Genomic DNA, 288,358 nt, shown 5'->3' on the forward strand with positions numbered 1-288,358 from the left:
CCATTAAATTACAAACTGAGATGAAAGCTAGGAAGCCTAGGCTTCCCAAAGAAGTGCCATTTGGGAGGACCAAAGAGAGGAGAAAGCGAGGTGACCATTACTAAACACTTCCAGGCACAGGGAACTGCACAGCCCTGGCCCCTCCTGGCCCCTCCATGCTCATCTTCCAGGAACCCCACACTCCATCACCCTGAGCGCATCCTGTGCTTTCCCACATTCCCATCCACATTGTTCCTCCTTTTCCTGGGCCTCTTGGGTCCAATCCCAGTGGTGCCTCCTCTGTGAAGTCCTCAGCTCACCAGGCACTCGGACCCTCCAAGTTCTGTGTCCCCGCAAGACTGTATTCATCTCCCCTCTGGCGTGTATCATTTCTCAAAGGGTTCGTGCATTTAGTGTTCCCGCTAAATTACAAGCTCCTTGAGTCCAGAGACTATTTTTTGTCTGTTTTGTTTTCATCCGGCACGTGGCAGGCCCTCCATGAGCGGGGATGTTTACAACAAAAGATTAATCCAGGTTTCTCAGCCTCGGTGCTATTGGCAGTTGGAGCTGACATTTCTGTGCCGCGAGGAATGTCCTGTTCGTAGTAGGATGTTTAGCACCATCTCCTGTTCTGCCTGTTAGATGCCAGTAACATCCTCCCTCCAAGTCGTGACCACCCAAACTGTCCCCAAGCACTGCCCAGTGTCCTCTGGGGGTAAAAATCGCTCCCAGCTGAGAACCACTAGATTTATCCAATCCACGCTCTTACTTTTTTTCCAGACAGGGAAACCAAGAAACAGAGGTTATCTGTCAGCCAGGCTTTTTCTCCTTAGGGACTTCTAGTTGACAAGTAAACAATCAGAAGTGAAAGTAAAGCAAGAAGGAAAGGAAACAGGCCTCCAAAATCACACAGCCTTTCTTATCTTAAGTCTTCTGCCAACATCAACTATTTAACCACGGAGCTGATTCTCATCTTGTAAACAAGAAGGAAAGCGGTTTGCAAGATAAGACTCTCCCTCCCAGGTACTGAGAAAGGCCTGGCCCCTCTCCAGGCCCCGGGACAGCTGGTAACTCTGAATGTCCCCATGGAACACGGAGGCAGCCTCAGAAGCCTCAGCGGGTGCTGCAAGTTACAGGCTGAGGAAGGGGTGAGTGAGGAAAGCAAACCAACAGGAACAGTCTGAGGAATGAAGTGGTGAGGCTTCCTTACATGAGAATTTTCCAAGGAGAAGAGCCTAGTTTAATGGTTAAGAGTGTAGACATGGGGCCAACTTACATAGATATGGATTCTGGCTCTGCCGCCTACTGGAAGTGTAAGGCTGGCTACATTATGCAGCCTCGCTGAACCTCAGTTCCCTCATCTGTAAAGTGGGCATCATTAGAGCACCTCTATGTGTCGGTTGTGTAGAGTCCTTAACACAGTGAGGACCAAGTACAAGGCAAGCAAGCACAAGTATGTATCACTCGCTGTTACTAGACACACACACACACCAGCTCAAGATCTGAAAGATTTTAAATATTTTAAGAACGAGAAGAAGGCAGCGTGAGAGGCTGGACTTGGGTGACAGAAGAGGGGAAGCCCAGATCTGCCACGTTACCCAGGTCCAGTTTTGGTTTCCCCGTTGAGGAAAAGGAGACCATGAAATTGCCCCTGCTTGCTTGTCAAAGCCATAATGAGAGTCAGATTAGAACAACGTCTTCCTAACATTTTGGCCTGGGACCCACGATAAGAAATATATTCTACAACAGGATTTAGAACACACACACACAATTGAAACAAGTATTGCACAATGCTTGCCCTTCTGTGTGTCATGTGCTCTGATAAGTTCTCTTCTATTTGATTTAATTTTTTGCAGCCCGCTAGAGTGACCTTATGATCCACTCATGAGTCATGATCTTCCACTAGAAAAAAAAAACCCACTGGATTTTAGAATAAATAAGAGAGTGGTTGGCAAAACTATAGAGTGATATTCAAGTATGAGCTTGCATATTACCATTATGAGCAGTGTTCCCCTTAGACACCACTGCTTAACAAGAACCCAAAAACTTAGTGGTTTCAATCAATACTTTATTATTGGGCTTCCTAGGTGGTGCAGTGGTTAAGAATCCGCCTGCCAATGCAAGGGACACGGGTTCAATCCCTGCTCCAGGAAGATCCCACATGCTGCAGAGCAACTAAGCCCGTGTGCCACAACTATTGAGCCTGTGAGCCACAACTATTGAGCCCATGTGCTACAACTACTGAAGCCCATGCGCCTAGAGCCCGTGCTCTGCAACAAGAAAAGCCATGGCAACGAGGAGCCTGCGCACCACAACGAAGAGTAGCCCCTAATCACCGCAACAAAAAGAAAGCCCACGCACAGCAAAAAAAGACCCAACACAGCCAATAAAATAAATAAATAAATAAATAAATATTAAAAAATACTTTATTATTAACTGTCACAGCTGGGAAGAGTCACTGAGTTCAGCTGGGTGATTCTCTCTTGGTTCAGCTGGGACGGTAGTCATCTGAAAGCTCAGCTGGGCTGGGCATCCAAGGTGGCAAACTTAGAGGGCTGCAAGTCCATGCTGGAGGTCAACTGGAGAGCCTACACATAGCTCCCCATGCAACTTGGACTTCTCACAATATGGCAACTGGGTTCAAAGAGAAAGTACACCAAGAGTAAACATCCCCAAAAGCCAGAAGCAAAAGCACCAGGCCATGAACGGCTAAGCCTGGAAGTGACACAGTATCACTTCTGCCTTAATCTACTGGTCAAAGCAATGCCAGCATCACCCCAGATTGGGCAGGGTAGCCAGTCTGTGCTGCAGAAGAGCTTGTGGATTGGGAGATGTGGCTGCAGGCATCTTTGGAAATACAATCTGTTACAACTGGTGATAAGCTTTTCTCAACTCCAGCTCACGTTGTGGCAGTGGGTGGATCACTTCACCTGCCCTGGTCTCGGTTTCCTCATCAGTAGCACAAGAGAACTGATGAAACGTATTCAAAGACCTTCCGACTCTACAGTCCCGCGTTCAGGATAAAGTTGGGGACACATCCATGCCCTCTAACATGGTATGCATTTGGCATAAGCTAAAATCACGTGAGGGGTGATTTTTTTTTTTTTTTAATAAGAAACAAAGGCTTTATTCTCATGGGCTCCCAACTTGGTTTCACCACCAGCCAGAAAGGAGGTTGGAAATGAATGGGCTTGGGAAAACAAGCATGGTAAGACTCAGCTTGATTCTTGCTTTGTATTTGCTAAGCCCTGAAATTTTCCAATTAGTTTATTTATTTATTATTTATTTATTTATTGGCTGCACTGGGTCTTCATTGCTGTGCGCAGGCTTTCTCCAGCTGCAGAGAGCGGGGGCTACTCTTCGTTGTGGTGCGCGGGCTTCTCATTGTGGTGGCTTCTCTTGGTGCAGAGAACAGGCCCTAGGTGCACAGGCTTCAGTAGTTGTGGCACGCGGGGCTTAGTAGTTGTGGCTCTCAGACTCTAGAGCACAGGGTCAGTAGTTGTGGCACATGGGCTTAGTTGCTCCGCAGCATGTGGGATCTTCCTGGACCAGGGCTCAAACCCATGTTCCCTGCATTGGCAGGTGGATTCTTAAACACTGTGCCACCAGGGAAATCCCCCAATTAGTTTTAAAATCAGAAAAGACACCTCTTTTTCCTCCTGCTAGCAGAGTCATACTGAGAAGATCCTAGTGGGCTGTCCTTGCTTTTCACTCCTCAGACCCAACAAGACATGAACAGGATTCTCTGAAGCACCCATTTGGCCAAAACCAAACAGTCACACAATGAATATTCGCAGCAAGCAGGGTACTTTATTCTATTACCCATCCTGCACAAGCCACACAGGAAAGAAGCAAAAACTGATAGGATTTTATGAAGCATCATTTTGTCAGGCTTAGGGAAGGTGGAAAAGAAATGCAGTGGCAACAACTACAAAAAGACCATATCTGCCAGACTTCAAGATCAATTCCAAATATAAACTGAAAGGACTGGTTCTCACAGGGAATCGTATTTCTCGTCCACTGTATAAAGAAGCTATAGACACAAAGTATTTGAATCTGTTCCCCTTCTCCTTGGATACAATCACTAATCTCTCTTCCTTGCCTTCTTTCTTTCTTTTCTGGGGAATGCAGCCCACTCACCTGGCACATAAAATACTCACATTATGACACCCAGGCTTTAGAGATTTACATGAGAATCGGCAAACTTTATTTTAGCCCAATATAGAGAGTGTGCAATGCATGGAGGGAACTCTGGGCTTATTCCCCAGATAAGTCATTTATTTCTTTCCTCAAAGAAAAATCCAATATCCTGAGATCAGATGCATATTGAAGCTTTGGTGGAAAAGAACCAGACGGGGCTGGATTAACATGTTCCCGTCAGCCTCTCCCCTCAGAGTGATCTGGGAAGCGGAGGGAGCCTCAGTAGAGGAAGGTCCCATGCCTGGCAGGGCAGTGCCTCTGACCTGGTCATTTGCCACCCTCAGGAACGGGCAAGCATCCCTCCTCATCTGAGCAATTCTAGAAGCACTTTCTGATTTACCAGCTCATGAGAGATGTGTGTGTTTTCTCTCTGTGCTTCAAGCAAGCAAAAGACAGCAAGTCTCGCCTTTACGCCTGTGCTGGAGCTTCCTCCCCACCCACGGGTCCTGCGTTGTCCTCCATGCCCAGCTAGTCCACCTGGGCCAGGTGGTTGCTGGCTCTGTGCCCCACATATGGTGTGTCCTCTGACCAAGACACCCTCCCCTGCCCCATTCCTACCTAGAAGCACCTACGCATCATTGGGTCTTCAGAACTTACTGTTTGGAACTGGCCCCAGGAAGTGGCACTACCCTCCACCCTAGATTCTTGCAACAGAAACCCAGGAGTCTTTCTTGGTACCTCCCTCTCCCTCAACCATACACCCCTTCCATCCCCAAGTCCCTGTCCATTCCACTTCTGAAATTGGTCTTAAAACTCCACCCCTCTTCTTCCCCAGGGCACCACCATCTCCCACCTGGACCACCTGCCCACACCAACATGCTCTTCTGCAGTCCGTTCCACCTGGGGTGACCAGAGTCACATCTGTAAACAAAATCAGGTCACGTCACGTCCCTGCTTAATCCCTCCAATGGTGCCCACAATGCTTCCAATAATATCCTACGTCCTGTAAAATCCCCACGTGATGGGGCTCACCGCTTCCTTCAAACCCACCACACCCCTCTCCCCCTTACTCACTGCTCCAATGCTGGCTATCCTCCAGATCCAAGAATACGCCAGACTCTTTCCTGCTTCAGGATCCCACATACCCTGTTGGCTCTGCTGGGGGCCTCGTCCTGCTCCTCCTCACTCGCCAGGACCCCAGGCTCCGCTAGCTCTGCCTCTGATCTCAGGACAAGCATCACCTCCTCGGCATCCCTACTTGACTTGTCCTCCAAATAAAACTATGCCTTCCCATTATTCTCTACCCCAATACCTGAGTTCTCCTTGAAAACATCTATCACAGTTTATAACCATATATTTATTTGTTCATTTGCTTGTTTCATACCTCTGTCCCCACTAGAGGGAAAGCCCCAGGAGGGCAAGGACCCTGTCTGTTTGGTTCACTATGGTACACCCAGAACCTAGGCCAGCACTTGGCACAGGGTAGGCTCTTGATCAGTATGGGTGCATGAACAAACTCAAGGATGCTTTCCCACGGAGCCCATCACTGGTGGGCAAGGAGTGGCTCTCAGGCTGGGGCCCTTGGTAAGGCACGTGCACCCCATATCAGCGGAAAGTACTGAGGTCCAGCGGTCAGAGGCAACACGGGAGATGCCCTCCAAGGTAAAATGAGAAGTATTGTGTTGGGTACCTCTGCCACAAAGAGAAAAACACAGTGCCTGAGGCCTCTGATACTCCAAACCCAGGAATACTGCTCTGGCCCATATATCAGGTGACACCGACAGCTGCCATCTTCAGTGGGGACCAGACTGCAGAACGAGCAACACTGCCACTCGGGCCATACGACCCGGAAGATCTTATGGTATTAGAATTATTGGTGGCAGGGGGTGGGGGTGGGTTCTGAGGAGTCTCTGGCAAGCCCCAGCGAGAGAATCACAATTCAGGGGGCCCCTGGGGGTCTGTAGCAAGGCCACGCCACCTGCAACAGATAACTAGATGCCTTTGGAAAAATAAATCCTTCTGTGCCGCTGGACCCTGATAGATTTGGAACACTCCAGCCATAGCTTAAGAAGAAGTGACCAGGTGTCCGGAACTGCCCATCATGTGCTGGCTCTGTCGGACCCACCAAGACGTAAGGTTGGGGATGCCCTGCATCTGTCCATCCTAAAATAGAAGCGGTGCCTCTGGGGTGGATTATGAGCAGGACCAGAGGGTACAAGCAAGCTGCACAAGCAGGTGGCCCGGGACCCTGTCATACACCAGGGCTATACCTGCCCCTTCCTCAAGGCACACCTGTGGCTGTATGAGGGACCCCTCACAAATCCTCCCAAAGGTCAGAGTTTCAAGTACAGCACCTGGCCGTTGACTTTGTACTGAAGGAGAAGTGGTATGGATTAGAGTACATACGGACTCATGGGCAGTGCTGAATGGCCTGGCTGGCTGGACCTGAGCTTGTAAAGAGGCAAACTTAAGATGGGAGACACGCGGTTTGGGGTGGAGGCAAGCAGATGGATAGATGGGGGTGGCCAAGGTGTGAAGGCCCCATCACCAGCCACCCCCGTGTGGAGTAACCCCATCGGGGGAGAGAGAGGCTGCCCACGGGCTCCCCACGGGCTCCCCTGGGGTCCCTGCCATGCTCTCTTTCTCAATTATAACAGTAAATGGTGCAAGAGCCTCAGCCTAAGAGAGTCATGGTGACCAGGGTCCCATCCATCATGCCATTAGGTAAACCCTGAGCCCATCAGAGGTTCCAGCCGAGGGGAGAGGAATCTGAGGCCGGGGCCAGGGTGGGGGACCCCCACCATGACCATGAGCTGCGCCTGGAGACTGGCTGTGGTTCATCCACTAACCTGCACTTCTAAGTCCCCCAGGAAGACGGTGACTAGAATCTTGAAGGAGCTGCTCTCCCAGGGTATAGAAAGGAGGGGACTACAAGGGTGGCCCAGGCTGAACGTGGCGATGCACCCCCCAGATCCTCCTAAACAAAGGATGTGTGACCTCCAGCTGTCACCCCTTCAGGGGGTGCCCTTGCCCTGCTACAGAGACCAGCCTCACCCAAGAACATGCCCTTCCCCGAGCAGCCCACAGCCAGCGATGGACAGGGACAGGAGTGTGAAGGCCCCCCCTTGGGCACAGAGATGGAGGGCCAGCTGGGGTGCTGTCATCCTGCACCCCCACTGGACTTCTTCCTCTGCCCGGTCCTGCCTCCCCTGCCCTCCACAGGCATTTATCCCTAATCAACACCCTGCCCATCAACCTCCAGCTCAGTGTCTGCTTCCTGAGGGGCTACCCTGCACAGAGCGGGGAGGAAGGACCCTACTTGAGTGGCTGCACTTTCAGTTTTAAATATCAGGATGCTGTCTTAGTCCATTCAGGCTGCTATGCCCAAAACACCACAGACTGAGTGGCTTAAACACATTTATTTCTCGCAGTTCTGGAGACTGGGATGTCCAAGGTCAAGGTGTCAGCAGATTCAGTGTCTTCAGGGGGCCTGCTTCCTGGTTCATAGATGGCAGTCTTCTTGCTCTGTCCTTACATGACAGGGACGGTGGGGAGTGCTCTGGGGTCTTTTCTATGAAGGCACTAATCACATTTACCTCCCAGAGACCCCACTTGCCACCATCACATCGGGGATGAGGGCTTCAATGTATGGGTTTGGGGGGACACAAATGTTCAGTCTATCGCAGGTGTCGTGTTAAGTTGCCTTTCTCAGAGGGATCCACTGCTGAAAATTAGAAAGTTATGAAAGCCGTTGCATTGCACAGCACTTCCTCCTAAATGCAGCAGTCCCAAAGAGAGCTGAGAAGAAGCAAGAAGAAGATGAAAAACATGGAGAAAAAAAGATGGAGAGGAGGAGGAAGACTTCTGGGTCCCTCAGCCCAGCATGAGGTCCTGGTGATGCTCTGTTTCCTCCCTGCCCTTCCTCCCACCTTGTCTCTCTCTCTCTCACAAACACACACACACACACACACACACACACACACACTTTTTCTTTTTCTTTTTCTTTTTCTTTTTGGCTGTACCAAGTGGTTTGCGGGATCTTAGTTCCCCTACCAGGAATCAAACCTGTGAGCCCTGCAGTGGAAGCATGGAGTCTTAACCACTGGACCGCCAGGGAAGTCCCCCCCACACACACTTTCTGCATTCCACTTGTCTCTCCACTAGACTGGAGCCCCTCGAGGGCAGGGACAGTGCCCATTTCTCTGCATAGCACAGGTACGGGCAGGGCAGAGCACATGGCATTTGCTCAGTACATGTTTGTTGAGTGATGTGTAAGGGCCCTTAGCTGGTTCATGCACAAGTATCACTTAGGTCGTAGGTCCACCTGTATTTCTATAGCTGTAGCTGCAGAATAAGTCTTGTAGTCAGGCAAAATGATTTCTCCTACTTTATTTTTTGTTTTCTAAGCTACTGCTGATAGTCTCGTGCTTTTGCCTTTTCATATAAATTTTAGAATAATCTTGCCTGTATCTACAAAATTCTTGCTGGAATTTCCATAGGAGTTGTGTTAACCAACTAGATAACCAACAAGGAGCTACTTTATGGCGCAGGGAGCTATACTCAAGATTTTGTAATAACTTATAAGGGAAAAGAATCTGAAAAAAGAATAGATATGTAACTGAATCACTTTGCTGTACACTTGAAACTAACACTACATTGTAAATAAACTATACTTCAATAAAAATATTTTTAGATAATGTAATATTTCCATTTTAAACATATTTGTGAAAAAAGTAAATTGGTTTCAATAAAAATGTTCAATAGTCGTAGAGGAAGTGCACAGATAGGACAAAAATTGTGATGTGCGACACAGCTCGAGAAACTCTATGTTATATCACGTAACGCTCACACTAACCCTGCCAGGCGGGTTTACCTGACGAAACTGAGGCTCAGAGAGAAGAAGCAAGTCATCTAAGATCACACAGGGGACAAGAGTCAGTGAGGGACTGCACACCCAAGCCTGCCTGCCCGCTCAACCCCTGCAGCTGCATCTGCTCCCTGGGCCGTGTAAGGAAAACGACGGGCGGACCACGTGAAAGGGATGGACCAGGAAGGTTAGGAGAAAGCAGATATGAAGAGAAGATGTTATTATTGCTGGTATTAGTTGGCTTGGGCCTCATCTTTATGGCACTAACTCCTTAAAAACTCAGGAGTTGGCCAGTGAGGCCAGCTGTAGGTAAAGACTCTGAAAGAAGGCCTTCACACGCAGTTGCAGAATCCAGAGGGTCTTTACCAGTGTGTCTGCTGCACTGAAGCCCTTCTAGACACTCACACTCGCTCCTCTCCCCATTGGCCATCCCGGTTAACTTTTACGCCAACGGCCTCATCAGATCTAATAAAAATCTCTCCCTCCAACTAGACGATTCATGACATCACTCCCCTCCGGGGAAGCTGGCAAGACGACCTTCCATTTGAGCAAGGAGGAGGATTCAGCTTTATGGTCTGGCCCCTGCTAATGTGTGTTTAGAGACAGCAGGGCGATCAATATTGAGGAGAGGATGCTGATTTGACTCACCGGAGTTGAGGTAAGGACGCTGCCTCCCCATCCATTTTTATAAATCACTTTAAAGGCCTATCGATCTTTCCCTGGGCACCAAGGGGCGCGAACCCCTGGGGCTGCAGCCTGTCAGGTTCCTTAACCCTGTCTGATGTCCCTGCTGCCAGCAGGCACCATCAGCTCGTCACCTGCCCTGGGACCGCAGCTCGCTGAGCCTGGGGCTGGGACGCCCCCTCCCGGGCCCGAAGCCTGGCTGAACCAATTCACAAGAGTTGCATGCAAAGCACTTGGGAGAAAGGAAGTGCCTTCACCCCTACACACACACACACACACGCGTGCGTGCATTCACGCATACACGCACACTTACACACACCCTCTCAGACACACATGCAGAGACCCGTGTAAACCTGGCTACCGAGCTAAAGCAAAGGCATGAAGTTTCTAGGCACACACTAGGCTGGTAACCATTCCTTAATACCAAGACAAAAGGGCCATTCATGTCTCTCCAAATGTATTCATTTCGACCTAGTTCCCCACCTTGGAAAGGTGGGAGAAGGCGGCTTGATGGAGTTTGCTCTGGGCCACCCCAATTGCAGGGACAATTCTCATGTGGGTTACCCCCACCCCTGCCCAGAGATGTCACCAGCCCACCTAACGGTTCTCAGCCAAAATGCTACCAAGTACAGGTGCACCACAGAGATAGCTCTGGAGATGTCCCAAGTCGTTATGGAAGATAATAGCTCACAAGAGTATTGAGCAGAGTTCATCCCCAGAGTAGCGCCACTACCAAGCATTCAAACCCCAACCTGCTTTCTTGAGTTGGGAATTGCTCACCTCTGTGGCCTGACACATCTCTATCACGGCCACCCTCAGTGGTTCTTCATCATTTCAGTGTAGATTGTAGCATCAGTGGGGTTGGGGTCTGCACAGGACGGTGAGGGATGGGGTCCAGCCAGCACCTGGGGTGCAGGTGCAGGTGCTGGGAGGTTTGTACCACAGTGAGGGGGCCCCTATGGAGCCTCCATCATCCTCAGTGGTGGCCGATCTTGGGTGGCCTCTGAGAGGTCCTCTGCTGGCCCTGCCAGGGCCCAGTGGACACTTCTCAGGGGTCAGGGCCAAGGTCTCTCCAGGGAAGGGGAAGCAGAAGGTGGACAGTAGAGAGGGGCAGGGACTTGCTCTGCCCTTGCACTGATTTTGAGGATGTCTCCATCCTTATCTTAACCACAACCAGCCCCATCGTTTATTATGTAACTAAAACCAAAACTTCCAACAGGGATAGAATTAGATACAGCCACTTCCATAGGAAAGGGAGCAGGGGAGTGAAGGGAGGGGGGCTCTTGCCCGATGCCCCTCCATTCCCCAGCCCCTTGGCCCTCACTGCTCTTCCTGCTCCCTTCTCGGCCCCTCCAGGCACCCTCTCTAATGTGACAAACGGGATGGTGTTCCCAAGGCACCAAGAGACCATGTAGCCTTTCGCTTTAAAAGCTCAGTCTCCACCACTAAGAGGGAAAATCCAGACCTTTTTAACGATCATCTTTCAAGATCCTTTGGAGTCTGGACCTGTGGGACATCGCTGCAGACCCACACACTTCCCAAGACACCCTTCCCAAATACAGCATCCCTCAGGACCCCTGCGGGTGCCTTTTCCCACTTCCTTGCCTTCCTTCACATTCCTGAATCATCACCCCAACTTCAGGTAGAGAAACCAGGGTCCAAAGAGACTGCCTGCGGTCACACACTTGTAAATGACCCAAGCCAAAGCCCACGCCGTTTCTCCCCAGGGAAAGGGGAGGACATTTAAACCTCGATGCATGTTCTCTTGCAGCTGTGATGGAGCAGAGGCAGCATCGGCCCAAGGGTCACAGGCAGCTCCTGTCCATCCCTAACTTCCCCCTGTTCCCATTGGGTAAGCTTTAACGGGTCACTGAACCTCTCTGGGCTCTTAATCTGCAAAGTGGAGCTCAAAACACGACCTGGGATGACTGGAAAGATTACCGTGGGGGACAAACGTCACTCCCCAGGCCCCCTGTTAAATGTGTAGTGACCACCAATAGCAGCATCCCAGTCAGCCAGATGTCACTGCTTCGGAGGTACGAAGGCAGGGTGTAGGAGGCTTGATCTGAGCCACCCTAGGTGTCAGGAGAGCCCTGGGACATCCTTGAGCCTCCACACCATCAGATTAGAAAACGTACGTGCATGCCTGCTGGAAACCAGGAGATCTCTGATCAATGCCTGGGCTGGGAGGATGAGCAGGAAGGAGGAGGCTGGAAAAGAGCTGAGGAACACCACTGCAGAGAAGTGCTGATTTGGAGAAACTCTTGCTTGTAAGAGAATCTACCTATACCTTGCTGTGTGACGCTGGGTGAGTTCCTGAACTTTTCCGAACCTCCATTCCTACAGCTATAAAATCAGAACTAGCCTCTTAGATCTTTCCAGGCATTAAAAGTCCACGAAGCATCCCCTCTGCTCCCCAACTCTGCGCCGTGAGACACCCTGGGGAATGTCATTGCTCCCATCTTCAACGTGGGCAAAGTAAGACTCCATGACCCACATTGTTTGCAAGTTGCAGAATGAGGGAGGGGCCGGGCCAGGAGCAGAACCCGCTCCATCTGCCTCCAGGGCGGTGCCCGGCCACAGCCCCAGGGAGACGTGCCCTCCCTCCGTGTGGGCACTGGCCTGAACCGGCTGGCCAGTCCCCCAAGCCTCCCATGCTGGTGGGAGGGCCGCCAGTCACAGCCCGTGTGTCCTCCACTGTGGCGGCCCGTGCCAAGCAGCCCTGCCCAGACCGCACGAGGAGCTGGCCGCGGCCTGCCAGCCTGTTTCTCATTTACAGCGAACCCCGGCTGCAGCCCAGACATTCCAGAGGGGACATCCAGACGCCAATCCTGCCCAGGGCTTGGGAAACCGGGCTGCAGGCAGCCCCGTGGTCAGAAAGCATCACAATGTTTTTCCCTTCCCTGTCGGCATTTTTTAAATTTGCTTAACCCCTCGAGGAGTCTGGTCCCCTCTTCGGGGGCCCTGACCTTGGCATTCAAGGGCCTCATGGCCGAGAATGAAAGGGATCAGGCAGACCAGGCTGGGCTCCTCCTGTGTCCTGGGTTCTCCCTCCTCTGCATCTGCGCTCAGGCTGGTCTCCACCTCCTGAGACAGCCTCACTTCCAGCGGGAAGTGCAGAATCTTCCTGGGAGAGGAGGGCCTGGAACCATACAATTGGCATTTAATTACACGTCAGCTGCTGGCTGAAGAGAGGTCCCCTCCCCGCCCTCCCCCCTCCCCACCCCCCACCCCGCGCCCTGGAGAAGGTGCAGGTGGAATGGCTCTAGCTGTCCCTGGAAGAGGCCTACACTTCACACAGCCTTGAGTGAGTTAATTACAGATTGCCTCCTAACGACGGGAGTAGCGCTCCTGAATTCCACCAAAGCGACAAATCGCCATCAACACAGAGCCGCTGCCCGTGCTGCTGGCCGGCCGGGCATCCGAGCGAGAGGTTCCTCCTTCTCCTGCCGCCTCCTCCGCCTCATGCCTGGCTCCTGCATTATCCCTGATTGGCTTGTTAGTCAAAATAAATTCTTTCTCCTGTCAGGGCTGCCGTGTCAGCCCCAAAGAAAGGGCTTTTTCTTTTTTCCCTTATCTTTCTAAAGTCTGATTTATAAACCCCTGCTAAGGGGAACAGGCGCTTTAAAAAAGAAAAGAAAAAGTTCCCACAGTGTAGTGGATCCTTAAAAATTCAAAGGCAGAATTATCATAGGATCCAGTGACGCCACTTCCGGGTATGCACCCAGAAGAACCGAAAGCAGGGACAGTAGTAGATACTTGTGCATGTGTGTTCACAGCAGCGTTCGTCACACTAGCCAACAGGCAGACGCAACCCGTGTCCTTTGACAGACGAGCGGTCTATCCATACAATGGAATATTATTCGGCCTTAAAAAGGAGGGAAATTCTGGACATGCTACAGCATGGATGAAACTTGAAGATATCGTGCTAAGTGAAATTAAAAAGCCACAAAGAAACAAATACTGTAGGATTCCACTTATATGAGGTACCTAGAGTAGTCAAATTCGTAGAGACAGAAAGGAGACAGTAAGTACCAGGGGCTGGGGGGGACGCGGTGAGGGGATTCACTCACTCAGGGCCCAAGCTCATCTCTGACGCATCCTGTGGTTGGCGGGGTGGGGTGGGTGCGGGTCCAGTGCTCCGATTGGCCAGGCCTGGGTCCTGTGCCCGCCCTCGGAGCTGGGGGTGGGGTCGGCCTCGGTCAAACCCAATGGCCCAGAGGTAGTTAAGGGGAAGGGCCGCTGGGCTGATGAGAGCACATCCACATCCCTGGACCAGTTTCGGTGCATCCCCTGTGCGCTCTGCATGTGGGGAGGGGGTAGAGACTGAAGGGACCCGGTGGGGGTGTGGGCATCACCCATGGCCCGGCCTCCTGACCCCCGGCCCCTTCGGTTCTCCCCGCTGCCTCGCCCACGGGGCAGTCTCGGGGAGGGAGGGTGTGTCCTCCTTTATTTGCTGAGTGTTTTCCTGTCCTGCAGAGAGTGCAGCTGTGGTGCCAGGGCAGATTCCACCTCTGCTTCTCGAGGGCGCATGTCCCTGTGCCAGTCCGCCCTTCACTCTCCTTACTGGTTTCTCCATGTGGATCACGTGAGGTCTGAGCCATCCTGGCCCCGTGTCTGCACATAGAGATGCTCTGACCTGTGGAGATGCTGGTTTCTCCAGAATCAGAGTGACCTGTGACCCATCAACTTGGAGATGAGTATCCGGAACCCCGGGGAATTGTTTGGGTTTCTTAACCATTTTTTTTATTGTGGTAAAATACACATAACATAAAATGTACCATCTTAACCATTTTTTAATTATTTTTTTGAAGCATAGTTGATTCACAAAGTTGTGTTAGTTTCAGGTGTACAGCAAAGTGATTCAGTTGTGCATACATATGTATAAATACATACACATCAATTTGGTACAGAAACTGATGCCCAGAATGAATCCCTGCCAGCTTCCACCCACTGGTGTCCCCTCTCCCTGTATCAGAGTGTGCGAGCTGCTATAACAGATGACCTCAGAAGCTCAGTGGCTTGACACAGGGAAGGTTTATTTTTGACTCACGTCCAGTCCACTGCAAGAAAGTAGGGCTGGCCTGGCTCCAAACAGCTATCTGTGTTCCACCCATCAAGCGAACCCATCACCTCCTCCTGCTGCCCTGGGCCTCAGAGTGCCTGCTGGGGTCTGTGTCTGACCCCAGTGAACAAGGAGAAGACACACCTGCCCACCCCAGAGGAGACAGTCACATCTGCTCGTCCACCACTAGTGAGGGCCTGGCCCAGAAAGGAGGACCATCTGTCCTACCCACCCCTCTCTGGTCTTTCTACGCTTGCCCTGCCCCCTAGGCTGAAGCCATTTGTCCTCACAGCTGGACCTCATCTTTGCCTCTTCCCTACTCACCTCCCCACCCTCCCCAACTCACCTATAGTTTCAAAGTGACATTCTGGAGGACCTTTGCCCTCCCTAAAGCTCTGGCATGATTTGACCTCTAGCCCTCAGCACTGCAGGGCTGGTACCACCTGCCCTACTCACTTTTCAGAAGGTTTGAGGGTGGAAGGAGAGAGAGCTGGGTAAGGTCCAGGAGAAGGATGGACAGTTGCACAATAGTGCCTGTAGCACCTGGGATGCCTGCTGTTGCCCTGCTGGCCTCTGTGTCTGCCTCCCCCTCCTCCTCCCCCTCCTCCTCCCTCTCCTCCTCCTTGGCCTCCTCCCCCTCAGCCTCCTCCTCTACCTTCTCCCTCCATCACTGCCCAGTCAGGACCCTCAAATGGGGACCCAAAAAGGCACTTACGCAATGTGTGGCTAATCCAGCTCATTTTACAGATGGGCAGTGAGTGAGTTACAGGGATGGGCCCAAACTCGGGCTCCCTTTGCTGCCCTGGGCTTCTCTGCTGGACCAGCTCCCAAGCCCTGGTCCAGGAGAGGAGGCACAGACAGGAAAGGACCTGCATTTACGGATCACCTGCTGAGCACCCAAGCCTGTGGAAGTTGCATTTTGCATCATTTTACTTAATCAGTTTCCAATTCAATGTGGCAGGTAATATGGCAGGTCCCTCTGCAGAAAGGAGACATTTCAGTTCAAAGAGGTGAAGGGGGCAGTCGGCCAGCCATGAGGACCAGGGACAGAGCCAGAGGGAGCCCAGAGCCGCTGTCACTCACCCCCGTCCCTGCCGTGGATCCCGGAGCATCAACGCCCCTGGACGCCAGCTCTGGAGAGCATGTGAGCCGGGGTCCTGCAGAGAAAAACAGGGGCAGGGAGCATGCAAGCCCGTCACACAAAGGCTCAGCATCCGAGAGGGAAAGGAGAGAAAAAAGAGCACGCAACGCGACTAGAGTGAAGGCACTGTGAAAGACGCGCTGAGAAGAAAGCCCGCTAATACCACTAGTTAAAAAACGCATTTCACTGTAAACTTGAATCCATCTCCTAAAGGTCAAGCCCATTGGCTGGAGCCGCCACCTCATTACTTCCACACCTCCACGTGTTACTAACACGGACTCAGTGGCATCAGAAGTTCCACAATAATTCCCTTCCCAAAGCACACCAGCGCAACATTCCTGTTTGAAACTTAAGGAGAATTCTACGATGGCTGTAATGCATTCTATAAAAGGCCAATGATCGGAGGCAAGGCCTTGGCTTCTGCTACCCTCCCCCCACCCCCCAGGGCTGAGGCTCTGGTGCCAGGACGAAGCCTGCGGACCATGGCCACGTGTGATCAGCGGTGGGAGGAACACAGGACCGACTGGAACTGTGGGATTCTGCTCACGCTCTGACGCCTCTTGTCTGCCTCCTGAGCTCCATCCTCCCCTCTGTGACCACCCAGGTGGTGTCTGGGGACCCCTCCCCCACCAGCAAGTGGGCATGTGCCCCAGCTCTGGCGCCAACCCCCAAACCACCTCAGTAAGAGCAGGAAGGGCTCCTGCCTTGGGAAGACAGAGCCTGAAAAATGAAGGCTGCTCTTTGTCTAAAACTGACCTTCTTCCCCCAGGACTGGGGTGTCCATCACAGCTGTTTTTTTCATTTCTCCTGGAGGCTGTGATGGAAGGCGACATAATTGAATCCATTGCCCCTCTGGGTTTGTGGAGGCCTCCTTCATCGCTCACCCTGACCATCATGCTGACTGGCAAGCGGCCTTCTTGCCTGCAGTCCCTCCCCTCCCATCCAAGTCAGGTCAGGGTGACAGAGAGCCTTCTAAAATCCAGATCTGACCAGGTAACAAACACCCCCACACCTGATCAGCCAAGGTCCTTAGCCAACAACCGAACACCCCAAAAATGCTGGCCCATACAGACCTTTTCTGCCTCTAACCTCACTCCTCCAAGGCTTCTCACCCTCCCTGCTCTGGTCAGACCGAGTGACTCATGGTCCCTTCCTTATACCTCAGGGCCTTTGCAGGTGCTATCTTGTGGAACTCCCCTTCCTCCTTCTCTGCCTGACTCCTGCTCCATCCTGCAGGCAGACTCTCCCCCAAGAAGCCTCTGCTGATCTCCCACCCCTCCCTAGGCTGGCTCTGTGCCCACTGCCCCATGCAACCTCCGTAGTGACCTCTGCAGTGACCTCTGCATTAGCATCACCTGGTTCTGAGCCCATCTCTCCCACCAGCCTGGCAGGGCCTCAGGGCCAGGACTGGACCTGAGTCATCTCTGTGTTGCCAGCATCTGGCACAGCCCTGGCGCATAGTAGGTGCCCAAGAAAAATGTGTCAAATAAATGAAATGTGCTGAACTGTACACACCCACCCTCTGGGTGGTTCAAGGCCAATGGGGGAGTGATTCGTCAGCTTGGCCAGGAGCAGCTGTTTCCCAGAATTCACTCCCTGAAGGCTTCCAGGAGGAGGAGCCATGGACACATCTTCATGTGACACTTGGTGATGCAGCAGAACAGCGCAGGCACTCAGCAGCCCACACACATTGTCTGGCCTCCTTGTGGGGCAGCGAGTGGGTCTGCACCGGCTCCGATCACTGCAAGATCCTTCAGCTGTCCGGCTCCTGGGCTGTGTCTGCTTCATGGCGAAGGGCACCTGCTTCTCCAGGCAGGACACCTTGGAGAACATCCCCAGGGTTGGAGGCAGATAAGTGGGCATTGGTCCCCTCCCATCCCAGTGCCTTCTACATGGCTGGGATCCCATCTCACTCCTGACCACCCCCCTTCCCACGTCATTGCCCTCTTCCCTTCCCAGCTACCTGCTGAGCAGCCTGGAAGCTCCAGCATCAGAAGTGAAGCCAACAGATGCACAGAGACTACTTACCCAGCCTCCAAACTCGTGTGAGCTCAAGTCCCTGCAGCAGGGGCCTTCATACGTACTTTCACACGCCTTCCACTGGTTCTGCCTCTCTGCCCCAACCCCAGCTGATACAGGAGACAGGCCCCCAACCAGCTCAACAACTAGATTCAAATGAACAAACGCTTGGACGCCAGGAATGCCGAAGCACTGTGGACCAGGGGTAAGAGGGAATGTGACCAAGAGGAGTGACTCTAAGATCAGCCCTGAAGGGCAGCAGCAACCAATGGAGGAGGTGAAGGTTCCCCCAGGCTGAGGGAGGACCGGTTGTCCCACCAGGCCCCATTGGAACCAGGCCTCCACCCAAGAGTCCCCATCTCCCATTCCCAGGTCTGAGGGGGGTTGCCATCCCAGACCTGGCTGTTTGGGCTTCACTTGAGCCCATGGTGCCCATTGTTGGAGAATGAAGGTCAATCACAAGATAAAAATGCTCTGAGCCAAACATTAACCTGGAGAGTTAGGGGCTGGCATTTTTTATTGAGAAGAGGGAGGGGTCCTGGATGGTACGTGGAGGTGGAGTTTGGCCAAATCTGAGAGCGGAGCAGAGCTCTGTCTTGTTTGTAGGAGAGCGCGGGGAGATAGAAAGTCCACGGCGTTCCTCCCACCCAGCAGGGCTGTCCAGGAACAGTGATGTGGCCACAGCTGCATGAGGATCTGTGATGTTATGAACAGTTTTTAGTGGCCTGGGAAGTGCCCCTGGGCCTCCTAGCAGGCCTGAAAGCAGCTGAGAGACCCTTAGGAAGGCAAGGAACATGCCAGGAACTGCATGGAATCAGGAGGTCTCAGAGGTGTCAGTGTAGACAGGTGATGACCACAGGTGGACCATGCATGTTGCCTTCCATGAACCTCTTGGGATGTAGACTCAACCCTAGGGGGAGGTTCACCCTAAATGAACTGGGTTACATTTCTGTCATTTGGAATTAAGTCTGGTCATGAAACCTTCAAGGAGGTCCCTGACACACCCCCAGGTAGTGGCCTGAGATTTGCACAGAGACAGACCTCCAAGTTCCTATTTTAAAACGACCCCCATGCACTAATCAGCATTAGAAATGTAGCCACCTCCAGAAGCGCCAACAGCCTTGGGGGAAGGATTGCCAGCAGCAGCAGTGGAAAAAGCCAGGGTGAGATTTAAAACTAACCAGCAAAACCAATTGGAAACAGCAAGGGAACTCGCTGTGAATGTTGGTTTCAAGTGCACCTCATCCATAATTACTCGTTACAAAAGTCACGATTCTCCTGCCAAAATAAGACCTTCCTTCACTGATGAAGCCCTGTTCACACCACTCCTTCTTTGCTCTGCAAAAAGAAATTTCACTCAAAAAAGAAATTAGAAAAATAATTGATGTAATAACCATAACCTTGAAAATACTTCTGCTAGAATTTAAGAGCAGAAGGGAAAGGAGGCCCAAAATAAAGGCATCACACTGAAAATTGAAAACCTAAATTAGCTCTAACCACCGGCTGCACCCACTTCTCCGCCAACTCTCTGAAGGTGAACAGGAGTGATCCTTGCTCCATGACTCAAGCAGCAGGACCAAATGCTGCTTCAGAAAGCCCAGTCCTCAGACCTCAGCTGCCACAGTTGGAGACAAAGGGCTAGCTGGTCCTGCCTCCCATTTTTACAGATGGGGAAGCTGAGGTGGAAGCTCAAAGCATCTCTGTACAATTCTCCATACTCCCTTTTTGCTGCCTCAGTGGTGATGAAGGCTCAGGCTGAGGTGATTCTGCATCAGCCTGAGTTTCAGAGTATTCATGAAAAACAGTGCCTTTCCACTGAGCAGTGTTGGACAAGTAACAAGAGCCAAAGTTAAGCCTTTGTTGTATTTAAGCCACTGCATGTGGGGGCTATTTGTTACTGCAGCATAATCTATCTTATCCTGACTGATGCACACTTTTGTGGTGATGACACTGATTTGTTGCTCTGTTTTTTCTCAGTAAGGTTCACCATGGCAGGATTCACGTTTGATTCTGGCTATCATAACACTTAATGCCTAGCACATAGTAGGGCTCAGAAGACTTTTATTGAATAAATGAATGAATGAACAAAGACTCAATGGATAAGCAACAAGGACCTACTGTATAGCACAGGGAACTGTACTCAACATTTTACAATAACCTATAAGGGAAAAGAATCTGAAAAAGAATGTGTGTGTGTGTGTATAACTGAATCATTTTGCCATACACCTGAAAATAATATGACATTGTAAATCAACTATACATCATTTAAAAAAAAAAAAAAAAAGACTCCATGGAGAATGAGTCAAAAAAACAAGATATTGTAAACTGACATTTTCTGAATCAGGGAGACAAATCTGTCACGTGTGCAAATAATGATGGTCCACGCTGTAGGGACATACAAACGTGGCACACAGGCTCTTAATTCTAACCAAAAACCCACCTAAGTAATGATTGGCTATTGCCTTCTAAAGGGAAGGCAAAGAGATCCAGAGTGCTTGAGGAAATCGCCCAAGGTCGCGCTGGCATCTGAGCACCCAGCCCGACTCCAGAGCCAGGGCTGGTCCCCTGACTGCCCAGTCACTCATCCTCCAGGGCAGGAGTCCCACGGCAAAGCCCCAGCCCTAGTTGTTCACCTGTCCCTCTCTGTCAGACCCACACAGGCAAAAGCTCAGAGATGAAGTGAGCAAACACATGTCAAATGTCAGTCTTGTGTCAGCCTTCAGATGCCTTTTTTGAGAAAATGAAACCTGCAGAAGTCAAGGAGTCTCTGGGTCAGGAAGAGCACGGAACTTGCTCTCAAGGGTCCTGCATCCTCCCCTGCCCCTGCCTCCATTTCACCTATTGGAACAGCAGACACTCTGGACAAAGTCAGCCCTAGGACCCATTCCAGCTCTAAAGTTCTCCAGTTCCTGTGAATATACTCTGACTGATGCAGGAAAAAAAAGTCAAACCCTTTTAAGAAAATCACTAAAGCCCTAAAATTACGTGGAAGCCTTTTGAGATCCCTGAAAGAAAGGCATTTGCTAAATCCCCTCTATTATTTCCAAAGGATATTTTCTATTATTATTATTTACCAAAGGAATTTCTGGACAGAGTTTAAGTGCCCCAGAGCCTACAAAATAATCATCTCTTCGAAACATAACAGAAGGATCTGAATATTCTTGGCTGATGACTTTTTCTTTGAAACATGTTCTCCACTGAACAAAGGATTTTCTTTCTTTTTTTCCCAATTTGTCTAAGTTTAAATGAAACACACATACACATATACACACACATAGCTCACTATGATTACCAAGCAAGAAAATTTTTTACATCAGCAAATAGCCTAAGAACACATTCCTAATAGTGCTGATTCTCATTTCAAACATGGTCAGTGTCACTCACAATCCTTGTTATCAGGAACAAGACTAAAAGTGGTATCTATTATTTAGAACTGTGAACCAGGTTCTGTATTAAGACCTTACTGCACTAGTTCATTTAAACCCCTGCATAACCAATAAAATGGTGTTTAGTCTATGCTGGCCAGAGATCACGCAGCTGATAGGAGCTGGAATTGGGATCTGAACTTGGGTCAACACAGACTCTCAAGTCCTTGCTTTTAACCATCATACCATGTCCTCTCCCAGGCAGTTTCATTCAACCCTTACCCACCCGCCTCCAAAAGGCAAGTTTCAGAGCCCCGTTGTACAAATAGGAAAACTGAGGGCAAGCTGGACAGAGTTATTGGCGGAAGGACACACAGAGAGAGTGTCAGTGGGAGAAGCCGGGATTCTATTTAGTCCATCAAACCGGAAAGCCCTTTGCCTGCTTCCACACTACTTCCGGGGGATGCAAGCATCAAGGCTCATGCTCCCCTGGCTTGGTCCTAGCTTGTGGTCCAATGTGCTGCTCGTGCTAACTCCCCAAATTTCCAAGTCTTAAGTGAATGAAAGAACAGAAGATTCCTTGTGGTGCCAGTGAGCATGTGTGGCCAAAGGACAGATTCAATCTCCAGAGCCAGGGTGGTAAGCTCTGCATTTGGTGGGCATCTCAGCGATGCCTCCTCTTGTCCAGGGACCAGGGCCCAGGCAGTCATTCCACTGCGGGCAGCTGTTTGCAAAGGTTAATAACTCAGCCCATAAAAATGTGCAGTGAGTTGCAACTTGGCAGCGGCTCCCTCAGACGGGGAGAGAAGCTAGCGTTTGCAAAATATGGTTCAAATAATCTCATCTCCCCCGCCCCCTTTTTTTTCTTCTTTAGTTTTAAGAGTGTAAGAAACATAGGAGTTTTGTGGTTTCGCACTGGTCTTTTTATGGTTCGAAAGACTCCAAAACATAGTTGATTAAAAAAATGCCTCTGCATAATACTGGCCATTGTGCAGGCATTTTCAAGGAAGCATGCCATCCAGAGCTGGGACTTTGGGGACTTGGATGCTCTTCGTTGGTTTAAAGAAAAGGTTTTGTTCTCAAACAAAAGAGACATCGTAACTCAACAACTGTTTGTATCTTGACCTCTGCACCCAAATCCCAAATCTGCTCACAAAAAGCAACTTGATACAAGGGAATAAACACAGTCCTTGGATCCAGCCAGGAAAACCTAACACCTGGCTCTGCCTCTTCTTGGCTCTAGGATTTTGGGAATCTTAGGAATCTCAGAGGCTCCCCAAGTTCCTCATCCCTATAACAGGCACAGTAAGTTCTACCTATAGGGTTGTTGAGACACTTGACAGAGATAATATATGTTAAGCATAGCATCACTCATTTCTTCCGAAAGTAATTTTTGAGTGCCTATGAAATGTCAGGCTTTATTCTCAATACTGGAAAATCAACGGGGAGCAAGGCAGACCCCATCCTTGCCCTGGTAAGTGCACATTCTTGTTGGGAAGACACCATATATGGGCAAAGACAAATAAGATCATATTTGACAACAGAGTCTTGAAGAGCAGGGTAATGGAAGAGAGAATGACTAGGGAAGGGGGTGGGCTGCCTTAGCAAGAGTCATCAGTGAGGAGTTGGCACTCAAGCTGAGGCTGAACGATATTCAGGAGGTAGCCATGGAAAGATGGCTGGCACAAAGGGTCTGCAAGTGCAAAGGCCCTGGGGCAGAGTAAGAAGGTCAAACTAGACCATGTGTGCTATCAGGGAAGAAGGAGGTGAGGCTGCAGGAGAATGTAGGGGCCAGATCAGAGGTTTCCTTGAAGACCATGATAAGGGGTTGTATTGGAATTTGTTCTAGGTTCAATGGGAAGCCATTGGTGGGTTTTAAGCAGTGGAATTACAGGATTAATTTGTGTTCGGACTCTGCTAGAAGGAATCAGGATAATGGCAAGATAAGTTGGGAAACAAGGAAACCAGTTAAGAGAATTTCTCCATCTAGCAGAAGATGGTGGACCATCACAGCAACAATGGGGTTGGAGAAAAGCATATGGATTTGGGGATACAGCTGGGAGGTGAGGCCATGGACCAGATGGCACCCAGAGAAGAGAAGAGAGCCCGGGGGCACCTGACCTTCAGAAGCTGGGTAAAGGAGTGTGGGAACAGTGACCAGGGAGGTGGGAAGAAATCAGGTGGGTGCAGTATCCTGGAAGTATTGCAAAGAAAGAATCTGGGGAAGGAAGGAGTGGTCAGCTGAGCCAAGCGAGCAAGAGGAGGACAGAGACCTGCCTATTGGACTTGGCCAGGTGGAGGTCACGTTGCTGACCTTGACACATACCCTTTCTGTGAGGGAAATAAGAAAGCAGAGCCTGCAAATGCAGGCAGCTGTCTTAATAAGTTCAAAACATACAATGTATTCTTTAAATACCTCCTTTAGGAATGGAAATAGAGCACCTCATACCTTCCATTGTCAGAGAACTTTAAAGTTTAGAAGCAGATTTACATCCATTGTCTTATTTCTGGTGACTCACATGGCTTATTTCATGATAATAAAAATATCCATAATAATAACTCTTGATCCTCAGATGTCCAGTCAATATGGTAGACTGAGTGGACCCTGAAAGACTGTCCACCCCACTCACCCTCAGTCCAAACCAATAAAACTGTTAGATATCAAGTAACAACAAATTATTTCAATACAAAGGCAATTTCAAAAGCAAGGAAAGGAAAATCACCAGGAGCTCAAAATGAAGATAAAACTCAAACCAGAGCAGTTGATAAAAGCTGAAGACCAACAACTCACAGGGTATCGGAACTGGATTATAGGAGCTGGAGTCTAGGGGAAGAAAGGAAACGTCAGGCTTAAGTGAGGCAGAGTATGTGTCTGACCCCCTTCCTAAAGCCAGGAACCACGAAGCATGGCCCACCCTTGAAACTCCAAGTTAAACATTATTATAAAATTCATCCAGAGCTGATAAAACCCACAGGATCCTAGCAGAGAGGTACCTGTGAAACCACCAGAAGGGGTACCTCTAAAACTCCAGAGAACACAGCTCCTATGAAAAGCTGCCCCATTGAAGATGAGCTCACAATAAAAATTACAATCCACAGAAGCAAAAAATCTACGCTGAGGTCTAGTACAATCAAAAGATATAGCAAAATAGAGAAAGTCACCCCAAGAACTAGAAATAAAAAGTTGAAACTTTAAAATATGTATGTGTAAAATCTTCAAAGAGAGATAGGAAGACATACAAACAAAAACAAGATTGCATGGAAAAGTAAAGGCACCTCTGAAAAGAACTAAATGGAGATGCTAAAAATGAAAACTACAATGAAATAAAAAAGTTCAATACACAGGTTAAGTAGAAAAATAGATACTTTGAAGCAAACATATTGAACTCTGAAATAGATATTTGGAAGTCACACAGAATGCAGAAGAAAAAGAGATAAATGGATAATATGAAAGCGTAATTTGAGATCTGCATGGCAGAGAGAGAAGCTCCAATCTATTAAGATGAACTACTTTCGTAGGTCAAAAATAGCTGACTACCAACAATGTCGTAGAGTTCTATCTACCATGCCTAATATAAGTGGTGGAGAGGAAAATAAGAAAGAATACAGAACGGAGAGACAACGTTGGAAGAGCTGAGAGCTGGCAGTTTTTCAGAACTGAAAAAACATGAGGCTTCATATTGACTCAGAGCCTATAGATAAAGTATGGTGGACCTATCAAACATCAAAGACAAAGAGAAAAGCTGAAAAGACACCAGAGAGAGAAGACAGGAAGAATTGAATAATAGCAGGCCTCTTGTCATCACTCTTCAGGTTTAAAGCTTATAGGAGGGAGACCTCCCTGGTGGTGCAGTGGTTAAGAATCCACCTGCCAATGCAGGGGACTTGGGTTCGAGCCCTGGTCTGGGAAGATCCTACATGCCGAGGAGCAACTAAGCCCGTGCGTCACAGCTACTGAGCCTGTGCTCTAGAGCCTGTGCTCTGCAACAAGAGAAGCCACCACAAATGAGAAGCCCACGCACCACAATGAAGAATAGCCCCCGCTCACCGGAACTACAGAAAACCCGCATGCAGTGAGGAAGACCCAGCACAGCCAAAAAATAAATTAATTAATAAATTTAAAGGAATAAAAGACTTACAGGAGGTACTATCAGCCCCCTGTTCTAGAGTGAGAACTGCAAAGGACATTTTCAGATGTACAAAGATGTATCACCCACAGACTCTTACTAAATTACGGTACCAGGGGGTGGAATGAAAAGATCCCTGACTTGGTGTTTGAAGTTCCACACAAGCTATTCACTTCAACAGACATTAACAAGCACCTATTATTCCAGGTCTTGAGCTGCATCGTAGGCATGGAAAGGGGAGGTGCTCATGACGTAGTGGGTAATCGGGTCCAGCTCCCTGATTAAGCAGATATTGAGCACAAGAGCCTGTACCAGTTGCTGGGACACAGCCACGGAGAAATAACAGCTCACCTAAAATATATGCAGGTTAAGGCTGAATCCCCCGGCATCCATTGATCCACCCCTGCAACTATTCAGAATACTTCTTGAGCACCTGCTCTGTGCTGTTCTAGATCATTCTGATCTAGGCTCTGAGGATATATCTGAGAACAAAAAATACAAGAACCCTGCCCTGCAAAGTGTGCATTGTGGCGAGGGGAGGACAGAGGTGGACAAAGCCATCCACGGGGGCAGCACGTCAGAACCATCAGAAGCACTTCGGGGCCCAGCCTTCCATATTTGCATCTATATCCATAGAAAGTTCTCTGGGAGCTGGTCCCAAAGCAGTGTGGAAACACTCAAGGACAGAAAAGGACGCTGGCCTGGAAGGGAGGAGTTTGGAGTACCCCTCCAAGAGGTGGAGACCAGCCTCTGAGCCAATATCAAATGTGGTCAGTCCTGCAAGCCTCCACCGAGTTCTGAGGGGGTCTGCACAGTCCTGCGAGGGAGAGAGACTCGTGCAGAAATCCCCGATGTGATAGCACAGCAAACTATATTCAGTACCTTTCAAAAAACTATCATGGAAAAGAATCAGTAAAAAAAAAGGAATATAGATATACACATATATATGTATAACCGAATCACTTTGCGGTACACCTGAAACTAACACAATACTGTAAATCAACTCTACTTCAATAGAAATAAAGAAGAAAGAAAGAAAGAGAGAAAGAAAGAAAGAAAGAAAGAAAGAGAGAAAGAGAGAAAGAGAGAAAGAGAGAAAGAGAGAAAGAGAGAAAGAGAGAAAGAGAGAAAGAAAGAAAGAAAGAGAAAGAAAGAAAGAAAAAGAAAGAAAGAGAAAGAAAGAGAGAGAGAGAGAGAAAGAGAGAGAGAGAGAGAGAGAAAGAAAGAAAGAAAGAAAGAAAGAAAGAAAGAAAGAAAGAAAGAAAGAAAGAAAGAAAGAAAGAAAGAAAGAAAAAGAAAGGGAAAGGAAAGGAAAGGAAAGGAAAGGAAAGGAAAGGAAAGGAAAGGAAAGGAAAGAAGGAAGGAAGGAAGGAAGGAGGGAAGGAAGAAAGAGAAAAAGAGAAAAAGAAAAATCCCTGATATGTTCCCAACCAAAAGGGAAGAAAAGAGAGACCTGGGATCCTGCCACACACGGGGTGCTCTACCGCTGAGCCCTCCACACAGACCACAGCGAGGGGCGGCTAATAGCAGGTTGTAGCTGATGCGCTCAACTAGCCACTTGGCTTGAAAAATAAATCAACAGCTTTTGTTGCCAGAAAATTCACAGTGGCCACACCCCCTTTGAGGTTCTAGGGCCGCACTTGCTTGAGGCTTCCCGTCCTCGGGAAACAGCATGTTTGCATCTTCAGAGGGAGGGCCCTCCAGAAGCCTGGGTTAAACCTGCTGCAGTTGGCTGGCGTGTGGCTTTGGAGTCCCCAGCCGGCCTTTGCCGTCCCAGGGGTCCCTGAACCTGGGCTCAGGTGGGGGTGGCAGGGAGATCACACTGGTGGAATTGGCAAAATCTCGCGGTGTCACTCTGCTGCATCCCTCCTCTCCCTAAACCTTGGTTTCCTTATCTACAAAATAAAGACGATACTCACTCACCCCGCCCCCAGGTTATGGTGACTTTTTTAAATGAGATGCATAGGTAAAGCTCAGAACTCAGCACATGTTTGCTGACTTATTAATACCTTCTTACTGCAGCTTCACTGGGTTCTTACCAGGAGCTGGGCACGGGCACAGCCGTCTTCAAGCATCACGCCATTTAATGGCTTAACTGGATGGGTGGGCATTCTTATTAGTCCCGTCTCAGAAACGCTGAGGCTCGGAGAGATTAACTGTGGGCACGTGTTAGAAACAGGGCTTAAACCCAAGCGCTGAGTGTGTGCGGGCCTCTGGCCGACGCAGGTTGCAGGAAGCGGCCCTGGGCACGCCTGGGGGCCCGGTATTGCTCTTACCCTTGACCTTGCCTCCTCTCTTTTTTGCTTCAGCAGCCTGGGCCTCTTGCCTGGGCTGTCCCCGAATGCTTCCCATTCCCAAGCACACCAGAAGCGTGGGCTCCGAGACAGTGGGACCCCAAATCCGATGCGCCCAGGCCTGTCAAGGAAGAAGCATGCGCATGTATTAAGCAGAGTGGGAATGGATTTTTATGATTCCACCAAATGTCTGATAGTGGGAACATCGCCCACGACAAGTATGTATCAGCTCAAGAGAGAAGCAGAGAGCACTTCAGGACACCTTGTGCTCGCGGCCTGGCGACGGCAGCTTCCGGGTGGATGACAAAGCCGCCCCAAGGCCTCCCTCCCTCTCCTCGTCCTTCATGAGTCCCCCTTCTACAGATGAGGAAACTGAGGCTCAGAGAGGTGCCGTGACCTGGGGCCCACGTTAATAAGCAGGGAAGACCGGACTTGGCCCAGACACAGGCTCCAGGCTCAGGCCTCTCCCCCCGTCCACCCTCACTGTCCCCAAGAGGCCTAAGCCAGGAACCAGGCGACGCACAGGTGGGGGAATTGATCCCAAGCGGTGGGGCAGGGGGCAGACCTGCTTGAATTGGGCTCCCTGGCGCTGCGGCTGCTCTGCCCCCCGCAGGTTGGGTGATCTTGCAGCAGGCATCGGCCCCGGCAGCCCTCAGTGCCCACGTCCGTAAAGGGGCCCAGGAGCTCCTGGGGGGTTAAGAGGGGCCGTGGCATTGACTCTGCCCTGTAGCATGCAGGCAAGCTTGGACTGCAGTTTGTGTCTGCAGAGCACGCACCCCTGGCCAGGAGCTATGTGAAGCCCTCCGCAAACACGAGCTCATCTTCTTTGCCTTTATGGTGAGGATTGCTCTCACCCACACAGCAGCAAACCAGTTCCGGAAGATCTCCAGGGGAGCAGAGCCACCTCCTGAGGACAAACTATTTCCTTGAAATTGTATGTCACTTGTTGGTGAGATTCGCCACGTTCAACCTCACCAGCTTCCAAACATAAGTTGAGTGTCTTCTGCTGGCACGCTCACATGCTAGGATGTCCAGCAAAATGTGAAACGCCAACCAGAAAGCAGGCTCATTGGAAGAGATGCTACCTCTCCCTCGGCCTCTTTACCCCCAGGGTTTGAGTAGGCCTGAGGCATAGTAGATGCTCAATATATATTTCTTGACTGGACAGATGAACATAATAATAATAACGGACATTCGTATGAAACATTATAGGGCACACGCCAAAGCACATTTGCCAGCCATTGTTCCATCTTGATGACAGGCGGTTGTTATGGTCCCACTTTGCAGATGAAGAAATGAAGGCTGAGAGAGGGGAGAATAGGAATCTCCTCACTTAAAGGCAAATCAAACCCTCTTGGCTTATTGCATTCCTTTTCATTCATCAAGGCTTAGGTTACATGTCACCTCCTCCAGGAAGTCTTCCCAATCTTCCCCACAATTCATCTTTTCCTCTCCTATCTCCCAGAGTCCTTCACCACACCTCTATTATTTTTCGTTCACACCCAGGAGATATTGGGATTGGCTGTGTACATGCCTGTCTTCTCCTAATGTTTTACATTTCACAGCCCCAGAGCTAATGCAATTCCCAACACACAGTATGTCCTCAATCAATGTGTATTGACTGAAATATGTCCTCAGTAATTCACTTGTGGCTAACATGTCAGAGCTGGAAAAGACGTTAAAGATCCTCTATCATTTCCTCATTTACTAGTCTTGCCTCATTTAATAGTTATCCAAAGAACCAGCAGCAAATGTGTCTCCTGGGTCCTAACTCAGAACTCTCTCCAACCACCAGACCCCAACTAACACCTACATCTACCCTCTTGTGCCAATTCCAGTGGATTGGCAATGGTTGCCCCCGGCTGAAATGGAAAAGGTGCCATGATCGGTTAGTAATGTCTGCCACTGATATAGGATGGGAGTGTGGTAGAGGGTTGTCAGCTGACCACGGCATCTGTTCCAGCTAGTCGTATGAGTTAGAACTACTGTTGATTGATAGCTTCTGCGACCAGGATGCAATTCAAAGGTGACCCATCCTGTTGTCAGATTTTCCCTGCCCAGCCCATCTCTCCTGTTCTGCCTCCGTTTCTCTCCAGTTGGTTTGGGATGTTCCTCGAGGGCAAAGATTGTGTCTGATTAATTCCAGCACTCCCACTGCCTGCATTAATACAGGGTCCTCTGTGAGTGTGGGGAGAAAAATAATTAAATTAAACTTGGTTCGACAATGATGGGTCCATAAGGTAAGTGGGTGGACATGCAAATGGACAGTGGAATCTCAGATAACACTCCCCCAAATGTCCTGTCTGCATCAGCCTCACCAAGATGGGAACAGGAGAGAGCCTGGCTCCCTGGGATTCCTGGATGCAGGATTCTCACCAGCATCCTAGAATGCACACATGAGCTCACATTTCAGGGGTGTGGAAAACGCACGCTCATCCTTCCAGCTGTGGGTTGGCACATTAGCAGAATATCCACAAAATATAGGTTTGGGGAAATCATCCTATAAAGCAAAATGAACCATTTTCCAAAATAGAAAATTGCCCAATCATTAGTGTTTTTTTTTTTTAACCATTCAAATATCCATGGACTTTATTCCCAACAGCCCTGTTCCTGCTGTGTTATAGAGGGAGGAAAATGTGGATTTATTTGCATTTTATAATATTCCATTCTCTGTATGAGGCTCACATGCCAACTATGTGTGAAGAGACATAAATATTCCAGTTCAGTTATAAACGCATGGAGCTTTGGAATTCTGAACCTCCTGATTTCCATTGTTTACAAATTCTTTCTCTGTGCTGTGATTTGTTCAAGGTACTTAATAAGCAGACAGGTCTGTAAAAAGACAGAAGGCACATTGTTTTTCATTAAAGATGACCCTAGATCTCAATCCTTCAAGCATAGATTCTGCTTTTGCCTTTCCCGCAAGAATGGAAACCTTAAGATTTTTAGAAGCAGGAAAGAGAAAAATGAGGGGCATAAATTATAAACAAACAACCCTAGCAGAATGAAATATTTTTTAATTAAGTCTAAGTTACAGTTCCAGAAGGTGCCTCTCGCAGCTCCATTCCTGCACATATCTGAGAACCACAGAAAGGGTGGTATCTCACCCTGGGACACAGACCTCATGTTAGTTGAATGGGATGCTTGTAAGGGTATAGTTGGATGCTGCTGGGTACCCATCTCCAGGCACTGGTTTCACATCCTCTTGTGATCAGCCTTATCTCATTCGGGGAGATTCCTGTTTCTGTATTCCCTGTGAGTGTCCTCGATCAAGCATTCATTCCTTACTCCAAATCGTGAACAAAGCATCTATTTGGGACAAAACACTGGGCGGGGTTCTGAGGACCCAGAAACAGATGATATCAATTCTTTCTCTCCCAACACCTACAGCCAAGAGCACAGTCCCCCAGATCCACTGAGTGTAATGCAAGGGGCCCAGTACCACTCTGGAGTTGCCTGTGGGAGCTAGTGGGGAGTATGATATTGTGATTTCTAACAAGATATATGTATTTGGTCTTCCGCCCTGCTTCTGGCATAGATGTCTTAAAACCCTTTGTATTTCATAAGTGATAAGAGAAATAAAGGTGTCTTGGTATTCATAACAAACTCCTTTCAACTTCACCTGAGTTTATGGGAATGAGGTAACTTTTGGAAAGCACCAAAGGATGGTTGCCAGGGGAACCAATCATGTGATTGGAGGGCAGGAATTTTTGGTTCTGCCCCTCTGACCTCCAGGGATGGGGAAGGGGTCGGAGGTTGGTGAACCCTTGGAGATTTGAGAAGAGTGACAGGCTTGAAGAGGGCATGGAAGCTCCACGCCCCCTTCCCCCATACCTTGCCCTACGCATGTCTTCCATCTGACTGTTCCTGAGCTATATCCTTTTCTAATAAAGTGGTACTCTAGTAAGTAAAATGTTTCTCTAGCTCTGTGACCTGCCCTAGCAAATTAATTGAACCGGGGGCGGAGAGGGGGACTGTCACTGAAATTTCCAATGCATAGTCAGTCAGCAGCACAGGTGACAACCTGGACTTGTGACTGGTGTCTGAAGTGGGGGGCAGTCTTGTAGGACAGAGCCTTTAACCTGTAGGATCTGACGCTGTCTCCAGGTGGATATCATCAGAACAGAGTTGGATAGTAGGACACCCAGCTGGTGTCTGAGAACTGCTTGATGTGGAGGGAAAATCCACACATAGTAATTGGTGATCAGAATCGTAGGGGGTATAGAGGCCCGGGTGACATACATTCAAGGAGTCATCCTCTTTCTCAGAAGCCTTCAGAGATTTCTTTGTATACCTGATTGTGATATATTTTTTACTTCATAGATTCAGTGACTACCGCATGGCAGGCACCTGCTGGTTGCTCTTTGGATGCTCCTCATTTAATCACTTAGACTCAGGGGACTGAGGCTCAAAAACAAGAGTAAATTCTCAAGACCAGGTGGCCGATCAGGATCCAACCCAGAACTTCTGTCTACAGACTCAGGGATGGTCTCTTCCCAGAAACACATTCTGCCTTCAGAGATGAATCCTGGGCATCTTTAAATGCCTAGCTGACTCCCAGACTTCAGATGAATGAACATTCTCCAGAGTGTGTGTATGGGAGAGGATGTGGGCACCAGCTGAGTGATCTAGTCACTTTACGTTATAAAAGAGGAAACGTGGCCCAGAGAGGGGGTTGACCTACCTGAAGTCACACAGCACTGGGCCAAGCCTAGCGTCCAGGTCTCCCAACTCAGTGCTGTGTACAAGGTCCAGCACCACCTGCATGTCTCCCGTCCCTCCCCCATCCTTCAGTGACACATGGATACCAAGTCAAAAACCATCTCAATGGAGTCGCTGTAAATATTTTCCACTTGGTTTGCAGGTTAGCAAGATTCCTTTTCTGCCTCGCAGTTTTAGACAATTTACGCTTCCATTCTCAAAACAGATTTCTATCCTAATAAAGGCTTTTATTACTATTATCCACCTGTCATTACAAGGCATTAGACAATTACAGAGCGCAGACTGGCTCTCCCACCACGAACCTTCCCATCCACTCTTGGCAGGGGGAGGGGCGGACATAAACCGAGCATTTTATTAAAAAATAGAGATGAATCTTTCATTTTTTTAAGCACTGCCAAGACTGTTACCTACGCTTTTGAAAACTTTGTTGTGAAAAGTCACTGGCGTGAGTGAGAGGGGGATAAAAAAGAAGTGTGGGCTAGAAACCATCTCTAGCCCCGTTTTGATTGCCAGACGATTGACAAAATAATTTGTACCCGTCGATGCTCATGAAGGGAATTTTTACAATGGATTTGCCAAGCAGATTTTTAATTTTAATCAGTAATGAAAAAATGACAACCCGGATCACAACAAGACATCAGTTGCCGAGCGGGCTTTGCAGTCTCTGTCAGGCAGCCTCCATCAGGGACCCGCACCTCGGTGAACATCAATCACTGGTTTCAAACTCCTGTACATCTTCGGGATTTAATTAGACATTTAAGTTCTTTACCCGCAATTTGCAAAACTGTCACTTACCAGAAGTGCAGGATGCTAAAAAATGTTCCGAGTGAGTCCCGGGCGCTTGTTTATCTGCCTCCCCGACGGGGGGTGGGATGCAGGGGGCTGGGAATTAACCTTCGGACACCCACTTTGCACCCTTGCTCAGCCCCAGCCTCTGACCCACAGCTACAGATATTTTCAAAAAGCAAAAAATTAAAGGTTGATGAGTGTGGTAAAAAGGAGCCCCCAACTCTGTCTTGGAAAGACAGGGAGAGGAGGAATCGATGTGATGGAGTGTGGGCTTATTCTGAGACCTTCTCCGGCGTGATGACTGGCCATGGTATGGAAGACAGAAGGGCTTCAGAAGCAGGTTGATATCCTGGCTCCATCCCGTACCACTGTGTGACCTTGAACCAATCGCTTGGCTTCTCTGAGGCTTTGTTGCCTATAAACCTAGAAACAGATAAGTAAAAAGAATAAATAACCACCCCTTGTTACTGAATTGCAACGATTTATACAGAATTCCTGTAGAGCGCTTTAATAGAGGCTGATTTCACCTTGCTTAACCGGCCCCTTTAAGCTCGAGCAGAGAACCAGGAAATGTTCCACCCATCTGAGGAGGGATATAGACAGACACTCATGGTTCACGAGAGCAAAAGACAGATCAGCATGGCAACCTATCCCAGCAGGAAGAAGGCTCCTGCTCACCAGCTCAGCACAGTGATCGCTTGTCCTGGGATCAGTGGCCAGCAGCTGTGACATGCACGATGTATAGTATATTTACCGTCTGGGGCTTTCATGTTCACCTTCAAAAGCCCCTAAAAGCTGTGTTTGCTTTGAAATCTTTGGGGCTTGGGGGTTTTCATTCTGTTTGGCTTTCTGGTCTAGATGTCACAGAAGTATGTATTCTCAGTTTAATTTTTCATTGATGAGAGGCTGGGTTGGAGGATGAGGCGCCCAAGCTTTGCCCAGGCTCTTTGGGCTGCACCGCTCAGGAAATAAACAGGGCCTCTCCTTTAAGAGAACCTTGGCTTAGCAAGGCGCATTATTGAAATGAACATAAAAGGTGGATTGTGAAAAACCTATTACTCACAGATAAGAAATGCACCCCAGGCAAAGCTAAGGAGCATAAACTTCTTTTCTAGCTGAAGTTTCTTTCAAGTGATGGTTCCTCCCCACCCCCAAGAGTGGTGGCACCAGGGAATTACCGGGCCTGGAAGGGATGTTCTTACCTTGCACTGCAGTCTACAGTACGATGGACAAGCACAAGTATTAAACCAATTCACTAGTCAAAATGACACCATGGGTTTTGCAGTTTCACCCCTGCCAAAATTACCTGTCCTCACCTGGCTGAATCCCCACTGCTTTCCTGTGGGAGACGGGCGAGCCACTGTCTCATTACCCAATAACCGTCCTCACGTTCCTGTCTTCCAAGTGACCATGAGGCCCTTTCCCAGAAAAACACAGCCTGTCCAGTCTGTGCTGCAGACTCACAGAACCCAAATCTCAGGACACAAGAGCCAGCAGGCGCTGAGACTTTTCAAGTCCAGGCTGGGGCTCTGAGGCCAAGGCTCTCAACCTTGTTCAGGAGCCAACTTCTGCTGTGTGATGGTGGCAAGCCATATACCCTCTCTGGGCCTCAGCTTCCTCAGCTTCCCGAGGTGGTCCTCTGATTTATGAAGCCATGACCATGAGTGGAAAAATGTGAATCTAGGAAAAGAACAAACACAAGTTTTAGGATCAGCAGACCTAGGTTTCGATCTCAACCCCGGCACAAGTTTCTGCCTCTGTGTATGTGTAGATGTGTGTGTTCCTGTTTTTGTGCATCTACCGAGCCTGGTCCATCACAGGCTCTCAACAAATATTGACTGACTGAAAGAATGAATGTGGTCCTCCCCTCTGCTGCCAGCAAGTGCATCTTCCTCCAGTTAACTCCTGCTCCATTTTAAAGGAAACCCTGGGACCTGGCTTCCTACCCGGATGCTGAACAGAGCCTGGGCATCCCTCCTTCCAGACTCCTCCCTCCGACCAGAGTCACAACCTGCAACCAGGACCACAGCCTAGATGCAGAACAGCTGGTCCCAGCTCAGCAAACTCCGGTTCAGGGTCTGCACCCACAAAAGGTGCCCATGGACAGCATGACCCTGGGTGACCTCCCTGGCACTGTGGGAACAATGGCTGGGTAGAGTGATGCCAGCCCTCTGTGGGCCGGGACGGGCCAGGGCAGCAGGTTCACGCACTTGAGATGTGTGTGAGCGCCCTTCATAATAGGGCTTTGTCCTGGCCCCAGTGAGCCAGCGTCTGCAGAGCTCTGGGAGGGCAAAGGCATCAGCCCACGTACACAATGCCACCTTTCAGCTCTGGGAGGTCCGGTCCAGAGCCTGGAAACACAAAGGCATCCAGGGAGGAGCAAGACAGGTCCTGGGAGGCCACCTGCCAATGCCTCTCCCTGGGTCTGGAGGAGTACCAGGAAGTCAGCACTTATTCCCTGGCCATTTGCAAAGAGGGATGTGATATGGAGTTTGAGGAAAGGGGAGGAAATCTGTCTCCATTCAGCACTTACTGTATACCAGACCCTGTGCCAGGCACTTTAGATTCCTTATCTCACTTCTGGGAGGGTACATTATCATACCCATTATACAGATGGGTAGACTGAGGATCTGAGTAGTAAAGTGACCTGCCCATAATCCCCAAGATCCCAGGTGTCTCCGCCTCCAAGGCCTGTGCTCTTGCCCCTCTTCCTCGTAGAATCTCCCCCCCAAAACACCCACCTACCTCTCACCCCTGGTGGAACAGATCCAGCTGGGTGGAATGGCATTTGGGTCCTTGAGCGCCCCTACTCCATCCCCTGTGGCTTCAACCTCGCTCAGCCTCTTGTTCCACCTGGGTCATTTGGAGCATGGGGAACTGGCTACAGAATCTTCTTTCACTGGCCACCTGCCAGCTGCCCTGAACACTTTCTCTTCTCCCAGGATGGGGCAGGAAAGGCACCAGAGCCTGGCCTCTCCCCAAGTTTCTGTGGCTCACCCTTCACCAGTTGGGCTGTGGTTCCCAGGGCAGACACTCAGGGCTTTCCCCAGACCAACTGAGGACCGGACTGGACTCCCCTCCAGAGAGAGCTGTGGTTCACCACCACTCCTCTCCCACGGGCCAATCCTCAGCGTTCACAGAGGGAATAGTAGAGGCTGAGAATATCTGCCCAAGACCATCGAGGCTGTAATCAGGGACAGGAACGTGAACTCTGGAAAACTGGTCCAATATTCAAGTTCACCATCCACAGCAGGCATTTCTCCATGTCCACGTGCACTTGGCAGGGCGTCCAAAATGCGATTTATCTTTTGTAAAAGTCTGAGGACTGAAACTAGAGATTCTTTACCGACAGAAGGCAGCAGAAGGCACGGTAGGAGAGCAGCAGGATAAGAGTGGGGTTGTGACCTGAGTGTTAGAAGCAGAAAGACCTGGGCTCGAGTGACAGCTCCACCACTTCCAAGCTGTGTGACCTGGGTGAGTTCCTTAACCTCTCTGAGCTTTTGTTCCGTCACCTGTATTTTGGGCAAAGCATCAGGCCCACCTCATAAATGTGTTGTGGGCATTATGAGAATGCTTTTGGCAAATGACAAATACCCGATGAAGGTTTTCTGCAAATATTACTTCTGACTATCTCCATCCTCCTCACAGTTCAAGGCTCAGCTGTGTCTCTTATTGTCCGGGGAACGTAGACAAGTTGGTTAACCCCTCTTGGTCTCAGTTTCTTCATCTATAAAATGAGATGAAACTCTCTACTATGGAAGGATCCAGTGAGATAACATACATTAATGTTTTGTGTGACACCCAAAGGGAACAAGTACCAGCAAACCATACCACCTGCCCTCAGGTGCGTGTGTGCTTGTTTGCTTCACTTCACAGGTCAGCTCCGTATGGTAACCACAGCCACCTCTGACCGTGAGCTGTGCCCCCGCCCCGGGCATTAGTGGCGTGGGAGCAGGCTCACACTAGCTCACAGGAGTTGCTGGTGCCCATCTCTTCCCAGTTCAGTGCCCAGAGGTGTCCTTCGGGAGCTTAGAATTTCCCGGAAGTATTTTCACCACGGAAATTAGTTGATGTTCCAAATCAGCAATTTTTCCTCCAGAGAGCTGGTTGTTACACGTTGACAGCGCACCAGTGATTAGAGCCTTCATTTCGTTTCCTCCCACAACCGCGAGATCCGTGTGAAACCCAGAAGAGCCCAGGAACCAACCTGCTGGGTGCACAGGAGACTTAGATCATGGCTGAAACACTGGTTTTCACGTAATACACCCTGACCAAGAGAAGTGGGGCGTGAAGTTCGAGCCTCATTTAGTCTAACCCAAGAGCATTTATTGAATGCCTGTTGTGTACCTAGAATAGGCTTCAAAGGGTCCCTGAAGCTCTGGAGCAGAACCATGGTGAGTCACTGCAATAGAAGTCTTTTTCCAACACATGTGCTCACACACACACATGCACACACACATGCTTACACACGCATGCATACATACGCATGACATGAATGGGGAGAATTTTCTCCGTTTCAAATTCTTCCTCTCCTAGATTTCTCTTAACCTTCCTCGCCTAAATTTCTCTTAACCTTTTGACTTTTTGTGCTAGCATAAGATATCACCTAACAAAGCTTCAAACTATATTTAGTGTATTTAGTCATTTTAGGCTTAAAATGCCAACAATGTTTCACGACATCCCACAGAGCGCATCACGACCCTTTCTTTTTTTAACTTGACAACCTCAGGAGTTTCCAAACTGCTGTCAAAAAAAATTTGTTTGTTCTGAGGATAAGTAGGAGTTTACATAGCCATTCACCAATTCAAGTTCATTCATTAATTCAGGACACACCACTGAGTCCTACTATGTGCTGGGTACACGCGGGCACAGGGCACACAGAGCAGACGAGGTAGCCAAGAGCAGGCATTGTTTCTCCACGAAGACCCCCCAGGCCCACGGGCCCCAAGAGGAGGACAGCTGATGAGACAGCCCTCGTCCTACATCCGCCTGGGCCCTGCCCGTGGGGCCAGCACAGCCTCGGGTGCTGGGCGGAGGGGCAGCAGGCCATCGGCCGAGCCCTGTGACAAGCCTTAGCTGCTCTGTGCTACCAAAACCACAAGAACAAGCCTCACGTGAGAGCATCAGTCAGGAGGTGACCAGGGAAGGCCCAAAGCTACTAAGGCCTGGCCGGTTAGAGACCACAACCGAGGAGATCAGTGAGGAGCTGCCTCGTGTGTTTCCAAATCTCCTCTAACCTGTGCGCGCCTGTCTGCCTGCTGTGGGCTGCTTGAGAGCTCAGCCTGCATCCCTGCCGCAGCCCAGCGCCTGCCCCAGGGGCGTGCTCAACAAACACTGTTTATAGCCCGTGTTACAGCAGAACTTCAAGGTGGGGTCTGATGTGCCTGAGCCCTCGGGGCTCTGCCTTTCCCAGCTCAGAACCCCTGCCGGCCCCGCTGTGTGAGAATCGGTCCCTCCGCCCAGGGCCCAGACCTGAGTCAGAATCCATGGGAACTAACCAGTGATTCCTGAGCAGCAGCTGTGTGCAGGCACGTTCCAGGCGCCCACTGTCCCCTGGGAGGCCTGGGGCGATCCCGCACACCCTGTGCGTGCCGCCGTGAGCGGGGGCCCAGGCCAGCCACGGGCTCCACACCCGCAATCCTGTCCAGCTCCCGTCTGGACCCTGCGTTGCACTAACCTCCATCACTCACGGGATGTGAGGAGGATGACACAAGGCCTGAGAAGGGGCACTTCCTGCAAGCAGGCACTGTGCCAGGCCCCAGATGCTCACTCTCCTGTGTAGTCCTCACCAACCAGCCCTGGAGGGAAGGGCTCTTGTGCCCATTTGGCAGATGAGGACCCTGAGTGAGGCACAGCGAGGAAGTCAGGCAGCTCATTGGTGGCTGAGCCAGCTTCCCTCAGACTCTGACCTGCCCTTGCAGCCTCTCAGAGGACTTCCTCCCTGTGTGGGGGGCTGTCAGGAGGTGGGGGGCTGTCAGGAGGTAGCCGGCTCTGCCCTGAGAGAGCCCTGGTGGAGCCTCCCCCACACTGGCCCATCATCCCCACCTCCTGGCAGAGCCGGGCCTCCTGGGGCCTGGGAAGTTGACCGAGGGTCAGGAAGTGGTGGAAGGAGGGTTCCCACCATGCGCAGAGCCAGGTGAGGGAGGTTGGAGGTCAAGGGGCCCTTGTCAGCAAGTCAGATCCACGTTGGGGAAAAGTCACCCGGATGCAGAGCCCGGAACCTGCTGGGAGAGGGCAAGCGACAAAGACAGCTTTTATCTGACCTCCCGGCCAGCTAAGGGCCACAGTTGTTTGAGTCTGAGGATGAGAACTAAATGCCTGCCACTCACACCCAAAGGTGAAGGGAGCCTCCTGCACCCTGGCCTCGCTGAGGGAGAGTGCGCCTTCGAGCCTGAACCAAACCCAGCTCTGGCCATCTGTGAGCTGTGTGACCCATGGAACATCAGGCAACCTCTCTGAGCTTCAAATACCTCCCTCGAAGAATGGAGACAGAAAATTCTCAAGACTTGTGTGTAATTTCAAAGCATGTTCTCCCACAGTGCCTGGCGCTTAGTAGGAAAAGCAAATCCTCTTTTCTCCAGGAAGAAGCTAGAGCGTTCAGCCAGTTTTCCTCCTCCCAGTCCTGGCCCTTTGCATCTTCACTGGGCCAGGTCCCCCAGCTAATCTGGCTGAGCTGAGTCCATGGGGAGGAGGCTGCAATGGTAGCCTTCATCATGGTTTCCCAGGGACCCCGGGGACCCCATCATCCCAGGCCCTGAGCTTGACCTTGGCCTCTGTGAGGGAAGGGAGGAAGCACAGGCCTCCATCCCACACCTCATCTGGAGCCCTTACATACCTTGCCACGTAAACCTGCCACCCAACTCTCCAAAGACACTGTTGTTCCCATTCTACAGATGAGGAAACTGAGGCTCAGGTACTGGACTCACTCAGTCAAGGTCACAGCTGTGGATGCGCCAGGACTCAGCTGAAACCCAACACCCAGCCATGCACCCTGGACCCACGTGGGGCCCAACCTCACAGCAAGTTCATCGCACAGACCCCAGCTCTGGAAATGGGAAAAGCTCCTCGGCTAGAAACAGGCAAGAGTGCCCCACACTGTGCCAATCACCCAGTGGAACATATGCATTTCAAGGATGGAGCAGTTGTATGCTCTTTTTTACCCAAACTTAATATTTTGCATGTTCCTCTCTCAAACATCACAAGCTTTCCCGTCACCATGTTGCGTAAGCCCCAGAGATATTTTCTCTCTTCTGTTGTACCCCACACAGCGGCTGTCTTCTGAGAAAAGAAATCGACCAAGGGACAAAATCTTGTAAATATTCCAGCCATTCAATTATCCAGCATAATTACCCGGCAAAGAGCAACATTTGGGCCTCAATTCACTAGCAGATAACTAACTGCATTAGGCAATCCGTCGACATGCAGTTAGCAGGGTTTGCAATGTGCACGAGCTCAGGGGGCCATCGCAGGCTTCCAGGCATCCCCAGGGACCGGGATGGACATGGCACAATGACACCTGCCCCAGGAGAGGTGCCTGGAGGAGGGTCATTTGGAAAAATGAAGGTGAGCTCCTAAAATTGGGGAATTCTCCTCCTCCCCTCCATGCAATCTGCCTTCACATAGGCCCAGTGACTTAGTCTGCTCAGGCTGCTATAACAAAACAGACAGGGTGACCTACCTCACAAACATTTATTTCTCATTGTTCTGGAAGCAGGGAAGTCCAAGATCAAGGTGCTGGCCGATTCAGTTCCTGCTGGGACTCTCTTCCTCTAGACGCCTCCTCACGGTGACCTTTTGTAGCAGGAGAGAGAGTGCTCAGTGTCTCTTCCTCATCTTATAAGGGTACCAGCCCTATGGAATTAAGGCCCCACCCTTCTGACCTCACTCAATCTTGATCACCTCCTCGCAGGCCCCATGTCCAAATACAGCCACCCTGGGAATTAGGGCTGCCATATGTGAATTTGGGTGAGCGGGAGGACACAAACATTCAGTCCATAACACCCAGGGTCAACATTTCTCCCCTAAGCTATTACAGCAGCCTACTGCCTGGCCTCCCTGCCTCTGCCCTCCACCCAGCAGCCAGTGAGATCTTCCTAAAATCCAAATCCTACCCTGTCCCTTCTCTGATTCAATGTTGCCCTGTCACCTTCAGGGGACACTCCCCCATGGCACAGAAGGTTTTCATGATCTACAATCCCCACTTGTCCCTCTAGCCTCTGGTTTTGACATACCCGAGTACCCATCCACCCACTCATTCACCTCCCTGCATGTGCACACATGCGCACACACATACAGGCACACACACAGGCACACACACAGGCACACACACAGGCACATACACACAGGCACACACACACAGGCACACACACGCGCACACACACACACACACACACACATGCACACACACAGGCACAGCGCCATTTTCTCTTCCTGGGCTGCTTGTATGTACCCATCTCTACTCTTCCATCTGTTGAATGAAGATCTACTGACACTTCAAGTCCAAGGTCAAGAATTGCATCTTCCTAGAGGTGTCCTACATCTCTGCCTCCACCTCCAGGCTGGATCCCATACCATGTTGTGCCAGCATCACACAGAAGCTGCTTCTTTACAAAGACCCGTGTTCCAAAGAGTAACCATTATTATTATTTCTAATTTTGCTAATCTAATGGGCAAAATATCAGGCATTGTTTTATTTTGCTTGTCTCACCTGTGAGGTCGGCCATTTCTCCACGTGCTTGCCAATTACATACCATCCTGTTAGAATTATCTATTTAAATTGTTTACTGCTGGATTCTGCTAGTTTTCTTGTTAATTTTCAGGAGCTCATTACACAAGCCAGGGGCATAAGATATCCACTTCTGCTTTATTTATAGTGGCCAAAATAAAGACACTTAATGAGGGAGTCCTTTAAACATTGACAGTGCACACTTCAATAGAATATTAGGCAGCCGTCAAAAATGATAAAATACAGAGTCTGCACCCTGAACAAATGCTCACTGTATGATGAGAGGCCAAAGGGGCAGCGTACAAAATTGCTTTAATATTCTGATTACAACTTTGCAAAATGTATTGTGTTGGGTCCCAGAGCTAAAAGGTTGAGCAAGACAGCCCAGTGCACAAATACACAAACAGCCTGCTTTAATGCAGTGTCAGAATATTTTGGGACAGAGGAACACAGAAGGAACTGGAAGCTCAAAGTAGAGGCCTAAGGAAGGCTCCCAGAGGGCAGGAAGGAAGGCTTCCTGTCTGAGTCCCAAGGGGCTGAATTATCACTGATGTTGCAGGTGTCTGTGAGACCTGGAGCTCCAATCACCTGATGCTTGAATATCACGAATTAGTCCTCCATTTGCGGGCTGAGTCTACTCCTTACCGCCTATAAATGCAGAACTAAGGCAGCTTTATGTGCAGGATCCCACATTCCTCCAGCAACCCTCCAAAGTGGACGTTCTTATGGCTCATTTTACAGCAGTGGGAAGTGCAGGTGGAAGAGGTTAGATCTCTTGGGTTGGGTCCCAGCAGCTTCAAAGCCGCAACAGAAAAGCACCAGATCCCACGCTCATCCTCCTGTGCACACATTTCTCAAATCTCCTGCACCAGAATCCCTTGGAATGACTCTTAAAAATAAAGATTCTAGGACCCATGCCACAGGACTGAGTTGGAATCTCTAGGGGTTTGGTCAGAGAATCTGGGTTTTTTTCAACACACCTCCTAGATGACGTGTATAGACATTGGAGTTTGGGAACCACAGGATGACAAGCTGCTGGCTGAGTTATTCTAGGAAATACCTGCACCTGCCTGGTTTGAAGGACCCCACGCCCGTGGCCTCACCCTCCACATCTGTGGTCACCATTGCTGATGCTTTGCCTACCCTTCTGGACAAGATGCACTCGAGGCACCTCTAAGACCAGCCCACGCCCTCAGCTCACTCCTCTCCCGAGAACACTTTCCCCTCCGGTTCCTGCCCATTGTCCTGTTTGCAGCTCCTGTGCAACCTGCTTTCCCTTCTCAATTTTTTTGACATTGGCAGCAACGAGGCATCTTTTGTACCCAATGAATTATGTCCATCATCACTAAAAAAATCCACTTAGCCCCGTCAAGACTGGCACGTGATGAAAGGCCTGCATCTCACACCCACGTGAGCAACCGAAGCCGAACACTGGCAGGGGGCCGAGGAGGAGAGGCTGGCATCAGATGCCGGAGACTGGACCCAGGACTTGACCTCATCAGCCAAGGTTGAGGTAACAACCCAGAGTCACGTAAACCCAGGTTCGAGTCCTCTCTGCCCTCTGCAAGCCCTCTGACTTTGACCACCTCCTTCACCTCTGTGGGTCTCAGTGTCCTCAACTGCTCAATGGGCATAGTAACACGGCCTCGCAGGGCTGCTGTGAGGGCTATTTGACCTGATGTACAGAGTGGAAAACAAGACACACATACTGCTTCTCAACATGCCAGTTAGATGCAAGGATTTATTTCACACTCCAGAGTAGATTTTCTTTGTTCTTAGAGGAAGAGGGAAAGCTGCAAAGAAGGTGAAAAAAGAAAGAAACGGCATTTACAAATAATGCTCATTCTTTCCATGTGTATCAAAGGGTGGTCAAATACTAAGAGAAAGGAGAGGAGGGCAGGAGAGGACAGGGCATTTCCCACTCGCCTCCCATCTCACTACGCTCTACGGCTGACTCATTTATGGTGACTGGCAAGGTCATGTCCGTCTGGCCCATTCCTCCCGGTCCAGTTCAGCCCCAGCCCCCTAGCTATTCTCCCAGTGAGCAATCGCCTTACTGTTCCCTCTGCCTGATGTTCTTCCCACAAAGAGCCACGTGCTCACTCCCCCCACCACCTCCAGGCTCTGCTCAAAGCCAACCTCATCAGCCCAGCCCTTCTAGACGAACCCTGCCCCACCACACAGTCTCCACCCACCCACAGGCACAGGTCACCGTCTGACAGGTAGCACCCTGACTCATCTATGGCTGTATCTGCTCCTGCTCCCTGATCACCAGGACTTTGCCTATTCACACTACCAACAACGTGAATACAGCCTGAACACTCAACAAACGCTCGATCAATACTGCTTAATTCATTAATCAATTACTCTGGCCTTGTCTCATTGAATCCACACATCCAGCCTGACAGGTGGGTGTCATTGTACCCATTTTGTAGATAACAAAAAAGAGACTCAACTGGCCAGGACCTCACAGCCAGCCAATGATGGTACAAGTGCTGGGAATTCAAAGTCAGATTTGTCTGGATCCCAGGCGCAAACCTTAACATCTCACCTGTTGGCCTCGAAGGGGAAGGGCCAAACAGTTGAGCTGGGTGGCTGAGGACCAATCACAAAACTGAAGCAGCCCCTGTGCAGCCTCACGAAAGACCCATGCGACCTTGCGATCTGGCTGTGAACCACAGCGAGGGAGCCTTTGGCTTCATGCCTCTCTCCCTAAAGCACGAGCTCCCTTCCCAGGGCTGTAGGGTGCGAGAGACCAGGACGTTGCATCTCCAGGATGAGCTAGGTGATACTGTTTGGGTACAACTGGCACGTGGAGAAGGAAGGACTCAAATGAGACGGAAACCTCATTACTCCCATGAGGGTCCGGGGGAGGGGCAGGTGAGAGCCTTCACTGAGTTGAGGCTTGTGCCAGCCCTTCCCTTCCACCCTCTTCTCACCCTTACAATTTCCTTGCCCGGCTGAGGTCATCAAGGCCGTGTAGACTGTGCCTGCACACCTCCAGGGGGCGCCATCCATATGGATTAGGATGTAGAGGCTCCCCTTGTAGTTACACAGCATGATAACCCTGGGCATCATCCCATCTTAGAGCTATGAAGACAGAGGCTTGGAGACCGGACCTGCCTTCTCCAAGGTCCCCAGTTGATGAACCAGGATCCAAACCCAAAGGCATCAGGTCCCAAAGCCCACACTGAGCCCAGACACCACCACCTCCTACACTCCCATGTTCCTGCACATTATCCCATTTAGTCTTTGCCATGACCCAGGAAGAGAGGTATTACCGATGAGCTAACTCCTCCATCGGCCCAAATCAAAGGGCCGTGAAAGGGACAGCCTCCAATGTGACTTTCAGTCTAATAAACCCACAATCTTCCCTTACAATCAGAATAGTCTTAAAGAATAGGGAAGGCTTGCTGCAGGAAGGGTCACGCTTGAACCCTGGACAAATTGGCCATAGCCGATGAGACACACCAGGAAAGGAAAATGGGAGAAAAACCTGGAGTCAGTGAAGGAGCACCCACCACCACCCCTCCTCCCTTCTCAGCCCAGCCCTGAGTGGGCAAACCCACCGGAGTTTGTTTGGCATGTCCCGCAGCTGGTAAGTGGTGACACCAGGATCAGAATCAGAAACCCAAACCTCACTGCCTATCAATGTTATTCTGTTTACGCTCACAGTGACCCAGACACCAATTCTTACTTGTGTTTTCCAGAAGTGGCCACAGTACCTCTCAGTGCCTTGCCTCTGCCCCATCGAGAGCTGCTCCTGGTGGCCTTGGTGAGTGTCCAACAGCAGAGACAGCCAACGTGGAGCCGCATGGCTTCTGAAGCTCGGTCACAGACGGCAAAGCAGCTTCCTCCTGCCTTACAGGACCCTCACTCCTGGAACCCAGCCGCCGTGCCATGCGGGAGCTCAAGGGCCACAGGAAGGCCACGTGTGGATGTCCTGACCCACAGCCCCTCTGAGATCCCAGCCAACAGCCCACGGCACCCACCAGACACATGCACGAGGATGACTTCAAATGCACCCAGTGCAGCCTGTGCCTGACTACAACCCCCTGAGCGATGCTAAGCAAGGACCGCCCAGCTGAGCCCAGTCACCCCCAGAAGCAGGAGAGATAATAATAATAAATGAATGTTGGTTTCTTCCACCATGTGGGCTGGTCTGCTGCACAGCCACGGGAAACCAGAACCTCGCCTTGTGAGTGAGTTATGAGCTCCCAGGCGTGACGTGACACAGCCAGAGGGGAAAGTCAAATCTTCACACTGCACGTCTGACCCTCTGCTGCTTCCGGGATCAGGTGGAAGGAGGCAGAGGCCACTGCTTCACACCTTCCTCATCCCATTGCCTGGGTTCCTTTCAGCTTATTAAACCTCAAAGTCTTCTTTGACTTGGGGAAATAAAGGAGGGATATTTGCTGGCATCGCTTCTGCCTAGTTAGATACACACAATATAATCATGTTTCGTAACGACTACTCACATAAAAATTATGTGTTCTTTACAAAGGACCTCGCTCCCTTTTTCTCTCTCCCCAATCCACCCAAACCAGAAGAACGATGAAAAGTACAGCCTCCGAGCTGATAGTCAATCTGTCAGATTTGCAGTGTTTCATTATAAGCATAATCGCAATAAATAAAAGATAAGGCTTAGTGTGGCAAGTTCATCGTTGAAAGGGGCAAACTCTCCAGCACTTCTGCCTGTGATAATTGCCAAACCATGTGGCTGAAGTGGGGAAAATAAACCCTGGAGGAAGGAGGTGGTTAAATGCCCCCACCAGTGGGCGATGCCGGGAGTCAGAGCCCACCAGAGCCAGTGCGACCGCCCAGGCTGAGTCTGAACTAACTCCTTCCCACACACTTTCTGGTGTCTTCTCAAACTTCTCCAAGGCAACAGATTTTCACTTCCTTTTAAGATTACTTCTTGCTCAGGGAAAGAAAGAAGATGGCATAGACAGAGTTCTGACATGCCAGGTACTGTGCTGGCCATGCACGTAGTATCTCCAAGCTTTGTAACCACCCTGGGAGGTGGGTATTATTACCGATGGCAGGAGCGTGGGCTGCAGAATGGAGACAGAATCAGGTCCAGATCCCCTTTCTGACTCTCGGTAGTTATGCAAACTTGATGCTCGATAAAGGAGTGCTTGTTTTGTTTTGTTTTGTTTTGTTTTGTTTCGTTGTTTGGTTTTGGCCACATTGCACAGCATGCAGAACTTCCCTGACCAGGGATGGAACTTGCACCCCCTGCACTGGAAGCACGGAGTCTTAACCACTGCACTGCCAGGGAAGTCCTAAAGAAGTGCTCATTGGATGAAAAATCTAAAAGGCTTGCCCTCATTCTCTCCCTCACCCTCATCCCTCTTACCATCACACGTCCCCACGTATAAATGCACATAAAAGGTGTAATCCTACTTACAGACTGAGTTGATAGTTCCCATAGCGTAGCCAAGGCAGGTGGCCGCTTCTAAGCCATGGACCCTCACACACCACTGTCCACAAGCCTGATGCCTCAGTCTGTCTTCCCCAGACTGGGGGGACCTGCAGGAGAGGGTCTGACTTCCAGGCCCAGGTCTCACCATCCCAGCAGACCATGGGACCCAGGACGTGGAGCAGGTGAGGGTGGTGTCATAGCAACCTGAAGGTCCCCAGAAGAACTGGGTATTGGGAGGAGTCATAGAAGATTCCAGCAGGTGACCAGCAGTAGCCAGAATGTTGTGCACTTCCTGTCACCCCAGCCAGCTCTTGGAGAGAATGGAGGGTCCGATGGCCATAGCCCTGCTCTCACTAAGAGCACCCGACATTTATGAGACTGGCTGCCCCCCCATTCCTTTCTAATGACATTACTAATTCCTGTATACCAGTGACACACTGCAACTCACACACTCCATCTGCACCTTAACTCAAACAAAGTCACGTCACAGTGCTTACCGCTCAGGGCCCCCCAGCTCCAACTAATTTGTAGGAGCACAGTTATTACCAGAGGCCATTGACTTAGAGGGTCTGAGCCCACCTTGAGGAAGGTTTTATCCAGGACCCTTCTAATGCAAATACTACAAAGGCACTCAGTAAGTATCTGTTGAAAAAAATGAATGAAAGAGGCACAATCATATATTTTATATCATTTAATAAGAATGCTGCTCATTATTGCCTCTGCTCTTCGGTTTCTTAGACTATAAAATAAGGAGAATATTACCTACCTAATAGCATTACAAGATTAAGAGAGGTAATATATGTACAGGGTCTATGCATCTTCAACAATCAATCTATGTTCAGTTAAGTTCAGCAAATATTTAATCACCAGCATCATTGTTATTAGTGATCATTTATTTAGCATCTGCTGAATGCTGGAGGCTTTCTAGGCTTTCTAATCCTCATAATAATACTTCAAGGTAGATAGTAGGATCGCCTTTATTATGCAATATTTATGAGAGCTGAGGAAGTAAAAAGGTTAGCACAGAGTAATAACATGACTTCCACTCTGGGAGTATGGCAGACCAAGGCTTCCAAGGCACCCTCTCATGTCAAAAAAAAAAAAAAAGACTATCCTGATAAACATTCGCTTTCGACATATTACTAGGCTGGTAAGGCATGTGGAAGTCTCCAAATCCCCCATCCCGTTCCTCCCCAAAATATGAGCTAGAGCTGAATCTGGGACAAGCTAGCAGTGCACAGAAAGCAGGAGTTTGCTTGCCTTGAGGGTGAGCACCAATAACCACATTCCCATTGGGATCGTGACCCTACAGCCAAGAGCAAGGCAGAGTAGCCGAGCCTGGGAATCTTGCAGATCTGGGAGGCTTAAAGGTGGTAACCATGTCTCCAGGTCTTCGGTGGTCCTGACTCACAGCAGAACCAGATAGAAATCTCTGGAGGAAAGCATCCCCGAGTAAGGTTCACAAGTGTCCCAGAGATTAGGGCTAAGCAAAGGACCTTACATTGAAAGGTCACAGAAACTGAAAGAGGCAAGTATCCATGAATGGCAGTGAGAATAATCTTTAAATGCCCAAAGATTGCAGATGTTGAATAGTCTGATATACAATATATAACAACGTCTGAAGGTATAAAGAAAGAAAGGTTGGAATCACAAACAGTCAACAAAAGATTATCAGCAATGACCAAACAGTTTTGAAAAATAATTGGAACTTCTAAAAATAAAAATTTTAATTAATTTTGAAAATAACTCATGGTGGTTGGTTATACACAACTAAAAATAAAATTTGTGAACCAAACAATCTGATTGAATTACCAAAATGCTGTACCAAGAGACAAGAAGCTAGAAAATATAAATGAAAATGTAAAAGTTATTAAGAACAGAATGAGAAGCTCTAACAGAGATGTAATTAAGTCCCAGAGGACAGTGCAGAGATATTAGATGAGAGATCATATTTGAAGGTAATAGCTGAGAACTTTCTAGAACAGACGGGAGGTGGGAATCCAAGATTCAGGAATCACAATATGTTCCAAGTAAGATTAAATGTCTTAAACCCTCTCCAACATCCTATAGTGAATCTTTAAAATACCAAAACCAAAAATAATATTTTAAAAGCAGCCACAAAAAGAAGAGAGAATCTTCAAAGGAATGATAATAAGGCTGAGACCAAACTTTTCAACTGCAACAGTGGCAGCCAAAAGTCATGGAATAGAGCCTTGCACGTGTGGAGATGCATTTATTGCAGATCTGGAACTGTGTGCTTCACAGGACTGGGTACCCAGAAGCAGCAAATGTGAAACAAAGTTACATTCAGGGGTTGGTGGTAAACCAGCAGACCTTCCCTAAGGAAGGAAAGAAAATGATCAAAAAAAGGACAGTGTGTGATGCAAGAAGAAATAGTGATCTAAGAAGCTGGTAAACATGTATGAAAACTAACAAAGCAATGTGTGTCTAAAATAACTATAGTCTTATTCAGAATGTTACAGAAAATAGTAGAAGTAAGATATTAGACAGCAGTAACATATAAGTCAAGAGAGTGGTGATTTGATTCTGGGTATTCTAAAGGCCTTTCATTATTTAAAGGACTTGAAGATACTGTTTAATTTAGTATGTTGTCAAGTTAAATATGCATAGTAACGTGACCAGGACAATCAGAAAAACAATAGGGAAAAAACAGATTTCAAAGCAATAGAGGGAGAGTAAAAATGAAATAAGGTAAAAGAGCAAATGAATAATTTTTAAAGACAGTCAAAAAGCAAAAATGAAGACAAGAGAATCATAGAAAAAGTGGAAAAAGAGAAATCACAAACTAAGACAACAGAAACAATAAAAATAAATCAATAATCTAAATAAACATAAGTGGGCTGAACTAACCGATTAAAGACAAGATTGTCCAAAACACTTTTCAAAACACGAGAAACATCCAGGTATAACCACCACCTGGTTTAAGAAGTAAACTATTATCAGCAAAATTGAAGAATCTATGTACCACTTCCTAATCTTAACTCCAGCTCTCTCCTCCCAGAAGAAAAGAAAATAGCTAATTCAGTAACAATTATAACCATCCATTCCCATATATTTTACCACAAATGTATGTATCACTACACGCACACACACACATTTTTTTTTCTGCACATCACATTTTTACTCAATATCATATTCAAGAGGTTTGTCCATTTTCATAGATGTAACTTTAGTTCATTAATGTTTACTGCTGTGTTATTTTTTGTAAGACTGTGCCACAATTGATTTATCCACTCTCCTGTCGCTTGGCGTTGCTATTATAAAAACTGCTTATTTTGCAAAAGTTTGTCTTTAAGGTAAATATTCCTAGGTGTGGAATTTCTGGGTCATGGAATGCAAATATCTTCAATTCCCCTAGATATTAACAAATTGAAAGTAGTTACACCAGATTGCCACGTTTTTGGCAATGGCATACTAGGTAATTAGGACCAACCTTCCCACTGCAAAATCTGGAAAATATGGATAAACTTTTAAATTAAAAATTAAATGCTGGAAGGCATTGGAGAGTTTTCAAGACAATGAAGAATTATAACCAAGATCCAAGAGAAGAAGGAAACTCAAGGAGACAATCTTAGCAGTTGGACATTTTCCCCCTAAAGGTGCTCACTGATCCTGGAAGAGGCAGAAAGGCTGAAATTTTGACAAATTCATAGAACTAGAGGGACAAAAAGTTCAGAGACCATTAATAAGAGAGGTTTATGAAACCACCACCACCAAAAGTAGTATCCATTTTTTTTCTATGATTCTTTCTTTTTTTCTTTCTTACCTCTTGTGGAGGAATTGATTGGGTTTTGTTTTTTAGCTGACTCTAAAAGGATACACTCTAGGAGTAAGGGCAAACCAGAAATAAGCTGTCCTTCCAAGGGACTGAAGCCCGGTTTAAAACTTCTCCATCACTAATTAGATTAAGGAGATCTGGCATTGCTAGATCTCCTAGCTAGCCTGTGTCAGAATAAAATATTAAACCTAGTCCCCAATTTATCTCTACAATGTTTCCAGTACTCAATCAAAACCAGGAATACATGGAAACAAAATAATATGTCTGAAGACAGAGAGACACAACATACTATGGAAACTTCCCACAGGACCCCCAGATAATGGAGGCATCAGACCCAGACTTTAAAAACAGCTAGCTTATTACGTTCAAGGAAATGAAAGAAAAATTGACAATTACATCAGAGAACCAGAAACTATAACAATGAATCAAATATAAATTCTAGGACTAAAAAACAAAATAACTGAAATTTAAAATTCAATGGGTAGGTTTAAAGCAAACAAGATACAGCTGATCAAATAATTCATAAACTGAAAGATACCTCAGAAGAAAATATCTAGAATGATGCATGTAGAGAGTGAGGATAGGGGGCAAGTATAAGAGAAGTATGAGATACTGCAAAAAGGTCTAAGATATACATAGCTGGAGTCCAAGAAGAACAGGACAAAGAGTGAGACAGAAAAAATATCTAAAGAAATAAAGATATAAAAGTGATCAATTATATTTAGAAAGATTCAAGAAGCATTATGAACCACCAAGCAAAATAAATACAAAGGGGATCACACCATGCACATTATACCAATGCTATTGAGAACCAAGGAGAAAATCTTAAAATTGGGGTAGGGGGAGGTGGCGCCGGCAAGAGGCGTTACATTCCAAAGAACAAGAATAGCACTGACATCTGACCTCCCAACACAAACAACAGAACCTGAAGACAATAGGACACTATCTACAAAGTATTAGAAACAAAATTTGTCAACCTAGAATTCCCCAGCAAAAATATCCTTCAATAATAAAGATGAAATAAAGACATTTTCAGATTGGGAGAAATATATTTTCAGGCTGAGAAAATTCACACCAGCAATCCCACACAAAACGAAATACTGAAAGGTATTCCTCAGAGAGACACTTAGAAATGTAGGAAGGAATGAAAAGATGACAGAAAGTGAACATGTAGGTCAATGTAAAATGAATATCAACTCTATAAAAATAATAATAATGACTTGTAGGGTGTGGAATAGATAGATAAATCCAATACATGAAAATTATAACATGTAAGTAGGAGTAGATGAAGATGAACACTTTAAGGCTCTTGGATTATCCAAGAAGTGGGGCAGGTACTGATTTATAATAGACTGTTAAAAAAAATTAGAGATGCTTGTTGTGGGTGGGAGGGATAAATTGGGAGATTGGGATTCACATAACTAATAAGAACCTACTGTGTAGCACAGGGAACTCTACTCAATATACCGCAATGATCTATACGGGAAAAGAACCTAAAAAAGAGTGGATATACATATACATATAACTGACTCACTTTGCTGTACAGCAGAAACTAACACAACATTTTAAATCAACTATATTCCAATCAAAATTAATTTAAAAAAGAAAACAAAAAGAAAATAATAAATATAAAAACTGATTAATAAAATGTAAAATAAACATATAATAAAGATCTATAATCAAAAAAAAAAAAGATGCCTATTTTGACCTCTGTGCAGCAGTTCTCAAAATGTGGTTCACAGACCCCTAGGAGTCCCAGAGGGGATGGCAAGGTCAAAACTACTTTCATGGCAACACTAAGGCTTATTTGATTCTTTTTATTCTGTCGACATCTTCACTGATGGTGCAAAATTACAGCAAATAAAACTGCAAATGCTAGGGCATTAGCACAAACCACAGCCATGGCAAGAAAGCACACTACTAGTCATTGCCATCTTCACTGCCATGCACTTGCAGAAGAAAAACAAAAGGATCCCATTTCATTTGACTATCATTGATGCAACAGTAAAAAAAAAAGTATTAATTTTTATTAAATTGTGACCCTTGACTACACATTTTTAATACTCCTTGTGACAAAATGGGACACGGGCATAAAGCAGAATTCCTGCATCCTATGTCAAGGAAAGGCACTTGAGCATTAAGTCACAAGGTAAGCTAATCACTTTTTAATCCAACACCATTTTTACTGGAAAGAACAACTGATAGACAAACTATGGTTATTCCAACTTGTATATTGGGTGGGCATCCTCTCAAAAATTAACAAAGTGACTGTGCCACTTTAAAGAAAACAACTTACAGTATATGTTACCAGTGATACAATTTGAGTTTTCAAAGAAAAATTAGAATTTTGGAAAACTTGTACTGGCCACCTAGAGCTTAATGGCTCCCCTATACTTAAAGGTTTTCTGACAAGTTCAATGATGATATAAACAAATGTAATTTTTTGATCTTATATAATCAAATGTGTCAACATTTGGAAGATCTACATAACCCAATGAAGTAATATTTTCCAAATGACCAATGCATAGTGTTATGTTTGGAAATTATGCATAAGTGAAAGATCTATTCAAATTGCAAGAGAGACTAATGGATTTAAATAAACAGAATAGGAAAAGTTCATTGATATGGTTTCAGATTCCAAATTATAAATAATATTTAAGAAACTTCCACTTGTTAAGTTTTGGTGTAGGCTCAAAGAAGAATATCTACAATACTCTGAAAAAGCTGTTAAGATACTCTTTTTCTCCAACCACATATCTGAAAGAAGGTAGTTTTTTTTTATGTATTTCACCTAAAGCAACATATTACAACAAATTGAATGCAGAAGCAGATATGAGGTTATAGTTGTCTTCTATTAAACTACACATTTTTTAAAATTGCCAAAATAGAAGGCAATCCCATCTCCTCAATTTTTTGTTTCAGAAAAGATAGTTATTTTTCATAAAAATATGTTGTTTCTATTAGCTGGTAATAATTATTATAGCTTCTAATAAATATTTTTAATTTTTCTTAATTTTAAATTATAATACAATAAAATATCAATAGGTACACAAAATCATTTTGGAGTTCTCAACAATTTTTAAGAGTGACAAGGAGTCTTAAGACCAAACACTTTGAGAATGATTATTCTAGGGTAATCATTAAAAGAATAGCAAGAGAATGTATAACTACTATTAAGAGAAGTTGGGGGAAATAATAACAATAATAAAAGACTCAGTAAATCCAAAAGAAGGCAAGAAAGGAGAAACAATGACATAGATCAGAAGATCTATATTTATATGTCATTACATTAAGTGTAAATGGACAAAGACTCTCAGACAGAATATGAGAAAAATGTGATCCAATCATATGCTATTTAGAAGATACACACTTAATATATCAAGATACAGAAAGGTTAAAAGTAAAAGAATAGAAAGATATCTCAACACAAACACTAACCAAGAGAAGACTGGTATAACTACATTAGCATCAGACAATGTAAACTTCAGGGAAGAGACGTGACTAAATATAAAGAGGGGAATTTATAAAATGCAAGGTCAAGTTTATCAGAAAGATTACAATAATTCTAAAGGTGCATGCACCTAAGAACACAGCCTCAGAATATACCAAGTGAAAATGGACAAAACTAAAAGGAGGCATAGACAAAAGCACTATCACAGGGAACTCTCAGTAACTGATAAAACAAATGGGCCAAAAACGTTAGCAAAGATTTAGAAGTTTTGGATAATATAAGGAACCAATTTGACTCCATTGACAGTTATAGAACATGGCACCCAACAACTGTGGAGCGCACCCTTTAAATGCTGACCAGAAGTGACCACATGCTGAGCCACAAAGCAAGTTTCAACACATTCGAAAGGACTAAAATCCCACTGAGCACCTTCTCTGACCAGAGTGGAATTCAGCGAGGCATCAGAAGCAAAATGAGAATCTTTTTGGAAATTAAGAATTCCGGGGAATTAAGAGAAACACGTCCAAGGAATATACTGGGTCAAACAAACAAACAAAAAATCACAACAAAATTTAGAAGATATTTTAACTGAATAATAACTACACTATATGATGCTCAGAAGCCGTGCTGACGGGGAAATTGGTGTAACCGTAAGTGTGTACACTGGAGAAGAAGAAATGCCGAAAGGCAGGGTTCCAAACTTCCATCTCAAGAACTGGGAGAGAAAAATAGCAGGTAAAGCCCAAAGAAAATGACAGGAGTGCCTGCTGAAGGCCCTGGAGTCTACCCTCTCCTGGAGTCTGCGGGATTCTGATCTGGGGAGGCTGTGATGGGCTGCAGGCGGGGAGGCAGGTTGGCAGCCCGGGAAGCTAGCTCCCCCAACAGCAGCTCCAGCCACCTCCTAGTTATCATCTTCCCCGGGCAGATATTTTTGCTAATCTAGTACCTATTGTTTTAATTCACATTTCCCTAATGACTAAGAAAGCTGTGCATCTCTTCATCTGTTTGGAGCCTCACACGGTTTCTCTTCTGCACATCATCAGTTCTGATCTTTTGCCCAATTTTCTATTCATTTTTCTTATTTTGATGTGTAGAAGTTCTTCCTATATTCTGGACACAGATCCTTTGTGTGTTATGTGTATTGCAAATATCTTCTTCTAGTTTGTAGCCTGCCTTTGCACTAGGGTACCTTTCATTGAGTAGAAGATTTTAATTTTAAGGTAGTCAGATATATCAATACTTCCTTTGGTTTTTATTTTGTGTTTGTTTCGAAAGTTCTTTTCTGTACCCCCAAAGTCAGGAAGATATTCTATTCTATTTTCTTCTAAATGTATTAAAGTTTCTCTTTTCCCTTATAGGTCATAACCCCCCTGAAAGTTATTCTGGGGGTCACATGAGGCTGATTCCATTTTTGTAGCAGGTGAAATTGAGGTTCAGACGGGTGACCAGGCTTCTCAGCCTGTAAAACGGCAGAGCCTGGAATCAAACCCACATCTGCCTGGTGCAAACCACATGGTCTTTTCCTGCAACACATCGCGTCCATCCAGAGGCTTCTAACCTGATCTGTGCTAGGCTCCTGGCCCTGTGGACACAGACATCAGTTGGACCGGGGCCTACCTTGGAGGAGCTCGGTCTGCTGGGGCCCAGGTACTCACTCTCACAGGGAGTTCTTGGGTTATGCATTCCTGAAATGCTGGACCAATTCAAGGCCAAGAAGGGAGGCTGGGGAAAGCCTGCCCCAAAGCCAAGACAGCACAAAAAAAAGTGCCTGCTTCCTAGTTACCAAGCGACACTCAGAAAGCTGAAGTAACCAACCCAAAATTATCCCTGGAGGAAAGTAGCAGAAGTGAGCATAGAAGTCAGGCTGTGGAAGTAAGTCTAGCCTCTCTTGCTCTTTCAGCACTGCCATGCACAGAGAAAGGAAACAGCAGGGAGACGGGGCAGCAGCTGCGGGCAGCCCACCCACCTCAGCTGCCTGGCACCCGTCCCCAGCCCGGGGCCTCTGCAGCAGGAGCTTCCGGGTTCCACGGTGCCCTGCAGCCATGTCGGGGTTCTCACGTTTCCCAGCAATGCCCAGCCTCACCAGCTGCAGCCAGGTGTTCCCAGCAGCCCACCCCAACACGCGCGCGCACACACACACACAGAGCCCTGATACCTTGTGCCAGAGCCACACTCCTCCAGCCCTAAACCCCAAGCTCAAATTTCTGAGTCTTCACCCAGCAGTTCCCCCTTCTGTCCAGCTGTCCAAGCTGTTCCGTGGCCAGTGCTGGGTGACCCCAGAGGCAGACCAGGCATGTGCCTAGGGCCACAGAGACACACACACAAAGTTCAAGTTCAGGGGGCTTATCAGAAGTTTGCAATCAGAAAACCTAAACAGAAGTCATTTTAAATCTCACCAAACATGTAAGGTCTGGGTCAATATGAAAAAAATGCACTGTGAACTTGAATCACATGGCGCTCTGGGAAGGATTATCTCTTTTCAGCTTGGATCTTCTAAAGGGCTGAATTTTGCCCTGATGGTGGCTCAGGCCACGAGGATTTTTTCCAACTTGATTCTGAATTGTTGCCTTTCTTTTTTTCCCTGACCCTTCCTTTCTGTACTTTCCTTCCTCTCTCTCCTTCTCTCTCTCATCGCTTTCACTCTGAACTACACATAATCACTTCCAACCCTAAAGCACTTCACCTATGGCGAAAAGCACTTCAGTTTCAAAGTGATTAGAGGCTGAAGATGCGTCGTTTAAAATTTAAATTAAACCAATTTAAATTACAGGAGCACTTCATGGGTTTTAAGTAAATAATTATTTTTTACACCGATCAGAGAGGTTGGGCCAAACCAGGTACTAAACAGGAGTGAGGTAAATGGTGATAGCTGACATGCAGGGGAGCCAGTCTCCTGGGCTGAACTGCCCCGGCTAAGCCCTGTTCGAGGAGTCTGTGGCAGCCACCCCACATTCTGGGAGAGGACAGACCCTGGCTCACAGCAGTGCTCCTTCTGATCCCAGAAACCAGTCAGGACCCTGGGCCAGTCAAGGTCCCTCAGAGAGTAAGACTTCAAACATCTACTGGGGGCTTCCAGTACAATGGGGAGAGGCCTCAGCCATGGGAAAAAGGAGGTTTCCCTTTGTTCTCGTGGTCCCTGCCCAGGCCCTACATTCCCATGCTATTCCCGTGTGTCCCAGCAGAGGGGAGTTAGACCTCAGGGTCACCAAAATGCAAAGAGGACCTCACGTTTATCGCGCACATTTTGTGTCCTGGACTCAAGAATGAGTCAGCAAAGTCCCCACCCTCTAAAAGCTTAGCTCAGCAGAAGTATAAAAATATCAATTACAGAAGAAGACTGTGAGTAATACAGAAAACTGTCTGAGGTACTAAAATAGAACAAAGATGAGACTGATTAACATCTGGGATCCTCTGGGTTGGCCTCACAGAGAAAGGGCTTTGTAAGCAGGGGTTTGCAGGGTGAATAGGAGTTTTCAGGTGGACAGAAATATTCAAAAAACCATGACATCGTGTTCTTGTTACAGAAGGAAGAAGGGTAGGATGAGATACTCAAGTTCTCTTCTCTTACCACATTGGAAACTGAGTCTTAAAGCTTTGACGTTACTGTCTGAGATGACACAGCTAGAAAGTTGAAAGCTCGAATTCAGGTCTGACACCAGCTTTCCAAACACTTTTCTTTCCTCCTTTGTTGATATCGGAAGCCAGAGGTTGGTGTTTCAAAACTTTTCTTCTCCTTCTCCTTCCCCTTCTCCTTCCTCTTCCTCACTTTTGGCCAAACTGCAGCCTAAGCTCAAGACCATGAAACTAACCTGCCCCACCGCTCTGCCTCCTACCACCTCACATCCGTGCCCAGCTCATGGGACAGGGAGCTGGTTGTTGGGCCTGGAAGGCAGCTGGAACAGAGAGCAAAAGAAAATAGTTCATGGTCTGCGTGGCCAAGGGAGACAGGCAGCCCAGCCACGTCCAGAAGAGCCAGAAGGCCAAGCCCAGCTCAGACATTTCAAAAACAAACCTTCGTCCAGGTTTCCATCTCCTCAGGCGGGCCCCACCCTCCAGGAGGAAGGTAACTAACTTCAAGCCGCCCAGGTTCCTTTCTTTTGGAATCTTTGTTTTGTCCTCTTCCCTTTTCTCTAATTAGATTTCGGAGATCAGAACCATCTAGGCAGCTTCCTGTGCTCAACCTGGTTGGATGCTGTGGTGTTTATGTAAAAATATTCCCAAAGAGGGATAGTGGTGGAGGGGCAGGCCTGGAGGGAGGCATCTAAATAAGAATTAGCCCTGGGGCTGGGGGTGGAGATGGAGGGTGGTTATTCTTCATGGATGCCGAGTTTCTGTTGGGGATGATGAAGTTTTGGGTAGAGATAGTGGTGAGAATTACACGACAGTGTGAATGTATTTAAGGTTCCTGAATCCTATGCTTAGGAATGGTTAAAATGATAAATGCTACCTTGTGGATATTTTTCCATAATAATAATTGGCCCTGTGACGTCTTGTGAATGGGTGAGAAGTTTAAAAGTCTTCAGTGACAATGACTTCATCAGCAGTGCAGAGGGGGAAGCACTCCTGTGCTGTTGGAAGGTTATTGATTGATTGGTACCGTTGGAAGGTTATTGATTGACTGGTCCGTTGGGGAAGGGAAGCCACCAGCTGTCCGGACAGTCAGGGTGCGGCTGTGAAGCAGAGTGTCTGTGAAACACCTTCATGCTCTGGGGACACGCACTTAACCTGAAGGTCAGTGGAGCCATTTCTCTTCTTTCAAGGAGCAAACCGCTCTCTCTGTCCACTGGGAAGGACCTCAGTTCCTGGGCCCTTCCTTCGAGCCGTGTCCCTGCCTGCAGAGTGAAGTGGGAGGTGGAGGAAGCCCGGCTTTGTCGTGGTGTGCAGGGCAGTGGGAGAGGGCTTGGCAGATGACAGCTCCCCTTCCGGGCCCAGCACCATGATGGCATGACCTTGCAGGGGTCACCTAGTACCCCTGAATCACACTCAGCATCCTCATCTTTTGAATGTGAATAGAACTCTTGAACAGACTGAGTCCACACTTGTGTGCCCGCCTGGCACATAGTAGGTGTTAGACAAGGGCTGCTTCTCCCCTGCTCTCTCTCCAAAGAGGAGCCTTGTGCCCAACAGAGCCACATCTCATTCTTGGGGACCAAGAGAGAGCGCCGCAGAGGTGCACGGCTGGCAGGAGTCACAGGCAGCGTTCCAAAGCCTCGTTCTTGCCATTCGATGATCTGTGTGATTCCTAGTCCAGGGTGGGGTGCGATGAGAGGGGAGGGAGACACGAAATCAGGAACAAAACCACTGCTATTGGGCCTGGACTTCTGATAGCAAAGGGCTGGCACAGCTATTTGGAGGAAGAGAGGACTTGGCTAAAGTTTCAGGAACGTGGAGGCCCCTGAAAGCTCAGCCCTAAAATCGGAGTGAGACAGGGAAGGTCAACCAGCAGGCCGGCTGGCTCCCTTCCTACTGTCCCTTCTCCCCTGCAGAGGAGGAGCTGCAGGCCCAGAAGGGCTGTCTGTCCTCCCCAGTTCAGGATGTGCTAGAGGAGGGGGTCACATTGCCAGAAAGACCTCCTGCCTAACCCCCCCCAAAACAAGCCAGCTCTTTCTCAGCCAAGACCACTTCCCTCGCTTAAAGGACAGGGGACAGGGACCATGTTGGAAGTCCACCCAGAAGCCTTCTCATACAGTGTCACCCACTGCCTCTCTGCACAGCAGAGCCAATGGGGAGCCTTTGGGAGAGTCCCAGGAGAGGCTACCCCTGCAAAGTGTTTCTCAAGGTCATTTGGCCTAGGAGTCTTTTTACCCACAGGTTCTCAAGTTCTAGAGAACTATTTTGGAAAATAGGTTCTTAAACTAGAGCTTAATCTGGCATAAATTTTCCTAAATCCTTCCTATAGATGTGAGCAGCCTTGACAACTAAAGTTCTTGGAGCCTTTGTTTTGACATCTGTAAAATGGGTATTGTATACATACAGCATCCACAGAGACAACTGGTGCAGGAAAAATAGGAAAATATTTCACAGAATACACAGGCGAGGGTCGCCTGCAGCTGCCTTGCTCTTACTTATTTATTCACACATTCAACAAACATTTACTACCTGACAGAGTGAGAGAGGTGTAATTGCCCCTTTTTGCCATTGCTGTTAGGTTTGGGATGCAGACTCTGAGGTAGGGGTGGAGCTGAATTTGCCTGGTGTCCCACAGCTATAAATTCCAGTGCCAGGATCAGAATCCTGGTTCATCCGAGCCCAAATGCAAATGTTCTCCATCACACCAGCCAGCCCGGGCTCCTGCAGCCAGCTGTGCAGGTGCCGCAAGGAATACAGCAAAGGAGAAGTCAAAGGTCCTTCTCCAAGGAGGCCACAGCTCCAAGGAGACATGGAAGTCACCATGGGAGCCTGGGAAGGACCAAGCCAATTGGACAGGCAGGTTTGGAAGGCCCAGGAGAGAAGGGGAGGGCTCCTTCGGAGGGAGAGATGTGAGTAAAAAAGGTTGATCAAAGAGGAGGACCACTCAAGGAGGTAGAGGGAGACAGGGCTGGAGGCTCCAGCCAGGCCCACACAAGCTAGGAGCAAGGGATGGAGCCTGATGCTGTGGGGCCTTTGGGGAGCTTTGGGGATTTCTGATTTGGGGCGTCAGATTATGTAGGGGTGTGGAAAGACTTATCCGAAAACTATGTGGAGAATCATCATTTGTAGCCGGTAGGAATCTAAAATGGTGCAACCACTTTGGAAAACAGTCTGGCAGTTCCTCAAATGTTTACACAAAGACTTTCCATATGACCCAACAATTCCTTTCCTAGGTATATACCCGAAAGAAATAAAAACATATCCACAAAAGCACGTACACAAATTTCAGGGCAGTATTATTCATAACAGCCAAAAAACGGAAACAACTCAAATGTCCATTCACTGATCAATGAACAAAATGTGGTCTCTCCATGGGGTAGGGGGTGAAGGGGAAGCTGGGATCAAGTGAGAGAGTAACATTGACGTATACACACTACCAAATGCAAAATAGATAGCTAGTGAGAAGCTGCTGCATAACACAGGGAGATCCACTCGATGGTGGGTGATGACGTAGAGGGGTGGGATAGGGAGGGTGGGAGGGAGTCATGGGAGGGAGCGGATATGGGGATATATGTATAAATACAGCTGATTCACTTTGGTGTACAGCAGAAACTGGCACAAGAGTGTAAAGCAATTATATTCCAATAAAGAGCTTAAAAAAAAATGTGGTCTCTCCCTACAATAGAATACTATTCAGCCATACAAAGGTATGAAGTACTTACACATGCTACAACATGGATGAACTTTGAAAACATTACACTGGTGAAAGAAACCAGTCACAATAGACCACATATATGATCCCATTCATGTGAAAATGGCCAGAATAGAGAGATCGATCAAGACAGAAAGTAAATTAGTGGTTGGTGGGTTAGGAGAATAGGAGAATGGGAAAGAGGAATAGCTAACCGGTTTCTTTTAGAGATGGTGAAAATGCTCTAAAATTGACTGGGGTGATGGTTGTACATACCTGTGAATATACCAAAAGCCATTAAATTGTAAACCTTAAATGGATGAATTGTGTGGTATGTGAATTATATCTCAGTAAAACAGTATAAAAAAAATTTATGGGGCCAGCAAATCGTTTCTATGTTAGCTGAGTTAAACCTGACCTCTGCGTTTACAAGTTTGTTTCCCATTTTACAGGTGAGAAAAAAAGACGGTTCAGAGAGGTCAAGAGACTTGTCCAAAGTCAGAGCAAGTGAATGGTCACTCCAGAGTCCAGCCCATCCTCCAAAGTCCAAACTCTTCCCAGGACAGTCATTTGAATCCCTTGCGGCTACTTCCCCACTTGCAGAAGGCCAAGGTCAACAGTGCTTCACCACATTCCCCAAATACACTCAGTCGCTCAGTCTACCTGGAAGCGCGCTCCTCACCACCCTTCAGGAGACGGGCTGGGGTGGGCTTTGATTCTAGTCCAACTCTTTATCTTCAAAGGCAATTTCCACTCCAAACATGTATGGCAAAATATAGAGCGAGCCTTCTCTCACTGGGGCCTGCGTTTGAAGCTGTTTTCCCAGCGTGCGGATATTCGATAGTCTGATCCCTCTGAGGGCACATTAAGATCTCCTGGCTGCTGGGGCACTGCCCTGGACCCCACCCACCCACAACTCATAAAGTGCCCCAGCCAAGTTCAAGTGGGGGCACTTCCATGAGCTTCTAAGATGCCACGCCCACAGTGTGTTCCAGCTCTGACTCTGTCCACTGTGTGCGGTGGACCTAAGGTCAGGTCCCAGCCAAGGTGTCCTCTCCATGGTAGGCACTCATCACCCATGAGATAGAGTCTGGGGCAGCTGGTGGACACCCAGCTCCACCGTTCACCAGGGGTGTCCTCGCAAGCAAATCCCCTCACCCTGCTAAGCTCATTCCTTCAACGGGAAAATGGGGACAACGATAGTAGCTTCGGGATTTACAAGATCATTTCAGGATTTTATACGATCGTTTTGTGAAGGGCTTAGAGCTTAGGCTGGCCCACTGTAAGGACTCAAGAAATGTTAGCTATGATCATTTCCCACTCCTCCTCCTCCTCCTTCCTTCCTTCCTTTTCATTATTAAACACAGAATTCTGCAAACAAAAATAGCCACACTTTTACTACATGCCCAGCCATTCGCATCAGGGTCCCTACTCCTCAGAGGACCCTGCAGCATAGGCCTCAGTAGCACCTTCATTAGAGAGAGGAAACAAGCTCAGAAAGAGGCAGTCATTTGCCCATGGTCACACAGCTCATCATGGGTCAGCAGAGTCAGAAGTCCAAGTTCATTCACTATGGCCCCTGCTGTCCACTTCTTCCTCAAGGGCGACTGCAATAGGCCTGACCTAGAAATAGCCATGGTGCACGAAGGATCGATCGTTCTTCTGAGCCTTGGACCATATTTAAGTTGTGAATTGTTGACGAAGGTTTGGGGGACGCGAAAATCAGAGCCGTCAGCACATTCCTGCGGTGGGAGAAGTCAGCCCCCGCAGATGACACAGTGACCGTGGCCCCACCCTGCACCCCACCCACCCCACCTCACCACGGTGGCCAGGCCAGGCCAGGCGGAGCCAGGCCAGTGTCTCAGAGGCCCCTGGCGGGAGCAGCCAGACCCAGAAGATTCTTAAGGAGGGGTGGCCAGGGTCCAAGGAATTGACCAAGGACTCCACCCCAGGCTCCACTCATCCAAGATCGCATTTTTGAGGACTGGTCAGGACAAGGTTGGGGAAGCAGTGCCAGTTCTCCTTGGGCTTTCGGAATGCAATGGAAAGAAAGCTCTCAGGCCCTGGAGGGCAGGGGTGGGACCTCTCATTTATGGAGAAAATTCCCAGCACCAAGCCTGGCCGTGAGCTCTACAGGTGTGTTGTTCAGGCAGGGAGCCAGCCCGTCCTTCCACCAGGGCCAAGCCCTGAGGACGAGGGCTCCAATGGGGACAGCAGAACATCCCGGAACAGAGAAACAATCACGCGATCTGGACCGACCTTGCTTTGGACTTGGCTCACAGGAGCACTGAGGCAACCTGACCTTGAGACTCAGTCCCCTCCTCAGTAGGAAGGGGTCAGTGATGATCACCTACCACCCACCCCTCCCCGGGCTTGTTGTGAAGACAGGAGACCGTCGCCGAGCCTCTACCCTACACTCACCCAGTCAATTAACACCTGGTCTAAGAACTACCTTCTCTGCCCAGCTCACTTGCCCCTCCTTCTAAAATTCCCTCATTCAAAAGTTACTTACACTTTCATTTTCGACCTTTCCTGAAATGCCCGTGTCCGGTGTGACGTCCACTTCCCCTAGATCTCACTCACTTACTCATTTACTCTTTCACTCAAAGGACATATTAATTACTCAAAGGTTTAAGGCAATAGCATCTCTTTGCCTGGAATTTCCTTATGAATGAGTGAATTTCCAGCTAAGGGAAAATTAGAACTGTGGTTTTTCCTACATGTATCTCAGCTATGAAACAGTAGTGCACCAAAGTGGGTGAATTTTGAACTCATAAATTCTGGCTTTCAGGGGCATGATTGTAAAACCTTCTGCTACGATTATGCCTCTTGACCCAGTGGCCCTGGTTTTCCTCCTTCTCTTCCCAAGCAGGAATCCACGTAAGAAATTTGCTTGAACTGGAAACAGACTTCAGAATTTCCCTTTCACAGGTACCACCTTTATGAAGACACATACAGGGCTGTTGCTCTTGAAAAGAAGTGTTTCCCTAAAGCAACTTAATGGCTGCAATAAATGTGAGCAAACACAATGCTCGTATCTTAAAAAAAAATTTAATCATCATAATAATCCCATTCACCACCTGTATCTGAGTCAGCACGCCCAATTTTGAAGTCAGAATGCTGTGGCCTGAAGGCCCAAGCATCCAATTCTATAAATACAGACAGAAGCTGCGAAGTCAAAAGGCCAGACCATCCCAATCTGTCACCCTTTCCACATTGATAAATTATGTACACCCCTTGGATAGATACGCCCCGAGGTCTGAGGTCCTGTCTGAGAGAGGAGTCAGATCCCCAACCTGGGGCCCCACTCCCCCTGCCATCCGCTCCCCCCACCCGCTCAGCTGCCCCTCCCTCCCTCCACACTGTCTCCTTTGGGCAGACCAGGTGTGCTCTGTGATAGATTGCCTATTGGGCCCCTCCATCCTGGAGGCGGCCAAACCCGGGTGGCGGGAAGCAACCTCCAGGTCTTTTTGATGGATGGCAGGCATGTCAAAACTGGAAAGGAGCCTGTCTCGGGGGGACATGCATTTTATTTGAGTTGCAGGGGCCTCTTCCCAGCTTCTTTCCTGACCACACCCTGTGCCCCCACCTCTCATTCCTTTTTATCCCTCCTGAGGGCCCTGAATGCATTGGGTGCGGGTCTGAGAACCACATTTTAGCCAAAGAGCAAGAAAAAGGAACCAAGTTTCCTCCCATTTTTAGAAGACTTTTCTCTGTGATCTTAAGACGAAATCAGAAGGGTGCCGTGTCTCCAACCAGCTCCTTAGAATTCAGAAAGACGGTTGCAAGTCATTTAAAAGGCAACGCAGCATCTTTAATAAATTTAATCCACGTCTGATTACAGAGTAAGAAAGCTTTCTTTCTCTCTCTCTTTTTCATCTTCCAGGGCTGGAATATTGCAATAACTGTTCCATCTGATTTTTAAAAAAATAAGATTTGCTAAAGGTCAATGTATCTCCTGGCCACATATGCAGCAACATTCAAATTTCCCTGGCCCAAGAATAAAAAGATTCTATCATTAAAAATAAAAGCATAAGGACATCTCTCAAGCCCATGGGGGATTTTAGAAAGAGGAGACATTTCGTTATCAAGGCGCAATCACGAGATTTTTAAGCAGTATCTCTAATCTGCTTCCCCCCTCCTGCCCCCCGCAACCCATCCACCCCCTACTCCCCTCACATCCCCCCTCCTTCTTTTCACATCAAGGTCTTTTTATCTTCCAATTTTGCATCTAAAGATGAGGTGAATACCATTAGCTCAATTCAACCTCAAGTGTAGTCAGATGGGCCTGTGATTTCTGAAAAGCACTCGCTAAGGTCACATTAAAATGTATAAGAGCATTTCGATTCCTGAGAAGGGGGCTTATTATCCACCCGTGGTGTAAAAGAGGAATGTCAGTGGCCACAGTCTTGGGTGAAAACAAAAGAGATACTAGGATTTCAGTCTTTTGTCAGCAAGCTTCTCTCCTTTCTTTGCACAGCTCTCCCGCCAGCCCTGCAGATAGCTCTGCAGACTGCAAACTTAGGCCTCTTGCAAAAAAAAAAAAAAAAAGAAAGAAAAGAAAAAGAAAAAGAAAAACAAGTTTAACTGGCTCCCCTTGCCAATTTTTGTTTTAACCCTTCCAGTTAGAATCAGCTATGTCACTCGCTTTCAAATTATAAATGTGTATTTCCTTGAGAGAGAGAATTTGGTGTGGCCTGTTCTTGTGGCTTTTTTTTTTTTTTTAAGTCTGTCCTTTCAGTAGACAGGAGTCAGCATGCAGTTAGAAAAGCATAGGGTTTGGAATGAGACAGACCAGGGTAAGAAGCTTAGTTTTGCCACTCACGAGCCATGTGACCCTGGGTACCTGCTCATTCACTTATTCGAAAGATCATCTACTATAGGCCGGACGTGGTTCTGGGTTCCAGGGACACACAGATGGGCCAGACAGGGGTGAGAGTTTGCATTCTCACCTGCGCAGGGCTTCTGTGCACAGGTAAAGCAACAAGGCAGGTGCAGAGGAGCACTTTTGAGGAAATACACAGAATGCTTTAAAAGAGGGATCTTGAAGAAGGCCAACTTTAGGTATGGTAATTGAGGAAGGCCCTTCTGGGAAAATGGAATTCAAGGTGAGACCCAGGAGTTGAACTTATGCCAGCAATTCAAAGGGCATCCCAGGCACTGTGTACAGGAAGAAAAAGAATTTGCATCGCGGGCATCTGTTATTTTGCCCATCAAGCACCTACTCCTCCTCCTTCCCATCAGCTGTGCCCTGACCTCATCCAGCAAAGAAAAGGGTACATGACCCAAGACAGGCCTTCAGACCCTCCCCTTGGGGGTGCCTGTCAAACAAAGGCACATAAGAGGAGACAAGGGCAGCTGGTTCATCCCCTTAGTGGTGCTCTAATGAGAAGGTTGTTTGGTTCTGCCTCTCACATCCCTAAAATTTGTCTAGTTCCTTATTGTTCCCAATGTTGATTCTTCATCTTTCCTTTAGAATCTGTGAACCAGTCAGCCTTCCAATAAATGCTCTTTTTGCTCAAGTTAGTCAGAGTTCAATATATGATATGAAAGCAAAAACCCATAACCAACATAGAAATCAACAGCAGAGAATGAATCTTCAGGTAAAAGAACTTCAGGAAAAGGTAGGGTATATTGACGTGGCTATCTGGCCAAGAGGATTCTGATTTATGTTGAGAGTGGGCACTTAATAGCCAACAGCACATAGAGGTGAGATAGCTAATTAAGTTGTCAGCTTCAGGACTTTCAAAGTGAAGCCAGGAGAGTGATAGTCTGACATGAAACACACTGGATTATAATTGGAAGTGTCAGTCTTAATTCATGGCTTTCAATATATATGGATAGTTCTATATATAACTATAGATCTGAATGTGGGTTTGTATGTGTCCGCTGCAAGGACCTAAGAGCAGTGACACCCAGTAGCAATGAGCACACTTAGCACCTAGATCTTGGTCTCTAAATACCATTCTTCACTCAAAGGAACAAGAGCTCCTTAGAGAATTGCATGATTCCAGGGGTGGGACAGGGATAGTACAGGATGTACCTGGAACATCTTATGCCTGAAAGTGAGGAAGTGCTCAAGAAATGAGGGGAAATGGTAAGAACAGAGACCAACTTGAGGAGGCACACACTGACCAGATTTGAGAATTTTTTTAAAAAATTACTCAAATTTATTCTGATGTAATTTACATACATTAAAATGCACCTATTTTAAATTATATTTCAATGAATTTTGACAAATACATAAGTATATACAAGTATGTGGCCACTACTTTAATCAAGATACAAAACATACCCATCACCCCCAAAATTCTCTCAGGCCCTTTCTTACCTCATCACCGCCCCCAGAGGCAACCACTGATCTGATTTTTGTCACTATAGATTTATTTTGCTTTCTCTAGAACTTCATATAAATGGAATCATACAGTATGTATTTTTTGGTGTCTGCATTCTTTGGTTAACATAATGTATTTGAAATTTATCCATATTGCTGTGTATACCAGGCTTTTGTTCATTCTTAGTGTTGTTAGTTTTCTAATTTAGGAAAACTACAACTGGTTTATTCAATCATTTTTGATGGACATTTATATTGTCTCTAGTTTCTAGATATTATGAACAAAGCTTGTTTGAATATTCATATATATGCTTTTGTGAATATATGTACTCATTTTTCTAAGGTAATACCTATGAATGGAATTCCTGGGTTCTATGATAAGATGATATTTAACTTTAATATGTGTTTGCACTGCTTTCTGAAATGATTGTACAATTTTACATTCCCACCAGCAATGTTTGAGGGTCCCAGTTGTTCCATATCTTCACTGATATTTGTTATGTTTAGCCTTTTTTATTTTAGCCATTCTAGTATATATATATATATATATATAGTAGCATCTCATTGTGGTTTTAATTTGAATTTCCTAATGGCTTTTGGTGTTAAGCATCTTTTCATTACCTTATTGGCCATGCATATAGCTTTTTTGTATAGTACTTGTTCAAATTTTTGCACATATTTATTGAGTTGTTTATCTTACTATTGAGTTGTTAGAATCTTTATAGATACTAGTTCTTTGCCAAATATAAATATTGCAAATATTTTCTGTCAGTAGTAATATGCTTTCCACTTCCTTAATGGTGTCTTTGAAGAGCAGAAATTTTTAATCTTGTTGAAGTCCATTTTATAAATTTTACTTTATGGTCTGTGCTCTTTGTGTTCTAAGTACCTATTGCAGACTCCCAGGTCACAAATACATGTCTAATGGTTTCTTCAGAAGTTTATAATTCAAGTCTTTGTGCAAAAGCATATAAGCAAATTGGAGTTCACTATTATAAATGTTGTGAGAGGGAGTCAAGCTTTATTTTTTCCATGTGGATATTCAGTTGTTCCAGAATAGTCTGCTAAAAAGATTATCATCTCTCAATGAAATTACCTTTGCCCCTTTGTTAAAAAACAATCATACATGTATGATTGCACTCCATTTCCTAATATTTTTTATTTTTTTATTTTTTTATTATTTATTCATTTATTTATTTATTTGGTTGTACCAGGTCTTAGTTGCAGCAGGCATGCTCCTTAGTTGCAGCTCTCCAGCTCCTTAGTTCTGGCACATGAACTCTTAGTTGTGGCATGCATGTGGGATCTAGTTCCTTGACCAGGGATCGAACATAGGCCCCCTGCATTGAGAGTGTGGAGTCTTAACCACTGCACCACCAGGGAAGTCCCTGATTGCATTCCGTTAATCTATATGTTTACTCATACAGACTTGAATATTACAGTTTTGTATTATAAATGTTGAAATTAGGTTGTATAGGCCCCCCAAATTCATTCTCCTTTTTGAAAATATTTTGTTTATACTAGGTCTTTTGTATTTCCATATAAACTTTATAATGTCTATCAATTTCTCCCAGAAATATACTGATATATTGATTGAAATTACATTAAATCTACTAATTCTTTGAGTAGAAATGATATTGTGTTTTTTGTCCCTGGTTCCTGGCACAGAGCTCCTAAAATTCTTGGAATTTCCTGAGTGATAGGAGTGTCTTTTATTTTTCATAATATTCCCCTTTTGATCACTCCAAAATTTATACTAATGAGGTAACTTGTGGTGGACCAGGATGGGCTGGTCTAAGTGATTAGAGGGTTGAAATTTTTAGCCCCACTCACTGACTTCCAACATTTGGTAATGGAAGGAGGGGAGAACTGCCAATTAAGCTCTATAAAAACTATTCAACCAATCAATTCGGAGAGTTTCCAGGCTGGTGAGCACATCAGTGTGTTAATTGGGTTGTGCACATGGAAAGGGCATGGAAGCTCCATACACTTCCCCCATATTTTGCCCTATGCATCTCTTCCATTTGACTTTTCCTGCATTGTATCCTTATAATAAACCAGTAAATATAAGTAGTGTTTTCCTGAGTTCTGTGAGCCATTCTTGCAAATTATCAAACCTGAGGAAGGGTGATGGAAAGACCCAGATTTGCAGGTGGCTGGGCTGAAATGTGGGTAGCCTGGGTACCCTTTTGTAGCTGGCATCTGCAGTGCAGGCAGTCTTATGGGATGAACCTTTAACTTGTGGGGTCTGTACTAACTCCAGGAGTTGGTGTCATAATTGAGTTGAAGTGTTGGATACCCAGCTGGTGTCAGAGAATTGGAAAATTGCTGTGGAAAACCCAAATACATTTAATGTCAGAAGTGTTGAGGAAAGAAATCTTTCAAGTATCTTAACTACATTATGTCTTACAACATATCGTTCCATCATTTAGTATATCTGTTCATATATTTTGGTTTTTCTTTATTTCCTCCAGAAATGTTTTGTAGTTTTTGGTATCACTTTTGTTAAATTTATTCCTAAATATTTTGTTTCCACGTATTCTTTTTTATTTATTTTTTGATTTTCATTAATGTATAGTTGATTTACAGCATTATATTAGTTTCAGGCATACAACATAGTGATTCGGTATTTTTGCAGATTACACTCCATTAAAAATTATTACAGGTTAGTGGCTATAATTTCCTATGCTATACAATATATCCTTGTTGCTTATCTATTTTATACATAAGTTTGTCTTTTGATCCAGTACCCTCAGTTTGCCCTTCCACCCTTGCCTCCTCCTTTTGATAACCACAGCTTGTTTTCTATATCTTTGATTCAGTTTGCATATACATTCATTTGTATTATTTTTTAGGTTCCACATATAAATAATATCATATGGTATTTGTCTTTCTCTGACTTATTTCACTAAGCATAATATTCTCTAGGATCATCCATGTTGCTGCAAATGGCAGAATTTCATTCATTTTTATGGCTGAGTAATATTGCATTGTATATATACCACATCTTTATCCATTCATCTATTGATGGGCACTTGGATTGCTTCCATATTTTGCTAGTATGTAGAAATAGAGTAGTCTTTTTATGTATTGATCTTGTATCCAAAAACTTTGCAAAATTACTCACCTTGTAGCATTTTTGCAGATTCCTTATGATTTTCTATGCACATAACTATGTCATCTGTAAATAAATATGGCTTTATTTCTTTATTTCTGATCTCTATACCTTTTATTTTTCTTCCTTTATTGCATTGGCTAGGACCTCTAGGCAGTGAAAAGAAGTGGTGAGAATCCTTGTCCTTGCGTTTTCTGGTGTTAGCTGTATGTTTTTCACAGATGCATTTTATCATGTTGCAGAAACTTCCTTCTATTTCTACTTTTCTGATAGTTTTTGTAATCTTCGCATGACAAATATTGTCAAATGATTTTTATGCACCTACTGAGATATCCACACAATTTTACAACTTTTTACTGGTAAGACTGTGATTTACACTTATTGTTTTTCAAATGTCAAACCAAACGCCTATTAACAGTATCCTGTTAAGATAGATAGTTCTGGATTTGATTTGATAATATGTTGTTGAGGACTTTTCCCTCAATATTCATGAGGTAAATTAGTCTGTAATTTTCTTATATTGTCTTCGTATCATGGCATCACAACATCAGTTAAGATATGTTACCTTTTCCTCTATTTCTGAAAAAGTTAACATAATATTGATATTGTTATTTCTTCATTAGATGTTTGGTAGAATTCACCAGTTATACCATCTGGGCATAAAGTTCCACTGGGGGAAGGTCTTCAACTATTCATTAAATTTTAATAGATATAACATTATCAATATTTTCTATTGTTTCTTCTATCAGTGTTAAGTTGTGTCTTTCAAGGAATTTGTCCACCCTATGTTATTGCAATTATTGGAATAAATATTTTCATGAAGTTCCTTAGTATCCCTTAATGTCTGCAGAATCTGTAGTGCTATCCCCCATTTTATATTGATACTGCATTGGTAAATACTTATAGATGACCTTTTTTGATCAGTCAATCCAGAAATCTATCAGACTATCAAAATGTTTCAAAAAATAAATTTGGGTTTTGTTGATTTCTTCAATTTTTTTCTATTTGCTATTTCATTGTTTGCTGTTCTTAATTTTTATTTTCTTCTTTCTACATTTTTTGGATTTTAATTGCTCTTTTTCTAATTTCTTAAGATGGAAGCTTAGATCATTTATGTTAAATCTTTCCTCTTTTCTAATACAAGCATTTTAAAATTTTTTCCCTCTTAAAAACATGAACATCACAAATTTTGCTGTTTGTTTTTATTTTATTTCCATGCAAAAAATATTGTCTAATATTTCCTTTGATCTTTCTTTGATCCATAGGTTATTTAATAGTGTGTTATTTCATTTCCAAATATTTGAAGATTTTCCAAACATATTTTTATAATTGTGTTCTCATTTAGTGTCATTGTGGTCAAAGAATATACTCTATTGATTGCAATCTTTTTAGATTTATTGATACTTATTTTATGGTACAGCATATGTGCTAGCCTAATGAGTGATTCACTTTAAAAAGGGTGTTTTTTATTTTCTCCACTTGTGTGGAGTAGTCTATAGATGTCAATTAGGTCAAGTAGGTTGACGGTGTGGTTCAAGTCTTTTTCTTGCTTACTGATTTATTTTCTGTTCTATTAATTACTGAGAGAAGAGTGTTCAAAGTCTTCAACTAAAAGTTTTAGATTTGTCTATTTCTCATTTGAAGTCTGTCCATTTCTTTATTCATGTACTTGGAAGTTCTGTCATAAGATCAGTACACATTTAGAACTGTCATGTCAACCTGATGAATTGGCCATTTATTATTAGTAAATGTCCTCCCTTCTTGTCGTTGGTAATATCCATTTTTTTTTTGAAAATATTTATTTTGACTTTTAATTTTATGTATAGATTGTTTTTATCATAACCTTTTTCTTTTAAGCTCTTTATTGGAATATAATTGCTTTACACTCTTGTACCACCTTTTGAGGTACACCAAAGTGAATCAGCTGTATTTATATATATATATATCCCCATTCCCCCCCCCCCCCGTGACTCCCTCCCACCCTCCCTGTCCTGGCCTTCTAAGGCATCACCTATTATTGAGTTGATCTCCCTTTGTTGTACAGCAACTTCCCACTAGCTATCTATTTTACAGTTAGTTGGTAGTGTATCTATGTCTATGCTACTCTCTTACTTCGTCCCAGCTTCCCCTTCACCCCCCGCCCCCCCAACCCCGTGTCCTCCAGTCCATTCTCTGCATCTGCATCCTTATTCTTGCCCTGTCACTGGGTTCATCAGTACCATTTTTTTTTTTTTTTTTTTTTTTTTAGATTCCGTATATATGAGTTAGCATACAATATTTATTTTTCTCTTTCTGGCTTACTTCACACTGTATGACAGACTCTAGGTCTATCCACCTCATTACACATAGCTCCATTTCATTCCTTTCTATTGCTGAGTAATATTCCATTGTATATATGTATCAAATCTTCTTTATCCATTCATCTGTTGATGGGCATTTAGGTTGCTTCCATGTCCTGGCTATTGTAAATAGTGCTGCAATAAACATTATGGTACATGTTTCTTTTTGGATTATGCTTTTCTCTGGGTATATGCCCAGTAGTGGGATTACTGGATCATATGGTAGTTCTATTTGTAGTTTTCTAAGGAATCTCCAGACTGTTTTCCATAGTGGCTGTACCAACTTACATTCCCACCAATAGTGCAGGAGAGTCCCCTTTTCTCCACACCCTCTCCAACATTTATTACTTCTAGATTTTTTGATGATGGCCATTCTGACCAGTGTGAGGTGATACCTCATTGTGGCTTTGACTTGCATTTCTCTAATGATTAGTGATGTTGAGCATCTTTTCATGTGTTTGTTAGCCATCTGTATGTCTTCTTTGGAGAAATGTCTATTTAGGTCTTCTGCCCATTTGTGGATTGGGTTATTTGTTTTTTTGATATTAAGCTGCATGAGCTGCTTGTATATTTTGGAGATTAATCCTTTGTCCATTGCTTCATTGGCAAATATTTTCTCCCATTCTGAGGGTTGTCTTCTTGTCTGATTTATGGTTTCTTTTGCTGTGCAAAAGCTTTTAAGTTTTATTAGGTCCCATTTGTTTATTCTTGATTTTATTTCCATGATTCTAGGAGGTGGGTCAAAAAGGATCTCTCTTTGATGTATGTCATAGAGTGTTCTGCCTATGCTTTCCTCTAAGAGTTTTATAGTGTCTGGCCTTACATATAGGTCTTTAATCCATTTTGAGTTTATTTTTGTGTATGGTGTTCGGAAGTGTTCTAATTTCATTCTTTGACATGTAGCTGTCCAATTTTCCCAGCACCACTTATTGAAGAGGCTGTCTTTTTTCCATCGCATATTCTTGCCTCCTTTGTCAAAGATAAGGTGCCCATATGTGCTTGGGTTTACCTCTGGATTCTCTATTCTGTTCCATTGATCTTCCTTTCTATTTTTGTGCCAGTACCGTACTGTCTTGATCACTGTGGCCTTGTAGTATACTTTGAAGTCAGGAAGCCTAATTCCACCAACTCTGTCTTTCCTTCTCAAGATTGCTTTGGCTATTTGGGGTCATTTGCATTTCCATACAAATCATAAGATTTCTTGTTCTAGTTCTGTGGAAAATGCCATTGGTAATTTGATAGGGATTGTGTTGAATCTGTAAATTGCTTTGGGTAAGATAGTCATTTTCACAATGTTGATTCTTCCAATCCAAGAACATGGTATGTCTCTCCATCTGTTTGTATCATCTTTGATTTCTTTCATCAGTTTCTTATACTCTTCTGCATACAGGTCTTTTGCCTCCTTAGGCAGGTTTATTCCTAGGTATAATATCCCTTTTATTGAAGTCTACTTTAATATTGATATAGCTCCTCCAACTTTCTTGGTACTAGTCTTTGCATTGTAACACCTTTTACATCCTTTGACTTTTTGCCTATATATTTTTTTTTTATATTTGAAGTGCATTTTTTGTACACAGCATATACTCAGATGCTGTTTTTTAATCCACTATAAAATATCTACCTACTAATTGGAGTGTTTAGTCCATTTATGACTCACATAATTAATGATGTGGTTGGATTTGAAATTGCTATTTCTTTCATGCTTTTCCCATCTATTCTTTGTTCTTTTTCCCCATTTTCTTTGGGGTTAATTAAGTATTTTTAGTATTCAATTTCATCATCTCAATAGCCTTATTATCTATACCTCTTTGATTTATTTTTATTGTTTTCTCTAGAGTTTTACAAATGCTTATTTACCCTATCACAGTCTACCTTCAGGTAGTATCACATAACTTTACATGTAATGTAAGAACATTACAACAGTATGCTTCCATTTTCCTCCCCATATCCTTTGTGCTATTGTTGCCATACATTTTACTTATGTATATGGTACAAATAGTATGGTATATTGTTATTTTTATTTAAACAGTCAATTATCTTTCCTTAAAAATATAAATAAGAAAAATGGCTTTCTATATATCTATATATTGGACATTTCTGACACTCTTATAGATCTGCATTTTCATATAGATATTTTTCTTCAGACTGAAAATTTTGGTTTGACATTTAGTGTAGTCAGTACAGGTCTGCCGGTGACAAATTTTCTCAGCTTTTGTCTGCCTGAAAATGTCTTTTTTTCACCTTCACTTTTGAAGGGTACTTGAGCTGGGTATAAAATTCTAAGTGGCTAGGGTTTTGTGGGGTTTATTTTTTCCTTTCACCACTAAAGAAGTCATTATAGCATCATCTAGCTTGTATTTTTTTCTGAGAGAAGCCAGGGATCATTTTTTAATTTCTGATTTCCTATATGTAATATGTCTTTCTCCTTTGGAGGATTTTAGGATTTTTTCTCTTTGTCATTGGTTTTGAGAAATTCAATTATAAAATGTCATGGTGCAGTTTTTTTAGTTTCTTGGAGTTCATTGAGATTCATAGATGTGTGGTTTCATAATTTTTCACCAAATATGGGGATATCCTGACCATTATTTCCACAATATTTTTTTTCTGCCCCACTGCCTCCCTCCTCTCTTTTGGGTACTCTAGTTTACATATATATTAGACCACGTGCTATTGTGCATGGGTCACTGAGACTGTTCATTTTTCAGCCCTTTACTTTCTGTTTTTCATTTTGGATAGTTTACATGACTATGTCTTCAATCTTTCTTTTGTGGTTTCTAATATATTTTCAAGCTGATATGATGGATTTTTAAAAATTCACAGGTTGTACTTTGCAGCTCTAGAAGACCCATGTGCTTCTTTTTTTATAGTTTCTATTTTTCATTATATTCACATTTCCTTTAAATTCTTAAGAGCTGTTATCTAGTCCTTGCCTGTTAATTCTACTACTTCTGTCAATTTTTAGTTTGTCTCTGTTGATTTTTTTTCTCCAGATTATGGACCACATTTTTCTTGCTTTTGCACGTGTCTAGTAGTTTTTTACTTGATGCTAGACATTTTGGCTATTACATTGTAGAATGGTTGGATTTGTTTTGGTTTTTTTTTTGTTTTGTTTTGGGGTTTTTTTTGTTGTGTTTTTTTGTTTTGTTTTGTTTTGTTTTGGTATGTTTGGTTTGGTTTTGTTTTTGCTTGGTTTGGGTTTTTTGTTTGTTTTCATCAAGAAGTGTTGAGTTTTATTCTGACAGGCAGTTAACTTACTTGCAGATCAGCATTACACTTTTGAAGCTTGTTAGAAAGCCTTGTTAGAGTGAGTCTAGAGTTGATTTTATGCTATGACCCATATAACCCCATTCTTAAGGTATGGCTTTTCTGGAATCTCAACTGAATTCCCCTTACTGAACAAGGTCCCTCCACTCTGGCTGGTTGAAATGTGAATGATTCACAACTCTGTGTGAGTTCTGACAGTTTTTGCCTTACCTCTCCACGGTAACTTTTTCTCTCCCATGATTTTTTTGCTCAGCCTCACAGAGTCTCGCCTTGTGTATATGTAGATTAATGTTCAGTCAAAGACCCATGAGACCCCTGAAGACTTCTAAGATTGCTCTCTATGCAGCTACCTTCTTTCTGGTACTCTGTTCCACAAATTCTAATTCTCAGTCTTCCTTAAACTCTGATTTTTGTGGCCTCACCTCACCAACTCTGCTTTTCTCCACCTGAGCTCCCTTTTCCAGCATCGGGTTCATAAAATTCCTCCAGGAAGAAAGTTTGGGTAAAAATAGAGCTTGTATTGTTTGTTTCACTTCTTCTAATGATCACAGGCCTGCCCTGCCTGTTGTCAAATATCTGAAAATGTTGTTTCATATGCTTTGTCTAGTGTTCTAGTTGTTTAACATGGACGATTAGTCCAGTGTCAATTATTCCTTCATGGAAAGACCATATAAGTGACAGCTGAGAATCCATCAAATAATGATACTAACAGATTATATCCACCAAATAAAATAGAATTCATGAGTCTCTGCTGTGAATTTTTTTTTAATGGGGAGAAAAGAAAGCTTTTCTTTAAAATAGCATATCAACTAATAAATGTGCAAAGAATGATAAAATTAGAAAATCACCATTTGGCAGCCATGATAGTAATACTTAATTCAGCCAAGAAACACCAGTAAGTGATAAAATCTGTAGTAAATATCTGATGAAGCATAGAATATTTACATGGTTTCCAGGTACTTCCCCCTCCCCCATCCCGAAATATTTACTAATTACAAAAGAAGAGGAAGGAAATTTACAGTGCAGAAAGTTGACAGTTAACAGCAGTGATAAGTTTACAAAATCAGTAATGAGACACATCAAATCATATACCACCTGGCACTATGTGTTGCAGACTGCTGGGTAGAGGACAGAGGCAGGGAAGTCAGGTAAGAGGCTATTGCAATTGTCTAGGGGAAAATGTTGAAGCTAGATGTTATAGACTGAATTTTTGTGCCCCCCCCCCACCCAAATTCACATGTTGAAGTCCCAAACTTTGTATAGGGAGATAGAAAGTGATACAAGTTAAATGAGGTCATAAAGGTGATGCCTTAATTCAATATTGCTGGTGTCCTCATAAGAAAAGGAAGAAACACCAGAGCTCTTTCTCTCTATCTTGTGAGGACACAGTGAGGAAGTAAGCATTTGAAAGCCAGGAAGAGAGATCTCATCAGGAACCAAATTGGCTAGAAACATATTCCTGGACTTCTAGACTTAGAAGTCTACAGTATTTTGTTATAGAAACCCAGGTAAACTAATACAGTATGAAAACAGATGAACAGAGCATCACTTATATGACATTCCTGACAAAGATGCATATCCTGAATCTAATCATCAGGAAATATCAGACAGATCCAAATTGGTAAACATTTTACAAAATAATTGGTCTATAGACTTCTAAAATCTCAAGGTCACGAAAGTCAAGGGAACATTGAGAAACTGTCCCAGTCTTTAGAAAATTAAAGAGACATGACAACTAAGTAGAACACATGATCATGGATGCTTTTGCTATATAGGACATTATTCAGAAAGTCAGAAATTGGAATGAGGTAATTTTCTGATTCTGATAGTTATACTTTTGTTATGTACAAACATATTTTTTCTTTAGGAAATACACATTAAAATTTTCATCAGAGGGCTTCCCTGGTGGCACAGTGGTTAAGAATCCACCTGTCAACACAGGAGACACAGATTCAAGCCCTGGTCCAGGAAGATCCCACATGCCATGGAGCTACTAAGCCCACGCACCACAACTACTGAGCCTGCACTCTAGAGCCCACAAGCCACAACTACTGAGCCCACATGCCACAACTACTGAAGCCTACATGCCTAGAGCCCATGCTCCACAACAAGAGAAGCCACCTCAATGAGAAGCCTGCACACCACAATGAGGAGTAGCCCCCGCTCGCCGCAACTAGAGAAAGCCCATGCGCAGCAAGGAAGACCCAATGCAGCCAATTAATTAATTAATTAATTAATTTTAAAAATTCATCAGTGATGGAACATAGTGTTAGCAACATATTTTCAAATGGTTCTTTGTACTATCTTGCAAACTTACAGCAGTAAGTTTGAAATTCTTTCAAAATTAAAAGATAAAAATAAGTAGCATATCCCTGGGAGAATTTTAATCATCAAATATCAGATAGATGCTGATAAAAATTGGAGAGCACCATGGATTTAGATAAACTTATTTAGATAATGGATCCAATTTCATTGACTCTTGCTACATCTGGCCCCCTTTCAGAAGACTATTTAGGGAAGCGGTATTTTTTTCCATTTCTTCTGTTAGATTGATCAAGTTTTCTATTTCTTTTATTTTCTGCTACTGATTCAGAAGTTATGCATTCTATCATTCTGGTATTTACTCTTAAATTTTAATATAGTTTATTTTGCACCCCATTCCTTTCTTCTGGAATATTCTTTTTCTTTTTTCTCATGACGCCTCAACCAAACCCAAACAGAGCAATAAAAGGTGAGGCCCTGACAGAAGACACCTGGACACAGATCCTGGCCCAGCCCTTGATGCCTACCAGTGTGTGACCTTGGACGTGGTTCTTGACCCCTCTCTGCCTCAGTTTCCTCATTTGGCTTAGAACAGTGCCTCGTGTCTAGGAAGTTCTCCATGTGTTAGTTTATCTGGAATTGCATTTTTATATATGCAAAGTGGATTTTGTATGTCAAAAACTACACTTTTAGCAAAATGAACTACATACAACAGAACATAAAATGTGAGAGTACACAGCAACAACTAAGGGTATTATTCTAAGGCAGCGTTATCCAATAGAAATGTAGTATGAGTCGCATACCTAATTTTAAATTTCTTAATAGCCTCCTTTAAAAATGTAAAGAGAAACAGGAGAAATAAATTTAATTTAGTTTTTAATAAGTTTAATGAACATCCATCATCTCATATAGATACAAGATTAAAGAAATAGAAAAAACGATTTTCCTTATGATGAGAATGCTTAGAATTTACTTTCTTAACAAATTTCACATATAACATCTAGCAGTGTTAATTGTATTTATCATGTTGTACATTACATCACTAGTACTGTCTTATCTTACAACTGGAAGTTTGTACCTTTTGACCACCTTCATCCAATTCCCCCTCCTCCCAACCCCTTGTTTCTGGTCACCACAAATCTGATGTCTTTTTCTGCATTTGTTCATTTGTTTTGGAAGGATAATTGACCTACAACACTATGTTAGTTCTTATTAAACAACATAGTGATTTGATATTTCTATACATTTCAAAATGATCAGCACAATAAGTCTAGTTATGATATGTCACCATACAAAGATATTACATAGTTACTGACTATATTCCCTACACTGTACATTTCATATCCATGACTCATTTATTTTGCACCTGAAAGTTTTTACCTCTTAATCTCCCTCACCTATTTCTTTCTTCCTCCCTAGCCCCCTCTCCTCTGGCAACTGTTTGTTTGTTCTCTGTATCTATAATTCTGGGGGGTTTTGTTATAATTGTTCACCTATTTTGTTTAGATTCCACATAGAAGTGAAATCATACAGTATTTGTATTTCTCTGTCTGACTTCTTTCATTTAACATAATACCCTCTAGGTCCATCCATGTTGTTGCAAATAGCAAGATTTTATTTCTTTTATGGATAAATAATATTCCATTGTATGTGTATACCACATCTTCTTTATCCATTCACCTATTGATGGGTGCTTCAGTTGCTTCCATATCTTGGCAATTGTAAATAATGCTGCAATGAACATAGAGGCATATATATCTTCTCTAATTAGTGTTTTCATTTTCTTCAGATAAATACCCAGGAGCAGAATTATTGGATCACATGGTAGTTCTTTTTTAATTTTTTGAGGAATCTCCATACTGTTTTCCATATTGGCTGCACAAATTTACATTCCCACCAACAGTGCACAAGGGTTCCTTCTTCTACACATTCTCCCCAACACTTGTTATTTGTGGTCTTTTTAATAAAAAACCATCCTGACAGGTGTGAGGTGATATTTCACTTTGGTTTTCATTTGCATTTCCCTGATAATTAGTGACATTGAGCATCTTTTCATGTGCCTGTTGGCCACATGCATATCTTCTCTGGAAAAAAATATCTATTCAGGTCCTCTGCCCATTTTTCAATTCTATGAGGTTTTTTATGTTGAATTGTACAAGTTCTTTGTGTATTTTGGATATTAACCCCTTATTGGATATATAGTTTGCAAATATCTTCTCCCATTCAGTAGATGGCCTTTTCCTTTTTTAAAAAAATTTTATTGGAGTATAGTTGATTTACAATGTTGTGTTAGTTTCAAGTGTACAGCAAAGTGAGTCAGTTACTCATATACATATATCCTCTCCTTTTTTAAGATTCTTTTTCCATATAGTGGCCTTTTCATTTTGTTGATAGTTTCCTTCACTGTCCAAAAGCTTTTTAGTTTGATGTAGTCCCATTTGTTTATTTTTGCTTTTGTTTCCCTTGCCTGAGGAGACATATCCCCAAAAAGTGTTACTAAGACGCATGTCAAAGAGCATACTGCCTATGTTTTCTTCTAGAAGTTTTATGGCTTAGGTCTCACATTTAAGTCTTTAATCCATTTTTGTGCGTGGTGTGAGAGAGTAGTCCAGTTTGATTCTTTTGCATGTAACCTCCCAGTTCTCCCAACACCATTTTTTTAAGCTCTTTATTGGAATATAATTGCTCTACACTGTTGTGAGAGTTGTTGCTGTACAACATAGCAACACCATTTATTGAAGAGGCTGTACTTTCTCCATTGTATGTTCTTGCCTTCTTATTTTTGTCTTAAGTAATTCATTTAATAATCATATTAGAGAGCATCTGCATGTAGTTTCTATTCTATGTTCTGGTTTATCCAAAAACATCTTTGTCATCCTTGCCCCTAAGGTATAACTTGGTTGGATACAGAATTATAGGTTCACAATTATTTTGTTTCAACTTCAAAGACACTATTCCATTAATTTCTGGCATGTGTTGTTGTTTGTGACAATTTGGCTAATCTGATTGGTGTTCTGTTGAAAATAATCTATGTTTTATTCTCTGGAGGCCTTTAGGACCTTCTCTGTCTTTGGTATTCTGCAGTTTCATTATAAAGTCTCTAAGTGTGGAGCTCAATGTGTCTTTTGCAGTCTTTCACCTCCATCTCTCTTTCTTGACATTTGATGGAGCTTCATTTTCTATCTTCCATGAATCTTAAGTTTTCTTCTATATTTTTTAATTTACTATTTATTTACTTATTTATTTGGGGGGCTGTGTTGGGTCTTTGTTGCGGCACACAGCTTTTCTCTAGTTGTGGTGAGTGGGGGCTACTCTTTTTAGCGGTGGGAAGGCTTCTCATTGTGGTGGTTTCTCTTGTTGCAGCGCACAGGCCCTAGAGTGTGCAGGCCTCAGTAGTTGTGGCACTTGGGCTCAGCAGTTGTGGCACAGGGGCTCTAGAGTGCAGGCTCAGTAGTTGTGGCGCACAGGCTTAGTTGCTCTGCAGCATGTGATATCTTCCCGACCCAGGGCTCGAACCTGTGTCCCCTGCATTAGCAGGCGGATTCTTAACCACTGGGCCACCAGGGAAGTCCCTATATTTTCTATTTTAATGATTTTCACCCTATTAGATTTATGTTGAAGCTTCTCATTCTATATTCCACATCTCTTTATTTCTCTCACAATTGCTATTTCTTTCATATTTTCCACCTCTACAATATTTTCGATGCTATGAGTCATATGCTGAAGTGCTGCATTATGTCCTCAAATTTTCTTAAGTTCTCTTTTACATTTTCCGTGCATTTAACAATTTTTAGCTCTAATGCCATGGGCTAGATTCTGAAAGATTTAATCAGTTCAATCTTCTAACTCAGTTGTTCTTTTCTCAGCTGTGTCTGGTTGATCATTTATCCATCTACTGAGAAGTTTTGGGTTTAATTCCAATAAATATTTTTATTTTTCACCCAGATGCAGGGAGTTGTGCCAACAGTGATCCTCATTTGAAAGCAAGTTACTATCATACAGTTTTTACAAGGACTTTATTTTATTTTTTCCCTTCATTCCTGGTCTCAAATACCATTCCATTCCCATGAATAGTCATTCTGCAATATATAATACAGGGATCACCCAAAAGATCATGGACAAATAGCCTGCGGCAGAGACTCACTAGATGCTTTTTAACCTCATTTCCACACCTTGATCATCTAATTGATGACTGTTCTTTCTTCACCTCCACTCTCTACCAGAAGCAACTAAATGCCAGTCTCTCATTATTCAGACAGAAGCATTATCCATCTCAGACCTATGTCTAGAAGTCAAGTGTTTCATAGCCATCAGTTATTATGAGAACTTCTCTTGGGTTGACCAAGAAGGGAGTTGGCTATGGCCCCTGACAAAAAGTAGAAAGGAAAAAGATCCAAGGGTGACTGTGATGGATTTGCAAGAAATTCGGTTGCCCTGTAACTAATCCCCCTCCCTAAGAGCACATCAGATTTCTTTGGGGAAACCAGCTCTTCCACCATATGTGTTCTCTGAGAGAAATTCAAGAACAAGCCTCCCTCTCTGGGACCTAAGGACCAGACTCTAGCTCTCACTGCCCTACTCAGCCAATCAGAGCCTGTCTTCCAGGATCTGAATCAAATCATCACATCAGAGTGACATGAATAGAGAAGAGGGGTTTCATTGTAGCTGCAGCACCTTAAAGGGGGTGACAGTGGCCTCTTGTCCAGGCTGCTTCGATTGTAACAATGCATCTGTTCTTTCTGCTTCCTCTGCTTTGCCCTGAGTTGTCTTGGTTTCCACCTATTACCAAGGTTGGTCATAGGATTTCCCAACCATTTCAGGAGCTCCTCCATCCCTCAACACACAAACACCCCAAAGTATCCTTTCGCCAAAGCTCGCTTTGCTTAGGACAACGAAGTAAGTTTCTATTTCTTGCAAGAAAGACCTCAGATTACTACAGAGAACCAACTCTTTGTCCTCCAGAAGACCCAATCTTAGAGAGCCAAAATTAGGTGAAAACCCAAAAGGATAAAATCCAAAAGGATAAAGTCCAGGAATGGGAATTGGAGCCCAGGATCAGCTGCTGAGTGAGATCAGACCCCAAGTAGGAGGAACCCACAGCCCCACCAGGCATTTTGCAGAGGTGAGCTCATGGCTTCCCACTGGAGTAGATATTCAGATCCCTATTTTTCAGAAAAGGGAACTAGACTTCATAGACTTAGGTGATATGCCAAGAGCTAGGAAAGCTAGAACCTGAACCAAAATCCCTATAAGATGTTCTTATGCCCATTTTGACAGCTGAAGGGCCCATATTTCTAGATGAAAGGTAACAGATTTATTAAGCAACAGCCAAGTACCACATGCTGCCCTTGGGCCAGTGCTTCTCATGCGTTATGTCCTTTAATTCAAATAACTCAAGCTCTTTTTTTCTGTCTTGCCAATCACTATGATGTCATTATATTTCAAATCTACTGTTTAAATATGGGAATACACAATACCAGAGGGTGCCCAGAGTAAGCGCAAATGGTTCTGTGCTATTAGGAAACCATCCTCTGAAGGAATGCATGTTGTTGAGTCCATGCATCATATCTTAGGGGCCAGCAGTATAACTTCCATATAGAATACAATATATATCAAAAGACAAGTCATAAAAATACGTGAACTTGAAGCTGAAAGAGATTGTATTCAGACTCAGCATTATAGGCAGCGATTGTTTAAAAACGCAGACCAACAAAAGAACATTTCAGGGAGGAGTGTGCTATCCCCGACATTGTTTGGAATTGTCAGAGCATAGTGATAATTAAAAGCCAACTACAGTTTGAGCTGGTTTTATTTGTTTGTTGAAATTCCCTGCAGACAATGCATCCCCTTCTTGCCTGCCCCCTCAAGCCCTGCCCTTGGTACATCATTTCCATTTTACAGATAAAGTAGGCCTTGGAGAGGCTCAGCATGTAAAGTCAAGTGCAGAGGGAAGGCAGAATCCAAAGTCAAGGGTGTAGGGATGCCAAGCTAGCCTTCTTTCCACTCTGCCTGGCTGCGGCAGGCCTGAAGGTGCAAAAGCAGAGATTTCTTCCTTCCGGTGCAAGATAAACACTCTGCCTCTTCCCGCCCCCCCCCCCCCCCCCTCCTTGCTGCCTTTGAGAGAGGTGCTCAGTGGAATCCTCCCAAGAACGCACACTCTCCCTGGAAGGGGGACAGGCCTCAGGAACACAGCTGCCCAAGGCCTAGGTTCGAGCCCCAGGCTCACCTCGGCGTCATTTCGTGGGTCCCCTGCAGGTGCTCCTGCGCGCACCCTGTCTCTCAGGTTGTGCCACGAGGCCCCAGGTGGGAGACCGCGTAGTCAGGGGCGACCCTGCGAAGGTTGGAGGGACCGCCCCGTCTCTACCCTGAGCGTCCGCATCTGCATCCCGCATCTGCACCCTGCGTCTTGAAGGATTCTTGTGCCTGCCATCCGGAGGGAGAAAGCCGGACCCGGGGCGCCAGGCCAAGAAAAGCTTCGACGCCGGAGCCTCCCGGGAGCCAAGCGGCACCATGTGTCTGAGCATTATCATTTACACTGAGGAAGCGGGTATTTAGAAAACAGGGCTGGTCCCAAGCACGCCATCTGTGGCCAAGCTTTCCCGGCCCACAGCACCATATTGTGCAAGGCGCTGGCGGAAGGAAACAGCGGCCGTGGCGCGCAGTGTTTGTTTGGTTTGGGGCTTTTGTTGTTTTTTGTTTTTTGTTTTTCTAACAAATTCAAATGTGGCTTCCTCACTTCGCAAAGCAGGCTGAATGGCCCCACAAGTCAGAGTCGCTGGAAGGAGAGAAGGACTGAGGCGGCGTGGGATTGTACCCAGGCTCCCGGAGGTAAAGACGCCGCCCGCCCAGCGTGCAGGGAGGGCTTGGTCTCTGTCGGGCTCTTGGCCAAGGGCGGTATGTACGTGTGTAGATATAACATATTTTATGTGTACATCTAATTTCTTTAATCTGCGCAACAGCCTTAAGTGCTGGATACTGTTACTTACTGCATTATGTGGACATGGAAAGGAGAGCCCAGAGAGGTTGTGTGACTGGCCCGTGGCCACACAGCTAGAGAAGGTGGAGCCCAAGCCAGGAGCCAGGTTTCATCCGCCTCCACCCTGGCCATCTCTAGGGCCCTTCTATCCTTAAGATAGAGCTCATTTCCAGGCCTTTCTGGCAGCATCCATACCTCACTGGGTCTCTCTTTCATGTGGCTCTGCTGTATTTTGCTCAGGGCGCTGATCAAATATGAAATTATCTTCCTTATGCATTTGCTGTCTTCTGTTGCCCTCATCAGACCATCCATTCCTTGCAGGCCAGGCTGTAGTCTTCATCGCCGTATTCCCCGTAATGGGGGTGCACAGCAGGCCACCCCATTACTCCAAGCATCGCTTTCTTCTCTAAACTTACCATAATACCCACCTCACACCTGGGCTTCCTTGTCTATAAAATCGAATACCTGCCTTCAGGTTGGGAGGATTCATGGTAGGCTGAGCAGTGCAAGGGTGGGACCCCGCCTTGGAGGTCACACAACCCCCGCATGTCCACTCTCCTGCCACTTTTCATCCTGCATTCAAGTACTCTGTGTACCTGGGTGTCCCCCACCCCAGGTAGGGCAGAGCTGTGTCTAACTTCTTTGCTGCTCATCACATAATAGATGCTCAAGAAACCACCACTGAATAATGACTAAAGAGCCCTCATTCCCTCTTCCTTCCCTCAGCTTCAGTTTCCCCATCGGTACCATGGCCCACTGGTCTGTAAAGCTCTGTCCAGCTCTGACACCCTTTGGTCCAACTCCTACAGCACTGGGAGACCCCTGGGCAAAGGTGATGAGGAAGCTGTTCACTGTTAAATAATGCAGGCCCTGAGGTGCCGCCACCCCCTGCCCCCCACCTCGCCCACACTTGCCAGGCAGCCACCCCCGGGAGGAGCCAGCCCATGAAGGCACAGTTATCTCACCACTGCTAAGTGGCTGCAGGAGCAATTGGTTTTGGAGAGTGGCAGGCAGGCTCTGCTTCTGGAGCACATGGTAAAATTTGGTGCAATTAGCAGCGAGGGAACACACATTACTACTATTATTATGTTTTCTTGGCACTCTGGCCCTGTTGCAGGCTGTCTCCTTTCTTTAATTTTTTTTTAAGGAAGGAAAAAAATGCTCTTTGGGAACTGAAGCAAAATAAAATGCCAAGAATTAAAAATGCAAATTCATCCAAGATGTTTTCTGCCCAAGACGGCAATGGCCACATGGCTCGATAACATTTTAAATGTTAAAAAATGGGTAATTTTCAGTAAAAATCAAATTTGCCAGAGCCCGAGTTTAAACGAATCCCATATAGCACTCGGGCACCTGGCCAATATTCATGAACAACGAGTCCCTTCAGAAGGTTATGTACTATTAAAATGAGGAGGAAACACAAACTTCACATATGCACCGCTGGTCCTCGGGAATTGGAGAGTACGGGTGGCTGGGTGTGGGTCCAGGTCAGCCTTGGTGATTTCTCTCCCTGCTCTTGGTGGCCCCATCTGCAAAATGGACAGAAGTAAAATCCAACTTTGGGCTTTTATTAAGAATAGTAAGACTGGGACTTCCCTGGTGGTCCAGTGGGTAAGACTCCAAGCTCCCAATGCCCAGCTTCGATCCCTGGTCGGGTAATTAGATCTCACATGCATGCCACAACTAAAAAGCTCACACACCACAACTAAGAGTGCACATGCTGCAACTAAAGATCCTGCATGCAGCAACAAAGATCCTACATGCTTCAACTAAGACCCAGTGCAGCCTAAATAAATAAATTTTTCTTTTAAAAAAAAAAGAAGAGTAAGACTGTTGTAAAACCCCAAACAATGTTTTCTTAATAAACGTTGAACAAATACCTCGCTAAGCAGAAGCTTCTTAAGGACAGGAATGAAATCTGAGTTGTACTTTTGCCCAGCCTCAATGACCATACCATCCAGCCAGGGGTCTGGCTCCTAATAGATGGTCTGTAAGTGCATTGAGAGAGGTGGGCCCAGCACCCAGCCCTGTGGTTCAAAGAGCCCCCATCTAGCCAGAGGGGTCAGGGCTCAAGACAAAAACAAACACCTCCCCCATCATCTTCCTCCTGTATTTTGTGGTTCAGTTAGTTTCACCCACTGGGCAGGACATGATTGGGACCACTGGTCTTCCTGCTGGGCATGCTTGGGCTCAAATGCCCCTCCATCTCTTACTGTCCTTGGGACCTCAGGTAAGGCAGTAAAGCTCCCCTGGCCTCAGTATCCCCAACTGTAAAATTGGAACCCCACCTGCCAGCACTGATGTGAGGATGACTCACAAAGCTTTGAACCCCTGTGTGGCCCATGGTAAGGCAGGAGGCTGTTTTAGTCTCAGTATTAATGTCCTTCCTCAAAGAAGCTGCTGCCCTAGTGCCCTTGGTCTAAGAGAAATCTTGCATCTGACCAAGATGCTCTCCCTTAGACAGTGAGGTAGGCGGGGGACCAGAACCCCTGTGCTTGGTCCTGGTCAGGACCCAGCTGGAGACGTGACAGGTGCCTCTCCACTTGCCTCAGTTATTTTTCCCCGAAAGTCAGGTATGCCCCCTTCTCTACCCATCATGTCAATTTGTCCAGAGCCAAAACCGGCTCTAACCTTGGCCTTCAAGGTCCTATGAGTTGTGCCCACCACCACCCTCCCCCTCCCATGACCCCCGACCTCATCTCCCCCCTTCCTCTCCACCCCAGCCCTCTGCCCCTTTTCCAGCATGCCAGCCACCCCCCTCCCATCAGTCCTTCGCTTTACATCCTTTGCCAGAACCCTCTCCCTCAGTTATCCCAGAGCTCACCTGTCACTGCTTCCAGGTCACCTCCTGCAAGAGGCTTCCCCCGCCTGCCTGGGTGAGACCACAGCTCCACCTGCTCATATCACCTGTCAACAGCCACCCATCATCATACAACATCTGTCGGGGGTCCAGTTCCTTCCTCTCCCACGGCAGCATGTGCTGCACGAGGGCAGGGTCATGGTCACCTAAGTTTCTTTGAAGACCGAGGGTCTTGGGGGAAAACGGAAGTGATGTGCACCAAGATGGGAGCTGGAGCCCTCCGGGGGCAAGGGACCCCACCTCATCTCACATTCCGGGAAATGCAGGCACAGAGAGGGGAGGGGACCTGCGAGGCCACTCAGTGAGTCAAGTCAGAGTCTGCTTCCTCGTCTTCAGTTAATGCATCAGACACACAAGGATGCAGGATTCGTGGGACAGCTTTTTGCCTCTAATCACCCCTTTAAAATGCATTCAATGGGAAAAGCTCTTCTCCTGCCCCTGGATGACTGAAGACTCACAACTTTGCTGGTCACTCAGGCGATACATGTGCTGTTGTCGCTTTAAATCACAAAACGCTGTGTCCCTTTGGCAATTAAAAGTGCCTTGTCGTTATCAAAACTCAGACATGATTGAAAGTTAAATCTGGCCTCCTCCCTGGGCCTGCTTCCCCCGCGGCTTCTCTCTCCCCTCTCACCCATGTCCCCTCCCCCCCCCCACCCCCCCCGCGCCACCACGTTCAGGTTCCTGCTTCCGACCCCTCCCTCCAGGACCTGGATCTTTGGCACACGAGAGGGTTGCAGGAGAAAAAGAAATAGAGTGTAAAATTCTTACCTGCTCAGCACTGTCCTTCATAAGCTGGCTTCTCACTCTCTCAGCCTGGGACACATGCAAAGCCAGCTCTTGCCACTTCTTCCTGCAGAGGCCACTCCCTGGAGGGCCCCTGGCCAGCCCACTGCATCCCTCTGCTGCTGGTCACTTCCCTTCCCGGGTCCCGGGAATCCTGGGTGCACCAACGTCTCCCTGCTGAGTCTGCTTTGGATGCTCTGGTCACTCTCTTGGGCAGCCCCCGGCCACTCAAGGCTCGCCCCTCATTGTGCGTGGCCCCCACTGGGTCCGTGGGACACACCAGTGTGTCCTCGACTCTGGTCTCTGGGAGGGCCGGCTGATGTCACTGTAGCCGCCGAGCCTGGCTCCTCCCAGAGCCACCTGACAAGGTTTCCTTGCCTCAGACAGGAGCCAGACCTTCTTAGTGAAGGTCTCTCCCCAACAAGATGGTAGGCTTCACCATCTGGCTGGTTCGCTGGTTGGTAGATTGGTTGGTTGGCTGGCTGGTTGGTTTTCTTTGAATCACCATCATTGAGCAGAGCGCCATGTACATAGTAAGCCTACAATAAATATCTGGTGAGATCTCTCCCTGTTATCTCACTTGACTCTTACAATATCTCAGCGCTCTCAGCACAGGAGGAAGGAATAACTTCGAAGTTACAGATGTGCAGGCAGTGAATCCAGCCAGAACAACCTGGGGTCAAAACCAGGAAGTCCGAAGCAGAGCCAGGCCCCGTGGCCGTCTGACTGTCAAAGGGCTCCTACGGCTGACGAATGAGCAGAAACCCATCATGGCACAGTTAAGAAAAAAAATGAGGGAAAATAGCATGTTTGTTTCTTATTACTAGTCGTGCGGCCTTTGGGTTTTCTTAGTCTGTATTTTTGGTCCACTGGTTTTGCATAAGCACATTAGCCTCACACCACTTTGCAAATCCAGTTAGCTGGCCGTCTGTCCTGTGTCCTCACCACACACTGCTACTGCTGCAGCCTGAGTGCCAATGAGTGAATCTACCTATCCATTGATTACCTCCTGCCACCGGGAGCTCCCTACCACCGCTGCCAGCTGGAAGCGTGCCCCTCAGCACCAGCTTTCCACTCACGTGAAGTCAGTGAGCCTCACAGGCGCTGAGCACTGTGTTCCGTTGGGCTGCAACGTGGAGGTAGTGAGCGTTCCCAGCTGAGACCCTGCAGGAAGGGACACCAGCTCCCCTCCCCCAGGGGACCCCACTGGCTTCGGTGAACTCCTGTCCCTGCTCCTCCACCAACTACTTGGATGGCCTTGAGCAGGTGACCGACTCACACCATCTTCACGGGAATAGTGAGAGAGCCTCCACGGCAGCTCGTAGAGAGGATGCCAGGGAACAGTGTGGCCTTGTGGCACTGATAACAGCCATCACTTTCTAGGGCTGATCAAGTACCAGATGCTTCTCTAAGGACCGTCCACTCCTTCTCTTGCATGGTCCTTGCCCCCTTCTTACGGGGACGGCTCTAATGCCACCATACCTGCCTTTCAGAGGAGGAAACTGAGACACACAGTAACTTGCCCGGGATTTCACAGCTGGCAAGTGAAGGATCAGGCTGGTGCTGAGGTTCAGGTTCACGGCCACTGCGCTGCAGGCCCAGAAAAGAGAGACCCTGTGCACAGCCACTGTCGTTCCTCTGAAGTATGGGCCCTGCAGACATAGTAGCTGCCGGTCACGCTCTGCTATTCTGAGTGGGAGTATGATGATGATGTTCGGCTCTCTCCCAGTGAGGGATGAGCGTCTTTCTCTGGCACGCTGCCTTGTAAGCTGAGCTTACAAAATCAACCTTAAGAACACTGTTTCCCGAAGTGGAAACGATCAACAAAGACCTCCAGTGATGCGCGGCCTCGCCCCGGCCCTGCCAAGCCCAGCCACCCAGCTCGCGCGTGCACACACTCGCTGCTGCAACTTGCCTTCCAGCTTCCCTCCCCTCTACCCCATTAGAGGATCGGAGACTAATCCTGCACCCTTTCCTCCCAGTACGCAGGCTCCCGGTGCCAGGGCTGCTCCAGGAGGGGAGAATTCACTCACTCGAGCAGGTTCCAAGATAAACAGAAAGCTCCCGCCTATCCACAGTGAAAATGAGACATGCTTTCTCCTTTGCATCGTCTGTGTGTGTGTGTGTGTGTGTGCGCGCGCGCGTGTGTGTGTGTGTGAGGAGAGAGAGAGAGTGTGGGCACGTGGGTGTGTGTACGAATGCAAGTGTGTCTGTGTGTGAGAGTGGGAGTGTGGCTCAGTGTGCATTATTTGTGTGTGTGTGTGTGTGTGTGTGTGTGTGTATGGTGTGTGAGTGTGTACGTGAGAATGTGAGTAGCGGGGTGGGGTGTGGTGAACCCCGCCTGGAACATCGTGGCTAGGAATCAGGAGCCCAGGTGTAAACCCGGACACCCTGAAGAAATTCTTCTTTGAGTGAAAATTCCTGGGGAAATTCCCTCGCCTCCTCTCACTTCTTCCCATCCATCCCCAAACCCCTTGGGGCCAAAAATCCTGAGCCCCTCCCAGCTTCTTTGTGCTAAAGAGGTAGAATTCAGATGGGCAGAGATGCAGGAGAATAAATTTCTGCATGAGGATAAAGACAGTGCCCTAGGCCCACCAGCTGAACTGGTCTAGCAAACCCTTTGAGGTCAGTCACATCACTCAGTGTCAGAACCAGAAGGAGACCACACAGTCAAGCTGCCCCATTTTACAGATGAGGACACTGAGAGAGAGAGGAAAAGGAAAACCCAACCCAGACTGGGGGCCTGCTGAGGGCCTTGACACCTGCTGTCCTCCTGAATCCTGTGACCGTCCTTTAGGACAAGAGTCCACTGTGCAAAGGAGGAAACCTAGGCTCCGAAAGTGACGTTACTTGCCTTTAAGGTCATAGAGCCAAGAGGTGGCAAATGCGAAGCCAGGTCCTCTGAAGGCAGGCCTAGGAGGCCTGGCCAGGGGAAGAGAGAGCCTGCTGACACCCAGGCCACTGCTGTTCTCACCCAGCTTCCAGCAGCACAAGATTTGGTTTTCCCTTCCATTGGTGGCACAGTGGGATGTTCTAACTGGGGCTTGGGGGTGGTGGGGAGAGGGAATGGTTTTGGTTTGGTGGCTTTTACTGTTGGTTGACTATCCGTTCGGATACACCCTGGGCACTGAAACCTGCCTGAAAGTCTATCTTTGTCCCATCTCCCTCCAAAGCCCATTGGCTGAATGTCCTGGTCAGTTGAAGCTGAGTGGCTGCCGTGTGTGGGGAGGCAGGTTCCCAGTGCAGCTTTGGGCCCAGCTTCCAGGGACCCCGCCTCCCTGGCTGCTTCTCCAGTTCCTATTCCTGGTAAAATCCCCTCCAGGAGGTGCCTGTGCATGGAGCTTGGGGTCCTTCGAAGAACAAGGGACCACCATAGAGGAGTGGGCTGACTGAGAGGTGCAGACCCTTCTCTGGGATGGTCCCTGGTCCACATCCTCCCTCTGAGGCCCTATGATGCTCGGGCCTCCCCATCTCTCTCAGTCCTGTCTCTCCTTCCTTGTCCCTTTTCCTCTATCTTAGCAGCTTGCTCACTCTCTCTCGCTCTCTCTTTTTCTGTCTCTGTTCTTGCTCTCTGTCTTCCCTCTTCCCTAGGTTTCTCTCTGCCTCTGTCTCTGGCTTCATCTCCATCTGACTCCATCTTTACCTCTCTGGGCCTCTCTTCCCTGTGATGATTCTCTCATTCGCTCCTTTCTTGGTTTCTATCACCATGAGACGGGCTCAAGTTCAAATCCAGGCTCTACCCCTTCCTAGCTATTTGATTGAAGGTAAATCATTTTACCCCTGAGGGCCTCAGTGTCCTAATCTGTAAAATGGAGACAGTAACATCACTGTCTCTGGATTCTTAGGAGGGTTTGAGAGGTAACAGAGGTAAAATACGAGGGAAACAGGATGCAGTTAGGACAGGGTGGGGCGAGGACAGCTGCTGAGGGGGACCTGGGTTGAAATGAGACAGAGCCTTCCCTTGGTTCAGAGCCCCGCACGCTGCCCTCCCATCTTTGGCTGTTTCTCTGATCTCCTCTGGCTTCTCTCTCACTGCCTGTGTCTTCACTCCAGGAGGGGCTCTGTAAATGCCAGCCTGTGCCCCCTGCTCCTTGTCCCTGTCCCCAAAGCAGAGCAATGCCTGGAGTCCATTCAGCATAAAGCTAAGCCAGTGGAGATTTCTAGAAATAACTCCATTGCCCCATGGAAGGAAATGCTTCTTTATAGCTATAAAGTTGGGGAAATTAAAGAAGACACAGTTAGCACCCAGCCTAAGAAAGGGAGCAGGGGGTGTGCAGGCTCCCGTGTTGCTGGTGGGACAAAAGAGCAGAGGCGATGTTTTTATATCCTACTGTGTGCCTTGTGCTGGCACTTATTAGTAAGTGAACAGGATGGTGACAACAAATGAATATCATAATAATATTTTGATAAGGGAGTATCAAAATTAGATTTTTCAATACTTATAAAAATAAATATTATTAAAAGTTTTTTCAATCGTTATTAAAAACATCTTGTGTTATATTTACTGTGTCAGTAACTGCCCTAAGCACAAAATGGTTAAGTAATTCTCCCAGACACACACAGCTAGCAAGGAGCAGAGCTGGGATTCAAGCACATAAAACTATAATATGTAGAATATATAAAATATGTAAAGCATATATCTAATGTTACATATTAACGTATATCATATAACATATATAAGAACACACAGAGCATATATCTAATAATTGAAGTCTTATATACAATATATAATTTGCATATAATTTATAAACATATATACATTTATATGTGAAAGCAATTTTAAATGTATAATTTATAACTATATATAAGATGTATAAAGCATACAAAAATTTGCAAAGGAGAACATTATAACAGTGTTAACTGGCTGGAAATGCCATCTTGGAAAGTAGTGAGCTCCCCATCGTGGGAAGTGTGCAGACAGAGGCTAAAGGGCTGCCCGTTGGAGCTGCTTGGAACAGGAGATTCGTCTGGGGGAGGGAGGTGTGGAGACTGTGTGCTCAGTGACCTGTGATCCTCAGCCTTGGCAGTTAGCCTGCTGGGGTGGGCTGGGGAGTTGCCCGACTTGAGCACCCCCTTGAAAAATGGGTGGGTCTGAGCCCAGGGCAGGCAGAAGAGCAGAGGATGTGTCAAGAGCATCTAGTGCTGCCAGCCTGGCCTTTTAGCTCTAAGGCAGGGGTTTCAGGCTACCTGGGGACCTGCCCAGTGTGGGGACGCTCAGCCTTGATGCAGCACCCACCCTGCGGAGGAGGAAGCGGCTGACTAGGACACTGGATGGGAGCCTCTGCCTCAAGAGCAACCCCACGCCAAGCTCCCTGCTCAACACGCCAGCACCAAGGGACGAGTTCCTCCCCTTGGGATCTGCAGAACACAGTGGGGGAACTGGAGTCATGGAAATGAAACTGACACCAGCAAAGGGCAGGCTCTGCTCAGTACCAGGGCTTGTGGGAAAAGATGCTGGCAATTGCTGCTTCCTCATTCTCTACGTGCCCCCGGGGAGTCAGAGTCAGAAAGACCTGGTTCTAAATCCCAGCCCTGCACGCATTGGTCTGAGTAAGCCCCTTGCACTGTCTGAGCCCTACTCTTCTCCTCTATAAAATAGGATAACACTAAGCCCTCGCAGGGTCGTTGCGAACGTTCAAGGAAATGCCAATTAGAAAGTGGCCCGACACTGCGGGTGCCCAACAGATGTGAGCTTCCTTCCCTGGTTCCTGTGTGGGCCCGTGAAGAGGTGTGAGATGCCTGAATATGACGGCCCCAAATAGACTAGAATCAGATGTGGTTCCGATTCTTGGCCAGCCTCCGTCTGCCTCATACAGTCGAGTCACTTCGATCAAGGCCCTTCCCCTCTCTGGGCTTCACTTCCCCTCTGCAGCTTAGATCTCAGGGCTTTCCACAGGCCGCCCCGTCCGAAGAAGCCTATGGTGGAAGAAGAAATCTTTGGAATCAGCGCTTATCAAGCAGCACAGGGGAGCTGACTCCCAGCGATAGCTGAGACCCACTGCACGAGATGATGCCCTGAAGAATGACCTTTTTGTTTTATCCTGAGAGCAATCCTGAGAGGCAGGGGGACATGGGGCTTATCCCATTAAAGATGGGGAAGCAGAGGCCCAGGGAGGCTGCAACACTCCAGGTGGTCGGGACGCCCCTTCTCTTGGCTCCCAGCTCAGTGCGTTCCCCAACCCCCTTCTTCTTTTCCCCGGAAAGATAAAACAACATCATCATCATAAGGCCATGACTCAGACACCTCTCTCATCCCCAGTCTCAGGGCAGAGTCCAGCCATCTCTCGAATTCATCAGCTCAGCTTCGCAGCCCCAACCCAGAAGTCCTGTGGCCACAGCCCTCACTCCACTCCGGGTGTTTCTTAGAGTGACAGAGGAAGACAGAGCTCCTGTAACATCAGAGTCCTCCCTCCCTTGCCCGCAGTCAGAAATAAAAGTCCTTACTCATTTTTGTAAGACAGAGCCAAGGCTGGGAGTCACAGCTGGATGAGGGGGTAGGGAGCAGATTGTTTTTTCGGGTAGGGGAGGGTACAAAAGATGTGAGCACTGTGAAACTACCCTCTGTCTCCTCCCAAAGCAGTTCCTTATTTGGGGAGCTTCTGACTGTGATCATGGTTCCATTTACATAAGAAGTTCTTGGGAGGGAAAAAGGACTTGTCGCGTTTCTCCCACAAGAGTGTGTTCACACCAAGAACAAGGGAGATGCCAACAGTGGCCTTTGCCGTCACCGCAAGTGTCAGCTGAGTTGAAGAATTTCTTCCTCTAGGCATATTCCTCCCCCCCACCCTGGCCGCCTCCCTCTGAACTGACTTCCCTCTGAGGAAAGTGGATCTCACTGTCACCAGCGCAGCCTCCCCGCCCGTCCTCCACGCACTGCACTCCAGTTAAAATCATGTCCTGTCTCTGCTACAGGTTTACGAGGCCCTGTTTCAAGGATGACAGTCTCCTCTCCGGGTGAGAACAGGAGAGCCGGGGCCAACTGTTACAAAACAGGCTTCTTGGAAGGAAGCCGGCGGGGGTGGGGAGGGAGACCCACAGTCAAACTAGGACAGCATTTCCCAAGAGGAGCCAAGCAAGACTCCACATGATTTCAATCAGGGAAGGACACCCGGCTGTTAGCCACTCCACCTCCCAACCAGAGCCAGACACATCCAGATGTCTGCATAACATCCTGTCTCCCCCAGGTGCCTGCCTCTTCCCACTGCTGGCCTTGCCTTGCCCCTGTGGGGCACACCTGAAATGTGCTCCAGCCCTCACTGCTCTCCGAAGCCAGTTGTAACTGCTCAAAGCACTCACACAGGGATGTAGTTTACAGGGTAGTTAATAGCTCTTACAGTGGTGCCCGTGAAGTGATGAAACAACAAAGGCCCCGAGCTGCTCCTGGGCTGCCGCTCCCGGGGGGACATTTCAGGGTGTTACACAGGAAGTGGCATGGCGGCCCTGTTTGTACTCAGTGGGGGATACGTTTCCAGACGGAACTCCCAGCAGGAAATGAAATAAATGCCCCTCCCAGTCAAGGGAGGGTTGAGAAGCCACAGCCACCAGCACAGCAGGAGGAAAGCCTCCAGGCCTAGGGTCCAGGGCCTTTGGCTCCAAGAGGCAGGGAGCTACAGCAGCACCCAGCCCCCCCACCCCCAGACTCCATGCTGAGATACTGCTGTGTGCAAGGGGGCAGGTGATGCAAAGTTGAGGTCCAAGGGCAGACCCAGGCCTTTGACTCAAGGCCAGAGCCACAGAGCTGATCCTGATGGGCCCAGAGCAATTTCCCCAGCCCCTCACGTTAGCGGGTCTCAAGGAAGACAGGTGGGAGCCCCCCGCAGAGTCCCCTCAACCCCTTTAGAGCCTGTCAGAACCTCAGGAAGTTCTCATTCTGGACTGTGGGTTTGGTTATGGTCCACCCACCTTTGGGACATTCTTGCTAAACCCATGGATTGAGAACCCACCCAGTTTTATTGTCCAGATGCATAGGCCCCTCAGAGAATTCCAGCTGAATGGCCTCCACGGTGCATCTTGGCATCCATTGTTCTATTTGAACACTCAGACAGTGCTGCTCAGAGAAGGTCCTCCTGCTGGAAGGAAGGTGGGCTGCATCCTTTCTCTGCCTCACTGTCTGCCCTCGGTGGGCCCCATCCCATCTGTGGACCACACTGTCGGTGCCTGGTCCAGAGCGGCTGGGCCAGTGATGTCTGAGGCTCCTTTCTAATGGAAAACCTCTAGGACTCTGCCCTCTGAATTCAGCTTCAGGAGGAAACGGTTTTAAACCTCAGACTCAGAGTGAAACCCAGGGACAAGGCAAGTTCAGGGAAAGATGGATTATCTCCAAGCAAAGGCACAGCCCAAAACTCCTAGGAAGCCTCTCTCATTTTCCACCTCAAGCCTTAAACTCTAGAAGGAGCATCTATTTTCTGCTTTCTCGTCATTTCCTGTCCCCTCCCTTGTCTGTTCCTTCCTCCCCCCACCCTTCCTCCATGAAAGCATCCTCTGCAGGGTCCTGGTAGTGCTCCCTCCCCTCCAAAATGAGCAGGAGCTCAAAGGTTGTAGGAGGATGTCAACAGGGGTCAGATGGAGCCCGGAGCTTTTAGACCAGAGCCCTTGACCTGGGGGCTGCGGACGGCTTCAGAAGGCACAAAAGCCCCCTTGTGTGATTGCGCCCAAATGCATCTTCCTGGAGGGCTTGAGTCAAGTTCTGAAAGTGTTCTGTGACCCAGAAAAGCCTCAAAATCAAAGCAGAAAAAAAGGAGGCGGAGAAAATTGGGACTGTTTGTTCATCCATTACTTGGCCAGTCATTCGGTACTACCTCTGGAGGGCCTGCTGAGTGCTGGGCTCCATGCTGGGTGTTGGACTACAGTGGAAAGTAAAAATCATCTTTGTAGGACTTCCCTGGTGGTTCAGGGATTAAGACTTCGCCTTCTAATGCAGGGGGTGTGGGTTCGATCCCTGGTGGGGGAGCTGAGATCCCACGTCCCTCTAAAACAGAAGCAATATTGTAACAAATTCAATAAAGACAAAAAAAAATCTTTGTGGTGCTCACAGTCCCCTATGGGGGCGAGTATTCATAAAAGTATACAGCTGAATCACTTTGGTGTCCCTCAAAAACTGGCACAAGAGTGTAAAGCAATTATATTTCAATAAAGAGCTAAAAAAAAAGTACACAAATAAGTGTAAAATGGCAACTCTGCCAGGAAGAGGTCCACAAAGGAGCCCAGGAAGTGGTGAGCAGCCTTCTATGATGGAGGTAGAGATTCAGGAACTTGAAGACAGAGCTGATGCCAAATCTGAAAGAGGCTAGAGTAGCCAGTTCAGAGCCTGGCCTTCAGAGGGCTTGGTATAAGGAGAGAGAGGGCAGAGAACCAGCTGGCAGGCCACAGCAAGTAACCCTATAGGGACAGGGATGAGTGGTTCCATTTGACAGATGGGAACACTGAGGCATGGAGAGCTAGGCAACTGGAAAAGGTCATGTGGGGTCCTCTTGCCACCTCACAGGAGCCCCTAACTTCCAGGCACCCCACAGTAGGGCCTGGGGAAAGCCCCAGCCATCTAAATAAGAAACTTGTCACCCACCCTCAAAACCTCTTCCTCCAGCCGATTGTTGGGTCTGCAAGCTCCTTGGAGGCGGGGTTTGCCCAGCAGAGTGTCAGGTGCACAATAGGCCACAGAAAGTTGCCTGGATGAAAAATTCATTTTCAGAAGGAGGATGTCTATGGTCCCATCAATGACACCCAAGCCCCCCCCCCCGCAACCTGAGGGCTGGAGGTGACACAGAAGACAAGGGAGCAGGTTCTGTATCTCAAACCAAACCCAGCCCCCAAACCACTGGATGGAAAATCAATATGGAGCCAGACAAATTAATAGTCAAAGGGTGGAGGTTGACACCCATAGCCAAGTTCATGCAGCTGTTTTCAGTGGACGGACCCTGGAAGCACTGCTTTTTTCATTCAGAAAATATGGCCCCCATCACTTGCTGGAGAGTAACTACCCATTAGAACCACAAAATGCCAATGCTCTGCTCTCTCCTCATGAAACAAGCAAACTTTTATGATTTGGAGGGAGGAATAAATTGCTCTAAGTATGACATGTACAAACAGCTGTGCTCTGCCAGGACGCCTGAAGAACCCATAATCAGTAAACACCTCGAGGGTATTAGGATGCACTCCAAGGAAAGGCCTTCTCCAAGAGACTAAAGCCCAGCGACCTGTGACCTGGAAATCTTCCTCTCCATCCTGACCCCTTCCTAGCCCATCCCCCAGCCAACAAAGCCAGGTATTCAGAGTGGATATTCTCTCCATCTCTCCCACCTCCACCCCCTCCCACGTCACCAGGTCTCTCCCAGTTGCAGCAGCACCCTTCCAGGCCTCCCTTCCTGTAGGCTCACCCCTCCGCTCCAGCCTCCCCCCAGCTACTACACATGCAAATCCAACTGCAACGCTCCCAGCTCAAAGCCCACCAGTGCCTCCAAGATCAAGGCCACAGTATTTCACCCAGGACTGGACTTATTGCAGCAACCTCCCACCTGCTCTCAGCTCACCAGCCTCTCATCTGAACTTCGGATAATTTACTGCTTCCCGGGCAGCTCCACTGGACAGTCCACAAGTGCCTCAAACACAGTATGGCCAAGACCAAATTTGTCAGCCCAGCCCACCCACCCCAAATTGCCCTCTTCACGTGGTTCAGTAAACAGCCCCACCCTCCAGCCAGACAGGACCACCTCCAAGTGGGCAGTCTGGGACCTGCATTCTTATCCCCTGACCTCATACCCCACACTCACCCTCTCTCCATCAGCCTGCAGCCCAGCTCCCATCGTTTCCCCCATCCCCACAACCTCTCACATGACTTTCCTGCCCGCAACTGACCCGCTTCTTCCTCAAGGCAATGCCAACTGCTGTTAGAAATAAAAACCACCATTTCAGAGGCCTAACATGATGGATCCTTATTTCTCACGTAGCTAAGGGACCAGGGCCAGTGCCTCTGGTTACAGCAGCTGCTTTTTCTGCAGGTCATGACTCAGGGACCCACATTCCTTCCTTTCTGTGTCTCTGCCAGCCCCCAGGACTCAGAAGCCTCTGCTTGGAGACAGTGGAAGAGTTCTCTATGGAAGAGCTTAAAAGCCAGCTTTATCTCCAGCATCCCTGCCCCTGACTGTTTGGGAGCCAGTCACCTGGCTACACCTGGATGCAGGGGCTTCTGGGAAATGTAGTTCTTCCATGAACAGCCTTGCCTAAGCCCTAACACCACAGGGTGGGAGAGGGAGGGTGAGTTTCTTGGTGGTCCTTGGCCATCCTACCACCCCCATGCAGAGTGGGGCCAGTTCAGCGTCCTTGGGAGGCTTAAGAGGTTCTCTGGACAGTGCGGCTCACCTCCTCAGCCTCAGCCCCACCCCCACATTTGCCCTGTATCCCCAGGAGGCTGAAAGCCTTGAAGGTCTCTGAACTTACCGCCCTCTCCTCTCCACACCTTGGCACACGGAGCTCCCTCTGAGGACACCAAGATAGACAAGCCAGTTGACCATGGAAAGTGACGATGAACCTTCAGACAGCAGCCGGGGAGGGGTGCAGGGTGGGGTGGTGGGGATGCATCCCCTCTGAGCAGATTGTAGACCTGGAGGGAGCTGGATTCCAGGGCATAGCCCGCGATGCTTTGTCAGACTCCTGGCAGGGCCAGGCTGTGGGCAGGATGTTAACACACTTGGCTTTGTTGGGACCTCGCAGTGAGCCTGGAGGAGGGTCCAGTCATCTCCTTCCATTTGCTAATAAGGACGTCGAAGCTCTGGAGGGCAGGGGGCTTCTGCAGTGACGCACACATTTGCTGGGTGACTCCAATGTGCTAGGCAGTGAGGACACAGGACTCCCAGGCAGGGTGCCCTCACCCAGCACTGCCACCTCAGGGCTCAGTATGGAGCCCAGATCCCAGGCCCTCTCATCAAAAACAGCCCTTCTGGCCTCTGTTGCAGGGCTTCCAGGCTGATGAAGGTCCACCCTCCCTGACTAACTGCCACCAGTTCCAGAAGGGCGGGCTACAGGTGTATCCCCTCCCTGGTCCCTGAAATTCTACAGACTCGAACAGCATCCTGGGGCCAGAGTGAGGAGAAACCACACACAGGAGGGACTCTTGGTGGGGTGGGGGTTAAACTCTACCTGAACGCTTTTAACCTGAGGAGAGAGAGAGACAGGAAAGGTGTTCTAGATGGAAGAATCAGGATGACAGGATCTCGGAGAGCACGCAGGATGCAGGAGGCCAAGTGACAGAGCAAAGAAGCCCAGGGAGCCTGGGGAGGCTGGAGCCCAGGGCAGGAGGCTGGGCCTGGGGGCATCAGCAGCCCTGGATCAGGAAGGGACTCAGGTGAGGCTGGCCAGCGTCCCACCTTCGCAGACCGGCAACATGGCTTTGTCCAGAGCAGCAACACGGTCACCACCAAGTTTGTGGAGCAGAACAGGCTGGAGAGCAGCTGCCCCCAGAGTGCCTGGCCCTCCTGGCGCCCATCAATCCCCAAGCCCCTCCCCCTCAGGAAGCGAGCCTGGGCTTTCTTGGAACAATCCCAAATCAATAATACATCTTAATCAAATAGTAACAAATCTTTAATTGAAACCAATCATGGAATTGCATTCTCCTCCCTTCCAAAGAGCTGTGCTTTTGATTAGGCATACAGAAGACGGCATAATTTCCCACCCAGGGACTCGGGGTCCTGCCCAGACCCCCCTTTCTCTGCTTCACAGCTGAGGAAGATAAGCCCGGTTGGGGGGATTGTGGACTCCCAGATAGGCTGTGGTCTTGGTCTGGCTGTGGTGTGTGGTCCCAGAGGGAGGAATATGTTGGGGGACACTCCTCAAATGGGGAGAGGCTCCCTAATGAGGCCTGGCTGGGGTGACCACCACGAGGTGGGAGCTGTCCCTACCTGGGTTCCATGCGAGCCCAGGGTTGGGTGTTGCTCTGTAGCCCTGGGGTGAGTGCATATCACAGGGCCTGGAGGTGCTGGGGTGCTTCCCTGGAGGAGTCTGCAAGCAGCTGGGAGGTGGAGAGCTGGGGACCTGGTGGATTGTCAGTAAGTGGACCTGGCCTCTGTATCTCAAGTCCACTGTCCAATCAGGGTGCTGTCATTGCTCCCTCCCACCCCAGCCTGGAGCATCTCATACAAGTGATGCAGCTCAGCATCTTTCCATGAGATGTGAGTGGGTTGGACCTGAGTCATCTACTCTTTTACTAGAGACCTTTGTGACCAAGCATGCCTTTGGCTCTGGCTCTGGCAATGTGACTCATTCCCTAGAGACCTGAGCCCTTGCCTAGCCGCAGTCCTGGGATCACCGTCCTCATCTCTATGGGGAACCTCCTGGGGCCCGATGTTGTATATGTAACAACTTTGTGCCACTTCATGGAAATGGGTCTCCCCAGGACAGGATTCTGTTAGACATCCTGCTCACCTATGTCCCCCTCGGGGCCTCTGATTCTTGCAGGTGGGGCTCAGGTGGGGGCCTCTGACAGTCAGGGGCCCCACCTGAGCCTGTAGAGTAAACAGAGTTAGTTAGCACTGTTTCTACACAACCCCTCCCCAAACCCTCCTTTGCTTTCCTGGGGAAGACTCCCCAGCTCCATACGGTACTGTAGGACAACTAGTCATGGGTCCTGTCCCCCACCCATCAAAGGGGCCAGGCTGACAGGGTACCCCACCCCTAGCCACTGCAGTTTGTTCAAGGACAGATATATGAGCCAGATGAGGCCAATCACTGGCTTCTGCCAGGATTGCTAAGCTTGGAGGATGTTGCCTGGGTAAGCACCATCTTACCTGCTACATGATGTCAAGAAGTGGCCAGCAGGACCGTGAGATGCTGAGAGGGTGGGGAACAGTGTTGCTTGAAACCCTGGATCCAGCTGCACCTGAAGGTTCAAATGGGATATCTCAGTTTCTGGGCACAATAAATTCGCTTTTTGTTCAAACCCATTAGAGTTGGGTTTTGTCACTGTCATCGAAGGACTTCTACCTAATATTCATGGAGGGACTTCTAACCTGATCCTGATGAAAATGTCACAAAGCTGTGTACACAAACAAACGCTGGACTGAAAACCACCCAACATCACGACCCTCACAGTGAACTCCAGTGTCACTGGTTCCCAATCCCACTACGGATGAAGACCCCTTTACAAGAAGCAAGAAAAGAGAAAATCTAATACCTTCATCATAGAGATGAGGCCACAGAGACTCAGAGAAGTGAGGGGACTTGTCTAAGGCCACCCAGCAAGAGAAAGTATCACAGCAGGGAGTCAAACTCAGATCTGGGTCCAGAGAGCTCAGGCTTTTCTGGCTTTCCCAGGCTGTCCCCATAGAATGGTATTTGCTGAAATGGCATTTTAGTGTTGGGTCTCTGAGCAACTCTTCTTACTTTTGATTTTAATCTGGAGGACGCTATAAATGGGAATGCCTTGTTTTGTCCTCTTTGCTTTGGCAGCTAGGAAGCTCAGAGCCAAACTTCTAGCAACATAAATGATGCATGCCAGCATCTCATAGACTGGCACTTCTCTTTCTCCTTATCTTCCTGCCCTGGTTTCCTCCCTTACTAATTCTTTCCTCTTGTGCCATTTGTTGCACACCTCTAGGTTCAAGATATAAATACCTGAATAATGATGTAGCACATATGGCAGGACTGGGATCGAGCCTCCCTTCTGGACCCCCACTCCGGCGCTCCTCAGCATCTCCGAACATCCCTTGCCCTCAAAAAGCTTACGATTGTGGAGGTCTTCTGGCCAAAACCTGGAGAACTTTCAAAGGTCTCACCATCCTCATTTTATTTATCCCAAACTTTGGAAATTTCTCTGAAAACCTGATTAAACATTTTGCCGATACACAGCACACAAAAAGCAAAACCTCCCCAGCCATTCATTCTGCCATTTATTCCAGGAAAACAAGAAGAGTTGAAGGGAAAGAACAGAAGTGCATTTCATTACCATAAGAAGACACCAAGAATGGAATATGATTCACGGAGGTCACTGAGTTCTGACAGGCACATTTTGCTAAACAATTACCTGTTTTGTGCATAGTCGTAAACTACGGCATCTTCCATAAAATGTCCAAATGTTACCAAGGGTGGAATTGGACCTCGGGGCCCTATTTCCTGCCACATTACAAGGCGGTAATTAACTCAGCTCAGAGGTCCTGGTCCTCCCTCAGCACCTTGAGGTTCTGCCTTTTCTCACTCCTTTCAAGACAGCTCAGTAGCTCACAGACTCAGAGCCTCAGGACCTTCTGCAAAACGCTCCCCATCTTCCCAAGCATCACACCTCCAGGCAGCCTGATGCACCTTAATTAACCTCCACCTGGGGTCACCCACACAGCAAAGAGGTGCTTGGAGGTGCCATCAAAAAAACTCACACTGAGATTCCCAAAGAAATCCTGTTCTCGTGGCAATACCGGGACAGCAGACCCTAATTCTTTGTGCCTCCAAGAGCCAGTCACTGGCTCCCTAACCAAAGCATGAACCCCATCTCCCAGGAGAAGCACTCAGGCTCCTCCATGACCCAGTGGCTCCCTGTCTGCCATCTTATCCCATGTGTGCCTACGTTCCAGCCCCACCCAAGCACCAGGCAGTGCCCCAAAGGTGCCATGTCCTTGACGTCTCTGTGCCTTTATCCATGCTGCCCATCCCCCATCTTCTCTTGATAAACTCCCACTCGTCCTGCAAGAATCAGCACCATCATTAAGCCCCAGCTGAAGGCAGGGAAGGTCAATTCCAACCTCAAGCCTTGGAAGGAGGCCACGTGGCATGGTATCCAGACCCTCCCATTCTCACCCACACCACAGAGTTACAGTTGGTAAACACCATATGTACACACATACACAATAAAGGACTACTAATAAATCACATTTTTATCTGTTTTAGCTCTCTGGGTTCCATAGCAAATTTCTTTTCTAGAAAAAAATAATAAACTTGTTTTGTGCTTTTAAAAATTATGCTATGACTCCAATAAAGAGCTAAAAAAAAAAAATTATGCTATGAACTTCACACTGGTTTCTGGGAGTGGGTGGAGAATAGGTGTGAACCAAGCTGTCAGAGGCTACAGAGTAGAGCACCTCCCAGACGAGAGAGCATTGAATAGGGCTAGCCTGGGGGAAACCAGGAAGGGCATTTCGAGCAGGGGGAACAGTATGTGTGAAGGCCTGTCTTTGACACATTGGTTCTTCTGCTAAAGGCCACAGCCCCTATCTCTCTGCCCCTCTCTCTGGGTCTACGCCCCTTTGCCCTCTCAGGCCTGGCAGGGACAGCTCACCACTGGCGCCAGTCCAGGGGCATTCATCAGCCCCTGTTGGTTTCATTCAGCCCTGCCCACAACGTTGTAAATGTCCTCTCCTCAAACTCTCTCCAGTCACCCCTTCCGAGTGTGTCAACTGTTCCTCATCAGGACCCAGACCTACATCATACACAGCCTTGATTCACCTACTCAACCATGGGGAAGAAAAGGATGCAAGTCTGGAACTTGTAGAGCATCCATGTCAGGCCAGGCCCTTTACCTGTGTCGTCTCATTTGAGCTTCATAACAATTTTGTGATACAAGTGTCATTGGAAAGGTGAAGTGGCTGGTCTGAAATAACACAGCTTTTTTCCTTTAAATCATAGAAGCACTTTTTCTCAACATCTCTCTCTCGCTGTGAAGTGACATGACTGAGGACCACTCACACTTCTCCCTGATTTATGTGTAAAGAGAATCTTGAATGATGGCCACTTAATGTTAATGATGCTTATTTGGGGTGGGACGAATGACAGGATTTGTGGTGTTTGAGACTGTTTTCCTTTTACCTTTGTACTTTTACATATTGCTTAAATTTTCAAAGTACTGAACATCCATCATTTTATAAACACAATGATACTTATTCTAAAAAGTAGATGCTGGTGCACAGGAAACAGTCTGTGGTGAGGCACATTTTGTGCATGTCTCTGTCATGACTGCAGGTCCGGAAAGGAGGGTGTAATCCCAACATCACCCTGATATCAGACACTGGATCAGCCCACTGAGTCCACCTCTCACATTAAAATGGGTACCTGGGCTGCAAGTGTTTATTTTCATCCTACTCCAAAGTAATTTCATAAAAAAATTGAATTAGCAATTTTATGAGCTAGAAATTTGCTTGTATCACATGTTAGTGAAAGTGTTTCTGGTCCGTATTTCAGGAAATAAGAGAATCTATAGTTTCTAGAGAGTCACAAAAAGCTCACTAGCGTGGGGATGCTTCTTCCAGAATATATTTGCCACCCACTGGAGGAAGTGACGTCCAAGGTCCCACCTTCCCCAAGAGCCAGGATTCCGTGTATTAGCCGATGGAGAAGCCACCTAGAGATGATCCCATCTCCTAGGCTAAACCCAATAAAAAGTTCGTGGCTGCCAGGCGTAAACTGAGAAGAATTTGATGTTACAGTCAGGTTCATGGGGGAAAGAGCAATGATTGATTAGTTAGGTCTGCATGGTTGTGAGAGGAGGTGTTGGAGCAGTAAAATCTCTCATCTAAGTCCTCAGATTCAAACAACTTGATCAAAGCTTTTGTGGTAGTAATTCCTCGAGATATTTAAAATTGTCTGCAATATTGTAGAGGGGCACACTCGTCCCCAATTCACCACGTTTCCTGCTCTCCTGGGACTATCTGAAATTTAGTTGAGGCATTCTTTTTTTCTTTTAAATTAGCTTTAGTGAAGTACGATTTCTATACAAGAGAATTCACCAATTTTAAGTGTACAATTTGGTACATTTCACAAACGTACACAGTCACGTACCCACCACGATATTCATGACACAGGACTTTTCCATCACCCTGAAAGTTTCATTGTGCCCTTTGGAAGTCAATCCCGTCCTCCCACCCAGTGACCCCTCCTAGTCACTAGTCTGCTGTCCGTCACTGAAGCTTTGCCCTTTCTAGAATTTTACTTAAATGAAAAAAATGCATATAGAACCTTCAGCTTCTTTCACTTGGCTTCTCTCATTTAACGTAACGCCCTTGAGATGCATCCACGTTCTTGCACATATGAGTAATTAGTTAATTTTTATTCCTGACTTCTGTTCCACTCTTTATCCATTCAACCACTGATGAACATCAAAGTTGTTTCCAGTGGTTTTGGCTATTATGAATAAAGTTAGACAAAACCTTTATGTGAACCCATGTTTTTATTTCTCTTAGGTAAATATCAAGGAATGCAATTGTGGGTCATAGAGTGAAGGTGTGTCTAACTTTTAAGAAACCGCCAAGCTCTTTTCCAAAGCTGTGTGTTATCTTGCATCCCCATCAGCAGTATATGAGCGTCCCGGTTGCTCTTCATTCTTGCTATTATCTTTCTTTTTTAATTTTAGCAATTGACTGATCGCTGAGCACATTTTCGTGTGCTTATTTGACATTCGAGTATCTTCTTTGGAATAATGTTTGTTCAAATCTTTTGCCTGTTGTTTTTATCCTGTTGTTTGTCTTTTTTCTTATTGAGTTGTGAAAGTTCTCTTTATACTCTGGATACCAGTTCTTTATTAGATAGGTGTTTTGCAAATATTATTTCCTAATTCGTGTCTTGCCTTTTCATTTCCTTAATGGGGTCTTTTGATGAAGTGCAAATTTTTTTTTGTATGTTTGTTTTTGTTTTTTGTTTGTTTCTTTTGTTTTGTTTTGAGTTGTGAGTTGAGTTTATTTGGGGCAAAATGAGGACTGTAGCCCAGGAGACAACATCCCAGATAGCTCTGAGAAACTGTTCCAAGAGCAAATGTTTTAAATTTGAAATCCACTGATTTTTTTGTTTGTTTATTTTTTTAGTTCATGTGCTTTGTGTTTTATTTTTTAAATCTTTGCCTAATTAATACCAGGTCATGAAGATTTTCTCCTATTTTTTTAGAAGTTTTATAATTTTAGCTCTTACATTTAAGTCTGTGATCCATTTTGTGTTAATTTTGAGGTGAGAAGTAAAAGCTGCGGTTCGTTTTTTGGCATATGGATACTACCTTGGGACCATAGTAAAAAATCAAGTGAACATGGATGTATAGTTCTGTTTCTGGACTCTAAATTCTATCCCATTGATCTATAAATCTACCTGTATGGCAATACCAACAGTCTTGATTATTATAACTTTATAGTAAGTTTTGAAATCAAGTAATGTGAGTGCTCCAATTTTTAAAAATTATTTAGGCTGTCTGAGTCCTTAGTACTTTGACATAAATTTTAGAATCAGTTTGTCAATTTCTATCTTAGAAATCCTGATGGAATTTCAATTAGGATTGTTCTGAATACATAGATAAATATAGAAAGACAATATTGAGTCTTGCAATCTATGAACATAGTATGTTTCTTCATTGATTTCAAGCTTCTCTCAGCAGTGTTTTGTAGTGTTCAGTGTACACACATGCATTTTTTTGTTAAATTTACTCCTTGAAATATCTTTTTTTTGATATGAGTGTAAATTGTACAGGCAGACCTCAGAGATATGTGGGTTCAGTTCCAAACCACCACAACGAAGCAAACATCATAATAAAGTGAGTCACGTGAATTTTTTGGTTTCCTAATGTATATACAAGTTTATACTATACCATAGTCTAGTAAGTATGCAATAGCATTATGTCTAAAAGTACATACTTTAATTTTAAAATAGTTTATTGCTAACAACTGCTAAACATCATCTGAACCATCAGCAAATAGTAGTAGTAACATCAAAGGCACTAATCATAGATCACCATAACAAATTTAATAATAATGAAAAAGCTGGAAATACTGTGAGAAGTACCAGAATATGACACAGAGACTGGAAGTGAGCAAATCCTGTTGGGAAAATGGTACCTATAGGTTTGCTTGGTGCAAAGTTGCCACAAACCTTCAATTTGTGAATGATGCAATATCTGTGAAGTGTGATAAAGTGAAGCACAAAAAAGCAAAGTATGCTTGTATGGCTTTTTAAAATTCAAATGACAATTATTCATTGATATTTATAGAAGTACCATTGACTTTTGCATATGGACTTTGTATTCTGCAACCTTATCAAACTTACCTATCAGTTCTAGTAGCTTTTTTGTAGATTCTTTGGGACTTTCTATGTGCAAGATAATGTCATGTGGAAAGAAACAGTTTTACTTCTTTCCCAGTTCATATGGCCTTTTTTTTTTCTTTTTCTTACCTTATTGCATTATCTAGAATCTCACATATAATGATGAACAGAAGTTGTAAATGTAGACACAATTGCCTTGTTGCCTATCTTAGGGGAAAGCAGTTTTTCACCATTAAGTAGGATGTTAGCTATAAGCTAACTTAGAAAGTTTCTTTCTATAACAACTTCGCTAACAGTTTTTCATAGAATGTTGTCAAATACATTTTCTGCATACATTGAGAGGATCATATGATTTTACTTTTTAGTCTGCTAGCATGGCGAATTATATTCATTGATATTTTAGTGTCTGGTATAAAACCCACTTGGCCGTGATGTACTATCATTTTATATATTACTGGATTCGGTTGGCTAAAATTTTTGAAGATTTATATACAAGAAGGATATTAGTTTGTAGTCTTCTTTCTTATATTCTTATAATATCTGTATATGGTTTGGGTATCAGGGCAAAGCTAGCCTCAAAATAAGTTCTGTTATCCCCTTCTCTTCATACTAAGCAAGAGTTAGTATGTGATTAATATTATTTCTTTCTTAAATAGTAGATAGAATTCACCAATGAAGCCAGCTGAGCCTGGAGGGTTTTTTGTTGGTTTATTCTTGTGGGAAAGTTTTTAATGACAAATTTAACTTATTTCCTAGATACAGTGCTATCAGGTTGTCTGTTTTTTCTTGAGTGAACTTTTGTAGTTAGTGTATTTTAAGGAACGTGTCCATTTCATATAAACTGTGGAATATATTGGCATTAAGGTGTTCATGCTATTCTCTTATTATTATTTTAAGATCTATAGAACATGTAGTGCTGCCCACTCTCTCATTCTTGATATTATTTGTGTCTTCTCTCTTTTTCCTGATCAGTCTACCTAGAGACTTGCCGATCTTATTGATCTCACAGAAAAGATTCTGCTTTTATTGATTTTCCCTATTTTTTTTTTCTGTTTTCTATTTCACTGCTTTCTGCTCTTATCTTTTTCCTTTTTTCTGATTATTTAGGTTTAGCTTGCTCTATTTTTTCCTAGTTTCTTAAAATGGAAGATTAAGTCACTGATTTGAGAACTTATTTTCTTAGACAAATACTTAATGCTGTAAATTTCGCTTTTAGCACTACTTTAGCTGTGTCATACAAATTTTTGTTGTTTACATTTTATTCAGTTCAAAATATTTTTTAAATTTCCTTGTGATTTCTTCTTTGATGCATGAATCATTAAGTGTGATATTTACTTTCCAAATATTTTGGGAATTTTCCAGATCTCTTTTCGTTATTGACTTACAGTTTAGTCCTATTGTGATCAGAGAACATATTAGTATGATTTCTAACCACTAAAATTTATTAAGATTTGTTTTTAGAGCCCAGGATATCATCTGTCTTGGTGAATGTTCCTTATGTTCTAAAAAAGTGTGTGTACTTTGCTTTTGTTGCTGAAGTGTTCTATAAATGTCAATTAGGTTGAGGTGATGATAGTGTTGGTTGGTAGTAATGTCTTCTACTTCCTTTTTCGTTTTCTATTTGTTCTATCAAGTATCAAGAGAGGAGTATGAAATCTCCAACTGTAATTGTAGATTTGTCTATTTCTCTCTTTAATTTTTTCAGGGTTTCTGCACATAGTTTAAAGTTCTATTATTAAATACATATGCATTTAGGATTATTATACCTTCTTCATAAATCATATTGCTCTAGATACACTGTTGAGAATTATCATGGTCCCTTTTATAAGTGATGGTCAACTCTTTTGTCTGAGGCCGATGTAGGTGGAGCAAATGAACTTGAAGTTCATGACCCCACCCATTCCCATTTTCCAAAGCAATTAGCAAGGGAAAAATAAGATTAACAAAATGAAAACCTAGAAGCTATTCTACCAATACATTTACCAGTGGGAGACTAGAAACCATTGAAAACCACATGGATTCAAGACCACACTGATAATTCACTAATAACAAAGTGTCCTTCCCCAAAACTAAAGAAATTTCAACTATTTATGTATTTGACCTATAGGAATTTTGCAACATTGGCAGTAAGTCAGGATCCTTGCTGGAATGCTAAAATAAAGTTCTTAGTAAACTCCAGTAATGCGGTAAATTTAATTTATGAGAACTGTATTTGTTAACTTTTAATAACTCAATAAGTTACTGCTAAGTAAACATCATCCATGCATACCAACAAAAATAAATGGGCTTGTGCATCATTCATAACTAAGACCCCTAGCTGGACTCAGAATACACATTTTTGATTAGTTTGTGACTTCCCAGGAGTGCCTTACTTCCCACCAGTGGGCAGGGGACCACACTTTGAGAAACACCAACTCCATACAAGGATTCATTAAAGAAATTGCTTTCAGATTAAAGTACCAGGGAACACTCTGCTTACCCTGAAAAACTACGATGGTCCTTTTCATACCAAAGACAATACCTATTGTATCCCTTTTCTCTTCGACCACCAGGAAGCTCAGAGCCAAACTTGCACATGAAATTTTAGAACCCTGTGTCTTGAGTGTTTTCATTCTCATTTCTATTTAAAGTGGCATTTGCACTAATCGTGTTATTCATATTGTCCTAACTTATTAAACATCTTTCTTATCAGTCATTTCTTTATCTTTTTTCTTCTTAGTGTGTGTGTTGAACAAAGCACTGGCATGAATAAATAAACGCAGGACTGTCTGTGGGTCACTTCAGATATTTCCACCACCCTTGCATGCAAAAGTCCCAACCTCAGCTTTGCATTCTGCTAGCCCACTCGGGCCCCTTCCAAGCCACTAAAAATACCCTTGCCTACTTGAGCCTAACTCTTTCAAGTTAGAGGAGAAACAAAGTCAGCTCCCTGCCAGCCATCCCAGCATAAGAACATCCCAGAATTGCAGACACGGCTGGGGCCTGGTGGGCATGAGGTGACTGAGAAACGAAAAGCGCCTCTGCTCACACGGCATAGCAGTGAAGCCGGCTGCTGGGGGATGCCGCGTGCATTCTGCTAGAGCAGTTTTCAGGGTCTGGAGTCCCGGCGAACATGACATTGTAATCTCAGTTATGTTTTATTTATGGGGAGTGGTGGCACAGCGAGGGTGTGTTAACAAACAAAGATGATTGCTTCTGAGCCACTCTTGTCCTGAGGTAATTAACACAAAGTAATGCACCAGTTGGGGGATTCAAAGAGCCGACAACCTTTTCCATAGGAAAATGATCTGCTACACCCAGGCCAAAAGGGTGGAATCTGGAGAAATGAGGACGTGTTTTATCTTTGGTTAAAGGTGCCTCATTAAAAGGCACTGGCATAAATTATCCTTCCTTTTTAAAAAAATCCATATAACATTAAGAAAACTACGGAGTATAAAATGTCAGGGGCAGAGATGTGTGGATTTGCAGCTGTTGGTAAAGTGGGCCGGGGCTCCCTGTGTATCTTGCATGGCATAAATTAAAAATATTGACTGCAACCCAAATAGCAATCAGCTCAATGTGGCAATGTGTTATACAGACCATTTGCTTTTAAAAAAATTAAAATATGAATCAAACTTAGATGACAAAGAAGTTCAACTTCTCAGGAAAAATCAAATACATCATCAAAAGGTCACAATTCGTAGACAAATTGCTGTTAAAATTTATGACTTGTTTGCAAAATGTACTGTTGATCATTGGTAACTGCTAAATGCTTGGGCGCCTTCTGACTAAATAAATAAATAAATAAAGCACTCTGCATTCATTAGGAGGAAAAAACATGAAAAACTACCTGGGATGCTAATACCTAGCTGAGGGAGGGTAGCGGACAAGGCTGCTGGTCTGGGCAAAGCGGAGAAGGAAGGAACCAGGGAGCTCAGAATACAAAAGCAAAGAGGAAGCAATATCAGTCAGGCTGACTCATGGTTGCTCCTCGGAAAAATCTGAGATGGCCAATAGTCTAAAAACCACAAAAGTCAGAGCATCCAAACATTAACCAGCAAGGTTCCTAAGGCGCCGGAGGACGTGCTTAGTGATTCTGTGTGATTCTAACATTCCCGAGGGCCCCGCCTCTGACCCTCATCTGTGCTGGGTTCCCCAACATCATTCCCTGTGCATCTCTGGACTCCCTGGAGGCAGAGACCAGGCCCAGGTCAGATGGGCCCCTCCAGTGCCCAGCAGAGTGCCCGGCACCAAGCAGGACAACCTGGAAGGTTATGTGGTCTCTCCCCAGCATCCTTTCCACCCTCCCCTCATTGGGCAGCCAGCTACAAATCTGGGGTAGGGTAGAAATGCTCCCCCCACCTCCATTCCAATCCTAGCTCACATACCCCTTTGCCAACCTGATTTGTTTAGAAAACCAGGATTAAGCCAATTGGCACATGGCTTTCTTCTGGCCAAGGAACTGGTACAGGAATAGCCATGCGGTCCATTTCAGGCTGATGAGAAGTGAGGGAAAGTTGGCTGGGGAATTCTAGGAAAGGCGGGGGGGGTCCTCCCTCTTCTGAGACAACCCCTGGAAACCTGTGCCCTTGCTCTTCGGGACCACGCAAGGCGAAGATAGGAAATAGAATAGAAGGAGATGAAAAGGGGTGGGTACACTGAACCCAGCTGTGAAGTATTTAAACACCATGCTGAAGCCTCCGCAGCTGCCCCCCAAGTTAGGCTGGGGCCATGTCATCACTTTTTGGCCAAGGGCATGGGAGCAGAGGTGATACTCACCACTCCCTGCCCTGACCCAGTAGTACACCTGCGTGTGACTCTCCATGTCCCCAAGTGCCGATGGCTCAACACAGAGGATCCAGCAGAGACCCCCAAGGAGCCTCTGATCAGCGCCATCCAATAGCACTTTCTGCAGTGGAGGAAATGTCCTCTGTCCATGCTGCCTAACGCAATGGTCACTAGCCTCATGTGGCTATTGAGCCCTTGAAAGGTGGCCAGTGCAACTGAGGAACTGAATTTTTTAATTTATTCATTTTTAAAATTAACTTGAATTTAGATAGTTTCTGGTGGCTACCATATTGGACGGCTGAGTTTGAGAACATAGCAGCAAAACAAGACCGCAGTTTGCACAGAAGGAAACAGGCTGAGAAGTAAGGGGAACTGTCCAGGGTGAGGCCTCAGAATAAAACATGGACAAGGAGCCAGGGGGCACGAGCTGATGGGGGCAGGGCTGGGGAGAGACCAGCTCTGGAGGTGAGCACTCGTCTGACCCACACGGAGCTTCTCGCATGTGAACTCCCGCAAAAAACTAACATTGGACTCTATCAGGATTTATGTTTAAAACGCATACTCCATAACACTCAGCCACAAAAAAAGAATGAAACAAAGCCATTTGCAGCAACATGGATGGACCTACAGATGGTCATACTGAGTGAAGGAAGTCAGACAAAGAAAGACAAATATCATATGATATCACTTATGTGTGGAATCTAATTTTTTAAAAAATGATACAATGAACTTATTTACAAAACAGAAACAGACTTACAGACTTAGAAAACAAACTTAAGGTTACCAAAGGGGAAACGTGGTGGGGAGGGACAAAACAGGAGCTTGGAATTAACTTACACTCACTACTATATATGAGATAGATAACCAACGGGGACCTGCTATATAGCATAGGGAAGTCTACTCAATATTCTATGATAATCTATATGAGAAAAGAATCTGAAAAAGAATGAATGTATATATATGTATAACTGAATCACTTTGCTGCATGCCTGAAACTAACACAACATTGTAAATCAACTATACTCCAATAAAAAAAAAATGCATATTCCAGGCCCCAGACCTGCTGACTCGGAATCTCCGAGCAGCCTGAGCTGGGAATCAGTTTTAAATACAAGCTCCGCAGATGATGCTTCTACTAGTTAAAGTGTGAGAACCAGCAGACCAACCAGATTTTGGGGCTCCATGTCTTCAGGGAGCCCATGGGACTTTCTCCAGGAGGCAGCAGCCTCTGGACAGGGTCACTGGTCCCCAGAGATCTCAGGATGACCGGGGTGGGTGCCACACAGCATCTTTACCCAGAGAGATGCTCCCCGGGGCATGTGCACTGGGTGTGCAGTGCAGGGGAGGGAGGAAAAGATCAGAGATGCAAGAACAGAAGGAGAGACAGGCGAGGGAGACTCAGCGATGACAGACAGACAGACAGAGCAAGAAAGTAGAAGGAGAGGGAGGGGAGGGAGCGTGAGAAAAACTAGAAGACAGAGGAGACAGTGCAACGTGATGGATTCCATCTGCCAGGCCTCTGGCCCCTCCCACGAGCGAGGGCAGGCCAGGCCGGATCAGCGCTCCACCTCCAGAGCAGCCCCCACCCCACATGCCAACCACCCCCTGCCCAGCTGCCAGGTGCTTGGGGCTAGGCCAAATGGGTGTCTCCATGACTGTGCCCGGCAAGGCTCCCCCAGGAGCACACATGGTGGGGGGGCAGGATGCAACCAGCCTTCCCAAAGTCCAGGAGTCCAACCCCAACAGCAGGCAGAAGGCAGCAGGTGCTCTGCAGAATGTGGGGTGGGCCCGGGTGGGAGGCAGGGGGCAAAGAGGCTGGAGTGGCAAGGGATGAGGTCAAGGGTTTGCTGGGAACGTGAGACCACAACCAGAAAAGGAAAGGGAAAGCAGTGGAATTTTGTTGGGCACCTTCCTTGTACCAGGGGTCTTGGCTACCTTTTGTTGTTTGACCCTCACAACTCTGCAGTGAAGAGATCTTGTCCCTGTATTATAGATGAGAAAACTGAGGCTAAGAGAGTACAGACCCCAGGTATTTAGCTGGTGAGAAGCAGAGCTGAGGTTCCTGCTCAGTCTCAAGTGCTTCCAATTCTAAATTCCATATCCTTTCCACTGCCCAAAAGTTTCCAAGTTCATGAGAAGGCAAAGAACAATACAGGAGATTGTGAAAACAGTGCAAGTTGGCAATACCAGAGCCATCCAAGGCAGTCATGACCAGCTATAGACAGCGAGGTTTGGGATTCTGGGGGAAAGCAGAATAATTTCAGCAGAATGTCTTGGGATGGCTCCATGGGGTAGAGGGAGTTTGTTTATTTATTTATTTATTTATTTATTTATTTATTTATTTATTTATAATTCTCTATCTCATCATCTTCTAAACATTGAGGAGGTTACAATAAGACCACATACACAATAAGGCTGTCAAAATAGAAACTCAAAAATAATATAGGAGGAGGAATATTTTTTTGACGTCACTACAGCAATCAAAGGACAATTTTTGTTTTTAGCTCTCTATTGGAAGATATTTGCTTTACACTCTTGTACCAGTTTTTGAGGTACACCAAAGTGAATCAGCTGTATTTATACATATACCCCCTTATCCCCTCCCTCCCGCGACTCCCTCCCCCCCTCCCTGTCCTGGCCCTCTAAGACATCACCCATCATCAAGTTGATCAAAGGAGGAATATTTTTTTTTAATCTCAAACTAAATTTACACAGAGCTTCTTGGCAGTTGTGGCAAAAAGGGAAATGCAGCAAGTTACATGATTCACATGCAAGATGAACTATATGGACTTATCAAGAAAGCTATTTCTTTCTCAATGCTAAGTCCTAGAAATCAGGGATAAGAGTTCCAGATGAATAATAGGTCACAAACACTTGTTATATTGTTATATTGTTATACACACAAACACACATAACTATGTACATAAAACGTGTATATAACAATATAGTTGTGTAATTATATATAACTATACAACTATACTTGTATATATAACTCTATATACTCTTATAGTTTTATATATATGATTGTAACTACAGTATATAACTATATAGTTATATATACAATTGTAGTTGTAGAGCTATATAGTATATAGTTATATGGTACATAGTTATATATAGCATGTGCCTCTGTGTGTGTGTGTGTGTGTGTGTACCTAAACTCAAAAGAAAGGGAATCCTTCCTGTGATAAACCATAATGGAAAAGAATATGAATAAGAATATATATATGTAGAATTGAATCACTATGCTGTACACCAGAAACTAACACAACATAATAAATCAACTATAATTTAAAAAACAATTTTAAGTTGCATGTACCTAATTTAAAAAAAAAGGGCGTGGGAGGGGGAATCCTGGAAAGCAGAAGGAATCAAAGCCAGAGCAGTGAGAACTGACTCCACAGCTCATGGGTTGCAGACCCAGAAACAGAACCTGGAACTAGGGACTAGAGTTCTGGCATCAGTCCCTGTGATGCTGGGCACCTAGAATGATCCCTCTGCATAAAGCCTGGATTCTGAAGAGCTGCTCTGTCTGAAAATACAGGACAAGAAACATGATACCCACTGGAACACAATGAAGAAGTGTGTGGCCTCTCTGGGCCTTGGGTGAAAAAAAGGCACTGGGGCCAAGCATGTGTGGGATCCAGGTTTACACTCCCTTTCTAGACCAACTGAAGATGCTGGAGTCCCGCAGAAGCAGCCGTGAACATGTTCTGAAGGATGTTTTTATAGCAGAAGTCATCAGACTCACCCAGAGCAGGAGCCCACAAAGATGAACTCACAATCTGAAATCACAAACCACCATAGAATCAGATTCATGAGAGTCCTCAGAGGAAACAAACAGGAGAGAACTCGGAATGAGGCAAAGAGCTGAGCAAGAGATCAAACTACTGGGTTCAAAGGATGTCAAACAACATGACAGAAAGTGTCTTTAACAAATTTTCTGTTTGTTTTCATTGGCCATGGTTGAGAGAATTGCTAGGTGACAAAAATTGCTTTCGTAGCCAGCCCTAGAAATGACCATTCATGGCAGATGAAAATATCACGTTATAATGAACCTCATTCTAGGGGTTGTCATAGAGCAAAGCTAATTGCCTCTCTAGTGCAGTTTTGTGCTATTGTACCTGAAAATGAGATAGAATGTGAAATTCAGAGAGAAACGTATGGTCCTGTGGGCCATCTTGATGGATACACGTGGTCAGACTCTGGTGAGAATCTGAGCTCTGGTCCTCTCTAAAAAAGGGGACAGACTTAAGCCCAGTTACAGGTGATTGGCTCACTGGATATGGAAGCACATTTACAAACAGTTATTAATCGAAGCCTCATCATAACTCATGACATACTGTCTTGATCAGCTCAGGCTGCCATAACAAATTACTACCATCTTCTGTCCTCCATCACTTGCTTTACCTCCTGTTTATGACAGTCAACCCTCCACATGAAGCCAGAAGAGTCCCGCTAAAATGTAATCCCGCATCAGCACTAGTATCCTTCCCATGCATTTCCTCCTGGCACTTGTTTTAATTCATCTGTGCCTTCATAAAATCACAAGTCTATAACAGACCCTGTAATGTGCTTATTTTAGAACCTGACATTCCATCATGAACGTCTCTGCAGTGCTGTTTAAGTTGATCCAATAGCATTATTTTTTTTATTATTTTATTTTTGTCTGCGTTGGGTCTTCATGGTTGCACACGGACTTTCTCTAGTTGTGGTGAGCGGGGGCTACTCTTCATTGCGGTGCGTGGCTTTCTCACTGTGGTGGCTTCTCTTTTTGCAGAGCACAGGCTCTAGGCACGCAGGTTTCAGTAGTTGTGGCTCGCAGACTCTAGAGCTCAGGCTCAGTAGTTGTGGCACACGGGCTTAGTTGCTCCGCGGCATATGGGATCTTCCCAGCCCAGGGATCGAACTCATGTCGCCTGCATTGGAAGGCAGACTCTTAACCACTATGCCACCAGGGAAGCCACAATAGCATTATTTTTGATACCTAGATGATATTTCATTGCATGGATATTCTATCACTTACGTATCTCATCCCATGCTATTGGGCATTTTCTAGATTTCCAGTACAGTGAACATCTTTGTGGTTAAATCTGTGACAGAATTATAGTTTCTTGTGGATGATTTTCTAAAAGAGGCATTATTTCAGAGATTAGTCACAAAAAGCAAGTTTGCTTCTGTGGTGATTCATGCTAGGTTTGGGGATGTATCGGCACTTCTAAATTGCCCAGTGGTGAATCTGTGCAGAGCCTGCACATGTCTTAGAAAATCATCTGCTAGAGCAAATGGCTCCAAGAGAGCAAATACTGGAGAGACATTTACAAGAGCCTCTCTGACACACATTATTCACTTGAATATTTTCAATTGCAAAGGCAATAGGACTAACTTCCCGAAACTCTGGAAAAGGTAGGAGAAACGAGGCTCTCCCTGAAGCATCCACATCTGATACACACCCACAACCACAGACACGTTTAGCATATGAACATTTTCTATTCTTTTATAAGTTAACTTTAGGGAAGAAGATCTGACCAGACATTTTTTCAAAGAAGACATACAGATGGCCAAAAAAAAAAACCCACATGAAAAGCTGCTCATCATCACTAATTATTAGAGAAATACAAATCAAAACTACAATGAGGTACCACCTCACACCAGTCAGAATGGCCATCTTCAAAAAATCTACGAACAATAAATGCTGGAGGGGGTGTGGAGAAAAGGGAACCCTCCTGCACTGTTGGTGGGAATGTAAATTGGTGCAGCCTCTATGGAGAACAGTACGGTAGTTCCTTAAAAAACTAAAAATAGGGACTTCTCTGGTGGCCCAGTGGTTAAGAAATCGCCTGCCAGTGCAGGGGACAGGGGTTCGATTCCTAGTCCTGGAAGATCCCACATGCCTCAGAGCAACTGAGCCCCACGAGCCACAACTACTGAAGCCCATGCACCAAGCCTGTGCAACAAGAGATGCCACCACAGTGAGAAACCTGCGCACCGCAACAAAGGGTAGCCCCCACTCTCTGCAACTAGAAGAAGTGCATGTGCAGCAACGAAGACCCAATGCAGCCAAAAAAAAAAAAAAAAAACCTAAAAATAGAGCTACCATATGACCCAGCAATCCCTCTCCTAGGTATATATCCAGAGAAAACCATAATTCGAAAAGATATATGCATCCCAATATTCATTGCAGCACTATTTACAATAGCCAGGACATGGAAGCAACCTAAATGTCTATCGACAGAGGAATGACTAAAGAAGATGTGGTACATACATACAATGGAATATTAGCCGTAAAAAGGAATGAAAAAATATCATTTGCAGCAACATGGATGGATCTAGACATGATTGTACTAAGTGAAGTAAGTCAGATAGAGAAAGACAAATATCATGTGATATCACTTATATGTGGATTCTAGACAAAGGGTACAAATGAACTTATCTACAAAACAGAAATAGAGTTACAGATGTAGAAAACAAATTTATGGTTACTGGGGAAGAAGGGAAGGGATAAATTGGGAGACTGGGATTGACATATGCACAGTACTATATGTAAAATAGATAACTAATAAGGACCTACTATGTAGCACAGGAAACTCTACTCAGTACTCTGTAATGGCCTATATGGGAAAAGAATCTTAAAAAGAGTGGAGATATATATATGTATAACTGACTCATTTTTCTGTATACCTGAAACTAACACAATATTATAGATCAACTATAGTCCAATAAATTTTTTTAAAGTTAACATTGTCTCACATACAGTTTTTCTACTATTACCAAAGTCTTCAACCTCCCTCGTTTTAAACAGATATAAATATTCCATTTGAACAAAGTCTTTCATTCATTCACTCCTTTTTCGTTGAACACAGACGCAGCTTCCAACATTTCGCTGTCACGTGTGTCATTGTCTGGAATTTCTCCTGATGAATAATAAGCAGTGTGTCTATGTTTCTTTTTTCCCTTTGGCTACGGAGAAACTTAGACTCAGATTTATGATTTAGGTGTAGCAAAGTATAGCCTACTTCTCTACGCTATACTTTTACATAGGTATATACGCCTTGCTCTATCTTTTCATCTCTCTGGTCCTGATGTTTTACTGCTTATTTATATTTTATTATGTTTCCTATTGGCCTCCTCAGAGGTTTGTGGATTTCTTAAAAAAGCATTTAATGAAATGTCTAAGTGACCATCTGTAGGCATGTAACTCTTCCTCTGTCTCAGAGTCGCTAACTAGTATACTTAGTACAGTTTGCTGACAATAACATGATCAGATCAAATAATCACAGTATCATTAAGCCCTTGATACACACTTTCAATACAGAACTTTTGAAAGCAAATAGGGGGACATGGTTGAAACATGACAGAGGTAACAAATCTGAACCCTCAATTACACCACCAAACACAGTCCAAAAGGCTGAGTCACGCTGAGTGCCAAGATGGTTGGAGGTCTGGGAGCATCACCTGCGGTCTACCTCTTAATTTCTTCCTTTCACTTACCAACTCCTTGATTCTGTTTCCACACTGTATTGTGGGCCATGGAGTAGATGCTTTGTACAATCTTGTCAATGGAAGGGAAGAAGAAGGGCTGTGAGGAAAGAAGGGGGAAGGAGACACCATCTTTGATCCTCAGTAGTTCCTTGCTTTGCTGGAAGACCTGCCTTCCCTTTGGAAACTTCACCCTACAATGCATTTGGAGCCAAAAAAGTTTCATATGGCCTGTCCCATGAGTGACACGCCAGCATTGTTATGACATTGTGGGATTTAGATGGAAAGAGTGACCACCAACTTCCTCTAGACAGAACCCCTGGGTTCAGATCCTGGGATGTGTCCCAAATTAGACATTTCTTAATTTTTACATCTTTGTTTATAAAAGGTCACAGAAACACAAGTATATTTTCATCGTGACCTGTTAGAAAGAAACCATAGTAAAGGGAGACAGTTTGGACCACAGCAGGACACGATGGGGCAAGCACTGGGTTTTCTAACCTGTAATGAAGGACATGAATATCTCCCCTGGCCTCGTGCTGGACCCTGTGTTCCCATCCAAAAGGCAGAACCCCGATTGCTTTTTCCTTCACTGCCTCCCCAGTCATCCAGGCCATGGACTGCATCTTCAGGGCCTACGAGTGTGGGGCACTCAGTAGGAACTCCAGGATCATTAATGAAATAAATAACTGAATAGATGGGTGAACGTCCCATCTTGCCCACTGAAAGGTAAACCCCTGGAAGGCAGGGGTGAGTCTTATTGATCTGTAACTTCCCAGCAGTCTGACACAACATAGGTCTTTGATAAATGTTTATTAAATGAACCACTTGTGGATGGATGGATGAATGGATGGATGGATGGATGGATGGATGGGTGGATGGATGGATGGATGGATGGATGGATGTGTTATACTTTAGGGTTTGGGAGAGGATTCCTGTATCAGATGGGCTTGTTCTAATGACTTTTAAGGGTCCATTTAGCTATAGGATTTTGCTTCTCCATGGGCTTCACTGTGCTTTTCCAACATCCGTGAATTTTCCTGTGCCATACCCTTTGTGAGACACGCCATTCTCCCTCACCTGCGCTCATCTTCCTAGTGAATCCTTACTCGTCTTTCAAGGAGCAGCACAGTTTCCCTAAGCCTCCCTCTCCCTAGCTGATTAGCTGCCCCCTCTTCCAGGCTTCTCTCACTGGCCACTTCGCCCCATCCTGCACCCTTGTTTCATAATATATTTCTCTCATTAAACAGGGAGCCCCTTGAGAGCAAAGACCAGGCCCTAGACCTACCTGTGTGCCCAGGCCTGACCTCTGGCTCAGTTTTCACTTTGGGAATTAAATAGACTTTTGAGCTTAACCTGCTTTGTGCATCCTAGATGGTCTTTAACCAGAATCCTAAAAAATTGTTTTGAAGGTTAGACAGAACAGGCAATTAGTGACTAAGATTTCACCTGCACACAAGAAAATCAGAATTTCATCCTCCCTGACTTGAAAGTTACATGTTTCATTATATATTTCATCACATTAACGTTTTTTTAAGTTCTATTCATCTAGTTTTATCTCCAAAGCAGAAGAAGGTGTTTTCTAGCTTTAACTGCTGAACTTACAGCTCAAGAGTGAGGTGTTTGGCAGCCTGCTCTGATGCCCCAACCATGCTCAGGACCACTTAGAAAATGGGGAGACCCTGTGACTTGCAAGGTGGCTGAAAATGCTGAGGTGCAACCAGCAAAAACATGGGGTATTCCATTCTTGAGAACCCACTCTCACCCTGATTTTCATCATCTGAACAGGGAACATTTCTGACATAAGCTCTCCCATCACATTTTGTTACTCTGCACACAAGGCATGCTCATCTAAAGGCAGAATGGGTCCTTACAGATCACCTTAACTCTCCATTTTACAGATGGGAAAACTGAGCCCCAGAAAAGGGAAAGGTCTGGCCCAAGGGCACAGAGCTTCTGATGGGACAATGAGAACTGAATGGAGTTTTTCCTCTTCCCTGCTGGTGATCTCCAAATTGGGCTTTCTTAGAAGGGCTGAGGGAAGGCTGTGAGTGTGAAGCAGGCATTCACATGTGTTCACACATCAACCCAAGCAAATTTTTGTATTCAGTTCAGGTGTTTGTTCCTCAACCCTAAGATGGAGGTTCTTCCCCCAAATGACCACATCCCCATGTATTCCAATCAGAAAGCAACTGAGCATTTCAGTTCTGTTATTTGCATAGTTTTCTGGGGGGGAAAAATCACAAGGCTCAGATACTTGTGTTTTAAAGCCAGCGGGGAATAGACTGGGAGCCTAGGACCTACAGAAAAGGAGGGAGTTCCTTCTCTCGGGGAATTCTTATTCCCTACACCCCTAGAAAGCAGGGCAGGTCTTCTTCTGAATGGCTACCCACTCCATTTTTGGTGCTGGACTTTAAATCCTACCTCTATTCATCCAGTGGCTAGATATGGCCTTGGGAGAATGGTGACTCTTGAAAGACAGGACACAGAGGAACACGCCACCCTCACTCTTATCACCTCTGGGGGCAGAACCCACACAGCATCTTCGCAAGTATGGTTTGTGATTTTTCATTTTTCTCAAAGTCTACTTGTGAAGATTCCCAGGCTGCCTACTTTGGTACCTGGTTCGTGGATGGTGCCCAGTGAGTTTGCCAAAAAGTGATTTAAGTGGAACATTCTTTGTGTCTTGAAGAGCAGGAAACATAAGAAGAGTGGTCAAGGGGAACGTCCCTGGTGGTTCAGTGGTTAAGACGCCACGCTTCCACTGCAGAGGGGCGTGGGTTCAATCCCTGGTCAGGGAACTAGGATCCCACATGCCATGGGGCACGGCAGGAAAAAAGAGAAGAGTGGTGGAGAACCCCATGGGTCTTTGATCCCTTTTCGCTCAAGGGTGGGCTCTGACTCACACTCAGAAGGAGGAAATCAACAGTCTCCTAAGTGGCTGAAACCCAACGGAAACCTGCCATCTTCCTCCTCCATCTTGTCAGCTGCTCTGGGCCCAGCACTGGGAAAAGCCAAGCTAAAGGCTACTTCCTTCTGAAAGACCTTGCCTCTTCTTCATCTGTGAGATTATCCCTAAAGAAAGCATCCTCAACTCTATCAACCTCTCGCACAGGGGAAGGGAAGGTGGTCCTCCTCTGTGATTCTGTTGAAACTCACGGATGGGTGGAGATGCTCTGTACTCCAACAGCCTCCCTTCACGACGGGAACCCCAGGGGACCAGACCAGGGACACAGAGCAGCAGGACCTCTGTCCCAATCATTTCGACCCCTCAGTGCCTCACCCAATGGCTCTCTCTGGGAAGTCAGGAAATGTTAGCTGAATTAAACTAGACCCAAGCCTTGTCATTCCCAGACAAGGGCTTTTACTTCTAAACCACTTGTTTCCAAACTTGGCTATATAAGCGTCACCTGGGTCATTTTCAAAAATACTGATGCCTGGATCTCACCTCCAAAGATTTTGAAAGAAGTTGGTCTGGGGTGAGGCCTGGACACCGGGATTTTGAAAAACTCCTGTGTGATTCCAATGTGCAACCAGGACTGAAAACCGCTATCCACATCACAGTGCTTCACAGGGGTAAAGAAAGAGCACTGTTGGTCTCTCATGCCATTATTTCCTGTCCTCCCAAATACAGGAGTAAGGGTTTGAATCAGAAGGAAAATGGAGAAAGACCTTTAATTCACCCTTGGAAATAAGCTGTCCATCCCCTACCCTTGAAAGACACAGAAAAGAACAAGGTTTGGAGATCAAGTTAAATGTCCAATTTATTTTTATAACTTGAAACCAGAACAAACTTGGTTTTGAACAAGCGTACAAATGAAATGGCAGACACATGCTGAACTGAACATTGTGACATTAAGGGAAAAAAGAGGCCCAAAATCTTGTACAGAGAATAAAAGGAACAATAAATATTTTACTAAGCCATATTGAAATGACCTCCTGTCATCTCAACATTTTATCCATAATAATAAAAAAAAAGTGCCCGTTTCTTAAACAGAGCACAAATACCAAGCAATAATAAATAGTTCCAAACTTGTAGTAAAAGACAGAACCTCCAAGTAAACAACAAAAGCTCATACAATAAGTAATAGAAAAGGTAATAAAAATATTTCGCCTTGCCAGTACAAATGCAAACAACTTAACTCAATGTAACTTTGCTTTCGCAGAGCTGATACAAAGAGCACCAAAATCACGGGTTTGCCTGTGTTCCACAAAATCTTTGACTGTCGCTGAGGACCGGGACGAAAGGCTGATTTCCCTACTTTTCACATTTTTGCCTAGAGGAATTCAGCCTCCTCCTCCCCCCATGAAAGACCCTCAAATGGCAAGTGGCAGGTTCCAATTTGGGGCAACTTTGAACCAAGTTGTGGCAGTGTGGAAACCGGCCCAGGGGCGGCTGAGTCCCCCAGGCTCGGGGCCTCTCTCACTGGGTCATCTGCTTCAGTGTTGGCTTTTTAAACATGAAAGAGAAGCAAAATGCTCATTTCTCTGCAGTTGACAGAGACACAATCTTTGTGCTTTAGGATGGCTTAGTCCTGGCATCGTGGTGACTTCGCGGAAGCTGGTGAGAGCTGGCTAGCTTTTGTAACTACAGGAGGATCGCCTTGGAGGCTCTCAAGGACCTTCCCAGGGCATCGGGAGGAAAGAGCAGCCCCTGGATCTTCAGGTCAAGCGGGTAGGAAACGGACATCTCAGCTTTATCTTCCACTTCCTCCCCCTTTCTTTTTATTTTGCAAAGGTAAGTGGCAAGGAGCAAAGAGCATACTAAACAGAAAAGCGCCCAGAAGAAAGATTTCTGCATTTGGTAAAGAATTGCCCAAAAGGATGCTTGGTTATACTTTCATAACCTGAAATAATGGTTTCTTAGAGTTCCTGAAATAAAAAAATGGCTTCCTGATATAGGTATTTTTTTAAAACATATATTCCCTCATCCAAAAAACCACCATTTTATTATCTTAAAGCTACTTGGCTTTACAAAAGAAAAAGAAAAAGAAAAAGAAAGAAAGAAAAAAGGAGTGGGGGAACAGAGAGGGAGAAATAAATCAAATAAAAACAAAAAGAACAAATAAAGGACCGACAGAGGTGGGAGGATGGAGAGGAAGCACAGAGGAAGGAAAGAGAAAGAGCTATGGAAAGGCACCGAATTCGTCCCAGGCCTTAGGCATTCGGAAACTGACGGAATGTGGGTCTTGGAAAGAAAAGCAGCAAAGCAGGTAGGAAAGAAAGACAACAGGCCAACACTCTCCATGGAATAAAAGGTCCTGGTTGTGATGGGGACTCCTTCCTGAAATCCGATTTGTGCTGGCCCCAGCCGCAGATCATGTCACCTGCGCCTAGCTGATACGCCAGCTCCCTTTATTACATTTTTTGTTTGCGTGTTTAATGTTTTCTCAAGGACTAAAGAAAGCTCGGTTTGCACTTCTTTCTGCTCTGAAGGGTGGGAGAGGTGGTGGTGGTGACGCCACGGTGGCGACAGGAGAGGAGGAAGATGCTCTGGGCTCTCTCTCCTCTACATTTGACATCTTTACAGATGCCTCTTAGAGAAAGGGAGGGCTCTGTGAAATGGTACCGACATCTTGACAAAAACTGATTTTTTCCACTCAACATGAATAAAGAATTTCCCATCCGGTCTGCTGTGGCCACACCAGGGAGCCTTGATGCAAGGTTCGGGGCATTCAGAGTGAAGCCCTATTCGAACAGTCCTTTGTAGAGGCCAATTCCGACAAAAATATATACAACTAAAATGATTTGTGAACCAAAGCATTTAGCTACTTCCTTTTGTTTCTTTTCCTCAAAGGTTGTCAAACAACCCTTTTTTTCTCCTGTACAATAGGACTTAACATACAAATTTTTTTGCAATATTTTATCCTGCCAAATTAAAAAAATATATTATGGCAGCCTGCTTGTTTTTGTTTTTTTTTTTTCTTTTTATTTCCAAATTCACTAACAAAAAGGTACATTAAATCCCTTTAAAAGGACAAGCTTACAGTTAAAAAATTACAAGCTCCAGTAAAAATACAGCAAGTGCCTACATCATATGAACCAACCAATATATCCATTCCAGAGGGAGGTGGGAGGAGAAAAATAAGTACAGATCAGAAATGTGGATTTTTTTTCTCTGCAAAGCAATAACAATATTAAGCACTTTTTTTTCTACATACTTTTTCTACATGGTGTAGCAATCCCCTTTTAATCCCCAAATACAAGTTTCTATACATTTTTTTGAAATAAAAATTCAACACCCAAGGCAGAAAAAAATTTACTAAAACTCCGACTTTACAGTTACTGTGACAAGAACAAATTATTATAGACCCACCATTTAAATTTTACTGCAACATTTTCAAGGAAAAGAAAAGGGTTTTTTTTTTTTTCTTGTTTTGTCAAATGCCCAGGCATTCTCGATTATTACAAATACTGGTCCACTTTTACAGTAATCAAGAAATTTTCATATATATAATATATACTAAAACCCCGTCACCAAAAGAAAACAATATACACGCAGCCACTGTGGCATTTTTTATAACCTATTAAGCAAACTTTGAAAAAAAACGATCGCTCCAACACACATACACACAATTTTTTTTTACCCTTGTATGTATCCAATACTGTAAACGTATTTTTAAGACAGAGTGCACTAAATTTAACTTTAGAAAAAAATTAGCCGTTGTTCCTGAATTGTTTTTGTTTTGTTTTTCATTCAACGATATCGACTTGTACCTTGTGTCACTTGAGTTTTAATTCAGCAGTAAATCACCTCCACTCCACATCTAAGCAGCGTTGTCCCACAGACAAAAGGGGCTGAGGATAATTCAGCTAATGGATATCCAAGGTTGTGCTGGGTTTATTTCTTCATTTGATTGGGTCTTATGGCATTTTCATGTCTTCAACCAGGATTTTTGAAAATTTATTTAAAGTAAATGTGGCTTTGTTTGTTTCTAAAGAAATGTACTTTTCTCATTTACTTTTTTTTAAAAAGTCTTTTCATTTCAAGAAAAAAAAGTTTTGCATTTGTCTCAAGAGACTCAAATAGGAAGATCAGTTTTCAAGGCACTCACATCAAATTGAATGGCAGTAGAAAAACTGTCCAATAAATTATCATTTTATTTTGTTCTTTATAGTGCCAGTATTGTGAATGCCACGCTTAGCAACACTGACACTCAATCTCAGCCATCCCTTACAGTTTAACCCACCTCTGGGCCAAAAAGAAGAAGATGCTGCAATTTCTTGTTTAGAAGCCATTTAATTTAAATGCAAACAAAAGCTTTAAAGTGCGGGTCAACAGAATTCAAATGTCTAATCTTAACAGTCCAAAGTTTAATACCTTTCAACCTAATGGGAGAGAAAAAAAAAAAAAAGCAAACCTGGGAAGTAGCGCTGGGCACCTTTGGATGGAACTCTTCCCGTTTTCCAGTAAAAGGGAACTGAAATTGGCAAGATGTCCCCCCCATCCATACAATGTCATCAGTGTGCATCACATGAGAGAATACTAGCTCCCCTCAATTCACCATCAGGACTCTTGCCTGCGTGGGAAATGATCAGTTGTCACTGGTAGCAACGTATGACTTAGGGTTTCTGTGGTGGGGGTGATAAAAAGGGAGAGAGAAGCTGTCCAGCCAGAAGCCTGAAAGAACACCGCTGGTTTCTTTCCTTTCTGTGTCACTGCAGGCCACCACCATCGACCCCCAGAAGTACCCTGAGCCCATTTTATGTAGTCTGATCTATGGCAAATAGCAGGGATGGCATCCCAGGGCACACGGACATTCCAAGAAAAGGATGGGATCTGCTGGGAACGCACGATTTGAGAATGTTCTTGGGCCATTTCCCAGGGGCAGCCCTCAAAAACTCCTGTTTGTCTGGCAGTGCTGAGTTTTCCAGGGGGCCTCTCCGCCACCACTCAAAGGTTACCTTAGGTATTGCAAGGTTGAAGTGAACACAGAAAAGGCCTCTGTTACTCGGGACATCATCAGTGCTACATCTCCTTTCCAATTCTGAAACAAAGTGCTACAACTTTAAGATTGTTATCCGCGTACATCCACACCCCGCCTCCCCCCGCCCCCCCCCCCGACCCCGCCAAAAAAAAAATGCATGCCACTTTTTATTTCAGGACAAAAAAAAAAAAAAAGGAAGGAATAAAAGAAGTAAACAACTTTAAAAGTTATTTAAGTGTTGGCTTCTTCACAAGAAATTGCACATGCTTAGCTTAGATTTCAAAAAAGCAGCACCCTCCCCGCCCCCCAAATTATAATTTAAAAGATATGCTCCCCCTCTACATAGCTCTGGAGTCATCGCTCAGGCTACTACTGGGTTAAAAAACAAAAACAAAACAAAACAAAACAAAAACCAACTGAAGAAGGGATGGATACCCAACAAAATCTCCTAAAGGAATTTCAACAGAAAGAATAACAATAAAAAGTACCTGCACATGCCAAAAAAAAATTACAAAACCCAATAAATACAGAAATTATTGCACAGTTAAAAGGCTCCACAATTTTTACTGCCTTAATCAACCCTCGGGTTTCCATAGGACTTCGCGGACACAGGTTAGGTTGGAGGGCCGCCTCCCCTGGGCCCCGGGGACTCACGGGGGGCGCCGAGCGGCGGTGATGACGCGGAGGCGAGTGTCAGGTCAGCATTCTCTCGCTTGGCGACGGGGGCGACTGTACAGGTGCGCGGGGAGGGCCCGGGCCCGGTGCGCACGCGCGCGCGCTTAGCTCCTCTCGGCCTGCTCGATTTTGACGTCGTTAGTCAGCAAGTGCTCGCCGTGCCACTTTTTCATGTGTTTCTCCAGGGTGCTGTAGACGCTGAAGGGCATCTGGCAGATGTCGCAGCGGTACACCTCCTTGCCGATCTGCCCGTGCGTCTTCATGTGGCGCGTGAGCTTGCTGCTCTGCGCACACGCGTAGTTGCACAGCTCGCACTTGTAAGGCCGCTCGCCGGTGTGGCTCCGCCGGTGCACCGTCAGGTTGCTGCAGTTCTTGAACACCTTGCCGCAGTACTCGCACGTGTCGCTGCGCCGGCCCTCCTTGGAGCTGGGCCGCCCGGGGCCCGGGCCGCCCAGGTGCGGCGTGCTGCCCCCGCTGGCCGTGCCGCTGCGGCCCGACAGCCCGCCGTCCAGCAGGTCCCCGGGCGGCGTGGAGAAGCGCAGGCTGCCGTTCTCGGACGAGTGCTCGGACGACGTGGCGAAGGGCGACTGGCGCGCGTCCGTGAAGCCCAGGAAGGGGTCCTTCATGAAGTGCCGCGACGCCGCGTAGCCCACGAGCCACTGCGAGTACACGTTCTCGGACGGGATGAGCGCGGCGGGCGGCAGCTCCAGGTCCTTCTCCACCTTGATGCGCTTGGCCGCGCTGTTGAGCCCGGGGCTGGGCAGCGGCGCCGGCTTGCGCGGGAAGAGGCCCGGGAAGGGCTCGGCGCCCGGCGCGAAGCCCCCGCCACGCCCGTTGACCGCGCCGCCGCCGGGGCCCGCGTCGCCGCAGCCGCCCGCGTCGTCGTCGTCGCCCGGGTCCCCGCCGCCGCCCGCCGCGCGCTTCAGGAAGGCGCCGCGCTTCTGCTTGTCGGCCAGCAGCTCGCCGTAGGGCGGCAGCGCGGCCAGGCCCACGTTCTCCATGACCTTGCCCAGCACCAGCGCCTTCTCGTCGGCCAGCGCCTTGGCCGCGCCGCCCACGCCGCCGCCCGCGCCCGGCACCCCGGCCACCCCGGCCACCCCGCCGCCGCCGCCGCCGTTCTCGCGGTTGCGGCTCAGCTCCGAGTCCATGCTGAAGCTCGACTCGGGCCGGCTCTCGTTCTCCAGCAGCAGCTCCTCCTCCTCCTCCTCCTCCTCCTCGTCCTCCTCCTCGGGCTCGTGGCCCAGCGACGGGTCGCTCTCGTGGTGGCGGAAGTCGCCGTCGGCCGCCTTGAGGCCCTCGCCGGCCAGGTCGCTGGTGCCGGGCTCCGGGGAGCTGGCGGCCGAGAGCCCGTCATCAGAGCGGCCGGCCAGCGAGCCCGCCTTGTGCATGTGTGTCTTCATGTGGCGCTTGAGCTTGCTCGCCTGCGAGCACGCGTGGTCGCACAGCTGGCACTTGTAGGGCTTCTCGCCCGTGTGGCTGCGCCGGTGCACGATGAGATTGCTCTGGAACTTGAAGGTCTTGCCGCAGAACTCGCACGACTTGCTCTTGGCCGGCGGCTGGGGCGGCGGCGTGCCGCCGGGGGGCATGGGCGGCAGCGGCGGCGTGCTCAGGAACGGGGACTTGGGGCTGGGCTGGAAGGGGTTCAGGAGCCGGTGCATAGGGTTGCCGCGGCCCGGGGACACGGGCGGCGGCGTGGAGCTGTTGCCCGCCAGCTCGCGGAGCCGCCGCGAGAAGTCCATGGCGGGCGAGTCGATGGCCATGGGGTTCAGGCGCATGACTCGGTCGAAGGCACTGGGGTGCTGGGCGACGAGCCCCATCTCCTCGGCGCTGAGGCGGTGCGGGTCCAGGTGGTGGCGCGGCGGCGGGCTGAAGAGCGGCGGCGTGCCGGGCAGGCGGCCCTCGCCGAAGCCCGGGTGGTCCCGCAGGATGGGGCCCGTCATGCGCAGCAAGTTGAAGGGGTTGCTGTCGCCCAGGAAATTCATGAGCGGGGACTGGGCCACGGCCTCGGGCCCCAGCGGCGGCGGGATGGTGAGCCGCGGCGTGAGCGAGCTGCTGGCCGGCCCGGGCTCCAGGTAGATGCGGAAGCCGTGCGTGTTCTGCGCGTGCTGCAGCAGGAACCACGCGCTGTTGAAGGGCTGCTTGCATGTTGTGCAAATGTAGCTGGAAGGCTCATCTTTACCTGGGAAGACACACGGACAGAAAGGCAGAGAGAGCGTGAGAAGCGGACGGGGCACGCGCACGGGGGGGCCAGCCAGGGGCGAGCGCATTCCGGGATCCGCGGCTCTGGAGGGTGGCAGCGAGACCGCTTCTGAGCAGGCCCAGGCCCAGGCCCAGGCCCAGGCCCAGGCCAGCAACCCCCTGGCAGATCCCTGACAGAGGGGCTGGAGAAGCCCGCTCTGTGGGCAGGCGCCCCTGCAAAGCCCAGATCAACAAGTTACTCCAATTCGGCAGACTCCGCTTTGTACCCCTAAAAGATGATGGTGTCTTGAAACCCATCATCTCAGAAGCCAAAGGAAATGTGTTTGTGAGAACGCCTGATTCCCGTAATAGGAAGTATAGAAAGGCTGGACTGCATAAAAGATAGCAAGGCACATTGCAGCCACTCACGGCTATCTTTGCACTGGCCACGGTGCAGACCAGGGACTGTCAAGCAAGGCACATGCAGACCCTGACCATTCTTTGTGTGCCGTGGGGGCTGTCCTGTGCCTTGTAGGATGTGCAGCAGCATCCCTGGCCTCTACCCACTAGAAGCCAGTAGCATCCCTCCCCTCCTAATCAGGAGGATCAGAACTCTCTCCAGGCATTGCCAAACCTCCCTGGGGGGCAAAACCGCACCCCCCGCCCCAGTCACTGACTGGGCCATCTTTGATCCAAGGAAGTTCTAAGAAACAAAAATCAAACCGAATTACATTGCCAACACTTTAAGAGAAATGGCTGATACCCCTGCATCACTTGGGATTTTAACTACAGGAAATCCTAGGGTTTCATACACCAGGGTCCATGCAGAAAGCACTGTTAAATTCAAACATGGATGCGGGGAACTTCCCTGATGGCGCAGTGGTTAAGAATCCACCTGCCAATGCAGGGGACACAGGTTTGAGCCCTGAGCCAGGAAGATCCCACGTGCCTCGGAGCAACTAAGCGGGTGTGCCACAACTACTGAGCCTGCGCTCCAGAGCCCAAGAGCCACAACTACTGAGCCCATGCACTGCAACTACTGAAGCCCGAGTGCCTAGAGCCCGTGCTCTGCAACGAGAAGCCACCGCAATGAAAAGCCTGCGTACCGCAACAAAGAGTAGCCCCCGCTTGCCACAACTAAAGAAAGCCTGCCAGCAGCATCAAAGACCCTACACAGCCAAAAATAAATAAATAAATAAAATTTAAAACAAAATTGGATGTGTAGGAAAAGAAGGAATTCAGCATTTTGCGACATCACTACGGGGTCACCGCTGCCCCCCGCCATTGCCCTCCTGCCCCTCTCTGCCCCCCACACACATAACCACAGTGTGGAATCTGGCCTCCAGAGACCCCCAAGGAGGGGCCCGGGTGAGGTCCCTGGCCTACGTGAGGTCCTTTGCCAGAATGCTGAGTGAAAGAAAGTCACACCTGACAGGACGGTCAGGATGAACGGCGGTAAGTGTGGATTTGTTACAAACTGGCTCTGGCGACATCGGAAGCCAGTCTTAGTGGATGCTGGTGGCATTGAGCCCAAACGTCCATCTTTGTCCATCAAAGGGGCAGTCACAAAATGGAGCCTGGACCTTGCAACCAGAACCTATTTTGTGGCCGAGGTCCTCAACCTGCGGGTGAAACTGGGTGCTTCTCCAGCCTGAACTTCCCCCAATGCTTCACGTGAACGGGGACAGGTATGGGCAGGTCCTGCCTTCCACCCTCAGACGCGCTCGCCGGCCGGGGAAGGAAGAGGGAACACGACATCACAGCTGAGATCTTGAAATACCTCTTTTTGTTTTTGCAAACTTTCTTGTACCTAGAAGATTTTAATGCTGATAAAGCAGGTAGCTGCAAACTCCCTGGTGGAGCTAAATGTGCGTATTAATTTCCATACCCTGGATCAGTAAGGGGAGCAGGGAGTACAGCGGGATGGGGTGGAGCAGTCTCCTCAGCCCCTCCCCAGAAGATTAAGGACTTATTTCTGAAATATATATATTTTTTGCTTTCTCCTCACGAATTATGTTTCTTGGGGGCATCACCCTTAGCAGTAAAAACCAAGTGGCTCTGGGACCAAACGCCCCAAGTCCTGTACAGGTTAGACTTCATCTTCCAAGGGGCACAAACCTCCCCGAGCGAGCGGGTCGTCCAGGGGGCAGGGGGCAAGGGGCAAGGTGGAGATTATCCCAGACACAGAACCAACTGGGACAGATCACCCACCACCAGAAACCAAGACGTGACTTCCAAGTGTGGTGGTCCACGGGCATCACTGCACACTCATGTCCAGTAGGATGCGTGTCTGTGTGTTTGGTAGTGAGGAGACCAGCGGGGGCATAGGGGTGAAGGACAGAAAGGAAAAAGAAAACTTCCAAGTTCAGCTTCACCTCGCTTTTAAACATAGCTCCAGGAGAACTTCTGAGGCAGTTTTCTCTCTCCGGGGTGTCTGGGTAATGTCCTTCTCCTGGTGTGTCTGCGTAATTCAGTTCCCCATGCTAGAGCCCCTGGGGAGACGTTCCCCTCATGGAAACAGGCAGGAAGGGCTTCCCAAGGCCCTGGGCGGCCCCGGTCCTCGCTGCGGGGGCGGTAAGGCTGCACCGCCACCCCAGCCTTTCCTCCCCGTGTGCCACCCTGCTGTGGCAGAGCACCCCGGCTCCTTGGAGGCACCATCTCCTGCCCTGCCTTATTAACGTACGTGAAGAACAGAACTCTTTGCCTCAGAGAACCTCACGGGAGAGCTGGCCAGAAGCCACAATATCTAGAGTCCTCCTCAAATCCTTTTCTGAAGCGAGGCAGAATAAATAAGGAATAAATAAGAAGATAAAGAAGACGTCCCTTCCTGACACAGGAGCTAATAACACAAATGAAGCCTCCCGCAAGGTCACAGATCTTCCAATTAAAGAGCACTCTGTGCCCTTCACCTCGGCTCCAGCCACGCCCATTAACAGAGTTACCGCACACAGCTGCTCTGGTGCCTCGTGTTTTTAAGTCGGGCCCCCTCCCTTCCCCCTAATCTCTTTTCTCATTAACTTCACTTCCTGGGTCTCTCCAGAGCACTTCCTGTTTCTTGTTCTGATGGCCGCACATTTTCTAGAAAGTTCTATTGCCCGTGAGGAATGCGGGCGTCAGAAGACAATGTGAAACTCTTCGGCAGGCCAGGAATGAAATGGCCGATTAAAATATATTTTTTTAAACTCAAACGGCAGCTGCTGAGAAGCATGTAGCTGCATGTTCTAAAGAGCTCAGATGTTTCCATTTCTTGTTTAAAAAAAAAAGGGAGCAAAAGACACTTCTAAAACTCTAACTTGGAGCAGCCTAGGGAGGAAGTTACCTCTCCGGAATTCACCACCGGGTGGGGAGGAGTTCTGTGTGTATCCATCGAATTGGATTCCAGGGCCCCTCGTCACCCCAGGGTGAGCTCTTTCTTTTCCCGGGCCCCTGAACCGATCTGGTTTCCACACTTCCCTCCACGCCATGGCTGGAGATTCACTGCAGGTGACTGTCTTCCCAGGATCTGACAGCTTCCGATGTTTTTGAAATCTCCCAGCCCTCAAAGGCCCTCCCTAGACGACGCGCTTTCCCCTCTCCTTCATAACTTTCTTCTTTAAATAAAATGTTCATTTCCATATTAGCACTTACGGTTATCTCTTACCTAGAAGTAGCCTTGAGCGCTGGGGCTGCTCACTTTTGAGAACTGAACAATGTCAGGAAGTCTTTGAAGAGCCCCTTGGAACATTTTTCTATTCAAAAACTCCCTAAATATTTTAAAGCCCCGGCACACACAGTCACGGATGGCTCATTTTTAAATGCAGCGGAAGACCCTCGGTCAGAGGGCTGCTTCGGACTCAGGGCCGCCCCCCTCCTGGAACTCAGGGCCACCTGCCTGGAGGTGAGCTGGAAGCTCCACCAGGTGCCAACTTTGCCAGTGGCCCACGACAGGATCCACGTCCCGACACGCTGCCACTGTGGCTGCCCAGGTTCCAACTGAGAGGTCGACGCCTAGATTATTTTGAAGCGACTTGCCCGGCAACATCACACGTGGCCTACAGACCTAGAAACGTCAGCTGCATTTGGATCACTACAACAGGCCTGGCGACTCAGAACCCAGGGCCTGTGTCATTCCTTGTTTGCGTCCTTCCTTCTTCTTTCCTTCCTCAGACACTTTTGGTATCCCTTGGCAGAAACCCACACCAGGTCTTCTTTGCTCTCCTGGCTCTCAAGGTAGGCCCTTGTGTTTTTCTCAAATTTGAAACCCTCCCTGCAATCTCTGTTACGGGAACCCTGGACAGCGGCGTGAGTTCGTAGCTCCGCCGTGACATTCCCAACAGAGAGATGTTGATCAAGTCGCTTAACCTTTCTGAGCCTCCACTTCCTCATCAGTGTTATGGGAATAACATATCTGCTTCCAGAGAGGGCTGGGGGAGCAAATGAGATCCCGCATGTGGCCGCACCCTATAAAATCCGCACATCACTGTGCATGCACGTGTGACGGTTGGGCTTGGCAGGTTTTATTTTTCATTATCCATCTTGTACCTGGCAGTGGATGTTTCAGGGATGCCTTTCTGTGTAACTCGGGCAATAATAAAACCCTGGAGGAATTTTAATGCAGCCTGCCTAATGCATTAGAGGTTCCGGGGAAGTAGAAACTTGCAAACATTGAGGAAACATCATTTTTTATTGTGACTCTTGGGAACCAACACGCAACTGGGCTCCTGCAATGAAATGCTACTCTCCTCTGCTAGTAGGTGTTGTTTTTTTTTTTTTTTTTCTTTTAATGAGCATTTAAATAACTGTTCCTCCTTATTATGCTGGTTACTCTAATAATACCAATAAAGGTATCAGGGATGTTCAATAAAAAGCACACCTTTAATTGAGTTGTTATTCAATAAAAAGGCCGTAATTGAGAGCAATCGTTTAAGAGGCTCTCCTAAGGCTGAGTGATACCCAACAGAAGGGTATTCCTGCCTGCAGGGGATTTAGTGGTTCGTGGCTGCTTGAAAGCCACAAGCAGACACCACCTCCCAGCTCAAGCAGAGCCTGGGGTGATCACCAGCCAGGGGCTTTCTCCTCCCGAAGCTGGAGGTGGAAATGAGAGTCCTGACACTTGGACACTGAAGGAAGAACTGGGTCTCGGCTTCACATGGCCCTCTACAGTTTGCAAAGCACTCGACAGTTGGTTTGGCATTTTCACAGCCATTAACGCATTTCATTGTCACTCACGCGACCCCTGAGGGAGGCCAGGCCAGGACCACATCTCTGCCAGCACGTGATGATGCTGTAGCTGGGAGAAGCAGAGTCCCCCAGCCAGCAAGGGGAGGGCCACGCCCCTGCTCAGCCTTCCCGACCCCCGTCTCCATCCCAGCTGCCCCCCAGCACCGCCTGACAGATGGCTTGTTCTCTTTACACTTGCCAGGGCCTGCTTCACAATGAAAAGGTCCTCCTGCCACACTGTGTGTGTGTCCCCAGTGAAGGGCATCGATTACCCTTTGATGGGACCCAGTGGGGTCCGCCTTGTCCCTGGAGAGGAGACGTTTCACAGAGCAGGTGAGCCCACAGGGCAGGGTGCCACTCAGGACCTGGTAAAGGGGTTATGAGATGCCAGGCAGCTAGATTCAGGGGCCAGTCTGCTGGATCCAGGGTCCCCCGTGGCAAGCCCCTTTCCCCCTGGATTTTTGGGTGCCCAGTGCCCATGGAGAGGGCTGGATTCGTTGGCCAGTGGCCCAATCCTCCTCCAGAATCTATGCCAGCTAACAATGCCATCTCTAGATGTGCAGACCCCTTATTAAAGTTTAAAGAGTGTCTCCCCTTTCATGATCCCAGAAAGAAAATGTCAATTGGTTTCCTTGGTTGTGGGGGGGGGGGGGCACGGGCAGTGGATCTTTGTAAGTTTCGTGTTCATATCATTTCTCAGCACAGTCATCTATGAAGTCTTTAAGCATCCCTGCTTGTTCTGAACACATCCTATCAAACAAACCTCAGCCTCTCCAAAAGAGAAGGTGGAGCCAATGGAATAATAACAGCAGTAATAAACCATTATTAAACCCTTACATGAGCCACCTGAAGCTAAGTAGAACTGTCCTCACCACAACCCCCAAGGTCAGGAACTGTCACTGGCACTATTTCACCGATGAGGAAACAGAGGATTAGAAGAGATAAGGTGATCAACCCAAGGCCACACAGCCAGCTGCGCTCTAGATAAAAGTTTGGTCAAAAGAGGAAAGGGTGCAGACCTGGTCCCCTCCCACGCCAAGGGACCCAGGGTAGGAGATGGGGCAATTGTGTGTGTCTTAGTATCTTACCTTTCATTTCAGCCACATGCTAGTGAAATGTGGAGATGTGTTGTTCTTGGCTAGAACTGCAACAACTTGGTGCAGTCAGGCCGATTATCTCATGGAAAAGTAACAGATGCCCTTTGTTGGGTGTTGGGGCCAGTGGTGGTGGTGAAAGCGGTGGCACTGCTACTACTAATAAGTGGTCTCCCTGGTGATGAAGTGCTGACCAGCCTCAGTCTAACACAGCCAATGCCCCTCTGCCAGTGCCCGTGGCAGACTTTGCCAATCCATCCCACTTGCCCTCTGCACCTCAGAATCCTCTTGAACCCAGAACTCCAGACAGCCACTACCACCACACAGAGTGTGCGTCTGCCTCTTCACCATCCCTGGATCCCAGATCACTTCAGCCCAGTACGTGGGGGACCAGGAGAGATAGGGCTGAATGGACTAGGTAGCAGGGTGTGTCCTGCTGACAGCAATGCCTACACTTGCCTTTCCTTCATTCACTGAATAAGTAGGAACTGGGCACCCTTTATCCACTAGGTATTCTGCTGGTATCGAGGGATGCAGCTCTCGAATTCCAGGGGGAGACGAGAGCACCTAATAACCCCCTCAATTATTTCACGAAGAATACGAGTGCGGCTAGGGCCAAGTTTAAGGTGCTGGAAGAGAGAGGCGTGCAGGGGCTTGGCTGACTTAGGGGTTTAGAACCTGCATCTCCCCATGTAGTCTCATGATAACTCTACGCCTATGACCGTTTACAAGAGCAATGAAGGAGACTCAGAGAGTGGGAGTCACTTGCTGGAGGCCGCATGGCTGGCCCTTGGGTTATTTACTTAAAATTCATCATTTGGGCTGGATACTAAGCTGCCTGAGGACCGGGGCCGAGCTGATCTTGTCCACTGCCACAACTCTGGCCACTAGCAAGGTGACGAACACACATGTGCTTCAGAACTGCCGGTGTGAGGACTTCCCTGCTGGTCCAGTGGTAAAGAATCCACCTTCTAATGCAGGGGACACGGGTTCAATCCCTGGTCAGGACACTGAGATCCCACATGCAACTAAGCCTGCGTGCCACAACTACTGAGCTCACATGTCTCAACGAGAGAGCCTGCATGCCTCAAACGACAGAGCCCACACGCCCTGGAGCCCGCGCGCCACAACTAGAGAGAGAAAACCCACAAGCCGAAACTAGAGAGAATCCCACATGCCTCAACGAAGATCCCGTTTGCTGCCACTGAGACCCAACACAGCCAAAAATAAATCAATAAATCAATAAAATAAAAGAGAATAAAATAAAAATAAAGAAAATGCAAAAAAGGGAGACTTGCCAGTGCCTGTGTTAGCTGTGTCCTGTCTCTTTGCTCCCCCGTGGTCAGTGTTGCTGAAGTCATCACAAGCAGGACAGCAGCATCTGCCCAGGTCTGGGTGAACTTGCCCAGGCCGCACAGTCTGCCCTCCAGGCGAGGCTGCCTTGGGAGCAGGGCCCAGCTCAGCGCTCAACAACACCCCACTTCCCGGGCTCGCCGGGCAGGGCCCCACCCAGCACACCCACGCCTCTCCGCTGGCTGTATTCCAACCACCAGAGGATGCTGGGATCCAGGCGACTCCACAGAACCCAGATGTTCTGCCACCACCCCCACCCACCTCTAGGCCGCCCCAGCAGAGTGGGCGAGCAGGCCAGCCCTCCTCCCAAATCACAGCCTCACCGGCCCCTGCTGCCCGGGGGAAGCACCAGGAGCTCAGCCTTCAGGATCCGGCCAGGCTCCCTGCCGACTCGTGCACTGGCCACCCACCCTCCGAGTCCTCTCCTCGCCGGTGCATCTCACGCCTCCTTGCACCTGCCGTTTCAGCCGCCTGGAATACCTGCCTTTCCTCCTCTCCCTGCAAAACATCTCAGATGTGGCCCAAGCGTAACCCCCTCTGCCTCCCCGCAGCCTTGACACTGATCACCACACTGTCAGCATCTTTCTCTGACTCTGGTGGGTGTGACTCACATACCACCTGCCTGTGCCAGTGGTGGACTTGTGGGTGCTCCCAGCCACTCTGGAACGTGGGCTCTAATCCAGACCGTATATGAAAAAGAAACTCGGTCTCATCACAGTTAAGTGAGGGGCCCCGAGTCAGACAGCTCGTGGGTCGCAGGGCCCAGAGTCACACCTGGGTCTGAGCCCAGGGCCTGGGTCGTGTCCAACACACACCTGGCTGCCCCTCCACTGGGCCTGCAAACTCCACCGTAACCCGCCCTGAGGCAGGGCCTGAACCAGCCACAGCAACCCATTCCACCTGCCCGCCCCGTGCACACCAGCGAGCTGGCCAGTGCCGCAAGCTGCAGGCTCTGCAGGAAATGCCACACGGAGCTTGGCTGAGAACAGAGAGGCCTAGCAAGTGAGAAACCTCACTCCGCCACAGTCCACTCACCCTGAGAGCGTCCGTGCAGCAGAGGTCAGCTATGTGCTTCAGATGCCCGGAGTTACCTCGGGCTGGGGGACTGGGCCTCCAGCCTTCACCAAAGCCTCAAACGGAGGCCCTGGTGTCCCCCTAGACAGCCAGGTGCACAAAAACACCAGCAGAGCAAAAGCAGCATCCTGGGAGGTTACTAAACCCAAGGAAATCTAATCTTGTCCCAAATGGTCTAGGGACATGCCTTTCCCATCCATTCATTCACTCATCCACGTGCTTGCTGCCAGAACCCACAGCAGGACCTACTTGGTGGGATCGCCCACGACCCCTCCCCTCCAGGAGACCACAGGGTGGGGGTCGGAGAGCAGGGGTGGGTTAAGCTGCGGACACAACGGATTCTGAGGCACAGTAGGATCTGCTGAGTCACCTTGGAGCGTCCAAGGAGGAGGCAGGCTGGAAACACCGCGTGGAGGTGAGTTCAAGCCTGATACAGGGAAAGGGGCACCGGCCCAAATCCGGCGGGAAGGCACTCAGGGTGGGGGGCCCTGCGTGAGCACCCTCGGGATGCACCAAAGAGAAAGCAACTCTGTTGGCTGCAGAAGGAGGCAGGGGAGGGGCGGTGGGAGAGGCAATGAGAGAGGTGAAGATCCGCAGAGAATTCTGCAAGCGTGTTTCCATCCGATGCATCCCCTGCTCGTTCTGCAGGGTTTCCAGTGCAGGGCTGTCCTCACTCACCCACACTCGCCATCGAAACCCAGGGCTAAAGAGTAAATGTGAAGAAGATGCCCTGCTCTCGGTGTTCTTATTCTCCTCCCAAAAAGCCAGGAAGCCCATGAGGACAATGCCCAAGGTCACACGACATCTGCACCCCAGAAACTGTACCACTGGAGCAAAAGCTGAGATGCTCTTCTCAGCACATCTGCTCATTTGCTCCTTCCTCGCTTTCTTCCTCTACACACGCAGGCAGTGTGTGCTGTGTGCCAGGCCTGCGCTAAGCGGAGGGGTGCCCGCACAGAGCCTGTGGTCCAAGGCAAGAGGCTATCGACCCCACAAACATCCAGGAAGGGCTCAGGCCACTAGTTCACTAAGAAAGGGTGTGCCATGCGGTGCAGGACCCAGAGGAGGAGAGACTGACAGCCTGGGAGGATCAGGGAGACTTCTCCCAGGAGGACACCCTGGAGCTGAGTTCAGAAGGCAAAATGAGTCCTCCGTGCAAAGAAAGGAAAGGAAGGGTGTGCCCAGCGGAGGAAACTGCAGGCACAAAGGCATAGAGGTGGGATCCTAGACTCGTGGAGGGGAGGACCTGGATGTGGAACTGAGGGGTGTGGGGACCCTCTGAGGAGGCTCTGAAAACAGGCAAGGAAACTGAGCTGGAGAGAGACCAACTTCCATTGCTGCAAATTTCATCACAATGAAAACTTTGATTTTTTTTTTTAGGTGAAGATTTTCAAGCCGACACTCAAGGCCTACTTGAATCACACACTGTTCAGTATAACAAAATCTCAGTACAATGAAAGGATGGAGGTGAACCCCTCAGAGAGTTTGGTTTCAAACCAGACCTGCCCTTCCCAAACTACAAAACCATAAGGTATAAATAAATGAAACTGGGAGGTGGAAAACACAAAGTGGGAACTTAAAGTCCAATCTATGAAGATCGCTAGCCTAGGAATCAGGGTGGGTGAGGTGGCTTATAAATCACCCTCTCCATCGGGAGTTCTATCATTCCAGCAAGGCCTCTTATCTAAGCACCCAAGGCTGTGACGCCACCTTCAGGAACAGGGTGGTCCAGACTCTCAGTAGAGCAGGGAAGTATTAAAACTGAACTACAGCTGCAGGCACCATGCACCCGAGATTTCCCCCAAACAGTCTCAATTTCAACTGCTCGATTCTGTGGTCACACCAGGTGTGCAGTTCAGGCTCAGGAAACAGCCACCCGGCCCTGAAACGGAGCGACGTTGCTAACTGTGGGGGCATCTCGGGGCAGGGTGAGAACCGTGGTGTTTGCTAGTCAGATGGTAGAGCCGGAGACAGGACACACAGAGTGATTTTATATCTGGCAACTTATTTACGGCATTCTTGAAAAACTACAGTGCATTCCTCAAGATCATCTTTATACGGCTCCCACCTCCCTTTGCTCCAGGCACTCAAGTGAATTGGAAATAATATGTCTTCCCCGAAATAGGTGAATGCGTCGTCAGACTCCCTTGAAATCTGCTTTCTGTAGGCTTCTCTGAAAAGGACCTACATTTTTCCAGTGGGTGTTGGTGGACAGATAGATGAGTGTATTCCCTCCACCCCCTCCCCCCAATATAGGGTTTTCTGAAAGGATTCTAGAACTCTGGGGACAAGAATTTAGCAGAGAACGTGAAGACGTAGCACAGAGCAAACCATCCTGTCTCTTAATGGAAAAATAAAGAGTGAATTAAGAAATAAACAGGCAAAACCAATCAGGTGATGAGCTGCTTGTGTGTGTGAATGCCGCTGTGCACACACGTGTGCACACGTGTACACACGCCAAGCACATCTCACACACACGTTCTGGCTGAACAGGAAGTCTCCCTTCTCCGTAATTCACGACTTCCTTCACTAGGCGGGCCTCCATCCTTCCGTTCCTTACATCCACAGAAATCTCCACATTCCACCCCAAGAAGTATTGCAGGGGCAGTAAATCTCGTCTTAATGGAGTGTACGTTTAGCTCAGAGGAGATAATTGACGTTATGGAGAGCCTCAACGCCCAGTTATGTAGGTTAGCTAAGGCAGAGGGGACCCCCAGCCACACACCACAAACAAGCAGTAATATATGTATATTGTTCTGAGTGGCGTGGGAGCAAAAGTGTGCGAGTCCGTGGGGATTGATAAAACACAAGAAAACAGCAGACGTGCACTTGTAAATTTGTCTCATTTGTCTCTGAAGTTAAAGGTTATTCCCTTGTTCTGAATTTGTAATAAAAACATGCTAGCCCAGGGTTTGTGGAGAATGTTTGAATATTTAAATTGTGTATAATGATAGGCAATTATAGGGTGAAAACTGGACCTTATGAATGGGGGAGAGCTGTCTGGATCAGCAAGTGTTTTCCCACCGATGACTCATTTATCTTTAATGCATAAGCACTTCCACCCCTCACCTCCCCCCATAGGGCTGCAGGGACTGTTACCAGACGCCACCGCCACTAACCGGTAACCAACCAAGCTTGGCTTTGCCTGGGTGGGTGGGTTCTTTTCTTTTTTCTTTTCTTTTTTTAGCTATATTTTCTTAAATATGCTTAGTACATCCCTCCCACCAAGACCCGAGACCGAAGTCATGACCCTCCACGAGGGCAGCCTCCTCAGATACATCATCTTTCCCGGCTGGTCACTGCCTCCAGGTTGTGGGGAACCAAGGCCAGGCGTAGGGAGGGGCCTCTGCCCCCGTGTGGGCGCCCTGCTCCCCAGCGCCCTCCCTGGAGCAGAGCAGAGGGGCCAGCAGGGAGCCCCAGCTGTGCGGTGCCTGGGGTGGGTGGCACCCTGGCATCCCGGCTGGAGCCGAGGTGCCCGCCTGGCCCCATCCAGGTTAACCAACTGCAGTGTTAGAGTAACTCCAGCCAGCTTGTCACCGAGCACAAAAGTCATCAGTGAGTGAATGTTCTTTTCTGCACCACAATTAAGACGAATCAATACGACGTGCCACAAATGGTATTTTACTCTCAATAAGAACTCGAGCTGAGTTTATTCAGAATATTTTAGCGCTTCCCCGGGGGATTTTGGGCCGACGCAGATGGCAAATAAAGTACTCAGCCTAAGGCTACAGCACATTATGGTAATTCTAATGTCAGATGTACTTTAATATACAGCTCTATTTAATCACCCCATTATTTCACATTTCCATATGAAAAACCTGCGGCACTTCTGCGGCGCTTTGCCTCTGCCACAGTGCCAGCTTCCTCCAACCCGCGGGCAGCGGGGAGATGGTCATCCTCGCCAGGCATGGCTCACAGTGTCGACGTTTCCGGATGCCCCTCTGCACCGTGGAGCTGCCCGGCACGATTAGAAAATCAGAGGATTCAGAGATGCCTCAAACGCCAAGGGAGGTTATGGGAAAGGGAAACCTGGACCCCCCCACCCCAACCCCACACCCGCTACACACAGGTTCACGCAAAAATGCAGGGGTGTGTACACACACACACACACACACACACACATACACACACGGGTGGGGGGAGAGAATTACACCAGGCTCACCACTGGGCCACTCTCCAACCACCAGCAGCCCTAGCAACGTGGCTGGGTGGTCCAGTGGTAGACCCACCCAAGGCACTGGGCTGGACAAGATGTGCCTCCTGCATGTGGCTGTCACAGCACTGCCCCCGCCCCCCCACCGTAAGGGCAAAGGAAGGCGACAGCGACACCAAGGGTGGGAGGAAATGTGCAGGGGCAAGTGGAGGCTGTCTGGTGACAAAGGAGGTGGGGAGAGCGTGAGGTGGGGTGGGAGGGGCAGGGGAGCTGCAGCCCAAACCGACTGTACATCTGGAGCCAGGAGGCCCCCAGGACGTCCTGTCGGGTTTGCACTGGAGAATCTGAAGCCGAGGAGCCCGGGCCCCAGGGGAGGTGGAGTCCCATGAATTCCAAATGGCTCAAGCACCTCAAGGCTGGCTTGAGCAGCCAGCTGGCGGGGAGAAGCCGGCGGAAGCAAGGGTTTTGGCTGAGCCCAGGAAATCACTCTCATGCTGTCACATGCATACTTGGCCCCATGGCGTTCCAGAGAAGCCCAGCACGAAACCCGCTGACCGCCCAATTCTAGATTTCTCAACGAGGGGCTGCTGATGGGTGAAATGAAACCTGGCACCTGGCACCTGACCCTATTGGATGCCCCACTAACGAGTCCATGTTTAAGGCCACAGAACAGGATTCCTGTAAATGGTTACAGCATATGTCATCCAAAGGAGGCCCCTGCCCGTGAGCAGGCCAGGTCCCACTCCTAACTCGGGGGAAACAACCTCTAAGGGAAGCGGGGAGATGGGTAGAGAGGCAGGGAGGAGGTGGGAAGAGGCAGGAAGGAAGGAGAAGCAATAAAACTGAGAAAGTCCTAACACACTTTGCCAACAACACTAGCAAATTCCTCAGAACTGTCTATTCACCAATAAGACTATCAGTTACCTAATAACAGCAGATTTGTCTCATAAGCTCAGTCTGGGAAATTTTTTTTAGAGGAAAACTGCTTGATTATTTGAAGGTACAGACTCTGGCCTACCTGGCCATTCCAAATCCTGCAGGGACCGCTGTGACAAACAGCTCTCCACCCCACATCCGCCACCCACCAGGGTCACCCCTCAAACCAGGATCAGGACTTCTTTTTAAAATACACTTTGCGAGGCGGGGGGTGGGGGGGGGCGGGGAATTCAACAGTGAGAATTCAATCTCCAAGGCCTCTGATCCCACCCTGTTATTACTGGTGATTCGTGAACCCTAAAAATAGATACTAATATTCCCCAGTCCTTTTCCTGGCTGTAGCGATCACCAGTTTGGAAAAAAGAGCTCGAACACTGGTTCTCAACTGAGGACTATTTTGCCCCTCTCGGGGATTTTGGCAATGTCTGGAGATATTTTTGATTGCCACTATTAGGAGGGTCAGGGTGCTACTGGCATTTAGTGGGTAGAGGCAGAGATGGTGCTAAACATCCCACAACAAAGAATTATCCAGCCTCAAAGGAAGGCAGTGCCGAGGTTGCCAAACCTGAACTGGACCCTTCAGCTAAAGCCCCAGCTTTCCCAGCAGCACTGCAGCTGCACCTAGCAAAGCCGACTGCAAGAGGCGAGTGGAAATCGTGGGTGAGGCAGAGAGTGAGAAGGGGAGGAGAAAGAGGGGAGAAAGAGGGTGGAGAGAAACTCCGAGACCAGAGAAGAAAAGGAGGAGTAGCCCACATCGGTGACTTTTGGCAGTAAGCGAATCTGTGGAATCCCAGTCAATTTCATCATTATAGAAATCATGTGAATTCCAGAACTGCCTGAAGCTGCAAATATCCGGGTCTCCTAGGGAGCTCTGGGCCTCGTAAAGGGGAATGCCAGCCTGAACAGGCAGAGGGAGCAGGGGGCATTCACTGTGTTAGCGCCCCTCCCCCCAGCCTGCCACTGAAAAACCATCCTCTTGACGGACACCTCCCTCCAGAACCGGGCTCGGCCACCAAAGCCGGGACGTCAGGGGCTGCCCTAGATTCAGCTGCTCAGACGTGAGGCTTGCAACAGCGGCTGCAGATGAAAACCCAAATATACTTCCTGAAGTCAAAGAGATAAAAATACAATTTCTGCTGCGTACACCACTCTTTTACGCGGCAGCAATCCTGATGCGTGGGGGAGGGGGGAGGGGGGAGCAGGGAGGATGACCACGCAAGCGCAAGTCCATTTAAAAAAAAAACAAAACAAAAAAAACACGATCCGGAGAGATTACATAAAAAGTACAGCTAAGGACCGCTCAGAATCCCGGGGCCTTGGAGAACGTGCTACCTCGGAAATATTTTTAGAACAATCACTGGAGTGATTCTTCTTAGTTGTAGAAACACTCCCAATCAGAAAGTCAATTTTTCCTCTATTTGCAGGAGTGAGCTGGCTCCACTGGACGGAACGCGTGTGTTTTGCTTGGCGGCTGTTCACAAAGCCGTCTTGGCCGCGTTTCCTTGGAGCGCGCACGGTGAACCTGGCGCTCACACAGTAGCACTTTCATCTGAAGCGCCCGGGCCACGCTTCCCTAATAACAGTCTGGGAACTGCAAAACCCCTGCACGCCCAGCCCTTTACGTGGGGAACAGAGCCGGGCTTTCGGGGCCCCTCTCACCACAACAGGGATTGTAAACTGGGGCTGGTGCTCTCAATGAAGCTGTTAAAAGGCGGAAAATAAAACAAGGCCAGCGCATTCTGGCTACCTTTCACCTCGCCCCCTGCCACACACACTCTCACACACACACACACACACACACACACACACACACCCTCAGCCCCGATGGCTCCTCCTTCCCTCCCACTCAGGTACCAGATTCTCTCTGGACCTGCAGAAGTTTGGATGGGAAGGGACAAGGCCACTTCAGAACCACAGCAGGACGGGGTTCTTGGGCTGACAGATCTGATTCTCCTGCTTGGCAGCCCCAGCTGAACGTGAATGGGTGAACTCAACTCTGAGCCACAGTTTCCTTCTCCATGAATGGGGTTAGGACCCGCACTGAGGACCCAGAGCACAGATGTAAAGACTCTTCCCCCTGGTCAGTGCCCAACACAGGAAGCTGTTCATGGTAAGAATGTGAATGAGGGAACGAATGCATACGTGAGTCAGTGAATGAATATATGAGTAAATGAAAGAATCACAACAGATGTATGGATGCAGAAGACGTGGCACACATACACAATGGATTATTACTCAGCCAGAAAAAGGAATGAGATGGAGCAATATGTAATGAGGTGGACGGACCTAGAGTCTGTCATACAGAGTGAAGTAAGCCAGAAAGAGGAAAACAAATGCTGTATGCTAACTCATATATATAGAACCTAAAGAAAAGAAAAATGGTACTGATGAACCCAGTGACAGGGCAAGAATAAGGATGCAGATGCAGAGAGTAGACTGGAGGACACGGGGCTGGGGGGGAGGGAGGGTGAAGGGGAAGCTGGGACGAAGTGAGAGAGTAGCATAGACATAGATACACTACCAGCTGTAAAATAGATAGCCAGTGGGAAGCTGCTGTATAACAAAGGGAGATCAACTTGATGATGGGTGATGCCTTAGAGGGCCAGGACGGGGAGGGTGGGAGGGAGTCGCGGGAGGGAGGGCATATGGGGATATATGTATAAATACAGCTGATTCACTTTGGTGTACCTCAAAAGCTGGTACAAGAGTATAAAGCAATTATATTCCAATAAAGAGCTTAAAAAAAATTAAATGGGCAAAAAAAAAAGGAAAGAATCAGTGGGTGAACGAGTGAGAGAATGAATAAATGAGTGAGTGAATGAATGAATGACAGCAGGAGGGAAGGGCTAGGAGGGAAGAGGAGGAGGAGAGGGAGCACTCATGAGCCCACCCCTCGCCATCACTGATCAGTAGCTGTGCTCCCGCCCTTCCCATCGGGGAGCCGTCACTCAAAAGAGGACTTCCAGGTACCACTTCCTCCCCTCCCTGGCATCAAGAAATGTAGTAATTTCGGCCTCTTAGAACTGGCTCGTCACCACTGTCTCTGCTTCACACGTTCCTCTTTCTTTCTCTCTGTGTTGTTTACAAAGGTTTCATTATGTTTTCAACTAATCAGAAAGGCCCCGCTAATACACAATTAACATGTGATTATAAAAAAAATTAAAATAGCTTCCAGAAGAAGGAAATGTAATTAAGTAGAGAATGCTTTTCAATAAGTGCTTGCTTTAACCCATTGTCAGAACACAGTCTACGTTCGTCCACAATGCCTGGAACAGATGCCAAGGGCAGAATGTTAAAAGCGAGTAAAAAAGGACCTTATTTTCTGGGGGAATAATAACCATCAACTTGGCACAACAGGCTGCAACTCAGATTCCGGCTGCAGAGGGCTGACCTACCCCCAGCCTCTCACCACCCTTTTCTGTAAAAATGCTTCCCTTCTAAAAAATAAAAATAAATGATTAAACCCAAATCTAACATAATAAGTGAAACAGAGTGAAGAAACAACAGCCAAACATACACATTTACAAACTCCACCATTAACGGAAGTTCTGGTCCAGACCATGAAGAGAGCTTGATATCACCACTTTTTAATCAAGTCTGGGATCATTTTGTTTCAGATCACTTTGGCCAAATTTCAGAAGGGATCTGTCTTAAAAAAACAAAAAAACAAACAAAAAAACCCCAACCAAACAAACAAACAAAAAAACCCCGAGTCTAAAATGGACTTTTAACCTCAAGTTCAGGAAGCAAGCTGACAAATCAAAGGATTTTGTTTCCTCCCCCTTTGCCTGCAGCTACCCCAAATCAATCCTTTACACCAATGAAATCCAGCCATTCTATGGGCCCAATGCTGATGGTCTCTGCCAACCACTATGGTGCACAGCAAACTGGAAATTCAAGGAGTTCCCATTTCCTTGGGAACCCTGTGAGAAACGTGTGCGTCCCCGTACACGAACCATCCCCCAAAATGATGGAGAAGAAGCAACATCAGAAAGCTTGGGGCTGGTGGCAGGGCCACCACACCAGGCACCTGTCCTCCCTCCTCTGAGCCTGATCACAAAGCAGACGCTCCCAGCCCCAGACTGTCTGCAGCTGCCGAGGGAGCAGTCAGTGAATGGCCTACACATTCCACCCGGCCCGCCAAGGAGCTGGGGCTTCTGGACAAACATCCCACCGTGGAGGCCACCTCCTGCCCTCTGGGCTGCTCAGGGCACCATCCAGTGCAGCCCCTGCACGCTGGACCACGCACACGGCACCACGCTTCTATTCCCGACTCGGGGCGGTTATTAGCTGCATGACCCCAGGGCAAGGTGCTCAATTCCTCTGGATCCACCGTCCAGGGTGACATCCCTCGTCTGTGAGATGGCCCCAAGAGGAAGCAAATTTCCCTGTCTTACAGGAAGAAAAGTGAGATCCAAAGGGTTTAGGGGTCTGGCCCGAGGTCCTGTCGGAAGTGAGGGAGCAGAGACGCAGGCCCGGACGATATGGCCCAAGAGCCTGTCTTCTTACACACGGGGCCGACTGCCCTTGGGGACAGCAGCTCCCGGGAGCAGACAGGCCTTGGGGGGCACTGGGCACCCACAGGCACCGGGTCAGCAGGAATCTGTTTCATCCCACAAGGTATGTGGTCTTACTGCAGTCCCTGGATGAGGAGCCTGCAGTGGAGGATTTATTCACATCTGCCTAAGGTCCCTCAAAGTACAAAGGTAAGGCAGGCCACCGCAAGGTCATCCAGCCCTCCCCACGTACCAGATGGGGAAACCGAGCCTGCCCCGTGGAGAAAAGACTTCCCAAGTCACACGTGTGTTCAGTGAGCCAAGCCCTGGTCCCTAACCCAGGCTTCTGAGTCCCCTCAACCAACCCACCCCAGTCACCAACGGGCAGGTCCACTCTGACACAGGGCTCCTTCTGAAGAGAAGGAAGAGGAGCCCACCAATGGCTCCCCCAATATTCCCTGAGCCTCTTTCGTGGGGCTCCCCCCCAACACCCCCATTTCACAGATGAGACCAGAATGCAGAAGGCAAACAAGCAGGCCCACGGCCTACACGTCCCCACCCAGCACCCTGTCATCACCCCACCCCACACCCCGTGAGACCCCAGACTCTTCCCTGGGACCCCAAAAACAATGGCCTGCACATCTCAGCACTTCTTTGCTAACTCCTACTCGGGTCACTGCCTCGGGTTCAGATGGAAAATCCAAGGCGCACAGAGGTAAAGCAGTCTGTCTGAGGTCACACAGCTTGAACCCATCTAAGGGCTGGCAGGCCCAGTAGGGTTCAAAGCCAAATGTAAATACATTCCCAGTGATAGCACCCCATCCCACCCCCAAGTGACAACAGGTCTCTCCAGCGTGGGAGCCTCGCTCCACCCATCCCCGAATCCCTTCATCATTCAGCACCGTCTGACACATAGTAGGTGCTCTACCAACACCTGCTGGACCAAATCCTGCCTGCTGTCCAGAAGAGCCGTTAGAATTCTGCAGCCAGCGCCTGCCCCGCGCGTCTGCACGGCGCAGCGAGAACTGACAATTCTTCCTAGATAAATATCTGGAAAAAAGTCGGGAAACAATTAAAACTAGAAGCTAATAAATGATGGAGAAGCCCATGAGCCAAGTCTTGGCCCACTTCCCAGTCTTCATTCATGCATCCAAAAAACCCCAGCGGTCTGAGGCTTCGAGAGGGCAGCTGGGCAGTGGGGCTGTCCGGCGTAATATAAATGGGAATTAGATATCATCAAATGTACTCATTGCATTCCCAACAGCAGACACTATCTCCTCACTCCCCCTCCCATGTCTCCCCAGCCAAGCCCCCTCCTCGGGAACACGAGACAGATGATCTTGTAACCAGGCAACCAGGCGGAGGAAAGGTTCCAGAGTTCCTCCACTGGAGCGCGGACGGCTGCGTTCTGCCGAGGGCGGCTCCCAGGATGCAGCTCCCTGACACCCTCTTCTGGACCTTAAAAATGGGGGCAGAGGGGGGCAGGTGTACAAGCTATCCCCCCGCCTAAAAACTTAAGTGCTCCGGGCGTCATCCCATCCCCTCCCGAGCCAGGCCAGTAGCCAGTTTTGCAAGGAGACAGGTTTTCGTGCCCCCTCCCAACCCCGTGACAATTATGGCTATCAGAGGACCTGTAACAGAAGGTCCCAGGCCGCAGTCTTTCCAGAAAGGCTCTCGCTCTGCAGCGGCCCTTCCTCCCTGACTGCCATCCACAGCTGTCTTGACAAATGCTCCCAAGATTCCAGGGAGCCTCAGAGGTGCAACCGGGTCAGTGGCACTTTGGGCAAATATATGCCTACAAAGAGAATGCCCTGTATCCACGGGAGAGAGGGAAACAGAAAAAGGATCTCGGGGTTCTCGACCAAGGAAACGGAAGCTCTGTGCGCAGGGAACACGTGTACCCACCCGCTCTGACAAGTCAAAATGCTCTCAAGGCTGTATCAGACGCCTCGAGAGCCCTTCCACTGGGCATAAGCCGGGTGTCTTCACGTCCAAGGTGATACTGGGTGCTCACCAGGTGGGTGGGCATCGTGATTATCACGCTGATCGTGGTCACGGCGAGGCTCAGGGCTGGAGCGGGGAGCAGGAACGTGTACCACGAGCTAGGAACTCGCTAGTGAACTTGGCCGGAAGGTTCTGTATACATAATCTCGTGAACTTTATGCTCGGCCTGGGAGGATGCTGAGACCCGAGATCTACAACCAGGAGGCAAATGCGTGGCTTCCCGCCTCCCTCACCGGAGCCCTTCCCAGGGCTCGTGACAGAGCCTCTTGCTAACAGTCATCTCGTTTTAGGGCACTGTGTAGGATTACAGTGGTGGCACCCAGCAGATGCGTGGGAAGAGGACCACGGGCAGACGGGCAAATCTGCAGAGGGCCCAGAGCCTGCCGGGCACCGCCCCGGGGGTCTAAAGAACCCCCTGGCCCCTTCCTGCCAGCTGGCTGAAGGCGGTATACAAAGCAGGGTCCAGACACTCTGAATTCAGGGCAGAGCTGTCATTTTCTTTCTTTCTCTCCAGTAACCACAGTACACTTGATAAAGAAAAGGAGTGAAGTTGGAAAATTGAAAATTGGAAAGAGAATAACTTTTTTTTTTCCAGGAGGTTCCTGTGGGTATCAGAGGTGAATAAGGGGCGCTCAGGGAGGAAATGAAGACCCTGTTTGGAGGGGGTGGATGTCATCTGAGTATCTAATAAGGTTCTTTTGACAACGCTAAGATACACACACACCCCGCACACTCCCTCTTCCTAGCTGCATGAATAGATACGATTCTTTCTAACGTCTCTATCAGAATGGAAATGACCGTGGCCAGAGACTGGGCAGAGGCTGGAGCGAAGAAGATGCAGAGACTGGGGTCCGTTAACTCAATAAATGTCCTCACCATATGCCCCCACTTCTGGACCATACAACCCCAGACCCAGAGGAGGGGGGCCTCTGATTCCAAATCTGGGGCCACAAGAAGGGACTGGAAATAATGCCAATAAAAAGAAGATGCCCCTCAAATGCACAGGGATCCAAGCCTTCCGTGTTGGGAAGCCATCCATCACCACCAGGCTGACACAAGTGTTTTCAGCTTGTATCCCCCTGTTACATCTAAGGGCTGAATGGTTTTCTGGGAAGTGGGAGGAGCTAATGAAACCACAAGCTTGGCAGAGCCCGAGGCAGGGTGCCCGGCTAGAAACTTCTCTTTCCAATCAGCCAAAGTCCCCACAACTTTAAATCAGTGTTACTGCCTCTTCTGTTTTTTTAAAGGAACACTTTCTTCTTATAGAAAACTTTACAGATACAGACCAGGATACGGAAGAAAAATAGAAACCACCAAAGTAACTTCCGTTAAGATTTTCGTGATCCCTTCCAGTCCCTTTTCAGTGGACTTAGACACAGAGACATCTACTGATTGAGCTCCTACTGTACACAGTGTTGGGGCGTGCTTTTCTCTCTTGATATTACATTGGAAGCATTTTCCCACGACGCTAGAAAATCATTCTTTTTCATTGCTATGTGATGCCCCATCTTAGTGCTGGGACACCATTCACGTAGCCATTCTCCTCCTATTGGAATCGACTTGCTTCCAAAACTTTCCACTATGACAAAGACACTGCAGGTGCGTGCCCATGTTGTCAGGCATATCCCTGGTTAGTCTGCAGGATGGTGACCCAGAAGTAGAATTCCTGGGTCCAAGGGTATGAGGGATCTTGCTACACGTTCCCAGCTATGCTTCCAGCCCGTCAAGCACCGCACTGCTTTCCAGCTCACCCTAAAAGGGCACAGGAATGAATACCTGCATGTTCTCACGTCAAGGAAGCTTTCCATCTGATTGATAATTTTGGAAAAACGTCCCCAGCAGGGCTGGCAGGCATGCACTCTCCTGGTCCCTTCCAAGAGGACAATACTGATCGTGCGGTGCAGCTGTCTCCCACGTGCACCCCGGAAGCACACCCAGCACCGAAGACCCACCAGCAAGCCGCGCTGGACACCCTGGACGCCACCTCCCTCCCCACAGAATGATGCGATCATCCACAAACACGTTTTAAAAAACAGAAAGAGCGTGTCGGCCGATACTTTTGCGAGATAACTTGTCCGCTTCCTGAAAATGCGAGATAGTGTATAAAAGTGTTCATTACGGAATTATTCACTTGCCTCCCCGATTCCCGTCCTGGCAATTACCGTGACCAGCCTAATAAAAACTGCTACAAACCGAAGGTCAACTGGCAGTTAGAAGCGTTCATTTTCATTTCAATGTATTCATCTCTGGCTCCTAATGGCCTCATTTTCTCCCATGCTCCTTAATAAATACCACTGAATTACAGGTTAAATAGCTAAATTAAATTATTGCAATTACAGCGTGCAGAGCCCTGAATCTGGGTTTACCTTTCCCAGTTCAATTAGAGGCGAAGTTTCAACAGCCGCGGAATTCTGATTGCTGTCAATATTCTCAATTGCTGTGAATCTGCGCAGACGCCCAGATATTTGGTGAGAGGGGTTTTCTCCCCCCTGCTTGTTTCCGAGGGGATGATTGGAGCGCTCTCAACTGAAACAAAATCACACCATCCAAAGTGGTTTTTGGAAAGAGACCACAAGGCATAATTGATTCTTTTCGACTGAAAAGGGAAAAGACTTAGCAGGATCCTGGCTAAATGCTCTGTGCGTGCGTGTGTGCGTGGATGTGTGTGTGTGTGTGTGTGTGCACGCGCGTGCGCGCGCGCGTGTGTGTGTGTGTACACAAAAGAAAACCCCATCTTCTGAAGGGGAAAAGCACATTTCAATAAATCCAGATTCCCCCTCCTTCGTGCCACTGGCCCACAATGATTTTACGGGTCCACATTAAAGAGCCTCCTCATTATTTAAATATATTCGAATGCTTGCTGCTATTGTCTCACCACAGGATTAATTATCCAACATCCCTTATAAGACAGAGTGTCTTAATAATACGGAGTGCCTGGGAAGGGAAAAAAAAACCCTCACCAGTTCTGTTTCCCCAAATCCCAAGATACGAGACTCTATTTCTTGTGAAAGAGCTCCCCCTTACTTCTCCATCCCTCTGCTTCTAAAGGCACCAAACTCTACCACGGACAGGGACCCTAGTCCTGTTTTTGTTTTTGGGTTTTTGTTTTTTAACAATCTTATTAACACACAGCACGGGTGAGCCGTGAAACCCCTCTAGGCCCACCCGTGTGTGTACAGAAATCTGGGACGCTGAGGGGCTCCACGTCACGGAGAAGAGAGCCCACCCACTTTCCTGGTCCCCGAGCCCAGGCGTAGTCAGACCTGAAGGGAGGGCAGATTCCACCCCGGTGGGCAGGGCCGGGGGGCCGGCTGAAATCCCATTTGAAGCTTTGTCATCCCTGTCCCGAAAGCCCACAGCTGAGCGGATGCCAAGCACAGAAAAGCCAGTGGCACCGCCAGAGCCAGGGTATGTGGGCGGTGACCGAGACCCCAGGCACATCAGCCATCAGGGCCAGGAGTCTACTCCCCACACTCGGCTCAGAAACCCACATCTGGAAGCCCTCCAACCACGACAGACCTCCTCTGGAGGCCTGGGCACTTCGCTGCCCAAAAGACAGAGGATTCTCTGCCCAGGCCCCAGGGCAAGGGAAGCCACCTTGCCCGTGACGCTGGGGTGGGGGGCATCTGTGTTCACCCCGCGAGGCCCACCCCTGCAGCCAGGATCATGGCCAGGGCTCCAGACTCCCCTGCAAAGGCCTGTTCCAGGCCTGGGCCAGCCCACTAGGGCCACGTGCTCCCAGCACAAGCCAGGAGGCTGGCACAGCCGCTTCCGGGTCAACCCAGAACAAGATCAGAAGCAAGGAGTCCCGACAGGGAGCTCCCAGAGGGCGGGGCCTGCGTGCAGGTCACCTGTAGGGCTCTCCCCCGGGGCCTGGCATAGAGTGGCCCTCGGTCAAAATTTGCTGATCCAAACTGAATGGGAGGCAGCCTCCCAGCTGTCCACAGGCCGGCCAGAGGGAGCCAGGCCTCCCTGTCCACAGCCAGCTGCCTTGGGCAGACCCTCAGGCCTCTCTCCTCCCACAACATGTTCTGCTGACACAGGGAAGTGGGCACAGCCAGGCCCGGCGTGGTGAAGAGAGGCCTGGGCGCTGAGGCAGGTTGGAGAGTGGACACACACGGCCCCAACTTTCCAGGCCCCCAGCATTTTCCTAAAGACGGGATTAACACCGCAGAGCATCCAATTTCCCAGGAGAAGTGGCCAGCGGCCCATGCAAATATTTCTACAGAGGAAAACGCAACTCTAGCCAGGGATTTCTACCCCTGGAAGCCAAACCAAGACTCATTTTAAAGAACGCCTGAAAAACAAATTGACCATCCACTGCTTAAAACGGATCAGTAGTTGAAAAGCTGTCACACAATTAACACGTCAAATACTGGAGGGTTTTTGTGGGGCAGGGGAGGACACAAATGGTGACAAGGTAGCCCTCCCATGCATCAGGTATGCGCACGTTCAGATCCTTATCAGAGCCTTGCAACAATCTGATGAGACATCACCATCGTCAGCATTATCCCGCTGGGGTGCTTCCGCCAGTTTACAGGTGACAGAGAGGGGAAGTGACTTATCCAAGGTCACACAGCTGAGAGCCCTCGGTCTCCCGTTAGAGGGCTGCCCCTTGAAGAAACCGCAGACCCCCAAGCCTGGGTACCTCTTGATCTGCTGCCATCAGCCTGCTCCCCACCCCCCGCCGTCTGCACCTCCCCAGTGTCAAGCTGGCTACTCGTACGGCCCAGAAGATCTCCTCCCTCACACTCACTCCCTCTGCTTCCAGTGGCCTCCCAGCCTCCGTGCACACTGCGAAATGTCTTTGCTTCCTTCATGTCCCAGCTCAGACCCCCTTCCAGAGCTCTGGGCCTCCCTTGATGGTCCCTGGAGGCATCGCACTGTTCCCTGGTCCTTTACCTGGTGTTCTCCAGGGACTGCATCCTTTGTCTCTGTATCCTGGTGCCTAGAACAGTGAGTGGCCTGAGCAAGACCCTTCCCCTCTCTGGGCCTGGCCCTCTGGCTGGGAAGGGAGTCAGGCCAGACAACTCCCTGACCTCCACCGAGAATCCAGGGCCGCACAGCCCGAGAGCTCTGGGGCACGGGCGGTCACGGAAAAGCTATGTCCACGGAGAATCGCGGAGCCCCTGGTCCCTGCCCTCAGCCATCCAGTACCACAGCCCACTTGGACAGAACAGACAGCAGCTGCCTTTTCCAAACCTCCAGCACGCCCAGGCACCAGGCTGGGCCCTTCCACACATCATCTCAATTAACTCCCCACTTTCCGGAGGAGGAAACTGAGGCTCAGCGATGAAAAGGAGGTTGCCAGCCACCGAGCGGGAAGAAGGAGGCTGTTCCACTTCCCAACAGCCCTGTTCTCGTCCCTGAGGCTTCAGCAGGCAGGAAAGGCCTCAACGGCCATGTGAACAAGGACCCACCAGAGGGTCCGCACCCCGCTCAGGTCCACACCTGCAAATCCCAGGAACAGTGCAGGCATCCCCAGGCCCCGAGCTGGGCGGCAGATGCAATTATAAAGGGACCCCTCCAAGGGGTCCTGAAGGCATCAGTACAGCACGGAAGGAAGCAACCACCTCCGCCTCTTGGGGCTGATAAATCCTTTTGCATCACTCCCATCCCAGCCCGTCACCCCCACCTTCAAGCCAATGGGCATCGCAGAAAGATCCTGGGTATCGTGTGGCCCCCATTCTCCCAAGACCACTGCAGATGGAGAGGCTTCTTCCTCATGGTTCAGGCCACTGCCCCTGCCCCAGACTTCCAGGCTCTGCCCAGCCCCCCCCAGAGGGGGTGTCCCCTGGCACCCTGCTCAGTCACAGTTGACCTTGGAATGCAAAAGGCTGCATCAGGCGTGATGACGAGGTGTGCAGCTGAAGGGGGACAGTCCCTGTCCTGAGCGGTTGCTGCAGACAGCACCCGTGCCCCTGCCGTGTGGTGGCCCCTGGTGAACTTTGGAGACTGGCTATTCTCCGGGGATCTGGGGTAAAGGCAGAGGCTGAGGCTCCAGTGAAGCCCCTGCTGGCCTGTCCTGGACACCCTGAGCTCCTCCTGTCTGCAGGACTGAAGGCATCTCACTCTACAGCACAGCGGGGATCAAAGCACGTGGGCAGGGAGGCAGGTGGGGACCCGGAACTTTGCTTCCCCCACCCCGGCATTTCACCCCAACAGCGCACAGGTAGGGGTGCACCGTGACCCCTCCCCCAGCCCCTGCTCCACAGATGTCCTGCCAATGCCTGCTGCGACCCCTCAGCGGCTCACCCCACAGACAGTCACTCAGCGCATCCTCAGAGCTGGGGCCACTGCTGGACAGCTGGGAGCCGGGCACTGACGGGCCCGACAAGAGTGCAGAAACTTCTCCCTCACAGGTGACTTCCTTCCTTCCCTGCACCCAGGCAGAGGGGGAGCTTGAGCCTAAGTGGGAAGGAATGTTTCAGACTAAACTGGGCGCCAGCGTCTTACTTCAACCCTTGGGTCCCTGAAGGTGGTCATGAAGGACATTCCTTGTTCAAAAGTGTTAAAAACGCTAAAAGCCTAAAAACACTCAGGAACCACAATGAGGTCGTGTGGGCAGCGTGAACACAGTTGCTTGACTTGGGCCCTAATTGAAGCCCATGTGGTGTGTGTGACAACACCGCTTATCAAAGGTACCTGGGACGGGACATGTGGGCCAGGTCCCAGACCCGCGGGCAGGTGTTTCGAAGATGCACCTCCACTAAATTACTTTTAAAGGGAGGATGAAATGATCATTACTTCATGAAACATGATTTTTCACATGCGAAAGGGGGAATTAAAACATGTCCTTGAAGGAAGGGTAGGGCTGTCCTGAAGGCGAGAGAGAATTCTGGGGCCAGTAACTCTGACGGGCTTTATCCTCACCCATTCCTTCTGAGTGGTGTGGTCTGTGGTTCTCCAGACCCTAAAAATGAGCATCCAGGGACAGCCCCAACTCAGCCACCACGGCCAGCGACACCCGCCAAGAACTCACATCCACTCCTGTGCCCCATCCAGGGTTTATACAGTTTGGGAAAATTCAAGGATCTTCCCAAAGGCTGCACAGCCCACTTCTGACAGCAGTGCATGAAAAGCTGCCACACTGCAAGGTGGCGGCTACGCTGGCATCTCAGGAAATGGGAAAGTTGTTTCCCTGCACCTCCTGCATGCCAGGCCCTGGGAGCTTCACAAACCTCCACTTTCCAGAGAAGGAAAAGCACCTCAAGCGTAAGTGATATCTTTGCAGTCCTCGCCCCCTTCCCAGCCTTTGTAGAATGAGCTCAGGAATAAGTAAATAAACAAACTGACAGTAAGTGGTAATGAGCAGAATTCCCAGAAATCTCCTATCCCTATATATTGCCTACAACAATCAAAAGGAAATACCAGCCCAACTACCTCTTAACCACTGGGAAGCCATAAAGCCAGCTCCAAGGCCTTCCTTTGAACATCTATCCTTCTCAGAGCAAGTTGCTGAAGGAAGGTCAAGGTCCCCTCGTAAGGGGCAGCCCTTTACAGTGAGATTGCGCAGGAAGGGAGCCCACAAGGCCAGGGCTGCCTTAACACCTGAGGCCGGGGGCTTTGGGAAGGGAACACCCAAGCCAGCAAGGTTCATCTGCCCGGGGCTGGAGCCAGTGGCCTCCTTGACCAGATTTTCTCTCTCACAGGGACAAAGATGCAGAGTGAGGTCTGGGGATGCAGAACAAGAGGACCAGACCCTCCACTTTATGTTTCGTCTCAACGTCTACCAGGGTCAGTACAAGAACCTGTCTCCATTTCTGCGTGCGAAATGCCATCATGATCCGTTAGTGTAATAGTCACTATTCCTTATCTCGGGGATCCTCAAACCACCGGCCGTGGACTGGCTGCTTGTTTTCGTAAACAAAGTTTTATTGGGACAGCCACACCCATTCAGTACACACTGTCCATGGATGCTCTTGCCCTGCAATAGCAGAGTTGAGTGGTTGCAACAGAGATGGCTGGGGCCCGCAGAGCCTAAAATAGTTACTATCTGGAACTTTATCTTAGATAAGCTCTGTCTTATCTAAAAAACCCGGGGATGAAGTCTCCCAGACTTGAAGTTCATGCAAAGATCTCTCTATCCTGAACTGCTATGCTTCCTTTCATACGCAAATCAGAACTCACCATGTTTCCCTTTTTGCCAAGCCTGCCAAGGAGCTCAGAGCTAAATTCTGTGCTCCGCTGCAATGTAGGTTACTGGAACAACCATTCACATCCCTTGAATGTATGACTCCCATTGTTTCATCATCGTTTTAATGCTTCTGTTACTGGTTTACTTAAAGTAGAGACTTTATATCCCTTTATTATGGATGCAGCTATGGTATAAATAATAAAGAGAAAAAGAGCATGAGGACAGGATGCCACTCCAGCTCAGGGGTCCCTCTGCTTTATGATAAGTCTCTGCAGACCCCACCCTCAGAATTCACCCAGGCGAGGGACCCTCATTCCTTCCCTTCCAATCTCGACTCCCTGCGGCCGAGTCCTCTGGACTAGGACTTCCTGCACGAAGCTGGGTGAGCTTCACGCACTCACTCTGGTCACTCCAGTGACTTACTTGCTTCTGGTGGGCAAAGTACTCTTCATTCACTCAGACATCCTTGGGCAGTAAGGCCCACACTGGGTGCTAAGACCCGGAGACAGAAACACAAAGCTCAAAGCACAGTCCGTGCCCTGGGAGCCCCCCATTCCACACAAGAAGGATACAAGGTGATGGGCTCAGTCCAGAGGTGGGTACTAAGTGCCGCCCAGGGGAGCCGGTCCCGGAGATGTGGCAGAGAGCCAGCTCTTTGGGAGTAAAAAGGCTTCCCGGAGCTACTGGGGGCCTTGGCAGGCAGAGTGCAGCCAGACCAAAGGGCAGAGGCGCCCAGCAAGGAGCCCTTGGAAGCCAAGTTCAGCCACCTATCAACCACCACCAATGTGGTTCTGGCTGAGCAGTGTCCCACGGCTCTACCTGGAAACCAGGTGTGTGGGCTGGGTGACCCTAAGCTAGCTACAGATGCTCCCTTGTCCTTACACCAACGTCGCAGCAGCAGCCTTAGGAAGACGCGAGTATTTTATCAATTGAAGCTGTGATGCATGGCCTGGCTGGGTGGTGGAGCCCAGGGGCAGCACCGGGAGTGTGGGGAGTCCAAAGGTCCCAGAGGCTGTGAAGGCCGCAGTAAGACGTTTACTTTCCCAGGGCGTCCCCGAGGGTACAGACATTTAAAAGCAAGAGCTTAGGACTCAGTCCCTCGTCCTTCTGAGCAGCACAGTTTGAACTTAAGCTCAGCCAGGCCTGCCACCCCTTCCCCCTATGGAAAAACCTGGGTGTCACCGGGGTGTCAGCCACAGGCCCTGGGACTTCACTGAGCCCTGGATCCCAGGTGTGGACAGGGACCTGCCCCCGCAGAGGCCAGCGTCTCTGGGGCCACCATCCCGCTAATCACCACGTTATTTACTTGGAGTTTCTTAGGTGGTTGCTGCCACTGGCTGCTGGCAGGCTCTCATATTTACACCTAGCTTTCTTGAGGTCTCCCGAAGTGCGGAAGTAATAAAAGGGCCACTCCTTCGCACCGCAGACCAGGAGACTAACCCAAGCAAAACCATGTGCGGGGCTGCATCTAACAAGAGGAAAGGGGCTTTCAGGATCCCTCTGGCTCGACTTCAGGCTAATAACACTCCCCTGGGAGGCGACATGCCCAGCTGCCTCCATCCTGTCCAGGAGGCTGAGGACAGAGCCTCTGCCCAGAATCCAGCCAGACTTGTTGGAAGCATTCCTGGTCCAGCACGCAATGGCGTAGCGTGAAGGTGTGTTCACTGGAGGGGCCACACTGGCTGTCCGTCCACCCATCCCCCAGACATCAGCAGGCCCCTTCGGTGAGCCAGGAAGGATGCTCACATCAGAGATACAGAGGTCTCGAGACACGGTCCCTGCCTCAGTCTAGAGGTGGGAGGGACACACAGGCAGACACCTACACTGCAGCCAGGCCAGGGCACCCAAGAGGAGGGAGGGAAGGCTCCCTGCAGGGAGCACGTTCTGGGGGCAGAGCACAGAGGCGGCTGCACAGGAGACAGGAAACTTCAAACCACGTCTAGAGGGAGTGGAAAAAAGGGCTGGGTTCTCAGAGACCTGGGATGAGCCTGCCACTGCTGCTGCTTCACAGCCGTGCAGTTCTACAGGAGAGCCCTGACATATCCGAGACTCAGTTTCCGCATCTGTGAGATGGGAGTGGCCACCCCACCTCAGGGAGCTGTGATGAGGATTCTGGAGGTAAAGGGGAAAAGACAGGGCCCACAGGTCCCCAATTTCTCTCTGTTCACATGCCTACTGGACCCCAAAACTCTTTCTGTTGATCAAAACACACAGCCTCCGCTGACATCAGCAGGGAATTCTCAGGCGACTGAAGAGCAGGCCGTGGCTCTGGGGTGGAAACCCCTGGAGCCCATGGAGCCCATGTGATGGAACAAGCAGCGTCCCACACCAGGACCCGGTCAGCTCAAGGGCCTCTCCCGCCCAGGCAGCTGGGACAAGCAGAGGAGAGAAGCAGACGGCCACAGTCCTGCACCCGCCCTCCAGGGCTCACAGTGATCTCAACCAGGTACCGCAGAACACAGGGCCCCAGGTGCGGGGCGGGGAAAGCTCAGCCTCTGGTGTGCCAGTGCCTGCGACTCCAGGCAGCCCAGGTGGAGCACGATGTGGGAGGGCGAGGCGGGGGCAGGACCCCAAAGAGCTCACCTACAGCTCAGGTGAGAGGTGAGAGGCCTGGGGTTGACCTCGCCAGGTCAACCATCCTCCCTGCCTCTAAGTCTATGACCTCAGGCCAGGCCTTGCCTTCTCGGTATCTTCACTGCAGTTCTGGGCAATGTGGTCTTCCCCGGAGGGTCAGCCTGGCCCCAGCACACACCAGCCCTCTGGGGGACAGCCATCACCTTTACAACTGCTGCACTTACGCTGAGGCCTCCCGACTACCTTCCCGCAGCTGTCCAATGACCTGGAAAGACCCACAAGAACCAGACATCCCCCTCAAGGGCTGAGGACACCGTGCAAGGTGGTGTCTCCTCTCCTATCATCCCCTCACAGCAAAGTCATGCCAGGATGAAAATGAAATCTCAACACCTGGGCTGGTGTGATCGATTAGTAGTGGGCCTTATTATCCACTTAAGGTGCCCATGCCCAAGCTGAAAGGTGCTGTGATTGACTAGTAATGTCTGCCATGGATACTGGAGGGGGCAATGGAGGCACATATGCTCTGCACACACCTGACCCTAACACATTTCTGGACCACAGCATGCCATTCCTTCAGGAAGAAACAAACAAACACAGAAGAACAAGGATTATAGAAAATAGCAAAGCTGGGAGAGCTGGTCCCAAAGAATGGCCAAGACCAGGGAGGGGAGCAAGAAGAGTTGCCTAGAAGTTCCATAAATCTCTGGGCTTTACCAGCAACAATAAACACAAGGCCGTGTGTTTTCCAGTCCAACTTGCCCGCAGAGGTGTTTACTGAGCAGGTTTTCTCCAGGGAGAAATAACTGAGAATAGATCTCTCTACTCAGCTAGCCACCTCCCTGGCTCTGGCCCCTTTGCTCTGGGTCTGGAACAGGCTCCCAGAGGAACCCAAGCAGCTCACGCCCAACGACCAAGAAACCGCCATCCTGAGGTTTGGGTTCGTGGCGAGGTGCGCAGGGCCACTCAAGGAAAGAGGAGACACAGGCAGCAAAACCAGGAAGCCAGCACAGGGCAGGGGCTCCCAAGCGGGGAACTGAGGGCACAGCTTCCCAAAGGGGACAAGGAGGTCCAGGTGAGCCCCACGGAGCAGCTCACATGGTCTCGCAGGGGACACGTGGGCACTCCAAAGCCTGGGGTCTCCACGTAGAACATGAGAGGACCCCGAGGCAGAGGCTCAGCCCTCATCGCCACCCCATCGGCTCAGCTGCCCCCAGCTCGGGTCACCGTGGAGAAGACACCTTCCCCTCTACTGACAATGACAATGGTCATCATAGGGTGACCACTGCAGGTGCCCTTGCTGGGGCCTTCCTCGTGCCAGGCCCCATGCTAAGCGCGGTGCACACGCTGGAACCTGGGTAACACCATCACCTCCTTTTAGTAAGTGAGGAAACCCAGGCTCCAAGAGGGAAGTGAAGTCACCCAGTTAGGAAGGGGCAGAGCCAGGGCAAGCCCAGGCCTGGCGACTCCCCGCCAGGGTTCTCTGCCCATCCAGCTCCGCCCTGAAAACACCAGCAGGGCAGCCAATATGCACCGGGACAGTAAGAGCCAGGGTCCCCAAGAGAGCCTGCAGTCACGCACGAGGACATCATTTGGGTGCCTCATTCCCTCTCGGTCCTGTGCCCGTTTCACTGCTCACTGGCCCTTCACAAAGCATCAGAGCAGCTGACCAAGGAGCCTGTCCTCAGGATGGAGGGTGGAAGCACCGTTCACGCACACGTGCATCCATGCACACAAACATACACAGATACACACACACATACACACGTACGCATGTGCACACACACGCCTCCTTCTGGATACTCAAGGCCCTTACTCCTGGGTGATCTCCTTAACATCAACGAACCTGGTGCTGTAGGGTCCGAAGTCTCTGATATGCTAGCCCATCTCAAACCCAGAGTTTCTCTTCAAACTTTTACCCACCCTTCAGAGTCCTCCACCACTAGCTCCTCTGTTCTAAACCCTTGTTAATTTTCTGGGAAATTTAATGGGCAAACTGCTTTTCCAGCCTGTGCTTCTCATGGTCTACATGGGCTTTTTCTTCTCACTCATAAAAAGAGGAAATTGCGACTTAATAGAGGTAAATGAACTTGAACCTGTGCCCATTCCTACTCCCACACACACATCCCCCAAAAGATGTGAGGGCTTCAAACTCCAGAAACCACACTGTGCATCCAATTCCAAACCAAAAGCCTTCCCCAGTCCTGGCCGCCGACTTCCACGGGTCCATCCTCCCCACACGCTTTCTGTTTTTTGTCTTTCTCAGATGTGTCCCTGAGCACTGAGAATTCACCTGAGCGGTGGGTGGGCTGGAGCATCTTGTGGAATAAAGAGAAGCAAAAGCGAAATGCACTCCCCCCAAAAGGCTAAATTTCCAAAAATCAAGTGGCGCACCCAAAGCCAGAGAGACGCAACTCCAGGTTGGTCTGACAGCTGCATCCTACAGAGCTCAAGTCTTAGGTTTCTTCAATATGCAAAGCTGCCGTTTTCCCCAGTCCCGCAGAGACTTCCCAGAGGGCACTCCCTCCCTCCCTGCCCCTTGCAAGCTGCATCTGGGGCGGAAGGTCAGCTTGCCTTTTGCCCAGGCCCATGATGAGAGGGTGGGAGGGTGAGAGGGTGGGAGGCACAGGAGACAACAGCGGGGGGGCTGAGCCTTGCTGTGCTCTCCAACCTCCCCGCCTGCCTTGGCCGCTTCCCCCCAAAGCAGGATGCACAGCCTTCAGACAAGGAGTCTCTGGGTCTGGCTCTCTTCCTTCCAGTGACACCTCCCTGCCATGGTTTAGGACTTGGTCATCTGATGCTCCTGGGAAGGATATACCAAATCTAGAGACCAGTTTTCCTTCCTCCCTCCTTCCTTCCTTCCCTTCTTCCTTCCTCCTTCCCTCCCTCCCTCCCTCTCTTTTCTTTCCTTTTTTTTTCTTTTCTTTTTCTGCACTGCATAGCTTACAGTATCTTAGTTCCCCAAACAGGGATCGGACTCGGGCCCCAGCAGTGAAAGCACCAGTCCTAACCACTGGACTGCCAGGGAATTCCCGAGACCAGCTTCTTTCAGGGAACAAAACCTAGCCTGTCTTCTGCAGCCTCACCTGAGCGGAAAACCCACCAGCAGAGGGGACCCTGGGATACTGTGTTGGGGCCAGGCACGGAGCAGGGAGCCCACTCTACCCCACACCCATCTGCTTCCAATTTACATGAGCAGACAGATATGGAACCTTTTCAACTGGACATTAATCATTCCAGCAATTAGATCCCCGAGACCTCGCGGAGGGAGTGCCGTGAGCCCAGGAACGAAGGAAGGAGCGAAGGAAGCCCCGAAGCGCTCAACAGCGCGGCTGTGCCAACCTAGGTGTGCTGACACAAAGGGAAATAAAGGCCCCGGGTTTGCTCCCTCTCAGGTGCCGCGTGCAAAGCCCCAACTGCGATCAGATGGCAGCAGGCTGCGATGCAAAACGCCCGGTGGATTATTCAGCAATAAGGTATAATTGAAAGGATTAACATGAATGCAACATTTCCCTTCCAAAAATTCGAGGAACGCCAGAACAACTCTCATCTGGGCTGGGATGACTCATGTTTTAATAGAGGAACTTAATTTTCACTTCTGAGGAATTTGGGCTCCGGGAAACATTGTCTAAGAAACACTCATTTTGCTCCACCAACAAGAAGTACCGCCACCCCGAAAGTAAAAATAAAGGTCCCCCAGCCTGTCCCCCGTCTCCCAGAATCCTCAGCCGGCCATCGGGTGGGGCCTCCATAAGCTTGGACAGAGCCCGAGGTCTCAGGGAAAATGGTGGGGACTGAGGTCAACCGGGCAGGTCCTAACTTGGCGTGGTGGCCTGGGACCAGGCCCCTCCAGTCTCGGAGGCACGGCTCAGGCCAGGCCCACCCGGAGGCAGCTGGCAACACTGCACGGGGGCCCCTGGCACAGTGTGGGCAGGGTGTGAGGCTGCCCACCAGCATGACAGGTACAAGGGCATCTTCCTCCTGACCCCCGAAGGTTCCTGAGGACGCAGCTCCCGGCGCCTCTTGAAGAGAGATGGTCTCAACATCCCAGCCCCACGGCGTCCTCTGTCCAGCAGCACTGGCTCCCAGGAGACTGAGCCCCAGGACACTGACTCCTCCCCCTGCCTGAGCCTGGTCCTCCCTCCCAGCCGGGGCCGATGGAACCAGGGCTCAGAGGTCAGAACAACCTGTCACCACCCACCAGCTGCCTATTAGGGGAGGTAAGATTTCCCACCTCCGTGATGAGACATCACAGAAGCTCCAGAAATGCCTGTTCCTTCCCAGACCCCACCCTCCTGGCACCATCCGTGTGCCCACATCCACATCCCTGCCCTGAGTCCCCACAGAGACCCTGCCTCCCAGGGACCTTCCAGACACCCCACTCCACTCCAGATTCCGATGAGTGTCGAGTTTTACATAAAAACTGAACCCACAATGAGCATCTGGGATGCAGATTTCTCACAAGCAGCAGTACCCAGCAAGCCACTGTTTTTCTGCCTCTTTACCTTCCCAGCTATATTTTCTTGTTTACACAGCCCCCAGCAGGTCCCCAGCGCCCACAGCTTCTAGCTGATGGATGGTTCCTGAAGGGGAGTTGAGATCATGGAGGCCACTTGAGACCGCAGCACCCGAGTACCACCATCACACCACAGAGGAGCCCCGCAGGTGAGAATTTCCCATCAAGCATGCCTGGACAGAGGATGCTCCAAGATACCACCGATCCCCCAATGGTCATCACCGCATCCTGGCAGCTCTGTTACCTGGCCAGCTGCAGCAAAAGTTCCTTCTCTGTGCTGCACACCATTCACCAAGGCTTCCACAGGACCCAACAGTGATCAGGATGGCACTCGCCGCCCCTACCCAGCCCTTCAATGGAGAACAGATACCCAGATCCCATCCCCAACTCTTCCCCACCTCTGCTCCGGCCAAGGGAGAGGCACTCATTTATAAGTTACAGATAATGTCACCCACCATTCATCCAAATGTGTCACTTATATCCCATTAGACTGTAATTATTTTTTAATTAAAACTAAGAAAACTGGCATGCCTGTGCCGACTTTATGCATCTGTTATGGGTTAAAATAGCTTTTAAAAAATGTTTCGGAGACCGCAGTCTATTGTGGCCAAGGCCTCTGCCAAAGAAAACGCAAGCTTGCTTATTTTCTCCGTGGGGCGCAACAGCGCCTGTGTATGCCGGAACAGAATCGGCTGGCCGTGAAAAGAATTCTAAATAAAACACAAACATGGAATTTGGCAACGCCACAGAAGCAAGCTTAAGACTAATTCCAGCATGCGGACGGCTCTCACATAGTAAGTCTGGCTCCAGCATAAATGAAACCAGGCACTGTAAAATACCAGGCAAGTTGGAGTTTCAACTTAAAGGGACAGAACGCTGGTTCCAGGTATAAAAGCTTATTAAGCCGGCTTGCGCTGGCTCCATAAATCCATAGGTTATTAGCTGTTTGCTTTCAGCCAATCCCTCCTTAAAGAGATGCATATTAGGAGAGAGAGAGAGAGAGAGAGAGAGAGAGAACAAGAAATGAAAACCATCACTTTGCACTTGACTTTCAGTGCAGCGGTTCTGGAAATACCGTGTTCATTATCTCACTTAGGGGAGAAAGACTATCAGACCTCAAATACACACAAACCCAAAAGGGAGGGGAAGACGATGGAGGGGCCAAGGGATGCAAGGTAAGAATGCCCATCACACTGGAAGGACGAAAACGGTCCTCCCAGAAACCAGAGACATCAGGAAGTGGGACTGGGCCACTGAGGGGAAAGCCATGCGGACGCTGTGATACCTCCACCCAGAGCAACTGCAACGGCGAGGCTGTGACAGTAATTATAGTTACAGCAACAATAAAAACAGCGTAGTAATACCTGTTACTATTCACCACCTGGCACACACCAGCTGCGGCCCAAGGCAGTGTAGTATAACAGGGGTGGTGTTAAAGTCTAATCAAGCAGTTAAAGGCTCTGAAGTCAGACTTGCCTCGGTTTCCAAATCTGTAAAATGGGGATAACGGTGCCTTCCTCAGAGCTGGGGTGAGGGATGTTGAGGATGGAGCCCACAGCAAGCGTTTAGCAAAGCAACCCTGTCAAGAGTCAGGACTTGAACTCAGCTGTCCAAGGGCAAAACTGGGGCGCCCACAGAACTAGCCAGATTTTCCAGGACTGGGAACTGTGGGGTCCCTCTGAGGTTGGGGGTGGGCCAAGGGACACGGTCTCCCCCAGAAGGTACTGAGAAGGCCAGTTCATCCCCAGAGAGACTTGCCCTCAAAGGCCTCAGCACTGAAACATGATCGCACACACCGCAATCCAGGAAGAACTGCAAAGTTCAGGGAGGAAAAATAACCAAAAGTGTCTCCACCATAAACACCCAGCACTGGGCGGAGCAGGGGGAGGGCCTGTCCTGTGCTGACGGTGCTTCTATGCCACCACACACACACACACACTCTCTCTCACACACTCACAAATACACACACATGCACACACACACACACTCACATAAATGTACACACATATGCATGTACAGACATGCACTCACAAGTAAACACACACATGCCCTCACCTACACTCACATATACACACAAATACACACACATACATACGCATACACGTGCCTTCACAGATATACACACTCATGTGCACATATGCGCACACACACACACACTCAGATATTAACGCACAAATACACAGGGCCTTCTATTACGGGGTCTGTGCCAGGCCCAAGGACCCTGGCAGAGGCAATGGGAAAAACCAGGGAGAAAATTACATGAGGCAATGTTTGGCTCCAAATTAAAAAGCCATGGGACGTTTTCCCTCAAGTCCTGGTTATTTCTTGTAGGTCCACTCAGATCCAGTTCATGACAGCTTCGCCCAGAGGGAAGCCCTGACCCTCCTGGTCCCAGAGCTGAACCAGCTTCAATGCTCCCAGTGGACCAGGTGTGGCCACAGTCAGGCCACTCAGGGACTATCCTCCCAGCAGAGACATGCACAGCTGAATGGGGGCCAGGACCAGGCTCCCAACCCTCTAGACCTGCCTCCATCCCCACTCTGCTCCACAGGCCCCTGCAGCCCGACTTGGTGAAATCACACATGTGCATCTTCCTGAAAAGATGCTCAACATCTTAGAAGATACAGACTAAAAATACTCCTGGCTTCTTAGAGCCAGTTTACAAAAATAATTATATTTTCTTAAAAAAAATAGATTATAGGCAAGTATGTGTCCAGCTATTTTTAGCTTCTATTCAACTCTACTAATTTTTTCTCATAATAATCACTGCAGACTTTTTTTAAAGACACCCTCCTCTCTGTTAATAATTGTGTTCTGACTTGGCACAAGGACAGGATTGGGGGGGGGGGGGGCACACAGACTTCCGTAAACCATGCAGGTTTGAGTGCCACCCAGAGATGACAGCGTCTGAGAATCACTGAATTCCTGGGGAAAAGGTACATGTGGCCGCCCCAGCGGAGACCAGCTCCAAGTTCAACCCACCACACGTTTGGGAGACGCCCCGCATGTGCCTGAATCTGTCCCAGACCTCGGGAGTTCACAGAGGGCACCGCACTAGGGTTCCTGCCCTGGAAGGGCTCCCAATCTAGGAAAGGGTATGTCGTGAGTTGAATGGCAGCCCCAGAAATAAAACACCCATGACCAAATTCTTAGAATCTGTGAATGTGCCCTTATTTGGAAAAAGGGTCATTGAAGACATAGTAAGTTCATGATCTGAGATGACATACTTCTGGATTATCCAGATGGGTTTCACATCCAATGACAACTGCCCTTTTAATTTTGATTGTCTGAGGGAGGACAGACCCCAAGAAGGAGGCCACACGACAATGGAGGCAGAGACAGCAGGAAGGACGCAGCCAGAAGCCAAGGAATGCCTGGAGCCACCAGAAGCCAGAAGAGGCCAGAAGCAGATTCTCCCCTTCAGAGGGAGCTCGGCCCTGCTGACACCTTAGCAAGGCTGGCATGACGACCCCCAGCAGATAGGAGAGGCTCAGAGAGCAGGAGCACAGGTCCCAGGACACCCGCCAGCTCTACTTTGCCCCCAAGTCTCCCCACTCTAAATACACACTCTTTCTGTTGAACCAAACCCAAATCAACACCCTGAAGAAAGAGCAGAAAGGAAAGTGAAAACTGTCTATTTGCAGAATTTTCTCCCCCACCCCAACACTCAAGCTAATGAAATGTTTAGCTGACAGTCAAAAACCAGCATCCTGGGAGACAGGGCTGTCATGGGGAAGCATTTACAAGAGAAGTGATGTTACAGACCCTCAAAGGGCCTGAAGACTCTGGCCCGTGACCATGGCCACAGGCACCAAGCCTGAGTGGGGTAGGGGGCCAGTTCCAGCCCGGACTCTCAGGCTTATTAACCACATAACTTGGGCCAGTTGGTATTCACATCCCTGAGACTCGGGGTCCTCAACTATAAACTCCAACGGTCAGGTGAGGAGGTGGAGAAACCAGGCCCCTTGAGCACTGCTGGTGGGAATGTAAACTGGTACAGACACCGTGGGAAACAGGTGGGCAGTTCCTCAAAGAGCTAAACGTAGAATTACCATATGATCGAGCAATTCCACTCTGGGTCCTCACCCCGAAGAACTGAAGGCAGAGTCTCCAACCATTATGGGTACACCCACATTCCCAGCAGCACTGTTCACAGTGTGCATCACAGAATGGGTAGGTCCACTGTGGTCCATCCACAGGATGAATATGTGTGTATGTCTAACTGAACCACTCTGCTGTACACCTGAAATTAACACCACATTGTAAATCAACTATACACCAATACAAAATAAAAATTGAATTTAAGGGCTTCCCTGGTTGCTCAGTGGTTAAGAATCCGCCTGCCAATGCAGGGGACACGGGTTCGATGTCTGCTCCAGGAAGATCCCACATGCCACAGAGCAACTAAGCCCGTGTGCCACAACTATTGAGCTTATGTGCCACAACTACTGAAGCCCATGTGCCTAGAGCCTGTACTCCGCAACAAGAGAAGCCACGGCAATGAGGAGCCCGTGCACCACGATGAAGAGTAGCCCCCGCTCGCCACAACTCGAGAAAGCCCGTGTGCAGCAACGAAGACCCAACCCAGCCAATAAATAGATAAACAGATAGACAAATAAATAAATAGGAAGGCTATTCTGACACGTGTTGTAACATGGATGAACCTTGAGGACAGGATACTGAGTGACATGAGCCAAACACCAAAAAAGCCCAGCCCTGCATGACTCCACTCAGAGGAGATCCCCCAAGCGGTCAAGTTCGCAGACAGGAAGGGGAATGGTGGTTGTGGGCTGGGAGGAAGAGGGAGGCGGGCTGAATGTTTAATGGGGACAGAGTTTCAATCTGGGATGACAAACAAGTGCTGGCGATGGGTGGTGGTGACGGTAGCAGAATAACGTGAATGTACTTAACGCCACTGGACTAAAAATGGTCAGAATGGTAAATTTCATGTTTTGTGTAGTTTACCATGATAAAAAAAAAATTCCAACACATATAGCCTCACAGAGTTGTGAGACAGAATCAGTGCAGATTGACTGCATGCAGCCTGTGCACAGAGGCAGCCCTCAAGCAATGGTTCCCTCTACTATGAAAGCAAGAATAAAATGAGGCGCTGGTTAATAAAACACGAGGAAATTCAAGAAGAGGGTGCCTGCGTCAGAAAGCACTGGTTACATACAGCGCCAAGGGCGACTCAGGCACCCAGGGGGCCTGGTCCCACCAGCCGTTCCTCACCCCTCATGAACAAAGGCAATCATTAGAAATGTCTGGACTTATGAAAAGATTCCAACTGCCTCTGTCTGCACGTAGTGACTCCATTTTTGCATTTACCTCCTTGGAGAAGTCCTGAGCCCTCTGATCGCTTCCACTGAAATCATAAAATACAGGTGTTCTTATCACCCCGGGTTCGGGCCAGCCCCGAGCAGCTCCGTGATTCACAGCTTGCTCCCCTCCCTCACACCTGCTGGGTAGAACATCGGCAGGTGGACAGTCTGGGAGCCAGACAGCAAAGAGAAGAGCAGGCTGTGGCCCCCAGACCCAAGGAGACCTGGGTTCAAATCCCATCTCTGCCGTCTACCAGCTGTGCAACTTTGGGCAAGTCACATCACCTCTCTGGTCAGTCTCCTCATCTATGAGCTGCAGAATAGGTTACCTTCCTAAGAGAGAAGCCTAAATGTGTGGGAAGGCCCCTGCAGAGAGCCCCAGGCATAGTGGGGACACAGAAATGATGACCTGACCATGACCCAGTGGCCCCCTGCTGAGTCTGAGGACCCTGATGGGAAAGGAAATTAGGGTGGATGCACCACCCGCCCTGACCACACACCGTGGTCACACCCCACCCCCACCCCGGGCTCTCATTATTATTAAATAACGCCCAAGGAGCGGGTGGGAGTGACAGGCAGGCTACGATTCCCTGATTCCCCGCAGGTACAACGCCGGGCGGCAGAACCCCACACAGAGGGACCCCTGCCCGCCAAGGGTTTCTTCCCACTGCTTTTTGGATTAAATTGGCCAGCCTTGATTATGTTTGGATAAACTTTATTTCATGGTTTAGACTATTCGGGTTTGATTGTGAAATATGTACAGCACGCGGCCCCTCCGCCCTGCCCGGCCCTGGGGTTTGAAAAGTCAAGTACATCTTGTTCCCCCCACAAAAAAGCAACAAAGAACACCTCCAGCTGTAAGGATGACGAAAAGCTGGTTTCTCCTGAAGGGGGAGAAATTGCTTCTAGGGAACTGCGTATGAGAACAAGGAGGGGACAGCACTCCGTGTTTCTCCCCCGTGCTCTCGCAGGCATGAACACACCTTCTCTGGGTCATCATCTACCAGCACCTAGAGGGCTGGGCCGGCCCAAGCACGGGAAAGACCAGGATGGGGATAGACGCTGACCTTGCATGTGAAGGATCTGAGGCTGATTTGAGGAGAAAATTTCCTCCCATGCTCCAGGCCCCTCCTTCAAGGTCAAAACTTCCCTCTGGTGGTCTCAGGCTCTGTTAGACTCTGTTTCCACACAGTCACGAACAACGCGGACCCCTTGGGGGCCAGCTGCGGCTACAGAAGGCTCATTGGGTCCGTGGGACCCCTTTGCCAGATGCCCACACCCACGTCTGTCACTGACCCACGCCGTGGAAGACACCGGTCTCCCCCGCCAGCCTCACCTTCTCCATCAGGAAAACCCCAATGGTCCTCTGGGGCCCTCCCAACTCCCACAGGCCAAGTTGTTTAACTTCCTTTAAGCAGAGAAAGGCATCACAGAGCGTGCCCACACACTCTGTGCTCTCCCACTGCCGTGAGCTCCTCGAGGGCAGAGACCCCAGGGAGCTCATTCCTGGATCCCTGCGTCCAGCCCAGATCAGGCACCAGCACGACCAGTGAAGGAAGGAAAACGCAGGGGACCCTCCCAGGATCGTGTCTGAATGTGGTCTGGTCTCCCGTTGGCGAGCCGCTCTTCTGTTGCCCACGTCTAAGCCACCAAGCAGCCCAGCATGAGGATGGAAGGGAGAGCTGAGAACACGACTTCAGGTAAAGCCAGACCTGAGTTCCAAGCCCAGTTCTGCTTTTTGTATACTGTGTGACCCCCGGAGCATTGCTTGGCCTCTCTGAGCCCCAGAATCCTCATGAGCAAAAGGATGGGGCTGCCTTTCCTTACGGGCATTATGATCCAGGATGGGTGCCTGAGCAAGGTATGCAAAGTGCCCAGGACTGTGCTGGGATCTATCAGGCCCTTCAGACACAGCGGCAAGTCTTAGGAGCAGTGTTAGCAGTGGGCCTTCCTCTTTCATTCATGCTAAGAAAACCTCCCAGGCAGGACTTTCAAAGAGACGGCAACCAAGTCATCATTAGGGTACGGGGCACCCAAGGCTTTTCTAACAGCCAAGCCTTTTCCTTTCTGCCCCCACACTTCTCTCCGCCTCTGCTTCCCCACATGCTGGCGATCAGCGGTGGCCACCCCAGAATGGAGGCCCATCAGGGGACCCTCCAAGACAGGGAGGAAGAGCGGGTACTTCTAGGGTCCCCATTTCCTAGGTGGGGAAACTGAGGCTTGGAGAAAGAAAGCGGCTAACCCAGGGTCACATATTCACACCCACGCACCTTGAGAACAAGGACCAAGCACGGTCCCATCTCTGGAGCTTCCCACAATGCCTGCAGTTCTTCCGTCAATATGTGTCCACAGTGGCATTTAATGTCAAGCACAAATCCATGCCACAGAAGAGATGCCTGAGAAGAAATGGGGCTGCCAGCAGTCAAAGCACAACCACAGAATGTCAAACCTGGGATGCACGGAGGCAGGTCCCCACTGCAGATGGCAAAACTGGAGGTCCAAGAGGCTAGGTATAGGGCTCCCTAAAGCAAAAATTCTCTCTGTTGCCAAATCTAACTGCAGGTTTCACATGGCTTCAGCCAGATGACGAATGTCCTTCTCCAGTTTTCAATATGAACTCAAGGAGCAGTTTGCCTAGTGGGCAGAGCTGGGGGGGGGGGGGCGGGGGCGTGGTCCAAATCTGCTCTGCCACACATGTCTTGTGGTCTCTTCCCCACTCTCTGCCTCGATGTCCCCATCTAGACAAGGAAGGGTTTGGGCGAGATGATCTCTCTGGACCCCTGATCCCAGATCATTAAAAATTCAACTCAAGCCTTGAGGTCACCGGAGGCTGACCCATTTCTGGACCACTCCATCCAAGTAGAGGGCGCCCAGCCTCCTCTGCCCCTTTCGGATTCCCTTTCAAGCTGCAGAACGTGGCCGCCTTGCTCTGAGATCTCTGATGTCGGCGGCCAGTGCCGGTTCCTCACATCCACTAACTGCTTTAAAGCGCTGCACCCAGCGCTGCATTAAAAATTAATTACACATGCTATTTTACTGCCAGCGCATAATGTAATGAGCGCCAGCTGTGCTAAACAGCCAAACTCCTTTTTAAGACAGCTATAAAAAAAAAAAAAGAAAGAAAGAAAGAAAGAAAGAAACTGCACTTCCAAATGCCTCTCCTGTCAGAGCAGAAAAACAGCAACATCTTGTGCGGATTTTGAACAGAATTCTTTGATTTAGCTCTGCCTTCAGAACGTCTGAGGGGCCGGCTCGGAGAGGGAAACGAAATCTGGCGAGGCTGCAGCGGTCTCTACTCCGCGATGTTGCTGGGACCCCCTTTTATCAAAGGACAGTCACGCGGGTAGGTGCCCCCGCCCCCCACTAGGCAGCATCGCACTCCTTCTGGCCCCCGATCCCCACCCGGTAGTCCTGCAGGAGATGTGAGTCTGCAGCTCTGGCGGACAGGGGACTTTTCTGGAGTCCACCCAAGCCCTGCTGCCCTCGGCCACCTCCGCCAGCCTGGAGAGGCGGCTTCCTCCATCCCGGGAGCCTTGCAGCTCTCCATGGCCTTCCCCGGCACTTCCTCCAGTTACGGAAGGAGGTGTGTGGGTTCTAAAGGCAGGCGGTCAAGGGCAGCCTCTGCAGTGGTGCGATCCCAAGCTGGCAGACACAAGAGCAGACTCCAGGAACCACTGCTGAGCTGGACCGCCAGCCCCTTCATCAACGTAGACACCGGCGCAGGGCATACAGATGACTCTTTAAATGTTTAATAACTCCCCTGAGAGCCCTTCCTCCACAATGAGCCAACCCCCGCGGCCCCTGGGACCTGGTGAGCCCAGAAAGACCCCACAAGGAACGCGACTTTGCAGAGAGAATCAGGAGAAAGGCAAGGGCGTGTCTGGAACCTTCCCCAACAGAGTGCTTCTGTCCGCACACGCTCACCCACACTCACTTCTCTTCTTCACCCCATACTCACCCCTCCCTCCAAGGTCTCCACGGAGGCCCCCACGCCCCACCGGGGCACCTCTGCACCCCCTGCCCCAGAACGGAGGCGGTGCGCCAGCGGGGACCTGGCGCGGGTTCCCATCTTGGTCCACATTGCCCTGTGGCTGCCCACTGATCCTCCGGTGTTAATCAAACCCAGTCCGAAATGCAACTATGGCCTGCTTCTTGTTCTGGTATGAAATGTGCAAAGCACAGACCATATCATTAACATAAAACTTCCAGAAATAAGGCCACTTTCCAGACAGACTGTATTAATTGCATCAAGCTTCCACAGCTAGGGTGGTCTAATCCACGGCGTCCCATTGGAAGGCTCCGGTTATAAAAACCAACACAAAATGAACACTGGGATGTAATTGAAGGGGGAGAAAACGATAGATTCTACTGTGAAACCCTACTATTTACTTACAGGTATTCTTTTATCTTTATTGTCTCTTTAACCCATGCCAAGAAACCCCAGACTAGTTAAATAACACAGCAAGCACAATTTCAGTAGAAAAGTAAATTGAATTTAACTTTACAAGATTGCCCTGTGATTTCAACATATACTAATGACTGCAACTGACTCCTTCTATTAAATCCAAACACTTCACTTCCCCAAGCCGGGATCCTGTGTGTTCTTGCTGGAGACCTTGAACTTCACCAAGCACATGTATTAATCATTGCGGCTGATGACCATTTGCGGCTTTTAAATATGCAATGAAGTTTCTCAGTTCTTTTTCCACCTCCCAATGCTGGTACACGACCTGAGCCAGCCAAGAAACTAAACGCCTTTAAGAATGGAAACTAGGGATCCAGCTTGAAGTAAGATTCCTAAAGGAGCTGGGCAGGTAATGATATAATGATGTGAAACCCATCCTACTCGTGCATGAGTCAGAATGTCTGGAGGGCTCGCTCAGCAAGAGGCATTGTTCTCAGCACCTGGCATGTATGACCTCATCCAATCCTCAGAACAAGTCTTCAATGACCCCCATTTTACAGGTGGGGAAACTGAGGAAGAGGGTGGAAATGACTTGTCCAAGGTCACACAGCCATCCATACGGGACTGAGCAGCCTTCACTCCGCAGTCTGATACTCTGATGACTGCCTCCCAATCATGGAAACCTCAGAACAGGGAAGGATTCAGGGGTCCAAAGCCCAGTGGTTCTCTGAACACCCCACCACTGCCTTGGGAACCCCAGCCAAGTCCCCTACCCAGGCGTCTCTAGCATCTCAGTAATCGAAACTGATTGGTATGTTCTGCTTTAGAGGTCAACATGAGAAGACACGTTGTTAAATGCTACATATGTGCCACATACATACGTGTGTACATGTATATTTACAGAAGGAAAAACTGAGGGCCAGAGAGGGGATGACTTATTCGAGGTCACTGGACAGGTGGACTAAAGGCCAGGACCACAGGCCCAGGCACCTCGGAGAAGTTCCTACGTGGAATTTCTCAGGGAAGAAATTTCAGTTTCCAGAAACACCCCAACTCAACAAAGTCAAACAGCAAAGGGAAAAAAAAGCAAAGGGGACCCCCTAGTCCCTTATTCCCACTTGACCATCAGAAGGCGATCCGAGGTTGGGGTCCTGGGAGGCGGGGCTGTTTGGGATGCTGCCAGCCAGAAAGGTACACAAACACACAGACCTGTGTGGTTTTCTCACCCATAAAAATCACATCCTTCCATAAATACCCTCGAATGCATTCACGGGCACGCAATTAACCTGTGTGAAACACGGTTACACCGAGGTTTCCCATATTAATTTGAAGAGATAGGTTGAGTGCATCCTGATCTGAAAAGGGACAAAACAAAGTAAGGACGGCGGTCCCTTTCCATGTTTACAGAGGACCGCTTCTTCCTAACGGGTTACTGGGAATTTAATGACTCCATTCAAACTACTAATTAAACAGGCACTAAAAACACTTTAGCAAACAGCCCAGTGCCAGGGACAGAAGCCACAAAAGGACAAAAACCACTGGAATAGGATATTTTCAGGTACTGAAATTGACCTGAAAACACAATGGCACGACCTGGAGTAGGCTAATTACTGCAGACCCACTGATGAAAGGACAGTGCCGGCGATCAGGGCAGAGCCTCGGAAGCCGAGAGCCGGCCCCTGAGCAGGTCAGGAGGAGAGGTCCCAGGGACCCCAGGAACAGAGATGGCCCCACCTCACTCCCCCTCCCAGCACTGCCAGCAAGCACATGGGTCCCTGTTCTGAGCCCTCACCCCATTAAGTTTTAAAATCCAAGGAGGCCTCTAAGGCAGGTGAGCCAACACCAAAGGTGAAGCAGGGGCAGGATGAGCAGCCCGGGATCAAACCCCAACTCTGCTCTTCCATCCCCTCCCTACAGGTGCCCATTCCCGCTTCACCACCTGGCCCACCAGACTGCAAGCTGCGGGAGGGCAGGGACCTGCCGTGTTTGACTGCACTGTGGTTTGCACGAGAACGAATGAATGAATGATACCTCACATCTCTGAGCCTCATTTTCTCATCTGTAAAGTGGGAACAGTAAACCTACCTCCTAAGGGGGCTGTGAGGATGAAATTCAAGAATGCACACAAAATGCCTAGTGCAAGGCAGCACACAGTAGGCCCTCAATTCACGGTCCCTACAAGGAAACAGGTGGCAGTGTGGCTGACAGCGACTGGGTGAGAACATCCCCAGGATGCAGGCAGAGGCACGTGGCCCAGTGGGAAGAGGGGTGGCCCTGTTGGGAAGCATCCTGACAACGTATCCCAGTTCTGCAACCTGGGCCCAGCCTCTGCTTCCCCATCCGTAAAATGGGGATGTAACAGCTCCCACTCAGCACCACAGCTTCTACACAGAGCCAGAGGTTAAGCGAAGTGGAAGGTTACACAAAGCCCCAGGCGTTCCAATTCCAGGGAGGGCGTGTTCCTGCACCACAGAACTTGACCGAGTCCAGTCGTGAACACTCAGGCTGATCTTTGATAGCACGGCCCCCCGAGTGGCTGCAGGGCTGCAGCACTCATTACAAGAAGCCATTAGAGCAGGGCAGCCACCCAGACAGAGCAGGCATCGTGTTCACAGCAAGCAGGGATCACAGCACAGACCTACAGAGCGGGGCCGAGAGCCCCAAATCACCCTGGGCACCCAGGCAGCCCAGGGCAGGGAGCCGGCCTCTCTGCAAGCTGCCCAGACTCCTTCCCAGGCGATTCAGTCTCTGCTTTGTGCATTCAAGACACAAGACCAGTCCCTATGACGTCACCATCTCTCATAGCAAGGGGTGCTAAAGGCTGCAGGCCACCCCATCAGCAGGAAGGCCCGGGTAGCTCCTGACTCTGGAGCTGGGCTGCCTGTGGCCCTCTGCAGAGCTGTGGCTCTAACAGGGACCATCCCTTGGGACACCTTCAATGAAAAGCAAAACCTGCCCAATAAACACCTGAGTTGAGAGAAAGCCTGCAACGCACCTGGTGACGAAGCAGGGACACACAGAGCTGCCCCTGCTCTGCACCCATCCTCTCCCTTCCAGGCCCCTGCAGGACACTCGCCACCACCCGTGTCTGCTTCAGCATCCCGGCTCCTATGGCCTCAGTGTTTTTTGCATCAGGCTCTGCCAAGATACTGGGCAGGAGAGGCTGGGCTGAGAGGTCCCTGCCTGCAAATCCCAGGGACCCCAGGCAGGAGCAGGAGCTTGGGTCTTGTGTGGGGAGGGATAAGGAATGTAACAGAGAACCGGTCAGGTGGCCGCACTGCCCTGTCTGCCCATCTGTATAATGGGCAGCCACGCCGACCTGGAGCCGGGCGCCCAGCCCCGCCTCCTGCCCTACCCCCACCCCCACGCCCCACAATGTTGCACTCCCTCCCAGAGCCGAAGCTAAAAGCCTCCTTCAGAGAAACTTTTTTCTAAAAGTTAATGGGCAACACATTCTCGCAAAGAGAAACTCAGCATTTTGGACGGCTCCGGCAATGTACACAGACAACCAAAGAATCTTCTCCCAGCCGTGTCTTGGGGGTGGGGGGTAGTGGCTGGGGACGGGGAGAGGGGGTGGCGGTGGCAAGGGCAGAAGAAAACCTCAGATGTTAAACGTTATCCAATTAAACTGTAGCTAAACAGCCCGGAGAGATGAAATTTGGAGGCTGGGGGAAGGCATTCTGGGAGACCTCGGAATGGGCAGGGGCGTGGGGGGACCACCTGACCGATGGGGACCAGGGCACTGGTGTACGGTTCTGTCGACATCCTTCACCCTTGACCCGGCACCTCCCAAAAATGCCTTCTGGGGTGCAGGTTGCACGTCTCCCCTGGGTCCCCACCTTGCCCCAGCCCACCTGGGAGAGGCAGCCACCAGCTCTGCCCCGGGCACACCCACCATCCCCGGGAACCCGCCCCCCACCGCGGCCGTCGGTTACCTGACAACTGACACTGGCATCCAAAGGGAGCCTCCGTCTGACCCTCACCCTGAGTCCCGTCACCCGAGACAGGGCGCGCGCTGCAGCACGGCAGGGGGAAGCAGGGCGGCAGAGCGCCCAGGGCGCGCAGAGGTGAAGTAATCACGGATGTGTGAGGGTGGGAGGAGGAGGCAGCTATGGGGGCCATCGCTGGCAGCTGGGCAGGCCTGCACGGCCCTGGAGAAAAAACAATAGAAAAGGCTGGTCAGTTGGACCCTGGACTGTGCAAGGGCGTCAGGGTGCAGAGTGGGGCCCGGGGCAGAGGGCTGCAGGCCGCCCTTCCAGGGTGGGAGGCTCAGGGTGCCAGCCCCTGCGGTGGTGCCAGGGGCCAGGGGAGCGGCGGGGGGGGCGGGGCAACCAGGATTCAGGCAGGGACAGGGGTCAGGGAAGTGGATGGGGCCTGAGGGCGTCCTATGTCCACAGCTGCCAGGTTGGGCTGTCTTGGGACCAGACTTCCATCCCAGGGAGGCCTAACGCACGGGGCTTGGGCAAATAGGGGCTGTCGGGGGCCCCATGATCCCAGGAAGGTCTCCCCAGTTGGGGAGGTGGAACTCCAAAAACCCCCTTCTGGAGTGTCCTGGAGCAGACTCCATTTGGGGGTTTGTTCCCCCAAATCTAGGCTACCCACCTCTGGCAGAGCCAGGAAGTTCCAGGCCACCACTGTTTGCTCTATCAGGAAAGGCTATTTGTGCAGGCCTCGGACACCTCCAAGCCACCTTCCAGTGGCTGGGCACTTCTAAGCCTCTAGCCTGGTGGGCTGCCAGCTGGTGCCCCCTCCAGCCCACAGTCCTCCGACACCTACATGCAGCACCCAAGCCCCGAGGCCTTTCAGAAGGCTTCGAACCAACCCCCCACCCCCACCCCACCGAAAGCCCTGGCACTGCCCAGCAACGCTCTTCACACCTCCCCGGGTCTGACAGCCACGACGCAGGGCCAGGGGCCTGCCCGTCTCCGCCCAGCCCCACAGCTCGCCCGGGCTCCCCCGCAAGGCCTGCATTTGATTTGGCCGTTTATCTTAAATGGCTAAGAGACCACCAGGGCAAAACATTTGTGTGAAGCCCTTGCCAAAACCACAAGTGAAGAAGCCCAAATTCCCTGGGTAAATAATTGAGCGGGGAGGCATCAGACAAAAGGAAAACATCAACAAGATGACGGGCAGCTGGGCCCCGGGCCTGCTCTGCCAGGGACGCCACCCCCACCCCCATGCTGCTCAGTGCCCCGCACAGGTCCGCGGGGGCAGGGATCTGTCCACTCTACGGCCCCCGCGAGGGAGTCCCCCGTCCGGAAGAGCCACAGGGCCCTGCAAGCCAGCAGCTGGTCAGTCTTCATCGTGAGTGAGTTTCCCAGCATGCCCTTGGGGGCAGGGCTCAGCAGACCCATTGCACAGACCAGGAAACTGACGACGTGACCACAGAAAACTGCAGACGCCAGCAGCCAGCCCCACCAAAACCCCGGCTGGCTGCCTGGCTCCGGAACCAGGGCTCTTTCTCCTTGCCCCCATCTCTCCAAAGAGGGTATTACCCAAGACTGGGGACATTAGAGCATTTGAGGACCACCTGCACATGTCCTGCCAAGAGGCCAAAGCTACCACCACCAGCACCCAGCCCCTGTGGCCCGATGAATACCTTGTGCTAGGCGAGGCTCAGGGCCCGGGCCATTTCTGAGCCCTGGAAGGTGTGGCCAAGACCTCAAGCGCTGTCCCAGCCACACGTGCTGAGAGGAAGGCCGCCAGACTTCGTGCAGGCCCTCAAGAAAGGTCGGCACCTGGGACCCGTGTCACCTGCCTCCTCCCAGAAGCCTGCCCTGGCCAGTCCCTTCCTGAAACTCCCCAGCACTGGACACCGCACGTTCATCCTTGTCCACCACATGAACCCTGCCTCTCACCACGGAAGGCTCCAGGTCACTGTACCTGTGACAGCAGCTTTGGTGCTGAGAACCTACCACAAGGAGCTGGGCTCACTTCACCACAAACACCCTGCTCAGCAGGGAAGACCACCTCCATTCTACAGGGGGGAAACTGAGGCTCGGGGAGGTCTGGACTTGAAGCCAGCGTGTCTCCAAAGCCTGGATGTGCCCTGACTCCCCCTGCGGCTGCAGCTGGCGTGGAGTGACCAGAGCTCCCCAAAATCCTGAGAGAAAGGGCCATGAGGAGTGGGAGGAAGCTGGAGGGTCCTTGGGCTGAACTGAGCCAGCAGAGGTTGCAAAAAACAACACCGGGTTCTGGGTGAGGCCACGGGACAGCCACCACCGTTTACCATGGCTGAGAAAACCAGCAGGAGCGCCCAGGTAAACTGCTGTCTCAGGCCAGACGGGAACAGAACCTGCGTGTCCGTGGTTGGGAGGAAGAACCAAAGGGCAGGTCCAGCTGCATCCCTCTCCTTCTGGAAAGGTCGGGCTTAGTTAGGCCAGAGTCTGTAATGGCAAAGTCATCTTCCTACTCAGGTAGGGGTGGGGGGCCGAGCTGCTCCTTGGAGGGGCTTCCGGGTGGCCTCATGAGACTTCTGGCCTCATGAAATCCACCTGCTTCAGGGACCGGCTCCACGGAGGCAGGGGAGGGGGCAGCAAGGGTGAGGGGCTTCCGATCCTAAGCTGCCCACAGAGGACCCTCTGCCCTGGAGGAGGTAGGTCCCCGCATCCCCCCCGGAGCAGCTTAAATCACAAGCCTGCACGAAGGTGGAACTCCAAAAACCCTCTTCTGAAGCTGCAAAAACCAAAGGTGATACCAGGAGCCACCTATTGTATGATGCCAGGAAGTTTCCAGAAGAGCAAATCCACGGAGATGGAAAGCAGAGGAGTGGCAGCCAGCGGTGGCGGGCAGTAAGGACTAAAGGGCACAGGGTTTCTTCAGGGGGCGATGGAAAGGCTACGGCATCAGACAGTGGTGACGGCTGCCCAACACTGTGAACCACCGACTGCACACCTTAAACTCGTGAATTTTACATTATGTGACTCTTATCTCAATTTTTTTTTTTAAAGCCCAACGTGAAGGCTGGCCACAGCATTTGTCCCAGGCCACCTCCCACCCTGGGGGTGGCTGCCTTGCAAAGTGCAGCCAGGGAATCCAGAACGCACTTGACAGAGCACTTGAGACCCTGTAACCAGACTGGGCACCTAAACACAGGCGGAAGAAGACTGGAGCACAGAGAGGCCTGCACCCGTCTCCTCCTCTGTCATCTCCTGGCCGTGTGGCCGGCCGGGGCTGAGTCACTGTCTCAGAGCCTCGCCTTTAAAGGAAGGTCAGAACACGCCTGGCCAGAGCCAGGCTTCTGGTAAACACCCAATAACCGTCGCTATCATTCATTTATTTTTCCATTCTGAAACTTTCCCTAACTCCCTCCCCACAGCATGGCAGCGAAGGCCCCCTACAGAGCCCTGCAAGGCACTCCTTTAAAAAGGCACTTTCTTTTGAGGTCTAGGCCGGCTCCCCTCTGGACCAGGAACAGACACACGTGCGCCGAGGTATGTGGCAGAGGGACGCCAAGACGCCATCTCAGCTTTACGCGGGATCCAGGTGGCTTAAAAATAAAACCCCAGGTGGCTTAAAAATAAAACCCCGGCTGGCTCAATTCCTTATCATGAAAGTTCACTTTGGTTAAAGGAAAAAGAAATAAACAATGGCTACATATGTCATCTCATTTAAGCCCAGCAGCCTTCCTATATCAGATGGCTCTTAGGACCCTCCTCTCACAAACAAGGAAACTGAGGCTGGGTGTCCAAGACCACAAAACCCAGAGGGGTGAGACTCTCCCTCTATGCATTCTGTACGAAGACGTACAAAATGTCCAAAATTAAGACCTCTAAAATGTTCCCTAAGCTCCAAGTCCGGGTGATTTTGAATGCCTCCATCCCACGGGGGTCCGTAACCCATCTCCCTTCTAGAGGGGCCCTGCAGATGGGCCGGCCTCACTCCGCGCACATGCGCACTACCCGGCAAACACGCCCACACCGCCCGATGCAGACACACACACACACACACACACCCCCACACACACACACACACAACTCCCTGGAAGAACCCCAGCCGGGTTTGGAGGGGAAGGCGAGCCTTTCCCAACGCTACATCCTCTGTGTCCCCTCCCACGTGGGAGGGTTACAGATTCCTAGCTAGCAAGAGGAGCTCTAGAATACACTGTGCGAGAGATGTATATTTTTCTCCCTACTGCTGCCTTTCAATTGATACATTTTTTTAAGCCAAGAACTCCTACTGATAGTGCAAAAATGAGTCATAGATCAAGGAGGGAGACAGACAGGGAGCAAGCGCATGTGAGTGAGGACCACTGGCAAGGAAACCTGACAGTCCCCGCGCCCCCTCCCCCCATGCCAAGACATTAATTCTCACAAGTCGGAGAAAATTACTATGCATGAATGCAAAAAGCATGATCAGGAGTAATTAACATGGCTTCATATGCAAATTTTATTAATGCAGAAGTACAAAGTCGTTATGCAAATGAGACTTACGTCAACTCTCTTGACAAATATTCATCTCTGAGGCTCAAGTTTCTTCCTTTTTATTTATTTATTTAATTTCTCCCCCCCCCCCCCCCCTTTTTTCCTGGCTGTTTGGTTTGGTTTTTCGATTTTTTTTTTTTTTTTTGGACAGATGGGGGCAGGTAGTGCCGGTGGCCACTTCGGTGGCAGCAAACCACGAGGTCTGTTTGACAAGTTTGCACAGTTGTTTTTCAACCAGAGAAATTTATTCTTGCATTGTTGATTTTTTTGGGGTGGGGGTGGCTGTTGGCAGGTACAAGACAGCTCATAGGAGAAGAGGAAAAAGTAAAAAAATAAAAAAAAAAGCTCCGGGCAGCAGGCAGCCAATCAAAACGCCAGAGCCTGTAATGAGGGCGATTGATGGCTGTTTGGCTTTTACTGCAGGGTAATGAACTAGACTCCAGTCTGAGGAGGGGGAAAATATGAATATTCATGAGACTGTGCTCCTGCCTTTGATGATTAAAGAAATTTTTAATATTCAAATAAGCACTTGCCAAGTGATTAACAAAGAACATGCACGCAGAAATATGGAAATGGGAGCCGGGAAAGATTTGAGAGGCGAACAGACTGCAGGAAAGGCAGCCCCAAATTTCATAAACAAGATAGGCAGATAACCCAATTCGCACGCAGGCAAATAAAAACATTTCTTTTGGATCGCTTAAATATTTTGCCAGCTACTTTGTCTTAAGGATGATAAAAATGCTATGTATTAAGCAGGATGGGGTAGAGGGGAGAGAGAAAGAGAGAGAAATCACATGAAGTCAAATGCTCTGCTCACACTGAAGAATTCTGATCTTGATCCTACCCCACCTCTCCCCACCCTGATGGGTAATCAGAACTCTTTCCTGTTTGCTAGAGAGAGAAGATGGAGGGAAGCCAGCTTAGACTTGAAAACCCAGTGATGGAGGTACTGGCCTGCCTGTTTGGAGCACTGCGTGGTGGGGATACGGCCTGGGGTCGGCATATCCGCAGCAAGTGGTCATTTGTTGCTTCAAGGCTGGTCCAGAGGCCCAAAGGCAGGGGACCATGACGTCTAGAAGGGGAGGGGGTATGTTCTTGGGGTCTCCAATCTGGAGAGCTCAGGGCCTCCTCTGGACTCAGACCCTGGTCAAAACACCTAAGGAAGGTAGTCATAGGGAAAAACAGGTACATCTCGAGAAGGTGAGCAGACTCAGACTCCAGCACGGGGTCCAGCCTGGGGCTCTGCAGGGCCACCACTGAGCCAGCACCCTCCATGAGCTGTCTGCCAGGGCTCCTATTTTAACAGCTCCACCATGGGTGCACGGTGAGGCACATAACAGTACGAGCTGGTAAAACGATCCTGCAGTTAAAATACATTTTGGCAATTTCCTATTTGAAAGAAGCAGAGTGCTACCTTAAATGAGACAGGCAGTGGGTACACACCCAATAAGCCCTGGCCTTCCCATCATCTGTCTCTTTCTCTCTCTCCCTTTTTTTGGGGGGCACTGGGGGGTGGGTAGAGAGTAGGGAGTGGCTGAGACGGGGGTATAGAGAAGGAAGATTCTAAGGAGTCTTCTTTGTTACTCAATTTCAGAGCTACAAGGGTCCTGGGGGAGGGGTACTCAAAAAATAAATTCCTTCACTCCACAGGTATTATTTCATGTCTTTTTCTTAGTTTTTCATTACCAAGGTCTGGGAACCAGCGAAGACTAGAGCTTGTCTTTCATATATGTGTATCTTGCTCACTGCACCAGAGCATTTGGGGACCTAGAAACCCTCTTCCCGCTACTGGATTCACATTTAGTCAGGCACCTCTGAGCACCCATCAGGGTGTCCCTGGCTGCAGTGGGTTTGGGTTTGGGGGTACATGTATAAGTGTCCTTTAGAAGAGAAGCAAGGAAAAGGAGAAATGAGGTCTCAAGGGGCTTGCACAGCTGTGTTTCAAGCCTTCCTTCAGGGTCATTACAGGGGAGACAAAAAAAACATGATGCCCATCCGTGTTCCGCCTTTACTGGGTCTGTGTGCTCCCAGCAGCACCCTTTCACCCGGCTGGGAGGGTGGAGATCCCCACGCAGGTGGAAGGGGCTGCCTGGCTTCCCTCACTGCAGCCTGGGCCCAGCTGGCCTTAGAGAAGCACACTGTGGGTACCCGGTGCCGGGCATCAGGGAGGGAGGAGCCTGCAAGAACATCTCTGGGCTTAAGGCCAGGTCCACTGCCCCTCCCCCAGAGACCATCCTGAGACCGCCCAGAGCCCTGGGTGAACACCAAGGAATCTTCCTGCACCCACAGTCTCAAGAAGGCTTGGGCACCAAGAGGGAGCCGGAAGCACAGCCCTCCCAGCACCCTGAGCCAGGCGGCCTCCCCCTGTGCGCCTCCCACCTCGTGCGCTTCTGAGATCTGTCACTGTGAATCACCACTTCAACTATTTTTGCTCCGCAGTGCGCGGTACATTCAATGCATCCCAGAAAAGGGAGAGGCGAGGCACAGGAACAACCTTGCCCCCCAACACCACCACCAAACCTGCTTTCCTCCTTCTACCAGGGCTCAGAAAGGGAACACCCTCCCCCCCCCCCCCCCCCACACACACACACCCCCGGCAGCTGCGTCTTGCAATTAGAAGCAGGCGCACAGGCACGCCCCCTGGCCAGGTCCAAAAGCACCTGTTCCAGTGGCTGCCAACCCCAATTTCCTCAAGATGCAAGCAGCTAAAATACTCCGGGGCAGCAGATCCCTCTACCAGCGCCCTGAGCCAAGGATCAGGGAGGTTACATCACAAATTCCAAAACCTTCCATGGTCCTTCTGAAAGGCCCAATGAGGGAGCAGAGGAAACTTCAGGCACGGCTGAGGTAGCGTGTGGCTGTACCATCTTCTGTGAACCATTCAAGATAAGACAGAGGCAGCTGAGCAAGCACCCGGGCCTGAGCAGGCCAACCCCTGGTGGACACTTGCAGGAGAAAGCTCAAAGCGTCGCCTCTCCTTTGCTGTCTTTCGGGGAAATCCCTGGAGCTCTCTGAACTGCTGGCATGCCAGTAAACACAATCACTTGTCCTCCAGCCGGGAAGTGAGGACCATGTACCATGGCTTCAGGACACACAGATAAACAGGTATGGGTCCTCTGGCGTGACCTCAGCAGGAAGGGTCTTGGCCAAATGGGGGCCCACGATCCTGGAATGGGCACGCCTGGGGACAACAGACGGTGAAACCATGTGTCTCACTAGCTACAAAAATGTACACATGCACATCTATTATAGAGAGATTAAACATGTATGCACACACACACATGCACACATGCATACATCAGCAACATGGATATGTTAAGATGTCTGCATGCATTCCACGCAATCTATAGAGGCCCAGGGCAAACTGGAGTTGACAGATTCTGTGAATCTCACTAGCAAAAATAGCCGACCAGTACCTAGCAGAGGAATTTCCTTCCTCCCTGATTCGGGCCTTCTAATCAGAAGCTGGGTAGCTGCTTCAATCTTTAGCAGTTTCTGCCCTAAAACACAACATATGCAGGGTCCTCCAGTCATTTCTCTTGGGCTGCATCAGGAGCCACAAACAACATAAACACATCTTGATGAAGCAGCCCTTGGACGAAAAGCTCAGTCTACACACGGAAGTCAGAGGATGGTTAAATCATTTGGATTTCAAGCAGGAAGAATTTGGGACCTGGGGTCAGGATCCCGCAGCCTTTTCCCAGATGGCCAGACTCCACTGACAAGCTTGGCCAGACAGGCCTTAGACACATTCCCATTCATTTCAGGCTGGGGAGAGGGGACAGGGGGGAATCCACAGTCAAGAGAGAAGTCACGTGTCACATGAAGGGAAATAAATCAGGAGGTGTCTCCAGATTTGGTGCCTACAATGAGGTTTTTCTTTGTTTTTTAAATATTTATTCTTTATTTATTATTTGGTTGTGACTTGTGGGCTCCTCAGTTGTGGCATGTGAACTCTCAGCTGCAGCATGCATGTGGGATCTAGTTCCCCAACCAGGGTTCGAACCTGGGCCCCCTGCATTGGGAGCAGAGCCCCAACCACTGCACCACCAGGGAAGTCCCTACGCTGAGTTTTAGACGAAGGGGACATTTTTCCTTCACATCAGCATCCACTGGGCCCGGCATCTGAGGGATGCTTGGGAACATGAATCCTGACACGTCCACAAGCCGGTGAAGTTCACAGGTTGCTGTGGTTTGCAGGTCCCACCAACTCCAACACTGACTTTGCCATGTGCAGAGTGCACAACGGAATCACAAGGACAAAGTCTGAACTGTGAGAAGCCCAGAGGATTAAGAAGGGAAATAAGGCAGCACAGCCAATGAAAACCACATCAAGCCAACAGAGTGCCCAGCAAGGAGGTCACTGCGATGACTCAGTCCCAGAGGAGCGAGCAGGAAAAGGGACTATGATTCCAGGTGCAGATGGAGTTGTGTATTTGAGGAACATAGACATCATCGACCTCTTTAAGATCAGACCATAAAATTCTACCCGGGCAGTAAGGGAACATGCGACCAAAGGGACAGTGGAGTTCCTTGTTTTAGACGCACTAGAAATTTAACTCGACTAGGAGAATGTTTAAAAAAATAATAAATAATAAAGGAAGAAAGGAAGGAAGGAAGGGAAGGAGGAAGGGAAAGAAAAAAAATCTAATTGTATTAAAAAAAAACTGCTATAACATAAATCCATTTTTTTGTTTAGTTGCATTTATTAGAGTTACATGCAATTGATCTCTACTATTGTAATAAAAAAACCCAGCTCTCCCCTGCATTTTGTTGTTGATTGAGTCTTTTTTCCCCTTTCGTTTCTTTTTTAGCTTTTGCTAATGGACATATAGAATACCGAGGTTCAATGCTTTGCATATCGTAAGAACAAAATCTTTCTATGGTCTCTTTATGTTTCTAAGCCAAGTCTGAAATGTCACTGACTAAAACACTGAACAGGCCTGTAATTACTTTCAACAAAGTAGTTCCTTTAACTGAGCTTTCTGTGTGTAGATGGCATTTCATATACATATTGTGAGCCTTCCTTTCAGCGCAGGTAGCATTTGATGGCGAAAATCACAAATTTGTCTTCTAAGGGAGCCGTCTGACAGCCACCTTCTTGCTTCTTTTCCGACATGAAATCATTTTCCTCTCCTAACACACCAATGGTGACGTGCAGTGTGTGCAACAACAAAATTTGTAAAAATTAACACTTCGCGGGATTAATTTAATAAAGATTGTTAGCACATTAACACCAGTAACATTGCGTCTCGCGATTCAATCTAGCCGCGTTGCCGGTGCCGCTGTAACAGGGGTTTACGTTCAGCTGAGGTTTATACCGCTATTGGATGTAATTAAAGAAATCGGTAGTGCGATCCTCAGTGGAAATATCATTTCTATGGCGGACTATTCCCATTAGAAATTGGGGGAAATCAGAGCACGCTGACTTTGATTTTGTTGTAATTTTTTTTTCCCTTAGCTGTCTTTGAAACAGGGCTCATGTCCTGGACCTCGGACTGAATTCACTGTAAAGATTCCCTGATAAGACCAGCCCAGCTTCCTGGCAGGAGCACCCAACATTCATGGGCCATTGTTTTGATATTGAAACGGTTTTAAAAAAACATTAAAAATCTTTAGTCTATATCCGGCTGTAGCTCTCTGCCCAGCAAACAGCATCACATCGTGAAAAATGACTTTTCAGATACCCCCAAACAACATCGTGGATTAAAAAAAACCTAAAGGAAGGGAGGCCCCCCTGGCTGTTCTTATATATAAACGGATAGTGTGGCTACGACCTCAACAAGCTCCAAACCCCGAACCTGGACCAGAATCTGTAACCTCTGAAGATGACGCCAGCAAGCACTGCTCAGGAGGCCTCCCAAACTAAACAGACACAAAACCAACCTGAAAACAGAAAAAAAAAAAAAAAAAAAAAAAATCCTTGTACCACATCATCCAAAATGGCAGAGAAAATTAAGTCTCGGGGCTGAAATGAACCTGACTCAGCTCTCCAGGCCGAGGCAGCCTCCTCTCATCCGCCGGCTGCCTCCTGCCCTTGGAGCCGCCAAGTGCAAACAAAAGTGACACCGTTTCTAAGCCTGCTCGCCGCAGGTCCCTGTGCTGTGGGGGTGACTCTGTGGGTTTTTTTTTTTTTCCCCTTCCCTAAGTGCATTTTAATATCCTTATTCTACAATACATCCTAATTTCTTTGGGGAGAAAAAAAAAACATTAGTGTCACTTAAAAAAACGTCACTCTGTTTTGCAAAATCCAGCAGCTTCCTTGGCAGTGAGAGAGGCTGGCTGGCATTATCCCCTCGTTTGACAAAACTACTATTTCTGGGCATGTGCTCAAAAACAGGTAGGAAGCAAATGCTGAGAAACAAGGAAGTAAAAACAGCCAACAGATTTTTCACTACCAAGAACGCCAAGCGTAAACATGATTTATTTAGCTGTGTTTAACGTCTGTCCTCCACGGAACTATGAGCCCACTTGGGTTTAAGACGGGGTGGCAGGCGGGACAGCAGGGGACCAGGGGCGGTTGGGGGGGGGGGGCACGGCCCCAGATGAGGACTTTCTGAACGTTTCCGTTCATGGCCTTTCTGAATGGTTCCGTTCAGAGTTTTAGGATAACAAGAATCATTTGCCCCAAAATACATGCATGTGTCAAAAGAAGGCAGCAGTAGTCTGCTGGTTAATTAATGAGCTGCCACTAACAAAAGAAGGAAGACCCAGTTCATACAAACAATATTTACATGGGCGCTGCGAGATCCTGTGCAACCCCCCCCCCCATTTGCCTTCCTCTTTTACAAACCACGTGGGCTGGGTGCAGGGATGGGCGAGGAGGCCCTCTGGGTAGGGGGGTCCCAAGCTTCCGAGTCCAGGGGGACATATCACTGCCTTCCCTGCCCACCCTTGCATGCCCACGTGGAACTGACTGAGAGCTGTATTCAATTAAGGAGCACCAGAAAGCTTCTGGCTCGAAGCCCGCACCGACACAGGCTACAGGGATCTGCCGTGCTGCCCCCACCCCGCTCCAGCTCGCGTGCCAATGCCAGGGGACGAGGGCTCCATCGAGGCCCCCGTGGAGAAGGCAGAGTGCCACACTCCCACCTCCACCCCCACCCTCAAGCCTGGGGTCTTGACCCTCCTGGGGTGAACCAACTCTATCCATAAAGAAAGCATCCCGTGTTTGCCGACTAGCAAAACTGTTAAGCCAGAGGTTTGGGGCCTTGCCAGAGGTGATTCCTATTAAAAGTCGAATTCAAGTCATTCAGCATTTGCTGGAATAAAGAATCCAAGCCTCTTCAAAAGAAAAACAACAACAAAAAAGTAAGATGAAGCCCCAACAGGACACTTGGGGCCTCCCATTTCCCCTGTGAAGGTACCATTTCAGCGCAGCCAGCTGTGTGCTCAGTGGGCCTAATGCCATTTTTTGTTAGCTTTGAGACGCGGGGTGGTACAGCGAACCGAGAATGTCCTCACCAGTGTGCTCCGAGCTCCTTCCTCCCCTGCGCCTAGCAAGACTGTGCACTTAAAGGCTGCCTGCTGTATGCATTCCTCCCCAACCCAAATCTACACTCCCTTTGCCCCATTCCTCTCCTGGGGCCAGACACCAAATGCCAGGAAAGATACCTCCTCTGGCTCATTCAGGTCAAGGACAACAACTCTGTATTAGGGTTCTGAACCACAGTCCCCAACAATAACAAGGAGCTGAGGAAGAGGCGGGCAGCTCCCCAAAATGAGTGGGGATGGGGAGAGGTGTTTCCTATTGGTATTAGGTCCTAAATTGGAAATTCAAGTCCTGGCCCTCACGCCCCTCCTAAATCCCCCCATTCTTCCCCCTTGCACTGAAAACGACAGGCTACACAAGTAGCTACTTGATTCCTTTCCCTTTTGCAGGTTAGTCACCCTGTCCCCGTGGACTAAACAAGAAGAGTCTACACTTTTATGATGTCCTTGCCATCAGCAATTACTTCACTCCTCCAGAATGGTTTGTTTTCAAGTCTGGACGGCAGAGGAGCATAAACAATTGGATAGCCCCATTTTACAGATGAAGAAAGGAAGAGATGGACTGGCTTGCCCTGGGCTGTTGAGGAACAAGCCCATTTCAGACTTGCAGGTCTGTGCCTACACCTAGGATGCTTCAACACGGCCCCAAGCCCATCAGCAACAGCAGGTACAGGTCACACGCCTAACCCAGACTCAGCTGCTGCCTGGGGAGGCCATGATCCTCAGAAAATCCTCTAAGAAAGTCTAGAATGCTCAGCGTCATAAAATTGAAGCTGCTTAACTGCACCTCCGGAGGAGGCCTCCCCGGGATCCCTTTGGCTACCAATTCCATGGGTATTTCTACACGATCCAGCAGACAAAATCTCCCATATTCAAGCAAATCTTACACACATGGCTCCTGATCAAGGCAAGGCTAGTCACCTGTGCCCTGCAGACCTGTCGCACGGCTCAGAACAACAGCATGCCGCAAAGGCAGCCCAACCTGCCACTGGGACACAGAAAGGTGTGTGTCCTCCCCCTAGAGGAGGGAGAGGACCCAGAGGAGCTGCGAGCTCTCTTCAAGGATTCTGAACGAGAACCTTCCACCACTCTGACTCAAGCCTTAAACAAAAACTAGAGGGAGAAATCACTCATAATTTGTATCATTGTTGAGTCCTCAAAATAAAGAAAACAGAAATAAGGTGGCCTCCCCATGACAGCCATTAAATCAGCCAATCACACGTTTCCCTGTCTTGCAAGCCAAACATGAACAACCACCACCACCACCACCCCGCCCTCCCTGCCCCCCACACACACCTTGCCTCCAAAAATCCTGAAATGGACATCTCTGTAAAGGAACTGCAGAGACCCAGGACGAGGCCCCTCGAATACACACCCATAATTAGTGTTTCATCTTTCTCTCTGTAAAGAAATCCGGTAACATAAATATTAATCAAACACGAGGATCTGCCTCTTCAGTCCTGGACCGTGACGAGTGTGGGATTGTGATCTTTACCCGTATTTACAGATATTCAAAGGCAGATTCTATCTTGTTAGAACTGTTATAAATGGACGTCTGAGAAATCAACGAGCAAGTTCAGGCAGATATGAAAACCTTCCTGTCCAGGACTGGCAGCAGCTTTGAGTTCCCAAGTGTTGAATTTGTTACCTCTTCCGCAGGCCTTTCAAAAAAAAAAAATGACAAATGCCTTCAGCAGAAAAGCTAGCTGCTCAAAGTTCGGGTAAACTAAATCTGAGATTTTTTAAGATCAACTCTTACTTCAAATGCCACAAAGGCATTGTTTACAAAATACTTCAGCCTTTGAGAGCACAGAAAGTGCCATATTAATATTCTGTTATGATTTGGGTCAGCCCAAACCATAAATATATATGTATATATATATTTTTGAAATTACCTTGACTCCTGTTACAGCAAATATATTCCGCTTGGTTCAGACCTATTTCTGAATAATGGAAAATAGAGACATGGTTCCAATTCTAGCTAGAAAAGCTGTCATGGTGAAGGTAAACTTTTAATCTTCTATAGGCAAACAGCATACATTTTTATTTCCAGAGCAACAGCTTTGGGAAAATGTTTGAACATCCTCTTAAGAGCTTTGCGGTAAATACATTGGGCGTCCAACCAATGCTTTTCTGGGTCTTTAAGGGCCTGTTGGAGTGCTTTAAACAATTGGAGGCCAATTTTTAGGAAGCAAAAATAAAGAGAGACTCCTAGCAAGGTGACCATTTGCATTCAAACTCTCTTTGGGGGGGTTACTGTAAGAGGTCGGGCTGGAAGAAGGACTGACATTAATTCCCTGTAATTCCAGAAGGCTTTGTGCCCCTTTCTAGTGGAGGGTTCCATTCCCACACAATTGGGAAAACACAAAATCCCAGCCCTAGGAATTCCCTCCAGAAAAGCAGACTCCCTCCCCTCCCCCGCAAAAACAAAACAAAACAAAACTCCAAAGAAAAGCACTTTTGGACAGGGCTTTTGGCCCCGGATGGACACAAAATGCACAAGGGAACTCTTGGAACAAGCGCCTTCCAACCGGGCCTCACCTGGACCTAGGGAACTGCAGGACTCTGTCGGGCCAAGGCGGGTCGAGTGGGGCGGTACGACCCTCCAGAGCATAGGCGGAGGAGGAAAGGGGATCCCCAGGCGCTCCCAAGACCTGGGACCTACGCCCGGGAAGGAATGCCACCCCAGCCGAGGAGGCGGTGCGGGGAGGGGGACCACTGGCAGGAGTTTTCAGGGGTCCTGAAATGCAATTCCCCACGCCCGGGAAGGTCACCAGAGCCGGCGCACGCCGGGGGTCTGGGGAGGGGGCGGCGGCGGCGGTTGGAGGAGGGGCGGCCCTGCGCTCACAAAGGGGCCCCAGGCCCGCGGCCTCCCCGCCCTTGACCTTGGGTCTCCGCCTCCATCCATCTCCGCGCGCTGCCAGGGAAGAGGGCTGGCCTGGAGCCAGAGGCGAACTCGCCGGGCGGCTTCGGAGCAGGGGGCCGCCAGGGGCCGGGGGGCGGAGGCCGGGGGGAGGGTCTCGGAAAGAAAGACTCAAGGGCTGCAAAGTGCTCAGAAGAAACCTGGATTCCAACTCCCTGGGCTCCTTCAGAAGCCGGGTCCTGGGGCGTCTCCAATTCACTGCTCGCCTCCGCCCCCAAGGAAAAGTTGCACGGACGCACGAAGGAAGCCCCCTCCCCTTGGCTAACCAGACGACTCGCCCGCCCCCACGCCTTCCCCGGACCCAGGCCGAGAGGGGGAGGGGAGCTGTCACGGGAGGAAGAAAGGAGCGCGCCTTCGCGGTGAGGCCAGACGCGGGCAGGGTCAGCTGCGCCTCCGCCCGCCCCTCGCCGCCCAGCTCGGGCAGCTGGCCCATTAAGCCCCCGAATTATGCATGGACCTGGAGCCCCCTCGGCCCTCCCGCCCATGGAAGACAGTCTACGTGCGCGGCGGCCAGGGGCCGGGAGGGCAGGAAGGAGTGGCTGATGGTCGCACAGCCGCGCGCCCGGGGCGCAGGCCGGAGAGGCCGCTGGAGACTCGGTGAGCGCGGCTGCCCGGCGGGGGCCAGACGCGCCCAAAGGCTCGCGCAGAGCCTCTGCACCCCCGGCTGGACCAGGGCCGGCCAGAAGAGGGGCACCGACCGCAGGGGAGGCCCCCCCAGAGCCGGCACGAAGTTGCCAGGGTGTCCGCCCATTTCCCCTACCGGGTCTGGGGGTGCGGGCCGCCCCCGCGCCCCTGCCTGAGCTCTGCACCACCCGCCGCGGAAAAGGCCCTTGTGGGCCTGGTCTTGGCAGGGAAGGGAGACTAACGGACCCCAACCTTGGAGGCCCCCCGGGGGGCGGAGCCTGAAGTCCCCCGCCGGCGTGGCAGGAGGAGCCCGCTCCCACGGGGGAGGGGATGATTTGCAGGTGGTGCGCACCGTCCGGGAGAGGCGAGGGGACTAAGCTGGGGGGTGAGGGAGTCGCTGGAGATCTGGAGAGGGGCCAGAGGAGTCTTACACGTTGCAACCGTCGGGACACACGGGAAATTGCATTAGTGGTGAGGCAGGTGGCGCCTGCTTTCATGGGAGCGGAAAAGGGGTTCAGTGTTAGAGTGGGGAGGATTTCGATGTCCATCTTCCCACGTTCCCCCATAATGCGCCAACGACCCAGGCCCCAAAGCTCAGGGCAGCCTCGCATCCTCTGGGAGTCAGGCATCCCCACAACAGGCTGCTTTTGGTGTATGGAACTCCGGTGCTCCGGGCAGCACGACCCGGACGCCAGAGGGTGGACCTTGTTTGCTGTTTGGGCCCCGTTTGTTTCTCTCTCCCCTTCCCTCCCAAGCAAAGATCAGGTCAGGAAAATTACATACTTCTTTTTCCCAGCGAATAAAGTCGCCTCGCCGCCTTTGCAGGGAAAGTTTTACAAGCCAGTGATGTCAATGATGCAGGGAGAAGACCACACTGTTTAGATTTCTTAATTGGCTGGCTTTGAACTCCGGGTGGGAGGGGAAAGAATCCACTGTGGCTCCCTTGGAGAACTTAGTTTTGTGGGGTCTACCAACCTCAACGGTTTTAGCCAGTTGCTGGGGTGGGAGGGGGTCATCAAAGGTGTGTCCTGTTTCTCCTTAAGGGAGAGGAAGAACCTTACACAACTGTGGTCACGCTGAGCCCAGGACAGGCAGTGCCGAGCCCCCAGCCCCAGAGGAGGACCCCTAGAACCCAGCTGGGAGCTATACCCTCCAGATGCCATGCTCTGGCCTAAGAAAAGCGTTTGAAATAAAGCCAGTGTTTTCTCCACTACTTTCAAGGATCCCTTTGCTACCTGATAGCAGGAGAACAAACCTGTTTTCTGGACACTGCTGGGATAGACAGGCGTCCTTCCTCTGCTCCATCACAGCCCAGGCACTGGGGCTGTAAGGCCGCGCGACTCTGCACATGTGGGTTCATCTTGGGTGGGAGAGGACCCATGCACCTGCTGGCACCTCTGACTCTGGATTCACCCTGCACCTAAGGCTGTGTCCACACGTGCAACCTGAAGGCCATGGAAGCTGCCCAGGATACTCAGCCAGGGTAAGCAGCCCTGATCAAACACTTCCTTGGCTTAGAGAACCAGCTGGCTGCCTCAGGCTGGGGGATGCACCCCACCCTAGGCTGTACATCCAAATAACTTCCTTCTCCTCTCCACATGAGGAGGGGTGGCTTCTGACTTCTCGCCTCCAACAACAGGCCCTTTTGTTGCTGTTTTTCCACTCAAAAGAGCCTGGGGTCCCAGTTGCCATGCTGTCTGAGCAGCAGCAGCAGGCAGCACCTCTCCCAGACCTTCCTTTCATTCACATGGTCCCACTTCTCCCTCCCAGGCCTCCCCCTCCCACACCCACCCAGCCTCAGCACAGACGCCTCCTTCCTGAGCACCCCAAGGATGCTCCAGATCAAAACCAGTGGACCATGAAGAGCACCCTAAGGAAACCCACTTAAAAACAAAATAAAGTGAAGCCTTGCCTTCTCCAAAACGGCCTCCCCACCCCTGAGTCCAGCTCAGGGTCTCCAGGTCCTGACCCACCCTGCCATCTGGAGCTCCTCCCTGGGCTCAAGTCCAGCAAAGCTGACACCCCTCCCTCCTTAGATCACTGGCTGCCACCTAGCAGTGCCTGGCAAGGATGGGTCCAGATTTTTGTAGGGCCTGAAGTTTGTACAACTGGGGCGGGGGGGGGGGGGGGGGGGGGGAGGTGTCCTCTTAACCAAAAAACAAACACCAAACCACATCTACAATATCAGGGACAGTGTCCAGAAGGGGCCTGGGCACTCAAGGGACCCAGAGCCTAAACTCCATCAAGCTCACCATGCAGCACCAATTCCCCCCAGAAGAATCTTCACAGCTTGCAGCAGAAAGAGACTCTGTTTATCGTTTAGTGTAATGGTTTTCATTTTCAGCCACCAATTTCTTCAAAGAAAACTTACTTCCTAAGCCCAATATGTAACAAATGAGGAAAGTCCCTGAGTGAACTTGTTTTACTCAATAAAATTAAACTTTTTGGCTTCTTAAAAGCAAAAAATAAAAAAGGGAAGGAAATCTAGGTGGAAAGTTGGAGCCCAGCCGCTACCCTGCTGCCAGGCTCCTGCAGCTGTTAGGAACCACTGGTGGCTCCTCCTTGTATTTCGGCTAAGGAAGCTCAGGCCCAGAGAGGGGTAGGGTCTGCTCAAGGTCACAGAGCATGCGGGCCACAGGTTTGGAGCCTGCCCCTCCCCACACTGCATGCGATAAGCCCACCTGCCTGTTACTCACCCTACCCTGGGTAGGGGCCAGCTCCTAATAAGACGGGTTTTGCACAGACAGCAGTAGGCACAAAATCCACAGACGTACCTAAGACGAGGCTGGGAGGTCCACTGTCCTGATTCCTTCATCCCACACTAGACCCCAAGTGCCATCACGGAGCTTCACCCTTAGGGTGGAAATCGGGAGCAGGAGGGGCCCGTGCCAGCCACAGTTACAGACCCCCATGAACCCCAGGGGGCCTGGGGTCCCTGGAGATGATCCCCATGCCACCCTGTGAAGGTCACTGGCTGGTAGTCAAGAGCCTAGTTTCTAGACACAACAGTGCCACTGACTCACAGGGTGGCTGTGCAAGGTGCCTAACTTCTCTATGACTCGGTTTCCTCAACTACAAAATGAAAGTAATATCTGATTTACTGCCTTAGTGGGGCGGAGACAATGGATGGGAATGTGGGATGAAATATGACGACGGGCAACACACGCCTCACCACAGGAAAGAGCATGACTGCCGGAGTTTACCCCTTGGGCCCCTGCTCACTGGCTGTGTGACCTTGGGCAAGTGACAATATCTCTGTGCTTCGGTTTCCTCTTCTGTAAAGTGAGGTTGCTAGGAGGATTAAATCGGTCAATACGTGTAAAGCCCTTCAAACAGTGACTGGCACATTGTAAGTTCTAATAAGGATGTGTTAAATTAAAAATCCAAATATGACAAACTCAGTCTTATTGTCTCCTCGGTGAAAAGAGGAATCCAAGCGCACAGGGGGTGACAGCCAGGCTGCCTTATTTATATAACTTACTGACGTAGAGCCCACTCCAAAGAGATTCTAGAGCTGCTGGTTATGCATTAGTCAGGCATGAAAATTGGCGGGGGGGGGGGGGGGGGGAGGGGGCCGTCAAATGTCTAATAAAAAACTTAAGTCAACTGCTAACTATTTACTGTCAAATAAAAACCCTAATAATAATAATAATAATCATTGAGGCTGAACGTTGGTTAGTTTCTCCACTTGGGAGCCCAGTGCCTTTTTCTCTCACTCTCTTCCTTTACGTTGCTTCCCCTTTCCTGCACTGTTGCTGGAAGCAGGGATCCACCCATATACATCACAGATAATGAGGTCCCAAACCTAACATGGGGAAAAAAAAGACCCTTTAGCTGACAGGCATTTTGTGTCTTCTTCTTAATTCAATACAACTTTCAACTACAACTCAGGGCTACAGACACGTTGTGTAGCTGCTGCCACTCTTTGCCACGTTTGGACAGTTTACAAAGGTACCTGCCGTCTCCTGCCTCCCTGGGAGGCCGGCAGGACAGGGACCGCTCAACCTCGTTTACAGGTTAGGACACCAGGACTCAGCGAGGGGAAATGGCTTGCTTCGAGCTGCAGGGCTGGGCAGCCTGGTGTGGCCAAAGGTCACCTGTCCCTATTCAAGATAACTGGGGTCTGGACTCAGCCCTGCCAACAACCAGTTTCACAAGTTCAGACAAGTCTCTTAACAGGCAAGAATGGGGAATTAGCAAAGAGATCCTTCCAGCTCAGGCCAGGAGGTCAGAACCCCCGTGCACCCCACTGGCGACTCTGTTATAACAGTTCAGAATCCACAGGGACCTAGTATATATCCATACGTTGTCTAAAGCAAACCTTATAACCAGCCTGAACAGGAAGAAAGAGTATCTCCATTTTACAGGAAACCGAGATTTGGAAAGGTGAACATTTGGCTGTAGGTCATACAAAACCCAAATTCCAGCCCTGGTCCGTCTGAAGTCACATTTTATTGCTTGCTTTTCTGCCACCCGCCTCTCTCAAACTTTCACCAGGAAGTATGGGCAACTGTATGAGGATGGCTGGGACTGTGCGTCAAGATTTCTGGGGGCCTGAGGGCTCCTGGCAGTATCTGCAAGGGTCATACCTGGGACAGGCTTCAAAGACCACCTTGAATGGGCTCTAGAGGTAGTGCCTGCCACCAATGGCTCCACCAGCCAGGCAGAATTAGAATACCTCTCCCTAAAAGCCTCCATACCCTGTGCTATCTGAGAAAGCCAGGCGGAACTGAGTCTGATTCTGCTTTGCTGTGTGACCTTGAGGAAGTCCCTTAACCTCTCTGAGCCCCAGCTCAAAGTGGGATTAGAAATTTCAGAGTGGGGTTAACAGTATCTGTTTCAAGACTGACATTTATTTCAAGGTGAGATAACCCAAGAAAAGCACCTAGCACGGTATGGGTGATCAGGTTGGCCCCCTCTTCCCCACCACCCACAGGCCCTGCCCAAGCTCTGAGGTCGGCCCTGCAATGCCCAGCACCCCAGCCTGAGCCCGGGGCCATGTCCCTCAGACAGAACACTCCACGACTCCTTGGTGCAGACAGAACTAATAATTAGCTGTCACGATTTAATAATAAAAAAGATAATACATGCCACAACACACATGGATTTAACTAATCTTAATTTGAAGGGAAAATAACAACTCTAAATATATCAAATGCAAGTTTTTTAAGACAACCTGCAAGTGGGGTTTATCTCCAGTTTCCAGCACAAGCGAGTTATTTAGTTTCTCCCACTGGCCAAGCTAATATTCTTTTTTTCACACTTCCTGTATTTATTTTTTACAGTCTGAAATGACTGTTCTCAGAGCAGCATGTAAATCCTCCAGCTGAGCAGAAGCCCTTTTCTGCAACACATGTTGTCCCTGGGACCCCAAACCAAAGCCCTGGGTTGTGCCCCGCCTGCTATGTGAACCCAGCCCCCCACCCCCAGGCACATCCCTGGCCCTTCCCGGTCCCAATAAAGACATACAAGCAGGTGGAGCCGTCACGGCAGGGACCTGCCCGCCACCTCCTCCAGGGGGACCTGCCACCTCCTGTCACCTGCTGCCTGTCTCCTGCATTTCTCCAGAAATCTGACATTTGGGATTTGGGGGGAGGAGCCAAAAAAAAAAAAAAAGGCAAAAGCTAATGGTTCGTACCTCCCGTGACAGCTTCGTCCGGTTACGGAAGGGGTGATAATACACAAACGAAATACCTGGGATTGGGGCTATAAGATGAGAATTCTAAGCAGGAATCTGGAGGGAATGACTGAGAGAGATAGCCAGAATCCATTTTCAGGATTCTGACTTAGAAAAGCAAGCACCTCATGCCGCCAGGCGGGGTCCACGCTCTTTGAAAAGATTTCTAGATGCTTCCACTTCTCAGTGGTCTACCTGAGGCCAGACCCTGTGCTAGATGGGCGCTTAACACCCTCATCTCCTTGAATTCTAAGCGTGAAGCCAAAAAGGTGGGTGCAGATGAGGAAACTGAGGCCCAGAAAAGTGAAGTGACTTGCCTGGGTGAGTGCGGGAATCCCACCCCGGCCAACGAGCACCAGAGCCCGTGCTCCTTCAACCCTCCAGACCCCACCCCCAGGGCGACCTGCCCTCGGAGCTGTCACCCTATGACAGTAATGTGACTGAAGATAGGCGAAGGAGGGGCGACACACCGGATGGGACACATGACAGTCGTCCTGAGGTTGTTTCTGATGGTGGCATCCTCAGGACCCCATGGAAGTGTCTCCCCGATCCCAGGGAGACCTACAGTCACTAACACCGGGAGATGACGGAGCCAGGGAGAGAGCAGAGCACCCGTGACGGAAGGGCGCTCATACCTGTAGCACACGCACCGTGCACCAGGCACACATCATTTAAATGTCACACTTATTGTTAAGTACGTTCCCAGATGAGGAAACTGAAGCACAAAAGGTCAAGTCACACTGCAAGAGGCTGGCAGGCAGCAGGGTGGGGCTCAGACTTGGGCTCTCCAGTGCAGGCCTCAAACCCAGACACCCCAAAATCCACCTTCTCCTCACCCCTCCCCAAGACGCCCATCCCAGATAACAGCTTGGAGACTCACACTCCTTGGAAAGCCTGGACCCCGCTCATCTCCCCTCCAAGGGTTTACTACTCCTGCTCCCCTTGATGGAAGGGCCCCCGAACTCCATCCAAACCCTCCACAGAAGCGAGGAGAACGCAGCAGAAAGGCATCTGAAGGAACATAAAGAAATGGCTATACAGGCAGGCACGTATCAGATGCCTGCCCCTGAGTCAGACCTCCAGCCAAAGCCCCTACCTCTGACCAACGCCAGCCCTCTATCTGCAGATGGGCCTTGGACACGAGCTCCAAGGACCTCCTCTGCCCACAGCACACGGTCAAGGCCCCGGACCTCGACCGCACACATCAAGGGTTAAGGCTGCTCGCACTCTGGCCGTGTCCCCCAGGCAGGACAGAGCAGCAGCCCAGATGGCCACCCTCCCACCATGCTCAAACCACTGGGGGTTCGCCTCTGGTGGGGCGTCCAGGGCTGGGGAAGAACAGTAAGTGCTCAGCTGTTGAATGAATGAATGAATAAATGAATGCCCTCCAGAAGACAAGGCTTCAGAAACATTCTTCTTCCACTCTCATTTAAAAAAAGGGGGGGGGGAAGGAATAGTTAACTATTCCCTTTATACCCATCTGCAGAATACCATCCCAAGGAAAGGGTCCAACCCTGGTGTAGCGACTGACAGAATTCCAGTGTGGTTCTCACCCTGGGGATGCCCTTAATGGTGGAAGAGATCCCACATATTTACAGGTCAGCCCTGCCCATCCATCTCTGGAGCCCGGCGTCTAGAAGCACCTGGCAAGAGGAGAGTTGAGACATGCCTGTCTGGAGCACACTCGGACTGTAGGCTCCAGGGCACCTTGCTTCCGACAGCCAAGCCAGAGGCGAAGTCCCAAGCGTCAGCACTGCCCCCCAAACCAGCTACCGACAGGGGCCAGCCTTGGGGACTAGACAACTGTGGAGCACGTGCGGGCCAGAGCATCCCCTCGCAGCCACGGCCAGGAAGCAGGAACAGGAGAGGCCTGGGCGAGGCCAGCGGTGCCAGGGGCTGGGGGAGCAGCTGTGCGGATTTCCGGAAGCCCGGGCGGAGAAGCGCCTGTGATTCCTAGTCCCCTCTTAAAATATAAAGACTCAATTATCTTTGAGCAGCTTGCTTTACACATGAATTGACACATTTATTTTACAATAAATAACTGAAAGTTATCTGTGTTTCCTTTACTGTTAATCTACACAGAGAAATAATAAACAGGGCTTGTCTACAAAAATGCAACTACTGCAGTCCTCAGAATTCAATTAAGCTAAAATAATTAATGCTCCCACCATATTAAAGGACTTTATACATTTGAGCCACTGAAGTTTTATTCTTTAATCTTTCTTTTTTTATTAAATTAAAAAAAAGAAAAGAAAAGAAAAGAAAAGTTGGTGCCAAAGTAGGGAGGGGCAAAAGCAAAAAGGGAGGCTAGGAAGGAAAAAGCATGATAGGCTGTTAAAACGGAATGGCCGTCTTCAGCTGACACAGCATGGAGACTGTCTTGTGCCTTTGATTAAAATAACATTTTAAATGCTTTGAACAAACATATCTCTTTAGACTTCTAAGGGATTCTTTTACATATTTCTTCGAGAATGAAGAAATCCATTCGTCCTGTTGCAGAACAGAAAAGGCCAAGAATATCTTTCGTCACACACAGAATAAAAATACCGTGAGCTGCTGCAGTAATACACCCCAAAAAGAGGGGGGACTGGTGGGGGAGCCGGGGGTGGGGGTTGGGCGGGTGAGGACAAAGCTGCCTTGGAGATTAACTTTGCCTTTTATGAAATCATATTTAGCCACTTTCTTAAACAAACCTGCCCACAATGATCTTCAGCCTCTCACTGGAAAATACCTCCAATGTGAAATGAGGATTCACATGGGATCTGGCGAAAGCAGAATCCCTTCCACTGAAACACGAATGGGGCCCATGGCATCGGCAGAAGCCACCCTGGAAGGTCTGTGTGCACTGACGCCAGGTGTCCATTACCACTGGTGAAAATCATCCCTCAGGCGTCAAAGAAAAGAAACACAGACAAAAGGGGCCTAGACCTTTCTCGATCACGGCTTCGGCCCTAACGAAGGAAGGATCACTGAGGTCTACACAGCTCTCTGAGAAACCAGGGTTTACAGGACTTTGGCCTGAACACGTTAGACACTTTTCTCAATGCCCCTGGCAACTTCAGAGCGTGGGAGATTTCGTGCTAGGACACCCACCAGAAGGCCAGCCCCACAGGCCAGTCTGGTTTTACGGGGTCTCCCCAGGGCCCAGCCAGTGCCTGCAGGAATCTGTGTACCACCGCAGTCTCTCCACAGGAGAGAGAGTTCATTAATCCCACTGCACAGATGGTCAAGGGGAGGCCCAAGGTCACAGAACCGCCAGGTGGCTGCCACAGAGCAGCTGGGCTTGCTGCATCACGCTGACTAAATGTTTCCTGGGTGATGGGGGGGGGGGGGTGTCCTGGCCACACCCATCTGTCCCACCCGTGGGAGCAGAGTGCCCCAATTCCAACAGGCTCACCCCGCAAGGAGCACCCAAAGCCTCAGCCCGTCCAGCCTGTTTTGGCTTCCATGATCAAAACACGGTGTAGATGGATACACACTCTTCCCAGCCGGCCACCTGCTTGTGCGCTGCAGCACCAGAAGGGACCCCTAGGAGAAAAGCATTTATCGAGCCTCTGCTCATTTAAGCCTCACACCAGACCTGCCAGGACTGTCCCTCCTGGTGACACATGGAGACACTGCAGCTCGGACCCTGAAGGAGGTGGTCCAGAGTCTACCGCAGAACCCTCACCTGCACACTGATAGCGTCTTGCTGCAGGACAGGCTGCCTCTTCTAGGAAACACATGCCAACCAGGGCCCTGAGCTCAGAAGTACGAACCAGAAGCAAACACTCTGGGATGCATGGAGCAATGGCCCCCTGGAGGAGGCTGTGGTGTGCCATTACCTTGACCTAGAGAGGACTTGATGCAAACTCCCTGTGGTAAGCAGACCTGCCAGAGGACATAAGCCACTACACCTGTTCTTCAGGTGTCCAGGTGGCTGGCCATGCGGGCACGCCAAAGGGTGTGGCCACCCTCCCCCAAGGGGCACGTGCTCCAGCAAGTTCCTACAAACCCCTCCCCAGACCCACCCCTAGGATCAGGCCTCTTTTGACAGATGGGAAACTGAGGCCAAGAGAGCAGAGGAGAAAGGTTCCCACAGGCCTTGCCCACACGCAACCTCTCATGAAGCCTCACAACACCCCTACAAGACAGGTCTCATTCGCTCCATTTCACAGACGGGGAAACTGACTTGTCCAAGTTGTAAAGATCAGATTCCAACCCAAGACTGTCTGGCTCCAAAGCCAGAGACTAAGCCAAGAACACCAGCCAAGGGAGAGCCAGCTAGCCTTCCGAATGTCCATCCTCGACTCCGGGCCACCTATCAAGCCCCACAACGTACCCTATAGCCAGAAGCAAAGCAACCATCAGCCCGCTGGGCCTTTCTGAGCTCCAGGCCCATCTCCTCCTGAGGGTCACCTGGATGGTGGCCCCTCGGCAAGGGCGAGCCCACCTGGTGGCCCCATCCTGGTAGCCCCCAGGCCCTCCCGGCACCGACACCCTCGGACAGAGGGTGAGCCCCCAGCACAGTGAGGAGTGAGGGGCGAGGGCGGGTCTGGGACCCAAGGGGTGGCTTCGGCAGCGGCCAGGCGAGTGCGACATTCCATACCTGCAATGTTCTCCTGCTTGGGGCAGATGCCTTTCGTGGGGGAGAGCAGGTGGTCATCTTCATCAGGGGTGACCTGGATCCCAATCTCCACCGGCTCGGACACTTTCCTGAGCTCAGAGCGTGAGGAGGGCGGCGGGCTGCCCTTGTCCAGGCCTTTGTCGTAGCAGGCACCCAGGCTGCTGCCACACTGCTTCTTCTTGTGCTCTATAAAAACCAGGATGTCCCCCAGGGGGAAGTTCATCTGACACTGTCCACAGGTGAGCAGGTCAGGGTCGGGGCCACCCACCATCAGCCCCAGGCTGCTGGGCTCCTCTATCTCCAGACCCTCGTCTTCTTCGAGGATGGCGGCCTCCACATGCTCGGGCTCTGCTGGAGAGAGAAAGGACAAAGGGAGGGGGAGGGCAGAGAAGACAAGATGGGCTTAGGTAATCACAGGCACCCATCGTTCATTCCAACCCGTCCCCACCAAGAGGCTGGCCCCTCCGCTGCAGGATGCTAGAGCTACCACATCCTCCCCACGACTCCTGGACGCAGGGGGTCCGCCATCCTGCGTGCGACAGATGGGCAAACTGAGGCTCCAGGAATGGCACTGCGGCTCCCAGAGGTGGTCACTTAAGTGGTACTGATCTTACTGCTTTCTAAGTTTACTTCCTGCCAATCTCCCCCCAACTCAGCATAAGGACACACACATGACCACTTGCACATCCACACACATCCTGGTTTCACCAGAGACTGGGCCAGCCCCGACCTGGCAGTGTCAGCCAGAGAGGTACCTCTCAAACTTTGCAACATCTAAGAATCACCAGGGAGCTTCGAAAACCCCCGACGCCCAGGCAGCACCCCAGACCAATTACACTGAGAGCCAAACGTCAGGCTGTCTTTTTTTTTTTTTAAGACTCCCAGGTGACTGCGATGGGCGGCCAAGGCTGAGAGCCAGAAGCCAGAGCTGTTTCTCCCTGCTTGGGCTGGAGTTGCCCCCCCCCCCCACCTTTCATTCACATCGTCCCCATTCATAAGAGTACTGCTTGCATTCCTCTACCTGAGACCTGGCTACACACCAGCAGGAAAACAGAAACCCAGATGGGCGACCCGAGGCCAGTCCTCATGAGAGAAAGAAACCCACGGGCTCAGAAAGCAACAAGTGAGTGTTGGTTCAAAAAGAAATATACAAGGAAAAAAATTAAAAAAAAAAAAAAAAAAAAAAAAAAACAATGCAGGGAAGAGATGCTCAGAGTCGGCTGGCTGAAGGAGGGAGCCAGCTTTCCTGCCAAACACCCTGCTCCTGGTCAGACTTCCATCGCTTTGTAGATTTCCCGACACTCACCAACTCCCCACTGTCCTTTTTTGTTTGTTGGTTTTATTTTCACTCCCAGAGAAAAGAAAAGAAAAAAAATACATAATTCTTCAGACTCCAAAAGCGTTTCTTGGCAGATGACAAACCACACTTTCAGTGGGCTGTACACGTTCATATTTCTCTAGCAGCCGATACATCTCCTTTCATTTTTTTGTAGGGGGCACAGGACCCAAATATTTTGAAGCTAACAAACGCCACCAAAAGCAGCAACCCCCTCAGGGAAAACTGGGAGATGTGGCAGCCAAAAGTATCATAAATAAGGAAGTGGACAGTGAGGTTGCATCCTTCCTCGGGGTCTGAGGAAATTCGGGTGGAATTTTTCGAGAGCAGATGTCAGTAGTCATGTAGACAGCGCAAGTGGCGGGGTCTTCAGAGAAGCGAGAGGGCGGCCAGAGGTCTGAAACCCGAGGAGGCAGGTACATTTTAAGTTGTATGGTATTTAGGAAAGGGTAATGAAAACCACAGAAGAACACAGGGAAGAAACGGAATGGAGGAAAACACATTCCGTGGCAGTGAAGTTATTGACGGGCCAGAGCCAAAGAACAGATAATTTAAGGAAAAAATTCTGTGGCATCTTCCATCCTACATATAAATCACTGTTCTGCATTTTCTGAACACAAGCTTCTTCAGGGCCTGTGAGAGTCCATGTGTAAGACCGAATGGACGGCACAGGACACGTAACACGTATGAACTAGGCATGCACGGTGCACAGGTATTGCTGAGAAGGGAAGTGACAATTTGAGATCCCGCCTGTGCTTATAGAAGAGCAGACAGAGCCCTGGATGAATTACACGTAGAAACGCACTGGAAACGTGGCCACACAAAAACACCCTGCAGATGAGGAAATCCGAAATCTCTTGTCTGCGTACCTCTAACAAAAAGAACCTATAAGGTAAGAGAAACAGTGTGCACAAAGGCGGCCCCAGAAACCATTAATTACACTTTAAAAAGAAATCCGAGTTTACTTAAAAAGGAGTTGGAAGACAACGCTACATAATTAATTTACCAATTTATTTTATGAAAAGATGCTTTGCTCTGCTTAAAATGTAATCACAACCCTCACGCCAAACAGTGGTTCTAGGGGGAACCGGGTTCCCGTGAACGGTTTGTCAGAATGTAAAAGGTAATTATTCGGTGCCTCTTTTCCTTTTAATGATCTAACATTGAGCAATACTGTTTATATTGAAAAGCTCGCACCTTTAATTACCAATTACATATACATAATTTCAGAGCCAAAGGAGAGGGCTGTGAAAACAGTTCTTTAGAAATATAAGGATGTATTGTAAGCCATTTCTAGCGAAGGAACTCTAATAAATGGGAGGAGGATGTCAAAATATTGTTTTGTTAAAAAAGAGAGAGAGAGGGGCACAAAGGAAATGAGCTGAAAAGCAAAAAAAAAGGACAAAATGAAATTGAGAATTCAAATGAGACAGGGGTGAATTCTGTGGTAGGGAGGGTGGAGGTACCCACGCCCTCCTGAGCCGGCCTGGCACCCGCTGCATCCTTAAAGGGCATTTGATAAAAATAAACAAAGATAACAGCTCATCCACCCAAATCCCAACTTGATCATCCTTCCTGAGGATGGGGAGGTGTTTTCTGTCGTCTAATTTCATCTTTGGTTTCCTTGTTTTGGTTTTGCTTGGTTTTGCTTTTCATTAACTTTTTTAGCGGAGTCTATCCGTTCTCCTGGTGGGAGTTTCGGGAAGAAGCATGAATAGCTCCTCTCTGCTGGGAGGTTTTAAGCTACATAATTTCAAATTTCTTTTCTCTTTTAAAAGAAACACAGACTACTTTAAAAAACGAGCAAAGGTCACACAGGCCTGTTCATAAGCATCCCTCCCTCTCCCCTCCATCTTTTTTGCTAAGGACTCTGTACCAGCACTTTTTCCTTTCTCTTCTTTTTTTTTTGTTTTGTTTTGTTTTGTTTTGTTTTGGTACATCTGATATTCTTTCCTTTCTCTGGCAGTCTCAGCCTTTTCACTTTCCTCATGCAGCAAGCCCTTGTGAGCCCCAGTAACTGAGTTTGAAAGCATCCGAAGCCGTTCACTGGGCTGCAGGTCTAATTTCTGCTTCCAGCCCCCTCGCAGCCAACCGGCCTGAGCAGCCAGGTTCCGCTGGTCCCGGTCCCGCAGACGGCTCTGAACTCGGGTCTCCAGACCCAGGGTCCAGCTCACTGCCTCCTCCAAGGGTATCCAGGGAGAAAAGAAACAAAAAAAATCTCCTTCCCCTCTCACTTGCAGTGGTGAAAGTAAAACTCCTTACATGGCAGGGGGTGTTCACCCAACTCCAAGAATGGGGTTTCCTCTGCCTACCCACTGGGGTGTGGAGCTCTGGGCTTTGGCTGCTGCGGGAGGCACGTCCCAGGAAGGTAGCAACGTCACCCTGAACCCCAAGACTGTCCAAGTTTTAGGTCAGAGCAGGTGGACCAAGACAGCTGGCTGAATCTCATGTTCAAGGCCTTCAGAGACACCCCCAAAGACGGGCTGTGGTTTCACTTCCGCTGGCAGGCGGATACCGAGCTGGGCGTGTGGGGTGCATGTGTGTGCGTGTCCGTGTATGTGTCCCTTCTTAAAACCTTATTGCTAATAGAAGAAATAAAAGGAGAAAGAACCACTTGCCCCAGCTCAGAGAAGGGCAGAGTGAGACGGGCCTGCCCCCTCCTCCGCCGCCCCAGAACCCTCCCTCCTCTGACCTGCAGGCACCTAGAGGGAGACTCACAGCCCCACGTAGCCTCAGAACCAGTCCTCTGCTGGGACACGCAGAGTGGCCCAAACTGCCACACAGAGACGAGAAAGCACCAGGAAAGGGAAGAGCCACAGACAAACAAAATAGCCTCTCAGATGCCCAGACCCTACAAAACAGCCCCTCAGGCTGCCCTGTCCGGCAAACGCAGGCCTTTAAAAAAAGAAGGCAAAGATGAGGTATTTTCCTCTAAGAGGATTTCTGCTTTCATGCAAAGCTCCCCAAGTGTCAGGCAGCCCTGGAAAATCCTGCTGCCCTCACTATTATGAGCCGAATAAAGTCGAAGGATCGCTAAAATGTTTGACTCATTAAGAGGAAAAATGAATGAATGCAGCAGATGACTTGTTCAAATGTCAGGTATCAGATTGGGGTAGGTTCTGAAATGTGACATCTGAAAGCACGTGGACAAATATGTATTTTACACACACACACATTTACACATTTGTTGTAATTTTCCTTTACAACAAAACCACATTTACTTCACAAGGAGAGGCCTCCTCCCAGCTGATAAATGCATTTAGAAGCAATGAACCCCCAGGTTTGCAGATAATAATGGACACCGTTGTTAACCGGACGGGGAAGCACTTGATCCTAAGACCCGCTCGCCCATGCCTGGCTGGGAAGGAATTTGGGCAGAAGACAAAAATGGAAAGACATCATTAACACCGGCCCGGCCAAGCAGCCCACAGGCCCCTGGCAGCTGCAAAGGCTTAGCGAGCCTTACCTGGCCAGTGACCCACCCCACCCCCCCAACACACGCTGGACTCCAAGGGCCCCGTCCGCCCTGGGTCTCCTCTAACAACTGCCCCTGCACCTGCCCTTCGGGAAATTCCAGCCAAGGACCCGGCCTCCTGCTGTCCCCAGAGCACAGTGTGTGTGCCCTACTGCACACACAGCACACAGGCCCCTGTCCCCTTAACCCTGCACTGATTCAAACCCAAATCTCCATCCTTCATGGCTAAGCCACAGACCAGGAGAAACCTACGCAGAATTATTGTTTCAGTGGTGGGGGTGGGGTGGGTAGGGGAAGGATGTGGGGGGAGGGGTGCCAGGCTCTCAAAATCCTGTGCCACCAACGTCACAGCCGCCATCCTATTTGTACGCGTGTTTACAAGAAACGTTGAGCATCCACCCGCCGGAGCGCTGCATCCAACTGGAGATGTTACACCTGCTTCCTACGAAGACGGAGCCTTTGCCAGCCAGCCCGTGCTCACCAATAATCTGCAAAGGGACCTTTTCACTCTCCTCCCCGCGAACATTCAGGGACGGGCTGAGACCCCAGGCAACGCCTGAACGCCACCAAAACTCTCACTAGACGGAGCACAACACTTTCTGAGCTGCCATCAATGTTTAATTTATTGGATCCAAGAGAAAATAACAACCGGGGCCGCGGGTGCGGGGGGTGGGGGGGGTGGGGATTGGGAGAGAGAAGGAATCAGTTCTTGGTGGAGAAAATAATCTGTGACTTGATGACGCTTAAAGGTGCGACAAGAGCTTTATGAAGTTCTGGGCACAGAGGGAATCACGCAGGGCCCAGCAGCGGCGGAGGAGTGGGAGATAAGGCGGGAGCCTCAGCCCAGCCGGGCACGTGTTCCGACCCCGAAGGGTTAGGAAGCAGCCGAGCCCCAGCCCCGTTTGCCCACTGAACTCCTGCCTCCAGGCAAGGCCGCGAGGAGGGTGCAGCCGGGACGGTCAGAGGCAGGCCCCACAGAGAGATGAACTCTCTCTTCCCAGACCACCTGCCCTCCAGGGAGAAGGGCTGAGGACTGCAGCCTGTTCCAGGGGGCACCCGGGCCCCGAGCTTCCCCAGCGCCCTCAAATCAGCTGGAGGGACGGGTACGCACCAGCCACCACCCCCACGAGGCCCTGTCTACTCCATGCCAGACACAGCACACGCCTCAAAATGAATTTTTCAAGATTCCTGACATCTGGGCAGAAAGAAGGATGTCGGAGCACACCCTTATCTGTAACGTGCATTTCCCTTCCCGTGAAAATGACGGGGGGTCTGCTGACTGGGACCATCACCAGGAAGGCCGGGGCTTGGCCTGCATTTCAGGAAGGCGGGGATTCCTGATCCGAGGAGAGGTCTGGGGTGCAGGAAGAACCCAGCCAGTAGATTCCAGGCCAGGAGTTCTGAGAGTGTGAGGAGCACCACCATACACACACACCCCATATACACGCCCCCTGCCTGGTCGCAGGATACTTTAGCACGTTAAAATCAGCTCCCAGAAAACTACCCTAACTTGCTCCATGGACTTAGTCCAACCTCCCCCCTCCCCCACTGCATCCACCTCTCCAGATCCCCCAAAACCAAGCTCTGGAGGCTGGGTCTCACACATGCAAAAGCAGGAAAAAGACTCCATGAACAAGGAAAGCAGCGTTCAGGTGTATTCACTGAGCCCGTCCACGACTAACAGATTACTAAGAAAAAAGTCAAGTCCACGATACCAAAGAACGGAGTGACCTACGTTTTGAGAAATAAGATAGTCCTTTAAAGAAAAAAAAAAAAAGGAAAGGTACAGAAATCTTTCTAAACACATGCAGAAGATTCTATAAAACTGCAAACGGCTTAAATCTTCAGAGACACAACAGAGCTCATAATGATGTGATATAGAAGCATTCTTCGAGGCCCAATGAAGAGATTTGTTTTATTTAATGCTGTGCTTTTTCAAAGGTGCTAAACAGAAGAAAAGAAGGACCATCCGTACAAGACGCTGAACTACAAGCCTTTAACGGGAGATTCTCCGAGGCTGACAGCAAACTAGCAAGAGTGGAAGCTGCTCTCAACATCTCATTTCCAAGGTAGAAATTTAAACATGATTCCCCTCCTTTTTTTAATTCTTAGCAGTGCATCCATTTCTGAGGTACACACTCATCAAAATAACACTGGCATTCAACTTTCTTGAGTCATTTTTGCGTGCTGTTTTAGCACAGAAGTCATTAGAACATTCTCAAGTGTATTTGCATTTCAGCAGTTCAGCGGAAGGGGGTCGTGAAAAAGTTGTATAAAACAGAGGATTTTTTTTTTTTTTTACTTTGAAGTTACCTAATTTTGTGTGGTCTGGGATTTCATTATAGTACCAGAGCTCAGGCTGGCTAATTCAACACCCAAGCAGATTAGCAGCTGCCTCGGCAAAAGAAATAAAGAATGAATTTCTTGAATTTCAGCAACTACACAAAAGACTTGCATATGTCAAAATGCCGGACGAGAGTCCCCGTGAATGTAGCACCATTAATCAAACCGCGATCTGGTGTCGCTTTTGCCAGTAAAAACGATGCTCTTCCCCTCACCCCCCTCACTGGCTCGTGCGGAAGACACACGAAGTGTGTCCCTCTGCTTTCATGTGTCTCCAAATAGCCTGCTCTCGGCACTCTTTATACACGCCTGGGGAAAACTACTGCTCAAGGGAGGCGGTCAACAAACGACTTTTCTTGGGGAGGGGAGCACAGCTCGGGTAGATCTCATTGACATCTGGCTCTGTGGGAGGGAAGGCAGATTTGTGGGATGGGGAGCAGGGGGGGGGGACAGAACACACAGGTCCCCAGGCCCGCGCGTGTGAGTAAATAGACCTGGAAAGTGACAAAGCCACACTCAGAGCAGCCGGGTGACACGGACATTCATCCCCGGGCTTCTGCCGTGCCCTCTCCCTATGAAAAAAATATGCCAGTGGTCCCAAAGCTAACACTACCTTCAGATGCTCAGCCGGCATCAATAACTTGACCATGGGCACGGTCCCCAAAGAGCATTTACTTTCCCTTGTCCTCCCAGATGTGACAACAGCATTAAACCTAGTCCAAAGTCCTTGGAGAGTTTCAGCTAAAGACAGGACCTAAGCGGAAAACCGGAGGGTCCTTCCTTAAGCCATAGGAGATGCAAGAGCTAGTCCCCAAAGGTCAAGAACCCCATCTTCACCCTCCCTCATATAATTTTTTCCTTCACACATTGCCGTATCTGTAGTGTGTGTTTAGTTACAGCTTGTGAAACTCCCCCAAGTTCCAAGGCAAAGGATTGGAGATTTCTGAAATGAATTTTTTTTGACCGTCTTCTGCAGACCAGAGGCCACTGCCCCGGTGCAAAGCTTCAAGGTGACAGTGACGCCTCGTCTCTGAGTTGTCAAATGAGCTCGCTGCCGCAATATGCTTACAACAGGCTCGATTCAAACATTAAATGATGTAGAGAAATCATCAGATAAATTGCGCGCCCTCTGTACTGGAGAGTGAAGGCGCTTTCTCCGGCTGAAGACAGCGCTAGGCTTTTGTCTGACCTAATTTATTTCTCTTTCAGGTTAGAATAAAGCACTCCTTTCCTGTCGCCACGTAACCTCTTCTGCGCATATACTGAACTCAAGTAGAAGACTCAGGGTTAACTGTGCTGTCTGCAGATTTCTTGAACTTGGAGAAGACATTATAGATCCAGAAATCCCGTGATCAAAAGCACACACGTTCTCCAGCATGAAATTACACCGTTAGGGGAGAAGTCATCTCATTAAAAGCCATCCATTAAGGGCACCGTTTGGGGTGAAAGGTGTTAGCAACGATGGGTCTAGCAAGGACATACTCCTTCCAAACAAAGTTTTACATGTTATTTGAGTTGGCATTTTATCTCTTTGGGGAATGGTGCTATTTCCCTTAGTACAGTGGGAACATCACCTAATAAATGGAATTGAGGACCCAAGTGTTATAAAATCTGAGCTGAAAGGATTTCCATTCATCAAGCTGTTTCAGACACACGACTCCCCAAAGCAGCGGCAGATCCCAGGGTCTGTGACACGCAATACAGGAATGGACAGGACGAGGTTCCCTCTTCCCACATCCCCTCGCCCCATCGGGCACGCCTGGACGACCTAATGGAATTCAGAAAGTCAAGACCACAGACTAACTGGAGGAAACACACCCGTTCAAAACCAACAATTGTAATTGTTTAAAAAAAAAAAGATTAAAAGAAAAAGAAAATTGCCCCCATCTGCCTAAGCGAGGGCTTGTAAATCAATGCCGATAGCTTGAAAATAGATTTCTCAAACTTATATTCTCATTTCGTCCTGCTCTGACTCTCTGCAGGAAAATCAATATTACAACTTCACACTTAAGACATTTTGCAGCAACGTAAACTGCTCTCGCGGCTGATGGAAGCCTGGTCCCGGCCCCTCGCAGCGGCGGCTCCACGCATGACACGGGCGCCGAGCTCCCCCTAGCTGCCGAGTGGCGCCAGGCGCCGCTGGGCGTTGCAGCCTTGAACCAAAAGCCAATTCAACTGAAAGTTTATTTTGGAAAGTATTTTCTCACAACAAGCAACAGAGAATGCAAAGCGATCGGAGAAAGGAGATGAAAAGGAAAAGGGGAAGGCAGGTGCAAGCCGTGTTCTAAGCCCAAAGACACTGCCAAGAGCTCGATTCTGGTGCTGGAAACCGGTGCGCTCTGCAGGGGGAAACTGATCAACTGCTTTGCATGCTTCATCTCACCTGAAACAGGATGCTAATTACTGTCCGGTGCACCCAAAGTTGCCCTTCCTTTTGGTCACTAAGACCCATCTAGCCCTGCACAGTGGTCAACAAAGCGTCACACCCAACCATCTGACCTCAGCCTCCCTCCGTGTTCCTAAGGCCAGCTTCACCAAAGCAACTGCATTCACTCCAGCACTTGAGAAATGACGCGTTTTCTGTTATGAAATATTTTGAAGGCCAGACAAAAATCGCCAAGGCCAAAGCACACACAGAGGGCCACCTCCCACCCACAAAAAAAAAAAAAAAAGAAATATGCCTCTGTACATAATTTTCATGGAGGGAAAGGCTACCCTTTAAAAATATTAGGGGTTGTTAAAATATGCTCATGGCTGTTTTCTCTCAGGTGTGAATTACAAATGAATAAAGTCAGCCTGGCATAACACCTTGGATGAACACATTTTTATTCTCCCTTAGAATCAGAGCAGCTGATTTATATCACACTTCTAATGATATGGGGTTCCCTTCTGTGCAGAAAGGAGACAAACCACTCCCCCCACCAACTACCAAAAAGAAGAGGGGCCCAGGTCTGATGAAATTTATCAGAGGCCCAATTTTGAAAGATATGTGGACACCTGGAGATATACTCTACCCTGGGGCGTTAAAATAACTGTAAGCATAGCGGCCTTCAAAACATACAGCTACAGCAAAACCTAATTTAAAAGGCAACCATGGAATTAACACGGTTAGCCTAACTTCCGCGTCAAATCTTGGGTCTCTAGTTGTTTTGCAAAATCGTGAATTCATACAGAAAATTACTAATCTTCCAAGGAAACCTGTTGGTGGGTTGTTGAAAAAAATCACCTTCATTGGGGCTGTGTAATCTACCCTGGGCTTCCTATTTCCTTCGGGAAGCCTCAGAGCTCCTGCACGGCCTGGGGTTCGTTTGCCTCCCCACTCACCCTGCCAGGCACAGCCGGCTCACGGCCCTTCCCTCTGCCTGGTCAGTCACTGCTCCTCATCCTCCCCTTTTCACTACTGTCCCTGTGTTGTTGTGTGTTTGTTTTTATTAATAGCTGTGTCTGTCCTTCGGTTTTAAAAGCCATATCCATCTGGGTCAAACATCTTGAAACAAACCAGAAGCCTAGGTCTTCATCCCCAGCTGTCTCCCACACTCTCTTTTCTACCTCACTCCTCTTCTCGCTGGCCCTGTCTGTAAATTTAACTAGCTCATTACAGAGCCCTTCTCTGACTCGCCACCCGCCCCCCCCCCCACCCACCGAAGATTATCAATGCTGTTTGTGTGCTCTTCTGTTTCTCAGACCAGCAGTTATCTTAAGTTGCATCATCCCTAAAGAAACTGAAGCCGGCGGGCTGCCACCCAACTGAAGATGCACCACGTTTTAGGTGGTTTCTTTCACATTTAAAATCTAAAATGTGGACCCCCTCCCCAATCAGGGCTGTGACAGCACCCGAGACCCACAACTCCTGCATCACGGTGAGAGGCACCCTTGCACAGGCCCTACAGCCTAAACTGCATCCAATTCTTGCCTTTCCCCTGCCTGCACTCCCACCTCCCGGGTGACACAGGACAGACAGAAAAGCCAGCTGCTTTTGGATAATAAATAGCCTTGTCTGAAAACTGGTTGGACCACTCTCCCTGCTTAAACCCCTGCACATGCCCTGGGATCCGAGTGCCCCTGAAAGGCAGGCGGGATATCCTTTGCCCCCGGTCTCCTTCTCCCCACCTCTCCTTCCCTGCCATTGCTCCAGTGTCAGCCGGCTTTCCCCAGCACCGCCCTGAGCAAGGCTGAGACAGCCGTGGAACAAACGAAGGATGGAAGGATCTGCACCAGGCACCCCTCGCTGCCCACGCCCAGCTGCCACCAGTCCTCTTGGCCAGGGCTTGCTCCTGAGGTCCCAGGAATGTCAGAAGAGAAGAGAGCAAAAGCAAAGCGAACCTACCTGCTCCTTTCCCCCTTTACATACAACTGCAAACACTCCTGGCTCCTTCGCTGCTGCCAGCTTGGCAATGCACCCCCAACAACTCCCCCTTCCCAAACCGCCCCCCCAACCTCCCCCTCCTCAAAAACAACCCTTGCAATTATACAGAGGATCTGTGGGGCAAATTGCCTCCTGGAGAAATTAGGCGTCTGCAAGTACAGACATTCTAACAGCCACTCCACCATCTAAGGGGGTGGGGGGTGGGGGAGGGATAGAATAAGCAATTGCTAAAGGCTTGGTAGAGGACGAAATGTCAACTGGCGAAAAGGACCTTGATCAAACCAGGCTCAAATCGGGTTGCAAAACATTTTGTTCTAAATGCAACCAGCGAGTCTTCTTTGATGTTACAATGCTGAAAAATAAAAGAGAAGTCCTCTTCCCTCCCTCCAGAAAGGCATCCCTTTCCCAAGGCAAGCCCACTTTAATATCTATTCCCCTCCCCAAAAAATAATAATAAACCCACAAATTCTTACTAACGTGTCTGCTGTAACAAAGGAGAGGTGGCAGCAGCAAATGCTCCGAGCAGGTGGCTCCTATGCTGGGCTTTCAGGGGAGGGGAGAACCCCTTTATATATTTATTTATTTATTTAAATTTTTTAAAATATAACATAAATATTCGGCTCTCGGCCGCCCCGCAGCCAGTCCTCGGCGGCAGCTGGGCGCGCAGCCCTTTCCAGCTCCGCGCCGGCAGCCCGGCCCCAGCCTGCCGAGGTGCTCCAAGGATTGCAGGGACACAAGCTGCCCGCGGTTTCGATGGCACCCAGAGGATGTTTTATTTCTCTTGCAATTTAAAAAAAGAAAAGAAAATAGAAAAAGCAACGGCGACCCGGGCACCGAGAGAGAAAGAACTGCGGGGAAAGGTCTGCGCGCCGCGGAGCAGCGGCCCTGTGGGCTGCGGCGGACGGGGAGCGCTGCGAGCCGACCTTCCCGGTGCAAGTGTGCAGGCACCCGGACGAGCTCCCGTGCAAACCCCGTACCTGGCCCGCTCCCGCACGCTTCTTCCCTTTGCTAAATAAACCCGACTGGGGCGCTGGAAGCTGCGCGTCTCTGCCCCGCTGCCTGACTTTGCCCGCCCCGCCACTTGCTTGAAATCCACACGATTTCAGCCGGTGGATTTCCACTGCGACCTGCCTTGTTTATTTAGATAGGGGAGATGAAAGATCTGAGATAGGAAGATGGGTAAGAGATTGATAGCTCTCTTTCCTTCTTTCTTTTTTTCTTTCTTTCTTTTTTTTTTTTATCCACTATTTTACAAGCACATCCCTCTTTTTCCACTCCTAGCTGACAACCCCTTTTTTACCCCGTGGCGGGGATTTTTCAACAGCCCCCGAAGCCCCCACCTTTTTTTGGAGTGGGGGAAAGAAGACAAGATCATCCCAGGAGACAGACGGAGGTGGGGAAATGGGGGGTGGGGGTGCAGGAGCCCGGCAAACAGCCGCGCAGCTGGATTCTTTTGCAAACAGCAAGAAGAGGGGAGAGAAAGGCGGCTGCGGAATCCTAGGACCGGCGTGGCCGGCGCCCTGCCCGGCCGGCGCCCTGCCCGGCCGGGTGCAGCGACTGGGGCACTTGGAGCCGGCGGCCGCCCCTCGCCCTGCGTCTCCCCCAGGCCCGAGCGCACCCCGCTCTCCTCCGCCCGCGCCGTCAGCGCGGACCCACGCGCTCGCCAACTTTTCCCCACTTCCCGGCTCCCCCTCCCCCTCCGCTCCCCCAGCCCCCTCCCCCTCCTCTCCAAACCCCGCCACCAGCGCCGCCGCCGCCACACACGCCGCTCGGAGGGGCGAGCGTCCAGCCGGGCTCCGCGCGCATACACACACCTCCTCCAGCCTGCGCGCCCCCTCCCCGGCCCGGAGCCCGCTCCGCAGGCCCCCGAGCCCGAGGCGCGTCTGACCGCGCAGCGCCCGGACTCCCCAGGCTGCAAAGAAACTTTCCTAAGGCCCCCCGCCCCCCCACCATGCTCTGGGCCGACGCCGCTGCCTCTGCGAGCCCGCGGGCCGCCCCGGCGCCCGGCCCGGCTGCGCCCGGCTCGGTGTCCCCAGCCCCGGGCGCCCGGAGCCCCATCCTCCGGCCCCTCGCGCGCACGCCGCAGACACTTACGGGTGATGAGCTCCCTCTGGGACAAGTGCTGCGGGTTGCCCTGTTTGCGGCGGGACATTGCCCCGGCATCTATTCTGGCATCGCCCGGAGAGCTGCACCGATGGGGGGAGCCGGGGGAGGGGGTCCGAGCCGCCGCCGCTGCCGCCGCCGCCGCCGCCGCCGCTGCCGCCGCCGCCGCCGCCGCGCCTCCTCCTCTGCCCGGGTTGGTGTTTTGGTTTTTCTTTTTTTTTTTCCTTCCTCTCTTGCCCTCTCTTCCTCCTCTTCTTCTTCTTTATTTTGCGCTTTCTTCTATGCTGTTTTTTGTTTTGTTTGCAAAAAGGAAAAAGAGAAGGAAAAAGGAAAAGAAAAACCTCTCGATCTAAAATAGGAGAAAAGCAAAAAAAAAAAAAATCTGCTGTTGCTTGCCGCGGACTGGCTGGTTTCTTAAAAAATATATTCTTTTCAAGGAAAAAAAATTGCTTACACTTCTTCAAACTGCTTGGCCTCCTGGACTTCCAAATGTCTTCTTGAACTTAAACCGGATTTTGCACCGGCTCCTGACACTTTCTTTCAGGGTCTGGTAGGTGGAAAGCGCACTTCTACCAGGAGGGAGGAGGGGGGAGGAAAAAAATGCAAACAAATAAAAAAATAAAAGAAGAAAAAGAAAAGGAAAAAAGCAAAGAAAACTTGGGGACTTGTCTCGTACCCCTTCACCCCGCCCCCTCCAAAAACCCAAAGCAATGTAAAACTGCCCCGGTTCGGTTGTTTCTGGGCTTTCTGCGGGCTGCCTGTTTTTTTCTCGGAGACTGACCCTTCCGAGGCTCTGGGGGGACTCCAGGAGCGGCTCCTTCCCAGTTCACCTGGCAGGCTGGCGCCGGCCGGAGAGGCTGCCGGGTCCCCGCGAGCGCTCCCCAGCGCTCCCCTGGCGCCGCGGGCCCGGGGGGAGCTGGGCTGCGGGGCGGCTCGCCCAGTGCGCCTGGGTCGGTGCGGGCGCGGACTGGGAGCTATAGATTGCAACGTGAAGATGGCGGAGTCCGGGTTCTCTGGGAGCTCTCGGTCTCTCTATGGCTGGGGCTGCCTCTGTACAATGGGATAAAATTCAAGTTCAAGTGCGGACGTGACGTTTAATCTGCACTAGAGACAAAAAGACCCAGAGAGTCGGAGCACTGGGGGCGACTAGCGGTGGCTTTTTAACATTGTACCCTGTAAGAACAAGAAAGCACACCACACACACACACAGAGACACACTCGCGCGCGCGCGCGCACACACACACACTCACACACACACACACATGCCCGTGCGCACACCCGCAGTCCAGGCCGGCCACACGTGCAGCGTTTTTGTGCGCTCCTCTCCAGTGCTCTTGCAGAGCAAAGGGGCGGGGGGAGGGAGGACGGTGGGCAGGGCATTTTTAAATAAAAGAAAATCCTCTCCATCCCTCCTCCCCTCCAGGGAGCTGGACCCCCAGAGAAGGGGGGCGGAGTGCGGTGTGCGTGGAAGTAAGTTGAGTCAACGCAAGTCCCCACCCACTCATCGAAAGCTCTTGCGGGGGAGGGTGGGGGTGGGGGTGGGGTGGGGGTGGGGGTGGGGGGGTGGCCGCGAAAGAGGGTTGGGGTCGACACCCGGACTGGGGGCAGATGGTCAATGGCTTCATCTCCCTAGAAAAGTAGCTTAGTTGTTTTCACTTTTGTTTTACTGAGGGGTCGCGGTTAAACTTCCAGAAAGTGTCTTCATATAAATCCTGATATCCCAAACTCTGGAAGAGCGAAGTGGACAAAGTAAAAGATACTAAGAGGAGAGAACGAAGAGCACATTTGGGGGGAGGGGAAACGTGAGACCTTGTTTGAGTCCCATTCCGGAAGGAATGTTCACCCCAATCTGTGCGCTCCCACCACCTCATCCCATTAACTTCTCGGGGTCAAACACGGACCCCACCGCCAAAGCCGAGGTCTGTGGGGAGCGCGGGGGTGAGGAGCAGGGGAGCTCCACGTGGGAGAGGTTCTCATACGTGCCGACCTAGAAGTAGGTGTGGCCGGATCTTTGGACACACTGGTGTGGGTGACCCCCTGAGGTCCCCCGGTTCCCTCCCACCCCCTGGTAATTACTTCAGGCTGGAAGTAACGCCCCCCACCCCACCCCCAGGGCTCCTCCGCCCAGGGCAGGACTTGAAATCGCCCGTCAGACTAGGAAGGACACAGCTGCCTTGTCCGCCGTTTGATCTCCAGCCGGCGAGGACAAGAGGAGTTGTGGGGGCCTGTCCATGGCCCGGGGACAAGGCCAGGCCGCGGTCCGCGTGGACATCCACGCCCCCCCCCCACCCCGCAACCTCCGCGTCCCTCCAGACCGCGACCAACTTCATCTATTTCGCGACTTGACCTCCCGGCTGAGCGCGCCACGCGGCCGGCCCCCCTCCCTTCCCAGGGTTTCTCGGGTCTGGGCCGGGAGGCGGCCAGGGCGGGTCGGGGCCTGGCTCAGGGCTGGGCTTCGCAGACGAGCCCAGCTGCACCCACCCCACCCCGCCCCCAGGCCGGGCTCTGGCGGCCTCACCGGAGCAAAAGCCTGGGCCGTGACGCCTCCGGGCGCGCCGCCTCCCTCTGGGCCTTTTCCTTGGGGGGTACGGGGGGGGGAGGGTTGTTCGCCCCCAAGGTCTTGGGTGGGGCTACGGCACCAACAACTTAACAGAGCGTAGCGCCCATTACCGAGGACAGAAAGAGCTCCCTGCCCAAGCCACCCGCCCCCCCAAAACATAATAACAATAAGATGTGCCCTAGCATGCAGTTCTGTGGACCGGGCTGCAGGGTCGGGGGACGAGCGGGTGGAGACTGGGAGGAGGGGGCGGCGTGCAGGGTGAAGGGGGGCGGGCGGAGAGCCAGTCCGCACTACCTCCCTACCCCAGACTGCACGCTGCTGCCCGCCACCCACCACCTCCACCCCACCTCCACGTGGTTCAAAGTCTAGAAGCACCTCCCTCTCCTCCCATCCAGCCCCACCACGAAAATCTTTCCAGGAAAGTGGCCTAAGTAAGAAAAAATGCCCCCACGCACCTTTAATAAACTTAAGAAAACCATAAACTGGCCATCCCAACTCGCCCGCATTCTTAAATTTGGGAGAGCTCTCTCTTTCTGAGAACTGGCGGTGTGAAGTCCAGAGAGGGTTAGCGTTTTGCCCAAGGTCACACAGCGACCGGGGGCAGGTCTGGACTCCAATCGCCACGGCTTGCCTGCCTCCCCGCGCCGCCTGCGCTCCGGCGCCCGAAATCCCAGCACGCGACCCTCACCCCACCCCCCCCGGGGTTGATTACAAGGATGGGGACTCGGTCTGCGGCCGCGGGAGAACGGGGCAACCCCCTCTTAGAAAGGGGGCCCCTCCGTGGCCTGCGCAGGGCGCCCTGGGGAGCCCGGCTGCAGCTGCCAAGTCGTGCGCGCTCGGGCGGCGGGGTCTGGGGAGGGGGCACCCCCGCCCCACTCCTAGCAGGAAGTAGCGGGCAGGGGGCGGCGCGGGCCGCGACTGACCCGGGGAGCACTTCCTCATTGGCCCCGCGCTGCCCCGACGGCGGGAAGAGGGACGCGCGGGCGGGCCGGCGCAGGGCTGGACACGCCGCCGCCCGCCGGCGCGCTCCACCTCGCGGCGGCCGGGGAGAGGCTGCCCTGCCCCTGCCCAGCCCTGCGCTGGCCCCTTCGCCCTCCTCCGCCTCCTCCTCCTCTCGGGAGAGGCGGCTGGGCGCAGGCAGCGAGCGATCCCAGCTGCCGCTCCAGTCTCCTTTTTTTCCCTCTGCCCGTCTGGCACGGGCATCATTAGCGCTGAAAGCTGTTAATGTCTGGTCTCACAGCTCCCCCTTTAGTCTTGCTGTGCTCCCTGTCTCGCGTTCCAAGCCGGATCAATAGCCGCCTCTCCGCCGACCTTGACCTCTCCCTCGACCCCGCCCGGCTTCGGCAGCTGGCCCACACTAATGTTTCCCCACTCTCTTGATGCCCAGACATCAGGCAGGCAGAGCGAGAGGAGGGTGGCGGAGCTTGGGCCACAGCCCCGTCCCTACCCCCTCCTCAGGACCCTTCTGAGAAGGTTACTGCGCGCGCGCGCGCGCACACACACACACACACGCATACACACACACACACACCCCTAACTCACTCCCTGATCTGTCAAGCCTTTGTTTAGAATAAAAGTCACTCCCATCTCCAAAATGGGGGGGGGGGGGGGGGCGGTGCAGGTGCTTAACATGAAAATATAAATAGGAAAAGTGCAAGTACAAATGTGGTCCTAAAGTAATACCACAATAACTCCGACTGTTTTCTCCAACCCGCTGTAGACCTACTGTGTGCTCGGCCCAGAGCTGGGACTTTGTGCAGAGTGGAATCAGACAGAAAGAAATGCCACTTTTTCTGCAGTATCTTTTAAAAAAAGAAAAAAAAAAAAGATGTCAGGAAGCTTTTTGAACTCACAAATATTTCTGGCTTCACAGTGCATTCCAACAGATAGTCCTTCGTATTTTTCAGTCTCTAAATTTCTTTATTGAGGAATAGTTTGGAAATCACAAATCATTTTATCACATCAGAGTGTATCTTTATTAACCTTCTGTGAGGCTCTAATTCCCTGTGTGTGCTGCAGGACCACCATGCAGTGGGAGGCAGATTAAACAGTCAGGTGACCCCCAAGCCAGGCCTCTTGTTTAAAATTCTTTGAACAATTCTCAGCACTTAACTCTCAGCTGAGGTGGGGCTCTATTCAAGGTTCTGCAATGTTATCTTTGCCTTCTGAGCTGTTATAATTTATATTATGTCTTTACAAAAAATTGGAACAAATCAAGATGTGAAGTGTCAGTAAAAATGGGAACTCTGAATATTTCTGCAAAAAGAAAACCGTTTCATTTGTTTGTTTGTTTTTTTAAACACAGATCCACTCTCTAAAATGTAGTTAACTTCATAGCAATATAAAAACTTAACAACACATCATTACCTTGGGCTTCATTTCTGGTGCTTAAAAAAAAAGTACAGGCAAAGGGAAAGCAAATCTTTTGTATTCACAGGTGTAGGGCAAACTCAGAAGCAAACTGTGCTGATTTCTGTCCTTCAGCGTCTGTAAGCACTATTGACTGTGACAATGAGGATAAATCAAATACATTGATCTGATCGGTGGATTGACTTGTTTTAACTTTCGAGGAAACCGCAGTGGAAGTCCTAAGCAAATCATATTTATGAACATATTAATCAGGTTCCCAAGATGGCCCTTATCTCCTTCCTTACTGTTCCAAAATCTCTGGGAGCTATCCAACCCAGAAGCCTAAAAAGACAAAAGAGGCATTTTAAGCTTCTTGGCATATCTTCTAGAATTATTTCATGTCATTTCTGAAAATTACAGCAAATTTCTAGGAGCCATAAGCTCTCAATTAAGGCTTTGCTAGATTTGGAGGAGTTTTTTGCATTGTCACCTTATAGCAGATGCAGGACCACAAAACTTGCCTTCCAACAAGTGTGAGGTTGATTTTTTCCATGCACTGAATTTAGCAACATTGCTTTTGTTAAAACATGACATTATTTGCACCTTATTTGTTCCCTCAGTAATACCTGGGCTTGATACGGTGGTAGATTTCTGACTGCTGGAAGGATGGAAGGTCTAGGAAAGCTCGGAGGCATCCCTGCCTGCTGGCTTTATAGCTGCAGCCTGCAAGGGGTTAAACCAAAGTCACTGTTCCTGATTCATGTATTATTTTCCTTAAAAAATACTTACCCAGCTCTCCGTATATGAAAAAGATTTACACCCACATTGAATGTTCCTAGCTCTGTCCCTGTCATCAGAAATGATATTGAATGGCTCAGTACTAGGGGATCTGGAACTATTTCTACAGCTTTCTCACCTCATTTGGAATTTTCTTGCCTTGCTAATTTTAATTCTTCAGTTGAGTCATCAGTTCAAATTTGGTAGCGATTGGCATCACCCAGTTGGTCGACTTGGTAGAAATGTTGTTCACGAAGATGATCAGACTCCGCTAAATCCCACCCGCCACGTACACAGAGATCGGAGTGGCTATGCAGAGTGTGTGTGTGTGTGTGTGTGTGTGTGTGTGTGTGTGTGTGTGTGTGTTGTACAGAAAGGGTCTCTCTGCTGCTTTCTGTCTTGTCACCAAGTCTCCAAATTGTACATCTGAAAGTGCAAAACACACACACACCAGTTTGAATTCAGTGGTCTAGTGACCGTCAATCTACCCTATTTAGAGCACAGACAAAGGAGAGAAAGAGAGTTAAGTGGTTCATTTGGGGAAAGAACTGGGATTCAGAAGGGAATTTTCAGTTCCAACTCAGGCTGTCAGCTGCTGTCATCAGAACTGGCGCTACAATGAGGTGTCTGGTGATAGGAAACGGGGAGGGGCTGGGGGTGGACGCCACAATGATCACCTTCTTAACAAGGGTTTTATGAGGCTTGAGGATTAATTAGTTTGTATCTTTAAGCAGTTTGAGAAAGGAAGTTTCAGTAAATGCTAAGCTGGAGTTGTAGACCGTGTCTGACTCAGTTGTGAGCTCTGCCTCCCTCCCCCCCCACTACCCCCCCCAAATTGCATGCTCTGAACACTTCTGTCTGTGCTGTGATGCTCTACAAAGGAAGTGGTGAAAAAGGGAAGTGAGGGGGAAGCACTCGCTTAGGGAGGAACGAGGAGAGAGAGGCATGAGTCAGGCAAGCATCCCTCTGAAAGCAAAGGCACCGCTAATGAGGATGCTATAAGGGGGCGCTTACCGAAAAATAAAACTAAAACCCGGCCAACACCCTGCTGTCAGATATGCCTTCCAGAGCTGGAAAAGACAAGGAGATCTCATCTGTTGTTTCGTAGTTTTAGGTACAGCCACGTGTGCTTTCGAGTGACTTCAACAAAGGTAGTTTGTATCCTAGAAAACACTTAAGGGCCGTTCCCTCTGTTCAATAGAGGAGGGTTAAGGTTGCAAGCTGACAAATAAACAAGCCTCTACAATGCAACGGTTGAACTGCAGGCATGTTATTGGAGATGGAATAATATATCTACAGTACATGGAAGTTATCAAAGTTCCTCCATTGTGCGCATTCTAAAACATTACATCTGCTTGAAGATACACAATTTACAAGGCTCAACTTACAAGGCAGACAATTTGCTACAACAAAAGATAATTAATGCTGTCCAGGGAAAACTGAGACACTAGATTGCTGTGCATTCTGGAGTTAGTTTAAGCTGGGTCCTTTAAAAAAAATGATTTCAGTGTGATTTTAAGCCTTTGGAATCGTTGAAACAACAATGCTTCTAAAATATGGATGTGGCAATAACATTTCAGACTTGAACTTGTGACAAAGCCCCTCTGCTTCCCTTTCTCCCTCTCTCTCTCTCTCTCTCTCTCTTTCTCTGTTTCTCTCCCATATGTGTCCTGAAACGGAACATTGCACAGGAGCAAAGACACCCACCTCTGACCTGTCTCCCAGGGTCCACCATCAACACAGGGCAGATTAATGGTCGATTCTTTCACATCTGAATTTGGACCTCCGGATTCCAAAGCATAGATTCATCAGCTGTTGGGATTGAGCACAGGCATCTGCAGTTTCATTATTTGTATCTGCTTAACAGGAACAATTAGAGAACTGAAGAGTGGGGACGCCTGTTTGGGGACCGTTTCAGTATTGTACCCAGACCACACATTCCGGCTGGGAAGGAACACAGTAATGTAGAAAGCATTAGTGGATTTAACGCTCTGCGTCGTGTTTGGGGAATCAAATCGTTGATGTTTCTGGCAAGAACTCATACTCCGATTGAAATCTATCAAACACCTTAATTAGCTCCGGGTACCTAAAGGCACCCAACCCAGAGGCACGTTGGAAAGCAGGACAAGAGCTGCACAGGGGTGGCCCGGGCCTCCCTGAGTTTCCCCAGGATCCCATGGCCTCAGCTTTAGGACCAGGATGCACGGGCCATGGTGCCAAGTTGGACCAGCCCTGGCTTTCACCGTGGCGGCCACAGGGGACAAGATGGAGGGTGTTTGGATGGTTTGATGGGTGTCAGCTAACAGGATGGGAAGAGGCCACAGTGACATGAAGCGGTTGCCGACAGTAACTGAAGTCTTTCCCTCAGCCAACCGTTCCACCTGGACCTCAACACAAATTATTGTTTTCAATTACCACCTGTGTATTCCTTCCCATGCAACTTATTGATGTAAAATTACAGCTACACCGGTATAAATAAGTTATGCTGCAGTTGTAAAATGGAAGAAATTTTGTTGTAGCAATTATGTTCAGCAAGACGACAAAATAAATTTCCAGAGCTGTGCCTGCAGTAACCTGGGGAATTTAAACCTCATAATTTCCATTCATTTCAGATAATTTGGAGTAATTTCTATATGTAATAACTTTGTAATGAAAAACACAGCGGTACTGAAGTGATTTCGCTCCATTTTTTTTTTCTCCTATGGTATACATGGCACAAAATAAATGATAAAAATAATATTTCCTTTTTATATGTGTGTGTGTCGAGTAATTCCTTCAGCAAAAAAATCATAAACTAATACCCAGACTAAATCTCTGTCCACAAAATGAAAAATAAATTGAGTTAAAGAAAGTGAAAAAGTATGAAAGGCTTTGGATGTTTTATTGTGACTTTATTGAATTGTCTTATTCCCAGGTTCCTTCTGATCTCTAAGGGTTACACTCTCCAAGTAAGGGGTGAATGCAAGCCTGCCCCCAGATTCCCAGGAGGGGGCCTCAGGGAGACCCCCAAAGCTGGAATATCCAGGCCAGGTGGCGATTTCTTCCCTAGAAACTGCTAGGAAAGGCGGTCTCCTCCTGAGATCAGCAGGGCTGCTCTGAGTTGCCGCTTCTCATCAAGGCCTTTAACAGCAACTTTCTCTGCGACTGGAAACGACTTATTAGGCTGGGCAGTGGTCACGGAGGGCCTCCTATAATTAAAGACATGCGAGGTGGCGCTGCCTCCCTGGCTGCCCCGGTGCCCTGCCAGACCTCTGATGGTCATGCCCGCCACGGATGTACACAGCCCCCGAACGCCCCACGTGACCCAGCGGAAGCTCTCACTGCGTGGTTAGAGGTGACAAGGATTACAGCAGCTGCACTACTCCCAGCGCCGTGCAATTAGCCTCCAGGGCCCACCAAGGGTTTCCTCCAAATGAAAAATGGAGGCTGGTCTGGATGAGTCATCTACCCCCCGAACCCTGCCTGCCAGACCACTTGTCGGCCCCTGAGGGGGCTGCCTGCTGCCTCCAGCTAGAGTTTCTCCCCCAGTCCTGCACTGTGTGCAGCCAGAGCCACAGACCTAGGGTCTTGGGCTGTGTACCAGATGCCAACTGGCTGGGTGGTCCAGGGAGAGGGGAGAAGGCCTTTATTCTCAGCTCAGCAACCTCCCTTGTCAGATGGGGCTCCAGAGCACTGTGGGCTACTGGCTGAGCACAGGTAAGTGCTGGCCCGGCCCCTGACATGTAGCAATCACCCCATAAGCATCGCTGTGACTCATCCTTTCAACAACACACACTGATGGATGCCTGCCGAATACCAAGCACACCGAGGTCCAAAGATGGCTATATGGTTCCCCGTTCAGACAGGCCTGAATTTGCCACACCGCCTCTGCTCCGAGGGCCACGTGGGGAAACAGACACACTTACGGGACTACAGTTGTTGTAATATAGCCCACGAAGGTTCTCGTGGCCGTGCATCCCAAGTGCTACTGGAGCAAAGGAGTAGGGGGCAGGGGTCCTGAACACAGAGTACAGAATTTTTTCTGGACGCTCAAGGCCTGCGAGGTCAGAGAGAGACTCGGGCAGTTTATCTTATCTAATCCTGGAAAGAGAAGGACCTTCATCCCCAGGAAGCCCAAGGCCAGTCTTGAAGAGGCTGGGCCAGAATCACCGCCAGGTTTGTCTCGGGTGAAACCACGCCACCAGCCTCCATCCAGATGGATTCCCAGCCACCCTGCAAGGCAGCAGCAGGTGGCTGGAGGCCCCGCTGGGTGTGGAACTAAGTCAGCAAAGCGAAGTGACTGCAAGAGAGGGACCCAGGAAGAAAGAAGAAATTTAAAGAGAAGCAAGGATGGCGGTTAGCAGAGGAGATCTTTTTTCCACTGGGGACAGCAAAATCCAGGAACACATGACCACGGCTTTGAGAGCAAATAATCTAGAAATGGGGTGAAGAGGAAAGATATAGAAGATCTGGAGATGCTGAGTCTCAGAGAGGGCTCCACAGAAGAAAGGGGCTTGAAATCCAGCCAGAGGGAGTGGGGGTGGACAGAGAGGGCTGCTGGTTAAATTCTAGGACAGACAAATACTATTACTGGTACAGACTTACAGAGTGCAGAGCCCATTCCCTTCCCTGACTTGAGTTTGTCCTTCTAGCAACCTTGTGAGATGTGCAGGGCAGGTCGCAATCATCTTGATCCACACCTCCGAGAGGCACAGAGGTCAAGTCCCCACTGGGCCCACTGTTTGCTGGGAGACCTCAGGTGAGCTGCTTCCCTTCCCAGCATCTTAGGTCCTCCTATGTTATATCTGGGACTCTCAGCAAGGATTACATCAGATAACCTATTTGAAAGCTTAGAGCATGGGACCTGGAACATAATAGGAATTTAATAAATTATAGATATTATTCTTTTCATGGATTGTTATGCTGAGATCAAGAGGAAATTCACATCCAACCCTATCTACGGTATACACTTGAGCATTTCATTTCAGGAGTGAAAAGAGTAATTCTGTTTGGATTTCATTCATGAGCATATTTAATGTTGGTGAAGCACCTACTATGCGCCAGGGAGCAGGCTAACCTCTGGGAAGACCCAGAAGTTAGCCTTGTCTATATCTGCAAGCAGGCTAAGCACATCACTGGGCTCTGAGTTCCTCAAAGCAGACAGCGGAGTCTGCTTTTTCTCCTCTGCCCGTGACAAGCACATAGTAGGTTATCAATGAATGAGACAGCAAGACCTCAATGCAAGACCTAAAACATCTGCACAGGGGCCCTGAAAAAGCCAAGGCTGCAGAACTAAGGATGAGAAGATGCCTTTTGGTGTGTTCGAGGACATCATTTCGGAGATGGGGACCAGAAGCTCACTGTTTGTTTCCTTCTTTTAATCTCCAAATTCCCCATAGTTGACATTTATGGCTTTTATAATCAGCCACAAGAAATTTAAAATTAAAGGTTGTGGCCCCTGCACTTTGTGTTAGGGGGCAGGGGGGAGAAAAAAAGACTGGAAGGAGGTACAGAAATGATGGCCACTATGATGTTATAATTATGGGATTAGAGGGGCTTTTAAAAGAATTTTAATTTTCCAAGCCTTCTAAAATGCCGTGGAAGACTTGCCATACATATTTCATACAGTTTTGTAAAAGAATCACAGAAGCAGTCACTGGGCTCTAAAGAGCTCTGTGGGGTCATCCGGCCTTGAGATGCAGTGGCCAGAGGACACTGTCCTGGCACAGGGACCATCCTGGGGCCATGTGCCACTTCAGGACAAGGTTGAACAGGATCCTTTTTAAGAAGCTCCCTCATTTTTCCCTTCTGTTTGGGGGCCTCCATAACCCGAAACTGCACGTTGGGTAAGACTCTCTGAAGTCCAGAGGGGCAGGTGTTAAATGCCCCCTCTCCCCACCTGCCGGGGACGCCAAGGAGCTGGCATCCTTCCCTTCCTGCTGTGCCATGGGCATCAGGAAGCCACCTAGCTGGGCTCTGTGCAGGGTATGTTCTAAGCGGGGGGTACTTTTAGACACGCACAATGAAGAATGTCCTCTCGAAGCTTCCCCCTCCTTCCCACCTTCTGTCATCCAGGGAGATAATTCATTTGTGCAGCTTTCACAGAAGACTGACATTTTCGACTTTTTTAGCAGAATAAATTTATAAGGTAAATTGGGGGTGGGAGCCCTAGTGTCCTAGGCAGATTCAAACTGGTAATTACAGAGGGCCTAATTATGTATTCACCACGGAGCCTTCTGGAACAGGGAAGGTTACAGGGTGGCTCTTACTCCTCCCGCAGAGGACATTCTCCCCTGGAAACTTCACAACCAGCATTTGAGACGCTGTTGCTTCCAGCCAGGAGCCGTTGTGGGGAAGTGCTCCTGTCAGCAGCACCCACGCCCTGGTATTTACAGAGAAAATCCTGACCCGAGTCAGGGCGCCCAGATTTTCCCCAGCAGTTGGGAGGTCAAGTATGCTTCAGATCGGGGGGGCTTACTTGGATAAAATAAAAAGTTATTTTTTTTTAACCACAGTTTTTAAAACATCTTGCTCTGCCACATCTTCCCCAAATTCCACTTAGAATTCGAGATCTTCATCTGCCAGCCTATGGTATCAAAATTATCATCAGAGCTGCCTTCCCTGCTTGGCAGGGAGCTCCTTGGGAGCTGAAACTGTATCCTTTACTTCTCCATCTCAACAGAACTCCGCCTGAGCGCTGGCCTCTGTCATTGCTGAATGAATGAATGGCCGGCAAAAGTGCACAATGGCCCTCAGAAGGGAAGGACCCTGGGCCTCAGCAAAGCGGTGATCTGCGTAAACGCCAGCCTTTCTCACGCATCGCAGCGCACGTGATGTTTGGGTGTTTCTGCGCATCTTAGACGCAGAGCCCTCCTCTCTGGGGCCAGCTCTCCCTCATTTTCCGGTGGGCCTCTCTGCTCCCCAGGGGTCTGATCACTCACTCAGTAAATATGGATTGTGCTCTGCTGTGGGTTGAATTGTGTTCCCCCCAAAATATGTGGAAATCCTAACCCCTGTACCAATGAATGTAACCTTATTTGGGAAGTGTCTTTGTAGATATCATTAGTTAAGATGAATTTACGCTGGATTAGGATGAACCCTTCATCCAATATGACTTGAGTCCTTATAAGGAAAGGAGAGGACACACAGAGAGAAACATGGTCATATGTCCACGGAGACAGAGATTAGCCCAGCAGCCACCTGAAGCTAAAAAGAGGCAAGGAAGCATCATCCCATAGAGCCTTCGGAGGGAGCACGGCCCTGCTGACCCCTTGGTTCAGACTTCAGGCCACCAGAACTGTGAGACCATAAACGTCTGTTGTTTTAAGTGCCCCAGGTCATGATGATTTTGTCTCTCTAGGAAGCTGATACCCGCTGCTGCCATGTGCCAAGCCATGAGAAAGGCACAGGGAGCAGAGCTGGACCACGCGGACGAGGATGCCGCTCTCAGGCAGCTCGGAGGCCACAGGCCTTTCCTGGAAGGCCTTACAACACTGTGAGAAGCTTCCCAAGAGTCTCACATTCACAAAGAGAATGTTGACAAGAACTGCAGGTCCTCCTTGGCACCCTAGAAAAGAGCAGTGATGACTGCACTAGAGACACCTCGAGGCCAAGATGATGGTGAGTCCCTCCTTGCGTCCTGAACCCGCACTCGTACACCCACGCCAGCCTCTTGTCCTCCCTTGGTACTTGCACAGACTTCAGACTCCAATTATAATGGCAGAACTTGGGGAAAAGCCGAACTCTGGTGGGGGACGTGCTGGGGGGAGGGGGCTGAGGAGACTTCCCATCGGCCCTCGGGGCACACACACCCCCAAGTAAGCTCACACCCAGCAACCATACAAGGTTGGCTCTGAAATGAACCAGCACACCTGAAACTCTGCAGCCACTTGACGTGTTAGCTTGGCCTGTGGTTGGGTTTCATTTTCATTTTGGGGTGTAATAAGCAACGAATAAATAACAAGAGACAACAAAGAGCTGACCACTTTGTAGTGAAGACAGCCAATGACCACACAGGGCTAAGGAAATGGACTTGGATAAAATTGGATCCCTGGAGTTTTACTGAAAACTCTTTGGGATGAAGCAGAAGACCCACTGCTCTCTCCTCCCCCTTCCCCACGCCCCTGAATCATCCAGGCAAACAAAACCAGCCCTGCTCCTGCACGTGCCAGCTCGGAATGAAAACTCTTTACTTTTCTGCCCCGTGGACCCTCTTAAGAAAGCTGCAGCCTGGGCAGGACTGACTCTGGATGGCTCTGCAACTTTCCGGTCAGTGTGTGCAACCGTGGGGGAGCCAACTGGAGAGTTCACACTTCTGAGAAGTGCTGGGTTCATGCCCAGACACAGGCATCTGCAACTTCGACCAAACACAGGCACGAATGACAAACAGGTGTAACGTAGCTAATGCAGAGACTGTCTTCCTGTTGGGCTGTGAGGGAGTAGACACGGGGATGGGCTTCCAGACAAGAACCAACACTGTCTGTGCCCCTACTATGTGCCAGGCACTGGATGGACAGCTGACACCTACTCTTCCAACACGCCTCCCCTGCCAGTTAGATATTGGTATATCACATTTTACAGGAGGGGAAATCAAGTTACACAGCCAGCTCAGTGCTGCACAGCCAGAAGAGGCAGGGTTAGGATTCCAAGTCTGGTGGTGTGGGTACCATTCATTTCTACATCCTCACATTAGTCAGGCTCAGCCAGGCTGTGCTGCAGAAACAAAGTATCTCTAACTGTAAGAATTTGACACAAGAAAGGCACAAAGTTTCCCTGATCTCCTATACTTTGCATGTTAGCAGCCCTTCTGCCCCTCTAGCCATTCCTGGTGGCCTCCAGGGCCATAGCAGGGGAAGAGGGACATCAAAGAGGCCACTGGCTCTTAGCTGCCTCAACCAGAAGTGACATACATCACTTCTACTCACAGCCCATTGGCCAGAACTAGTCATGTGACCCAATGTAACTGCAAGGGAGGCTGGGAGACTTGGACCAGCACCTGGGATGTTGGAGGGCTGTGCCTGTCAGTCACCATATCCAGAAACAGCACGTGCTTGAGTAAAGGGGCAAATGGGCCTTAACTGGAAATTTCTCTACCAGTCAATTTGGGGAGCAGAAGTATGGCTCCATGACAGTAATAACATGCCTGATTTGTTACATAACTGTACTTAAGATTCTTATTCTGAGGTTTTTTCCCCCATCCTCTGATATTTACTGATGGCACTGCTTCTTTATCCATCTCTCACCAAGCTTGCCCCCATCACATGGAAGAAGTGCAGGCCTTCAGGGTAACACAGAGAACTAAATCTAGAAGACTTCACTCCTCACTGTGCAACTTGCCACAGGAGCAAACAAACCTACAGGATGCAGAGGGGACCAGTGAGCTCCTCGGAAATAGAGGATAACAGATGGAGCCCCTCCGGTCCAGAAATGTGTCCATTTGACATGCCAGTCAAAAGAGACTTTCGAACTCTGGAAGGTGTGAAGTAGGTGTGTGGGATGATGTAAAACACCCAGGCTTCACTTCGAAACCCTCAAAATAGTGTTTGATGGATGGATTTAGATCAGAGAACTTTTAATCTGGGAGGAGCCAAGAGATGATGCTGTCCACCTACCTCAGAGGGAGTCTGAGGCCGGGGGAGGGGGCTTCCACCCAGAGGAAGAGCCCAATCCCTGGGGGTGGGCCCTCTGCCCCTAGCTCCCAGGCTGTGGCTGTGGCCCCGAGTCCCCAAATCCCCTTTCAATCTGTCAGTCAACAAATGAGACATGAGCTGTTAGAAAACCACAGGACTTTGTCTCCATTAGGCCTGACAACGTCTTGGAAAAGCTCACAAGTCCCAGTCACCTAGGACGACTCCAGGTGACAGGAAAGTGGCAGGCGTGATGGGAACCTCCCATCATCAGAGAAGGAAAGGACAACTCAGCATGGGGCTTCCCTCCCTCCAGGTCGTCTGCTCCCAGTCTCCCCACATCACCGGGTGCCACCCACGCCCTGCTCAAGGTCAGCGCAGCCAGCCCTCTCCTGAACAAGGTGTCTTCCCTTCAGGAAGGCCACCAGGTCCTAAAGAGCCAAGAACCGACTCAGGAGGAACAAGGGTGTCGGGAGGCGGCAAAGAGCACCGTCCAGGCCACGTGGCACAGCATGGAGGCCTGTTGGGATCCCGGTTGAGATAGGGGCCTCTCCCAGGGGTCTTGCCTGGGCACACAGGCCACCCAGAGGTGAGTCTCACCGCTCGGCTGTGTCCTCGTGGGTCGTGAGGCCCAGCACCCCTCCAAGTGGGAAATTGAACCCTCCAAACTGCCAGGGACTCATCGTTCTGATGGGTCAGAATGAACGTACTTCCCCAGGGAATGCTGAGAGCTGAAGGAACCCCAGAATGAGTAGTTTAGCCCCAGTTGGTGATGGATGGGGAAACCGAGGCCCACTGAAGCCTCATCCCCAGCCAGGCCACCTTGCTCCCTGCAAACCAAGCACAGCCTCCCTCCTTGCACCCGTTCCCTCTGCCTGGGGGGCTCTGGCCTGGCTCCTACAGCAGGTGACAGGCTGCAGCTCATCATTCGGGGCCTCATCCTGGAGGCTGGTCCCCCTCACCCCCTCTTCCTTAGGTGCTCTCTCTGTCCTCCCACTTCCTCAATACTTAGGCTTGCTCTGGGGGCAGCCACCTTGTCCCTGGCTTCCAGGGTTTTCCCTCTGCCCCTCACCCACACAGTGAGTAACTGCAGGCAGAGACCAGGGCTCACTCATCTGTGTGTTGCCAGCTTCCCCCCACACCCCTCCCCTGCAAGGAAGCTCCCAGGATTAATGCACAGAGCAGCGAGGGGAGGGGTAGCGGGTGAAGGAAAGAATATGGGTGTAAACAAGCTGATGGGGGAGGGGCAGGATGATGGGGTGAACCAGTGAGTGACCTTCGATGGGAAAAGGAGGCAGCCTGCTTCCTCACCAGAACACAAAACCGAACACACTGCATGATCTCAACTAAGAAAAAGAAACATATAAAAGAAAATATTTTATGACATTTTTAATAAAAGGAAAAGAAGGAAAGGAATAAAGAGAAAAAAAGGAAAAAGAAAGGGAAAGTGGGATTAAAAAGTCAGGAAGAAGGAAAGAAAGGAAAAAAAGAAGAGAGAAAGAAGGAAGGAAGGAAGACAGAACAGAAGGGAGAAGAGCGGCTGGGGTAGGAGGAGAAGGAGGGGGAGGAGGGGAGGGAGGGGAGGGCCGGAGGGAGGGAGGCACAGACAGACTAGAAGATGTGCCTGGCTAATTTCACTGAACTTGATCCTCAGGGACCCCTGGAGGGGTCTAGGCAGAGGTGGGGCACGGGAGGACTGGCGTCACACAGGGCCCCCTGGAGTTAACCTGGAGCAAGGGTCATGCCTCGGTTCTCCCCACGGCTCCCCTCTTGGCCCAAGTGACCAGGTGTAAACCACTCAGCTCTCCCGCCGCGGGTCCTGCGATGGGCTAGCAAGGATGCAAGACCCCCTCTCTGCTGTATCTGTGCAGTCAGCCAGGGGACAGTCTCCTCTTCTGGCATCTGAAAAACAAACAAACAAACAAAACACCCTCACTTTGTTTTTGTGTCATCTTGAAAAACCATTTCCTGAGCCCCTACTACGTATAAAGGCCCCTGAGGTAAAGGACAAGGGTTGCTGGGTAGGGACCAAACCGAATTCAAATCAGAGCTCTGATACTTCCTTGCAGAGTGACCTTGGGCAAGGTACTTCACCCCCCTGTGCCTCAGCTTGCTCATCTGTAAAGTGGGAGTCATAGCAGGACCTCAGGCTCCCTGAGGACTCACTGAGATAATGTAGGCAAAAGTACCAAGCTGAGCACCTAGGTATGAAAGCCTCCCAACACACGGAAATGGATCCAGATAAATGACCAGTACCAACCAGAAAGAAGCAAGTTCTAAGCAGATGAAGATGGGGCGTGTTGTGCAAAAGCAAAGGCAAGATAACTCTGACTAAGCAGATCAGGGAAGTCTTCGCGGACGTGGGGGCCTCTTGCCTCCCTTTCAAGCCTCAGCCCAGCATCACTTCCTCCAGGAAGACTTCTGTGACTGCTCAGCTGGGTCAGGTCCCCCTGCAGGGTTTCCACCAGCCCCTGGGCTTCATCCATCACCCTGCATCCCTCCCTGGGCTGTCAGTCCCTGTAAGTCCATCACTGCTGATAAACTTCCCGGGGCAGAGATGGTACCTCCTTCACCTCTGACTCCCTAGAGTCTCACACGAATGACACGTACTAGGTATGGAGTAAATGGCCCCTGTATTCGGGGCTGTAATTAAAGCATGCTGTGATTTTCCCACATCTCCTCCAGGTACCACCCCATTTCTCCAAGAAGAGCAGATTCTTGAAAGAAGTTTTGTACACTTACTGTCTCCCATTCCCTCTGGAAGCCACTCCATCAGCTTTGGCTCAGCCAGCTCCAGCCAGCTGCTCTTGTCAAGGTCACCACTGTCCTCCACATTGCTAAACTCAATGGTCAGAGCTCAGTCCGTACTGTACCAGACTCATCAGCAGCCCATAGTCCAGCTGACCACTCCCTCCCCTTCAGTGAGCCTCCAGGAAGCCACGTGCCCCTGGTTGTTTTTAACCCATCTCACCACTCAACAATCTCTTTTCCGGTCCCTCCTTATCTCTTGACCTCTGGACATAGCACAGCCCCAGGGCTCATGCCTTGGCCTTTTTCTCAATTCACACTCACCTGTTTGGTGACATCAACCTCTCAAGTCCTTTAAAAGCTATCTACATGCCAATGATTCCTAAATTTATGTTGCTTTCCTCTGAACTCTCACTCCATCTACCCAACCACCTGCTTGACCTCCTCACCCTTAAGTTCTCCAAAATCTAATCCTGAACTTCCTCACCCACACCTGCCCCTCCCACAATATCCCCTAACTGGGAAAATGGTCATAGCTCAGACTAAAGTCCAGAAAGCTCATCCTGACCTTTCTCTTTCTTCCACACCTGACATCCAATCCATCAGTACATCCTACTGGTTCTACCTTAAAAGTCTTTCCAGAACTGACTAGTTCTCACCAAGTCCACTGCCATCTCCCTGGACCAAGAACCTTCTGTCTGGGCTTTCCCGCTCTATCCTTGAGTCTGTTCCCAATAGCAGTCTGATCTTTTGACACATAAGTCAGATCACAGCAATATTCTATTCAAAACCCTCAATCACTCAGAGTAAAAGCCAAAGACCCTACAATGGCCCAGGTGGTCTTAGGTGGTCTGGGTTCCATTACCTCTCTGATCTCATCTCCATCACTCTTCATCTCTCTTGCTCTCCACTGGCCTGCATTTTGTTCCTCAACTCACCAGGCACACACAGGCCTCAGGGCCTTTGCACCTTCTGTTTTACTCTCTCTGCAATACCCGCCCCCCTCCCCCAATATCTGCATGATGTTCTTCCCTCCCCCCTTCAGGTCTCTGCTCAGTGAGGCCCTCCTGGCTCAGTCTATTTTACATTAAAACACAGACAACTTAGATGAAATGAACTAATTTCTTGAAAAACACAACTTATCAAAACTAACATAAGAAGAAACAGAAAATCTCAACAGTCATGTCTATTAAAGATTGAATCTGTACCTTAGAACTTTCCTCCCCTCCCATCTCTTCCCTTGCCTCCCCTGACCCCAACCAAAAACAAAAGCAAAACTTTAGGCCCAGAAGAATTCACAGGTGAATTTTTCCAAACATATGAGGAAGAAATGATACCAGTTTTACTCAAACTCTTCCAGGAAATAGAGAAAGAGGGAACACTTCCTAACTCATTTTATAAGGACAAATAATGCTGATACTTATGCCTGACAATGATATTACAAGAAAAGAAAATGACAGTCATTTACCCCTCATGAACATAGAGGTGCAAATCCTAAACAAAGTATTACAAAATTTAATACCACAATGTATTAAAAGGAAAATATACATCATGACCAAGCTGGATTTATTCTAGAAATGTATGTTTGACTTATTATTCAGTAATTGATGTACTGATGTGGAATGACCTCTAGGATATAGTATAAGGTGAAAAAGCAAAAGAGTATCTATAGTATATTACATTTGATGTAAAAGAAAGGGAGAAATAAGAAAATTTACACAGACTTCCTAGGTGGCACAGTGGCTAAGAATCTGCCTGCCAATGCAGGGGACACGGGTTCGAGCCCTGGTCCTGGAAGGTCCCACGTGCCTCGGAGCAACTAAGCCCACGTGCCACAACTACTGAGCCTGCACTATAGAGCCCTCCTGCCACAGCTACCGAAGCCTGCATGTTTAAAGCCCGTGCTTCACAAGAAGCCATCACAATGAGAAGCCCGCTCACCACAACTAGAGAAAACCCATGCACAGCAAAAAAGACGTAACTCAGCCAATAAATAAATACATTTATAAAAAAAGAAAAGACTCTTCTTTACAGTAGAAAGTCAACTAATAAAAGTAGAAGGAATGACCTCATTAGAAAATCACCATTTGGTAGTAGTAGTAAAAATAATAATAATAACCTATGTTATCAGGAGAATACGTGCATAGAATAAAAACCATTCTAAAACATAACAGGCCTGTGCTCTTCAAAAGTATCAGTGTTGTAAAATAGGAGACTGAAGAGGCATGACAAAAGTGTCCAATAGATGACCTTGGATTTCCTTCTAGTATAAAGAACATTATTGGGGCAATAGGTGAAATCTAAATATGGACTATGATTTAGATAATAGTTTTGCACCAATATTAACTTCCTGATTTTGATGACTAGACCATGGTTATGTATGAGAAATCCTTATTTTTAGGAAATACAGATCCTGAAATATTTAGAGATAAAGAGCCATCACATCTACATCTTACTCTTCAATAATTCAGGAGAGAGAGAAAGAAAGAGAGGGAGAGAGAAAGTAAATGTAGTAAAACATTAGCATTTGAGGAGTTTGGATGAAGAGTACCTGAAAATTATCTGTACCATTCTTACAACTTTTCTGTACATCTTAAATTTTGTTAAATAATTAGTCAGTGTAGTAAATTGAATACCATCCTTGGCATTTTCCATCTCCTCCCTGTTCTTTATTTTCTTCTGTAGCAGATTTCAACATGTATCAATGTAGTATATTTTACTAGTTTTGTTTGTTGTCTGTCTTCACTTATCAGAATACAAACTCGTGAGGGCAGAAAGTTGGATCTATTTTGTTCAGTGCTATGTCCCCAGCAACCAAAACAGTGATTGCCATAGCATTTTAACAATGAACATTTAAATAAATCATTTGCCCAGAGTTGTTTTTAATATAAATTTATTGAATGAATTAGTGGAGGGGAAAATGAAGGTTAAGCTGGGCCTGAGAGCAGAGTTCTTGTGTCCTCAACATTAAATTTGAATGCAAACATTAATGGGAAGAACCTAACAGAGCAACCCCTACAGCCTGTCACTGGAACTTGCTCTGCTGTGCTGCTACCCCAGCCTGGTTTTGATGAGTCTATTCCTACCCCCAATAGGAGTGAGGGCACTGTTGGCATGGCCCCCAGAGAAATGTCTGAGACATAGTTGTCCTTAGCCCCCAAGGTGAAATGGAAATAGATTCTCTAGCAGACACCAGAACACACCAAGATCCAATCACAATCCTAGGACTATGAGTCAAACCTCCCCAAATATTCTCTCTGAGTGTACGCACTACTTTTCCTCGTAGGCATGGCTGTGGGCAAAGGAAGATCCAAGAATGCCTGATTTATAGCACAAGTTTGAGAACAACTTGGGAAGAGGCAAAAGGACCCAGGGAATTTAAGGCAGCAGAAAAAAAAATACTCGCTCCCAACTCTCTCCCTCCCCTCCCCCAGAAAATGTATAATTTTATACTTTAGCAATCCTAGTCAATTTCTCATCATAATTCCCGCCCCTATTTTAAAGCAGTAGTATGAGACTCACCTAGGATACTGATTCAGTAGGTTTAAGGTGGAGTCCACGAATGTGTATTTTTAACAACATAAAGGGCCAGAATTCAAATCCAGGAATCTGCCTCAGAGCCCATGACCTCAACCACTATGCTATGATCTTCTGATTCTGATAGAATCAAAAAAGTGTGCAAAAAGTAATTACTAGGATGTCTATTGCAGGATTTTCCAATATCATAAGTACTGGAAACTAACTAAATGCTTACCAATAAAAGAGTGATTCATTAAATTATGATGCAATGGAATTCTGCTCTCAGGATGGAGAAGCTTTCAGGAGACCAATGTGTCTATTAAAAACAAGTATAAAATTTAGATAAAGTTTTAAAAATTCTTTTTGAAAGCATTATGACTATAGGCTGGAATGTAAAGCAATTCTCAACAAATTTGAAAAGAATGAAGTCATTTAAAGTTTGTTCTTGAACAATAGTGGAATTAAGCCAGAAATCAATAACAAAAGAAAAACCCAAAACGTTGGAAATGAAGCAAAACACTTCAAAATAGGAATTAGAAAATATTTTAAATGAAATGATAATAAAAATACAACATATTGAACTTAAACATATTGAACTTAAAATGTGATTAAATGAAACTTAAAAGCAGATCTTAAAAATGAAGAAAGGCTGAAACTTAGTGACCTAAGTATCCTAAGTATCCATTTCAAGTTAGGAAAAATAAAAGCAAACTAAACACAAAAACAAAAGTAGGAAATAATAAAGAATAAAGCAGAAATAAATTAAAAGGAAAACAAATGGATACTAGAGAAAATTAGCAAAAATAAAAATTAATTCTTTGAAAAAGAATAAAATCAATAAACATTCAGAAAAATCAATCAAGAATCAGAGAGAGAGAAAATGAATTACCAATATTAGAAATGAAAAGAGGACATCACTACAGATCCTACACACATAGAATAACCATTTTCCAATATATTTCAATGCTTAGATGAAATGTTCAAAGCCCTAGGAAAGTGCAACTTTTCAAAATGGAGAAAAGAAGAAATAGAAAACATGGCTAGTATATAAACATTTTAAAGTTGTTTTATAATTTAAAATCTTCTCAAAAGGAAATGTCCAGGCACATACAGTTTCCCTAGTGAATTCTTTCAAACATTTAAAGGAGAAGTAATGTCAACATTACACAAACTTTTGCAGAGAACAAAAAAAGGAATATTACTTCCCAATGAATTTTATAAGACCAGCATTATCTTGATGTTAAAATTCTGCTAAAGGCACATCAAGAATGTAAAATTACAAGTCAATTCCTCTCATGAAGATAGATTCTAAAATCCTAAACAAAATTTAAGCAAGTGCAATCAAGTGATTTACAAAATCATGACCACATATGATTTATTTCAGAATTGCAAGGATGGTTTAATATTTGAAAATCAACCAATTTGATTCACTAAATTCTCAGAAAATGTAGAAAAATTATATTATCATTTGATAAAATTCAACATCCTTTTCTAATTGAAAAAATTCTTAGCAAACAGAATAGAAATGAGCTTTCATACTCTGATAAAAAGTATCTATAAAAAACGGTTATAATCATCTTAATCCTTTCTTCTTAATAATAGAAAAGATGACAAGGATCCCACTACTACCATTTATATCAGCATTGTTCTGAAGATCCTAGACAGAGTAATAAAGGATGAAAAAGAAATAAAGGATATAAGAATTGGAAAAGATGAGTCAAAATTGTCATTTTCTCAAACAACACAACAGTACATGTAAGAGATCCAAATAACCCACATATGAACTATTAAAATTAATGTGAGGGTAGCAAGATTCTTAGATAGTAGCTCAATACGAAAATATTCTTACTTCTATATAACAGCAGCAAACAATCAGAAAATGAAATTTTGAAATGATACCGCTTATACTTCTGGCTTACTGTAATGGAAGAGGGAATTTCTTTGGCAACTACTCCCAAAGACAACAATTGTAAAGTCTGAGCAAAATTTATTAAAAGAAAAACTATTTGAAGGTATTATAAAGTAATAAAAAGAAGGCAGAAACCAGAGGAAACTTTTGTTATAAAAGAGTCCATTGAAGTGAATAAAATTGCAAATATGTTGATTTTTTTTCCCTGATGTGACTGGAAGTGATCTCCAGTCCTCACAAAACCTATGGCAGAAAACCTCAGATTTACAGGCTTGATGAGGTAGAGGAGCTATTTCAGAGATAGCAGAGTAGCTAAAAATTTAAAGGGGATGGGGGAAGGTTCCTGCAAGCAAGAGAGCAACAGAAAGAACAAGGCTAAAAAATCTGAGTGTATGATGAAAGAAATCAAAAACAATACAAACAAATGGAGAGACATACCATGTTCTTGGATTGGAAGAATCAACATTGTGAAAATGATTATCTTACCCAAAGCAATTTACAGATTCAACACAATCCCTATCAAATTACCAATGGTATTTTTCACAGAATTAGAACAAGAAATCTTTCGATTCGTATGGAAGTGCAAAAGACCCCGAATAGCCAAAGCAATCTTGAGAAGGAATGACAGAGTTGGTGGAATCCGGCTTCCTGAAGTCAAACTATACTACAAGGCCACAGTGATCAAGACAGTATGGTACTGGCACAAAAATAGAAATATAGATCAATGGAACAGAATAGAGAACTCAGAGGTAAACCCACACACACATGGGTACCTTATCTTTGACAAAGGAGACAAGAATATACAATGGAAAAAAGACAGCCTCTTCAATAAGTGGTGCTGGGAAAATTGGACAGCTACATGTAAAAGAATGAAATTAGAAACACTTCCTAACACCATACACAAAAATAAACTCAAAATAGATTAAAGTCCTAAATGTAAGGCCAGACACTATAAAACTCTTAGAGGCAAACAGGTGGAACACTCTATGACATAAATCAAAACAAGATCCTTTTTGACCCACCTTCTAGAATAATGAAAATAAAATCAAAAATAAAGAAATGGGACCTAATAAAACTTAAAAGCTTTTGCACAGCAAAAGATACCATAAACAAGACAAGAAGACAGCCCTCAGAATGGGAGAAAATATTTGCCAAAGAAGCAACGGACAAAGGATTAATCTCCAAAATATACAAGCAGCTCATGCAGCTTAATACCGAAAAAGCAAATAACCCAATCCACAAATGGGTGGAAGACCTAAATAGACATTTCTCCAAAGAAGACATGCAGATCACCAACAGACACATGAAAAGATGCTCAACATCACTAATCATTAGAGAAATGCAAGTCAAAGCCACAAGGAGGTATCACCTCACACTGGTCAGAATGGTCATCATCAAAAAATCTAGAATCAATAAATGCTGGAGTGGGTGCGGAGAAAAGGGAACCCTCCTGCACTGTTGGTGGGAATGTAAGTTGGTACAGCTACTGTGGAAAACAGTACGGAGGTTCCTTAAAAAACTAAAAATAGAACTACCACATGACCCAATAATCCCACTACTGGGCATATACCCAGAGAAAAGCATAATCCAAAAAGAAACATGTACCATAATGTTCATTGCAACACTATTTACAGTAGCCAGGACATAGAAGCAACCTAAGTGCCCATCAACAGATGAATGGATAAAGAAGAGGTGGCACATATATACAATGGAATATTACTCAGCCATAAAAAGGAATGAAATTGAGTTATTTGTAGTGAGGTAGATGGACCTAGAGACTGTCATTCAGTGTGAAGTAAGCCAGAAAAAGAAAAACAAATACCGTATGCTAATACATATATATGGAATCTAAAATAATGGTACTGATGAACCCAGTGACAGGGCAAGAATAAGGATGCAGATGTAGAGAATGGACTTGAGGACACAGGTGGGGGGGTGCAAAGGGGAAGCTGGCATGAAGTGAGAGAGTAGCACTGACATATATACACTACTAAATGTAAAACAGATAGCTAGTGGGAAGTTGCTGCACAACATATGGAGATCAACTCGATGATGGGTGATGACTTAGAGGGCTGGGATAGGGATGGTGGGAGGTAGTTGGGGGAGGGAGGAGATATAGGGATATATGTATAAATATAGCTGATTCACTTTGTTGTACAGCAGAAACTGGCACAACAGTGTAAAGCAATTATATTCCAATAAAGAGTTTTAAAAAAAACACATAAGACCAACATACAAATATCAGTTGTATTTTTATATTCAAGCACTGCAAGTACATACTGAAATTTTTAAAGTGCTATTTAAAGTAACATCCAAAAAATAAACTAGAAATAAATCTAATTAAAAAAAAATCTGAGTGTACATTCTCCCCAAAACCCTGGATGACTGCTAACTTGTACATGCATACTGGAGAACACAGGGAACCCTGTAAAAAATCAGGCAAAAATAAGAGAAGAGCCTACCTTTGAAAGATAGAACTGCACTGGGAGAAGTGTGAAAGTTTGTTGCATTTTTTACTAAGGCTATTCCCCAGTGTGCAGAGCAGGCTGCAGAAAACTGAATTGTCAGAGCTCAAGATTGGTAGAGCAGCAAGAAGTTTAAGGGAGAAACCATAGGAACAAGGAAGTCAGAGAAAGAGTGCATGACAAATTGTGGGTGTAAACTGTCCAAATCTTTGGCTAACCACTAAATTATTTTGGTACAGGGGAGACCTCAAGGATCCAAGCTAAAAATACAGCAGCTAGAAGTTGAAAAACTGAGGGTAGAAGAGATGATATTTGAAGATTCAGGCCTGGCAGATTACCAATCAGCTAGAACCAAAAAACAACAATCTTTAGAAGAACATAGCAGAATCTAGAATAATATGTTGTCTACAATGTCTACTTTTCAACAAAAAATTACTAGACATGCAAATAAGCAAGAAAATATGACATATACCCAGGGAAAAGTTAATAGAAAGTAACTCCAAATAGGCACAGAAGTTGGATTAACAAACAAAGACTTCAAAGCAGCTATTGATATTACAAATATTTAACAGAGATGTGGTGTTTTAAAAGGGTAAATGAAAATGTGATCTCAATGAGTAAACAAATAGGAAATTATAACAGAGAAAACAAAACTATTTAAAAAGTTAAATGAATATTCTACTGCTGAAAAATACAGAATTGAAATGAAAAATGAAAATTTTATTAGATGTGCTTAAGATGGGAGACTGAAGATTGAAGATGGGAGAAGGAAAAATATCACTGAAGGTGAAAATAAATGCCTAGAAGTTATCCAATCCAAAGCAGTAAGAAAAAAATGGAAGGAAAGGGAATATCAGAGCACTACAGAAAAATATCAAGAAGTCCAAAATACATATCAAAGAGTTCAAAAGGAGAGTAGAGAGAGAAAGTGCTGAGAAAAATATTTGAAGAAATAATGGTCTAGGGACTTGCCTGGTGGCGCAGTAGCTAAGAATCCGCCTGCCAATGCAGGGGACACAGGTTTGATCCCTGTGCCGGAAAGATCCCACATGCCATGGAGTAACTAAGCCCCTGTGCCACAACTACTGAACCTTTACTCTAGAGCCCATGAGCCACAACCATTGAGCCCACTGTTGCAACTGCTGAAGCCCACACGCCTAGAGCCCATGGTCCACAACAAGAGAAGCCACCATGCTGAGAAGCCCACACACCGCAATGAAGAGTAGCCCTCACTCGCCACAACTAGAGAAAGCCCATGTGCAGCAATGAAGACCCAATGCAGCCAATAAACAAATAAATAAATGTATGGGGGAAAAGGAAATAATGGTCTAAAATTTCCCATATTTGGTGAAAAATGTTAAGTAACAGACAAGCTAAACAAACTCTAAGCAGGATAAATGCAAAGAAAATGACACCCAAGAATCTCATAATCAAAAGTCTGAAAGCCAAGAGAGAAATTCTTAAAAGCAGTCAATAAAAATGGTACATTACATAGAGAGGAAAAAGAAAAAAATTAAATACTGATCTCATCAGAAACAGTGAAGATTAGAATATATTGAAAGTATGTGTTCAAAGTACTCGAAGAAAAATAAAACTAGCAACCAAAAAAGCTGTCCTCCAAAGTGTAAGCAAAATAGAGACAAAAATGAAATAGCCCAACATTATAAGAAATGCTAAGGGAAGCTGAAGGGAAATGACACCAGACGGTAATTTGTGTCTATAGGAAAGAATAAAGTGTACCAGAAGTGGCCACATGTGGATAAATTTTAGGATGTATTTATTTCTTGTCTTACTGTCTTTAAAAGCCATGTAATTGTTTAAAGCAAAACTAAAAACACTGTACTATTGGGTCTAAAATGAATACAGATGTAATATATATGATGGTAGCATTAAATGAAACTGTTGTTTCAAGCTTCCTCCACTTTACCTAAAATATTTCCATACAAGTTCTAAGCAGATAAATTAAAGATGCCTAGTATAATCTCTAGGACAACCATTAAAAACAATGCTAATATATATAGCTATAAAGATGAATTTAAACAAAACATCAGAAAATTTGATTCATGCAGAAGACAGAAAAAGAGAAATAGAACAACAATAAAGAGGAGACATACAGAAAACAAATATCCAAATCATAGACCTAAATCCTACCAAATTAGTAATTAGGTTACATATAAATGGGTCACACAGTGAAATCAAAAGGCAAAGATTGTCAGACTAGATAAAAATGCAAAATCCAGGGACTTCCTCAGCGGTCCAGTAGTTAAGACTCTGTGCTTCCAGTGCATGGGATGCAGGTTCGATCCCTAGTCAGGGAACTAGGATCCCACATGTGACGCAGCCAAAAATAAATTTAAAAAAAAAAAACACAAAATCTAGCTAAATGCTGTCTGCAATAGATACACTTCAAGTGCAAAGACATAGACAGTTTGAAAGTAAAATGATGGCAAAAGATGTACCATGCAAACAGTGAGCATAAGAAATTTGAAGTGGCTCTATTAATATTACTCAAAATAGCCTTTACAAAAAGAAGTATTACTAAAGTGAAATTCATAATGATAAAAGAATCAATAAAGCAGAAAGATGTAAAAATTATAAATATATGTGCATTTAATAAAACAAACTGATAGAACTCAAGAGAGGAAGGAAAAAACAACAGTCACGGCTGGAGATTTTAAAACATATTTTTAAAGTAACTGATAGAACAACTAGAGAAAACAAACAGTAAGGATGTGGAAGACTTAAAAGCACTATCAAACACATTAATTGATATTTATAGGCTAGTACACTCAACGCCTGCAGGATACAAATTCTTCAAATGAATATAGAATGTTCTCCAAAATAGATCATACGCTGGGCCTTAAAATAAGTCTCAATAGATTTCAAAACTTATCTTTCAGAGTATATGCTCTGACTAAAATGGAATTAAATGTTATCAATAACAATGAGATACCTAGAAAAGCCCCAGGTATTTGGAAATTATATAACACACTTCTAAATAACCCATGAATCAAAAAAGAAGTTGCAATCAAAATAGAAAATATTCTGAAGTTAATAATGGTAAATACATATGAAAATGTGTGAGATACAGATAAAGTGATGTTAAAAGGGAAAGTTATAGTTTTAAATGCACATAGTAGAAAAGAAGAAAGGCCTAAAATCTGTGCTATAAGCTACTATATCAAGAAGCTTTAAAAAAAAAAAAAAAAGGATCAAAATAAAAGTAAGCAGAAGCAAAGAAATAATAAAGAACAGAAATCAATGAAATAAAAAACAAACAATAAAGTGAAACCAAATGTTGGTTCTTTGATAAGATCAATAAAATTGATAAATCTCGAGCTAGAGTAACCAAGAAAGTAATCATCAATTTCAAGAATGAAAGAGGAGACACAACCATAGATCCCACAGACCTTAAAAACATAACAAGCAGGGCTCTGCTCTACCTGACAGGGGAAAAAATGTATGATTTGCAGTGTTTGCCAATTTCCACGTTGTAAATATTGCCACAATAACTGCTTTCAAGCTATCGATGTGACATCATTGAATGTAAAATTAAAAAGAGATGTTCACAGTCAGCTCCCATGAGATTTTAAGAGCTGGATCCATGCATCAACATCCCTCAGAAAATGGACATAAGAATTTTTACCAAAAATACAATAAATAACTTTATGTCAACTAGGTAAAATAAGTTTTCGAAAGGGATGAATTACCAAAAATAACTCAAAAAGAAACAGAAAACAAGTAGCCCAATAACTATTTTAAAAATTGAATTGTAATTTTAAAATCCTCTTACACACAAGAAAAATAAGGCCAGGCAAATATAACCTCACTGCTGATTTCTATCAAACATTTAAGGAATAAATAATACCAATCCCACACCAACTCTTTCATAAAATAGAGAAGAAACACTTCCTAATTTATTTTCCGTGGCCCTGATACCAAAATCATTACAATAAGGCATTACAAGAAAAGGAAATAATAAAGCAAATCCTTTATAAAAATACACAGGCACTTTCCTGGTGGCACAGTGGTTAAGAATCCTCCTGCCAATGCAGGGGACATGGGTTCGATCGCTGCTCCACGGAGATCACACATGGAGATCCCACATGCTCCAGAGCAACTAAGCCCATGCACCACAACTATTGAGCCTGTGCTCTAGAGCCCGTGAGCCACAATTATTGGGCCCATATGCTGCAACTACTGAAGCCCACATGCCTGGAGCCCATGCTCTACAACAAGAGAAGCCACAGCAATGAGGAGCCCACACACCACAATGAAGAGTAGCCTGCACTCGCCACAACTAGAGAAGGCCCGTGTGCAGCAACAAAGACCCAACACAGCCAAGAAAGAAGGAAAGAAAGAAGGAAGGAAGGAAGGAAGGAAGGGAGGGAGGGAGGGAGGGAGGAAGGAAGGAAAGAAAGAAGGGAGGAAGGAAAGAAAGAAAGAAAGAAGGAAAGAAAGAAAGAAAGAAAGAAAGAAAGAAAGAAAGAAAGAAAGAAAGGGAAAAAGAAAGGAAGAAAGAAATTCATAAATTTATTTATTTATTTAAAAAAAAAAAAAGAATCTGCCTACCACTGCAAGAGACATGGGTTTGAGCCCTGGTCTGCGAAGATCCCACATGCCACAGAGCAACTAAGGCCGTGCACCACAACTATTGAGCCTGTGCTCTAGAGCCCGCGAGCCACAACTACTGTGCCTGCAAGCCACAATTACTGAAGCCCACACACCTAGAGCCTGTGGTCTGCAACAAGAGAAGCCCCCGCAATGAGAAGCGCACACACCTCAACAAAGAGTAGCCCCCGCTCAATGCAACTAGAGAAAGCCCACGCAGAGCAACAAAGATCAAATGTAGCCAATAAATAAAAAATTTTTTAAAATACACAAAATTCTTAACATTAGCAATCAATTCTACCAATATCTAAAATGGCAATATATCATAACAAAGTAGAGTTTATTCCAAAAACCAAACGTTGGTTTAAGATTTTGAAATCAATCACTGTAATTTACCATATTGATACAATAAAGAAGAAAACTGACATGACTATCTCAATAAATGCAGAGAAAGCATTTGAAAAATTTCAACACTCATTCATGACTAAAAACTTAGCACATTACAGGTAGCAGGAAACTTCCTCATCCTGAAAAAGGGTATCTACCAAAAAAACTATAGCTAACATAATACTTGATGGTGAAAGACAACGCTTGCCTCCTAGGGTTAAGAAAAGGGCAAGAAGGTTGACTAAAACTGAGCGTATGTGTCCCTCTCATCCACTCCTTAAAAGAAGCGTTGAACCTGCAGGCACCGAAAGACAGAGTAAGACTGTGCATAGCCACGTTACTCATTAGAGCCCCAGACTGGAAACAACCAAGTGTCTATCAGCAGTAAAATGGATAAATCAACTGTGGGTGGTCATGGAATGGAATATTATAAATCAATGAGAAAATAAAGGAAGCATTGAAATATGCAACAATATGGGTGAATCTCACGAAACCAGGTACAAACACCTACATACTGTGTGAGTCTGTTCATATAAAGCTCAAAGAACAAGCAAAATAAGCCATAGTGACAGAAGTCAGGAGAGACGGTACATTTGAGGGAAAACAATGACTTCTGGGGGGCTGATCATTTTCTATTTCTTGATATATGTGATGGTTACACAAATGGGTTGGCTTTTAAGAAATTCATTAATTTATACAATTATGGTCTGTGTATATTTTTCTATGTGTGTTACACCTCAATTTTTTAAATTACTTTAAAAATTATGGTGCGTCCACATTATAAAATGCCAGGTAACCATTTTTTAATGAGGTACCTTTCCCTACATGTACTAATTTGAAAATCTCCTCAAGACACCTTAAGGGAAAATAACAAAAGAAAATCATATAGCATGATAGTAAATTTTAGAATGGTCTATTTATTCTGCATGTAAGTGCTGTGTGTGTATACACATGCACACACACATTTCAGATGGAGGGATAGATATAGAAAGATAGATATTAAACTGAAAGTTTTGAATGAAGCACGAAGGCAGGATAAATTTGAAATTCAAAAATGAGAGTCCCAAAGGAGGTGAAAATTTTCAAAGTAAATACCTAAGTCAGTGGCATATCAGAGTATCAAGTGTGGCCACATGAGAGTAGTCTACCCTGTGTGCAGACAATTGTCTATATAGAATTTTAAGGCAATAATAAAACTAAGTAAGCATTGCTCTGCTTTTTATTAACACCATGCCTTGGCCATTCTAAGTAATGCTAGTGCTAAAATACTCCTCCTGGAAAAAAACAAAAATCTTTTGTTGATCTAAGTTCTAAATAATTGCTGCTATAACATTTGAGTTTTAATAATTTGTAGGCAAGTTTCAAAAGTAGCACATTTTATTACTTACTCTTTATTGAATATTACATCCTACATGGACATTAATTCAAAAACTTCTAGTTAAGTGGTTTGCACCCAATACACATGAACTCAGTTCCATATGTTCATTTGGAAAGTAAGTTCATAATGGTCCGGAATGGTTCAAGCTTGCAAACTGAGAGGTATGGTTTTTTTGTTCGCCACGTGCAAATTTTAGTTCATAACTAAACTGTTTTACTGAATTTAAATATACTTAACATCAATATGTCTTTTTAATTGTTAATTTTTAGAAGAAAATAATAATCAATAAAACCATGATTATTACTGATTATTGTACGATCATTTCAACAAAATGATCAACAGAAATGATTTTGTTCTACTGAGGAAGAGAAGTGTCAAAAATCATTGGCTTCAGGTGTTAAATAGGCTACTCACCACAAGGATACTGTAGGGACTCAATAAGAAAACGTATACAAAATTCACGGCCTACAAAACTACAGAGAGTTTTTCTCCAAGTTATTTTCTCCAACTTATTCAGCTAGTAAATGGAAGTATAATGATCTGACCTACGTTTCTCTGGTATTAATCCTGCACTCTTCCTATGTAACCATCCTGCAAGTTATGTCATCATCAATACTACTACCATTTATGAGCATCTGCTCAATATGCCCATACTTTGTTTGACATATGCCATATAAAACAACTTTTTACCCACATTTTACCACTTTCTTAGTTCTTCTTTCCTTCATGCTCCTCATACCCTTCACCTGGAATCATTTTCCATCTGCTTAAAGTATATTCTTTAGAATTCTTTCAGTGAAGGTCTATTGGTGGCAAATTTTCTGGGTTTGTATGTCTTAAATAAAAACTGTATTTAATTCCCATTACTAGAATATATTTTCACTACCTATAGAATTCCAGGTTGGCTATTTTTTTTCTCTGTGCATTTAAGATACCATTCCACTGTCTTCTGACTTCTATTGTTTCTGTTGAGAAGTCAACTGCCAACCTGTCCCTGCTTTACGTATCATCTACCTTTTCTTATTAAAAAAAAAAAAAAATCTGCTTCTAAAATATTTTCTTTGTTTTTGGTGCCCTGCAGTTTCATTGTGTTACATTTTCTTTTAATTTAACTTGCTTGGAATGTATTGGGCTTCTGAGAATTGTTCTTTCCTCCGTTCTGGAAAGTTCTCAACTGTTATCCCTTCACAGTATTGGCTTTGCCCCTTTCCCTCCCCTCTCCCCTGTGTCCCTTCATCTCCCTCTCTCTCTTCTTTTCTTCTCTCCTTTCTTTTTGTGGCTGTGATGAGACTACATTTGGACTCCTTTATCTTTTAGATCTCTTAACCTCTTGTACATATTTTCCATATCTTTGTCTCTTTGAGCTAATTATCAATAATTTCCAAATTTTTATCTTCAGGCTCACTAATTCTTTCTTTTTTATTAAAGTATAGTTGGTTTACAATGTTTCAGGTGTACAGTAAAGTGATTCAGTTGTATATAGGGGTGTGTGTGTGTGTGTGTATATATTCTTTTTCAGACACTAATTCTTTCTTAAGCTTTTTCTAAACTGCTGTTAAATCTGTCCATTGAGTTTTTAACTCTGATTCTCAAATATTTTTTACATTTCTAGGAGTGCATTTTCTAACCTACTTGCTTCCTACTCATTTTAAACTTCCTCTTATTTCTTAAATATATTGAACATAATTTTGTGCATTCTTTATATAATACTGATATCTGAAGTTGTTGAAAGACTGATTATGTGGTATCTAATTCTGCTCTCTCTCTCTCTCTCTCGTTCTCTCTCTCTCTCATTTTCTTGTCTGTCTAGTGATTTTTACATTGAAGTTGCTCACTTTCCATGGAACTGTGGAAAGATTTTAAAAGCCTAGGATGAAAGTGGCTTCCTCTGGAGAGCACGTTTGTTCTGTTCTGTCAGGTACCAGGAATGACTACCAGTATGGGGCCACTTGAAGCTAAAGTCTCAGCTTGAAATTCTTTGGGCTCCCAGGTTGTGTGAATTCAGGCTACAAACTCTCCTTGGTTACAAATTCTCAGAGAAAGTTTCATTTTCCCTCTCACCAAGCCCCACAGTCCAAGACAGGCATTTTCCCTCTCAGTCTCAGGGTATATAAAGTCAATTCTCAATTTCACCTGGTTCAACAAATGTCCCCAAGTCAAAGCTAGCTTTAGCCCTCTGCTGACCTTCCTGAGTATCTGTCTTCACTTACATCCTAGCCTGATATACCTTATTTGCTCACCAGCTCTTGGATGCATTTAAGATTTTTTTCAATGCAAGATTTTTAGTTGTTTCCAGTAAGAGAATTGCCCATTTGGTCCACAGTGTTGCCTGAAATGGAAGTTCCTGGGCCTCAATGTTCCTATCTTCAAAATTAGCTACTACCCGTGTCCCCTGGGGTTATTGGGAAGACCAAACAAGCTAACAATTTTTAAGATAATTAGTAAACCCATGATTCTGTTGTGAGAAACAGACAGGGTCAAACACCTCAGACAGCAATGATGACGTACACAGAGGCCCCAGTCCAGGGCTCCAAGTAGATCCAGCTCCAAGGAAAGGCAGTCATTTGGTGCCACTCGACCCTCAGCATCTTAGTGCCATGACACTCCATTCCCTGCAAGCAAAGACTGTGGGGATACAGGCTTCAGAGACAAGGTGGCATAGGAGCTGACCTTGAGGGGGCTTCAGATAGAGTTGGGAAGAGACCGGGGGAGGGCATTCCAAGCAAAGCCAACAGTATGGACAAAACCACAGAGGCCTGCAAAGGCAGGGTGAGTGCGGGGAACCAGCCCATGAGGGCAGTGATGGCCGAGGTTAGAAAGCAAGGCTGAGCATTTAGGTTGCTTCCATGTCCTGGCTATTGTAAATAGCGCTGTTATGAACACTGGGGTGCATGTGAAAAGAATCTAAAAAGAGTGAATGTGTGTATATGTATAACTGATTCACCTGGCTGTATACCTGAAACTAACACAACATTGTAAATCAACTATACTCCAATAAAAATTAAAAGAAAAAAAAATAAAGCAAGGCTGGGGCTGGATGGTTGATGCCTCAAGGGCCAGGCTGAGCAGCTCCCACTCTATCCTTAGGCACTGGGGAGTCCTTGCAGGGACCCTGAGGAAACTATCTGTTTCACTCATCAGTTTACGTCCAACACCCAGCATATCGCAGGCACTCAGTGAACATTTGATGAATGAATGGATAAGCGAATAAATGAATGTATCAATGAAGCCTATTAGCCTGGTCTTTTAAATTGTGGCCATATGTCTTTTCTAGTTTAGTCTAGATTTGCTTGGAGCTACATATCTGGATGGAATATTAAATAATTTCAATAAACATTTCCAAGCATGCATCCAGTGGTTCTGAGTTACCCATTTTGTCATTGGCAACATACTGACAGTCCTTGAATTCCCTTCTTGTCCTTGAAGAGCATCTCCGGCCATTCCCAGGCAATTTCCTGGACATCCAGCCACCTTCCTGACAATTTTCATCTTGTTGCTATCTTTTTCAGCCCAGCACATCTCCTCAGTTAGGTGTTTGGGGACCAGATCCCATCCCCTATCCACAAGGGCAGGCTCATAACCAAGGCTGAGCCTGCTGGTCACCATGAATGGTCCAGACATGGCTGTGGGATGCAAGGCCAGTTGGGCCCTTCCCCAGAATGTCTTCTGGATAGACCCAATGGAGAAGTCATCTTTGCTTTCAAGTCACTAACTGGGAGAGTGTGATTCCAGAACTGTCTGGGGCCATAAATTCATCCCCAGTCTGTTCTGCACACACACGGAGGCAGCGGGCAGAGAAGAACTGAGACGATTAAAAGATGGAGAGGGAGGGGAGAGAGAGAGAGAGAGAGAGCCAGCCAGCCAGCCAGCAATGTTGTCCAAGCCCCCATTTCCAGGTGTCCTCAGGTCATTGGTACCCTGACCTGGAGGGTGTTATCACGTGAACTCTTTTCCACCTTAAGCCAGTTTGAGTTGGAATTCTGTCATTTGCAATCAAAAGGATTTCAACTAATTCAGAACACTCTGCATGGCGTGTCACTCTGAGGATATTTGTTTACTCATTCATTTATTTATTCAACGATTTGTAGACTAAATACAGGCAGTTTTCCATCAATTTCCTCAAGCAATTTGTAGCACAGAATTTTTCCAGATATTATCTCCACCTGCTTTTCTTCCAGGAGCCTCTAGCTATCAGGGCCTCAGGCCAGATGTGCTGGTTGTCCAGGGACATGTGAGATGGTGGGAAAGTAAGGATAATCTGGCCACCAAGCATTGCCTGTGTGTGTGTGCGTGTGTTGTATGTGTATTGTGTATGTGCACGAGGAGCTGCTGATCTTCTCCAGGGTGATCTGGCTCTGAATCCCCACAACCACACACACACACACACACACACACACACACACACACCCCTGGGTGGGGGCACCTCTCCCTGAGGAGATGCCCAGGGCTCCACCAAAGTACAAGCCCCCTCCTCTCCAAGTTCACCCAGCAGGCATCCTCAGCAAGGTGAGCTTGTCACACCTTCCCCTCATCTTGCTATTGAAGACACCAAAGCTCAGAGAGGTTTAGAACGTGCCCCAAATCACACAGCTACCAAGAGAAGGAGCTGGAAACCAAGCCCAGATTTCCCAGCTCACATCTAGGGCATTTCTTCTGGAGATTGTGAGGTTTGTGGGTGAAGACGAACCTGGATGCAGGCAGAACCCATTAAGATAATTATTGCTGAGTGACCTCAGGTAATTAGCCAACCTCACTGAGCCTTGGTTTTCATCTTTTCAGAGCATGAGAACGTGCTTGGTTGGTGCTTGGTGCATGTTAACTTCTACTATTTTTACAAGATGGGGAACAAATTGGTTGAGGCTGGGGTGGTTGAGGAAAGCGGGGTGGGTAGGAATATAAAGGGGCAGCAGCACAAGGGGGCTTCTTTGCCACAAGGGAAGAGTTCTGATCTTGACTGTGATGGAGGTGATACAAATCTATGTGTGTATTAAAACATCATAGAATTACACCCAAAAACTAGCCCAAAAGGCCAGTGCAGGCAAAAGGTGGTGCAATCCGAGTGAAGGTTTATAGCGTAGTTTATCACATTGTGCCAGCCAGTTTCCTGGTTTTGATAATGGACAGAATTATGTCACATTTCACCATTGGAGGAAGCTGGGTGATGGGTAAATGAGACCACTCTTCTATTTTTGCAATTTCTTGTAAGTCATTATTTCGAAGTAAAAATTTTTTAAAAGAAATATAGACCAAAAAACCCCTCAGAGGTACATGTGGTGCCTATGACTTTGCTGTTGTAGATATCTTGCAATATAACACTCATCACTGCTTTGAAATTACAGTAGTTGATAGATCTAGTAGTTGACTAGATCTTGTAACTTACATACAGTCATAAAAAAAGTACATTTATTTCTGTATCTCACATTTGCTTTTAAACATCTTGATAACTGTATTTCAGTATGATCAGTTTCCTTTGTAATCTTTCAGTTTTATATTATGCATTAAGAAAACGTGATTCTAAGAAGGGGTCCTTCTGCTTCCGCAGCTCCACAACACAGAAAAGATTAGGAACCTTGTTTGGGGTGTGGAGTGTAAGCTAGACACCTGGTCCAGATGAGGAAACTAAGACCCAGAACAGGGGTTTAGCAACATTGCAAGGTCCCTGATTTCCCAGACTCACTTGGAAGGAAAGTATCTCTTCCAGGAGAAGAAGAAAACTCCTCTCCCCGTTGCCACTGGCCACCTCTGGGTAGGTGTTTACACTGTCACGTGGGGTCCACCTGGGTCCACTCTGGGGCCACACAGTTGCCTTTGAGACAGAGAACAATGCCACATTGTGGCCCTGGCTTCAGATAAAAGAGAAACTTGGCCCGATTGCCCAGGCAAGAGCGACTGTCCTCTTAATATTAATACAAGGAGGGTGTGCCCCTCGCCCACACCCTCGCCACTTTCGCCGTTGACGGTTGTGTAGAATGTGATCCCACTGCCTTCTAATGGGTGGTCAAAGGCCAGTGTGCTGGGCACTTTTATTGTCAGCTGCCTCAGTAATCTTTAACCTCCCACTGGCCAAAGGGCTGAAACCCAGAAAGACAAAACAAATATGGGTTGGGCACCAGAGTTGAGTGATTCAAGTGATCCAGAGCTGGAGGAAGTCAGCTCACCCCCCAACTCTCACTGGTCCAGATGCTGGGGGACAAATGCCCCAGGCCCACCCCCAGGGATGCCATCAACATCTCTCCCTTGCTAACGGAGAGATACAGGACCCCTGGTAACCGCTGTTAGCTTGTCAGCAGATGTTCTGGGAAAGAGAGTAAATGCCACACTAGCCATGGTCACCCCCAACCTGTGGCCAAGATATGAGGATGGCTGGGCCCACTCCAGGAGCAAGCATTTCTGCTGGGGTCAGTCAGGGAGAGAAAGGGCCTCATCGGGCAGTGGGAAGTGTGTGCATCGGACGAGCTGGTGCCGACCCAGCTCCGCCAGTCATCTGAGCATCCTCTTGGAGCCTTAGTTTCCTCGCCTGTGAAATGGGGACACTGACATCTCCTCTCAGCATCAGCACCATCTCCTGCCATTTGCTGAGCATTTGCCACCACCAAGGACATAATTTATTTCAATTCTCACAACTCTGAAGAAGTGGCCTTCACTGTCCCCATTTTGCAAACAGGAAACTGGAGTGCAGTGAGGTGGACATGCCCAATGGCAACACCAAGATCTGAACCCAAGCCTCCATGATTCCGAAGCTCCCTTTCCCGTTGACTGTACATGGGGCACCCTCTCAGCAAACATGATCCCACACGTGGTGGCTGTGAGGTAGGGATCATGGCTCCATTTGGCAGATAAAGACGCTGAGGCTCAGGCCTCATGTAACAGGGGCGTGGGTTCTGCTTGAAGCCCGAGTCATTTGATTCCATGTCCTCTTACTTCTTCTCAGATGAGGAGGGCTGTCCACATCCACAGGCAGCTCTTCTCATCAGCGTCACGAGAAAGTGTGGACACGGAGCCAGGGCGTGAATCCATTTCAAGGTGCAAAGACAGAGGCCCAGGGGTCCCTAAGGGTCCTTGGTGACACTGGAGCACCTGTCCCTATCAGTGGCCTTGCTCTCTGATCAGAGCTGTTGTCACTATTCAGGGAAAGATCAGACAAGGAGAAAGGGATGGAATTCAACCCCCATCCCTGCCTCTGAGGGGCAGGGGCTGAGGGCAGGGGAAAGCACCCTGGAGGTAGGCACGATGTTATTTGTTCAGACTGGATTCCTTAATCCCTTTCACCACAAACCTGTACCACTCTGGGTCCCTGCTGTGCTGGTAGGATTTCCCCTCTCTCTGGCCATCCCTGGCAGGGGTTCCAGCCAAGCCCTCACCAGCCCTGCTAATAAAGTTACTTTCTGTGCTGGGGGCAGAAGGTCAGGAAAAGCCAGCCGCAGTCTGAAGAAGCTTATGGTCTTGCGATCTGCACCAGGGTGGGGCACAGGGAGGGAGAAAGATAAGAGTGGACAATAAAAGATAGGCAGAAAGAGACAGTGAGGGGAAGCTGGCACAGGAGTGTGGCCCCCGGCGGTGCTATCTCTTTATGACCCATAAAAGGTACATAAACTGGCACCAATGCCAGTCTTATCTCCCCCTGCACATCGGTAAATGATCACCCAGAGTCCACCACTGGCCTCAGAAACGGCAGCTGTGCTGGTCACATTCTGGGAACTGAGCCATTGGGCCAAGGGAAGCCCAGAATGGAGGGGCTGGTCCAGGTGGGACCAGGAGCTCATTCCCTTTAGACAGTGCAGGCTGTCGGGGTACATCCTTTGCAGTGTAAAGCCTTGCTGGATGGCAAGGGTCTCACTGGAAAAACTGATGCCTGTTGTGTGACGGGTGCTTTGTGCAATTTTGTGAATAACTTAGCAGCATCCAAAACGGCCCATAGCACACCATAAGCGCTCGACAAATGGTGAATGTTGTTGTTATTACTCATCACTGTCCATGCAACAGGCCTGTAGGATGTGCCTTCTCTCTGGGGCCCAAGAGAAGGTGCCACGTAGGCCTCCAATCTCGGGGGTTCGATTGACCTACACCTGTCCACCCCCTGCAGCGTTCTGGAATCCATCATCGCTGCATTTGCCGAAGAGCAAGCGGAGGCCTGGCCTCCCACGGGCTGCTCCCAGCATGTCAGGGTCCTCACACCCACCTCAGAGGCTGGCAAGCATGGGACCCTCGCTTTCAGGGTCTTTCTGAAACACGGGGAATGTCACGGGTATGGAACGGGGCTTTTCCTGGTGCCCTGGCTTTGGCATCCAGGGCCCAGAGCCACCCGGAGCCTAGGTGACTGTCTGCTAAGCATCCTCCAGGTGCCAGCACCCTCCCATCCCACAATCCAGTCTCCCTGCCCCTCTCCGTCCTGCCCTGTGCCCTCACTTCTTGCTGGGTCCAGCCAGTGGGAAACCCCAAATGGGGACGGGAGGGCGGGCGGAGGGAGAGGCCACGGTATTTCTTGCCTTTCTTAGCCTTGTCCTCACGTGACTGGAGTGACTGGTGCTTTTGTCAGGTGCCCCTCCCCCCACTCTGTCTCCAGCTGGGCTCCCCACTTCCCCCTGGCCCCTGGATGCAGCAATATCCTCTTGGTTCCTTTAAGCCAGTCACAACTCTGTTCCCAGAGTTACTTTCCCCTCCTGCATGGGATTCCGCTACCCACAGGACCTTGCTGGATGAGGACCAAAGCCCACCCCAGCGAGGCAGGGGGCTGGCGGCAACAGAGTTGCCCTTGAACATCACCCCAGGCAACCACAGGAGGTGACCGCCTCCCTCCCCATCCTGCCTGCCAGAGCTTCCCTCTCCTGGCCTGTCATCTCTGGGGCAGTAGGTGGGCTACTCTGCCCCAGCCGAGCCTCTCGGGGGAGGCAAGAGAGAGAGAGAGAGACAGTGGCAGAGACAGGAAGCAGGGGAGGACTGCTCGGCATGGAGGGATGAGGGGGAGGCATGTGCGTGTCTCCCAAAGGCCAAGAGGACGCGGAGCGAGGTGATGGGGTCTGAGGGCTTGCTACCTCCTCACCTGAGACAGCCACCTGGGAGAGGGGATGCTGGCAGACAACCAGAGACCGGAGGAGGACCTGCTGCCTGGGGCCGGGCTGCAGTCAGGACAAGGTGAATATGCCTGCCAGGGAGCTGTGCCATGGCGCGGGCCCTGCACTCACCCCTCCCCCGTGAGAGCCAGTGCCTGGACCAGGCTGGCCACCCAGGGGCCATCAAGTGTCCCATCACATGGGAGGGCACCCCTGCACTGGGTGTGACACTGGAGTTCTCAGCTGCACTGGATTTTGCCCAAGGGACCAAAGGGTTAAAAAGAGGGCAAGGGAGATGTGACGGGGCCAGAGAGTGGAGAAAGGCAAAGCCATTTTGTGTCTGAGCCCAGCCTGGCTGGAACCGGTCCGTAAACCTGTTACAGCCACATCAGGCCAGGTCCCCAGGTTTATAGAACAGGGTTTGAAAAACCTAAGAGGACATTATCCCGACTAGTAAAGCTGGAAATGAAACAATGGCTGGGCACCCTCTCTGTGCCCTGTGCGCCTCCTTCCTCTCTGTGTTCTGTCCCCTCTTTTGGACACACATCACTGCGTGCCTGTCTTGGGCTGATGCTGCGGCGCTAGAGGAATAGATGTTATTACCGGTGCTGCTCGTGCACGAGTACAGCAGAGCAACCTGCAGGACGCGCAGCCTTGTAACCGCACTAGAGCGCATTGCAGGGAGAGCGCCCCCCAGAGGCGAGAAGAGTTTAAACTTGAAAGTCAGAAGATGTGGGTTATGGACTGTATTGGTCCCTGGCCTGTTAGGAACCCGGCTGCAGAGCAGGAGGTGAGCGGCCCGCCAGCAGAGCAAGTGAACCCATCGCTTGCATTACCGCCTGAGCTCCACCTCCTGTTAGCATTATGGTGAGTTGTATAATTAGTTCATTATATATTACAATGTAATAATAATAGAAATAAAGTGCAGGGACTTCCCTGGTGGTACAATGGTTAAGACTCCACACTCCCAATGCAGGGAGCTGGGGTTTGATCCCTGGTCAGGGAACTAGATCCCGCATGCATGCCACAACTAAGAGTTCATATGCCACAACTAAGGAGCCTGTGAACTGCAACAAAGACCAGGTGCAACCTAATTAATTAATTAATTTTTTAAAAATTTAAAAAAAAAGAAAGTGCACAATAAATGTAATGCGTTTGAATCATCCCGAAGCCACCCCTGCCCCTGAAAGTCTGTGGAAAAAAATCGTCTTCCACGAAACCGATCCCTGGTGCCAAAAAAGATTGTGGGCTGCTGGGTTATGGTGAAGCTCTGTACCAGTCTCCAGTTTTTAAACCCTGAATGCACACCCGCTACACGTCACACACTGCCGAGTCCTCCTACACACACTATCACATTTAACCTTCCTAACAGCCCCGGTGCCTCCTTCACTGCGTGACCCTGAACCTCAGTTCCCTCATCTATAAAATGGATCTCATAACATCTGCATGACAGTCTTAGACTGGGGGTTAAGGGGATCGGTGTCCAGAGGGCTTTGGAAATGGAGCATCTGTGAACTTGTGTCTCCCTGATGGGCCGTGAGTCCTCTGAGGGCACAGACCTGCCCTGTTCATCTTGCTGCCCCAGTTCTGTGGATAAAGCCTGACGTGGGGTGAAGGGAACCCCTGGGAAGTTATTCTACAATTTTAATATAGGTAATTTGGGGGCTGTGATTTTTAAATAAAAGATCAAAGCTGCATACAAGTGAGTTGCATTTTATGGAAGGTCGGCAGACAGGGACTTGCTGCAGTGTGATGGAATGGCATGAATGAAGTCTCGGTGAATGAACAGAATTGGAACTAAGGTGAAAAACCTCACACGCACACCCAATTTAAAGTTCATCAAGAAATCATACAACGTCAATGTTGTGGGGGTGGGTAGAGGACGCTGTAAACTGAGTTCATGCTCTTGCCACAAGGGGGCGCCACCTCAGCTGGTAAACTCTCCTCCATGTGCCCTGGTTCCGTGCCCTCCCTGGTCCATGTAGCCCTGGATGGAGGGAGGTCAGTGGACATGGAGCTCCAGGGGACCGGCCACCCTGTGCGGAGAGCCAGCAGGTGGTGCGTGGACACCGAGGTGAGTGGAAGGCCCACCGGGGGGCTCAAGGGGACTCCCCCCACCAGTTGGGTTGGATGGCCAGGGGAAAGATGGGCCAGGAACGGTCAGTCCCAGAGGTCATGTGGCTTCTCAGTGGCCCAAGAGTCCCTGGGGCAGCTTCAGGGTGTGGTCTGTGTTGCTGTCACATGAGCCTCCGAAGACGAGAACACCTCCCCCAGTGCTGAGGCCTGGGAGGGAGGGGCGCAGAGGGATGACCTTCCTGAGTCAGAGCCTGTGGCCGCTGGCTGACCACACAGCTGGGCGGCCGGGCAGGGCCTTTGTGGAGGGGTGAGAAAACGCCCTGAGCTGAGCCTGGGCTGGGCTGTCACCTCCACCCACCCCTGTGCCCCCTGCTTCCCCTTCCTCTCCAGACTGTCCTCGGCCATCAGGGCCCTGAGAGTCACCCTGTCCGTGCCCTTGGGAAGGCATCCAGGAAGGAGGACAGCTTTCCAGGACCAGGCAGGCCTCACCATCCTGGTCACATACAGGTTACAAGCCCCACACCAGCCCAGAGCAAGGAGGCTTTCTGCTTCCCCAGGGGCCTCTCCCACAATGATACGAGACCCCCACCCCCTGGTGTTCCTGTCCTGCCCCCTCTGCTCAGCAGAAAGGCCAGAGGGCCCGAGGGTCAGACAGCCGTGGACACCTGGCCCTCCTCAGCCCTATGGATGCTGCAGCCAAGGGGCACTGCCACCAAACCACAGGTGTCGGCTGCCCGCTCGTGGGTGGTCAGCAGATTGCAGGGCACAAGCTGCCGCCAAGACCTGGGCACACGGCTGGCTGCCCGGGGAGCATCTGCCCTCTCAGACACACCCTGGGCGCCACCACGGCTGGTCTGCTGGACCTCGGCCTCTCCAGTATCCGCTCACTCACCACCAGTCTGTTGAGCGTGCCAGTGGGCACGTGCACACACACACTCACACTTGTGTTACACACTCACACACATCCCCCAGCCCCCGGGCACACTGAGAGCCTCAGGGAAGGCGAGTCTGAAGGTTTCCCAAGCCTGGAACCCCTGTTCTCTCTCTGCCTGCTCCCACCCCCTCCCCCAGCCCAGCCCTTGAGAAGGGAGGGTATCCCCTTCCTCAGTCATTCCCAAGACCCCCTCCTCAGTTCACATCCCAGCATGAACAGGACACGCCTCTTTGCCAGCAGCCTCCCTGTCGCCCTGGCCTGGCTACTGAGGAAGCTCTTCGGGAATCAAGGTGGCTCTGTGTGGCTGGACACAGGCCCTGGCCTCGGGCTGGTCACCTGCATTCAAACCCTGGCCTCACCCACCTATAGCTTCCCATGTTAACCCTGGCAAACCTCTCCTAACACCTCTGAACCTCCATTTCTCTGTTTCAACATCTCAAATACATGCATATGTGGAAACACCCCTCCTACTCTGGCCTAATTCCAGCTTACTGCAACTGCCACTTCCTCCTGGAAGCCCTCCTTGAGCTCTCCAGGCAGAGTCAGTGCCTTTCCCCTCTGCCCACATCATCCTCTGTCACCTCCCGTCTCTGTGTCCCTCCCCATGTGCTGTGACTCCCTGAATACAGGGGCTGCAATGACCCTGGTGTCCACTGCAGGAGACCACGCAGAACCAGGCCATAGGGACCCCAGTCTTGTCCCTGGAAGGCACCGGAGGGAACAGAAAGGAAAAGGAATGGCAGGCTGTGGAGGGGCGGCTGCCTCTCCCGGCAGCAGGGATGCTGCTGGGTTTTCCATATGCTGCGCGCTTTCCCCTCCTGCGGCGCTCGCCCGGGAGCAAACTCTGGGTTTGGCAGCGACCCCAGGACTCCGTGTTTCTCTGTTCCTTCCAAAGCTTCAGGAAGCATCCTCCTGCCCGATGAAGTTTGGATTCTGGGGACTCTGTGAAGTGGACTCCCCCTTCTCAAGGCGGTTCTCCCTCCAGCACCCCTGCTTCCTGCCTCAGTTCCCGGAGGGAGAGGAAAGCATTGGTGGGAAGGTCTGGAAAGGGTCCAGCTGGCCTGAGCCAAGAGCCCCTGCCTTGGCCTCGCCCTGGAAGGCCAGCCCCCTTCGAGGGGACCTCCAGTCCTGGCTTTGTACACTGATGTCCCAGCCCCCTCCTCCCTGGGCACGGACACTGACTGTTGGTTCCTGACCTGGTCCTGCGGCCACATCTGTACTCCCATGAATCTCCCACCTGCTGCAGCCCTGACCCTGGCCCCTGGCCTCCAAAACCACCCTGCTGGAGAGAAGAGAGCAGGGCACAAGTTGAGATGTTGAGATTTGAGGCTGGCCTGTTACGTCACTGTGGGACCTGGGCCTCAGTGTTCTCATCTGGAGAGTAGGCACAGTAGCTCTGACCCAGCACAGGCGGTGGAGCGCGTGGGCCCATCCCCATCCCTCCCACTATGCTGCTTGTGTTGCCCTGAACACACCTGCCAGCCCACCCACCCCTGAGCCCCAACTCTGGCCAGGCCCGGCCTACACTGTCCTTTGCCCTCCTTCTCCGTTACAGTGTCTCCTCCTCCAGGAAGCCCTCCTGTTGCCCAGCCTCAGAGGTGACTCTCCCCTCAACCTAGCATCAAGCCATTGGACTCCCTGGTCCTCCTCATCCTCCTCCCCTCTATTCATTTCTTATCTTCCCATCTCTGAAGGCAAAGAGGGGTTTCACCCACACGCCAAGCAATGCATGCAGCCTGAGTTGTTAGGACTGTCCCAGGCCTCAGGGGGGTTGGGAAGCCTGACTCTTCCCCTTGCAGCTGCAAATCACTTCCCCTCTCCAAGCCTCAGTTTCCCCATCTGTACAATGGGGATGAAATGGGTGCTGCCTTCCAGAGTGCAGTGAGGACTGCTGGAGGAACACGTGTGAGTGATCACCAGGTACCCGGCACAGGGCAAGTATTTCATAAGTGGCACCTTAGAAAACAAGCCTCTTCCTCCTCCACCTGTGTTCCTGGAAGTCACCCTGTTTGGTCATAAGCTCCTTGAATCCCTGTCCTGGACCATCTGTGGTGACTCAGGCAATTCTGGCTGCCCACAGGCCTGCCCCGCTCTGGGCCTCTTCCTGTGAGTTTGGACATTCCTCCTAGGGCTGTAAGGGCAGTGACCAGCAGACACAGCAGCCCCAAGACGGGCTCCAGTGGGTCTACAGTTTGATTCAGATGCACACTGATAACATAAGAGCCCAGACAGCCAATTCTAGGGCAGCAGGAAGGCTCAGCGGACCCAGGCTCATCTCCATCTGGGTGGTGGAAACCCCAGAGCGTGCACACCCAGTCTGTATTGGCCTCTGGCTGAAATCAAAGGGCTGGAGGGCATCTTGGGAAGCCAGCACATGGGAAGGAGGCTGGTGAAGGCCCGGCCTCTACCTCAGCTACTCGGGGCCACAGCTTCCGGTTGATGCAAACCCCTGGAAATAATGCATCGCAGAGATATGAAAACACGAGAAAGCACACACGGCAGTATTGAGGCCAAGCTGTGCTGCTGTCTGAGTCCATTCGGGTTGCCACAATAGGATACCACTGACTAGGGGCTTAAACAACAGAAACTTACTTCTCACAGCTCCGGAGGCTGTAAGTCCAAGACAAGGTGCAGGCAGGGCTGGTTTCATACCAAAGCCTCTTCTCTTGGCTTGCATGAGACTGCTATCTTGCTACTTGCTCACGTGGCCTTTCCTCAGTGAGGACTGCTGTGAGAGAGAATGAGCTCTCGGGTGTCTCTTCTTATAAGGGCACTAATCCCATCAGATCAGGGCCCACCCTTCTGACCTCATTTAACCTTAATTACTTCCTTAAAGGCCCCATCTCCAAACATAGCCACACTGGGGGTCAGAGCTTCAACCTATGAACCTGAGGGGGACACCACACAACCAGGCCATAGCACCTGGAGACAGTGGCAGAGCCTGAATTCAAACCCCAGCTGGTCTGACTCCAGAACCCGGGCTTGGTTCACAAACTGGAATGCCTGCTCCATCCTCAGAACAGGAGAGTCAGAAGGGAAAGCAAGAGAGAATTGTCCCCCAAGGGTGGTTAGTCAGCATCTCATTTACCCCCGGTTTTTTAGCCCAGAAAGGGGAAGGGCTAACCACTTGCATGTTGCAGGACACAGGCAGGAATGTTCCCGGTCACACACATGCATGTTGGCATGGCCACATGTGCACATAGCTCTTCCAGCATGTTCTCCAGGACGCGTGCTGTTTTGTGGTCATGTGTACACAAGACATCACGTGCAAACACACACATCATATTTCCCTATACCTCCCCTACTTGCTATTATATATATATATATATAAATGCACTATTTATTTATTGGCTGCATTGGGGCTTTGCTGCTGCACGCAGGCTTTCTATAGTTGTGGCGAGCAGGAACTACTCTTCATTGCGGTGCTCAGGCTTCTCATTGCAGTGGCTTCTCTTGTTACGGAGCACGGGCTCTAGGCATGCAAGCTTCAGTAGCTGTGGTGCACAAGCTCAATAGTTGTGGCTCGCGGGCTCTAGAGCACAGGCTCTGTAGTTGTGGTGCATGGGCTTAGTTGTTCCACGGCATGTGGGATCTTCCCAGATCAGGGCTCGAACCTGTGTCCCCTGCATTGGCAGGCGGATTCTTAACCACTGCACAACCTAGGAAGTCCCTATTATGGTCTCTTATGACAATGTTTTCTACCAATTTTGAATTCCTGTTCTTTGTCCGACAGTTTCAAATTCATAGCTGTTAATATCCCAAACTTGCAGAAGCAAACAGAAACTTGAAAAGGCATGTGTGCAGCTTGGGCTTGAGTCATTGAGGACCTCCAAGTCACTCAGAGTGTTTCCCTGGCAGGTTCAAGGGCCTAGCACCTTATTATCAAAGTTCTCCACTCTGGCTCCCCAGATGTCAAGACTGGGCCCTGGGGACAGGCAGGTTTTACAGTGACCCAGAAACACAGTGGCCCTTCTGGGGAGGCACCATGAATGGGGGCTCCGATTTGTCCGCCTCAGCTGTGTACCATCCCCACTCCAAGACTAACACAGAACACAGGTCTGGCCAGAGCATAATCTGAGTCCAAGTTCCTTGTATATTAGCTGTGTGATCCAGGGCAAGTTGCTTAACTTCTCTGAGCCTCAGAGTCATCTGTAAAATGGGGATAATAGGAGGAAATGAAATAACGTACCTAAAGTGCTTAACACAGAGACTGAATGCTAGTCATTATTACCACTATTGTTCTTATTATCAGTCTGGAGGATTTGGGGGCTGGTTCCCAGGGGTCCACTTGCCTGAAGGACAGAGAAGTCTCCTGGGAAGGACCTCGGGCCCTGGAGAGGTGAGTGTGAGCCCAGGATGGTGGGTCCCTCTCACGCTCACCCTGGGAACCTATGGCTGTGCCCAGAGGTGCAGAGCCTTGCCCACACTTGTGGAATATTCGGGGGACAGTCAGCCTCAGAGGGTCCAGCATTGCAGGCGACCCAGGCTCTGGCAGTCACATGAGGCAGTGTCTGAGGGTCCCCTGGGGTGGGGAAGGGGCAGAGCCAGAGAGGAAGAGAATGGCAGGCACCTGGGGGCACTCCTGGAAAGGTCTAGGCACCTTCTTGGGGGGCTTCACTTCCTGCTGCAGCAGGTAGAGCAGAATCAGGGAAATATGAGCTGACTCCTAAACCCTAACTCTGTTTGTGTCCTGATTTTATGGAATGGGAAACATTTGTTTTTCTTTCTTAGAGGAAACAAGGTGAATTTGTGCGCTCTGGTGAGGATGACACAACCGTCTCCCATCTTCTGTGTTTCTAGGACATCTCAACGATGCCGTTTCTCCAGACAGACCTACAGAGAAGGGTGTTGTTTGTTTACGCAACAAGTATTTACTGATCACCCTGCATGTGCTGGACCGTAGTGATTCTGTGTTGAACAAGGCAGACTCCCAGCCCGGCCCACGGGAGCTGAGTGTCTGTCAGGGGGCCATCTGCCTGGAACTGAAGGAGTGCAATCTTGAAATGGAACACACAGGCTTGAGTTCAGACCCCAGCTCCGCCACTCCCTGTGCCGTGACTCTGAGTGACCATCTGTGAAATGGGCGTGCAAGCCTGACTCCACGGGGTTCCTGAGAAATTCATCAAAAGAGATGCTTACTTAGGAAGTTTTTAAAAAGCAAAACTAAAGAGCATGCCTTTTCTAATCCTCATATGTGAGAAACTATCTAACTTTCTTTTTAAATTTTGCACACAAGATTCAGGAGTGCGGTCCCCTGGGCAGGGAAAGCAGAGGCCCCAAGTGGAAGCAAGTTGTCAACAGTGTTCTGGTTCTCATGTTGAGTGGTGGGTTCTTGGGGTTTATTATTTACATACTTAAAATAAAAACACACTGGGCCAGTCACGAGCATCTGGCAAAAACCAAGGACAACAATGATCAGGTCCTGTGTTCCCAGGGTCCTCTCAAGGGTTAAAAATGAAATGACATGGTGCCTGTAGGAAGACTGGTTCATAGGCGACACTTAATAAATGCCTCCTCCCCGTCTTCCTTCCTGGAAGATGACATTTCCCTTGCTTTTAAGAAGCAGATTTATGCCATTCCAGCAAATTTTAGAAGAAACAAAGAGCACGCTCCCTTGTGAAAAATCAGTCTCTTTCCTCCTTAAAGCAGCTGCAAGAGCCTCTCAGATGTCACACAGGTATGTGACAAGTGTCTACTGTGGCAGCCTGTGCCGGGTCCATCCAGTGCCTCTGCTGTCCGAAGAGAGGCCACCTGTGTCTGGCGAGGCCCTCGGCACAGAAGCACATGGCACTGTCCACGGGGTGCAGCTGCAGCTCCAGGGGTGATGGGCACAGGAGCTTTGAGCTCACTGTCCCCATAGTTGCACTGCTGGTCAGGGTTCTCCAGGAAGAGCCAATAGGATGTATCTATTTATATAAAGAGATTTATTATAAGACGTTGTTTCTCATGATTACGGAGGCAGGCAAGTCAGCTGTCAGCAAGCTGGAGATCCAAGGAGAGCTGACGTCTCCGTTAGGATTCAAAGGCAGGAAAATAACTGATGTCCCAGCTCAAGAGCAATCAGGCAGGAGGAGTTCCCTCTTACTCAGGAGAGGATCCACCTTTTGTTCTATGCAGGCCCTCAACTGATGGGGTGAGGCCCACCCACATTGGAAAGGGTAACCTGCTTTACTTTTACCTGTTTTTTTTTTTTAAGCTCTTTACTGGAATATAATTGCTTTACACTGTTGGGCAGTTTTTGCTGTACAACAAAGTGAACCAGCTGTATTTATACACATATACCCATATTCCCTTCCTCCCATGACTCCCTCCCACCCTCCCTATCCCAGCCCTCTAAGTCACCACACATCTTCAAGCTGATCTTCCTGTGTTATGCAGCAACATCCCACTAGCTATCTATTTTACATTTAGTAGTGTATATATGTCAATGCTACTCTCTCACTTCGTCCCATCTTCCTTTTTGCCCCTCCCCAGGTCCTCAAGTCCATTCTCTATATCTGCATCTTTATTCTTGCCCTGTCACTGGGTTCCTCAGTACCATTTTTTTAGATTCTTTATATATGAGTTAGCATATGGTATTTGTTTTTCTCTTTCTGGCTTCCTTTCCCTCTGTATGACAGACTCTAGGTCCATCTACCTCACTGCAAATAACTGAATTTCATTCCTTTTTATGGCCAAGTAATATTCCATTGTAAATATGTGCCACCTCTTCTTTATCCATTCATCTGTTGATGGGCATTTAGGTTGCTTCCATGTCCTGGCTATTACTTTTACCTGTTTTTTGCAGTGATCTGTCTTTTTTTTTTAATTTTTATTTATATTGGACTATAGTTGATTGAGAATGTTGTGTTAGTTTCAGGTGTACAGCAAAGTGATTCAGTTATACATATACGTATATCCATTTTTTTTCAAATTCTTTTACCATTTAGGTTATCACAGAATACTGAGTAGAGTTCCCTGTGCTGTACAGTAGGTCCCTGTGGTTATCTATTTTAAATATAGTAGTGTGTATATGGCAACCCCAAACTCCCAGTTTCTCCCTCCCCGGCACCTTTCCTCTTTGGTAACTGTAAGTTTGTTTTCTATGTCTGTGCTTTTAAATGTTAGTCTCACCCTAAAACATCCTCACAGGAATACCTCAAAATCATGTTGACCAAATGTCTTGGGCACCCCATGGCCCAGTGAAATTAACACAAACTCAACCATCACAGCTGCCAAGAGCCCACACGGGGACTCAGCACCACGGGACCTGCTTAATTGGACCCTTAGACCGGGCTCTGCTGACCCGCACTTTGGCATTTTCCCCTAAAATAAGACTACGTGAGAAGCTGCTGGGAAGGTTTCTGGTGAGCTGGCATCTTGAGGATTCAGGCAACCCCACCAGCCCATCTCCTCGGGGTGTACCTTGCCAGACTTAGTGAGTAAAATTGCAGCCTGCCCAGTTAAATGTGGATTTCAGAACACTTAAAACCATTGCTTTAGCATAAGTATGTCCCAGGCACTACTTACACAACTTCATCTTATTTTCCTACTATTGTTTTTCTTTTATTCTGATTCCCTCACTTCCTTCAGGTTTGGGAGATGAACAGAGAGACTGGGCTCAGGGCCGGGCTCCCTGCCTTGCTCTGTGTTCTGCGTGAATCACCCTCAGAGTGACCCCACTGTGTGTGAAGGGCCCTGTGTGGCTGCCCACCTAAGCACCACCCCCTCCCCCCCCCCCCCACCCAAGAACTCTCTCTCTCTCTCCCGCCCCCGTCCCCTTGGTCCTGGCTCTTGGATCAGAGCACGTTCACTGAGCAGGGTCATCTATGTCCATAGCACAGGGTTCATGACTCCTGTTTCCCAGAGACCTGAACTGCTCCAGGTCACTCCTCCCAGGATATCTGTGTGGCCCCAAAGGCACCTGAAGGCCAGACGCTTAAGCCCAGGGCATGAAGAGCCTGAGAGAGAATTGCTCGTGCCATGGCCACCCAGCCGGCAAGATACTTCTGCGTAGGAGACAGACCTACCAACCTCAACTCCTTCAGACAGGCTTACTGGGCCTGGGTCTGGTCACTTGCAGGAGTGTGTCTGCCCTGAGATTCGGGGGAACAGGCTGCTCCCTGTCTTGCACACAAGGTTGCTGTGTGATCTTGAACAATCCTCTTCACCTTTCAAGCTTGTTTCTTCATCACCAGAGTCCTGCGTGTCAATCTAAAGGTCCACCCAAAATCCTGTGACTCTCTTTACAGGTAGAGCACATAAGCTGGCTGATGTCAAGGGTAGCGGGGTAGAGAGGCTCACCCAGCCTTCAGTCTGCCCCAGAATAAACACAGCCATTTGTTCAACAAACAGCGAAGGTTTGCTCGTTGATAGCACTTGGAAGGCATCCCCCACGCACTTGAAACACTCACAAATGCTGACTTCCAGGGATGCCAACTCAGCGGTGAAAATGCTGGAAAGAGTGGTTTGGTCTCCCAAGATCAGACGTTGGCCAAGGCTGTCTGGCTAACGCCAAATGGAGCTAGTTGATCTTGACATTGGCTGGAGCCCACATTTTGCCATTTTATGTGTGTTGTGCTTAGAGAGAAAGACAGAAGAATGAGGGATGGAGGCAGAGATGCAGAGGGTTGAAGGCAGAGAGATGGATGGTGATGGAGAACGGTCTGGTCCTCCCCTGTCTCTGCCTGTACCACACAGGACACAAAGTGAATCCTCGCTGGGCGGGGCAGCAAGTGGGTCAACCATCAACTCCCCCCACCTGCTGTGAAGTTCCACATTATCTTGCTGCTTGCCGAATCTTCCCTCCAAATGACAGTTTATTACCAGGTTCACGGTAAGAAGAGCTTAGGTCTTCAGACCCTCCACCATAGTAATAAAAGTCATTCAAGCCATAAAGAACCATTAAATTTCAAAGTAATAAGTTATCTCATGCCCATTATCTTAGTCCATATTGTACAGATGGGGAAACTGAGGCTCAGAGAGGGAAAGTGACTTGCCAGGATTGCAAAGGCAGGAGGGGTGGCTGACAGAGGACACCCCCCTCCCCACTCTGGTCACTGAACCAACTGAAGAGATCTTAAAGGTACTCTGTGGCCCCATCACAGGACCCCTGCCCCCCAAACCACCAAGACACCAGCATCAACAGTGCAGAAAGCAATTGTTACCCCGTAGAGCTAAATCGGACTCCATGTTAGAACTGCTTTTCTGACTTTAACCTTTGCTTTTTGTTGCTTTTGTTATTGTAATCACACATGATGGTCTGCCTCAGGGAGCATTGCCCCTCTGCCCGAATGTTAAACTAAAGGGCCTCTGTTCAGCTCACAGGCAGAAATCTGCCCTGCCTACCTGTGTGAATGGCTGAAATTAACATATCCCCTCACGGAGGCTGGTTATTCTCGGAGATCTTTTATAAGACTGATGGCCCTTTTACTTTACTTCCTCACCACCTCTCCCTCTCTGATTCTATCAAACAAACTGGCATCCAGGCCCCAATAAGATGGTTTTTTGAAGACACGAGTCTGCCATCTTCTTGGTCTGCCGGCTTTCCAAAGAAAGGCATATTCCTTGCCTCCACACCTCATCTCCCATTCATTGGCCTGTTGAGCAGGGAGCAGAGCGAGGCAGGGGGATGAGCATCTCTGTGGTCAGCAACGCCCTGGCCGTCTGCCCCTGCTTTGGGCCACTTGGGAGCTTTGACATTTGCAGGATGGTGGGAGTCTCCAACACCAGTAATTATCAATCCTCAGGCTCTGAAAAACAACATCAATTTCAGTGGGACGCTGCCTCCAGTTTTTAGACAATTGGATGATGGAGAGGTTCTATGCTGAGACCACATGCACATCAAGATGGCTTTGGTGGCGTCTGGAATCCAGGCTGCACGTGGAGCCCAGCTAACCCCCTCTGTCAAGCCTTAACACGCGTGCCAGCATCTCTCCGGCTCTGCATGCTTGTTAAAGGGACGGCCCAAGAGACAGAGGAGATGAATTCCAGGAATTTGATCTTTCAACACCCAAGGAGCTGGAGCCCGGGGCAAGAAATTCCTTCCTGCCTCTTCAAGTGGCTTCAGTGCTTCTGGGACAAGACAGCGCCATGCCTTCTCCTAATCTGTTCTCATTCACTCATCCGGCCACGAAGAGGCAACGAGCATCTACTGTGTGCCAGGCCACGGGCCACGGGGGCCCCAGAACTGTGTAGCCGTGCTTCCCCACCCCGCCCTGGGCTCAGGACCCTGTGCCCATTCTTTCAGGGCCCGCATCACCCGATCACGCACCCGCCTTGGACCTGTCTGAAACCCTCACCAGACCGTGGCACTCACGGGCAGAGACTACCACAGAATGAGGTCTTGGCTGATGAACAAGTTAAGACGAGGTCATGAAGGTGGACCCTAATCCCATACAATTGTGTGCTTTAAAAAGGGGAAATTTGGACACACACGCAGATGACGCCATGTGACGATGAAGGCAAAAATGAGAGTGCTGGGGCTAACAAGCCAAGGAATGCCAAAGACAACCAGCAGCCACCAGAAGCCCCAGGAGCGGCCTGGAGAAGACCCTCCCTTCCAGCCTCAGAAGGAACCGGCCCAGCTGACACCTCGATCTCGGACTCTGGCCTCGGGAGCTGTGGGACGCTACATTTCTGTCATTTAAGCCGCTCAGTGTGTGGTTCTTTGTTACCGCAGCCTTGGCAAATGATTACAGATCCTGGTAGGAATTTGAGGCAGGCACACTGGCATCCTGCTTCCCAGGAAGGTGGGCGACCAGTTTACACAGCAGACGTCCTCTAGCACCTGCCCTGTTTCCTCAGCTGCCCCTGAGCGGCAGGCACTGGAACCTCCCTCTCCTTTGAGATGAGGATACAGGTCAGAAGCCGGCCTACCGGGGGGAGGTAAGATTTGAACCCAGACCCTTTGGCCCCAGAGCCCCCACTCCTAAACAGCTTGCCCCCTGCACGCAGGTGTGTGTCGCTCACCACTCTTTTCAGCTGTGCTATTGAAGGAAATAACGCACCTCTCTGGGCCTCGGTCTCCCCACCAACAAAATAAAGCCACCAGTGCCTTCCTGGGGAGGTAGTGAGGGAAGGAACCAGGTGAGGGGTTCGCCCAGGACTGAGCCTGCAGAGGTGACCTCCCCGGGGGGTCACAGGACAAGGACACACACGCCAAGGGTTCTCAGACAAGGCCGAGTGTGCTCAGGGCCACCCGAGAGGGACAGAAGGGACAGCAGACAGGGTGGGGCAGGGTCAGAGCAGCCACCTGCAGAGGTGTGGTCACACCTGCGGGAGGGCGGCCTTTTTCACAGACACTGCCGCCCACACCCTGAGTCTCATTTCCAGGAGGCCTCTTTGCAAGCCCGTGGGAAAGGGTCTTCTGTCCCACTGCCAGTGCTTGGCCCTGTGCCCTCTGACCTCAATGTGCTGGCTGTTCCTGGTGCCCGGGCCCCTTTGGAGGACCAAAGTACCCGTTGCCCCTCCCCCCATTCACCCCTGGGCTTTGCAGGGAAGGGTTCAGGTCCTCCTGATGGCCATCTCCCTGGCCCCCTGGCATGTCCAGAGAAGCTTGAGACGTGGGAGGGGTGTGGGACACGTGTAGACACCCACCTCGGACCCCCTTCCCACCCCAGTGCTTCCCACATCAGAGTCACTGCCCCCTCTAGCACCTTGCTGGCCCAGGCTTCAGCCCTGCTGGAAAGGAGCACACCCGCACCCCCCCCCAATGTTTGGTGTTTCCTTCCAAAATGCAGGCCTGGCGGGGTGCACACGCACGCCTCCAGTGACTCCTCAAGGCCCTCGGGAGAGAGGCCAGAGCCCCCCCCCCCGCTTCTCAGCCTCCACCACCCACCACCACCATTGATGGGGACCTTCTAATCTCTGTGAGTGCCTGACACCCCCAAGCACTCCTAGGACCTCCCCCTGCCCCACTGCCTTTGCACCTGTGGTTTCTTCTGCCCAGGATGCCCTTCCTGCCCTCCTCCACCTGCTGAAGCCCTGCACTTCCTTCATTCATTCAACACACCTGGGTGCTGTGCCGGCTACCCTGGAGCCCAAGGGGGCCTCCCACCTTCCAACCCATGCTTCTCCGCACCCCATGGAGGTCAGCTTAAATTCCCTAAAATGTGCCAAAGGGCAAGTGCCTCTCATGGTCGAGAACCATCCGTGGCTCCCACCGCCTCCCCCTCCCTGAGTCTGCCGCCCACCATCCCTGCGCTCCCAAGCATGTCCCAATCTTGTTCTATGCCCTCCTTGGGGCTGGATGCACCTGGGTTTCAATTTCTGTTCCCGTGTGACCTCGGATGTGTCACTTGCTCCCTGAACAGCTGTCCCTGGCTGTCAATGGGAAGGTTCAACTATTCGAGTCTCTAAGCTCCCTTACAGCTCCAAGGTCATGAGGCCGGAGGAAAAGCACGTTGTGACTGTCCCTTCACAGGGCACCATGCTCTCGGGCAAGGGTCTCTCCGACTGCCCGCAGCCACCAAGTGCTGGTGCTCGCGCGGGGCTCGAGCTCGTGACCCTGCCGTGTGATCCGCAGAAACCACTAACCTTTGGCGTCTCCGAGAGAATTAAAATAAGAAGCCGTCTCTGCCTCCCACACGGGGTAGACAGTTTTCACAGTTCACACGGCACTTTGGCTCAGAGAACCTCAGCTGCTGTTCCAGCGTTTTCAGACATGACGCTCAGTACTTTAAAATGGATTAAAAAAGAAAGGTGAGCGCTGGTGCCGGCAGGATGTCTGTGCACCAGGGCCTCCACCTGCCCCCAGGATGTGTCCTCTTGCTTCTGAACAGGTCCTAGATGGGACAGGCATGCACGCGCGCACTCACACACACACACACACACACACATGGGTGAACGTGCACACACATGTACTCACAAAAAAACGCATGTAAACACACAAACTCACAAATATCCACAAACCCACACACAGCCAAACACACACACACACACCCTCGCCCACGCACAGGCACGTCCGCCAGCCACACACATGACTGCTGTCCTCGGTACCCACACCTGTGCGCGTGTACACACACCTCTCCCTCCTCGGGGTGACGTCCATGCCTCCTGATTCTGACCTGCCTCTAAGCGAATCTACGGGACGACACACAAAGACACAGACCCACACACACCCACGCACCTTCTCTGCTCCCTCAGACGCACACAGCACACAGATGCACACACGTGAACAGCTCCTCGAGGTGGGTGTTCTGTGGAGCGGACGGAGCTCAAGCTTCAGGGCTCCTCACTTGCAGGGCCCCTCGAGGGTCTGGCAGGAGTGGCGCGTGGGCAGGCGAAGGGAGCAGCAGTAGTCGAGGCAGAGGGTCAGGCCTGGACAGGGCTGCTTGGCAACCACCCCCAAGAGGAGACGGAGGAATTCAGATGCTCTGCATCTGGGCACAGCGCCGGTCCTGGCAGGGGGCGGGGGGGGGGGGGGGGGCTGGGGGGATGGGATGGAGGTGGGGAGGCCTAGAGGGCATCCACCCCTATCATTCCGCCAATGAGGAAACTGAAGCCCAGTGTTGGGAAGGATGCCCCCAGGCTGGCCGTCTTTCCACACCCAGTGTCTTCGCCTCTGGGGCCCAGACACAGTGGCCCTTCCTCTTGGCTGCCAGTCTGTTGAGAGGAAGGATTTCAGGGCTTGACCTTGGTCCATTGGAAATGCTGGTCTCCGGGGAGTGTCATTTGTTCACTGCACAAATATTGATGGAGTCCCCCTCTGCCCCAGGCCCCCAGGGTATGGAAATGAAAGATGCCATCTAGAAGCTGGGATGGGCGAGACTGGGGGTAGCTGCCCTGGCAGAGCAGAGCCCGGGGCCAGGGGCAGCAGGGGCCGTCAGGGAGGGGACCCCGGAGGGGATGGGGACAGGAGAGCATGCAGGAGCTACAAGTGATTTGGCGGGGCTGGAGCCCCGAGGGGGTGGAGCGGGTGCTGGCACTTGTCGCCGGCTTGCCTGAGTGCAGGGTGGGCTCCTGGCACGCGCGGCGTTTCTTCTGGAGCTCCTGGCTCTAAGAACCCAGAGGAGGAACTTCCCCCGGTTCCTAGCTAACAGTTTGCTTTCTGGGCAACCTTTACCATCTCCGAGTTACGTGCTCGGAGGAGATTTCAGGGTGTCGCGCTGACATTTCAACTCCTCCAAGCTGCTTGTCACCTCCGTGTTTTATTTCCATGCGGCATAGAAGAGGGTGGTGTCTGGCCAGCCGTGGAGCCCAAGGAACGGGTCTGGCCTTTTCTTGGGGAACATTTGAAAGTCTCTTGGCAGAACCCCGAATGCATAAGGGAGGGGACTGCCGGGCCCACTGGAAAAACTCCAGAGCAGGAGAGAAGAGAGTTCCAGAAACCAGGCGGACTTTCTGAGCCTCCGATCTAAGGAAAGCACCTGTCGGCAGGCTCCCCCTGGCCATGGGGTCGAGGCAGACAGGGCTGTAAATCTGCGAAAGGTGACTGCCTGTCAGAAGCAGTGGACTTAGGGGCCAGCAGGTGGGACCTGCGTTTTGGTCCTGGACCCCCTCTTTCTAGTTGCAGGAAGCTTGTCCGCTTAACGAGGGCCTCTGAACTTCAGCCTCATTATCTCCAAAACTGGGATAATTAATAAATAGCTCCCAAGGGTCCTGTGCTCTATAAAATGTCCATGCTTTGTAAATGGAAAAAACCATCTGTACGGGAAGGATGATGATTTTCCTCAATGACAGACAGGATGGAGGGACGGACCTGCATCCCTGAGTCACAACCAGGAGCGGAGACACCCACCAGAGGAGTCTGCTCACCCAAGGCCGATGGAGGTGGGACCCCTCCCATCCTCAGGAAGCCACTGGATTTCGTGGGAGGTACCTTTGTTAGCACAGCTCAACCCTCACCCTGACTCACATGTGCTCCTTTGCTATTCACGCTCACAGGACAGTCCTTCATCCTCTAAGCATTGTTTCAGGTGTGATGTGATTGCAAAGGGACCAGTGGGCTGGGCAGCTTGCAGGTCACCAGAGGAAACTGTGAAAGGAGCAGAAACCAGCCTGGACGGGGCTGAGGGTGGAGCATGAAAAAACAGAACGAACATAACAGTTCTTGCAAGAAGTCTTCATTGGAGGCTCCTGCAGAGTCAAGGGAGTTTTTTTTAAGATCTTGAGCTTATTTAAATACTGACGGGAAGGAACCAGATGTGAGGAGGGGCCAAGGTGAAAGTATAGGAGAGGGGTAAATAATTGGTTGTATAAGGTCCCTGAGAAGGGGAGGAGATAAGATCTGATGCACGGGTGGAAGGATCAGCCTTATGTCGGAGAACGGACCCATCTCAGGGAGCTGCTACAGATATCTAATAACATAAACCATATCAAGTCCTCAGCAAAGCGGCGGCACATAGTAAAAACTATTTCATGTTAAATAATATCCTTTAAGAATGGGAATAAATGTTCATTCGGGGGACTTCCCTGGTGGTGCAGTGGTTAAGAATCCACCTGCCAATGCAGGGGTCGAGCCCTCGACCAGGAGGATCCCACATGCCGCGGAGCAACGAAGCCCGTGTGCCACGGCTACTGAGTCTGTGGTCTAGAGCCCGTGAGCCACAACTACTGAGCCCGAGTGTCACAATTACTGAAGCCCACGCGTCTAGAGATTGTGCTCCGAAACAAGAGAAGCCACGGCAATGAGAAGCCTGTGCACTGCAACGAAGAGTAGCCCCCGCTCACCGCCACTAGAGAAAGCCTGCGTGAAGCAACAAAGACCCAATGCAATCAAAAATATAATTAATTAATTAATTTTTTAAAATGGTCATTTAGGTCAAAGGCCTTTTAGACAACTATTGAGACAACCATATATGTCTGATGCTATTTCTTATACTAATAGATTTCCTTTAGCATTAAACCATTCTTACATTCTCGGGACAAAGTCTACTCTACTTGGATGAATAATTAACATGCTATTGAATTTGACTTGTGGGGATTTTATTTAGAATTTTCACATCTGCGTTCACAGGTGAGACTGGTTAATCGTTTTATTTTGAGGTTACCTTTGATAGGTTTTTGGTGACAAGATTATTTTAACTTTGCAAGATTATTTGGGTAAATTTTGGTCTTTTCTGTGCTTGGGAAGAGTTATACACCTGTTCCTTAAATATCCCAAACAACTTACATACAAAACTACCTAGCCTGAAACTTTGTTTTGAAAGTGTTTTTAAAAAATGTTCGATGTATTCCATCACTATTGACATTTTTAAGTTTTTGATATCCTCTCAAAATTTTTGGTAACTTACAGTGTTCCAGATAATTGCCTAGTTTCACTGAGATTTTCAAAGCATTCATATAATTATATACATTATTCTTTTTGTAAACCACCCCTCTGAAGTTATATCTTCTTTGTCATATTTTTTTGTAATTTTTATCTTTTTATTTAATTAGAGTCACCAGATTACTGAGGTTTATTTTTTCAAATTGACTCACATTTATAGATCTGCTCTGTTTTTTACTGCGTTGTTTGGCTGTTTTATTTTATTGGGGTTGCTTTTCCCTCCTTTCCTAATTTATTAAATTGAATGCTTAAATAATACACATTTTAGCTCTCTTTTTGGATCTGCCTGGAAGAATAGTTTTATTCTTATCAGGTAGAGAGTTTTTATTTTCATTACTTTCAAAATATTCTGTAAATGTATTTTATCCAAGTTCCCATTGTTATTTAAAAGACTTTTTTAAGAAAAATAGTTATTTACGGTTTAATTTTGTTTTGATCAGAAAATGGGATCTGTGAAATTTATGTTTGGGAACACAGTAGGATTTTGATGACCTGGCATATGCTCGACTCTGGTCAGTGTCCCACAGAAGCTAGAAAACAAGGTGAATTCTTCACTTGTGTGTTAAATGGTAGACACTTTATTGATGTTATTATTCTGATGGTCTTTGCCTTTTATTAAGTTATTTAACTCATTTACAGCCTTCTTTCTGTTGCCTTGTTTTACGCTTTCTCTCCCTTTATTCCCTTGTTATTCTTTGTTCTCTGCTTCTTGCTGTCTGTGTGAAGCGGTGCTCACTGCCAAGAGCTCCGGTGGAGGAGGAGGAGGGAGGGGAGATGGAGGGAATGGCTGGGGGTGATGATTTGCTCCCAACCTCAGGTGAGATGATGGCTACACAGGTGCACACATATGCCAAACTGTAGGAAACTGTACACTTGGGACATGTTGATGATACGTCTGTTATACCTCAGTAAAGCCGATTTTACAAATGCCTGCCGGATGGTTCCAAGAGATCTGAATACTCACTGGAGATCAATGCCGTGGACCCCAGCCTCCCTCCCGGGCAGTGGTCCAGCTTTGTGCAAACATTGCAGGGGTGTGCATCTTCCTCTTGCTTACACAAATGTAAAAATCCCTTCTACCATGGCTTTTCACATCTGAATTACTTTGGTGCAAATTTTTAGTGCTATCAGTGATCTCCTTTCCGATAATTGAATGCACACTCAAGATTTATATCAAGAACACATATAAGAACAGTATAATACGGCTTGACAGATCAATATGTATTTTTAGTAATTCATCCTGTTTTCCTTCCTAGCTGCCCCCCAGGTCTTTGTTGTTTCAATTTGGGGTTATAGATGCAGTCATCTATAACCCCAAAGCCATCGTTTTTAGACCATTTTTATTTATAATTCCTTTTTTCATAAATTGTTTTTGTTTTTGTTTTTTCATTCTATCGTATTGCCTAGTTTACAGCCGCATTGATACCTACACCTGTATGTTTAGTTGGCTTCCATGCTTCTTGCCAGCCCTTTTCTACTACTGGTTTCCATTCTTGAGGTCTTCACTTGGACTCATCTCTCCATTGGTTACAAGCTGTTGGATAATTTTTTAAGGTTACATGAGCTGTATCTCTCCCAGTCTCTGCCTACCCAAGAATATTTCCCTGTAGCCTTCATTCATGAAAGACACTTGACTGGGGATGTAACTTGGCCCACAAACTTTTCCCCTCAAAACCCTGAAGAAAGCCTTTATTTTCTCCTAGTGTGTAATATTCAGAGGAGAAATCTGGAACGTGCCTGTTTGCTCTTCCTTTGTCAGTAACCTGTTTTTGTTTGTTTGTTTATTTCTTTTTAATAAATTTATTTATTTATTTATTTATGTAGCTGTGTTGGGGTTTTTTTGCTGTGCGGGCTTTCTTTGGTTGCGTTGAGTGGGGGCTATTCTTCCTTGTGGTGCACAGGCTCCTCACTGCCGTGGCCTCTCCCGTTGCAGAGCATGGGCTCTAGGCGCGTGGGCCTCAGTAGTTGCAGCACATAGGCTCAATAGCCGTGGCTCACGGGCTCTAAAGCGCAGGCTCAACAGTTGTGGCGCACGGGCCCAGTTGCTCCATGGCATGCGGGATCTTCACGGAGCAGGGATCGAAACTGTGTCCCCTGCATTGGCAGGCAGATTGCCAACCACTGTGCCACCTAGGAAGTCCAGGTAACCTGTTTTTAATACCTCTCTGCTCAGTAAAGAAAACTTGGGAAACACAAAGAAAAATAGCTTGTTGCCTGTAATCACACCAAACATAGATAGACTGTTAATGCTTTGGTGTACGTCTTTTTAATCTTTACCCCCTATGTAACATACAGGGAGTTCCCCTGGTTACCTAGTGGTTAGGATTCTGGGCTTTCACTGCCGTGGCCCAGGTTCAGTCCCCGGTTGGGGAACTGAGAGCCCACAAGCGTGCAGTGCAGCAAAAAATAAATAAATAAATAAATAAATAAATAAATGCAATCATACATACACACCTGCACTGAGGACAAGACCTACAAATAAAAAAGTACGGGAATGTTTGGTTGAACTTTTTCAGCTACTTGGAAGAGAATTAGTAACTGACTCTGTTTCTGAATGCAGTTCTTACGAACAGAAAATCACTTTCTCCCTGAGCTCATACGCTTCATTTTAAACAAATATTTAAAGAATACCTATGGGGATGGGGGCACAATATTAATTACTAACCTATATGTGTTAATCACACGCCTCATGGTCATTACATGTGGGGCAGTGGGCACCAGCATCCCCTCAGTGCTGAAGACGGAAACCTGAAGACTCCCATCTCCCCTCCCTCACGCCTGCCACGTCTGACCAGTGGGCAAGGCCTGTGCTGCCCAGTCAGCCTCCTTGCTATCTCCTCTCCTTTCCTGCTGCCCCTGCTCTAGCTGAGGTCGCCCCAGCTCTCATGGGGACCACTTTGCTCCCCTCATGCTCACTCCAGGTGCATCACACACGTCCCAGCTCCCTGATGCTTCACTGAAACCCCTGGGTCTTTGCATTTCACATGCTCTTCCCTCTTCCAGAATGTTCTTACTTTTCATGACCATCTCCTTGCCATCACCTCCTCTCTGGAGTTCTATTATCCCCAGAGAATATTCCTCTGCCATCCCAGTTCAGTGTTATTTCTATATTTTGACCAAAGACCACCTCCTCCAGGAAGTCTTCCCGGACTTCCTCCGAACTTCCCAGCACTTTCCCCATCCTTCCCAGAAACACTTACTACTTTGGAAGATGATTTTTAAAGTTGTTTTCAATATACTTTTCAAACCAAAACTCAGTGTGTGTGATCTTTCTGGCACAAATGTTCTTTGGGAGAAAAAAAAATTAAATGAACCCTGAAATTTTCTGCGAAGTCTAGGATAGGTGATTGCTAGATTGTTCTTCCTCCTCTAAGACAAAAGATAACAAAGTGGAGCCAGACCTGCTTAACGATTCACAACCTTTGAGCCTCAAGTTTTCCATCTGGGAAGTGAGAAGAGTAATGTTGTCATTGGGAGTATTGGGTAGGAAAAAGAGGAGTAGGAGATAACATGGTTATAATGAATGAAATGGGCTTTGAAAATTACAAACTCTGTCAGTGCTAGATAATAAATCCCTTGCAATTGGCTCCACAAGTGTCTCCCCTTTGTGTCCCCTCGGTCCCCCATGTCCCTGTTATGGGACACTTGGAAAATCCCCTCCACCCGGCCTGAGAATTTCCATCATCACCATGTAACCATTTTCCCCTCTAATGGAAAACAGATGGGATTAACAGATTGTAGCTATTGTCTCTTGTTCTTAAGCAAGGTACACAAGGATCTGTGTGTCCCCTTACAGAAGACAGGCTCTATCACTGCCACAGGGAAGGGAACATGTGAGGTCTGCAAATACCCTCAGAGTTCCTCTCTGTTTAGAAATCAAGCTTGCTTGGTGTATCAGTAAGGATCATGTTCAACCACATGTGACTGAAAACCCAAAATAACAGTGACTCAAACACAAGAGAAATTTATTTCTCTTTCACATTAAAGAAATCCAGAAGGAGGAAATACAGAACAGATACAAGGGACACAGGGCCATCAAGAACCTTGGTTCTTTCTATCATGCTGCTCCACCATCACTAAAGTATGACCCTCGTGATCTAAAATGGCTGCTAGAGTTCCAGCTATCACATCTATGTTCCAGACAGCAGGAAAGAGGAAGGATCAAAGAAGGGCATGCCCCTAACTTTTTAAGATGAATTCCAGGAAGTCCCACAGGACACTACTGTTTATATTCCATTTGGCCATAAATTACTCAGCTAAAAGGGAAGCTGGGAAACAGTCTTTAGGATGGATAGCAATATGTGAGCTAAAAAATCAAGGCACTGAGATGGTCCCATGTAAGGTTAGCTAGTAGAAGATTCCAGGGACTCCTGAAAGGAGAAAACATGGTTAGGAACAAAAGATCTTACCAGGTGACTTGGGTTTCTTGGGGATGTGGGGTGTGTTGCAGTGCTTGTTGCTGGAACACGATCTGATCAGCCACCCTGGCACAAAAAGGAACATCTAAAAAGCCATGCCTGGGAGTCCCAGACCATCTACGTTGGGACCATCGTTCTCTAGTGGCTGTGACGAAGACCCCAGCCTCAAGGGGGATTGTCTGAGTCAGATTCCTTGGTGACACAGGGACCAAAGCCTTCTCTGAGTCCCTGCCTAGATGCCTAGAGTTTTTGGATCATGACCAAAGGAGACTTTAAGAAGGGAAGAACGAACTTTCACTCCAGGACCCACAGTGGTGACTGGCTCTGAGTCTGATTAATTTGAGTAGTAAAAGAGCTGTATGTTGAGAATTCCCTGGCAGTCCAGTGGTTCGTACTCCATGCTCTCACTGCTGAGGGTGCAGGTCATATCCCTGGTTGGGGAGTTAAAATCCCACAAGCTGCATGGCATGGCCAAAAATCAAAAAGAAAAAAACAACAGGGCTGTGTGTTAATTTTGTATCCCAAGTGCTGAACAAGAAAGAATTGGTTGCATGTGGAAATGTAGAGTGTAGTCTCAATCAATGGTCATGGGACCTGAGCTCCTTTTTAGCTGGGGAATCCTCAGGTATAAAAGCAGGAGGGTGTGATGGGGAAAACTGGGACAGATTTCATGTGTGAATCCGTTAGCCTAGCACTTTTATCCCAGATAAACAGAGAGCCGGTGCCGAAAAGTACAGAGCCTGGAAGGGCACTTACATGCGCACACACACTCACACACACACACACAGCCTTCCTTCTCAGGTGAGGAATGAAGCCAGTGAGGGAAAGTCTTGGCCAATGTGGCCCAGGATGGAATCCGTTGTCAGGAGGTAACCCAAGAGGTGGATAACTATGAAGAGACTGCCTGAAAACCACAAATGTGGGGAAATAGTAACTGGCTGCCACTTGACCTGGAAAGTGGTGGAGGTAATTCTTCCTGAAGACAGATAAGCCAGTCCCCAAGGAAGCGGGGCCCATCAGGGACTCTCTGATGACCGTCACACCATGAGGCTTGCTCTGGTCCCTGGAGCCCAGTTCAGACAGAATTCAGCAAATGGGAAAATCTGCAGAGATGCAAACATGGCCACCCAGCTTCCCAAGCAGAGGGGCGTGACCAAGTGGGACCAAGTGTGACTACAGGGCAAATCAATTGGTCCTGAAAAAGTGCCAAGTCAGCGGCCCCAAAGTCCTCCATGTCTGCCCTGAGGGGCCAGAGATGCAGCTAGACCTGTGCATTGATGGGAAAAACACTGCCCTGGCATCAAAGGACCGGCCCCTGGACACCTGAGGAAGCTTGGGCAGGTCTTACAATGTCCCTGAGACTCTGTGCCCTCATGCACGATGCGAGGCCTCTGGACTGACTGATCTCCAAATGTCATCACAGCTCTGTGAATTCTGCTTTCTGCAGGGAGGTCGGTGGAGACAGACAGACCTAAGCTTACCGGGGAAAGGAAGGATGGGGCAGGGTGGCGGGAGGGAAGCACCCAGGCGTCTGTGTGTCTGAACCTAAATTTCAATCTCCAAGTAGCCATTGCTCCTCTGTGCCTGTTTCCTCATCAGCAAAACGAAAATGAAAATCCCTGCCCTCTACGTCACAGGATTATCGTTAGGATCAAGGCATAGCACCTTGCCAACCATCAGACACTAAGCGCCGCACACCGGTGGGCATTTTTATTTTTTTGTTTGTTTGTTGTTTTGGTTTTTTTTCTTTAAGAACTTTTATTGAGATACAATTGACATTCAATAAACTGCATATATTTAAAGCGCACAATTTGATTTTTTTTCCTCACTAGTAATGTATCTATGGCAATCCCAATCTCCCATTTCATCCCACCCCAACGCCCCCCCCCCCACCCTGC

At 48.5% G+C, this 288,358-nt stretch overlaps 1 protein-coding gene across 10 annotated transcripts; it reads right to left on the reverse strand.

Moving 5' to 3' along the window:
• Window positions 1–127,924: 127,924 nt before the first annotated feature.
• On the reverse strand, window positions 127,925–223,796 carry BCL11B (BCL11 transcription factor B). Of its 10 annotated transcripts, none has more exons than XM_057731639.1 (5): window positions 223,751–223,796; window positions 221,417–222,475; window positions 207,785–208,153; window positions 181,994–182,209; window positions 127,925–132,800 (listed from the first exon to the last, which is right to left on the reverse strand). In XM_057731639.1, the coding sequence occupies exons 2-5, from the start codon at window positions 221,472–221,474 to the stop codon at window positions 130,726–130,728; spliced, it is 2,718 nt and encodes a 905-aa protein (XP_057587622.1). In that variant the 5' UTR covers window positions 221,475–222,475; window positions 223,751–223,796; the 3' UTR covers window positions 127,925–130,725. The 10 variants fall into 10 exon arrangements, with proteins under 10 accessions (XP_057587622.1, XP_057587624.1, XP_057587623.1 ...); XM_057731641.1 differs by lacking the exon at window positions 223,751–223,796 and having other exon boundaries at window positions 221,417–221,994; window positions 222,256–222,664; XM_057731640.1 differs by lacking the exon at window positions 223,751–223,796 and having other exon boundaries at window positions 221,417–221,774; window positions 221,880–222,664.
• Between the last annotated feature and the right edge of the window lie 64,562 nt (window positions 223,797–288,358).

Source organism: Hippopotamus amphibius, chromosome 4 (genome assembly GCF_030028045.1).
Source record: "Hippopotamus amphibius kiboko isolate mHipAmp2 chromosome 4, mHipAmp2.hap2, whole genome shotgun sequence".
Taxonomy (NCBI): domain Eukaryota; kingdom Metazoa; phylum Chordata; class Mammalia; order Artiodactyla; family Hippopotamidae; genus Hippopotamus; species Hippopotamus amphibius.

Excerpts from the sequence above, each read along its gene's own strand:
- BCL11B (XM_057731639.1), bottom strand. The coding sequence starts at position 221,474 with ATGTCCCGCCGCAAACAGGGCAACCCGCAGCACTTGTCCCAGAGGGAG. Across the intron at positions 208,154-221,416 it reads CCAGAGGGAGCTCATCACCC|CAGAGCCCGAGCATGTGGAG; the intron begins GTAAGTGTCTGC and ends TTCTCTCTCCAG. Across the intron at positions 132,801-181,993 it reads ATGCCAGTGTCAGTTGTCAG|GTAAAGATGAGCCTTCCAGC; the intron begins GTAACCGACGGC and ends GTGTCTTCCCAG.